General features: G+C 43.6%; 2 protein-coding genes and 1 pseudogene across 6 annotated transcripts in view; 1 reads left to right on the forward strand and 2 right to left on the reverse strand.

Annotated features, from left to right (window-relative positions):
* Nucleotides 1-16,352: 16,352 nt before the first annotated feature.
* On the forward strand, nt 16,353-218,226 carry SLC7A14 (solute carrier family 7 member 14). 4 transcript variants are annotated; one of them, XM_073578872.1, is made up of 8 exons: nt 16,353-16,454; nt 96,212-96,685; nt 165,884-166,120; nt 170,219-170,436; nt 195,493-195,639; nt 196,629-196,837; nt 196,919-197,796; nt 215,574-218,226. In XM_073578872.1, the coding sequence occupies exons 2-8, from the start codon at nt 96,382-96,384 to the stop codon at nt 215,888-215,890; spliced, it is 2,310 nt and encodes a 769-aa protein (XP_073434973.1). In that variant the 5' UTR covers nt 16,353-16,454; nt 96,212-96,381; the 3' UTR covers nt 215,891-218,226. The 4 variants fall into 4 exon arrangements, with proteins under 4 accessions (XP_073434973.1, XP_073434977.1, XP_073434975.1 ...); XM_073578876.1 differs by lacking the exon at nt 215,574-218,226 and adding an exon at nt 208,564-209,170; XM_073578874.1 differs by lacking the exon at nt 215,574-218,226 and adding an exon at nt 208,602-209,170.
* On the reverse strand, nt 68,227-70,103 carry LOC141092724 (SURP and G-patch domain-containing protein 2-like; annotated as a pseudogene).
* A 35,407-nt stretch (nt 218,227-253,633) lies between the features above and the next one.
* The window catches only part of CLDN11 (claudin 11), a 92,376-nt gene continuing 57,651 nt past the window's right edge, over nt 253,634-288,358 (reverse strand). The window contains exon 3 of one of the 2 annotated variants that reach the window (XM_073578877.1): nt 253,634-257,514. In XM_073578877.1, the coding sequence (XP_073434978.1) occupies nt 257,279-257,514 (236 nt within the window). In that variant the 3' untranslated portion in view covers nt 253,634-257,278. Of the gene's footprint in view, nt 257,515-287,246 lie in introns of those variants that run through there. The other variant, XM_073578878.1, reaches the window with a different exon arrangement.

A 288,358-nucleotide genomic window follows, 5' to 3' on the forward strand; every position in this document is an offset into this window, starting at 1 on the left:
ATGCTCTATCCACCACCTGTGTGTGTGGCACTGCTACATGCTCTATCCACCACCTGTGTGTGTGGCACTGCTGCATGCTCTATCCACCACCTGTGTGTGTGGCACTGCTACATGCTCTATCCACCACCTGTGTGTGTGGCACTGCTACATGCTCTATCCACCACCTGTGTGTGTGGCACTGCTGCATGCTCTATCCACCACCTGTGTGTGTGGCACTGCTGCATGCTCTATCCAATGCCTGTGTGTGTGGCACTGCTGCATGCTCTATCCAATGCCTGTGTGTGTGGCACTGCTGCATGCTCTATCCACCACCTGTGTGTGTGGCACTGCTACATGTTTTATCCACTACCTGTGTGTGTGGCACTGCTGCATGCTTTATCCACCAGCTCTGTGTGTGGCACTGCTGCATGCTCTATCCACCGCCTGTGTGTGTGGCACTGCTGCATGCTCTATCCACTGCCTGTGTGTGCGGCACTGCTGCATGCTCTATCCACCGCCTGTGTGTGTGGCACTGCTGCATGTTCTATCCACCACCTGTGTGTGGCACTGCTGCATGCTCTATCCACCACCTGTGTGTGTGGTACTGCTGCATGCTCTATCCACTACCTGTGTGTGCGGCACTGCTGCATGCTCTGTCCACCACCTGTGTGTGTGGCACTGCTGCATGCTCTATTCACCACCTGCATGTGGGGCACTGCTGCATGCTCTATCCATCACCTGTGTGTGTGGCACTGCTGCATGCTCTGTCCACCACCTGTGTGTGTAGCACTGCTGCATGCTCTATCCACCACCTGTGTGTGTGGCACTGCTACATGTTCTGTCCACGACCTGTGTGCGGCACTGCTGCATGCTCTATCCACCGCCTGTGTGTGTGGCACTGCTGCATGCTCTATCCACTACCTGTGTGTGTGGCACTGCTGCATGTTCTATCCACCACCTGTGTGTGGCACTGCTGCATGCTCTATCCACCACCTGTGTGTGTGGCACTGCTGCATGCTCTATCCACTGCCTGTGTGTGCGGCACTGCTGCATGCTCTATCCACCACCTGCATGTGGGGCACTCCTGCATGCTCTATCCATCACCTGTGTGTGTGGCACTGCTGCATGCTCTGTCCACCACCTGTGTGTGTAGCACTGCTGCATGCTCTATCCACCACCTGTGTGTGGCACTGCTGCATGCTCTATCCAATGCCTGTGTGTGTGGCACTGCTGCATGCTCTATCCACTACCTGTGTGTGTGGCACTGCTGCATGCTCTATCCACCACCTGAGTGTGTGGCACTGCTACATGCTCTATCCGCCACCAATGTGTGTGGCACTGCTGTATGCACTGTCCACCACCTGTGTGTGTAGCACTGCTGCATGCTTTATCCACTACCTGTTTGTGTGGCACTGCTGCATGCTCTATCCACCACCTGTGTGTGAGGCACTGCTGCATGCTCTGTCCACCACCTATGTGTGCAGCACTGCTGCATGCTCTATCCACTACCTGTGTGTGTGGCACTGCTACATGTTCTGTCCACGACCTATGTGTGTGGCATTGCTACATGTTCTATCCACCACCTGTATGTGTGGCACTGCTGCATGCTCTATCCACCACCTGTGTGTGTGGCACTGCTGCATGCTCTATCCACCACCTGTGTGTGTGGCACTGCTGCATGCTCTATCCACCACCTGTGTGTGTGGCACTGCTGCATGCTCTATCCACCACCTGTGTGTGTGGCACTGCTGCATGCTCTATCCACCACCTGTGTGTGTGGCATTGCTACATGTTCTATCCACCACCTGTATGTGTGGCACTGCTGCATGCTCTATCCACCACCTGTGTGTGTGGCACTGCTGCATGCTCTATCCACCACCTGTGTGTGTGGCACTGCTGCATGCTCTATCCACCACCTGTGTGTGTGGCACTGCTGCATGCTCTATCCACCACCTGTGTGTGTGGCACTGCTGCATGCTCTATCCACCACCTGTGTATGTGGCACTGCTGCATGCTCTATCCACCACCTGTGTGTGTGGCACTGCTGCATACTCTATCCACCACCTGTTTGTGGCACTGCTGCATGCTCTATCCACTGCCTGTGTGTGTGGCACTGCTGCATGCTCTGTCCACCACCTGTGTGTGTGGCATTGCTACATGTTCTATCCACCACCTGTATGTGTGGCACTGCTGCATGCTCTATCCACCACCTGTGTGTGTGGCACTGCTGCATGCTCTATTCACCACCTGTGTGTGTGGCACTGGCTACATGCTCTATTCACCACCTGTGTGTGGCACTCCTGCATGCTATATCCACCACTTGTGTGTGGCACTGCTGCATGCTCTATCCACTACCTGTGTGTGTGGCACAGCTGCATGCTCTATCCACCACCTGTGTGTGTGGCACTGCTGCATGCTCTATACACCACCTGTGTGTGTAGCACTGCTGCATGCTCTATCCACCATCTGTGTGTGTGGCACTGCTGCATGCTCTATCCACCACCTGTGTGTGTGGCACTGCTGCATGCTCTATACACCACCTGTGTGTGTGGCACTGCTGCATGCTCTATCCACCACCTGTGTGTGTGGCACTGCTGCATGCTCTATCCACCACCTGTGTGTGTGGCACTGCTGCATGCTCTCTCCACTACCTGTGTGTGTGGCACTGCTGCATGCTCTCTCCACTACCTGTGTGTGTGGCACTGCTGCATGCTTTATCCACTACCTGTGTGTGTGGCACTGCTGCATGCTTTATCCACTACCTGGGTGTGTGGCACTGCTGCATGCTCTATCCACCACCTGTGTGTGTGGCACTGCTGCATGCTCTATCCACCACCTGTGTGTGTGGCACTTCTGCATGCTCTATTCACCAGCTGTGTGTGTGGCACTGCTACATGCTATATCCACCACCTGTGTGTGTGGCACTTCTGCATGCTCTATCCACCACCTGTGTGTGTGGCACTTCTGCATGCTCTATTCACCACCTGTGTGTGTGGCACTGCTGCATGCTCTATCCACCACCAGTGTGTGTGGCACTTCTGCATGCTCTATTCACCACCTGTGTGTGTGGCACTGCTACATGCTATATCCACCACCTGTGTGTGTGGCACTGCTGCATGCTCTATCCACCACCTGTGTGTGGCACTGCTACATGCTCTATCCACCACCTGTGTGTGTGTGGAACTGCTGCATACTCTATTCACCACCTGTGTGTGTGCCACTGCTACATGCTCTATCCACCACCTGTGTGTGGCAATGCTACATGCTATATCCACCACCTGTGTGTGTGGCACTGCTACATGCTCTATCCACCACCTGTGTGTGGCACTGCTACATGCTCTATCCACCACCTGTGTGTGTGGCACTGGCTACATGCTCTATTCACCACCTGTGTGTGGCACTGCTGCATGCTCTATCCACCACCTGTGTGTGTGGCACTGCTGCATGCTCTATCCACCACCTGTGTGTGTGGCACTGCTACATGCTCTATCCACCACCTGTGTGTGTGGCACTGCTGCATGCTCTATCCACCACCTGTGTGTGGCACTGCTACATGCTATATACACCATCTGTGTGTGTGGCACTGCTACATGCTCTATCCACCACCTGTGTGTGTGGCACTGCTGCATGCTCTATCCACCACCTGTGTGTGTGGCACTGGCTACATGCTCTATCCACCACCTGTGTGTGTGGCACTGCTGCATGCTCTATCCACCACCTGTGTGTGTGGCACTGCTGCATGCTCTATCCACCACCTGTGTGTGTGGCACTGCTACATGCTCTATCCACCACTTGTGTATGTGGCACTGCTGCATGCTCTATCCACCACCTGTGTGTGGCACTGCTGCATGCTCTATCCACCACCTGTGTGTGTGGCACTGCTGCATGCTCTATCCACCACCTGTGTGTGGCACTGCTGCATGCTCTATCCACCACCTGTGTGTGTGGCACTGCTGCATGCTCTATCCACTACCTGTGTGTGTGGCACTGCTGCATGCTCTATCCACCACCTGTGTGTGTGGCACTGCTGCATGCTCTATCCACCACCTGTGTGTGTGTGGCACTTCTGCATGCTCTATCCACCACCTGTGTGTGTGGCACTGCTACATGCTCTATCCACCACCTGTGTGTGTGGCACTGCTGCATGCTCTATCCACCACCTGTGTGTGTAGCACTGCTGCATGCTCTATCCACTACCTGTTTGTGGCACTGCTGCATGCTCTATCCACCACCTGTTTGTGTGGCACTGCTGCATGCTCTATCCACCACCTGTGTGTGTGGCACTGCTGCATGCTCTATCCATCACCTGTGTGTGTGGCACTGCTGCATGCTCTATCCACCACCTGTGTGTGTGGCACTGCTACATGCTCTATCCACCACCTGTGTGTGTGGCACTGCTGCATGCTCTATCCACCACCTGTGTGTGTGGCACTGCTGCATGCTCTATCCACTACCTGTTTGTGGCACTGCTGCATGCTCTATCCACCACCTGTTTGTGGCACTGCTGCATGCTCTATCCACTGCCTGTGTGTGTGGCACTGCTGCATGCTCTATCCACCACCTGTGTGTGTGGCACTGCTGCATGCTCTATTCACCACCTGTGTGTGTGGCACTGCTGCATGCTCTATCCACTACCTGTGTGTGGCACTGCTACATGGTCTATCCACCACCTGTGTGTGTGGCACTGCTGCATGCTCTATCCACCACCTGTGTGTGTGGTACTGCTGCATGCTCTATCCACCACCTGTGTGTGGCACTGCTGCATGCTCTATCCACCACCTGTGTGTGTGGCACTGCTGCATGCTCTATCCATCACCTGTGTGTGTGGCACTGCTGCATGCTCTATCCACCACCTGTGTGTGTGGCACTGCTGCATGCTCTATCCACCACCTGTGTGTGTGGCACTGCTGCATGCTCTATCCACCACCTGTGTGTGTGGCACTGCTGCATGCTCTATCCACCACCTGTGTGTGTGGCACTGCTGCATGCTCTATCCACCACCTGTGTGTGTGGCACTGCTGCATACTCTATCCACCACCTCTGTGTGTGGCACTGCTGCATGCTCTATTCACCACCTGTGTGTGTGGCACTGCTGCATGCCCTGTCCACCACCTGTGTGTGTGGAACTGCTGCATGCTCTATCCACTACCTGTGTGTGTGGCACTGCTGCATGCTCTATCCATCACCTGTGTGTGTGGCACTGCTGCATGCTCTATCCATCACCTGTGTGTGTGGCACTGCTGCATGCTCTATCCACCACCTGTGTGTGTGGCACTGCTACATGCTCTATCCACCACCTGTGTGTGTGGCACTGCTGCATGCTCTATCCACCACCTGTGTGTGTGGCACTGCTGCATGCTCTATCCACTACCTGTTTGTGGCACTGCTGCATGCTCTATCCACCACCTGTTTGTGGCACTGCTGCATGGTCTATCCACTGCCTGTGTGTGTGGCACTGCTGCATGCTCTATCCACCACCTGTGTGTGTGGCACTGCTGCATGCTCTATTCACCACCTGTGTGTGTGACACTGCTGCATGCTCTATCCACTACCTGTGTGTGGCACTGCTACATGGTCTATCCACCACCTGTGTGTGTGGCACTGCTGCATGCTCTATCCACCACCTGTGTGTGTGGTACTGCTGCATGCTCTATCCACCACCTGTGTGTGGCACTGCTGCATGCTCTATCCACCACCTGTGTGTGTGGCACTGCTGCATGCTCTATCCATCACATGTGTGTGTGGCACTGCTGCATGCTCTATCCACCACCTGTGTGTGTGGCACTGCTGCATGCTCTATCCACCACCTGTGTGTGTGGCACTGCTGCATGCTCTATCCACCACCTGTGTGTGTGGCACTGCTGCATGCTCTATCCACCACCTGTGTGTGTGGCACTGCTGCATGCTCTATCCACCACCTGTGTGTGTGGCACTGCTGCATACTCTATCCACCACCTGTGTGTGTGGCACTGCTGCATGCTCTATTCACCACCTGTGTGTGTGGCACTGCTGCATGCCCTGTCCACCACCTGTGTGTGTGGCACTGCTGCATACTCTATCCACCACCTGTGTGTGTGGCACTGCTGCATGCTCTATTCACCACCTGTGTGTGTGGCACTGCTGCATGCCCTGTCCACCACCTGTGTGTGTGGAACTGCTGCATGCTCTATCCACCACCTGTGTGTGGCACTGCTGCATGCTCTATCCACCACCTGTGTGTGTGGCACTGCTGCATGCTCCATCCACCACCTGTGTGTGGCACTGCTGCATGCTCTATCCACCACCTGTGTGTGTGGCACTGCTGCATGCTCTATTCACCACCTGTGTGTGTGGCACTGCTACATGCTCTATCCACTACCTGTGTGTGTAGCACTGCTGCATGCTCTATCCACTACCTGTGTGTGTGGCACTGCTGCATGCTCTATCCACCACCTGTGTGTGGCACTGCTGCATGCTCTATTCACCACCTGTGTGTGTGGCACTGCTGCATGCTCTATCGACCACCTGTGTGTGTGGCACTGCTGCATGCTCTATCCACCACTTGTGTATGTGGCACTGCTGCATGCTCTATCCACTACCTGTGTGTGTGGCACTGCTGCATGCTCTATTCACCACCTGTGTGTGTGGCACTGCTGCATGCTCTATCCATCACCTGTGTGTGTGGCACTGCTGCATGCTCTATCCACCACCTGTGTGTGGCACTGCTGCATGCTCTATCCACCACCTGTGTGTGTGGCACTGGCTACATGCTCTATCCACCACCTGTGTGTGTGGCACTGCTGCATGCTCTATTCACCACCTGTGTGTGGCACTGCTGCATGCTCTATCCACCACCTGTGTGTGTGGCACTGCTGCATGCTCTATCCACCACCTGTGTGTGTGGCACTGCTACATGCTCTATCCACCACCTGTGTGTGTGGCACTGCTACATGCTATATCCACCACCTGTGTGTGTGGCACTGCTACATGCTCTATCCACCACCTGTGTGTGTGGCACTGCTGCATGCTCTATCCACCACCTGTGTGTGTGGCACTGCTGCATGCTCTATCCACCACCTGTGCGTGGCACTGCTGCATGCTCTATCCACCACCTGTGTGTGTGGCACTGCTGCATGCTCTATCCACCACCTGTGTGTGTGGCACTGCTGCATGCTCTATCCACCACCTGTGTGTGGCACTGCCACATGCTCTATCCACTACCTGTGTGTGTGGCACTGCTGCATGCTATATCCACCACCTGTGTGTGTGGCACTGCTGCATGCTCTATCCACCACCTGTGTGTGTGGCACTGCTGCATGCTCTATCCACTGCCTGTGTGTGTGGCACTGCTGCATGCTCTATTCACCAACTGTGTGTGTGGCACTGCTGCATGCTCTATCCACCACCTGTGTGTGTGGCACTGCTGCATGCTATATCCACCACCTGTGTGTGTGGCACTGCTGCATGCTCTATCCACCACCTGTGTGTGTGGCACTGCTGCATGCTCTATCCACTGCCTGTGTGTGTGGCACTGCTGCATGCTCTATCCACCACCTGTGTGTGTGGCACTGCTGCATGCTCTATCCACCACCTGTGTGTGTGGCACTGCTGCATGCTCTATTCACCAACTGTGTGTGTGGCACTGCTGCATGCTCTATCCACCACCTGTGTGTGTGGCACTGCTACATGCTCTATCCACCACCTGTGTGTGTGGCACTGCTGCATGCTCTATCCACCACCTGTGTGTGTGGCACTGCTGCATGCTCTATCCACCACCTGTGTGTGTGGCACTGCTGCATGCTCTGTCCACCACCAGTGTGTGTGGCACTGCTACATGCTATATCCACCACCTGTGTGTGTGGCACTGCTGCATGTTCTGTCCACCACCTGTGTGTGTGGCACTGCTGCATGCTCTATCCACTACCTGTGTGTGTTGCACTGCTGCATGCTCTATCCACCACCTGTGTGTGTGGCACTGCAACATGCTCTATCCACCACCTGTGTGTGTGGCACTGCTGCATTCTCTATCCACCACCTGTGTGTGTGGCACTGCTACATGCTCTATCCACCACCTGTGTGTGTGGCATTGCTACATGCTCTATCCACCACATGTGTGTGTGGCACTGCTGCATGCTCTATCCACTACCTGTGTGTGTGGCACTGCTGCATGCTCTATCCACCACCTGTGTGTGTGGCACTGCTGCATGCTCTATCCACCACCTGTGTGTGTGGCACTGCTGCATGCTCTGTCCACCACCTGTGTGTGTGGCACTGCTACATGTTCTGCCCACCACCTGTGTGTGTGGCACTGCTGCATGCTCTATCCACCGCCTGTGTGTGTGGCACTGCTGCATGCTCTATCCACCACCTGTGTGTGTGGCACTGCTGCATGCTCTATCCATACCTGTGTGTGTGGCACTGCTGCATGCTCTATCCACCACCTGTGTGTGTGGCACTGCTGCATGCTCTATCCACCACCTGTGTGTGTGGCACTGCTGCATGCTCTATCCACCACCTGTGTGTGTGGCACTGCTGCATGCTCTGTCCACCACTTGTGTGTGTGACACTGCTACATGCTATATCCACCACCTGTGTGTGTGGCACTGCTGCATGTTCTGTCCACTACCTGTGTGTGTGGCACTGCTGCATGCTCTATCCACTACCTGTGTGTGTGGCATTGCTACATGCTCTATCCACCACCTGTGTGTGTGGCACTGCTGCATGCTCTATCTACCACCTGTGTGTGTGGCACTGCTACATGCTCTATCCACAACCTGTGTGTGTGGCACTGCTACATGCTCTATCCACCACCTGTGTGTGTGGCACTGCTGCATGCTCTATCCACTACCTGTGTGTGTGGCACTGCTGCATGCTCTATCCACCACTTGTGTCTGTGGCACTGCTGCATGCTCTATCCACCACCTGTGTGTGTGGCACTGCTGCATGCTCCATCCACCACCTGTGTGTGTGGCACTGCTGCATGCTCTATCCACCACCTGTGTGTTTGGCACTGCTGCATGCTCTATCCACCACCTGTGTGTGTGGCATTGCTACATGCTCTATCCACCACCTGTGTGTGTGGCACTGCTGCATGCTCCATCCCCCACCTGTGTGTGTGGCACTGCTGCATGCTCTATCCACTACCTGTGTGTGTGGCACTGCTGCATGCTCTATCCACCACCTGTGTGTGTGGCACTGCTGCATGCTCTATCCACCACCTGTGTGTGTGGCACTGCTACATGCTATATCCACCACCTGTGTGTGTGGCATTGCTACATGCTCTATCCACCACCTGTGTGTGTGGCATTGCTACATGCTCTATCCACCACCTGTGTGTGTGGCACTGCTGCATGCTCCATCCACCACCTGTGTGTGTGGCACTGCTGCATGCTCTATCCACTACCTGTGTATGTGGCACTGCTACATGCTCTATCCAACACCTGTGTGTGTGGCACTGCTACATGCTATATCCACCACCTGTGTGTGTGGCACTGCTGCATGCTCTATCCACCACCTGTGTATGTGGCACTGCTACATGCTATATCCACCACCTGTGTGTGTGGCATTGCTACATGCTCTATCCCCCACCTGTGTGTGTGGCACTGCTGCATGCTCTATCCACCACCTGTGTGTGTGGCATTGCTACATGCTCTATCCACCACCTGTGTGTGTGGCATTGCTACATGCTCTATCCACCACTTGTGTGTGGCACTGCTACATGCTATATCCACCACCTGTGTGTGTAGCATTGCTACATGCTCTATCCACCACCTGTGTGTGTGGCACTGCTGCATGCTCTTCCCACCACAGTGCCACACACACACGTATTGGATAGAGCATGCAGCAGTGCCACACACACATAGGTATTGGATAGAGCATGCAGCAGTGCCACACACACATAGGTATTGGATAGAGCATACAGCAGTGCCACACACACAGATGGTGGATAGAGCATGCAGCAGTGCCACACACACACAGGTAGTGGATAGAGCATGTAGCAGTGCCACACACAGGTAGAGGATAGAGCATGCAGCAGTGCCACACACACAGGTGGTGGATAGAGCATGTAGCAGTGCCACACACACATAGGTATTGGATAGAGCATGCAGCAGTGCCACACACACATAGGTATTGGATAGAGCATGCAGCAGTGCCACACACATAGGTATTGGATAGAGCATGTAGCATTGCCACACACACAGGTGGTGGATAGAGCATGCAGCAGTGCCACACACACATAGGTATTGGATAGAGCATGCAGCAGTGCCACACACACAGGTGGTGGATAGAGCATGTAGCAGTGCCACACACACATAGGTATTGGATAGAGCATGCAGCAGTGCCACACACACATAGGTATTGGATAGAGCATACAGCAGTGCCACACACACAGATGGTGGATAGAGCATGCAGCAGTGCCACACACAGGTAGTGGATAGAGCATGCAGCAGTGCCACACACATAGGTGGTGGATAGAGCATGTAGCAGTGCCACACACAGGTAGTGGATAGAGCATGCAGCAGTGCCACACACACAGGTGGTGGATAGAGCATGTAGCAGTGCCACACACACAGGTGGTGGATACAGCATGCAGCAGTGCCACACACAGGTGGTGGATAGAGCATGTAGCAGTGCCACACACATAGGTATTGGATAGAGCATGCAGCAGTGCCACACACATAGGTATTGGATAGAGCATGTAGCAGTGCCACACACACAGGTGGTGGATAGAGCATGCAGCAGTGCCACACACACATAGGTATTGGATAGAGCATGCAGCAGTGCCACACACATAGGTATTGGATAGAGCATGCAGCAGTGCCACACACACAGGTGGTGGACAGAACATGCAGCAGTGCCACACACACAGGTGGTGGATATAGCATGTAGCAGTGTCACACACACAGGTGGTGGATATAGCATGTAGCAGTGCCACACACACAGGTGGTGGAAAGAGCATGCAGCAGTGCCACACACACATAGGTATTGGATAGAGCATGCAGCAGTGCCACACACATAGGTATTGGATAGAGCATGCAGCGGTGCCACACACACAGGTGGTGGATAGAGCATGCAGCAGTGCCACACACACAGGTAGTGGATAGAGCATGCAGCAGTGCCACACACACAGGTGGTGGATAGAGCATGCAGCAGTGCCACACACACAGGTGGTGGACAGAACATGCAGCAGTGCCACACACACAGGTGGTGGATATAGCATGTAGCAGTGCCACACACACAGGTGGTGGATGGAGCATGCAGCAGTGCCACACACAGAGGTGGTGAATAGAGCATGCAGCAGTGCCACACACATAGGTAGTGGATAGAGCATGCAGCAGTGCCACACACACAGGTGGTGGATAGAGCATGCAGCAGTGCCACACACACAGGTAGTGGATACAGCATGCAGCAGTGCCACACACATAGGTATTGGATAGAGCATGCAGCAGTGCCACATACACAGGTAGTGGATAGAGCATGCAGCAGTGCCACACACACAGGTAGTGGATAGAGCATGTAGCAGTGCCACACACACAGGTGGTGGATAGAGCATGCAGCAGTGCCACACACACAGGTATTGGATAGAGCATGCAGCAGTGCCACACACACAGGTGGTGGATACAGCATGCAGCAGTGCCACACACACAGGTGGTGGATATAGCATGTAGCAGTGCCACACACACAGGTGGTGGATAGAGCATGCAGCAGTGCCACATACACAGGTGGTGGATAGAGCATGCAGCAGTGCCACACACACAGGTGGTGGATAGAGCATGCAGCAGTACCACACACACAGGTGGTGGATAGAGCATGCAGCAGTGCCACACACACAGGTGGTGGATAGAGCATGCAGCAGTGCCACACACACAGGTGGTGGATAGAGCATGCAGCAGTGCCACACACACAGGTGGTGGATAGAGCATGCAGCAGTGCCACACACACAGGTAGTGGATAGAGCATACAGCAGTGCCACACACACAGGTAGTGGATAGAGCATACAGCAGTGCCACACACACACAGGTGGTGAATAGAGCATGCAGCAGTGCCACACACACAGGTGGTGGATAGAGCATGCAGCAGTGCCACACACACAGGTGGTGGATAGAGCATGCAGCAGTGCCACACACAGGTGGTGGATAAAGCATGCAGCAGTGCCACACACACAGGTGGTGGATAGAGCATGCAGCAGTGCCACACACACAGGTAGTGGATAGAGCATGCAGCAGTGCCACACACACAGGTGGTGGATAGAGCATGCAGCAGTGCCACACACACAGGTGGTGGATAGAGCATGCAGCAGTGCCACACACACATAGGTATTGGATACAGCATGCAGCAGTGCCACACACACATAGGTAGTGGATAGAGCATGCAGCAGTGCCACACACACAGGTGGTGGATAGAGCATGCAGCAGTGCCACACACACATAGGTATTGGATAGAGCATGCAGCAGTGCCACACACACAGGTAGTGGATAGAGCATACAGCAGTGCCACACACACACAGGTGGTGAATAGAGCATGCAGCAGTGCCACACACACAGGTGGTGGATAGAGCATGCAGCAGTGCCACACACACAGGTAGTGGATAGAGCATACAGCAGTGCCACACACACACAGGTGGTGAATAGAGCATGCAGCAGTGCCACACACACAGGTGGTGGATAGAGCATGCAGCAGTGCCACACACACAGGTGGTGGATAGAGCATGCAGCAGTGCCACACACAGGTGGTGGATAGAGCATGCAGCAGTGCCACACACAGGTGGTGGATAGAGCATGCAGCAGTGCCACACACACAGGTGGTGGATAGAGCATGCAGCAGTGCCACACACACAGGTAGTGGATAGAGCATGCAGCAGTGCCACACACACAGGTGGTGGATAGAGCATGCAGCAGTGCCACACACACAGGTGGTGGATAGAGCATGCAGCAGTGCCACACACACATAGGTATTGGATACAGCATGCAGCAGTGCCACACACACATAGGTAGTGGATAGAGCATGCAGCAGTGCCACACACACAGGTGGTGGATAGAGCATGCAGCAGTGCCACACACACATAGGTATTGGATAGAGCATGCAGCAGTGCCACACACACAGGTAGTGGATAGAGCATACAGCAGTGCCACACACACACAGGTGGTGAATAGAGCATGCAGCAGTGCCACACACACAGGTGGTGGATAGAGCATGCAGCAGTGCCACACACACAGGTAGTGGATAGAGCATACAGCAGTGCCACACACACACAGGTGGTGAATAGAGCATGCAGCAGTGCCACACACACAGGTGGTGGATAGAGCATGCAGCAGTGCCACACACACAGGTGGTGGATAGAGCATGCAGCAGTGCCACACACAGGTGGTGGATAGAGCATGCAGCAGTGCCACACACAGGTGGTGGATAGAGCATGCAGCAGTGCCACACACACAGGTGGTGGATAGAGCATGCAGCAGTGCCACACACAGGTGGTGGATAGAGCATGCAGCAGTGCCACACACACAGGTGGTGGATAGAGCATGCAGCAGAGCAACACACACAGGTGGTGGATACAGCATGCAGCAGTGCCACACACACACAGGTGGTGGATAGAGCATGCAGCAGTGCCACACACACATAGGTATTGGATACAGCATGCAGCAGTGCCACACACACATAGGTAGTGGATAGAGCATGCAGCAGTGCCACACACACAGGTGGTGGATAGAGCATGCAGCAGTGCCACACACACATAGGTAGTGGATAGAGCATGCAGCAGTGCCACACACACAGGTGGTGGATAGAGCATGCAGCAGTACCACACACACAGGTGGTGGATAGAGCATGCAGCAGTGCCACACACACAGGTGGTGGATAGAGCATGCAGCAGTGCCACACACACAGGTGGTGGATAGAGCATGCAGCAGTGCCACACACACAGGTGGTGGATAGAGCATGCAGCAGTGCCACACACACATAGGTAGTGGATAGAGCATGCAGCAGTGCCACACACACAGGTGGTGGATAGAGCATGCAGCAGTGCCACACACACAGGTAGTGGATAGAGCATACAGCAGTGCCACACACACACAGGTGGTGAATAGAGCATGCAGCAGTGCCACACACACAGGTGGTGGATAGAGCATGCAGCAGTGCCACACACACACAGGTGGTGAATAGAGCATGCAGCAGTGCCACACACACAGGTGGTGGATACAGCATGCAGCAGTGCCACACACACAGGTGGTGGATAGAGCATGCAGCAGTGCCACACACACATAGGTAGTGGATAGAGCATGCAGCAGTGCCACACACACAGGTGGTGGATAGAGCATGCAGCAGTGCCACACACACATAGGTATTGGATAGAGCATGCAGCAGTGCCACACACACAGGTAGTGGATAGAGCATACAGCAGTGCCACACACACACAGGTGGTGAATAGAGCATGCAGCAGTGCCACACACACAGGTGGTGGATAGAGCATGCAGCAGTGCCACACACACAGGTAGTGGATAGAGCATACAGCAGTGCCACACACACACAGGTGGTGAATAGAGCATGCAGCAGTGCCACACACACAGGTGGTGGATAGAGCATGCAGCAGTGCCACACACACAGGTGGTGGATAGAGCATGCAGCAGTGCCACACACAGGTGGTGGATAGAGCATGCAGCAGTGCCACACACAGGTGGTGGATAGAGCATGCAGCAGTGCCACACACACAGGTGGTGGATAGAGCATGCAGCAGTGCCACACACACAGGTAGTGGATAGAGCATGCAGCAGTGCCACACACACAGGTGGTGGATAGAGCATGCAGCAGTGCCACACACACAGGTGGTGGATAGAGCATGCAGCAGTGCCACACACACATAGGTATTGGATACAGCATGCAGCAGTGCCACACACACATAGGTAGTGGATAGAGCATGCAGCAGTGCCACACACACAGGTGGTGGATAGAGCATGCAGCAGTGCCACACACACATAGGTATTGGATAGAGCATGCAGCAGTGCCACACACACAGGTAGTGGATAGAGCATACAGCAGTGCCACACACACACAGGTGGTGAATAGAGCATGCAGCAGTGCCACACACACAGGTGGTGGATAGAGCATGCAGCAGTGCCACACACACAGGTAGTGGATAGAGCATACAGCAGTGCCACACACACACAGGTGGTGAATAGAGCATGCAGCAGTGCCACACACACAGGTGGTGGATAGAGCATGCAGCAGTGCCACACACACAGGTGGTGGATAGAGCATGCAGCAGTGCCACACACAGGTGGTGGATAGAGCATGCAGCAGTGCCACACACAGGTGGTGGATAGAGCATGCAGCAGTGCCACACACACAGGTGGTGGATAGAGCATGCAGCAGTGCCACACACAGGTGGTGGATAGAGCATGCAGCAGTGCCACACACACAGGTGGTGGATAGAGCATGCAGCAGAGCAACACACACAGGTGGTGGATACAGCATGCAGCAGTGCCACACACACACAGGTGGTGGATAGAGCATGCAGCAGTGCCACACACACATAGGTATTGGATACAGCATGCAGCAGTGCCACACACACATAGGTAGTGGATAGAGCATGCAGCAGTGCCACACACACAGGTGGTGGATAGAGCATGCAGCAGTGCCACACACACATAGGTAGTGGATAGAGCATGCAGCAGTGCCACACACACAGGTGGTGGATAGAGCATGCAGCAGTACCACACACACAGGTGGTGGATAGAGCATGCAGCAGTGCCACACACACAGGTGGTGGATAGAGCATGCAGCAGTGCCACACACACAGGTGGTGGATAGAGCATGCAGCAGTGCCACACACACAGGTGGTGGATAGAGCATGCAGCAGTGCCACACACACATAGGTAGTGGATAGAGCATGCAGCAGTGCCACACACACAGGTGGTGGATAGAGCATGCAGCAGTGCCACACACACAGGTAGTGGATAGAGCATACAGCAGTGCCACACACACACAGGTGGTGAATAGAGCATGCAGCAGTGCCACACACACAGGTGGTGGATAGAGCATGCAGCAGTGCCACACACACACAGGTGGTGAATAGAGCATGCAGCAGTGCCACACACACAGGTGGTGGATACAGCATGCAGCAGTGCCACACACACAGGTGGTGGATAGAGCATGCAGCAGTGCCACACACACATAGGTAGTGGATAGAGCATGCAGCAGTGCCACACACACAGGTGGTGGATAGAGCATGCAGCAGTGCCACACACACATAGGTATTGGATAGAGCATGCAGCAGTGCCACACACACAGGCACATGGAGCAGCAGACATGCCTGCCCTCAGTCTCTGGCCCTGTGCTGATGCATTATGCATGTGGGGTTGGTCACGTGGTGCAGGGTGAGTGTGAATGATTCAGGAGCCTTCTGTACGTGCTGCAGGCTCCGCCCGCTCCTCTGCTGCCTCATCCCCAGACTGGAGGAGAGGATGGAGCCCGGCGGTGCCTGCTGATGCCCTGCTCCGGTGAGTGGATGGGGGATGCACAGTTCTCCCCTCAGCCCGTCATTTAACCCCTGCTTTTCCTGGCAGTGCTGCCTGCAGTGTGACAGCTGCTGCTGCCCCTGTATGATGCTGTCCCCTGGCTGTGACATGTCTGTGCACCCAGGATCCATGCCATAATAAGGACTGTAGGGCGTGTGCTTACAGTATGTGCTGTCTACTTCTGCAAGTCCCAAGCTACTTCTCCCCTCCCCCACATATGGCATGTCAAAGGAAAGTGTAACCTACCTGGGGTCAAATGGCCACCAGCAGAAACCCACACTGGGAGGATCAGTGTCTCAGTGGCAGCAGGAGTCCATGGAGCTGCAGTGGTGATACATGTGATGTCATACTGGGACATGGTAATCTTAGTGGTCTGCATGGGAAGACTTTAATACCAGTGACCTATATTCTAGACATGGAGACTAGTCTTCTGTCATTAAGAGATGAGATATTCCTGCTATATAGAGATACTGCAGCGCTCCAGCGAGCCCAGAACTACAACTCCCAACATGCCATTGCCAGGCCGCATGCTGGGAGTTGTAGCTCCACAACAGCTGGCGTGCCACAGGTTGCTCGCCCCGAGACAGATAAATGCATGATGTGAGGCTTAAATGGGATTGTTGTCGAGCTCAATCATACAGTTCATTTATAATTCATTACGGTCATATAAATGATTATATTGGTACAAAGGAAATATTGAAGTAAAAGTTGGTGGAAGCCATTCGCTTTGCCACTCGGATAGTGTTCAGATTTCTTCTATGCCAATCTCATCTTCTCCAAGTAACAGGTGCCAGGAGACGCTCCGCACCATGCACCTTTATATACCACGTAATCACTGCATTTACGCACTTTGGTAATTGCCTTCTAGACCACTAGATCCAAACCAGTATTAAGGGATTATTTCCTGACTCCGGGTTTCATTTTTTTTCCTTTTTATTGAATAGACCTTTCCCCATGTGGCGTAGAAGCGGTTATTAAGCTCTAGAGGTAAATGACAAGGCAAAGTGCTTTCTGCCGGAGGGGGTTCATTTCGTCTGACATGACAACGACTTGTAGGATGCTATGGTTGCCGAACGCTCTTCTATCTGGGGAGGTTTGGTATTTTATCAGCCAGGCTGGACTTCTAGGATTTCAGGGCGTTTTCTGGAGCTCTCCGAGGTCCTGAATTCCCAGAACTTCCTGACCAAGGAGCCAAATGTTTTGTTCAGTATGTCTGTATCTGCAGCTGGACGAATGCCCATTGTAACAGAAAAGAAAGCTTCAGTGGCTTTTGCTCCTTTTTTTTCTGTATCAGAAATCTTGTAATAAAGTGCGTCCTGTTTGTTGTTTGACAGAAATGATCTCAGTTTGATGTGATGAGTTTAGCTGTCTTCGAGAGCTCGGGCCTTATCTGTTGGCTTGACTCGTGTATAATGCTCACTAATCAGCCCTTCTGTGGTTAAATGTTCATCAATTTCATGTGACATAAAGTAATTTTGGATATTTTTTTCAATGACATATTTTTTTTACTATTGCTTTTATGGATGCATTCATCAGTCTAGCAGGTTACCCAGACATGTGCTATTCTAGCGGAAAAGCCAAAATGTGTCTGCAACTAGGGGGCCTTGACATTCAGTTACTCATCCAGAAAGCTTTGGTATATGTTTTCCATGCTTAGGCCACGTTCACACGTTCAGTATTTGGTCAGTATTTTACCTCAGTATCTGTAAGCCAAAACCAGGAGTGGGTGATAAATCCAGACATGGTGATGTGTTTCTATTATACTTTTCCTCTGATTGTTCCTCTCCTGGTTTTGGCTTACACATACTGATGTAAAATACTGACCAAATGCTGACCGTGTGAACATGGCCTAACTTTCGCACTTCTTATTAACCTCCAAAAAACTGCTAGCAGATGTAGTGAAAAAATCAACGGTAAGTGAACTTAAACCAGCCTTGGAAAAACTTACCTATGAAGCTGAGCAAAGTGGTACTCAGGACCCTAGTCCAGCTGTTGCATCAATCCTCCATGGCTGCCAGGTGAGAGCCCTGCAAACCTCCTCCTATCTATCAGCATTCCAGACACCTCTTCCAATTTGTAGGCCTAGCACAGTGTAGTTGTGGCTTGATGCAAACATGACATCGTTCCAGGCAAACTAATCAGAAGAGGGTCCGGTGCTACTGACAGTGTCACGAGGGTGTCACGTCTTCCTGGAAGACCTGGAGTCAGACGGTCACATCGGGTAATGAATAACAGGTCTTCTTTAGAGATGGTGTGATTTATGTCCCATATTAAATGGATTTAGTTTCCTCTGGTGCTGAAGACATTAACAACCATTTCTATGCTGGTCAGAAATATGCAGTTCCGTTTCAGCTGCTTCTGATGTGATCATTACCTCTTCCTATAAAAGCTGGTCAGACATTCTGGTCCCTGCCAGGGAAAGATTTGTCTTACTGTGCTGTGTGCTAAAGCTAAGTGGTTGGAGTGAAGTTGTTGTAGCAGTGTTCTGTGGTTTGCTGTAGTACGTGTGTGTTTATCTCCTGGTCAATGTTCCCATTTAGTTTATTCCTCCCTGTCCCTATCCTCCTCTCTATTGTTGGTTCATGTTCCCAGTTCTAGAGACAATTTGAGACCCTCCTTCCTTACAGAAGACCGTCATAGCGTGACAGGCAGGTAGGAGGAGGTGTCCAGGACTCCCATGTGGGGCCATGTGCTACTGACTTAACGGTTGGACCAGGGTCCTACAAATTGATTTGTTCATTTCGAATATCTTTTCTAAGTTGAAAATAAAAAAAGGAAAAAATAGAAGACTAAGTGAACATTGTGGGTTTTTTTGCCACTAGGCTTTATGAAATATTTACGTCTTCTTTTCTGAGCTCGGCAGCCATATTTTTTCCACTGACTTTTCTGTCCAGAAGTTTCTAATTTCATTGCTTAATGGATTTGTGAATGACTGAGAAAGACCGCAGCGTGACTCACCACTTGGAGAGGGACGGGAGTATAGTATAGAGGAAAATGTTGCCAAACTTTTTATTTCAGGTTCTGTTTGCACTGGTGTCATGACCAATCACTTGTATTACTGCATATTCAGTCTTGTCAGGGTTCCATCATTTTGACAGCAAGAATATTGTTGTATTATGTGCGAATCCTGCTGATAAACGTGGCAGAAACCATAGGAACGAAGAGACATTGCATGAGCCTCATTGAACACTTTCTCCGGTCCCTGATTCCATAGAAACTGGAAAAATCTTATTAAGGGTTCCTTCACTCACTTTGATAATGCAGACGATTCAATTATAAGAATTTGCTGCAGATTTTGAACAGATTGCATACCTGTGTACTTTGGAGTACAAAAGTCTTTATTGTAGGTTAGCTTTCCACATCATTGAGTGACTGAATATGTAAAACAGTGATTTTCACATCCTTCAGAGAAAATAATTAGCATACATGAAGATCTGAGAACATCATTTCTGCTGCTGAAGTGTAGTCATTTGCAAGTTTAGTGAATCATTAATCATCAAGCATTATCAAGATTAATTGAATCCTAAATTAACAGTACACTTAATAATAAGCAACTTTGTAATATATCTTATCAGAGAAATCTGCTTCTTTCTCCCCCAGGACTGATCATTCATTCTCAAACTTTCCAATGTATAGGTCAAATTTGTATTCCGTGTCGTCAGATTGTTCCGTTTCTGAGATCAGAGATGGCAGTGGCTAATGTAGAGAATGCTGGGGAGGAGCTAGAGGCAGAAAGTCTGGAATAATCACAGAATACAGATTTTACCTGGAAATTGAGAATTTTGAGAATAAATGATCTTCAGTCCTGGAGGAGAAAGACGCAGATTTCTCTGATTAAATAGACTGTTCAAAAAAAAAATAAAGGGAACACTTAACACAATGTACTAGGATGTGTTCCCTTTATTTTTTTGAGCAGTATATATTGCAAAGTTGCTCCCTCTACATATTTTAGAGGTAACTATTTTTTTTAATTTTCATGTAAAATGCGACTCAAAAAAGGAAAAAATGACTTGAAGGGGTTATCATACAAACTGAAAAAATAAGAGTAGTGCACATTATTACTTTAACCATTTTAATTTGAAAAAAAAAAATGTCACTCTCCAGTTTAACTTTCACTCCTCTCAGACTCTTTCTCACACCTTTGCAGTTTTGGCCTCTTCCGTATCTGTGAGCAGCAGCTCATCCCAAGTGCCCAGGAAACAGGAACAGATCCCAGGAGAGCACTGTAGTCTGCTGCTAACTCCTCATCTCACATCTCTTTCTCCCCTGCCCTGCAGAGAAAACAGTCCTTCACTTACAGTCTTGGAGATTTCATTAACAAATAGCTATTGTCCCATCCATCTATCTACCATATCTATCTCCATTATCTGTCTATTTAGGTAAGGTAATGTCCAAACCTCCAAAATAGAAAATAAGAAAAATCAGGCATCACTTTAATTTTTAGAGTGATGCCTGTTTTTTTCTGATCACAATACATTCTATGGCGGCTCTCATGTCCATCTCCGCAGGTGTGCCACAAGCTGTAACGATTGGACGCATTTTCAAAACTATGAGTGTATATATGATCTCCATCATCTGTCTGAGCTTGGACTGTAGTGTGAGATACTTCTTTAGTAACTGTGCTGTTTCCGCTGCTAGTGAAGTCCACACGGCCTCAAGCTGTGACCTTTCCTTTGCCTTTCATATCATATAATGAAATATGTGATATTGATCAGGAGAGGTTTTAAATAAACAGTGAGGAACTAATGCTCACACAGCAATACATAAATGGAAGGGCCTAGCCCGAAAGTCTAGGCCAAAGAGCAAGCTTCTGCATCCCTCTCCCAACAGCGTTGAAGTGGGGTAGCCAGGGCCCACCAGTAACACTGATTCTGGGGGCCCACTGTTTAGCTACATGCAAATATTACATTTACCTATGCTTCTATATAATAATAAGTTAGGTAGTTTGTTAAATGATCAGATTCTGCTTTTTTCTATACATGGTATATCAAATGTATTGGGCCAACTTCTGCTCATATTGGGGGGTGAGTGACTTACTTCTGCCCAAGGGCCCACCAGAGAATTCACCTGTTCCCCTATTGATCAGGAAAAAAAATAAAATAACGGTTACTCTTGGGTTTAATGATAAAGTAATGATGGTGGTAAGTAGGAGATGGGGTCATCAGTAGATATGGAGGAGAAGCAGGTGACCCGGGTATAGGGGATAGGGAGTGTGTTGAATAAGGAGTAGACAATGACGTTTGATGGTGTAGGGTAGGGAAACAGCCATCCTGGACTGGCCTGGCGATCCTTTTATCTCTGGCTCTAATATCTGCAAGGGCGCTGGCCACGGTACTGCCACATTATTTGTATGGGGAGTTACCAAATTAATGCTCTCAGCTGCTCCTCTGAGCCTTGTTTGCCACAAGCACAGGACTCCTGGATGGTTCCTAATGATGTCACTCAGGAGCACACAGTGTTGACCCCCGGCTAATGTCATTAATAGCCATCCTGCCTGTCCTGTGTTAATGGATCAGCATGAGAACTAAATAAGAAAAGGGTTTTCTGTGCCAGGCCGGACAGCTAAGCCCCTGTGAGCCCACGTGTCCTGTAGAGGCTGCCACCGCTTCTACATGGTAGTTGCGTATACCACAGGGAGGTCAAACTCAAATACACAGGGGGCCAAAATTAAAAGCTTAGACAAAGTTGCCAGCCAACATTCATATTTATTAAAAACATGTCTATAATTGAGGACGTTTTTCCTTATCAAATATAACAATGAATTTTTTCATATGGAAGCGAACTTAAAGTGGTTGTTTCATGAACAAAGTACATTTTAATTAATAGATCTTAGAATAAAATATTGGAATAATATGTTATGTAAGAGTAATAAAATGCATAAGGCCTAATTTAAATATGTAATAACAAAGGATAAAAAGCCTTCAATAATACAAATAATAAAGTATGATGTAAATAACAGAGCCCCCAAATACAGTATGATACCCCCACTCTGAATTCCTCCACACGCACGTTATGATTACCCTACTGTTCCCCTCCTCCCTTAATCCGCCTGACAAAGTATGATGACCCCATCACAGTATGATTTTCCAACTGTAATCCCCATACAGCTCTCCATACATTATAATGGGCACCAAATAGTGCTCCATGCAGTATAATGTGCCCCTCATAGTGCTCCATACTGTATAATGCGCTCCTTATAGTGCTCCATACAGTATAATGTACCCCTCATAGTGCTCCATACTGTATAATGCGCCCTTCATAGTGCTCCATACAGTGCAATAGGCATCACAATATAATGGTCACCACATAGTGCTCCATACAGTATAATGGCCCCATATCGTGCATCATTCAGTATAATGGGCCCACATTATAAAAAAAAAAACCCTCAGCTATGCCCATTTCCCTGCTGCTCCGGTCTCTTCATGGTGTCTTGAGAGCATCTGCACATCTCGGTACAGTGGTCGTATTCTATTGACGTCATCGTGTCCGCTGCGCTGAGACATCAGATGCAGAGGGGGAATGATGGGACAGGCGATTGCTCCCTGCTCCTTCATTGCTTTTAACTGTATATATAGTTGAAAGTGCAATGCCAGTCGGGAGACCCACCTGACGTCTTGGGCCAAATATACTTAGCCATAGTTTGACATATCTGGTATAGCATAATAGCATTTGTTAAACATATCTAAGTTGAGCCTCTTTCAGACAATAGTATGATATCCATGTTTAACCCCTTTCCGACATCGGGTGTACCAGCAGCCCATGTCTGACTGCCCCTGTAAGGTGCGGGCCCAGCATCGGAGTATGCACCGTTCTGGGCACATGTCAACTGATGACATGAGCCCACAACAGCCGTCGGTGGAATCGGGTGTATGTAGCAGAGCCGATCGGACAAGTGTAGCTTCTAGTCTCCTCATGAAGACTACTGAAGCATGCAAAAAGTTAAAAAAAAATGTTTTTAAAAATATAAAAGTTCAAATCTCTCCCCTTTCGCCCCATTCAAATTAGAACAATAAAAAAAATCAAACATACACATACAGTATTTGGTATCGCTGCATTCAGAATCGCCTGATCTATCAATATAAGGAAATAATTAATCCGATCGCTACACGGCATAGCAAAATTAAAATTAGAAACGCCTGAATTACGTTTTTTTGTTTGCCACTACATTGAAATAAAATGCAATAACGGGGGATCAAAAGATCGCATCTACATCAGAAAGGGTATCAATTAAAACTGCAGCTCGATGCGCAAAAAATAAGCCCTCACCAGCCTCCGATCATGAAAAATGGAGATGCTACAGGTCTTGGAAAATGGCGCCATTTTTTTTTACCAAACTTTGGATTTTTTTTCGCCACTTAAACAAAAAGAACCTAGACATGTTTGGTGTCTATAAACTTGTAATGAATGACCTGGAGAATTATAATGGCAGGTCAGTTTTAGCATTTGGTGAACCTGGTAAAAAAAAACAACTGTAGAATTGCAGTTTTTTTGCAATTTCACCACACTTGGAATTTTCTTCCCGTTTTCCAGTACATGATATGTTAAAACCAATGGTGTTGTTCAAAAGTACAACTTGTACCGCAAAAAACAGCCCTCACATGGCCATATTAACCCAAAAATAACAAAGTTATGGTTCTGAGAAAAAGGGGAGCAAAAAATAAATCGGGAAAGGTGTCGGGAGTGCCATCCTAACAACTCCCGCCCCGGTCTTAGACCCCAGATCCTTCCTGGGGATGGTCCTGCTGAGCTGATGCCTGTCTGCACTATTCTCCAGCCTGGGACCCCTTACTGCCATACACAGACTTATCCCCACAGCCTGCAACTGTCTCCTACACTGCATGTGTCCTACCCTTGGGCAGGTTGCCCATACTTCTGCTCTAATCAGGAAGTATCCTGACTTAACTTCCAAACTCTGTGCTGTTCCTCCCATTTAGTTAACACCTGTGCTGTGTGTACTCTATTATCACTCTATGCTATTTAAGATTCTATCTTAACCCTAATTCTATGCAGTTCACATTGCATACACAATACAGCAACACATAGTACATTTGCATTACAGTACAAGACATCACAGTATATAAACATTAATAAACTAGGAGGTGCTGCATGCGATCCTGCGAACAGCGTCCAAGAGAGATGGCACGTGAGGTTCCCCACCACCTCCTTACAGCTATAACAGGTGTTGCACCCCCAAAGATCAGGCACTGATTACCTATCCTATGGACAGGCCATCAATGTTAAAGTTCTGGCCAACCCCTTTAACTGTGGGTATTGTGGACGTAACACCTTGAACTCTCAGGCATAGGCATAAATAGAACCAAACTTATATTACCATACATCCTAGTAGGGTCTATGTTTTGTATCCAAACAATCAGACATGAGTTCAAAAATAAGAAACTACTGCTTTTAAAAGGTAATAGTCTATTCTAAGCTAACATTTCAGGCCAAAAATGTTCTTCTTCCAGCGGGGGGAATGGTGGAAACAGAATAATAGAGGCTATGATCCCATTAACAATAGGATTCATTTCTTTTTAATAGGCAGATTCACAGAAGGCTGCTATAATCTACTAGTGGTGGAACATAGCCTAAGGAAACTAAATTATTGGATAACAGGTTTCATATCTTATTGGCTTATATGTTTTACTTTCATAAGTAGCTGACTCAACGCTTAGTTGTCTTCATTCTATGTTATATATTAGTGAGTATAATCGACAGATTAACTTACTATTTGATTTTTACATGTCGGCAATTTCTACCCTCCATAATACAAAATATACCAGTGTAGAAAACTGCAAATTGGCTTGTGAGCTGCACATCAGGTAGATCAACAGGCTTGGACTGGCCCACAGGAGAACAGGAGAATCCTCTGGTGGGTCCCTTTCGAAGAGTGGGGCACCACCCTCTTATATGAGCAGTACTTGGCACTATGTACAGACATAGGCAGCATCTTATTCATTTATCAATCTACCCAGTTTATGGTTATATAAATTTATGATTGAGGATAATGTCACATTTGCATGTAGCTGAAAAGTGGGGCCCTGGAGTTGGTTACTGGTCCCTGGCACCCCACTCCGACACTGGGAAGATGAATACACTCTCCTCCAGCAGTAGGGTTGTGTGACACAGATTTCGGTTTTCCTCTTCGTTAGCCATGCTATGATGAGTGCAGGTAACAGATGCTTGCAGAATAAACAGGGACACTTCCATGACCCAGAAGCCAGGGTGACCTTATTTCATTAGAACGCAATTACACGTAGGCCTAATTGCATTACTCCCCCTTTCACCCCATTGTGTCCACTTGTTAAGCATGACCGAAGTAATGGAACAGATATTGTCTACCTAGGTAAACACTGGATGTGTTTTTTGTGACTTGATGTAGAAAGGTAAATACATTGCACCTGCGATTTTATCATCTCCGTGATAGGAATATAGATGTGGAGTCATCGCATTTGGTCAACCCTAATGTAGGAGTGAGTGATGCTGTTGTCAATGAACATTTTACCTCGGAGAACAATGATGCATTCACACAGTGACTGATGGCAGATGGTTGCAATAAAGAATAGGAAACTGAGCACCTTAATTTGTTTGAAATTGTGAATGTGGCAAAATGCATTTCTTATGTCACCGTTTATTTAATGATACCATTGTGTGTCTGATACAAGACTAAGCGTTTGTTCACACGTTGCGTTTTTGCTTCTTTTTTTCTGCACGCAAAACCTGTTCTCTTGCCAGTAAAGCTGCTTAAAAAACAGGTTTTGCTGTGTTTTTTGCTCCAGTTTTTGCTTCCTTTTTGATACGTTTTTCACTCTGATACAGTTCTGCACCAAAAATGCAGCAAAGCTGGATACCTGCGTTTTTGCTGCTTTTTTTAAAAAAAAAAACCTTCCTGCTTTATATGGTTGAAAAAACAGTGCAAAAACACTGAAAGAAAGGCCATGCTGCAGTTTTCCAATTCAGTCAGGAAAAGAAATCTATGTGTGCATGAGATTTCTGAAATCTCATAGCTTTTGCTGTTAGGCTGCGTTCACATGTTCAGGTTTTTTCGCGTTTTCGCGGTGGATTTTACAGCGTGATTTTGCCGCAAAAAACAGCATCCCATGCAATCCTATGGGATTCCGCAATGCTGTGCTAATGCTGCGGATTTTCCCGCGGCGGAATCGCATCAAGGAAAAATCCGCAGCATGCTCATTAATTTGCAAAATCGCGGCAATTCCGCCCACATAGGAATGCATTGTTCTGCTTACTTTACGCATGTGGCTGTGCCCACCATGCAAAAAGTAAGCAGAACATTTGAGGATGGTACCCACGGTCCGAAGGAGAGGAGACTGTCCTGCGGGCTATGGTTACCATAGCCCTGTAAAAAATAGAATTAAAATAAAAAAATCGTGTTATATTCACCTTCCGACATCCCGCGCAGCGTCCCCAGGCTTCAGTGATACACGCGGCAGCTCCCATTCCCAGTAATGCATTGCGATGACCTTTGCTGACGTCGCGTCTCACGATGCTGTAACGGTCTCGCGAGACCGCAATGTCATCAAAGGTCATTGCCGCAATGCATCACTGGGAATGGGACCTGCCGGCAGCATCGCGGAGGCCTGGGGATGCTGCGCGAGACATCGGAAGGTGACTATAACACGATTTTTTATATTTTTTTATTATTTTTAACATTAGATCTTTTTACTACTGATGCCGCATAGGCAGCCTCAATAGTAAAAGGTTTGACGAGTGTGACCAACCTGTCGCTTAGAAAACGCTAGCATTCTGCAAGCTAATTACGCTTGCAAAACGCTAGTTTTTCCATGGGAAAATCGCGGGAATTTAAAATGCGATTTTCCCGCGGAATGGATTTTCGGAATTCTCGCGGTAACTTCCGCGGGAATTCCGCTACGTGTGAACCCAGCCTTACACAGCTTTTATTTTGCATAAAAAAGCAGCAAAAAAAACATCACTACGTGTGAACATAACCTAACACACTGGATAAAAAAACAACACATAGTCCTGTCCCAAAATACGTATTAGTTCATCACCAGAACATATTTCTACAAGTGAGTTGTAAATCCTAAAAATAATATCACTCACCACAATACATTAAAAAATACTTGAAAAAACAGACATAAGGGCCAAAGGACATGCTCATATTTGAAATCTTTATAGCATAGGCTCCAAATGTCCCCTCCAGACATTTCAGTGGGTGTATTCATATTGTTATACACATGTGGTCAAAATTGTTGGTACCCCTCGTTTAATGACAGAAAAACCCACAATGGTGACAGAAATAACTTGAATCTGACAAAAGTAATAATAAATCAAAAATCTATGAAAATGAACAAATGAAAGTCAGACATTGCTTTTCAACCATGCTTCCACAGAATTTAAAAAAAATAAAACTCATGAAATAGGCCTGGACAGAAATGGTTTTTTACATAAAAAACTGCATCATGGTTGACAAAGTGTCATATTTTGGACCATGTGCTCCTGTAGAGGCCCCGTTTGTAATCACCCAGTATGAAACAATAATTAATACAATACAGTATGCAACATGATTCCATATTGTACTCCATATTACACATCAAATTTTACATGTCGTTTGAATTTAGCCTTAAGAAAAAATATTTTGCTCTGGTCCATTAACTCTTTTTCAGGATAGCCTATGCATATATATTGGCCCCAATTCATCAAGACTTTTGAATTATGGCGTAAAGTGCTTTGGAAAGTAGAATAATGTTTGTGCATCCTGGCGTTGTGCATATATTTTGTAACTTTTGAAGTTTTCATGCCAGTGAAAGAAACGATGGAAGAAAAGCAATGAATGGTATCAGGGTGCCTTACAGTTGTCATGACACAGGAGTCGTGGTAGCACTGATGATTTTTTCTGCACAAAGTTTTTTTCCAGATATCCCAAACAGTCTGAAGGGGGACTCATCAGAGAAAATAACTTTACTCCAGTTCTCTGACATCTAATATCTGTACTACTGAAAATGTATCTTCTCTGAAAGCCCCCTTCAGAATATTTGGAAAATCTGGGAAAAGAACTCTTTGTAGAAGAATAGGTGATCATTCCTTTGTCATGGCAGCTAACATAGAAAAATTTCAAAAAAACTCACACAACAAGATATGGCCTTACCAAAACCCTGTCTGATGACAAATGCACATATAGCAGGATGCAATAGGCCTCCACTAACAAAGGCAAGGGACAGCTCAGGTGCAAACTACTGATAAAAACAACCACCCCACACCAAACAAACCATGGTGGGGTTGGCTGCCTAGTAGGAAAAATGCACATAACTAAGGCTTGCATAGGACGTCAGTCACACATATAAGTGTGATGCAAAGTGTCTGACTTGCAACCTATTAATGACGCCCATAGTATTATCAGGCGGGCTGCTACAGCATTATAATATGCAACACACAGTGACAGATGCCCCAATAGACCAAGCCAACAGAAAGAGGTCCGGCTGCATCCTGCAAAAAATGATATGGTAAGTGCAAAAAATTAATGCATACAATGAGTACATTAAATGAGGTATTGGTTAATATTTTGGCCAAAATAGATAGAGCCTGCAAGCCAACGTCAAGGCTCCTCATAATATTATTATTGCCTTTATTAGTGGAGGCCCGCTGCATCCTGCTATATGTGCATTTGTCATCAGACAGGGATTTGGTAAGGCCATATCTTGTTGTGTGAGTTTTTTTCATTCCTTTGTCATGGCCAACAGTAAAGCATTCTGCGACCAGTCAAGTTTGGGGTCGCTTTTCATCCAAGGAAGTCTTGAAAAATAAAAGTGAAAACTGTACGTTTTGAGTCTTTTCATACATTTGATGTATTTGAAAATAAAACTTTAAATACTTCTGAAATGCTTATAATTATATTTCAGCAATCATAGAAACATCTGACCGGAAGATCTGATAACAATGAAACAACAAACTTTACAAAAAACAGTCAGTCTCAAAACCTTTGACCATGACTCTTTGGATATATATAACTAAATCTAAAACTACACCTAGCACTTTAACCCCCTAAATACTGCAATAGCGATCGCAGCATTTAGCAGGCATGCTCCCTCCGATCATTGCCATGGTGACCCAGTCATTGCCATGGTGACTCGATGTCATCCTAATGACATCCGGGTCATGAGGCTATGGCAAGCCCCTCAAATTATTATGCACAAAGCATGGTGTAAGGCTATGTGCACACGCTGCGGTTTTTGCTGCGGATCCGCTGCGGTTTTGGCCACAGCGGATCTGCAGCAGTTCTGCAGACAGTGTACAGTAGCATGTTAGTCTATGAGATTTACATTGTGCTGTGCACATGCTTGCGGATTTTTAACTGCGGAAAAGCTGCGGTTTTGAATCCGCAGAAAGAAATGACATGTGACTTCTTTTCTGCGGATTCTGCTGCGGTTTACCATCGCCTCCATTGTAGAGGTGATAAACCGCAGGGCAAAACCGCAGGCCAATCCGCAGGTAAAACCGCAGGTCATTTTACCTGCGGTTCCGCAGATAAAAATCTGTAGACCAGTCCGCAGCGTGTGCACATAGCCTACGGGGTTTGTGTCAGTGCAGCACTGTCAGTTATAAGCTATTGGAATGCTCGATCATTGCAATGGATTATAACAACGATCAGGCTGCTAAAAGTGAAAGTTCCGTAGTGGGACAAAATAAAAAAGTTAAAAAAAAAAAATTGTAAAAATATTTTTTTTGAAAAATCAGTTGCGGTTGGAGCAAACAAAGGCGTCGGCCTATGAGCAAAAACAAATCCATGCCTCCCAGCCTGTGGTGACTTTCAAGCCTGGCAATCATCGCCGGAGGATGTTAGGTGTGAGGATTTTCCTGCTGCATGGGATGGATCCCAAGCCTTGTCTGGCCCTGCGGTCTCCCATTCAGGTCCGGCTGCTGAGACTGCTGCTCAGCGCAGGCGTCAGTCCTGGTGTCTAGCTCAGGTTCAAGCCATGCGTTTGGCTACTGTTGACTCTCCAGCTAAGCCTTTAGTAACCAGTGATATACAGGTACAGCCTTACGCTCTGCAGGCTAAGTCCATTGATCACCTTAATAAGCTTGTCCATAATGTGGCGTCTTCCTATTGGAGGTTGGACGTCAGCTGCTCTGGTGATTGGTCCACGAGCAAGGTTCCGTCCGTCTGGACATTATTATTATTATTATTATTTATTGTTATAGCGCCATTTATTCCATGGTGCTTTACATGTGAGGAGGGGTATACATAAAAACAAGTACAATAATCTTAAACAATACAAGTCATAACTGGTACAGGAGGAGAGAGGACCCTGCCCGCGACGGCTCACAATCTTCAAGGGATGGGTGATAATACAGTAGGCGAGGGTAGAGCTGGTCGTGCAGCGGTTTGGTCGATCGGTGGTTACTGCAGGTTATAGGCTTGTCGGAAGACATGAGCCTAATGTATAAAAGACTCTCAGAGGCGCACGTTAGTGCGCTAGTATCATTTATGGTTGGTGTGTGAGTGGATAGGCTATCACTCTGTATGCACGTGTGTATGTTTAGTTACCTCCTGAGTTTTAGCCAGTTAGGGCTTTTTGTACCCGCTTGGATTAGCATCTGTTTCCCACGTGTGTGCGGTTAGCACAGTGGATGTACAGGGCAAGATCCAACCAAAGAGCTGTGCTCCCCTGTGAAGTCTACAGGTTTTGTAGTTTGCGTCTGTTTTTGTATTTTTCTTGTGACTCAGCATCTGTTTCAGCCACGTGTGCGATTGGCATGGGTCAGGTACAAAGCGAGCACAACCTTTTAGTTCTACCTCTCTGTGAAGCTAGCAGACCTAAGTATTGTGCGTTCTGTTCATACTACGTGGAGTTAACGCAATCCTATTAAGGCGTTCGCTCGCTGTCTTTAGTTCGTCATTGTTCACATTAGCAGCAGTTTTACATCTCTGCACGGTGGACCCCGGGTTGCAATCGCACTGTATTATTTATTTTATTTAGTGCGATCCGCTAAACCAAAGATATAAATGCTACAAATCGTACTGACCCAAAGAATAAAGCTGCCTTGACAATTTTACCACACGCGGAATGGCATTAAAAAAAAATCCTGAATAGCTGTTTTTTGTTCATTCTGAACAATTCAATTTGAACAGAAAGCGATCAAAATACGCTGTGACCAAAAACGTTACCAATAAAAACGTCATCTCGTCCTGCAAAAAACAAGCGATCACATGACTCGGCAGAAATATAGAAAAATTATAGCTCTCAAAATATGGCCATGCAAAAACTAGTTTTTGCAATAAAAAAACATCCTTTAGTGGGTGACAGCAGCCAAACACAAAAACCGATATAAATCTGGTATGGATGTAATAGCACCGACCCGAAGAATAAATTTGTCTAATCACTTATACCACACGAGGAGCAGTGTAAAAAATAAATAAAACCAATTCTTCACCTGCTGTTGATTTTTTTCATTTTGCCTGCCAAAGATCGCAGTAAAGCTCGGCTCACATTTATCCTGTGCTCTACTCTGAGCGCTTACACCGGTGTTTCCATGTAAATCTCTGAAATACGTGATTCAGATGGAACCCCCGATGGAAGATTATAAATTGCCTGGAAATAGTAATTGTTTTTTTTCAATTTCTTCTGTTACCCTTTTTAAAATAAAAATTGGGCCTAAAATAACTATTTTATGGGAAAAATTAGTTTTTTTTTATTTTCACAGCTCAACGTTACAAACTTCTAAAAAGAACCTGGAGGTTCAAGATGCTCACCACACATCTCGATATATTCCTTGAGGGGTATAGTTACCAAAGTGGCACCACTTTTGGGGGGTTTCACTGTTTAGGCACATCAAGGACTCTCCAAGAGCGACATGGCGTTCGCTAATGATTCCAGAGCAATGATTAAGAGCTGCTAAGCTCGAAACGCATCTGTTCTGTCCCACCTTCGGTAGTGATAATATGCTGATGTGAAGTTGGATTTTATATATGTTGTCCAATAAAGGAAATTTCTCCAGGAACGGAAAGCTGGATTTCTTCTATTCATTTGAACAATTTTTAGAGTCCATTTTAACCTGTTTTCCTTGTGAAAATAAAAAAATTTGGGGCTAAAACAAATTTTTGTGGAAAATATGTAATTTTTTTGTTTTCACAGCTCAGCGTTATACATTTCTGTGAAGCACCTGGGGGTTCAAGGTGCTCAGCTCACATCTAGATAAGTTCCCTGAGGGGTCTAGTTTACAAAATGGGGTCACTTGTGTAGGGTTTCTACTGTTTATGCACAACAGAGACGCTCCAAACGGGACATGGCGTCGCTTTCGATTCCAGCCAAATTTGCGTTCAAAAAGTCAAATGGTGATCCTTCCCTTCCGAGCCCTGCCGTGCATTCGAACAGTAGTTTTACCAAAAATATGGGATATCAGCGTGCTGAGGAGAAATTGCACAACAAATTTTGGGGTCTATTATCTCTTGTTTCATTTGTGAAAATAAAGAAATTTGGGTCTAAATTAAAATTTTTGTGAAAAAAAGTTAAATGTTCATTTTTTCCTTCCACATTCTATTAATTCCTGTGAAGCACCTGAATAGTTAAAAACTTCCTTTGGTTTTGAGAACCTTGCGGGGTGCAGTTTTTAGAATGGTGTCACTTTTGGGTATTTTCTGTCATATAGGCCCCTCAACGGCTCTTCAAATATGAGGTGGTCCCTTAAAAAATAGTTTGTAAATTTTGTTGGAAAAACAAGAAATCGATGATCAACTTTTAACCCTTCTAACTTTCTAACAGAAATAAACTATGTTTCAAAAATTATGCTTACATAAAGTGGACATGTTGAAAATGTTACTTATTAACTGTTTTGTGTGACATAATTCTGATTTAAGATCATAAAAATTAAAAGTTTGAAAATTGCAAAATGTTCAACATTTTCTCTAAATTTCCAATTTTTTCACAAATAAATGCAAATTATATCGAAAAAATGTTACCACTATCATGAAGTACAGTAAGCTGTGGAAACACAATCTCAGAGTCACTGTGATTAGGGTTGATCGAATAGCTTCGGATAAGTGCTTATCCAAATAGCTATAGCAGTTACCAAATAGCTGCATCGAGAATCTGGATACCTGGATCGCTCCCGATAATCAGCTGTTCGGCTCCACAGCTGCAAATCTCAAGGCTGTGTGACAGTCAAACCACATGCATGGAGAGCATGTTTATTGTGACTGTCACAGCACTGTGACATATGGAGCTGCGGCACCGAACAGCTGATTATCGGGAGCGCTCCAATCATCCAGGTTCCCGATGCAGCTCTTCGGTAAGTGCTATAGCTATTCAGATAACCTCTTATCCAGGCTTGAGGGTTGAAGGGGTTAAAGGAGGTGTAAGAATTTCTGGCAAGTGCTGATTGTGTACTACATGTGATAACAATCTCACATGTTCTTCATATGTCTTGCCTGTGTGATAGGGTGGCGAAACAGAAGCCTTTTCTTACAAAGAAAAACATCCACACCCCTCTATGTTTTGCCAAATCCTACATTAAGTTTGCCAAAAGCATGAGGGAAAACATGCTATGATCTAAACTTTTTGTCAATAATTGCAAAAAAGGTATGATTGACTAAAAGTCAAAACTGCGCGTCGCCAATACAGCACCATACCTACAGTGCAGCATGGTATGGCAGCATTATGCATTGGGGCTGTTTCCCAACAGCTGGCATTGGGTATTTAGTCAAGGTGAAGGGCATTATGAACAATTCCAAATATCAGTCAATTTTGCCACAAAACATTTAGGCTTCGGAGAAAAATCTGAAGATGAAGAGAAATTTCAAATTTCACCACATCTACTACTCTAACCTTACCTCAAAATCAACAAAAGAATGGTTTCACTGGAAGATCAAAGATTTGGAATGGCCCAGCCATGGCTCAGACCTGAATCCAACTGAAAATCTGTGTGCTGATCTGAAGAGAGCTGTACATAGGAGATACTCTCGCAATCTGACAGATTTGGAGCATTGCCTATTCTAGATGTCGTTGCTAATAGACTTCTATCCAAATAGACTGAATGGTCTCATAAATCAAAAGGGTACTTAAAGTATTAGTTTAAGGGTGTACATATTTATGCTGCCACGTAATTTCAGTTCTGCATTTTTTTCCACCTGAAAAGATTTCCGTTTGTTTTTCAGTTGAATTATACAGATAATAGGTCAGATGAAAGGTGGAAAAAGATCTGAAATGATTCTTCTTCATATGATTTTTTTACCTAACAAAAACTGGCTTTTTAACCAGTGTGTAGATTTTTTACACCCACTGTACCTGCACACAAATATATACAGTCATGACCGAAAGTGTTGGCACCATTGGCTGGGCAAAATTGTTAGCACCCTCAACTTAATATTTGGTTGCACATGCTTTGTAATATATAACTGCAATCAATCAGTTCCTATAATCAAAAACAAGCTTCTTACACCTCTTCACTATAATTTTGTACCACTCTTATTTTGCAACCTGCTCCAGCTCTCTCATATTTGAAGGGTGCCTCTTCCAACAGCTATTTTAAGATCATTTCTCAAGTGTTTAATCCGGACTCATTGCTTTCCACTTCAGAAACCTTTAGTTCTTTGTTTCTATCTATTTATGTGTGCTTCTTGAAGTTTGTTTGGGTTCATTGTCCTGTTGGAAGACCCATGTCTTAGGACACAAACCCAGCTTTCTGACACTGGGCACTACATTGCAACCCAAAATCCTTTGGTAATGTCAGGACACAGCTGTTGGGGCTCCTTCCCTTTCCCTAACATTAAAGGGTACCCTAGCTCGCCCTGCTCCACGGAACACTTCCAAAGGTGAAGATGCTGGGGCCTCCTCCCTTGCTTTATCTCCTGAGTTAGCCCTCTATCTGTTCTCTTCCACCCTGGGAAGAGGGGCGCTACTGTGCACCCTAGTACACAACCCAAAAAACAAGGCAACACAAACAAGGGTTAACAGAAACCTTCAGGCATACAAAATATTCACTAACATTTAACAGAAGAATGCATCGGAGTGTGAAGGTAGGGGAATAAACCAAAATAGAGAAAGATAAGGAATTACCACGCATACCAACCAAGCAACAGTCACTAATAACTCATCTAACTCTCCTTCTCTTAAGAACCCCTCTCTCTCCATTAGCCATGCAGCAATAAAGCTAGCTCTGACAAGTATTTGTATCAGAGCCCAGATTAGAAAGGGAAAACAAGTGGCTGACCGAGCTCAGCTGTGAACACAGGGATTTCCAACATGGCCGATTAATCCCTGTTCTTCCAGAAGGAATAAACACATTTAAAATGAAGGAGAAGACTGATGTGACCCACTCTTTTCTCCAGGGCGTTTCTTCTCTGTCCGGATTGTGCTCCGCATTGGTTCACGGCTGGCTGCACTATGTATGGTTACCATTGGATTTTAGTAACTTCATAATTGTAATACTGATGGCCTAAAATGTTCCCTTCCCTCCTTCCTATAACTTGATGTTTTATTGGACGTTATACATTTATTCTATGATATATTGATGCTGATATTGTCCTAGATATTCTTTTATATATTGTTTTGTTATATTTTTGTGATTGAAAATTATTTAACCTTTCAATAAAAATTGAATTTTGAAACAAAAAATGAAGAAGTGCTTATTCTCAGCGCCTGAGTTGGAGCAATCAGACACTGCAGTCTTCTGGCTCCACACTGTCGCGGTAACCCGGTGACAGGTAATCTTCAGATTTCATGATGCTTTGCACACAATCAAGGCACCCAGTACAAGAGGCAGCAGAACCACCCCAATCATGTTTGAACATCCACCATATTTGACTGTATGCACTGTGTTCTTTTCTTTGAAGGCCTCATAATATTTTCAGTGAACAGTAGAATGATGTTCTTTAACAAAAAGCTCTGTCTTGTTCTAATATGTCCACAAGACAATTTCCCAGAAGGATTTTTGCTTACTCCCCTACATTATGGCAGACTGCAGTCTAGCTTTTTTATGTTTCTGCAGTGGGGTCCTCCTGGATCTCCCACCATAGTGATTAATTTCATTCAAATCTCAACAATACTTAACGCTGACACTGATGCACACTGGGCCTGCAGGACAGCTTGAATTTCTTTGGAACTTGATTGGGGGTGCTTATGCACCACTTGGACTATCCTGCATTGAAACCTTTCATTAATTTTTCTCTGCCGTACACATCCAGGGAGATTAGCTACAGTGCCATGGATTATAAACTTCTTGATTATGTTGTGGACCGTGGACGAAGGAACATCAAAACCTCTGGAGATGGACTTGTAACCCTGAGATTGTTGATATTATTCAAAAATTATGGGTCTCAAGTCCTCAGTTCTCTTCTCTTTCTGTTCTCCATGATTAGTGTAGCACAACAGACACACAATGCAAGGACTAAGTTAACTTCTCTTTTTGCCTGTTTTCAGATGTGAATTTCTTATTGCCCACACCTATTTCTTGACACATCACTTGCTTGAAACAAGGTTGCTTACCCACAATTTTGGAAAGATGCCAAAAATTTCATCTGGCCCATTTTGGGGGTTTTATATGAATTGATGTCCACTTTGCCTTTGTTTCAATTTTTTTTGTATTGTTTCAATACGCACACAGGAACATGTGTTTAGCAAAATATGTGTAAGTGCAATAATTTTCTGGGAGAAAGACTTCATTTTCTGGAACAATTTCAAGGGTGCTAACAGTAGCGGCCACTGTATATACAGTCATATGTTAAAGTTTGGGCACCCCTATTAATGTTAACCTTTTTTCTTTATAACAATTTTGGTTTTTGCAACAGCTATTTCAGTTTCATATATCTAATAACTGATGGACTCAGTTATATTTCTGGATTCAAATGAGGTTTATTGTACTAACAGAAAATGTGCAATCTGCATTTAAACAAGATTTGACCGGTGCAAAAGTATGGGCACCCTTATCATTTTCTTGATTTGAACACTCCTAACTACTTTTTACTGACTTCCTGAAGCACTAAATTGGTTTTGTAACCTCAATGAGCTTTATCTCTTTTCCTTAGAAAAATCAGAGTAAAATAGCATTAACCTAATAATTTGGAGGCAAGTGTATATTCCACCCAATGAGGATTATGTCTTCTTAAAACTGAAGCATTGATCCTACTGATTTTCATCTATGTTTCTTAATCAAAATAGCTGGTTACCAATATTATTGATATACATTCCATGATTTGGAAACTTCCTGTACAAGCTGAAAGCTGATTTGTCCGTCACATCTCCTCACATTCACTTATGGGCCACACTGACTGTGAGTGGTCCTAACGCTAATTCAGACACCAGCATTTAGACTCATTCAGAGACAGGATAACATCTTAATGCTCATTTATACTCCATGTGCGCATTGTTAAATGGCTGACGACCAGCAAGCTTGCCATTCAGTGGTGCTTTTTAGCCTGTTTTTACAGGCTGACTCACTTCACATGTGCGCTGAACAATTTTTAATAGATCATTGAGTGGGCATAGAACGATTTTGTTCTCAACAGTGCAGGTGTTGTTTACACTATGCGATGCGCTATCTGAGAATGATGATCCTTTGTGCAGTCCAAAAGATCATTTCACCCAACCAACGTCGGACTGGAACACCTTGGGCCCACCAGAGAAAATCATTCTTGGGGCCCACTATGTAGCCACATAGAAGACCACCAGTTGTGTGGTAAAACACGCTAATATCAGGGTAAAATATAAGGTAGTACACGTCTTAATTATGTAGCAGGGGATGGGGTAGAATCATAGAGGGGTAGCCCCCTCACAGAATATAATGTAGCCCCCCATAAAATAATGTAGCCCCCCTCATAAAATATAATGCAACCCCACTCATAGAATATAATGTAGCACCCCACAAAATATAATGCAACCCCCTCATAAGGTATAACGCAGTCCCCACCATAGATTATGATGTAGCACCCTCATAGGGTATAATGCAGTCCCCATAATATTGTATAATGCAGCCCCACCACAGAATATAATGCAGCCCCCCATTGAGTATACTGTAGCCCCCTCATAGAGCATAATGCTGCCCCCCTCATATAGTATGATGTAACCCCCCAGAATATAATGTAGTCCCCTGAGAGAATAATGCAGCCCCACCACAGAATATAATGCAGCCCCCCATAGAGTATACTGTAGCCCCCTCATATAGTATGATGTATCCCCCAAAATATAATGCAGTCTCCTGAGCATAATAAAGTCCCCCCACAGAATATAATGTTGCCCCCTACTAAAGTATAATGCAGCCCCTCTCCACCCCCATCATTGTCCTCATCACCACCTCCATCATTGCCTTCTCCCCCGCAACCTCTATCATTTTCCTCCATCACTGCCCATTCCACCAACTCAATCATTGCCTCCTCCACCACCACCATCATTGTCCATTTCATAAACTCCATCATTGCCTCCCCCACCACCAGCATTGCCCATCACCTCCATCATTGCCTCCCCCACCACCAATGCCCATCACCTCCATCATTGCCTCCCCCCACCACCATCATTGTCTATCACCTCCATCATTGCTTCCCCCCACAGTCATTGCCTATAAGTAAATCTATATGTAATGCGGCTATATGATTACTCAATTTGCCGTGCACTACTCTACATTAAGCTTCATCTGCCATGTATTTGCTGTTGCACGAATCTTTTCCAGATCCTTCTGTAATATTATAATTTCAGAGGTTATTAATCAACATATACAGTTGGGAGGGTGCCTTGATCTATTGGAAAAGGTAGGAATAAAAAATTAATAAAAACAGAACATTTTGGAAAAGGTCTCACATTTTTTTCTATAGTACTGGAAATGTTCTGTTTTTATAGAATACTACTAATAAAATTGTTTTGAAAATTTTTATCCCAAAAACAGATGAATATCCCTATCTTTTCCTATTGCTACCACTGAGCAGGAGTGGTTTTTCATCCGAGCTGAGGATTCGCTGGCTAGTTCAATATGGATGAGCTGGATCACTCTCTCTTATTTATGGCCTTGATCCATTACTTCTAGAATAAGAACAGCTATGGAATTAAAACCATTTTTACTTAAAGAGAATCTGTCAGTAACTTTTTGCTATGTCATCTGAGAGCGACATAATTGAGGAAAAGAGACCCTGAAGGCAGTGATGTATTATTTAGTTTACTGAGTGCAGCTGATCTTATACAATCAGAGTTTTTAGATTTAGCAGTTCAGCGGAGCCCAGAAAGCTAACCCCACCCACACCACAGCTAACCCCGCCCACACCAGGCTCCCTGTGTACAGTGAGGTGCTTATCACAGGAAGGGTAGAGTCAGACAAGCTAATCACAACAATGTTAAGCTTGACCAGCTAATCACAACAATGTTAAGTTTGACCAGCTAATCACAGCAATGTTAAGCTTCAGTCTAAGGAAACATCCGCACACAGATGGAATATGTCACACATAGTTGATTTCAGTGTTTTAACCCCTACCTCATGGTGTCCTCAGGTTACATAGCAAAAACCTGCTGACAAATTCCCTGTAATGCTTACATCTCTGCCGCTTACTGCATCCCACACTGCCCAGACATACTATTAAGTATTTTGTGTGGCAGTGGGGGGCACAGGGAAGCAAATGTTAAAGGGGATATCTTATGGGGGTATTTTATGATAATTCATTTATTGCTTTCATAGGTTTGATCTCCAGGATTAGGAGGGATTTGAGGTGTAAACATGTTAAACATTGAGTAAAACATCAAAACAAACAGAAAAAGGGTTTGTGACCCAAACTGGCAGCTGAGACTAGTTAGCCTCATATTATCCAAGTTCACTACCAGGTACACCTGAGGAAGGCGGCACTAATTAGTCCTCCGAAGCCCATAGCCCTGAAATACACAGCATTTATACACTACTCATTATAAAAGAGTCTAATGTGATACTTACTACCATGTTTTCGCTAAGATACAAGACATACTTGTAAGGAGCAATGAAAAAGGTAATGGGGATGGCATATAAATATACTGAGGAACTCTATATATAACATAAAATATAAGCACAAAAGAAAGGGAAGAATGGCAGGCACATCTATTAGGCATTTTGTAACTATTATTTTTTAAAAGATGGGAGTGTAATGACCTCTAGAATGAGCTCAGTGAGTCCAAATAGTGAGGAGATAAGACCAGAATGGCCCAAAGGGAGAAAAAGCGAGACTCCCTAAAGTAAGGCTCTGTTCACATGTCCAGCAATCATCAGTTAGAGCACATCCAGCAGCAATCCGTTAACAAAAAAGTTGTGCAGATACAACTGTTTTGTTTAGCTATAAATAATCTGGTTTCATCCGTTTTTATAACAATGAAGTCTATGGGAAACTGACCAGATACACAGTCCGGCCCCTGTGCACCGAAATCTCATTAGCAGAAAACTTCACGTGGTGATTAGAGAAACAACAAAGCGGATCTCTTCACCAAAGATATCACTGTAATGAGTGTTACAGCACCATTACAGCCATGTTTTACTTGCTGACAGGTTCTCTTTAAGGTGCATTTATCCTGGCTGACCACAGATAATAAAGGTGTTTTTCACCCCCCCCCAAAAAAAAAAACTTTACACAATCAGGGCAGCTTACAATATAACTGACAGTGTGCATTATATACAATGTCAGGATTCGGCTCTACTTGTCGGTTGGAGTGATTATCACGTCACTGCAGGAATGTGATTTGCACTAAATTGTGGTCATGTTATGACTTGATTTTCATCAGCTTTAGTCAGCAGAACATCAAGAGAAGATGATGAGAATCTATTCAGCACGTAACTGCAACTGTGCAAATCTCATGGCACAGTATGGAGAACATGGGGGGATGGTATGGAGAACATGGGGGGAAGTATGGTATTGAGAAAATGGAGGGACTCTGTATGAAGAACATGAGGAGAAAAACACGGTATGGAGAACATGGGGGACTCTGTATGGAGAACATGAGGGGGGAAGTATAGTATGAAGAACATTAGGGGGTAAGCATGGTACAGAGAATTTGAGGGAGGGGGGAAGCTTTGTATGCAGAATGTGAGAGGGGGAAGCACAGTATGGAGATATGGTTATCCACCCCTGTCAGAGGTCAATCATCCGCACTGCTTCTCCATTCATTCTTAATGAGAGTGCCAGAGATTACCGCATGCAGCGGTCTTCTGATCTTTGGCGTTCCCTTTAAGGGTATGTGCACACGTTGCAGAAAATTTCTGCACAAAAACCTGAATCCCTTCCCAGAAACCGCACCTATTTTTCCGCGGCGGTTTTGATGCGTTTTTGATGCGTTTTTTACCGCAGCGGTTTCTAAAAGCATGGGAGAAGCCTAAACCGCGGAAAAAAACGCAAAATTAATGTGCATGCTGCGGTTTTTACCGCGATGCGTTTTTTTCACGGTAAAAAACACATCAATGTGCACACAAAGTGCAAAATGCATAGAAATGACTGTGCAGCTTATTTTTAGCGGTTTTATAGCGGTTTTATAGTGAAAACCGTGGAAAAACCGCTAAAAAAACGCTGTGTGTGAACACAGCCTTAGAATGAATGGAGCAGTCGTGCCTCTGCGCCATTCAAGCGGGACTCTTCAGATCCCCAATCTTCAGAATCAGTGGTAACCAAGACGTTTGGACACTTAGTAATCGGAAAGTTATTCCCTATCCCATGGATAGGGAATAACTTTCAAACTTGAGATATCCGCTTTAACACCTTAGTAACTGAACCAATTTGATACTTAATGACCAAGCCAATTTTTACAATTCTGACCACTGTCACTTTATGAAGTTATAGCTCTAGAATACTTAAATATATCCCGCTGATTTTGAGACAGTTTTTTCCTGACATATTGTACTTCATGTTAGTGGTAAAATTTCTTCAATATAACTTGCGTTTATTTATGAAAAAAACAAAAATTTGGCAAAAAATTTGAAAATTTTGCAATTTTTCAAACTTTTAATTTTTATGCCCTTAAATCAGAGAGTGGTGTCACACAAAATAGTTAATTAATAACATTTCCCATATGTCAACTTCACAACAGCACAATTTTGGAAACATATTTTTTTTTTAGGGCGTTATAAGGGTTAAAAGTTGAACAGCGATTTCTCATTTTTCCAACAAAATTTGCAAAACCATTATTTTAGGGACCACCTCACATTTGAAGTGAGTTTGGGGGGTCAATATAACAGAAAATACCCAAAAGTGACACCATTCTATAAACTTAATCCCTCAAGGTGCGCAAAACCACATTCAAGAAGTTTATTAACCCTTCAGGTGCTTCAAGAGAACTAAAGCAATGTGGAAGGAAAAAATGAACATTTTACTTTTTTCACAAAAAATTTACTATGGAACCAACTTTTTTATTTTCACAAGGATATCAGGAGAAAATGGACCACAACATTTGCTGTGCAATTTCTCCTGAGTACGCCAATACCCTGTATGTGGGGGAAAGCCACTGTTTGGGCGCATGGCAGGGCTCAGAAAGGAGGGAGCAGCGTTTGACTTTTTGAACGCAAAATTGGCTGGAATCAATGGTGGCGCAATGTCGCGTTTGGAGACTCCCTGATGTACCTAAACAGTGAAACCCCCTATTCTTACTCCAACCCAATAACCCCAACACACCCTTAACCCTAATCCCAACCCTAACCATAACCCTAACCACAATCCTAACCCCAACACACCCCTAACCCTAATCCCAACCATAACCCTAACCACACACTGAACCCTAACACACTCCTAACCCTAATCCCAACAGTAACCGTAATCCCAACCATAACCACAACCTTAACCCTAGCCCAACCCTAACTTTAGCCCAACCCTAACCCTAGCCCAAACCCTAACTTTAGCCCAACCCTAAGTTTAGCCCTAGCCCAACCCTAACCGTAACTTTAGTCCAATCCTAACTTTAGCCCAACCCCAGCTTTAGCACAACTCTAACTTTAACCCAACTCTAATTTTAGCCCAACTCTAACCCTAATGGAAAAATGAAAATAAATACTTTTTTTATTTTATTATTTTTACCTAACTAATGGGGTGATAAGGGGGGTTTGATTTACTATATTTTTTATTTTGATCACCGTGATAGGGTCTACCACAGTGCTCAAAATGAACCAATTGGAAAAATGTCCTATTGTTGCTGGGTGGGGGATTTCATGGGGGGATGCAGGGATACCGGAGGTACCGGGGGAGGATCGGGGGACCTGATCTCTCTCGTCTGATGTGCGATAAATTAAATGGGAAATCGGAAATACTGGTTCTGTGTGGTTCTGGTTCTGTGTGATGCCCCCACAAGGTCTCAGACCTTGTGGGGGTAGCACAACTTAGAACCAGACCCCAATCAGAGGACAATAAAACTTTCACACTCCTTATCTATGAACTGTTCCAATATTCATGGCCACAACTGTTTATTACTCTCCTATCATGATAGTTCTGCTTCACGTCACTTGCATTATTTCTTTCTGTGCTGTGTTGTGTATAAATATGTGATTCTTAAGATTTTGTATTAGTTTATGCCTGATGAAGAGACCCTAGTAGTCTCAAAAGCTTGCAATATGTTACCATCTTTTCAGTTAGCCATTAAAAGATATCAACCACTGAGGACTCTCAAATTCTAAATATTTTTCTGGGAGAAATACTTCATTTTCTGGGTGCCAACACTTTCGGCCATGACTGTGCACTGTCTTTCAGCTTTATTTTACTAGTATATGATGCTATGATGTCTTTGCTATACAATTAGACCTATTTCACGCCATGCCTGCTTAAAGGAAACAAAACTGCTTATGCCATTGATGTCTCACGATGTGGACAAGTAAATATTAAGAAAATGTAAAATAACTTCTATAAAACAAAACTTGCATTTTAGTGGGGTTTTTAGAATTATATTTTCATTTATGGCTCCTTATTAGCATATACCATAAGTTTTACTTCTGTGGGAATACAGCCACTAAAACAAAAAAAGACTATATTGCTACACTTGGAAGACACCAGAAGAAAGTATAAAGCTAAAGCTTATGAATGTAAGTGGAGACTGGGCAACATCTGCAATGTACAGAAAACGTAATATTTATAGCCGGATCATAAACCATTTCCTCATTGGTTTGAATAATGTTATCTCTGCTTTCTCTTCCATCCTTATTTATCATAACAGTCTAATGTATGATGCTTTTTTATTTTCACAAACAGGAAGTAAATGTTTCAAGGATTGCATAAATTACATTACAACTGTATAATGAAGGATATATACTGTAACTATAATACCGCTATAATAAGGACTTACAAATTAGCACATTATGTCATTTTTATGCATCTCCATTCGTCTGGCTATTATACATATGGACAAAGCATCTACTAATGAGACCTGGAACATTTTTATTGCTTACAATAGATAATTAAATATCACAATGTTTTGTGCCTACTGCCCTTCAGGAGGTTTATATGTCACTGTGGTTACCTGCTACTAATTTCTTTATTACTAATGTTTACAAGCTCCAAACTATTGGAGACATGGAAAAATATCACTTTTGTAATATTTTAAAGGAAGTTGGTGCATTCAAATAGTTACCTAGTAGCTAAATGATAAAATCTAATATACTCCAGATTTATTACTTGTACATTTGGCCCTGACTTTATAGAGTAATGATTCATTCTGAGGATGCCCTGTAAAAAGTCAGGCACATAAAGCTAATAAAATAATTAGCAACTGAAAAAGTATAATTTCTGCTTTTAATCTCCATCAGGTTCTCATCAATGTGCCCTTTCTAGAGATTTCAACTGCAGCCTGCATTAAAATTAAAGCAATGTAGGAGTCTGCAAAATCTTGGAAATAATGGATAAAATCATTGACTTCAAACAGTTCACCAGACCATCTTGAATAAAGGAATGGAGGATAGGTGTTTCAATGACTTTGCTGCTGCAGGAGATGAGGGGTTCCACACTCCAAAGTTGATCCAAGTAGTTTTATTACACATCAGGTTTGGACGAAGCCGTTTTTCAAATATAAACTACTTATAATTAAAAAAGGACTCAGTTCATACACATATCCTCCATCCCATTTTTCACTGTGTGCTGAAAAACCTGCTGGAAAACTGCTGCGGCTGATTCAAACAAAGGCCTTTATTGGAGTGGTGACAATCACAACCCCATCAGGTGAGAAGCATATTACCCCCTAATCCACACTTAACAAGCCATATCACCATATGAGCGCTTGTCTCATTTTTACCTTTGGATAAGAGAATAGACATTTTTACGCAATTAGCACCCTTTTATAGAATGTACAGTTACAGAGTCAGGCTTCCTTATATGAATCATAGGAATATTTATTCTTTAAGCATTTATCAATAGATTTGACCTGATCCTTTATAAAAAAACAAGTAAACTAACGCGTTTCGACCAGAAAGTCTTACTCATGGTTCGAACCATGATTTAGATCTTCCAGTCGAAACGCGTTGATTTTGCTGACTGAGCTGTCCTGTCTATATTTACTCTCCTAAAAGAAATTTGAAGATTTTAGTCCACTCATGGAGTGCTGAATATCTTTTCACTGTTAACGTCTGACAAGTTTCTGTGCCCGTGCACCTGTAGGAGGATTATTCTGCAAGACTGATGAGCTGGAACCCCCATTCACTGCACTTAGAATAGAATACAACGGACTGCATTCAGAAAGGGGGCGCTGTCCTCGTTCTCCCCACCATTGCTGTACATGAGTACTGTGGCCATCTGTCAGGGGTCCAAACATATTAAGAAATGTTTTTATGAGCAAAGCGCTAATTTGTTCTGACAAATTATGATTGGTGCCAGAATAGAGGAAGAAAATGTTGTATTTATTGCATTCATTAGTGTAAAATATTATATTGTAAATTAGATGTCTTTTCAGTTGAAAAAGTCAAAGGTCAATTAAGTTCAACCTGTTGATTAGTTTTAATATATTTTATATTCTGTCTAGATGAGAATTATATTCTTTTATCAAAAATAAAAGATGAAGAAAAGTACTTACCAGTTATTATAATGTAGCGCATGTACTTTATGTTTGCAGACCAGTTCAATCACCTGTTTATTGATATACTCATAATTCTATAATTATCTGTAATTTCCTATCTCGAGGTTTAGTGTCTGCTGCGCATAGATCACACTATTTTACACTCTACAGCTCTCCATGGCTCCATATAAATGTGCCTGAAAGAAATAGTGATATGCTCCAATATAGTTCTTGTGTGCCTCCATTCATGGCTTCATCATGTACATGAAACCTAAATATGGCCGTATACATTAGAGAAAATTCAACCAAACCTGCTGATTTTGGTACTACTGGCTATTCTCTCTGTATAATGGTATGCTGACTCAGGGCCGGCTCCAGGTTTTCATGGGCCACGGGTGAAAGAGTCTCAGTGGGCCCCATTAGCCTATACCACGATTCATGATGCACAGATACGGCAGAGAAATACAGGTATAGTGCAATGCCAAAGATTTCACTTCTTACATTACATGAGTGATATCTATAGTAAATTATACAATAGCTCAGAAACTGGTGAATCCTCGCAGCGGAGATTGCGTGATTTGGGGGGATTCAAAAGTCTACAGTCACACAGAGTGGCCCCACATAGTGCTCCATACAGTATAATAGACCGCATATAGTGCCCCATACAGTATAATGGGCCCCACATAGTGCTCCATACAGTATAATGGTCTCACATAGTGCTCCATACAGTATAATTGGCCCCACATAGTGCTCCATAAAATATAATAGACCCCATATAGTGTCCCATATAATATAATGGGCCCCACATAGTGTTCCACACAGTATTATGGGCCCCACATAGTGCTCCATACAGTATAATAGGCCCCATATAGTGCTCCATACACTATAATGGTCCCACATAGTGCTTTATACAGTATAATGGCCAGTACATAGTGCTACATACAGTATAATGGACCCCCTATATTGCTCCATTCAAAATAATGGATCCCATATATTGCTATGTACAGCTTAATGGGCCCAATATAATGCTCCATTCATAAAAAAACCCACCAGCGCTGGCACCGGTTCCCCCGATTCACGGGCCCCATAGCGTGCTGGTGTCCCTGACGGCGAATGGGCCTCCTTGTCTCTCCAGGGCCTCGACACTTGAACAGGTGCAGCGAGTGGTGACGCGGCCCTGTGCTGACAGCAGAATTTAACATGCTACATTCTTTGTTCTTATGGGAGGCAAGAAGAGTCTGGCATCAACTTCTTTCTACCCATTAAGAACATATGCATTCTCAGAATAATCCAGCACGCATGAGAGTTTAGCAGAAAAGCTCTTGGCCAACCAAATGTTCGGCGGACAGCTAATGAAGGTGTTTTAAAGATCCGATCTTGTTTCTAAACAATTTTTTTTTCTACAAAAACAGTCCAACAGTATTATCAGTTGTCATATGTCATTGTTTAAACCATAGACCATAAATCATAAATGTCTGCATAATGCTTATGAATCAAAATTTGTCCTTCAATCTGCTGCCAGGCACAGTAACGTCATAGGCAAACAGTATCACAAATGTGTTATTAGGCCGTACGCAGCTGCTAGAAAACTTGATGAATTGATTTAGATGAACTATCAATAAATTGATATAATTTTATAAAGGAAGTATTTTCCTTGATAGAACAAAGATAATGCCGACTCGATAAAATGTTTTGCTGTTCCTACATGCGCTGCTAGCAAAAATGAATCGTAAAGAAGCAAGTGGATCCAACATTGGAGGGAAAAGCAAGAAAGATTTATTCATACTTGTTAAAATAAAGAATGGAATCTCCAGCGCTGGACTTCAGTTAAAAATACATCATTTATTGTAAATTCTTAAAATAGAACAGAAAAAAGTATGGATAAGGACATACAGGCAGATGGGGTCTCTGGTGGTCTCCAACCAACGCGTTTCGACCTAGTAAGTAAGTAAGACCCTCTAGGTCGAAACGCGTTGGTTGGAGACCACCAGAGACCCCATCTGCCTGTATGTCCTTATCCATACTTTTTTCTGTTCTATTTTAAGAATTTACAATAAATGATGTATTTTTAACTGAAGTCCAGCGCTGGAGATTCCATTCTTTATTTTGCTTCAGTCAACACCCCTGATCAAGGTGACTCCGTGCGCAGGAGGATTATGGATCGCAACCGAGACTGGTGAGCTGACCTCCCTTCATTTTCCCTATCCTTCTATAATTATACTTGTTAAAATGCAATTTTTATAATTGGCACAAAGGCGGCAGGACACGTCTGAAACATGGCAGCCTGTGCCGGCTGTTAAACACATTGGATTCTAATAATTCCAAATAAAACACTGCTGTTTTTATATCTAACGCTGGACCTGTTTGCTTTATGTGGATCTTCCTTGATACCTGGTGGATTTGTTTAATCACAGTTGATTCCCTGGATCCATTGTTTAATATTGTTTTCATTTAATATAAAAAGTTAAGATCAACATTTCCTTCTTGTAGACACTAAGAATATTTGTTGCATTTATTAGGCTGGCCTCTATCTGTATCTATGTAACTCATTAGCTCTGGTGACTTATAGTCCTGGGATCTAGCTACCGTAAATAAGAAATACATGTGGTTTGGGGGCGGGTCTGCGCAGTGCTTAGTCTTTCAAAATCTCTAGGTCTGATGAAAAAAGTAAGGAACATCGCCACGACCACCTGTCATTAGCACCCCTATTCTAGTGATCATAAGGGTTTCAGCAGTGACGCTACAGTAATAAAACATACTGTATGTAGCAAATACTTATGGTTGTAAATTTGAAATTGTCTATTGTAAGGAGGCTAATAGCCGCATAATCAATGGGAGTATGTGTCACAGAGATGGCTGCTCCCTGTGATGTAACCCAGAGTATTTTTCTTTAGTGCACGTAAGCACTAGGTTGTTGTTTAGTGCACCTGGGTCCGGGATGCGGGTAGCTGTGAGGGTGGGGCGAGTCTGGCTACCTACATACCTTACCTGTGGGGGTGGTTACAGCCTACATAATGGAGGCTGTTGTTTGCCACATGGTCTGTGTGCAGAGAGGGAGAAGTCTTCCTGTGTGTGGGGCTCCAGACTGATCCTGCATGCTGGACATTACCCAGCCTGTGTGCCCACAGGCCTGAGGGAGCAGAATCCGGCTAAGGACATTTGTGTTGTTTTGCCTGCTCTTATGGCCGTGAACCTTTTTTTGTTGCTGCCGGGTTTATGAAACAAATAAACCCACATGGACTTTTAAGAGAACGTGTCTCCTGTTTTCCTCCTGTCGCACCTGAGTGAGTACAGATCCCTACAGTATGTTGTTGCAGCAAATTTTGCATAAAAGATACAAGTACATATAAGAGACATTGTAATATAATTTAGCAGAGAAATATGTTTCTTCTTATGAGACCCTTCATCTCCTGCCTCCTGAACTCATAATGTCTCAGAAATACAGTTAAGTCCTCATTCCCATGTCCATGTTTAAACATATATATGTAAAAATGGTACTGTTGTCATCAGTGTTTTGGGTCAGTGTGTCATCAGTCTCTGGTCCGTATATTCGTTTTTACTATCACTGTTATCGGTGTCTGGTCTGTATATTCATTTTTACCATGAGTGTCATCAGTGTCTGGAGCGTATAATCATTTTTACCATCGGTGCCATCAGTGTCTGGTCCATATATTAATTTTTGCCATCAGTGTTATCGGTGTCTGGTCCGTATATTCATTTTTACCATGAGTGTCATCAGTGTCTGGTACGTATAATCATTTTTACCATCGGTGCCATCAGTGTCTGGTCCATATATTAATTTTTGCCATCAGTGTCATCAGTGTCTGGTCCGTATATTCATTTTTACCATCAGTGTTATCAGTGTCTGGTCCGTATATTCGTTTTTACCATCAGAGTGCCATTAGTGTCTGGTCCGTATATTTTTTTTACCATCAGTGTTATCAGTGCCTGGTCTGTATATTCATTTTTACCATCAGTGTGTCATCAGTATATAAACCAAAAAGGAGGTATGACCTCAATTTGAGAAATCCACGTGAAATCACTACTAAATAAATTAAATTACCAAAATAGAGCTGATCTACACATTACCTTAAGACATTGTAGCCAGAGCAGAGGAGTTGAGGGAAAGCACAGGAGCCCCGACGCGCGTTTCACCGCACCTGGCTTCGTCAGGGTGCGGTGAAACGCGTGTCGGGGCTCCTTTGCATTCCCCCAACTCCTTTGCTCTGGCTACAATGTCTTAAGGTAATGTGTAGATCAGGTCTATTTTAGTTTCCCACGTCTGACACACTGTATTTGCACTTATTATTTGATCAGTGTAATTTCTGATCTGCCAGCCACAGCACTTATATGAGACTATAGCCGTTTCATTTAACATCTATGCAGCATTATTGGGGAATGCGTGTTTCTTAAGTACTACTCACTCCATCATATGCAGTACTTGTATGTTTGGCTGTATTATATTCTGAATACCGTCTTTTATGATTATTGTTGCAATAAAGTTTATTATCTTTTCTAAAGAGACCCTTATCTTTTCTATGGTAATTTAATTTATTTAGCAGTGATTTCACTTGGATTTCTCATAGTGAGGTCATACCTCCTTTTTTCTTTTTGGCTTATATATATTGGCCTAGGGGTTTTGTCACATCTGGCCATGGTGACAGCTTTGTAGGTTTAGTGTGTCATCAGTGTCTGGTCCTTATATTCATTTTTACCATCAGTGTGTTATCAGTGTCTGATCCGTAATCAGCAGAAAAAAAGAAGAGATGTGCTCCAGCGATGAAACAATCCACTGATGTATTAAAAACAGTTTTTTATTTGCTTCTTAAAAACATGAAAAACAATGTGGATAACACAAGAGGCAGAAATATGACCAACTCGTTTCAGCAGCTAAGCCTTAATCATGGTATGTTATCAGTGTCTGGTCCGTATATTTGTTTTTACCATCAGTGTCATCAGTGTTTGGTACGTATATTTGTTTTTACCATCAGTGTCATCAGTGTCTGGTCCGTATATTCGATTTTACCATCAGTGTGTAATCACTGCCTGGACCGTATATTCATTTTTTCCATCAGTGTGTTATCAGTATCTAGTCCGTATGTTCATTTTTTCCATCAGTGTTTTTCATGGATGGATAAGTAAATATATTACAAATCTTCTCTTATCTTTTTCAATGTTAAATACGGACAGTACATGGATGTCATCCGTGTGCTGTACGTATTTTTCACAGACCAAAAGACTTGTATTGGCCCTTGTCATCTGTGTTGCTGGAAAAAAAATGTGTCTGTACGTTTTGCATTTACAGATCATCAGCAAAAAAACACGCACATGTGAATAGCACCATAGATTATAATTAGTATGTCTTGTATCCGTGAAAAAAACAAATACAAAACCTATGTGTAACACGGATTTGTTAATGAGGCCTTAAGGACATCTTGGTCAAAACAAATTTGAGCAGCCAGCTCACTGAGTGATCACATTACAGCTGCCTATTGAAGTCTGTGGAGAGGGAGAAACGAAGGAGGAAGGAGGAGCAGAGTGGTGACAGTGCTGCTTTTTTGGTGTTTTACCTCACTCCAGTGCTGGATTTAGAGGAGATACAACTGAAAATTGGAGCTAGAGCCTGCAGAGGTGAAAACTAGTTATTAATAATGCAAAATATGAGGATATAATAGCAAAAAAAATGTATTCGTTATGTACCCTCACTTGACAGTTTATTCTGAAAATGTACCTGTAATGACAGCTACGTTTTAACGATTGCTTTATTAAATAATTGTGTGTTATAAGGAATATAGATGCACTTTGTCGTGTTTGTATGCTGGATTTTGAATATTTCACTATGAGTTAGATATTATCTACTTAGTTCTTATGTAATACTGTGTGGTCTGCAGACATCATGTGAGTAGCTAGATAATGCTGCGAGAACATTGCTATCTGAACATCAGCTCGTGCACAGTCACGCAGAGCAGCTGGTGTGTAGGAGTGCCGTCTCTACATAGACTTGTTTAGTGTGAAACAGTCTGATCGTTGGCCATTGAGCACCTTTGCTCATCATTGCTGCTCATTGCTGGTGTTGTCCTGTTAACTCGTTATGTTTTTTTTTTTTTTTAAATAGTTCTTTATTGAAAACTTTTACTTTCAGTAAGATATACAAAACAAACCCTTTGTCCATCTCTCCCTCCCAAGGATCCAACCAAAGTAAGGAGAAAACTATAAAGTTAGTTGCCATAAAAAGATCATTGTTTAATAAAGCTTTACATAGAGCATATTCAGAACCATGTATGAAGATTACTTATCTCCACATACTTATTGGCACAACCTTATAGACATAAAGAGGTATTCCCATCTACAATATTCTGTCCCAATATGTAGTAGGTATTATAATAATAATAATAATAATAATAATATTAGCAAACATCTCCAATTATAAATGTAGTATAGTTTTTATGATTCGCTATGTCTCTTTCCCCATATGCAGGCTGTCACAGGTTTACCAAGACAGAGAGAAGCCATTTCTTTAGGCAGTAAAGGGGTTAATGCGCTCTGTTGAGAGCTCCTGGAGATAAGGCTCTCAGCTGTGCACAGTTAACCACTCCCATCTTCTATATAATCTGGGCTGAGGCTAGCACTCATTGTCAGAGTGGCTTTTGCTGCATGGCTGGAGGCTGTTTCTGGTGGTTATCAGAGAAAGGAGTTTGGTGGATTTATCTGTGACTGTTGCTACGTTTTGAGTGTGTGATAATTGCCTTTCTTCTCCTACTTTGCTTTTACCCCATCCTCCACTCCCTGGTGCATACCTATGTTGTTTGTTTGAGTATATTTGTATGTATTTTCCGTTCCCCCTGTTCGTATTACCTTGTCAGTCTGGTTGCTGTACTATGGTGCACTACGACTCCCTTCTTCCCTGGGTGAGGGCAGGTTAAGGAGCTAAGGCAAGGTACGTAGCCCTGGTATCTTCACCAACAGAAGTAACCTGGGTAACAAGGCGAGCTAGGGCGCCCCTAGCGTTAAGAACAGGGAAGGAACCCCTGGTCTCAAGACATCTTACAACAGAGTCGTGACACAGGCATTGCAGGACCTTAGCCATCCATGGTTACGACCACTGGTATAGTGCCAGTTAGCTAGTTGCTAGTGGTCATAACCATGGATACCTATGATTCTGCAATGCCTGCACATGAGAAAAGAGACAAAGCGAATCAGAAAAACTATATACTACATTTCTAATTGGAGGTATTTGCTAATATTATTATTCTTCTTAATATTATTACATCTAGTACATATTGGGATTGGATCTTGGAGATGGGAACATCCCTTTAACAGCGCAGCACATATCTGTGAGTAAAATTACAGCACTTATTAGTATAGAACAAATTTTATAACAGTTTAACAAAGGTGTACTTTATTCAGACTTTTTTCATGATAAAGACATCTATACCGATTAAGATAGGCCAGGGTAATCTGCAAAAATGTAACCATCAGTCTCAAAGTTTCTTTTATGTAGGTAACTGGTCCATCTTAGAATATATCCCTTTCTCTAGAAAAATCAATTAATTGACTTTATTAATAAATATACTGTAAGTTTCTTATATGTAGGTAACTGGTCCATCTTAGAATATATCCCTTTCTCTAGAAAAATCAATTAATTGACTTTATTAATAAATATACTGTTGTGTACGGGGAGATTTATCCACCCAACACTCAGCATTAATTTCTGGCCATAACTAATAGCTTTTCTGTAGTTTCTTTCATAGCTTTTAGAGCAGGAATGGACAATTAATATACCCGAGGGGCCACATGAGAAACCATGACTGTTGCTGAGGGCCGAAGCTATAGGCTGAAATTAATTTTGCTCAATATTAATATTAAAGGGAATCTGTCACCCATATTTCGTGATATCATCCAAAGATATCACCCAATTGCGCATCCCATAAGGATTCTATTAGGGCTTTTGACTCCCCCGACCCGCACCTTTGAGGCATAAATACCTTTTTTATGTTGTTGGGGATGTATACAAAATGCCGCGGTCCGGTCCGATGGGCGTGGCTTAGTCGTGCCCCCCCCCTCGGCTTGCTGCACGTAATCTTCATCTGTGAATAGCACAGATAACGTTGGGTTCCGTGCTTGTGCATTGTAAAGGCCACCGGCGCCTGCGCAGTATGCTTTGCCCAACTGTGGGCGAAGCATATAATCGCTACTGCGCATGCGCCGGTATTTTCCAGCGCGGTCTATGCCCGGAAGTCTTCCCATGCAGGACACACTTCCGGGTGTCCTGCATGGGCCATTGTTTTCAACCTTTCAGCTGTCTTGGTCTGCGGGCCGGACTGGAGCAATAAAACAATAAAACATCTTTAGTTGAAAGATAAATACATTAAGGCCACAGGTCTCCAAAATCGAGAGACTGTTGAGTTTAGGTCAAGAAACTTGCTGCTGGGTCTATCAGGAGTCGGTCTATGAATGTTCGATGTGTAAAATAGTCTTGATAGCTGCCATCTTTTTTTAACGAACAGAAATCAATTGATTCAGTCAGTTAATGTTAATTGAATATCCCAAGTTTGTGTATAAGAAGTTTAATATTGATTCGCTGTTAATTAAAATTTCTGAAAAAAATCTGTAATAATTTCAGAAACGAGTACACATGTGAGATATCATTGGTTCAACCTCTGCAGCCGCACAGGGACCCAAGAAGTAAGGGGGCCCATTCCCATTTGCAAAACGTGGAATTGTGCATTATGATGAGGTATTGGACTGCATAGGGCCCATACATTGTTCCTGCACTGGGGCCCTTTTCTGCCTGTGTCCACCGGTGCAAAAACCACAGTGTAACCTGAAATGTGCATGTCTTTTTCTGCTGCTTATGAAAAATGCATTCACATGTATTATACTGGAAGTAAGTGGTTATCATTAAACTCCTGTTCCTGGCTGTATGTATACTGGCTGTGCAGGGTTAGGGACTCGCATGTGAAAACAACATGCAGACACATGCATTGTACGCAGTGGTGGTGTTTGTAGCTTTTTTAAGGGGAAAAGTTCCAGGGAAATTTTTGTATATCTGCTTCTATGGAAAACCCCAAATCTGCTAAAACTGTGATAATTTTTTTAAGTTGCAATTTGGAAAAACATAAAAATATAATTGATTGGAGGAGGAAGGGAGAGGAACTTAGCACAGAAGGTGGTGTTTAGGCCCCATAATGAACAAAGCTCCTTGGAAACTCACATTTTTGGTTACCAGAAGGAAGTAAATAAAACTTGATATGTTACATCTCCAAGGTATCACCAGTTGACTAATTTTATCAATTTGCCAAGAGTTTCACTTACAATAATGTAAATTAGGATGACTTTGAAATTGACCTCTTCCACCCCATGTCTGTTCAGAAATGATCCATTAGATATGTTCCTGAAGGCTATGTAATAACCACGCAGAGCCAAAATGCTTTTGTCAGTGTGCTACATTCTGGCGGATATACAAATCCTTGCTTTACGGTTTCATTTAGTAAATGCATTAGTTTGGTAGCTTGCATACACTTTCATCCAGACAAGCTACCTGTGGGCATTATGCCAACGATCACAGAGTAGCGAGACAGTCCAGACAGAATATTTTTTCTTAAAATAAATCAATAACCCATTTTCTTCCGCCAGAAAAAATGTGTTCGTTCGTTAAAGCAAGCCAGGATATAAATCTGTTTTGCCATTACAGTTTCATTTAGCTGCTTGTTGTAATTCCGTTTTCATTTTTCACACAGGTCCGCAGTTCACATTAAACATTTGAATTGCTATAAACCTGAAATATACGACTGTTCCCTGCAAAAGTGAATCTTTTTTCATTCAAAGCTCGGAGGGAATGAAATAACTCTCTTGAGATACATTATATAGCAGGTCAATTAACTATGGTGATTTTCAAGATGACTGGGAATCCAGCTGGAAAGAAATGTGGACATAATTCAGTATTGTAATTGTAGTGGCTTGATGGCACTAGATGCCTTTGCCTAGCTAGAATCGGAAATATACTTTCACCTGAGCTAGTTGGTATCTCATGAGTACATGTTCCACAAATCACAGCTTCAGTATCCAGGGCCATTTCTAGGGGGGGACGGGGGTGCGATCGCCCGGGGCACCATCCAAGCCAGGGGGCGCCTGCAGGGCCGCACCTATCATGAGCCAAGTTGAGCTATTTGCCTCAGGCGGCAGTGCTTCCTGAAGACAGAGAGCGGCCCCCTTGTCAGATAACGTTGTGCCGACTCTCCCTGTAACCTCTGCTGTGTCACATGTCTGACTCCGGCAAGGAAGTTTTTCTGTGGGCGGAGTTTGTGCTCTGTCCCGTTGTCTCTATGGAGTCTGCTCTGTGCCTGTATTGTCTATGGAATCTGCTCTGCGTTCCCGCCTTTCATCTTCCCCTCATCAGGATCTGGGTGAGTCCAGACATGGAGCATCTGTTACTGTATGCACATTCCCTGCCCCAGTGATGTGTATATACCCCAGTATCTGTATATACCCCAGTGTCTGCCCCAGTGATGTGTATATACCTCACTATATACCTCAGTGTCTGCCTCAGTGTCTGTATATACCCCAGTGTCTGTATATACCCCAGTGTCTGCCCTAGTGATGTATATACCCCAGTGTCTGCCCCAGTGATGTGTATATACCACAGTGTCTGTATATACCCCAGTGTCTGCCCCATTGATGTGTATATACCCCAGTGTCTGCCCCAGTGATGTATATACCCCAGTGTCTGCCCCAGTGATGTGTATATACCCCAGTGTCTGCCCCAGTGATCTGTATATACCCCAGTGTCTGCCCCAGTGATGTGTATATACCCCAGTGTCTGCCCCAGGGATCTGTATATACACCAGTGTCTGCCCCAGTGATATGTGTGTATACCCCAGTGTCTGCCCCAGTGATGTGTATATACCACAGTGTCTGCCCCAGTGATGTGTATATACCCCAGTGTCTGCCCCAGTGATCTGTATATACCCCAGTGTCTGCCCCAGTGATGTGTATATACCCATGTCTGCCTCAGTGATGTAAATACCCCAATGTCTGCCTCAGTGATGTGTATATACCACAGTGTCTGCCCCAGTGATGTGTATATACCCCACTGTCTGCCCCAGTGATCTGTATATACCCCAGTGTCTGCCTCAGTGATGTAAACACCCCAATGTCTGCCTCAGTGATGTGTATATACCCCAGTGTCTGCCCCAGTGATGTGTATATACCCCAGTGTCTTCCCCAGTGATCTGTATATACCCCAGTGTCTGCCCCAGTGATATGTGAGTATACCCCAGTGTCTGCCTCAGTGATGTAAATACCCCAATGTCTGCCTCAGTGATGTGTATATACCGCGGTGTCTGCCCCAGTGATGTGTATTTACCCCAGTGTCAGCCCCAGTGATGTGTATATACCCCAGTGTCTGCCTCAGTGATGTAAACACCCCAATGTCTGCCTCAGTGATGTGTATATACCCCGGTGTCTGCCTCAGTGATGTGTATATACCCCGGTGTCTTCCCCAGTGATGTGTATATACCCCAGTGTCTGCCCCAGTGATGTGTATACCCCAGTGTCTGCCCCAGTGATATGTATATACCCCAGTGTCTGCCCCAGTGATATGTGTGTATATACCCCAGTGTCTTCCCCAGTGATCTGTATATACCCCAGTGTCTGCCCCAGTGATGTGTATATACCCCAGTGTCTGCCCCAGTGATATGTGAGTATACCCCAGTGTCTGCCTCAGTGATGTAAATACCCCAATGTCTGCCTCAGTGATGTGTATATACCGCGGTGTCTGCCCCAGTGATGTGTATTTACCCCAGTGTCAGCCCCAGTGATGTGTATATACCCCAGTGTCTGCCTCAGTGATGTAAACACCCCAATGTCTGCCTCAGTGATGTGTATATACCCCGGTGTCTGCCTCAGTGATGTAAACACCCCAATGTCTGCCTCAGTGATGTGTATATACCCCGGTGTCTGCCTCAGTGATGTGTATATACCCCAGTGTCAGCCCCAGTGATGTGTATATACCCCAGTGTCTGCCTCAGTGATGTAAACACCCCAATGTCTGCCTCAGTGATGTGTATATACCCCGGTGTCTGCCTCAGTGATGTGTATATACCCCGATGTCTGCCCCAGTGATGTGTATATACCCCAGTGTCTGCCCCAGTGATGTGTATACCCCAGTGTCTGCCCCAGTGATATGTGTGTATACCCAAGTGTCTGCCTCAGTGATGTAAATACCCCAGTGTCTGCCCCAGTGATGTGTATATACCCCAGTGTCTGCCCCAGTGGTGTGTATTTACCCCAGTGTCAGCCCCAGTGATGTGTATATACCCCAGTGTCTGCCCCAGCGATTTTGGGAGGCTTCGCTGATGTCACTTGTCATGTCCTGGTTGGTGGGGGGGTGAGTGATGTAATGGCACAGGAGAGGGTCGGAGGCTGCATACAGAAGTCTGCGCCGGCTCCTATAGATGATGATGGACCATTACCGACTCACAGATGTTCGGTGAGGACGGGAGCCACTCTCGTTATTCTCATACGTTATCATCCCAAATGAAAACCATTGTTTCCTAGAATAAAGATGGATGTCTTACATACATTGTTCACACACTGCAATCTTTGCAATTTGCAGATTGATAGCGCAGGGTCTGTGAGTCACTGTGTGTGAGGCCGGTTTCACACGTCCTGATATTTCTAGTACCGGAAAAAACGGTACCGGAGATATCCGTGACTGAGTGTGTAATACTTGCGGCACACGTGTGGCAACCGTGTGCCGCCCGTGTGCCACATCAGTACAACACAGGAGGCCGCCGGGGAAGAAGCGCTACAGTTAGCACTGTTCCCCGGCAGCGGGTGCTGAAGACGGCTCTCATCATTCTCCCCTGCTCTGCCGGCGATCGGCGCGAGCAGGGGAGAATGATGAACATTATATTAAGGTGAGAACAATGACAGCAAGTGGAGGCTTTTGAGACTATTACTCCTATCAACCTACACCTGCTGCCGCTAATAACAGTGACATGAGGACACGTTTATCTAAAGTATTCAGCATGTTAATGTTCGGGGGGGGCGCTTTTTCGATGTTGGCCCTGTTGGCAAAATTCCCTAGAAACTGCCCTGTCAGTATATGTACATAAAGTATAGAAAACCATCAATCACACATAATCTACTACTAATACAACTTTACTAAAACCAAACCCATTTGAGCCGAGAAAAAAAAAATCATTCTATTCTTCGTAGCAAGAGATGCAATTCAGGGGTTCACTAATACAAAGAAAATGAACATACATTTTTTTTTTAAATAAAACCCTTTGTGATTATTGTTTTGAGAGACATAATAGCCAAGCAATAAGTGGGTGACAAAACAGATTTATCCAAAGTGAATATACAAAATCTACACACCACTGTTAAAAAGACACACCATGGTTAACCCCTTTCTGACATCAGACGTACTATCCCGTCCATGGGACCGGGCCCCTATGCCCATGGATGGGATAGTATGTCTAGTTCGATCAGCAGCGCCCACGTGGTGAGCGCCGCTGATCGCGGCCGGGTGTCAGCTTATTATCACAGCTGACACCCGGCACTATGTGTCAGGGGCAGTCATGGACCGCCCCCGACACGTTAACCCCTTGCACACCGCGATCAAACACGATCGCAGTGTACCGGGGGTTAAAGGGAAGCATCGGCAATGTTCAGCGCTGCTGCGGGGGGCTCTTTCCCTGCAGGTCCCCGGATCCAAGATGGCGACGGGGACCTTCGGGGGCCTGCAGGGAGCTGGCTTCCTCAGTGCCTGCAAAGCGCAGGCATAAGGAAGCCTTCTGCACTGCCTGTGACAGATTGCTGATCTGTCACAGTGACCTAATAAAGTTAAAAAAAAAAAAAGGTGTAAAAATAATTTTAAAAAAATCGCTAAATAAATTAAAAAATATATATATATTCCCTAATAAATTCATTTTTTGGAAATAAAAAAAACAAAACAATAAAAGTACACATATTTGGTATCGCCGCATCCGTAACGACCTGCCCTATAAAACTGTCCCATTAGTTAACCCCTTTAGCGAACCCCTTAAAAAATAAAAATAAAAAACGAAGCAAAAAATAATGATTTATGATCATACCGCCGAACAAAAAGTGCAATAACGCGCGATCAAAAAGACGCATATAAATATCCATGGTACCGATGAAAACGTCATCTTGTCCCGCAAAAAAGGAGCCACCACACAGCATCATCAGAGAAAAAATAAAAAAGTTATAGCTCGCAGAATAAAGCGATGCAAAAATAATTATTTTTTATATAAAATTGTTTTTATTGCATAAAAGCACCAAAACATAAAAAAATTACATAAATGAGGTATCGCTGTAACCGTACTGACCCGAAGAATAAAACCACTTTAGCAATTTTACCGCACGCGGAACGGTATAAACGTACCCCCCCAAAAGAAATTCATGAAACGCTGGTTTTTGTTCATTCTGCATCCCAAAAATCGGAATAAAAAGCGATCAAAAAATGTCACGTGCCCGAACATGATACCAATAAAAACGTCAACTCGTCCCGCAAAAAATAAGACCTCACATGACTCGGGTGGGTCAAAATACGGAAAAATTATAGCTCTCAATTTGTGGTGATGCAAAAACTATTTTTACAATAAAAAGCGTTTTTTAGCATGAGACAGCTGCCAAAAATAAAAACCGCCATAAATAGTAAATCAAACCCCCCGTTATCACCCCCTTAGTTAGGGAAAAATAATAAAATTAAAAAAATGTATTTATTTCCATTTTCCCATTAGGGTTAGGGCTAAGTCTAGGGTTAGGGTTAGGGCTAGGGTTAGGGCTAGGGCTAGGGTTGGGGCTAGGGTTAGGGCTAGGGTTAGGGCTGAGATTAGGGTTAGGGGTGTGTTGGGGTTAGGGTTTGAGTTAGAATTGGGGAATTTCCACTGTTTGGGCACATCAGGTGCTCTCCAAACGCAACATGGCGTCTGATCTCAATTCCAGCCAATTCTGCGTTGAAAAAGTCAAATGGTGCTCCTTCCCTTCCAAGGTCTGCCATGCGCCCAAACAGTATTTTACCCCCACATATGGGGTATCAGCCTACTCAGGACAAATTGCAAAACAACTTTTGGGGTCCAATTTCTCCTGTTACCCTTAGGAAAATAAAAAATTGGGGGCAAAAATATCATTTTTGTGGGAAAAAATGATTTTTTTATTTTCACGCCCGGGCGTTATAAACTTCTGTGAAGCACTGGGGGAGTTCAAAGTGCTCACCGCACATCTAGATAAGTTCCTTAGGGGGTCTAGTTTCCAAAATGATGTCATTTGTGGGGGGTTTCCACTGTTTAGGTACATCAGGGGCTCTCCAAAGGCAACATGACACCCGCAGACCATTCCATCAAAGTCTGCATTCCAAAACGTCACTACTTCCCTTCCAAGCCCCGAAGTGTGCCCGTACCAGGGGATTAACTATGGATATTTTGAATAAATGTTTACAGTGACTGATCAGGTGGATCACAATCTTGGAAGAGCCTTTAGTCCAAGATAGGCAGAAATAAGCGCCTCTGATTTGTTTGTGGGGTTTTCTTCTATCTATGGGGGCAGGCGACTTTTAGTTTTTTTGGAGATGCAGTCTTGAATCCTGTGTGTTGGGAGGAAGGCTGTCAGCCCTGCAGAGTCCCCTGCAGGCTCCTGTGTGAGGCAGTTCTGCTGTAATGGCTGCCGGAGGGAAATCAGATGGCTGTACAGGGTCTCCGGAGCAGAAACCGAGGGGAGAGCTGTGATCCAGATCCTTAGGAGTTATGCCTCAGGTCACACGTTGGGACTCCCTGCTGATGTGGCTTCTGTGCTGACTTAGTACAGATCACAGTATATACCACAGTGAGCTCTATAGTTTATGTAATATGAGATTGGCTGTAAATAAAGCAGATCAATAATGTCTAGTGCTCCTTATGTCCCTTATGCAAACTAGGCAGATGGAGGCACATTCACCACAGGCAGGAATCCACAAGATAAGTCTATGAACCAGGGATTCCCTTTATATATGCAAATCTTCTTTCTTCAGATAGGTAATGCAAAGTACTTTGATGTATATAGGCAAGTTCAGCTACTCACCCACATAAGGGGAGGGGGGAACGTTCTTCCTGGCTTTAGCTGTACAAGGACAGCATGGCAGACATCTTGGATAGGGAAGCAATGTAATCCTGTTGCTTTCTATGATGGAAAACTTCAGTTTGCTTGGTCCTAATGGTCTGATTTAGGTCCCCAGATGATCCTGGGGCAAGTAGCAAAAGTCCCACAGTAAAAGAGGATAGTTTGGAACCTCAAAGTCGGCTTTATAGTCACTTTTCTGGGACGTCTTGTGGGAGCTCCAGTCTCCTGCTTCCTCACATGGCAAGAACTAGACCACACCCATTTTGTATGTATTTTTAATGTTACATATCACTAAATTAAAAGAAAAAAAATCATAAATCTTTTTAGATTCACACTGGCCACTGTGCCAAATAGCAGACACGTACTTTTGGGTAGGTATAGATATCTCTTTGTTATCATATACTGGATTAGCATGACAAAAAGCACCTCTACATACTATAGATAACACTAATCCGGTATTCACAATAGGTGTGGTTGCCACAGACTTCCTGTCTCTTCCCTCTTAATTACCTTTGCCTGTATCCAATCATGCCCTGAAAATACTTTTATACAGGTAAAGTGGCATGTAAAAGTTTGGGCACCCCTGGTCAAAATTACTGTTATTGTGAACAGTTAAGCAAGTTGAAGATTAAATCATCTCCAAAAAGCCTAAAGTTGAAGATGACACATTTTCTTTGTATTTAGGATATAGAGGTTATATTTTCATATATATAAAGTCATTTTTTAAATTTTAAAAATTACAAAAAGGAAAATAAGCCAATGCAAAAGTTCAGGCACACTTGGAGATTTGTGTAATCAGAAAACTTTGAGTAAGGGTACCGTTACACTTAGCGATGCACCAGCGATCCCGACAACGATATGGATCGCTGGTGCATCGCTAAGTGGTCGCTAGTGAGCTGCCACACAGGCAGATCTCACCAGCCACATCACTGGGGTTGGGGGTCGCTACTTACCTGTCAGACGCGGCGATCCTGACGTCCTCCCGCCCGCGTCTACGCGTCGCTCGTCGGCACCACAGGAAGCCCAGCAGGAAGCGCCCGACGAGAAATGATCCAGGACCTTCTCGCGTGACCAGCGATAATCAGCGGGGTAACCAGACGGAGGTAAGTATCACCTGTAGCGATATCGCTAGCAATATCGCTGCTACGTCACAAAATCGGTGACTTTACAGCGATATTGCTAGCGATATCGCTATGTGTAACGGGGGCTTTAGGTTTCAGATCTTTATTAGCCTGTTAGGGTTATGGCTTGTTTACTATCATCGTTAGGAAAGGTCAGGTGACACAAATGTCTCTGCTTTATAAAAACCCAGCCTCCTCTAACCTTGTGCTAAAAACAGTAGTCATGGGTACTTCTAAGCTGCTGCCAAGCACTCTGAAAATGAAAATTGTGGAGGTCCACAAAGTAGGAGAAGGCTATAAGAAGATAGCAAAGTGTTTTCATGTTGCCCTTTCCTCAGTTCAAAATGTAAGAAATATCAGTTAACAGGAACAGTGGAGATCAAGATAAGGTCTGGAAGATCAAGCAAAACTTCAGTGAGAGCTGCTCATAGAGAGAGAGAGACAAATCAGAACCTTCGCTTGACTGCAAAAGACCTTCAGAAAGATTTAGCAGACTCTGGAATTGTGGTACATTGTTCTACTGTTCAGAGACACCTACACAAATATGGCCTTCATGGAAGAGTCGTCAGAAGAAAACCTCTCCAGCATCCTCACCATAAAATTCAGCTACAGAAGTAGGTAAAAGAACATCTAAACAAGCCTGATGCATTTTGTAAACAATTCCTGTGGACCGATGAAGTTAAAATAGAACGCTTTGGTCACAATGATCAATGGTATGTGTGGAAAAAAAGGGCATAGAATTTTAGGAAAAGAACATCAGCATGGGATGGATCAATCATGCTTTGGGGTTATGTTGTAGCCAATGGCATGGAGAACATTTCACGGGTAGAGGGAAGAATGGATTAATTGAAATTTCAACAAATTCTTGATGCAAACATAATATCATCTGTAAACGTGAATTTTAAAAGAAGATGGCTTCTACAAATGGATAATGATTCTAAACACACATCAAACTCCACAATACACTACCTAAAACGTGCTGAAGGTTTTCCAATGGTCCTCAGAGTACCCTGATCTGAACATCATTAAAACTAGACCTCAAAATAGCAGTGCATGCAAGACGACCCAGGAATTTCACAGAACTGGGAGAATTTTCCAAGGAAAAATGGATGAAAATCTCTCAAACAAGAATTGAAAGACTCTTGGTTGGCTACAAAAAGCATTTACAAGCTGTGATACTTTCAAAAGCTTGCTTAAGTGTTCGCAATAACAGTAATTTTGACCAAGAGTGTCCAAACTTTTATATGCCACTGTAAATAGATGAAAGCTAATCAGTTGCTGCCTATGTCAAAGTGACTGCTGAAAAGAACAGGAAGTATGGGCCTAATATTAGCCAAGGGTCCAGTGTGAAAATTGCAAGGTTCTATTTTTTTCTTAATATAGATAATGATATATAAAATTAAGAAACATTATCAACATTTAAAATACATTTAACATTAACACCTGATTTAAATAGGTCATTTTCTAATGATACATACCCTTTAACCCCTTAGTGACCGAGCCAATTTTGAGCTTAATGACCATGCCATATTTTTTAAATCTGTCCATTGTCAATTTATGTAGTTGTAAGAGGGGGCCAGGACTATAGTCACAGCCTCCTCCCACAGAAAAACCATCAGCTTCTACTGGCGTACCTGTTCGGGGTGCTAGTCCACGGTCAAGGATTCCACTGCGGTGCGACCCAGCTCCTGCACACTTGGTTCCAGTGCTCAGGGTTGAAATAACTGACACAGATACCAGTTCTGATGCTAAATCAACAATTTTACTTCTTCAACAGTTCCAGACACATCAGTTACATTACAGTTCACACAGCCTTCCTCCTGTACTTTCCCTTGCTTATTTTCTGTATCCTCACACGCATTCCAGGGTGGTAGCGCCCTTGGTGGTACCGCAGCATCACTCCTGTGGGACCTCAAGATATAGGGGATCCCGTTCATCCACTTTGCCTCAGACTTGCAGGGTTCAGCCCTATTTAAGATCTGCCACATGGTGAATACTCTGCGCCCTGCACGACTCTTGTACCACTTCTTACTTTCCGCTCCTGCTGCTGTTATAAACTGTAATTTCCACAGGTGCTCCGATCTTATCCAGCACCCGTCTGACTGTGCCCGTGCTTTTCTACTTTTCCACAACGTTGCGTAGCTGCTATGGCGTCCTGGGCTTAGAGCCCTTGTGGACTTGTCGGGTGTGCTCGTCCTTCTGCCTTATCCCTATAACCTACATTTGCTTAACCCATAGCAGCTCCTCCTACAGTTAACCCTTATGTGAACTACCTATCAACTATACCTAACAAGGCACACTAGTATACCCCCATCTAGTGGCCCACAACAGAACTACGCTTACCCAGTCTATGGAACTATATACTAACAGTGCCCTCCACTATTGAACCCAAAGAATACACTGGCTTACCATAATCCAAGCATTAATATATGGCTTACAGTATAATACAATATATTACATCATGGTAACACATAACGTGACAGTACCAGTGAACAGAAGGTAATACACCGTTGTGTAGCAGTACTGAAACATCATAAGATCTGTACATTATTTACAATATATATTAATATTAGAACTCCTTAAAGGGGAGGTGGCACTAAAGGGATATTCTACTCAATCCTTTACATTTCCCCTTTCCTAAAATTTGGTTGTCCCGACCAAACCGATTTCAATATTTACACTATACATATAAAACATTCTAAAGTCTGAAGATGCAAATCCGGCTCACTGTCCTCCAGGTTAAATCCACTAATATATACATTAGATATAACATATTCACAAAATACAGCCCGTTTTTCAAAGCCGTCAGTCTTTCTGAGGTAGAGCTCCCCATTTCCTTAAGGAGAGCAGGCTTTCCAGGATCCGTCAGTCTCTTGAAGGCAGAGCTCCCCCTTAAGGGGAACAGGCTTTCCCATCAACAAGGAAAACACACATTTTTTTAGATATGGCTCATGGTCCAGGCCGTCCAGTCAGTCTATGCTTTTTCCAGCAAAAAGGGCACAACAGGTGCAAACAAAAACACAAACAAAAAAGCAATATATCCAACATTCACTTTGGACGTCCGGCCATGTCCTTCCCACAGAGTGGGGCATGATCATTATGACGCGGAACAGACCCTCCGTAATATATATTTTAAAGTTCAACGAGCACAACTTTTTTTTTCTCTTTGTAAAGTGACAGTACTCAGCGGCGGACATCCCTGTCCGTCGCATCCGGAGCCGGATTCCGTTGCCAATGGCTACCGTTGTACGACTCTGGAGCCGCAGAATCATAAGACATCCAAGGGCGAGGTGCGGTGCGGGGTGTAGGTGGTGTGGGGCAGCCTGCTCCAGCTGTGGAAATATCCCTATGTTATCCTCACTTAGGAGGTTCACCACGACCGTATAATACCCCCGCGGACAATCTTCCTTAAAAAAAGAACTTCATCGCCCTCCTTCAGGGCTCTGCTGAATTTGATGGAGGTCGCGTTCATGTAGACCTTCGTGTTGGTCGCATCTTCCCTGATGAAGCCGTACCCCCGCTCAATGTCCATATATGCTAGCCGATCTCGGGTGCGCCAGCCTGCCAGGGCGCCTCCACCCTGCCGCAGCTCGGCCCACACGTCCTTTTCTCGCTGCTTATTTTTTTGGATTACATCTTCCACCCAGGCCACCTGCCTGGGGGTGGGGAAGGGCCCCCCAGTGTTAGGGAGAAGTGGGGAACACCCAGGCCTGCAGCAGTGGAGAGTACAGCGGAGGCCGTCGGGTAGGAATAGGTGTCTGCACCCCCCTCAGGGACGTGGGGTTCGGCAACAGCGGCTGAGTGAGGGGGCGGTGAGCGGGACCATCCCTCAGGAGTAAGGGGTTGAGGCTCACTCACCCTCTCCGCTCCTACAGTTAACCCTTATGTGAACTACCTATCAACTATACCTAACAAGGCCCACTAGTATACCCCCATCTAGTGGCCCACAACAGAACTACGCTTACCCAGTCTATGGAACTATATACTAACAGTGCCCTCCACTATTGAACCCAAAGTATGCACTAGCTTACCCTAATCCAAGCATTAATATACGGCATACAATATAATACAATATACAGTGTTACATCATGGTAACACACAATGTGGCAGTACCAATGAACAGGAGGTAATACACCATAGTGTAGCAGTACCAAAACATCATAAGATCTGTACATTATTTCCAGTATAATAATATTAGAATTCCTTAAAGGGGAGGTGGCATTAAAGAGATATTCTGCTCAATCCCTTACATAGTAATAACTCTGAAACGCTTCAACGGATCCCAATGATTCTGAGATTGTTTTTTTGTGACATATTGTACTTCATAATAGTTGTGGTTGCCCACACTTGTGCATGAAAAAGACGCCTAAAATAATAGGACAACGCTGGAACACAGATCAATCAAAAGTGACTCCATCTGCTTCATAAGTAAGTGGTTCCGTCAGAGGTTTTGTCGGAATTGCGGTTTGGGGGAATTTACATGTAAACCCCAACGTAGGAGAGTTCAGGATACATGTGAACCGAATTTTATTCCGATTTTTGGGAGGTAGAATGAACAAATAGGAAAAAGTAACTTCCTAGATTTCCTACTCATTTGGTAAATTTTTGGTTGTACGTTTGCATCATTGTGTGACAAAAAGCATCAAAATTTGTGGAAGTGTCAGCTATCTTTCCTTCAGCACCAAAACATTTCACAGCAGAGATTGTGAACATGTTAATGGAATTTTTGATGACATATCCATGAAAACCAAGTCCGTCAACTTCTAGCCAGCCGATTACTCACATTTTGTTGGGTAAGCTTCTTATCAGCATACTGTAAATCCACTGGTTTCTTTTTTCTTCTGCGTCCACGTCCCCGTCCCCATGGGCGTTTATATTCAATAAGGACTGGTTCATGAATTTTTGGCTCTTCCACAAGACACACTCTTTTGGGTGGTAGCATGCCAACCTTGAGATTAGCTACTCACTTTCAAGTTACAAGAGGTCGGGCTATAGTGGGCATTTGGATAAATGGTAGCTACTGGAATAACCTCTGCATTTGGAACTTCAGCGGCATCACATTCTGCATCCATTTCCAAAGCCATTTCCTCATCAGAATCATTTTGTAATTCATTTCCAGTCCTTGTTCTCTAAATCAGTGTCTTCTAGCCCATTATCCTCATCAGAGGTCCTTCTTCAGACTGCTTGAGGTTACCACTTCAGATCACTTGAACTCCTTTACTTTACTTTGATAAAACTTGTATGTAGGACTGTCTTTCTCTCGTTTTTTTGTCTTTTCATCAACTTCTTCTGGTAATGGTTCTTTATTCTCTTGTAATTCTTTATCTTTTTGAACTTCTGTAATCTGTGAGCATGGATATGGAGTTTCCTGTGATCTTACATCTAATTCACAAGAAGATTTTTGGTCTTTGTTTCAGTTATTGGTATGATTTCAAGCTCTTGTTCCTCAGCTTTGATAATCTCTTCCACTTTAACAGTAGGAGATGCCTTTGCCTTATGGCTCTTAAGTTTGTCCTGTTTTCACTTTCTTGAGAAGGCCAAAGTCTTGTAGAGCCTTTTCTTCACAATTTGTGCCTTCCTTGCAAACAGCATTACCCTAACTGACTCACAAGCCAGCTCTTTGGTAGATGGCTTACATTTTTTTGTCTGTCTCCTCTGTGTGTGTCTTTGGATTTCTGAAACAGTATGAATTTTTGATGATAATATTTGTTCTCATGACTTCTCTCAACAAACAAGAACCAAAATGGAGACTTTTCTTTATCAGCCAAGTTTACTTTCTTTGCATTTTCTAGAAGATTATCGCTAGAAGCAATAACCTTCGGATCAGCAGCTTTCCCTTTACTTGATGTACCACTTGATGTCTTTACTTCTTCTGTCTTTACAACCTTACAGTGTTAACTGCTGGCTTAGTTGTGGATTTGAAGATTTAACGGTTAATGTATTGGCTTTTTTTTAGCTAGTTTTTCAATTGGAAAATGAAATCACTTCCGAAAAGAAAAAAGTTCCTGAACTTTGGAAATTCTGACGGATACAGACATGAATCATGGACACCCAGTACTTCAAAGATATTTTTCTGTCTGGTATCAGAAATCAGCGCAAATGTCTGACCTAGGAGAACGATAGACATCAGGGCACTATGTAACTCTCTTTGGTCCGTAAGGAAAGAATACTTCAGTTCAAACATATTAGAGGCAAGCAGAAAAAGTGTTGCACTTTTTAGCAAACACTGTTAGATTATCATCATCTCCTTGTCTAATGGTTTGATCATTTAATAAAAAAATCATTCTTGGTTGTCACAGTTCTTGTTGCCATCAATAAATCCAACCATTCATTGTCGTCAATTTTGGGACACTTCAAAGCAGTATGATCTATACAGTAGAACCTAAATTAGAAAAGCACATCTCTCTGTAATATGATGTCATTTGGAATTTAAAACAATGTTGAGTAAGATAGGCTGGCAAGAACATGACGGATTTGGTTTTCATCGATCTGGCATAAAAAATCCCATAAACATGGGCACAGTCTCTGCTGGAGAGGGCTTTGGTGCTGAAGTAAAGAAGGCTGGCACTTCTACAAACTTCGATACTTTTCGTCACAGAATGAGGCAAATGTTCAAGGAAAAATTAACCAAATGAGTAGGAAGCAGAATAAACAAATAGCAGTACAAAAATAGTTCTTTTTTTTTTTGCGCTGTTTATCATGCAGTATAAGTGATAAGGATATATAATTCGGGTCGGGTCATGCAGTAAAAATGCTTTTTTATAAAAAGTATTTTTTCGTTGCCATATTCTGAGAGCTGTAACCTTTTTATTTTTTTGCAAACAGAGCTGTATGAGGGCTTATTTTTGGCGGAATGAGCTGCAGATTTTTTTGGTACCGTTTTGATTTTCAAAATATTTTTAAGTGCCTTTTGTTCAGATTTTTCAAACACAGAGTGAGAAAAAACCAGCAATTCAGTTAATGTTTTTATTTTTAATTTTTTGCACCGTTCATTGTGCGGTAAAAGTGATAAGACAGATTTGTTCGTTGGGTTGGTATGATTACAGCGATGCCAGATTTATACAGTTTTTTTTATACTTTGCAATTTGTACACACTAAAAACAATATTTTACAAATACTGATTTGTTTTTGCATTGTCATATTTTGAGAGCTGTAACTTTTTTATTTTTTTGCTGACTGAGCCATGTTAGTGATTGTTTTTTGCGGGACGGTTTGGTGTTTTCATTTATATATTCTTTTTTCGTCATACGACTTTTTGATCATTACTTTTTTGTAAGTCAATATGGTGAAAAAGTGATATTTTTGGCATTTTGTTTTTTTACGACGTTCGCCATACGGAATAAATAACGTGCCAGTTTTATAGAGCGACAATATCAATTATGTGTACTATTTTATTTTTGTTTTATCACAAAGGCTGAGTTTTGAGTGGAGTAACGGCTTTTCTTGTTTTGTGTGTGCTTTTTAGTGTTTTTTGTCTGTTTTTTTTACATATTTTATTTTACTTTTTTACATATTTTATTTTACGTTTTTCTTATACGTAAATGAGCTGTTTCAGGCCACAGGCCAGACACAGATCTCCTTGAGAATCTGCCCGCAGGGCATATTTTTAGTAAAAGGGCCTGTTACCAGTGTGAGACATGGAACTAAAGGCTCATTCATACGTCAGTATTTGGTCAGTATTTTGCATCAGTGTTTGTATGCCAAAGCCAGGAATGGAACTTACCGAGAAAAAAATATAATTGAAAGACTGACTCCTGTTCCTTATTTTGGAGACATTCCTGGTTTTGGCATACAAATACTGATGAAATACTGATCAAAAATACTGATGTGTGAAAGAGGCCTAACACAGAACTGTAGAACTGTACCTTTTCTTTTTAAAAACACATTTGCTGCTGCTCTCACAGCTCTGCTGTATTACAACCCTGTCTGCCTGTGAGATGGAAGCTGAAGCTGAGAGGATCCTGCAGATCAGTGTCCGGCCCATAATCCTGAACAACTCATTTATATATAAGAAAAGCATTGATTTCTCTGGAATAAGACATTGTATTGCAGATGTAATGAACATAGGTCCTAATAAGATCCAGTGGGTCACAAACTGAGGCAGAGATGGAAATACCAAAACTCCCTTAACTGGAATATGAATTGAAATGAAATTCAAGATTATCTGAAACAGTCTGAAATTTCCCAATTATTTACACTCAATCAGCCTAGGCTGAATTCAACATGCCAATTCCAAAATCTCCAAATTATGTGCATTACACTGAAGTGACAAAAGAATTTTACCTAACCACTAGGTTAAACAAAGTCTTCTAGTGAACTATCTGAAAAGCAGGTGCAAATCTGATGGAGAGGTGTTATGGGATGGCACACTGACTATAACTTGTCAAATATCAACAATATGAATATATATGTAAATATAACAACCGTTCTTATACAGTTAATCTCGGGATACCCGGGTATCTATTACTACAGTACCATTAACCTGAGATGAGGCTCTACTCAGGTATATATCATCGGCTGCAGCCAGTCCCAGGATCTTCAGAGCCAAGCAATTACAGCAAAACAAAGCTCTGTGTCTTGTCTGGCGTTGCCGAGCCCACACCCCGAGGACATACAGTTCTAAACCCTCCAGATACGATTCGGGATAGCACTTCAACGGGGCTTGTGGGGATCCCTCTCAATATGGATGATACAGGATACCCTCTCTCCTCTAACAGTCACTAGCAGCTTCCTCTTGGAGCAGACCTCCTGCATCTACACAGAAAGGATGTCTTCAGTCCTTTTTCAGCTCAGCAGAGCAGAGATTCCACGGAGCTCCACAGTCACGAAGCTCTCAGAAATGCTCTGTTCTTGTTTCACAGCAGTATAGCAAATGAAAACCTGGCACTCATTTTAGTGCTGTGAAGTGCATTTATTGTAGTACCAAATCAAAACGTTTTGGTCAACTTAACCTTCTTCTCCACAGCAGCATGTGTGGCGACTGTGTCAGTCACAGCACATGCATGGAAAGCTCAACCCACAAGCTCTCCACGCATGTACTGTGACTGTGAAACAGCCGTGACATATGCAGCTGCGTCTGCGATCAGCTGTTCAGCCGATGCGATCCAGGAATCCGGGTTCCCGCTGTAGCAACTCTAATCTTAACCACCCTGGCAGTTTCTTGACCATTCAGCAGGTCGGATGACTGTGACAATAACCCTTGCCAGGAATTGTAGCTTAAAAGACTTCAGATTGACGACATATTGTATCAATAAACCTTTGTATGAAGTCATAAAGAAAGACACATTTAGGAATTACAGATAATAACTAGAAACTGGCAGTTAATTAAAACAACCTTGTGTGCATGCTCCACATGGTCTCTTGTAAATACAATTATTGTGCAGTATTATATATTTTTTGTTACTCTCATTTACACTGCTCTGATGTGCCAAAACCTAATTTGTTTTACTTTCTTCTAATTATCCCTTTTGGTTTCTGCATTATTTTAGTCCTTTAATTACGTGCATCTGCAGAATTTTGCAGCTGCAATTAACAGCTTCGTCACTGTTATTAAGTTCAGCACTAGATAGCATGCAGTGGAGAAGTGGCTGGCAGATAATTGCGTCAATAACTAGCACACAATGAACATATTGATATTATGTGAATGTCTAATTGATTTCTGCTAATTGTAAGTAATTATGGTTGTAACTAAATTATTTACATTGAAAAAATCAGTGAGGTCTTCTTTCAGATGAAGCATTGAGATTTCTTTCATATGTTTGTTTATCTCATATATGTGAAAAATATGGACCAATTTTGATGAGTGTGCTGAATCAGATTTTGATCGGTGTTGGTTATTGTGTCTGTTTTTACCATCAGTAATATTTCCTTCCATCAATTGTTCTCAAGAAAAGTAAAAAACTGCGACACTGAGCCACTTCTCATGGCCAAGCCTTTATATGGGATAGTCAGGAGTCCAAGGTCAAAAGCCAGAACGGTACATCATAAACAGAAGGAAGATACAAGGGTGTAGTCAGGTAAAGTTCAGAATACCAGGAGGATAGCTGATCAGAGCAGGGGTTAAATAAATGGATGGTCAGAACACGGTCCAAGGTCTGGCAATGAAAGATCTACAAACAGAATGCAAGGCACAGTGAGACAAACCACACAGTAGCTGAATGTACATTTGGCAGATGCCTGGGAATAAAACCCAGTTAAGTAGCCTGGCAATCACCTGGGACAATGTACACTTGTTGACAGCCAACACCTCCAAGTCTCAGATTTACAATGTTAAATACATGTATTTCGTCCATAGCATCTCCATGAGTTTTACATGAACACACGGTCCGTAGAAAAACAGACATGTGGATAGCTGCCACGCTCAGTGTAGGACTGGCTGAGTGCAACACAAAGGGATAAGGGAAGAGAACCAAACACTAGGGAAGGGGAAGTGGAGATCCCTAGACAGATCTAATGTCACCCTGTCTGTCCTACCATCCCTATATAGATTCCGCACCTATCACCAAGCAGGATACCTAATCCCTTTGTGATCCTGATGATAAACCCTGCATTGGGAAGGACAGATTGAGCGCTAGTCAATCCCATCAACACTAAAGACAGCAAGGATACAAGAAACAATGGGACACTTAGCTTGTGTAGACTCAGAGAGAAACGCCAACACCCTCCAAACTCCAAGAGGACACTAGCAGTATGCTACAGCTCCAAGCCTCAACAGAGAAGTGCAAATAGGAAATATTAATATTATTTATTTATTTATATAGCGCCATTAATTCCATGGTGCTATACATGAGAAGGGGTTGCATACAAAGTAATAGATATCATTTACAGTAAACAAACTTACAATGACAAACTGGTACAGAGGGGAAAGGACCCTGTCCTTGCGGACTTACATTCTATGGGATAATGGGGACCGGACAGAAGGTTGGGGGTGCGGCAGCTCACTTGGTGGTGAAGCAGCAGCTCGCGGGTGGTGAGGCGGCAGCTCGGGCGGTGGTGAGGTGGCAGCTTGGGCGGTCGTGAGGCGGCAGCTCGGACGGTGGTGAGGCGGAAGCTTGGGCAGTGGTAAGGCGGCAGAATGGTTATTGCAGGCTGTAAGCTTTCCTGAAGAGATGGGTTTTCAGGTTTCGTCTGAAGGATCCGAGGGTGGTGAATAATTGGACGTGTTGAGGCATGAAATTCCAGAGGATGGGGGATATTCGGGAGAAATCTTGGAGGCGGTTGTGTGAGGAACAAATAAGTGTGGAGGAGAGTAGTAGGTCTTGGGAGGTTCGAAGATTACGCGAGGGAATATAGTGGGAGATTAGTTCAGAGATATAAGAAGGGGACAGGTTGTGGATGGCTTTGTAGGTCAGTGTTAGTAGTTTGAACTAGATTCGTTGGGGAATTGGGAGCCAGTGGAGGGATTTGCAGAGGGGAGAAACGGGAGTAGCAAGGAGAGAGGTGGATTAGTCGGGCAGCAGAGTTGAGGACAGACTGGAGCGGTGCAAGAGAGTTGGCGGGGAGGCCACAGAGGAGGGTGTTGCAGTAATCAAGGCGGGAGATGATGAGGGTATGCACAAGAGTTTTAGTAGATTGAGGGCTGAGGAAGGGACGGTGTTGTGAGTTCATTTTCCCCTTCACTACTGAGGCCCGAGGAACTCCCTCTTCTGGTGAAGAAAGGTAGTGAGCCTGATTGTCAAACACCTGGGGCTGATGATGATGACTGGCTGAGTGGAGTTAATGACTGGATATAAGGCTGCCGACAACCTTCTGGCCTGCGGGTGATTTCTCTGTGGTCTTCTAGGAAACCAGTCTGATTCCTGCTCATCTAAAGCTAAGATTTCTGCTTTGCCTTTTTGCATTAGTGTTTTGTTTTCCTTGCTTTTCTGGATTCTGCCATTCCCTGCTGGGGTTAGCTGAATCTCCTTTTGCCTGTTGCTCTGTCTTCAGAATATTCCTGAGTACTGAAATAGCCTTTTTGAAGCCTAGCGTCTTCAGGGCCTTTTTTACTGTCAGTTTGTTGGCTCTTATTTTCATAGGGTTTTTCACGGATTGCAGACAGCAGCCTTCCTGTCCTTTCTTATCTAAGCTAGCGTGGGCCCCATCTTTGCTCAGTCTATCTTTCTGTCTGTGTTTTGTTCTTTCTTCTTGCTTCACCGTCATTATATGTGGGGGGCTGCCTTTTACTTTGGGGTCTGCTCTGGGGCAGTTTAGATTTCCCTTTCTGTCTTTAGGCTATGTAGTCCTCCGGCTGTGATCGAGGGGCCTAGGGCATCGTAGGAGCCCCCCACGGCTACTGCTAGTTGTGTTGATAGGTTCAGGGGTCTGCAATCCGATAGCTGCCAACTTCTCTGGTTTTCTGGACTTAGCTAGCATTACTATTTTTGCCTCCTTCGGTGACTCAATCATAACAGGACGGACTCTGGAAATATTTTTGAGTTGGAGGCGACAGGAGATGGCAAGAGTTTGGACGTGCGGTTTGAAGGACAGGACAGAGTCGAGAGTTACTCCGAGGCAGCGGATTTCAGGTCAGGGAGAGAGTGTGATGCCGTTTACCATAATAGATAAATTGGGTAGGGGAGATACGCGAGATGGAGGAAAGATGATGAGTTCGGTTTTGTCTGGATTGAGTTTTAGGAAGCGAGAGGTGAAGAAGGAGGATATGGCTGATAGACACTCCGGGATTCTGGACAGCAGAGAGGTGACATCTGGGCCAGAGAGGTAGATCACCCGCACCCCCCAGCAGGAATTAGGGAGTTAAAAACACCCAGGTCCAGGTGTGGCCATTAGCACAAGGGGAGGTGGCCACTAGTCTGCAGAGCAAAACACTGAGACCTTCTGCAGACAGATGCAGTGCAACGGTCTGCACCCTCTGACATATCCGTGACAATAGCACCATGGACTGTAATAGGTTTGTGTGTATCCATGAAAAAACTGGATACAACACGTACGCACAACGTGGACATCTGAATGAGGCCTTTGTTTATGTTTAATCAATGGTCTCAGCCAACTCTGAGGCTTCTGATCAGGAAGATAACATGTAGAATGAATGCATTATGATAGTGTCCCAACCACCCAGTACTCTTCAATCCCAGACATAAAATCTAATGAAATAAATGAAATCACTGACATAGCATCACTGACCACGACACCACTTAATTGTTATCACTGAGTAAAGAATAAAGCCCCCGTTACACACTGCGATATCGCTAGCAATATCGCTGTAAAGTCACCGATTTTGTGACGTTACAGCGATATTGCTAGCAATATCGCTGCATGTGATACTTTACTTACCTCCGACCGGCTCCCCCGCTGATTATCACTGGTCGCGCGAGAAGCTCCTGGACCATTCCTCATCGGCCACTTCCTGCTGGGCTTCCTGTGGCGCCGACGAGCAACGCGTGGAGCCGGGCGGGAGGATGCAGGATCGCCGCGTCTGACAGGTAAGTAGCGATCCCCGTCCCCAGCGATGTCGCTGGTGAGATCTGCCTGAGTGGCAGCTCACTAGCGACCACCTAGCGATGCACCAGCGGTCCTGACCGCGTCATATCGCTGGTCGGGATTGCTGGTCCATCGCTAGGTGTAACGGTACCCTAACTGCTCTCTGTAACCTAAAAGATGGATAACTACAGTATCAACTATCCGACTGCAGTTAAAGTGGAAAGACTTATATTGACACTGCAAGATTATCCAATCCTAGGATCTCTTGTTCACGATAATCATGCAGTCTAAACAGATGACTAATCGCCCAATGAATGAGCATTTTGCTTGTTCGTTGGGTGAAATTAACATTTGGTGTGCACTAAAGATCATCACTCTCAGCAGCACATTGTTCTGTGTGAACAGGAGCTGCGCTACCGAGAACAATGGCAGCCTATGCACTGAACAATCTGTTACTGATCATTCAGTGCACATCTGAAGGGGTTCTGCCTGTCTAAACAGGCTATTAAACGACCAACCGCCAATCAGTAAAACAAGTCTGATTGGCAGTCTTTTAATTCCGCAGGTCATCAGGTGTAATGCATCTTAGCTTTAACTGCTGCTCTAATATGTGAAGTCCTGAGCAACAAAGAATGCCCGATTTATTATCTGGACACAATAATGGACACTGGAATGGTTGCAGAGGACAAAACATTTCTGTAATTTACATCCTAACTCCACAACTGTTCCAGTCTCAATCAGATCTCAGTCTGTGATTTCAGGAAATAAATTGAGAACATGAAATCAATAATTGCAAATCTGTAAGCATTACCAGTCCCAAGAATCAATGAACATGTAATGCCTCTATGAGGCTAAAACAAGCATTGCATGGAAAGAACCTCAAAGGGATCAAAATCTATGCAAGCAATTCTCAAATTCCCGATCCTAGAAACACCAGCTGTGCTACCTAAATCAAAGTTAAATGACAATGTATGTATTATTAGTGTGACCAACAAAAGGCAAAAATAATCTGTGTGTCCTTTTGCCCTGCTCTCCTAAAATCATCATCTTCGCAAGTGCAAGTTATAACATTGCTAGATCTGTTAATAAAAAAGAAATCACATCACAGAAACACACTGGAGTTCTATGTAAGGGCTGCCACGTAACATAAAACATTATGCATGTCTGAATGTGCATCTCTGTATATTTAAATGGTCACTGTAAATTCAGACATGGCAGTTTAATCTCATTTAATCAATAATATGATAAATAGGCAATCTGCAAATCATTTTTTTTAATAAAAATTGTATTACACCCAACAGATCACTCCAAACTTTCAACCACAAGGTGTCTCCCTTCTGCCCAACTTTCTTTCCACTGCTTGTTGTGAAGTGTAATCCGTCCTTAGCAGCAGAGACACTGAGACATCGCTTGGTAAATGGCATCCATGTGCTTTCTTCTTTAAAAACTTGTCGTCGGCCAATTGAAACTATGATGTATGCAATAGGGAACTTTGGCCTTTAAGTTGGCATTTAAGAAATGGCATTTTTTGGAAGGGGCAGTTCACCCGGTCACAGTTATAACTGATCACCAAAACGTAATGTACCTTAAATCTGCTAAACATCTTAATTCCAGGCAAGCTATATGGTCCTTGTTTTTCACCAGTTTTAATTTTGTGGTCACTTGCCATCCAATTCCTGGGACTAAGAACGTCAAAGCGGATGCTTTATCTCAGAGTTTTACCTGGGGGTGGAGTACTGATAATGCTGTCTCTATTTTAGAAGAAGGGTTGGTCGTCTCTGCAATGTGTTCTGAACTTGAGGGTGAGGTATTGAAATGTATTGAAGGCTTAGGGGGACACACCTGCTGTTCCTTCAGGAAAATTGTTTGTACCTGTACAACTGCATCTTAAAATTTTGAGGGGACATCATAACTCTGCTCTGGATGGTCACCCAGGCACCCAGGTAGTAGAGCGCCCTTGGACCTCTTTTCTTGTCTTTTTTTGGTGGCCAAGGTTGCATTTATTTACCATACAACTATAGGTTTAGTAATGGATTGGTGTCTTACAGACGCCTCTCCATTACTAAGCCGTTGGCTTGATGTCACCTGACAATACAAAGGTGACATCAACCCCAGAAATATGAACCCCACTTGCCACCACTATAGGGCAAGTGGGAAGAGTCGGGCAAAGCGCCAGAATTGGCGTATCTAATAGATGTGCCTTTTCTGGGCAGCTGCGGGCTGCTATTTTTAGGCTGGGTGGGCCTCTGTCATTGCCAACAAAGGATATATAACAAAATATTGAGATGAACTTTTGTTAATGACCAAATATTTATTTTCCACCATAATGTGCAAAATAAACCTTGCCAAATCAGACAAGGTGATTTTCTGGATTTGTTTTCTCATTTTGACTCTCATAGTTGTGGTCTACCTATGATGTCAATTACAGGCCTCTCATCTTTTTAAGTGGGAGAACTTGCACAATTGGTGGCTGACTAAATACTTTTTTCCCCCTTGTATATGCTTATTACAGTTATTTGATAGCTGGGTTTTCACGTTTTGGCATTTTTTAAGCCAAAACTTGTAAACAGATGATCAACACATCATAAACATTATAAATGGAAGTCATCTGTAAAGAAAAGACTGAGGCAGCCTGTACATGGCTGAAAACTTTGCACGCTCAAATTCTGTAAATGGCCACATGACTTTGCGACCATTAGACCACTATGGGTGAATAGTTTTGGCCGCACGGCATGCAATTAACCACAAGTTGTTGTGTCTTAGTGGCATATTCACCAGCAAGCTAGACATATACTAGAAATCTAAAACTAATTTACTTTATTTAGAATTAGATTAAAAAGGACTTAGTCCATTCATAAAATATGCACATGTACAAAAACACAAACACTTACAAAAAAAACGCTAATTCAGATGCGGTAAGACCAAACTTCAAAGACTTTCCGGTTTACTCTCAGTGTCGTAGTCCAAATTATGCACAGGCACTCCTTCAGAGTATCCACTTAGTATTAATTTGTTTGGGAAAAGCACTCTCTTATAGTGCTGAAAATTGTCTATAACAGATCCATTGCTTTTGAATCGATGTGCTACTACTGTGTCACATCCATCATTATCACTCACAATGATCTTAGGCTAGTTTCACACTTGCTTTTTTTTGCAGCGCGTTTTTCCCGCAAAAAAACGCATTGAAAAAACGCATACATAAGCATACAACTGCTGCGTTTTTTTCAAGCATTTTTATGAGCATGCATGAAAAAAACGCAGCGTTTTTATGCGTTTGTATGCGTTTTTAGCGCGTTTTTACCGCGTTTGCGTTTTTTTCCAACATTTTTAGGTGGCCCCTCACACTACCCAAACCATGACTTTACTAACCCTAACCCTGACCCTAACCCTAACCCTAACCCTGACCCTAACCCTAACCCTGACCCTAACCCTTAACCAAATCATACTTAACCCTAACCCAAACCCTAAACCCTAACCCTAACCCTGACCCTAACCCTGACCCTAACCCTAACCCTGACCCTAACCCTAACCCTGACCCTAACCCTTAACAAAACCATACTTAACCCTAACCCTGACCCTAACCCTTAACAAAACCATACTTAACCCTAATCCTGACCCTAACCCTGACCCTAATCCTTAACAAAACCATACTTAACCCTAATCCTGACCCTAACCCTGACCCTAACCCTAACCCTGACCCTAACCCTAACCCTGACCCTAACCCTTAACAAAACCATACTTAACCCTAATCCTGACCCTAACCCTGACCCTAATCCTTAACAAAACCATACTTAACCCTAATCCTGACCCTAACCCTGACCCTAACCCTAACCCTGACCCTAACCCTAACCCTGACCCTAACCCTTAACAAAACCATACTTAACCCTAATCCTGACCCTAACCATGACCCTAATCCTTAACAAAACCATACTTAACCCTAACCCTGACCCAAACCCCAACCCTAACCCTGACCCTGACCATAACCCTAACCCTAAACCCCCTTAACTAACCCTAACTCTAACCCAAACCCCTAAATTCCATGGTTTTAAAAAAAAAACGCATATGCAAAAAAACGCATACATGAGCATGCCAGTGCGCACATATGCGCATCCATAGGCTATAATGGCCATTTTTAGCGCAAAACGTGCGCATATGTGCGCATGCGCTTTTTTGCAGGGCCAAAAAATGCAACATGCTGCGTCTGGAAAATCCCAACGCACACCCCAAAAAAACGCAGCGCATGAAAATCGCATACATGCGCTGACCAGTGCGCAGGTATGCGCACCCATGTTAAATATAGGGGAAAAAACGCATGCGCAGGTGTGCGTTTTTTTCCAGCGCTAAAAAACGCAAATGTGAAACCAGCCTTAGACAAATTTTTGCAATAACAGCCTATACAATACAAAATGGCATGGCATGCAGTCTGAAATTCTTAAACTTAGGTGTGAACCTATACATTGCTCTTATATCATGCAGTTCACCACTTCCGCAGACTTTTTAAATATATCATATGTCATGGAGAGATCTCACCCAAATATTTTTCAGTAATGGGTTCCTCCATGTGACGCTCCATTCTCCCTACGCGTTTCACCGTCCAGATCATCAGGGGAGTCTCTGGGTAAAGCTCAATGCCTACATGAAAAAAATGCCATCACTGGGCTGTTCATTTGCTTGCTTTTTATAACATGCGCTCCTTTGTATGTTCCCGCCTCATACAAATGGGCGGATGTATGCCCATGACCACTTCCTGTTCTTGTGTTACTATGGTGACAGGCACATCGCTCATACATTTCTAATACCACTTACTGACTCATTTACAATTAACCCTTACCACAGGTGTACTCAGTCCTATTAATAATATATGATTGCAAAAAAATCAACCTTCTCACAAGGCATATAATCGTGCGCGCTCTTTATCCTTCATTTAGTTTATCGGGTTGCCTAGTAACGCGCTGACGTCACCCTTTTTTTTCCTTTTTCCGAGTGGACATACCGCGCCTGCGCGTTCTTCCATATCAAGTCCAACCCTCTTTACTATATCAAAGCACATATTCCCTCCCATCACTGAGTTACCACACAGGGACACACCGCGTTTGCGCACTCCATACACAGCCGCTTCTTTACAGGCTCCAGCCTCCAAGTGCACACAGTCCCTTCCATCGCTGGGTTATCACACGGGAGCACTTGTATATCTATATACCCTGTGAGAATCATGTGGGAATAGTGGATGAGGGCAGGTATATCTCGCCCAGATTCCTTTCCTATGTGGCCTAGTCTGGTCAGTATCGCACCTGCTTGCTAATGAATAATGGGAGGTGGATATAAAAGGATGCCAGGTGGTTGTGTGAGTGTCTCAGCCTGGGAACACAGAGAGCCTGTCTGAGTGAGAGACACACGTGAGTGGAAGCAGTGCCCACTGCAACTGTGGTTTGGCTGGATGGGAGAAGCCCGCCAGTTGGTAGTTAGGTTGTCCATTGTTTAGTTAGTGCCGGACAGGCAAGGATTTGTTTTATGTTTTATTTCCTTTTGCATTGCTTTCACCGTTAATAAACCTGACCCAGGGTCAGTTATACACGAATCCCAGCTCTGCGCCTGAGTTTCACGCTGAATGCACGTGACCTTTGACCCCAGCAAAGGCGATCCCGTAGTGTTTTATCACAACCCTTAAACACGCGCTTCTTCTGATACTTTCTTCGCGTCCGTCAATTGATGTCAATTTTCATATAAATATAGTTAGCGTTATTTAACGACAATACATGATAGAAAGTGTCATTTAAAAAAACATATTTCGCCTTTGCCCATCGATATTGCATCATATGAAAGCTTTAATATTTTCTAAACGGTCAGTATCGATCTATGTACACATATAGTTGTATGATTTACATATTTTAACATTGTATGGCAGATGTCCCCCGCCATTTAATGATAAATGGCATATATATACTTTAACTTATAGGTACTAGTTGTAACAGAAGTGCTCACTCTACACTCCCCGAAAATACATGTGGGCATAAATCTTACCCTTGTGTAAAATATTAGTGTTAACAGATAACAGTCATTTTGGGCATACTTCACATGTTCACCATCCAATTTTGAGATCTTTATATGATAAATCCAAGGTACTCTACTCTGTTATATACTCCTTGAATTTCTCTTTTCAACTATCCCAATCGATCACCTAGGACAATGTACAGTACTTGACTTGGACTTGATACATCTACCTTCAGGAAGAAGCTTCTTGTCTTCTCTTTATCTCACTATACTTTATTTTGAAAGCTTTACTCCGCACTTTAAGGAACGAGAGATAACATACATCCTATAGAGAGAGTATAACTCCTTTGGTCTCCCTCCTGAGTCTTAGTGGCAAGCAGCAATTTGTAGAAAACCGTTTGCAGCTTTTGCTGCATGACACTTACGTGGCAAGTTGTGTCCTCCTTTGCCGAGACTTTTTTGTGGCTTTTATTTGGATAGTAAAATTGCCATGTTTTTGATGCTCTTTTTATACAAACAGTCATAGAGAGGCAAATCTAAGCCTGTCTATGGTTGGCCACTCTCTCTTATTTCATGTAGATCTAAAAGCGATGAAAGTTCTCCCTGAACAGGCTGGGATGTCATTCACACTACTGTGGGCGTGATGCCAGCACACATTAGCAGTGATTTACAGTGGTCCCTGAGTAGTCTGCTGCCCATGGGAAGGGAGAGCAGGGAGGATTTAACATAGTCTTTAAACACCCAGATTTAGCATTTAGGCTTAACACATAGATTGTTAAAAAAAACATTATTAGGAGGCTGGTAAATTGCTCCAAATACCACCTAAGGGTTAATCATGCTGACGGGTTTTCTTTTACAAAAAGTACAATGAAATTTTGTAGGACATTTCATATTCCTAAGATCTCGCCATGGTGTTTTGTTTGCTGCAATTAAACTCGTAAAAATGTCACAAATTATGCTGTTTTTCGATGCAGATTTTGTACCCATTGTCAGGACTGGATTTACAGGCTAGTAAAGTATACATATATATACGAGTAAATATATACAGGATAGATAGATAGATAGATAGATAGATAGACATCTCTGGCAAAAATTAAGAGACCTCTGCACAGTTTTATAACAATCAGCTTCTCTACATGTCTGACAGCCATTCCATTCCCAGCGTCAGTTGAGTTCCAACCAGAGTACACCTCATTCTACTTAATGTGCTTCTGATTAGGCCTGTTTCACACATCAGTTTTTTCAAATCAGTCAAAATCCGCCAAAAAGTGAAAATGGTGGATCCGCTAAAAATGTGTAAAATCGGATGCCAGCTGATGGTACGGATTCGTTTTTTGACGGATCCGCTATATGGATTTTTGTACGGATTCATCAAAAAGTTTATCCGTTCCATCCGCTGGCATCCGTTTTTTCCATCCGTTGGATCCGTTTTCTTGCGGATCCGTTTTTCCACACTTCCAAAATGGGATGCTCCCAAATATGATTGGCTCTTGGAAAATGCTCCCAAATGTGATTGGATCCTGGAAACTAGGGAAAACTATTTCTAGGGTGTTGTAATTCAATATCTTTGAAAGGTTTTAGAGCTAGTGGCAGCGATGGAAGGAGTTATTGTGAGTATTAACAGCTTCTGTGTGGACTTTGATCTTCACTGCATTCGGTTGGCAATTATTGCTCTCCAGAGGGAGAAAAGAAGATTGTGAATCCTGCGTCAGAGGAGGCGACGGCAGTGGATTCATCCGATAAATGCGCAGAGGTTTACCCGTGGCGTGTTTTCTACACTATACCTAGAATTGAGGGATAACCCTGACAAGTTCTTCAACTATGTGCGCATGAGGCAGGACTTGTTTGAGATATTGGTGGAGCGTGTTGGAGCACAAATCCAGAGAAGGGACACCTACATGCGGTTTTCTATTTCACCGGCGGAGCGTTTGATGGTGACCCTTCGGTAAGTTATCTATTTTTTAAAAGGTTTCAGATTCTGCAGACTTTTATTGTTAAGTTATGGCTTGTATTTTGTATTAATTTTACTTTTTTCCCTTTTTTTTACAAGTTTCCTGGCAACTGGAGAATCCTTCACCTCCCTCCATTACCAGTTCTGCCTTGGGATTTCAACGATATCTGGAATTGTATAACAGACCTGCCGGGCATTGTGGGATTGTCTACATGAGGAGTACATCCCACAGCCAACACAGGAGAGGTGGCTGGAGATTGCCGACAAATGGAACAAATCTGCCAGTTTCCAAATTGCGTTGGTGCTGTAGATATCAGGATTGTGAAACCCATTGGATCTGGATCAGAATTTTACAACTGCAAGAAATTTTTTTCAATTGTACTTATGGCCATTGCAGACGCAAAATGCAAATTTATTGCCGTGGACATTGGTGCATATGGTCGTTCAAATGATTCTCAGGTCTTCAAGATGTCCGCAATGGGCCGTCGTTTGTATGGAGACAATTTTGACTTCCCACCACCAAGACCACTCCCTGGAGCAACAGGCCCACCAATGCCATTTGTGTGCGTTGGTGACGACGCATTTCAGCTGTCCAAACACCTTCTCAAGCCATATGGTAGTCGTGCATTGACACACCGCAAAAAAAAAATTTAACTATCGATTGACCAGAGCGCGAAGAGTGGTGGAGTGCGCTTTTGGAATTTTAACCGCAAAATGGTGAGTGCTATTAACGGCCATAAAAATGAAAACAGAGACTGTGGATGAGGTGGTGAAGGCGTGTGTCATCCTGCACAACTTTGTACTTTCAAAGGAACCTGTTTCCATGGAAGAAAATGTTTGTGAAACCACCTTCTGGGATTATCAGCAGCCAACTGTTCGGAGTACTGGGTCAGTGGCAAGAATGAGGGACACATTTGCAGATTATTTTCTGACACCAGAGGGAAAACTTGACTGGCAAGATGACATGGTATAATTTTTTTTTTTAATTTTTTTATACCAATTGTGGGTAATAACAGTGTTGTGTTTTGACCTTTACACCACCGGTGTACTTTTGAAATGTTACCAAGTGTTGTGTTTTTTTACCTTTTACACCACCGATGTACTTTTGAAATGTTACCAAGTGTTGTTTTTTTTTACCTTTTACACCACCGGTGTACTTTTGAAATGTTACCAAGTGTTGTGTTTTTTTACCTTTTACACCACTGGTGTACTTTTGAAATGTTACCAAGTGTTATGTTTTTTTACCTTTTACACCACCGGTGTACTTTTGAAATGTTACCAAGTGTTGTGTTTTTTTTACCTTTTACACCATCGATGTACTTTTGAAATGTTACCAAGTGTTATGTTTTTTTACCTTTTTACCAAGTGTTGTTTTTTTTTACACCTTTTACACCATCGATGTACTTTTGAAATGTTACCAAGTGTTGTGTTTTTTTACCTTTTACACCACCGGTGTACTTTTGAAATGTTACCAAGTGTTGTGTTTTTTTTACCTTTTACACCACCGGTGTACTTTTGAAATGTTACCAAGTGTTGTGTTTTTTTACCTTTTACACCACCGGTGTACTTTAAACCTTTACCAAGAAATAAGGAAAAAAAGAAACTGCACAATAAAGTTCTTTTGAAAAAAAAAATTTTATTTGTGAATTTTTTGTCAAAATTTTATATTTGAAAACTTATTTTTATTTTTTTGGTAGAAAAAATTTTTATTTTTAGAATTTTTTTAAATTTTTTTAGAAAATGTTTTAAATTTTTTTAGAAAATGCATAAATATTTTTTAAATATTTATAACATTATAAATGCTGGTATTGCTGGGTGGACATACTATCAGAGGGGTTAACAGGGTTGACCACATCGAGGGGGGGGATGGAGGACTGGGAACAGAGTTGGTGAGGATCAGAGGTGGAAGGGGGGTTGAAAACATGAGGTTGGGATGGAAGTTGATGTACAGACGAGGTTTGTGGGAACATTGAAGGTGTGTGTGGGGGTGGGTATGGTGAGGGCATTGGGGTATAATGCAATGGGGAAGGAAGGTACTGGGAAGAATGGAATGGGGAACTAGAGAAAGGAGAAAAAGTGGTAGAAGGATGGATGGTGGTGGAAGGATGGACTGTGGAAGGATGGACGGGGGAAGGATGGACAGAGGGAGGATGGACAGAGGGAGGATGGACAGGGGGAGGATGGGATGCTTCGGAGAGTACTGCCACTAGAGCATTGTGACAGGCTTGCATCACACGCATCTGCTGGTGAGTACTTAAACCTTCCATTTGCCGGACAACTGATTGAAAAATAATATGTCTCGGTGTCTGGTTTGACTCTGAATTCATCTGTTCCATGTATCTTCTGAGTTCCATAATACTTTGATTGATCATGTTCAACCCAGAAGATAACTGTTGTCCATAAGTGTGGAAACCATTCTGGATGGATGAGTTCAGACTCAAACAGAGTCAGACAAGGTCATCCTTTCCAGACCTCTCAGGCGCTGCCGGCCAGAACCAAAAGTTGGTCGATATGTTGCGGCAGTGTCAGAGGGGTGGGGTAAAGGGCACTGTAAGTCATTACCAGCAGCTTCATGTGATGAAGTCTGCCCTGCTGCTCCAGTGCTGGTGGAAGGGATAGAAGGACGAGACAAGAGGGAAGGTAGAGAGGGGTCGGATACCTCGATGTGGTCACCAGTGGCGGTCTCCGAAGGGATCTCTCCAGAGGGAGGCAACTCAGAAGCAGGCTCCCGAGTGCTGCAGATGGTGCTAAAAAAAGAGAAAAAAAATATATTAAGATATTGATATTTCACTTTACATTGCTGAAAAAAAAAATTTGGTTAAACATGTTAACATTTGTACTACAGAAATGGTGTGTGGAATATTTACCTTCTTCTCACCATCGTCGACCGGAGGAATGACAGGGCTCTGTAATTTTTATACTGGGTGCTCCTGTGTCCTCCCGATCCACTCAGGGCCTGCATCTCCTTGTTGAAGTCCCTCTTGAAGCGATCCCTGAGCGACCGCCACCGTGTGATAACCCTGTCACCTGTGAAGGAAAAAAACAAAGTGGTTAGTATTCAACACTTCACATGCTGTAATATAAGTTACTGAAATTGGAATACTTACGCACAAAATCCCTGGCCCTCGCATCATGCTCCTCCCAATTGTCTACAACCTCCGAACACACCTCATCCCAGAGCCGTTGGGTGGTTGGTTGGTCGGCATGTAAACAGTTTGCCATGTTCCACAGCGGCTCCCGTGGTTGCACTGCCTGGATGAGGTCGTCAGTATCAATGATAAGACCATCTTCACATAGTCTCTGGGGAGCACGCTGTAACCCTCTGAAGAAAAAAAATAAAAAAAACAAAAAATATTACATTCAAACACATGAGGTTCATTAATCAATCACCCAAATAAAGGGTTACTTACCGTTCGCCGACCACCAGAGGAAACACCTCGACGACGCTGGGCTGTCCTGGGATTCGCTCTAGTGCGGGCACCAGATTGTGAAGACTGTAAAAAAAAACTGGGTTGGATGGATGCGTAGTTATTGTGTGTGCTGTGAATAGTGTTTGTGTTGGGTGTATTATTTATGTATGTATGTATGTGAGTTTTTGTATGTGCTAAACTTACACTCTGCGTGCCCCCTCCTTGTATTTCTCCACCCTGCATGTCTCCTCCTGGAAGCTCCTCAGCTTCAGCTTCCTGTGAAAACATAATACATGCATATAGGTTAAAAAAAAAAGTTAAAATACGAGTAAAAAAATTAAGATTTAAAAAAAACCAAAACATTATTTACCTCAGTTCGCTGATGATGTGAGGGGGAGCTTTCAGAAGAAGACATTCCTGCGGCCTGGCTTGCGGGTCTCCTCTGCTGCGGCCTGGCGGGTCCTTCCTGAAAGGATCTGCAAGTATAAAGACACTTCTTAAGCTACTATACAAAGGATATTAAAAGCTTTCAGGCCTTTATACTTACTGGGAACAAGGTTGTATGCAGGTCTGCTGCAGCCTGGCGGTTCTGCTGAGGCCTGGCGGTTCTGCTGTGGCCTGGGGGGTCCTTCCTGAACAGATCTGCAAGTATAAAGACACTTGTTCAGCTACTATACAAAGGATATTAAAAGCTTTCAGGCCTTTATACTTACTGAGAACAAGGTTGTATGCAGGTCTGCTGCGGTATGGCAGCTATGCTGCGGCCTGGCGGTTCTGCTGCGGCCTGGCAGTCCTGCTGTGGCCTGGCGGGTCCTTCCTCAACGGATCTGCAAGTATAAAGACACTTGTTCAGCTACTATACAAAGGATATTAAAAGCTTTCAGGCCTTTATACTTACTGAGAACAAGGTTGTATGCAGGTCTGCTGCGGTATGGCAGCTATGCTGCGGCCTGGCGCGTTCTTCCTCAAAGGATCTGCAAGTAAAGAGAATTTTAATAACATAAAAAAAAACCTTCATTGGTATTAATGTGTTTAAATTCCCTGAAAATCTCTCACTGAGAGTGTAACCACACTGTGATTGCAGGTGTGTAATTCCTGAGTATACCCACACTTTGTGTTTGCATGTGTGTTAATTCCCTGAAAAACTCTCACTGAGAGTGTAACCACACTGTGATTGCAGGTGTGTAATTCCTGAGTATACCCACACTTTGTGTTTGCATGTGTGTTAATTCCCTGAAAAACTCACTGATAGTGTAACCACACTGATTGGGTGTGTAATTCCTGAGTATACCCACACTTTGTGTTTGCATGTGTTAATTCCCTGAAAAACTCTTACTGAGAGTGTAACCACACTGTGCTTGCATGTGTGTAGTTCCTGAGTATACCCACACTTTTAGTGTTTGCATGTGTGTGAATTCCATGAAAATCTCTCACCGAGAGTATACCCAAGTGTCTGAATGTGTAAATTCCAATCTCTCACTTGAGAGTATAACCACACTTGTATACCAAAAACCAAAAATTAATGTACCTTTTTTGTACATATTAACCGTACTTAATTTTACTTGGTTTTAAAATGATACTACAGAGAGTTTTTAAAAACAGTTTTTATTAATTTTTTTTTAGTTTATTATTTTTTTACACAAGTAGGAGCTACTCTGCTCTTTATTTTAAATACCACAATAAATGAAAAATAAAAAAACAGTGATATACAAGAGAAACATCACATACAATACACAACACAATCACAGCACAATTGCAAATATTAAAATAAAATTCAGTACACATGCAACAGAAAATCAATTAAAATATGAAAAATAAATCCTACGAAAAATACACACACACTCAGACATGCAACACTAGGAGGCCACGAACATACATGCAGGAAGGCAGACCACACACACACACACTCAGACACACACAGACAAGCCACACAAACACAGGCAGACAAGCCACAAACACACACAGACATGCCCCACACAAATAGTTTAGCACAATTGCAAATATTGAAATAAAATTACAGTACTATGAAAATAAAATTCAGTACACATGCAACAGAAAAACAATTAAAGTATGGAAAAAAAAGCATAGTAAAAATACACACACACACACAGACATGCAACACTGGGAAGCCACGAAAATACATGCAGGAAGGCAGACCACACACACACACACACACACACACACACACACACTCAGACACACACAGAGAAGCCACACAAACACAGACAGGCCACACAGACATGCCCCACACAAATAGTTTAATACTCACACAATTGCATGCTTTGGTGGCTTTGCTAGCAGGCCTCTCCGTCCTGTCTTGGTGCTGGGCAGGTGCTGGCAGGGGTCTTGCTCCAGGGGTCTTGCAGGTGGAGGTCTCGCAGCTGGGCAGGCAGGTTTTATAGCTCTGGCTCTGTCTCCTTCTATCAGTCTGGCTGGTGCCAGATGTCTGGGCCCAATGATTAATTAGCTCACCTTATATAGTTTTTGGACTATCTCGAAAAGTATCTTTTTTTCTGAGCATGCTCAGTGCGATTTAGCGGATTCCGCCGGCGGATTCCGCAAAATCGCGGATACCGGCGGATCCGCCGACCATAGGCGCCCATTCTACCGCATGGCGGACGACGATCCGCCGTCATCCGCCATTTTGACGGCGCCAAAAAACGTTGCAAGGTCCATTCACCTCAGACAGAATCCGCAAGGAATCTGGCGGATCCGCCGAATAGAGGACGTAATGGACGACCATCCGCCAAAATGTATCTCAATGGGAAAAAATGGCGGATCCGGCACAAGAAAAGCGGATCCGCCATTTTCAAATTTTGGCAGATTTTGACTCATTTGAAAAAACTGATGTGTGAAACAGGCCATAGGTGATCACCTAAACCAAATCTTATTTAACGAAGGAAAGTATAAAAAACCCTGCTGTGGTGTTCACAATCCTCTTGCAATAGGACAAGCTGGATGGCAAAACAAGTGCTAGTAATATCCCAAAAGTAATAGGAATGGAAAAATAACTTTTAACTATGCCAAAGGAGTTGAAAAGAAAAGTCTTGATTGAGGAAAAGAAGGGCTCAATTCTGGCTTTACTAGCAGAGGGATACAGTGAGCGTCATGTTGTTTCCATCCTTAAAATTTCTAAGATGGCAGACCATTACAATAAGGTCAAGCAGCAGACATTGGGAACAGCAAAGCTACAGACCGGTAGTGGGTGAAAACGACTCTCCACTGACCAGGATGACCGTCATCTTATTCGAATGTCACTCAGCAACCGCAGGATGACTTCAAGTGACCTACAAAAGGAATGGCAAATGGCAGCTGGGGTGAAGTGCATGGCAAGAACAGTTTGTAACAGGCTTCTAGAGGCAGGGCTCAAGTCATGTAAAGCTAGAAAAAAGCCTTTCATCAATGAGAAGCAAAGGAGAGCCAGGCTGAAGTTTGACAAAGACCATAAGGATTGGACCATAGGGGACTTGAGTAAGGTAATCTTCTCTGATGAGTCTAATTTTCAGCTTTGCCCAACACCTGGTCGTCTAATGGTTAGACGGAGACCTGGAGAGGCGTACAAGCCACAATGTCTTGCACCCACTGTGAAATTTTGGTGGAGGATCGGTGATCTGGGGATGCTTCAGCAAGGCTGGAATTGGGCAGATTAATATTTGCGAAGGATGTATGAATCAAGCCACATACAAGGTTATCCTGGAAAAAAAAAAAGTTGATTCCTTCTTCTCAGGCAATGTTCCCCAACTCTGAGCACTGTGTTTTTCCAGCAGAACAATGCGCCATGCCACACAGCTAGGTCAATCAATGTGTGGATGAAGGACCACCACATCAAATCCCTGTCATGGTCAGCCCAATCTCCAGACCTGAACCCCATTGAAAACCTCTGGAATGTAATTAAGAGGAAGATGGATAGTCAAAAGCCATCAAACAAAGAACTGCTTAAATTTTTGTACCAAAAGTGGCATAAGGTCACCCAAAAGCAGTGTGAAAGACTGGTGGAAAGCATGCCAAGACACATGAAAGCTGTAATTAAAAAGCTTGGTTATTCCACAAAATATTGATTTCTGAACTCTTCCTGAGGTAAAACATTAGTATTGTTGTTTCTAAATGATAATGAACTTGTTTCTTAGCATTATTTGAGGTCTGCAAGCACTGCATTTTTTTTGTTCTTTTGACCATTTCTCATATTCTGAAAATAAATACAAAATTTAGTGCTTGGAAATTTGAAGACATGTTGTCACTAGTTTATAGAACAAAAGAGCAATTTACATTTTACTCAAAAATATACCTATAAAGAGAAAAATCAGACAAACTGAAAATTTTGCAGTGGTCTCTTAATTTTTGCCAGAGCTGTATAATATATATATATATATATATATATATATATATATATATACAGTGCTTTTTTTTGATCCGGTACGAGACGGTACGGCGTACCGGAAATCTGAAGGTGCTTCAGCGAGGGAGGGGGAGCGGCGGCAGGAGCCGGTGGCTGGGAAGTCATACTCACCCCTCCCTTGCCTCCCTGAACGTCCCCTGCATCCTCCTTGTCCCAGCGCTGACAGCTTCTTCCTGCCTTCAGCAGTCACATGGTACCGCTCATTAAGCTCATGAATATGGACGCCCATGGGCATGGAAGCATGTTCATGAGCTTAATGAGCGGTACCATGTGACCGCTGAAGGCAGGAAGAAGCTGTCAGCGCTGGACAATGGAGGATTCAGGGACGTTCAACGACGGCACAGCAGAGTGAGTATGAAGGAGGAGGTCGGGGGCTGCACAGAGGAGGACGGGGGCTGAACAGAGGAGGTCGGGGGCTGAACAGAGGAGGTCGGGGGCTGCACAGAGGAGGACGTTGGCTGCACAGAGGAGGTCGGGGGCTGCACAGAGGAGGTCAGGGGCAAATACTGCGTACCGGCAAATTTTTTTTTACAAAAAAAGCCCTATATATATATATATATATATATATATATATATACACACACACACACACACACACACACACACACACACACAGTATATATGACAAGTCCACTTTTTTCTCTAAATCCACTTCTAGATTTGGCTTAAAAATCTGCTTAAAATTGTCATGTGTAAAGCGCTCTTAGAGTTACATCAATCTGTAGTAATTAGTGTTGATCGAGCAGTGAAATGCTCGGTACTCGAATGGAGCACGTCAGACATACTTGACTTGAGTAGCAAGCATGAAGGAAATGAATGGCAAACCCGAGAAATTTTTTCTCTGTCTCTACCCAGCTCAAATAATTCACTTACGAGGATTCGAACACCACGCGATACTCGGCACTGCTTGCTACTCGATCGAGCATCCTGATGCTTGACTCGATCAAGTATCGAGCAGCACCGCCGAGCATGCTCACCCATTATTAGTAGTACTAGTAATCTTTTGACATTTTTTTCTTGAGGTTCAGTTTATTTTTCATTAAAATCTGACTCATTGCAATTCGGAAGTAGTCTAATTAATCTGAAAGGTGTATATAACATTGTGCGGTCCCTCAGGACTGTATCAAATAAGTTTTATTCATTTTTAAGAAAGAGAAAGCTAGACCAGCATATCGTTTGACACTGATTTTAAGATTTTACATTCCAATCTATTACTGTATACTGCTTTTTGCTGCAAGAAGAATGAAAAATGTGTGTACTTTGAATACAAATATAACAGAATAGATACCACATATAACATATCAATAATCTTTTACACTGGCACTGCTGCTGCCACCTGCCCTACATCTCTGTCTCCATATTGATGGCAACTTTGCTTCTCACTAGCATAAAATCTCCCTAAATTGGCTACTGCAGTCCCTGCTTAGGATTTTATACAGACTATAATAGTTCCTCCTGATTAGCTGCACTACATCATGTGATGTGATAGCGGCAAGGCATTAGGGTGAAGCTTGTGTAGTCACATCTGGACTGATAGATTTATCTGCAAAAGTCCCATTCATCTTCAGAATTCCATACTTGTGCTGCAGAAAAAATTATGAAAATATATGAAACAGATTTATCAGGCAGAAATCTCTACAACAAAACTATGGAAATTTACCACAGCAACTATGTACGAAATTTTGATTGTTATTGCAGTTGATCCAAACGCTCTATGATATGCAAATTTGTTTGCCAGAGCTGGTAATGCCACAGTCGACATCTTTGTTATCATTTGGCAGTAGATATTAGGTAATATTACTATTAGTAATAGAGGTAATTAATGTATAACTGTTACTTATACCTCTTGTATTTTAGGAGTGTTGTCAGAGGCCTAAAAAGCCTATTGTTTCTGATAAGTATATTGAGAGAGCATGGGATAGAGTAGATGAGAGCTGTCAGGAGCACAAGGTAAGCAGGGATAATACCAATAACAACATACAATGTACCAGACACTAAGCTCCTGATAGTGAGCTTTAGCCAAAGAAGAGGGGAGGCTCAATAATCCGTATCGGGAAAGCTGCTTTTAGGTTGGCGGATCCTAAAAAAAAACAAAAATGATTTTATATCTATAGAGCAAATTTAGTAATTCACTAAATCTGTATAATTTATGTATACTGTTCATTGCTTTCTTCCACCCAGGAAATATAACTTACTTGAAAGGAACCTGTCATCTCCTGAAACGCTATTAACTTGCTGATATGGGGTTAATCTGTAGGCTAATAGTGTTAGGCTGTGTGCACACTCTGCGGAATCTGCTGCGGATTGATCTGCGCGGATTTTCAAAATCTGCAGATAAATCCGCAGGTCAAAAGACCTGCGGTTTACCTGCGGATTATCCTGCGGTTTTGCCCTGCGGTTTTACCATCTTCACAATGGAGGAGATGGTAAACCGCTGCGGAATCCGCAGAAAGAATTGACATGTCAATTCTTTCTGCGGTTTAGGAACCGCAGAAAATCCACACGGAAAATTCCGCAGCATCTGCACTGCGGTTTCCATTTCCCATAGGGAATAATGGTACTGTACACCGCAGCAGAAACTGCTGCGGATCCGCAGTGTGTGCACACACCCTTAAAAAGCCATGGGGCTGCCACCCTGAAAGACTGGCTACTGGGAAGAAATTAACTGAATTCCTCCCTGGCAGCCTCGGGCTTTCAGTCACAGAGGCGTGGCCTTAGTCACCACTCAGTACATAGTAAGCGGTGGCTGAAACCACACCCGAGCAGTGACTGAGAGCCAGCTGAGTACTGAGCCAGCTGAGTACTGATACACTGCTGAGCTGGCTATCAGTCATTGCTAGGGTGTGGTTTTATCCACCACTTACTATGTACTGAGCAGTGACTGAGGCCACACAGCTTTAGAGGTTAATAGTGATTTTTGACTTGACAGATTTCCTTATATTTCCTTATATATTAGAGGTATTCTAAAGTTTGGAAGTTATACGCTATCCATGGGATAGGGATTAAGTTCAGGATGGCAGGGATTTCGACCTCTGTAATGGAGAACTGAAGAGCCCCATGTGAATGCAGTAATGGTCGATCACTGTTGCTCCATTCATTCTTATGGGCTTGCTGAAGACAAACTGAGTTCAGCTCTTGGCTGTCTCCGTAAGTCTCATTAATATTATTGGAGCAGCTATGTGTATTATCGACCACCGCTCCCTTCACAAGCGGCTTTTCTGAGCCCTTATTCTCGGGATCAGTTAGCATCTCAGTGGTCGGACCTTCAGTGATCGGGAAGTTACCCTCCACTCTATGGGTATGAGATAAAGAGGGACTCTCAAATTTGGAAGATAAGATACTTTTTGTCGTGAATGAAATATTAAAGTGACTATTTCTAACCATAGTAATTTTTTTTTTTTTTTACAGATTTCTTAATACGCTGATCATTAGAAAAACAACATATGTCGTATCATGAGCTACTGTCTTGATACAAGCCACATACAACTCATCTAAAATCCCATAACTGAATGGTGGGAGAAACTACAGTGATCTGTGTTTTTGCATTCTACACACTTTTTGCAAGAGGACATTAAATCATGAGTGGTTTCCTTTCTTATCTGGATCCGAGAAGGATTCCTTGGGGGGCCACATGGCATGCAATCAATGCAAGAATTTTACGCACCAAACCAGTAGAGTCCATGCTGGAAGGAACAGCGGGAACTTCATCTCATGGAACTAAACTGGCGCGAGTACTGACTACAGTGGACCTTGTTTCGCTCGGTGTGGGCAGCTGTGTTGGCACTGGGATGTATGTTGTCTCTGGACTGGTCGCTAAGGAAATGGCAGGACCAGGAGTCATTGTGTCCTTCATAATTGCAGCAGTGGCATCCATATTATCTGGTGAGTGTGTCCTCTTATTTCACGTTTTGGCAGATCAAATTTTTTTATGCTAAAAATATTGTTTTCGATGTAGCAAAAGTTAGAAACATTGCTGTATAAAGTACAATAATGCTACATACTGCACGAATAATTGCACATTATACCATATGCGTCTATCATGTATATATTAAAGTGACTTGTAATCCCTGAAGTTGCACTCATATTATGTTACTATTGAAGCAGCAGTTATGCACTTTTATAACCAAAGGGCACGTTTTATACTTAAAGGCATTCACCAAGGAATGGAGAACTCCAAAACAATACTGACGAGACCCTGTGGGCTAGACCCCAATTGTCAGCGTCTTCAATCAACTACCAGCCACTAAAGAGGATTTGTCATTAGATTTCCCAATACGAACTACATAGATTATTGGATCAATAGCTTAGTACTTACTTTATTAATCCACGCTGAACTCATGCTTTATGAACTGAACACAGTAAGACCCCAATTCATCAATTTTCTCTCTGGCCTTGATGAGGGGGCATGTAGGAGTCAGACACTTCTGATTCTTTAAGAGGAGCATGGGTCTTAATGAATCAGGAGCGCCTAATAAGTGGCGTGCTCCTCCGTGCACCACACAAGGAGTCTTACTCCAGTCCACTCCAGAAATTAAGATTTCCAGTCCCTGTTTGAAAATCTCTCACATATTCCTCAACTTTACATTGATTAACGCTAGAGATGAGCGAACCCAATCTTCAATGTTCGGCGTTCGTACCGGACCTAGTGCCCGTCGCTAAACGCTGAACACAGACTTTCCCCGAAAGTCGGTTTTAGTGTTGCAGTGTTCGGGGTTCAGAGGGAAGTGCTTTGAAGAGGCAGAGAGAGAGAGAAGCAGAGGAAGAGACAGAGGAAGAAAGAAAGAGAGAGTTTGGGACTTCGTTGTTTTCATTGGGGTTCAGGTTCTGGTTCAAGTTCGGATACAGTCCTGCTCCGCAAACTGAACTTTTGAATATAGTTCGGGTCAGGCATCAGAAGCCGAACTCCCATGGGTCCACTCATCCCTAATTAACCCCTTCACGACCAGAGGTATTTTCATTTTTGCGTTTTCGTTTTTTTGCTCCCCTTCTTCCCAGAAGCCATAACTTTTTTATTTTTTAGTTTAAATGGCCATGTGAGGGCTTGTTTTTTTGCGGGACAAGTTGTACTTTTGAACGACACCATTGGTTTTGACATATTTTGTACTGGAAAACAGGAAAAAATGTCCAAGTGCGGTGAAATTGTAAAAATAGTGCAATTCCACAATTGTTTTTCTTTTTTTTTTTTTTTTTTTTTTACCATATTCACTAAATGCTAAAACTGACCTGCCATTATGATTCTCCAGGTCATTACAAGTTCATAGACACCAAACATATCTACAGTTGTGGCCAAAAGTATTGACACCCCTGCAATTCTGTCAGATAATACTCAGTTTCTTCCTGAAAATGATTGCAAACACAAATTCTTTGGTATTATTATCTTCATTTAATTTGTCTTAAATGAAAAAAACACAAAAGAGAATGAAGCGAAAAGCAAAACATTGATCATTTCACACAAAACTCCAAAAATGGGCCAGACAAAAGTATTGGCACCCTCAGCCTAATACTTGTTTGCACAACCTTTAGCCAAAATAACTGCGACAAACCGCTTCCGGTAACCATCAATGAGTTTCTTACAATGCTCTGCTGGAATTTTAGACCATTGTTCTTTGGCAAACTGCTCCAGGTCCCTGATATTTGAAGGGTGCCTTCTCCAAACTGCCATTTTTAGATCTCTCCACAGGTGTTCTATGGGATTCAGGTCTGGACTCATTGCTGGCCACCTTAGAAGTCTCCAGTGCTTTCTCTCAAACCATTTTCTAGTGCTTTTTGAAGTGTGTTTTGGGTCATTGTCCTGCTGGAAGACCCATGGCCTCTGAGGGAGACCCAGCTTTCTCACACTGGGCCCTACATTATGCTGCAAAATTTGTTGGAAGTGTTCTGACTTCATAATGCCATGCACACGGTCAAGCAGTCCAGTGCCAGAGGCAGCAAAGCAACCCCAAAACATCAGGGAACCTCCTCCATGTTTGACTGTAGGGACCGTGTTTTTTTCTTTGAATGCCTCTTTTTTTCTCCTGTAAACTCTATGTTGATGCCTTTGCCCAAAAGCTCTACTTTTGTCTCATCTGACCAGAGAACATTCTTCCAAAACGTTTTGGGCTTCTTCAGGTAAGTTTTGGCAAACTCCAGCCTGGCTTTTTTATGTCTCGGGGTAAGAAGTGGGGTCTTCCTGGGTCTCCTACCATACAGTCCCTTTTCATTCAGACGCCGACGGATAGTACGGGTTGACACTGTTGTACCCTCGGACTGCAGGGCAGCTTGAACTTGTTTGGATGTTAGTCGAGGTTCTTTATCCAACATCTGCACAATCTTGCGTTGAAATTTCTTGTCAATTTTTCTTTTCCGTCCACATCTAGGGAGGTTAGCCACAGTGCCATGGGCTTTAAACTTCTTGATGACACTGCGCACGGTAGATACAGGGACATTCAGGTCTTTGGAGATGGACTTGTAGCCTTGAGATTGCTCATGCTTCCTCACAATTTGGTTTCTCAAATCCTCAGACAGTTCTTTGGTCTTCTTTCTTTTCTCCATGCTCAATGTGGTACACACAAGGACACAGGACAGAGGTTGAGTCAACTTTAATCCATGTCAACTGGCTGCAAGTGTGATTTAGTTATTGCCAACACCTGTTAGGTGCCACAGGTAAGTTACAGGTGCTGTTAATTACACAAATTAGAGAAGCATCACATGATTTTTCGAACAGTGCCAATACTTTTGTCCACCCTCTTTTTTATGTTTGGTGTGGAATTATATCCAATTTGGCTTTAGGACAATTCTTTTTGTGTTTTCTCATTTAAGACAAATTAAATGAAGATAATAATACCAAAGAATTTGTGTTTGCAATCATTTTGAGTATTATCTGACAGAATTGCAGGGGTATCAATACTTTTGGCCACAACTGTAGGTTCTTTTTTATTTAAGTGGTGAAAAAAATATCCAAAATTTAGTGAAAAAAAAGGTGTGATTTTTCCGAGACCTGTAGCGTCTCCATTTTTTGTGACCTAGGGCTGTATGAGGGCTTATTTTTTATTTTTTTACGCACCGAGCTGGCGCTTTTATTGGTTCCATTATGGTGTAGATCTTTTGACTGCCCGTTATTGCATTTTATTACATTGTAGCGGCGAACAAAAAAAAAAAATTTCTGACATTTTGAATTTTTTCCTCATTATGTCGTGTAGCGATCGGATTAATTCTTTTTTTATATTGATACATCAGGCGATTCTGAACGCGGCGATACCAAATATGTGTGTGTTTGATTTTTTTTTAGTGTTTTATTTTAAATGGGGCGAAAGTGGAGTGATTTGAACTTTTGTATTTTATAAATTTTTTTAATATTTTTAAAAACTTTTTTTACTTTTTGCATGCTTCAATAGTCTCCATGGGAAGCTAGAAGCTGCAATACTTCGTTCGCCTCTGCTACACACAGGTGATGATCAGATCGCCTGTGTGTAGCAGAAATGCTTACTTGCTATGAGCGCCGACCATGGAGTGGCACTCAGCAATCCAGCAATGAGAACCATAGAGGTCTGCTTCAGACCTCTGGTTGTCATGCCGACCCATCGGTGACCCGTGGTCATGTGACGGGGTCAACGATAGGCGAGATTTACGACGCGCTTCCGGTAAGCACGAGTTAAATGCCGATGTCAGAAATTGACAGCAGCATTTAACTAATTAACAGCCGCGGGTGGATCGCGATTCCACCCATGGTTGTTGCGGGCACATGTCAGCTGTATAGATGAGCTGTCATGTGCTCGGAAAGCTGCGGGATCAGCACCAGAGCCCGCACCAAACAGGGGGGGTCCGACATCGGCGTACTATTACACCCGATGTCGGAAAGGGTTAACAGCTTAATGAAAATCTGTCACCAGATTTTTGTTACCTCTTCTGAGAGCAGCATGATGAATGGGCACAGAACCTGATTCCAGCAATGTACCACATACTAGGCTGTTTGTTGTAGATTTGATAAATTCATTGTGCAGGGAAGAGCGACCAAGGGTGGAGTGCAATACCAAGACAGGTTATCAAACTTGAGATTGTTCCATTTGGAAAAATGAAGACTTAGGGTTCACAAATATTTGGGGGGGACAGTACAGAGATCTTTTTAGTGATTTTTATACACCTAGGCCTGCGACTGTGCAAGGGGGCATCCTCTATGTCTAAAGGAAAAAAAGGTTTAATCATAATCTCAGATTTAGATTCTTTACTGTAAGAGCAGTGAGACTAAGGAACTCTTTTACACATGATGTTATAATGGTTGGTTCACTTCAAAAAATCAAGGTGGACTGGATGCCTTTCTTGATAAATATAATTTTACGCGTTATGGGACCTAGATTCTGTGATGGGACATTGATCCAGGGACTTAGTTTGATTGCCATATGTGGAGTCGGTGTGGTGCTAGCAGGTAACGCAGGATGCAGTGACGAGTCGCGAGACAATTTGGTGCTTTCTATATTAACATTTATAAGGCTAGAGGGAACTTTCCTCAGTCACGGCCTGATCACCGAAAGGGGTAACACGGGTTGCCCTCGCAGGGGCTCTATGCAAGCAAATACAAACGGGTAGAACACGACTACTTCCAGCGATAGCCGGTCACTATAGGGCCGCGGTATGGCCGACTACGGGTCCTTAATTATATAGTGAACTTAGCTGTCCAGACGTCCCTTGCCATCCGGGATGGTGGTTTTTCGGCGTAGTAGTTGCTGGGCCCAGTTGCTGAGGCGTTGAAGAAGTCTTCGCGCGCGCGCTCCGGTGCGCTGATGACTCTGGAGCTCCACAGGCCCCGGCGGAGTCCCTGGATGGATGGGCCGCAGCCCCCGGACTGGGGCAAGCGGCAGCGATGTGTAGTGGAGAATGACAGGCCACCTGCACAGCTAATGGCTGCGACGGGGAGTCCACAGTCAGCAGAGGTCCGGCCCCTGTCGCGGACCAGAGCGGGACAGTGGTAGCCGCCGACGGCGCTGTACTTGCCGCGGCCACTGGTGAGAGCAGGGTGGCTGCGGGTGGTGGGGAACAGGCCGCAGTCGCGAGCTGGAGCGAGACGGCAGCAGCCGTGGGCGACCGCGGGTAGGCCGCAGCCATGGGCTGAGGGGAGGCGGCAGCGGCCGTGGGTTGAACTGAGGCCGCAGTGGCCGCGGGCTGGAGCGGGGCAGCAAGTCTCGGATGTTCACCTTGGCACCGTCCCTCTGGATTCCTCTGTGCACGTCTTCCCTGGCACTGGTCAGGCGCTCTCTCTTTCAGGTCGCTCCCACGGTCTCCTGCTGCCTCTGTCCCAGTCTGCTGACTCATCGTCCCGGGAATTCCCCGCCTCCTTTATACTAGTCCCTCCCCCAGTCCATCTGTCTGTCACAACGGTCCGTTCCCGAATTCTGTCCCCCGGGGACAGTTTCCCCCGGAACCCAGATGACGGCTGCCTTGGTTCCGGCCTGGACACTCGACAAGGGCCGTTCCTCCCACACTCCCCCGCCCTGTATCCTCGCCAGTCCTCGGGCGAGGGTTTTTGTAGACGCGGGTTAGTTTTTTGGGACGACAGTCCTTGTCGCCATACGAACTGGTCCTGTTCGTAACGTTCACGGGGTTTGCCAGCTGTTGACCGCTCGGAGCGTCGAAGCTCGGATGTAGTGGAGTCTTCTGGGGTGGTGGAGGTTGGTCGAATAGTTGGTTCAGGTGGGATGCCCGGGTCTACTGTAGTGCCACTACTGGGGCGACCCGCAGATGCGACGGGGAAGTCCTCTTCGTCATCCAGGTCCCAGACCGTGGGCAGGGGGTCGGGGACCTGGAGGGTCGGTTCGAGCTGCAGGGGATTGGTAGACGTACAATTTCGCAACATGTTGGGGTGCACAACCCGAGTAAGAGGCGCATTGTCTCCTTCAGATTGTATTTCGTACACAGGCCTGTCGGGGCTTATTCGGCGCAACACTCGGTACGGGTTCACTTCCCACTGTGGTTCTAACTTGTTTTGGGGACGTTGATCAAGTACGAGCACCCGATCTCCAGTCTGAAAGTCAATTGGTGGGGGCAGTGCTCCCCCTGGTGTTCTAGATTCTGAAGCTTCGTATGGACGATACGGTGGAGGGTCTGCAGCCGGTGCCGGTGGTTTCAGACCCACGAGGATACCCCGGTCCAGGTTTGGGGTTCCTCCGGATTCAATTCCACCTCCGTAATTCCTTTGCCTTTCCGTCCGAACAGCATTGAGTAGGGGGTGTAACCAATCACTCGATGCACCCGATTGTTATATACCCACACCAGCTCGGGGACATATTCAGGCCAGCGGGTCTTGCGGTCGCTCTCCAGGGTGCGCAGCATTTGGATTAGCGTGCGATTGAATCGTTCGCAGGCTCCGTTTCCCTGCGGGTGGTACGGCGTAGTCCACGATTTATCGATACCGTAAAGATGGTGTAGCTGCTCCATGACTTTTCCTAGGAAGCACGCTCCTTGGTCCGAATGTATTCGTTGTGGACAGCCGTACACTTGAATAAAGTTCTCACAAATCGCATACGCGGCCGACTCCGCTATTTGGTCTCGGGTGGGGGTGACCACGGCGAACTTGGTGAAATGCTACACCATAACGAGACAATGTTCATACCCCTGATAGGCAGGACCTATGGTCAGATAGTCCACCGTAAGAAGCTCCAGAGGGGCTGATGTTACAATAGTTTGCACCGGGGCTCGTTGTGCGGGGGGTTTAGCGAGCTCGCACGGGCGGCAGGTTCGACAGACTTCTTCTACAGCGGCGTGCAAGCGTGGGTGGTACACTATCTGCTGCAACCATTGTAAAGTCTTTTGAGCACCAAAATGAGCCCCCTTCTCATTCTCATGGGCTTCCTGGGCCAGTTGGTTGAGATGGGCTCCGGGCACGATCACCTGCCATATCGTAGCTGACGTGACTCGTGACATGGCTTTTCGATATAATAGTCCCTTTTTGATGACTAGTTTTTCCCACTGGCGCAACATCAGTAACATATCTTGGGTCAAGGTCTGTCTCTGTGAGCCCATGGGCAATTTACCGGTGGCCACCCATCGGCGCAGGAGTCCAATTTCTGTATCTTCTTGTTGCTGTTGAATCCAGTTGTCGCGGGATTGTTCCATCATCCCTCCTAGGAGTCACTGATGAGGCGCTTCTTGTGTGTTGACTGTAAGCGCGGCGGTGGTGAGGGAGAACGGTGTCTCGTCTGCTTCTAATTCGTCGCCTCGACTTCTCCCTGGGGTGGTGTGTCGGATTCTGGAGAGCGCGTTGGTGTGCATGTTTTCAGCTCCCCATTTGTAGATGATCTTATAATTGAACTTGGCTATCCGAGCCACCCACCCCTGCTCGAGGGTCCCCAGTTTGGTATTCTCCAAATGGGCTAACGGGTTGTTATCCATCCGCACTACTAGTTTGGAGCCCGCCAGGTACTCTGCAAATCGCTCCGTCATTGCCCACACTACCGCGAGGAGCTTGAGCTTAAAGGAGCTGTAATTGTCCGGGTTGCGTTCTGAGTCATGCAGCGACCGGCTACCATGGGCGATCACTTTCTCCCGGCCGTCCTGCACCTGTGACAACACAGCTCCTAGTCCCTGGAGGTTCCCGTCGGTATGCAGGATGAACGGTTGCAAGAAATCCGCATATGCCAATACCGGGGCGTCCGAGAGAGCAGCTTTGAGATCTTGAAACGCATCTTCTTGCGGTTGCTGCCACTGAATCTTCCGTCCATTCGCCCAGGCAGGAGCCCCCTTCAGCAGGTCTTGCAGGGCTCGAGCTCGGTGTGCAAAATTCTTCACGAACTGACGGTAGTAGCCAGCCAACCCCAAGAAGGCCCGCACGTCCGTCACCATCACGGGGGTAGGCCACCCCTGAATGGCAGCGACCTTTTCCAGGGATGGACGAACGCCCTCTGCCAAGATGGTTTGCCCCAGGTACTCGATTTGGGTGCGGAACAGGTGGCATTTCTGGGGCTTTACCTTTAACCCGTACTTCTGCAGCCGGCCGAGCACCTGTCCCAAACGCCTCAGGTGGTCCTCGAATGTGGCGGAATAGATGATAATAATGTCCAGGTATAACAACGTGGCTTCAAAGTTGAGGTCTCCTAGACACCGCTCCATCAACAGCTGGAATGTTCCTGGGGCGTTGGCCAGCCCAAACGGCATCCGATTGAACTTGAACAGTCCCATGGGAAGGATGAATGCCGTCCTGGCTCTGTCTTCCTCCGACATCGGCACCTGCCAGTACCCACTGGCCAGGACAGGGGTTGAAAAGTATGTCGCGTTCCCTAGGGCGGACAGGGACTCATCTATGCGGGGCAGTGGATACGAATCCTTGATGGTGCAGGCGTTCAACTTCTGATAACCCACGCAAAAACGCAGAGTGCCATATTTTTTCCGAACCAGAACAATAGGGGCGGCCCAAGGGCTTTGGCTTTCTCGTAGGACCCCCTTCCGGAGCATTTGGGCTAACAGAGTCTTCACTTCCTGGTATAGCTGCAGTGGTATCTGCCGATATCGCTCCCGGATGGGGGCCGCTCCTGCCGTGAGGATCCCAAGCGTGATGGCCGTGGTACATCCGAAGTCGTCCTCGTGGCTGGCGAAGACACTGTAAAATTGTCCAAGAAGTGTCTCTACTTGAAGAAGCTGGGCTGGCGCTAGGCCAGAAAGTTCAGCCCGCATTCTCTCCAGGATGACTCGACCTTTTTCTTGGGCCGAGGATGCGGCAGCCTGTTGGGTTCATACCGTTACTGCCCAGGGATCTTCGGGTTGCACCCTCAACTGCATTGCGGGGTTCGGCAGCATCTCCTCCAATGGCCTTACTAGTTTGGCCATTTCGGCCCGGGGCTTCAGGGCGATATCCTGATCTTCCAGGTTGACACAATGTACCAAGACGGTCCCTTCCCGCACCGTGGCCAGGGAGCGGGCCACCAGGATGCCAGGGTGCAGGCGCTCCGAGTAACATGGTTCCACCTGCACCTCCACGCCCTCCAGTGGTATCAGGTCGAGCATCGGCAGAGCCACCACCGTCTGCCCCGGAGGAAGCACGAGCGGGGGGGCCGCCGATGCGATGACCTTGCCCAGCGCCTCACCCTCCTGACACTCCTGGAGCACTCGCGCCTCCCGCACCAACCGCTGGAAGACCTGCCTCTGGGCCGTGCGAGAACCCCACTGACTTAGGGTCTCCTGCGTGGAATCATTGAGGAGTAGATTGCCAAACTCCCGCAGTATGTTTATGCCCAAGATGATCGGATGACGGTCGTTAGTCTCTCCTTGGGTTAGGACCACTCCCCGGCGGCTGAGGGATTTACCACACAATGTCATCTGAAGCCACACCACTCCGGCGACAGGTATCGGCAGTTGGTTTGCTGCCACTAGTCGTATCATGGGCCCCCACTGGGGCCTTGCCGCTTCGGGAAATGCTGCCGGAAGTACGTTGCCGGCATGGTCGTTACCTGCAACCCTGTATCCACTAAGCACCACACAGCACGACCCTCGACTTCGGACCATACTATTGGGCACTTAGCGACCAGTTCTTCGGGACTTCCACCACCCCTCGTGGTGGTTTCCGGCACCGAGCGGCATCCCCCATGCCCGGAGCCCTCTAGTTTAATGTCCGCCAGAGTGGGTATTTCCCACGCCGCGGACACTCCCGTGCGAAGTGGCCCAGTTCTCCACACTCATAACAAAGGGGCGGTGAGGCTCGGCCACCCCGGGTATTGCGAGGCCCCCATGGCCCGGAATTGTAAACAGGTCGGCCGGGCGTAGGCTCCGTTCTTTTCTTCACTTCAGCCAGCTCACCCCGGATACTCTTCAGTTCTTGTCTCATTTCCTCAATCCATTGAGGTTCTTCGACAACGCTTACGGAAGACTCCATGCTCCCGGCCTTCCCCACAGGAGCCGTCATCCCCGGCTCTTGCTCTCGCACCCGGGCCTGACTCCCCACTTTGGAGAAGGCTAACCGTGGGTTCACTCGGACCTGTTCCCTGCTTGATTAGCGGGTCTCGGAGTCCAGTCACTAGCAGGTCACTCAGGGTAATGTCGATGGGCCCTACCCCTATTCCGTCCTTCCTTTCTATGGCGGTGTGTAGCTCCCGGAGGGCGTTCATATACTGGGTGATGGTCTCCCCCTCCCCATGCATCCGACTGAACAACCGGGTTATCAACTCCCCCACGTCTGTTGGATCCCCGTGGGTCTCTTCCAGGATCTGCAAGACCCTGGCGAAGGTGATGCAATGCCCCGGGGTCTCAACTTTACCGACTTCTGGGCTTCCCCATCTAGCGCCATAAGGGCCACCTCAGCCTCTAAATCGGGGGTCATGGTGTGCATGCGGAAAAGGCCCTGCATACGTTCTGTTCAGCTCCACAACAGCATATCGGAGCCAGAAAACCGGAGCAAGTTACTTAGCATAGCCCCCAGGGAGATGCTGGAGCGGGGACCCCCATCATCAGCAGCGCCCGCAGCCCCACTCTGATCAGGCGCACCGCCGTCTGCACTCGGAGACTGCATTCTGCCGACTACGCCAAATGTGGTGCTAGCAGGTAACGCAGGATGCAGTGACGAGTCGCAAGACAATTTGGTGCTTTCTATATTAACGTTTATAAGGCTAGAGGGAACTTTCCTCAGTAACGGCCTGATCACCGAAAGGGGTAACACGGGTTGCCCTCGCAGGGGCTCTATAAAAGCAAACACAAACGGGAAGAACACGACTACTTCCAGCAATAGCCGGTCACTATAGGGCCGCGGTATGGCCGACTACGGGTCCTTAATTATATAGTCAACTTAGCTGTCCAGACATCCCTTGCCATTCGGGATGGTGGTCTTTCGGCGTAGTAGTTGCTGGGCCCAGTTGCTGAGGCGTTGACGAAGTCTTCGCGCGCTCCGGTGCGCTGATGACACTGGAGCCCCACAGGCGCCGGCGGAGCCCCTGGATGGATGAGCCGCAGCCCCTGGACTGGGGCAAGCGGCATCGATGTGTGGTGGCGAATAACAGGCCACCTGCGCAGCTAACGGCTGCGACGGGGAGTCCGCGGTCAGCAGAGGCCTGGCCCCTGCTGCGGACCCGAGCGGGACAGTGGTGGCCGCCGACGGCGCTGTACTTGCCGCGGCCACTGATGAGAGCAGGGCGGCTGCGGGTGGCGGGGAACAGGCCACAGCCGCGAGCTGGAGCGAGACGGCAGCGGCCGTGGGCGACCGCGGGTAGGCCGCAGCCGCGGGCTGAGGGGAGGCGGCAGCGGCCGCGGGTTGAACTGAGGCCGCAGTGGCCACGGGCTGGAGCGGGGCAGTCTCAGATGTTCGCCTTGGCACCGTCCCTCTGGAGTCCTCTGTGCGCGTCTTCCCTGGCACTGGTCAGGCGCTCTCGCTTTCAGTCACTCCCACGGTCTCCTGCTGCCTCTGTCCTGGTCTGCTGACTCATCGTCCTGGGAATTCCCCTCCTCCTTTATACTAGTCCCTCCCCCAGTCTATCTGTCTGTCACAACGGTCCATCCCCGAATTCTGTCCCCCGGGGACAGTTTCCAGCGGAACCAAGATGACGGCTCCCTTGGTTCCAGCCCGGACACTCGACGGGGGCCGTTCCTCCCACACTGGGAGGGATTTTTTCCCCTAATATGGAGCTATTAGTGTCTGCGCCATGGATATTTTGTCTTCCTCTGGATCAACATGTTAGGCTATATGTTGAACTTGATGGACTTACCTTTAGCCTTAAGGACTACAACTATAGCTGTTTTTTGCTGGAGAATATTGAGCTCTGTATAACTTCACCACACCACTGATTGACTGTTTTCTATACACTGTGTATAGGCAGAAAGCTGCCAATTAGTAGTGTTGAGGCCAGTGTTATACATAGCTCATGAATATTGAGAACTAAAAGTCATCAGGTTTATTAGTCCTCTAGTGATATTCTCCTCCTGATAAAACCATGATTTTATCAGAACTACAGCAAGCAGCTCAGTAAGTAACAAATAACTGAAATCAGGGTTTCTGTCTCTATTTAATGCTGATCTAAGATTAGGTGGCTAAAGCCTGGTGACAGATACCCTTTAAAGACAATTCATTGTCATTTTTGCACCTTTATTGTCTGTTTTTTCATTGCGCCTTATTCAAATTTTCATTTGCGCCTTTATTAAAGTTTATTTAATTTGTGCCTTTATTAAATACTTAAAGTAGTTTTTTTTTGTTCTATTGTGAGTGGGGAATAGACGTTTCATATGTTTTCACCAAATTCGGTAAATTTTTGTGGAAATATACTTCAGTTCCATACTGGTGAGAAGTTATTTATGCTAGGATTTTTTTGCACAGTTTTTTGTGACATTTTGTGAAACTAAAAAATCAACAAAAATTAAAGAGACAAAAATAAATACCATTCTTTACTGTGCAAAAAAGTCATCAATCGTATGCTCCGTTTTAAAGAATTTGGTGCAGAACAGCAATAAACTCCACAAAGGCAAAATAAAAAAATGACATAAAAATGCAAATGACTCATCATTGACCCACTATAGTGTTTTTGTTTTTTTTTATTTTGTTTATATATTGTTTCAATCCAAAAGTCATAACTTTTTTGTTTTCCCTTCCTTTTAGCAATATGGGGGATTGTTTTTTGAGTGTCAATTTGGAAATAAAACAACAAACCCTTGCTTTTTTATACCTTCAAATTTTGCATACTTTGTACTATTCAAGCAATAAGTTCTGTGTTTCAGCTTCTTAATGTTAGGGCTGTTCCAAACATATTCTTTTCTTATGGTTTGTTACTTTCTTTTAAAGCAATACACTTTTTAACTTCTTGCCTCCGAATGCAAGTTGATTCTATCATGATCCAGACCGGGTTTTGAGTCTTGTCCTCCCATTTTTCCAGTCTGGTCATGCCAGGGGTTAACTTTCTCAGCTTCAGTCTGGTCCCAGGTTTGCTATTTATCTCCACTGCATCCTGCAGACCATGTCAGTTATAGTTTCTGCCTACGGCGTGTGTAGCTGACCCCATTTGCCCTGATTTGTCCTGCTGCTTGCTTACTGAACCTATGTCTGTTTATCCCCTCTTCCTTTCCCTACTCAGTGTTTCCCTTTTGTGTATTAACTCCCTGGTTTTGACTTGGCTTGGACCCTAACTTGTTGTTTTGTCTCTTGTCTTTGGCATATCTGCTCCTGACCGGTACTGACCCATTTGGCTAGTTTGTGACTTTGTGTTTGCTTATTCCTTTTGTACTGCGCTACAGTCTTATATCGAGCCGACTTGTTTGACTATTCTGCTGCCACCTGGTGGTGGCCTTGCCACTGTATTGCATGTATGGCTTTGCTGTGCGCAGTCTTCCCTCCACTCTATTGCCACCTAGTGGAGCTTGCATTTACCTGCATTCCAGTGGCGTCACAGATTTTTTCCTCCCCTTCTTCCAAGAGCCAAAATTTTTTGTTTCCATCAACATAGCTGTCAAAGGGCTTGTTGTAGTTTTGAATTGCACCATTAATCATGCCATATTCTGTGTGAAAAATGCGAATAAATAGTAGGAGGAAATGGTGAAACATATAGTTTTTTTGTTTTACAGCATTCGTTGTGGTGTTTTTCGATTTGTATTTTCGTTGCAGCGGCTACCATTTAGGTTAATTATTTTATATCTTGACTCTTATGGATGTAAAGATACTAAATATGTGTATTTTATATATATATATATATATATATATATATTATTGGTGGAAAAAGTGGGTGATTTGATATATTTTTAAATCTTATTTCATTTTTAAAACTTTTTTCAACCTCATTTCTTAGTCCCGTTAAGGGACTTGAGCCTGCTGTCATTTTATCCCGTACGTTAGCTATAGCAGTATCACCATATAGTGAAAACAAAGCTTTACAGGAGTAACAGGATGGCAGTGATAGCATTCAGCAGGCCGCAGCTGCCAAGATAAGCCATCACCGCCTCTTTGTTAGAAGACCTATGGGAGCACATGAGCAGCGGCATTTCACTGTTTAACAGCTACTCTTGGAGCTCAACGTTATGGTGTTTAAATATTTAACCATAATCTGAGAGGCATTATTTTTATTTTTATTTTTTTGACGGCTTGTTTTTTTTGTTATTTTCATTAGTAATATTTTAGAGTAAATAAATCTATTGGTTCCAGTGATTCGGATGATCACATGAGGAACAAAAACGTTCATTCTAACATTTAATTTTATTTCGGATGTTCACCATATGAGATAAATAGCATGATCTTTTTATAGTACAGCTTGAACGCATTCTTAATCTTTATTATAATGTTAAAGCCTCTTTTGAAAAATGATTGAAAAATTGTAATTTGTGTGTTTACTTTTTAGACTTTTCATGATTTTTTACGGTAATATTTTTTTTTAGTCCTCAAGATAACTTATATTGGAATCTGTTGATTGCCTACATGAGACTCTATTTTGCTAGTATTTTGCTGTTAGACCTTATAAAAATATAGAAAAACAAAGAAATGAGCTGGAACACATGCTTGTAAAGGTGTATTGAATTTATTGTCTGTACATGTCCCCGCTTAATTGTAAAGTGCTGCGGAATATGTTGTAGCTATATAAATAAAAATTATTATTATTATTATTAATGTGTAGGTGCACATTCACACTGTGGCCATTAGGAAACATAACCTAGGATTAAAAACAATGAGACAATACCTGGCAGTACGTGAAAAGGTAAATAGTAATAGTGCATGTATATAACATAAGGTACTTAGTTTACACTATTTTAATCAAAAAAGTGTAAAAGCCATCCCACCACAAAAAGGTCTACCCCGATCAGGATAGTCCTACCTTGTAAAATAATGCTTATCCTTGTAAATACTCAGGACTAGTTACCAGATAAAAATATAGTGGTTTATTTGGATTCTTCCATTAAAGGAAAGATTATTACAGAAAAATATAAAAACAGGTGAAAGAGAGATTGTCCATTAGTTCATTAGTGCGAAGATTGGTCACCTTCTTACTCTGAGATCCCACATGGCAAATGGCCTCTGTCTCTCTTAGGCTTCTTCGTAGTAAAGTAACATACCAGCTGTTCAGTTATGTCCGAGCAGAGATGTCTGTGTCTCATGATGATGAGGGAAGGAACCAGCGACCTCTACAGTTAGCCATGAATTATATACGTCTCTTGAAGCACGTGATCCTGATATATATGGAGTTTGACATTTACCATGAGCCAAGCTTAAAATATGTAGTGGAGCTGACATTTACCACTTGCTAAAATAGCACATGCAGTGTTAGTAGAAGGCAATGTCCCATACAGAACTGAGTGTGATAAGAATACAACTCCATAACTAATATAAATCCATAACTAATATAAATCCATAACTAATAATATTTAACAATTCCCCCTTTTGAGGGAGACAGACATTAATTGGAACCCTCAAAATATAATGAGATCTTTTTTCTTCTTTTCTTCTTCTTTGACAAAATAATTTAATATCAATAATAATAATAATAATAATAATAATATCAGATTACCGTTATAAGTACTCAATGACATAATTGATGTGAATTCATGTTATGGTAAGCCGTGAACAATATTCATATAAAATATGTATAATTATACTTCCCTAAGTCTAAATTGAAGCATCTCAGGTCCAGTCATCATCATCTGATGTCATCTGGTCTTCATTTTGATGTCTTCTTGGTTCTTTTTTTTAAAAAGTTTTTCTCTAGCATATAAATGTTGTAGAAATCGTGTTGTGTATCAAATCAAAGTCCATAAATTCAAATGTTGATAAGAAACAAAGTCTATAGATGAAATGTAGCTTTAATATCTGTGTAGTGTCACCTTTAAAAACCTGGGCTTACATTGGCTCGCCTTGGATATTCTGGAATCCTTCATCGGCACTGGTCTTTGAACAGGTGTGACGTCTTTGGTCAGCAAAGCAAGGGTTAAAAAGACTCTTCCTTGCTAAACATAGCACCATAACCAGTCCTTGTCCTAATGCACAGGACATATGTCAGGGTTGTAGCTTCCTGACAATTACCTTATTGTTCACCAGCCTTCATCGTAGCTTTTCAGGTGATTGAAACCTCTGGAACTTGGTAAGAACGTGATAACACCGTTCATCTCAGCATCATAGGATCATCGACCTCTGGTTGTCAGGTTAGACACTTTAATTGTGACTGTCAGTGGTGGATACTGCACTTGTGACTGTCAGTGGTGGATACTGCACTTGTGACTGTCAGTGGTGGATTCTGAACTTGTGACTGTCAGTGGTGGATACTGCACTTGTGACTGTCAGTGGTGGATTCTGCACTTGTGACTGTCAGTGGTGGATTCTGCACTTGTGACTGTCAGTGGTAGATTCTGCACTTGTGACTGTCAGTGGTGGATTCTGCACTTGTGACTGTCAGTGGTGGATTCTGCACTTGTGACTGTCAGTGGTAGATTCTGCACTTGTGACTGTCAGTGGTGGATACTGCACTTGTGACTGTCAGTGGTGGATTCTGCACTTGTGACTGTCAGTGGTGGATTCTGCACTTGTGACTGTCAGTGGTGGATTCTGCACTTGTGACTGTCAGTGGTGGATTCTGCACTTGTGACTGTCAGTGGTGGATTCTGCACTTGTGACTGTCAGTGGTGGATTCTGCACTTGTGACTGTCAGTGGTGGATTCTGCACTTGTGATTTTACTCAGTCTATTACTCAGACATCATAGCTTTGTTACCTTCTGGGACTTCTGGATAGCGGCATTCTTCTTCTTGCAACTGGTAAGAATCAATAAAGTTTAGAAATATGAAAAGTCTTTATTAACGTAATTTCAATATCTTGCTTGAAGTCTTCATTCCCTATCCTATACCAAATCTGGTAATTTTTCTATCCTATAATATCACAGCGTACCATAGCAACCAGTAATATCCATATAATTATTATCAGAATTTGTACCGTATATGGATTTCAATGTTTGAAATAATAAACCAATAATAAATGATAATACATTATTATCCAGATTTTTTCATGTGATAGAACGTTTTTTTTTTATGTCATAGGTGTATTTACCTTTTTCAACCCATAGGTGCCACTGTGTTTTATGTAACCAGTGTTTTAATCTTTATTAATAAGGAATATATTTATTATATCAATAATATGTAGTAATGTATAGCCATGAACCAAAATAAGAATATATGAGTGAGCGAATGAATGAATAAAAGAATTGTTGCATATAACTCAGAAGTGAAACATTTTCCTTTGTAATAGAACCATATCAATGCTATATTTAATGAAGCAATATTCTCAGTAGATATTACTTTACTAAATATTGATGAAGGAAAAAATAAAAATGTAATTGTCTGAAGAGGTGTAACCATCTATGTAACCATTAAAACTAATTTGAATATCATAAAATTATCCTTTGGAAAATTAATTTAAATGTAGATTTTCTTAAACCATTTTGATGTGCGATTGCACTTATCCACAATTAACTAAATCAAGAAATAATAATTACTATTGAAATATAGACATATATGTTGTATAGATAATATTTCATTATATATCCTAATATTCTAATAATTTAACTGATCTGCATATTTCTCCTAAAAATAAAGGCTTTTGGGGTTTTTTTTTTTTCTCTCTAGCATTCAGAATCCTGAGGCCTCATACAAACGTATCACATTACTCGCTCAGCAGCTGCTCATACACTCAGTCACTGTCACTCAGACTGTGTCACATATTTAAGTTTAAACCAAATACCTCACATACGAAGGTGTGATGAATACACATATTTTAACCCAAATTATCCTAATTATCAATGCATTGTAAACTATTTAAATTTAGTCTTAATATTTCTTTGAATATTCCCCACATGACATAAATATATGTTGTATAGCTATACTTGACATTTAGGCCTGGAAAAAAAATTCCATTGGTTTGCAAAAGTTGAGACCCCCTTAAAAATTCTTTTACTTATTATTAGAACAAGGTTCAAATTCCACATGCTATGGTTGTCATTCAAGCCATGCAGTAAAAGCATACACACAGAACATATTTAAAATGCAGTTAGTTATTTCCTTTTAAGGGTTAGATATAAAATCATGCAATTATTGCAACTTCCTGTGTAAATAAAGGCATAAATCCTTGTAAGAGAATTTTTCCCGATTAAGTCCTGCTTTGAAATGAAAATTCTAAGGAAAAATAAAAGATAAGGTTAATATCATATTCATAATTCTAAATATTATTACTGATGTAGATTTTAATTTTCATTAAATACGGTTCTACTATTTCTACAAACACTCTATATATACTGTATGAATATGTATATACCCACAAACCATAAAACTACAGGATTATACTCTATATAATAATTACATATAACTAATTGATACATTGCATAACACTTTTACACAATATATATAATTACTTTTTCTAGCCAATTCCTACACCCATACTTATTTCTCTGCAAAAAATATCCTGAAAAGTTCTTGCCATTTTGAAGCTGATAGATTCTTGGAACAGAGTATTCAGTTTACAGGCCATGATGTCACTCACCACCTGCTTCTGTCTGTCAAATTCGGCCATCTTTGTTACAGAAAGAAGATCAAAACTCATCACTTTTCTTAACTCAATTTGTGTTTTTTCGGTGATCCTTTGCATCATTCCATAGGGCTTATAACAAATATGTGATTTTCTTCGTTCTTCATAGATTTGATTTTGGGGAAAACTCATTTTAGAAGGCTTTGCTAATACCGGCTTCTGATAAGATTTTACTCCGCCTGTCTTTACAAAATTAGCACAATTTACTTTCCTTTCACGATTCTCGTGTTTTCTGGCAAAATCAAGGGATTGCGCACATTCAAACAAAGAATCTTTTTGTGACGCAATAACCCGAGATGCAGGATTTAAAAACCAAAATTTGCTTACAAAACTCCTTATGAGAGACGGTGTTTTGACATTCTCAATCAGCATTTTGTACAAACGTTCATATATTGACATAAACGTGAAAGTACATTCCTTCCGACCAATCCTTAATTCTTGAAGAATATCAATATCTGGATGATTTTCATTTGATGAACAAAAAATGAGAATTTGTAATCTGTCCTTATCAGTTAAATTCTCATGTGTTTCACCAGATAACTTTAAAGTCAATCTCCTAGCAAAGTTTACAGGGATCCACATTTTGAACAACTGATTCTTCTCCTCGTTAGATAAATCAAATTTGTCAACACAACCTTCAAAAACCTCAGAGTTTCTACAAACATGGATTTTGTTATCATATGCAGGAATGATTTTGCATATTTTTAGCAAAGTTTTTCTTATTTTCCTTGGGCCTGGCAGTCGAAGTTGGGCCTGGCAGTCGTCTATTTTTAGTCGTACGTCTTTCCCTTGTACGTCCTCTACGTCAGTTCTGAAGTCTCCTCCTACTTCTCCATCTTGTTCCACGTCTGCAAGGTCACCATCAAAGGCTGCTACAGACACTTGATTACAGTCAATCTCGAGAACATCACAACAATCATTTTTGGATTTCTCTGACACAGATCTATGAAATATATCTACCATCTGTAGAATATTTTTTAATCTCTCTCTTTCTCTATTGAAAAATTTACAATCTAACTTCTGATTCGCCAGTTCGCACTCGGCATATAATCTAAGCCATAATACTTCTGGATTAGACTTGTCTACAGACTTAAATTTCAATTTACTCTGCTTAGCAAGAGAATTAATGACATCCATTTCTCTTACCTTGAAATGTCTCAGCTTGTTCCTTTGATGGACAACGCTGGGCTCCGGTCTTCACACGTCTGGCTTCAGCACGTCTGGCACTTTGGCACTTGTAGTACTTCTCAATCCATCTGGCAATTCTTAGTCGTCACTTCTAGATTCTGTCGGATTCTTGTGAATAGTGGAGTTCCTGATAACTTGCACATATGACTGACGTTAGCAAAGTCCAATCCCCCTTTTGGGCAAGTTGAGGAAAATCCGCAAAAAAGTACAAAAATTCAGATCTGGCTGGCTCTCCAATGTAAAATAATGCTTATCCTTGTAAATACTCAGGACTAGTTACCAGATACAAATATAGTGGTTTATTTGGATTCTTCCATCAAAGGAAAGATTATTACAGAAAAATATAAAAACAGGTGAAAGAGAGATTGTCCATTAGTTCATTAGTGCGAAGATTGGTCACCTTCTTACTCTGAGATCCCACATGGCAAATGGCCTCTGTCTCTCTTAGGCTTCTTCGTAGTAAAGTAACATACCAGCTGTTCAGTTATGTCCGAGCAGAGATGTCTGTGTCTCATGATGATGAGGGAAGGAACCAGCGACCTCTACAGTTAGCCATGAATTATATATGTCTCTTGAAGCACGTGATCCTGATATATATGGAGTTTGACATTTACCATGAGCCAAGCTTAAAATATGTAGTGGAGCTGACATTTACCACTTGCTAAAATAGCACATGCAGTGTTAGTAGAAGGCAATGTCCCGTACAGAACTGAGTGTGATAAGAATACAACTCCATAACTAATATAAATCCATAACTAATAATATTTAACATACCTCTAGCCTCTCTATGTGCTTGCAGACCTGAACTCATTAAGAGGCATGTGCCTCTTAAGGAATCAGGAGAGTCTGACTTCTCCATACCCTTTCATCAAGACTGGTGAAAAAAATCACTGCTCTTGATGACTGAGTGCCCATACAGTCAGGGCCAGCGTCAGCACCTTTCGCACCCGGGCATGTGTTGGGGGCCTGAGCATGCTGGGTAGCTCACTCGCCGTTGAGGACACTGGCACACTCTGGGGGCCCGTTGTCTATGCCAGTGCCGGCGACCGCGAGTGCGCCTCCTGCTTGATCAGGGTTCCGGCACTTGCAATATTACCTCTCCCCGCTCCACCGCTGCTGCGGCGTCTTCCAAGTCTTCTGACTGTGACGTCCAGGTCAGAGGGCGCGATGACGTCACTTCTGTGCCCTCTCTGCCTGAACAGTGCAGAGAGCCAGAAGTGTTGTGAACTCTCTTGATCTGACTTCTGAGTCGGGGCTCCCTCTGGTGGTTACAGCGGGTAGTGGAGCTGGTCGTATTGAGAGAAGCCTATCACCTGAAGATGAAGATTGGAAGTCAGCGGTTACAGACTTGGAGGATTTAAGTGAGCAAGCTTCCTTCAGTTGCTGCTGGTGATTTGTTTGTCTTCCTGTGCATTGTGGAGTCTGCTTTTTCCCCTCCTTGGTCTTGCATCATTCAGATAAGTTATTTGTTTGCTGAATCTTTTGCATTTGATATAGTTTTTGCCTTTCTCTGCTTTCTGCTTTGCTGTGTGGGTTCAGCATTATTCCCTGCTGGGATTTGTGCTGGACCCCGCTCATATATCACAGCTTTTGTCATTCTGTTCAGTATTGCTAAGTCCCTGTTATATTAGTGTCTTTTGCTTTGCTTCCAGTTCACACCAGAATGCTGATCTAGCGGGGGCCTCAGTGTTTTTGTATATCAGACGTGTTGGATTTTTTAGGGTTTTTGCGTGATTGCAGACAGTATCTTTTCTGTCCTGTCCTATTTAGACAGTTTGGGCCCCATCATTTGCTCACTCTATTTTCTGCCTGCGTTTGTGCCTCATCTAGTCTCGCTGACAATATATGTTTGGGGGCTATCTATTCCTTTGTGGTTCTACTCCGGGGCAGTTTAGCTTTCCCCTTTCTTTCTTTAGGCTTAGTTAACTCTTTGGCTGTGCCGAGGCGTCTAGGGCATCGTAGGCACGTCCCATGTCTAATGCTAGTTGTGTTGTTAGGTTTAGGTGTCTGCAGTCCGCTAAGTTGCTAACCTTTCTGGTTTCCTGGTTGCTTAGCTAATTCCCCAGTAATCCTCCTCAGTGACCGAATCATAACACAGAAGACAAAGACACAGTGGAGCAGGGAGAGTCCGGAGCAGAGCAGCGGCCACGAGCATAGGCAAGTATTTCTTTTTTTTGATATTTGGAGCAATCTATGGGACCCATCATGCAATGCAGCATCATATATGGGCCCATTATACACTGGAGCATCAAATATGGGACCATTAGATACTGGAGCATCATATATGGGGCTCATTATATATGGAGCATTTTATGGGCCCATCATACACTGGAGCATCATAAATGAGGCCAATCATATATTGGAGCATCATATGGGGCCCATAATATATGAAACATCATATGGGGCTCATTATATACAATGGAGGAAATAAGTATTTCATACCTTGTTGATTTTGTAAGTTTTCCCACTGACAAAGATATGAACAGTCTATAATTTTAAGGGTAGATTAATTTTAACATTGAGAGATAGAATATCAAAAATAAAATCCAGAAATCACATTGTATAAATTATATAAGTTTATTTGCGTTTTGCAGTGAGAATTAAGTATTTGATCCCCTACCAACCATTAAGAGTTCTGGCTCCTATAGACCATATAGACGCTCCTAATCAACTCATTACCTGCATTAAAGACAGCTGTCTTACATAGTCACCTTTATAACAGACTCCTGTCCGCAGACTCAATTAATCAGTCAGACTTTGACATTTATAACATGGGCAAGACCAAAGAGCTTTATAAGGATGTCAGGAACAAGATCATAGACCTGCACAAAGCAGGAATGGGCTACAAAGCCATAAATAAGATGCTGGGTGAGAAGGAGACAACTGTTGGTGCAATAGTAAGAAAATGGAAGAAATACAAAATGACTGTCAATCGACATCGATCTGGGGCACCATGCAAAATCTCACCTCATGGGGTATCCTTGATCATGAGGAAGGGGAAAGATCAGCCTAAAACTACATGGGGGGTACTTGTTAATGATCTCAGGGCAGCTGTGACCACAGTCATCAAGAAACCATTGGTAACACATGCCATAAGGTTTAAAATCCTGCAGTGCCCGCAAGGTCCCCCTGCTCAAGAAGGCACATGTGCAGGCCCATCTGAAGTTTGCCAATGAACACCTGGATGATTCTGTGAGTTTTTGGGAGAAGGTGCTGTGGTCATATGAAGCAAAAATGGAGCTCTTTGGCATTAACTCAACTCGCCATGTTTGGAGGAAGAGAAATTCTGCCTATGACCCAAAGAACATCATCCTCACTGTCAAGCATGGAGGTGGAAACATGTTTTGGGGGTATTTCTCTGCTAAGGGCTCATTACTACTTCACTTCATCAGTGAGAGAATGGATGGAGCCATGTACCATAAAATCCTGAGTGACAACCTCCTTCCATCCGCCAGGACATTAAAAATGGGTCGTGGCTTGGTCTTCCAGCAAGACAATGACCCAAAACATACAGCAAAGGCAACAAAGGAGTGTCTCAAAAAGAAGCACATAAAGGTCATGGAGTGACCTAGCCAGTCTCCAGACCTTAATCCCATAGAAAACTTCTGGACAGAGTTGAAGCTCTGAGTTGCCAAGCGACAGCCTCAACATTTTAATGATTTAGAGATTATCTGCAAAGAGGAGTGGACCAAAATTCCTTCTGACATGTGCGCAGACCAAATACTTATTTCTCACTGCAAAATGCAAATAAATTTATATAATTTATACAATGTGACTTTCTGGATTTTATTTTTGATTAAAATTAACCTACCCTTAAAATTATAGACTGTTTATGTCTTTGTCATTGGGGAAACTTACAAAATCAGCAAGGGATCAAATACTTATTTCCCCCACTGTATGGAGTATCGTTTGGGGCCCATAATATGTGGAGCATTATATGGGGCCTATTCTGTATGGAGCATTATATGGGGCCATTCTGTATGGAGCCATATATATGGCCCATCATATACTGTATGGAGCATTGTATGGGACTCATTATACTATATGGAGCAATATATGGGGCTCATTATACCGTATGGAGCAACATATGGGGCTCATTATACTGTATGGAGCAATATATGGGGCCTATTATATACTGTATGGCGCAATATATGGGGCTCCTTATTCTGTATGGAGCAATATATGGGGCTCATTATACTGTATGGAGCATTATATGAATCCCATTATTCTGCAGGGGGCCCTTTATACAGTATGGAGCATTATATGGGGCTCATTATTCTGTATGGAGCAATATATGGGGCACATTATTCTGTATGGAGCAATATATGTGGCTCATTATACTGTATGGAGCCTTATATGGGGTCCATTATTCTGTATGGAGCAATATTTTGGCCTCATTATTCTGTAGGGAGCAATATATGGGGCTCATTATTCTGTATGGAACACTATGTGGTGCCCATAATACTGTATGGAGGACTATACTGTCTGGTTTCTGAGCTATTGTAGAATTTACTAAAGATATCACTCATGTAATGTAAGTAGTAAGTGAATCTTTGCCATTGTACTATACCTATATTTCTCTGCCGTATCTGTGCATCATGAATTGTGGTATGTATTAAAGGTGCCCACTGAGACACTTTAGCTAGGGGCCCATGAAAACCTGGAGCCGGCCCTACATACAGTCATGACCGAAAGTGTTGACACTCTTGAAATTGCTTCACAAAAAAAAGTATTTCTCCCAGAAATGTATTTCAATTACACACATTTTCTTATACACTTGTTTATTTCCTTTGTGTGTATTATAACAACACAAAAACATAGGGAAAAATCATTGCATTGTGTGTCTGTATTTGACTCAGTAAGCATGGAGACCAGAAAGAGAAGAAGAGAACTGTCTGAGGACTCGAGAACCAAAATTATTGAAAAATATCAACGATCGAAGGGTTACCAGTCCATCTCCAGAGATGTTGATATTCCTTTGGCCACAGTGCACAACATAATCAAGAAGTTTTGCACATACAGACACATAATACATATATTTTTCAATGTGTTTCTGTGTTGTTCCAATACACGCAAAGGAAATAAACATGTGTATAACAACGTGTAATTGCAGTAATTTTCTGGGAGAAATACTTCATTTTCTGGAACAATTTCAAAGGAGACATGTACATTTTTGTCATAAATCAAAATTACCCAAACAAATTTGTGGGTCTGTGAAAATCACCAGCACATGGATGGCATCAGTGCGCAGTCCATGCACTATCCTTCTATCACATTGTGATGTTAAGCAGAAACTTTGTAATCTATTCTTATTTTGTCATATGATGATGCGATACTGAAGAAACCTGACCACGCAGCTAGTCCCAGGTCCCAGTGGTCCTGCTGCTGAATGAACGATGACGACTTTGCTTCCTGCTGTAAACGCAGACCCTGCGGGTTTGTATAGCTTTGTTTGTTGTTTTTTAATTTACCTAGCCAAAGGTAACATTTTAATTTTGCCCAGACAACACCTTTTACTGGTATTTGTCCATATTAAAATCTATACAGAGCACTACATGGAATCTTCTTTCCTTAATAATAGACAATATACTGTATATGATTAAAGATGATCTGTCACCGAGTCAAAAGTGGTCAGTTGTTGTTATTTTATTCCTGCTGCTCCCCTGAACATTATGTTTTTTGTTTTGTTTTAATCCTCCATACAATTACTGATAGGAACTTTTTATTTAGTGCTATTTTTATGGCCTTTAATAATCATCCTCCTCCTCACTATGCTACACTCCATCCGTCTCAAGGACACCGCTCTCTCCTGGTTCTCCGCCTATCTCTCTGACCGTTCCTTCACTGTATCTTTTGCTGGTTCCTCCTCCTCTCATTTTCCCCTTACTGTTGGGGTTCCTCAAGGTTCGGTTCTAGGTCCCCTCCTCTTCTCTTTGTATACAGCCCCTATTGGACAAACAATCAGTAGATTTCGTTTCCAGTACCATCTCTAAGCTGATGACACCCAATTATACACTTCTCCTGATATCACGCCTGCCTTTTTGGAAAACACCAGTGATTGTCTTACCGCTGTCTCTAACATCATTTCCTCCCTCTATCTGAAACTGGACTTGTCAAAAACTGAACTCCTCGTGTTTCTTCCTTCTACTAACCTACCTATGCCCGACATTGCCATTTCCGTGTGTGGTTCCACCATTACTCCCCAGCAACTTGCCCACTGTTTTGGTGTCATACTTGATTCCAAGCTTTCATTCACTCCCCACATCCGATCACTGGCTCGCTCTTGTTATCTGCACCTCAAAAACATTTATAGAATTCAACCTTTTGGTACTTTCGACTCTGCAAAAACTCTTACTGTTTCTCTTGTTCATTCTCGTCTGAACTATTGTAACTCTCTTCTAATCGGCCTCCCTCTTCCCAAAAGCTCCCCTCTCCAATATGTCTTGAATGCTGCAGCCAGGATCATATTCCTCGCCAATCGTTACACCGATGCCTCTACCTTGTGCCAGTCATTACACTGGATACCCATCCACTCCAGAATTCAGTATAAACTTATTATCCTCACCCACAAAGCTCTCCATGGCTAAGCACCACCCTACATCTCATTCCTTCTCTCAGCCTACCGCCCTACCCGTGTCACATTTAGCTCCTTTGCTTCATATTTTATTTCACATTACGTAATATATTACATCTTGAATGTATGCACCTATTTCAGGTGCCTTTATTGTTCGGGCGCCTTTTATTTGATAGCGCCATTATACCGTATTTGCTACTTAAATATTTGATCAAGTTAGCAATGACTACATCATGCCTGACATACTCTGGCTATACATGCAGTGTTTGTTTATTTGCTTTCATTGAGCAGGCATTGATCATGCTCGGTGATACCATTCACCATACTATGTCTGGCATACTTTGGACGTATGCGTTCTATCTGTTTGTGTCCCCTGTTTCGATTGCGCAGGCGTTTATCTTGCCCAGTGATATCATTGATTTTCAACAAGCTTTATTGTTCTGTAACACTGACAAGATGGCCGTGGCCATGCAGCGTCTCTTTGCCTCATGGGTTAGTATCAGTCTTTGATTTTGGTAATTATGTATCATGTGTGACTGCACTACATATACACTCACTGGCCACTTTATTAGGTACACCTGTCCAACTGTGTGTTAAGACTTAATTTCTAATCAGCCAATCACATGGCGGCAACTCAGTGCATTTAGGCATGTAGACATGGTCAAGACAATCTCCTGCAGTTCAAACCGAGCATCAGTATGGGGAAGAAAGGTGATTTGAGTGCCTTTGAACGTGGCATGATTGTTGGTGCCAGAAGGGCTGGTCTGAGAATTTCAGAAACTGCTGATCTACTGGGATTTTCACGCACAACCATCTCTAGGGTTTACAGAGAATGGTCCGAAAAAGAAAAAAAATCCAGTGAGCGGCAGTTCTGTGGCCGGAAATGCCATGTTGATGTCAGAGGAGAATGGGCAGACTGGTTCGAGCTGATAGAAAGGCAACAGTGACTCAAATTGCCACCCGTTACAACCAAGGTAGGCAGAAGAGCATCTCTGAACGCACAGTGCGTCGAACTTTGAGGCAGATGGGCTACAGCAGCAGAAGACCACACTGGGTACCACTCCTCTCAGCTAAGAACAGGATACTGAGGCTACAATTTGCACAAGCTCTATCGAAATTGGACAGTAGAAGATTGGAAAAACGTTGCCTGGTCTGATGAGTCTCGATTTCTGCTGCGACATTCGGATGGTAGGGTCAGAATTTGGCGTAAACAACATGAAAGCATGGATCCATCCTGCCTTGTATCAACGGTTCAGGCTGGTGGTGGTGGTGTCATGGTGTGGGGAATTTTTTCTTGGCACTCTTTGGGCCCCTTGGTACCAATTGAGCATCGTTGCAACGCCACAGCCTACCTGAGTATTGTTGCTGACCATGTCCATTCATTTATGACCACAATGTACCCAACATCTGATGGCTACTTTCAGCAGGATAATGCGCCATGTCATAAAGCTCGAATCATCTCAGATTGGTTTCTTGAACATGACAATGAGTTTACTGTACTCAAATGGCCTCCTCAGTCACCAGATCTCAATCCAATAGAGCATCTTTGGGATGTGGTGGAACGGGAGATTCGCATCAGGGATGTGCAGCCGACAAATCTGCGCCAACTGTGTGATGCCATCATGTCAATATGGTCCAAAATCTCTGAGGAATGCTTCCAGCACCTTGTTGAATCTCTGCCACGAAGAATTGAGGCAGTTCTGAAGGCAAAAGGGGGTCCAACCCCTTACTAGCATGGTGTACCTAATAAAGTGGCCAGTGAGTGTATATGTGGCACATACATTCCTACAGCGCTTTATCTTCCCCTGAAGAAGCCACACAGCGTGTGGCGATAGGCGTGGGGCCTTGCTCCCCCCACTCCCTTACCCCACCAGCTGCTTCCAGCATTTTCTGGCATTATATATCTTTATGCTGAATATCGTCTGGTCCCTATGCATTTACAGGGTCTATAAGCTTTCCTTTTTTGGGTCAGGTATTGAACAATTGTGTGGGCTTTTTTTTTTTTTTGCCCTGTTAATTCATCTTTTTTGGCTCATATGTTGCTGTGAATAGCAGCTTTTTACACCTCACATACACAGACCTTTTGGTCTATGTATGACTACACAATTTCACATACATTGTTTGTGATATTCAATATGTTGAGGTGGCTTGTTTGATATTTACCCAATGTCACTATTGCTATGTGGGGGTTTTCTGCTGTGGGAGTATCATCATATCATTATTTCATGATTTGAAATGATTGCAATTTTTTGCATCTTTTAATCTGTTTTTAATGTTTTTTGCTGTTTTGTGTATGTGTCAGGTATTGATGTATAAATAAAATTTACCTTTTGTACATTTTGTAGAGTTCCCATATGTAGATATATTGCTTTTCTCCTTTGTTCTTTGTATAATGTATTTTTGAATATATCTTTGGTGAACCCACTTTTGACTAAAGGGTCTGTCACACTAAGCGATATCGCTAGCAATATCGCTATAACGGCACTGCTTTTTGTGACGTTATAGCGATATTGCTAGCGATATCGCTATGTCTGATACTTACCTCCGACCGCTCCCCGCTGATTATCGCTGATCGCGCGAGAACGTCCTGGACCGTTTCTCATCGTCAGCTTCCTGCTGGGGCTTCCTGCTGTGGACGCGGGCGGAAGGACGTCAGGATCGCCTCGTCTGACAGGTAAGTAGTGACCCCCGACCCCTGCTATGTCGCTGGTGAGATCTGCCTGTGTGGCAGCTCACTAGCGACCACTTAGCGATGCACCAGCGATCCTGACCGCGTCATATCGCTGGTCGGGATCGCTGGTGCATCGCTAAGTGTGACAGTACCTTAATTTGACTGTGCCCTCCGTCCATATATTATTGCATTTGTAGGTTTCCAAGTTTTGCAAAGGCAATATTGAATGCAGCCTTAAAAAATGAAAAGGAGAGACGGAGCCCGAAGAATTGAACTTGGAGAGAAAGCAGTAGTTGTAAATTATATGTAGTTAAACAAAACATCAATTATACCAGTGACCTCTAATGAATGGCCGGTATAGTAAGTGACTATAAAGATTCAAAAGATTTGTGTAGTTAATTACCTGCTGTGAGGCTGATGCTTAGAGACAGGTGCTGTAAGGCTGTGCAATAGGGTAGCTGCTGCATACGGTCCCCTCGCCTGACCAGCACCATTTCACAAGGTTGGTTCTTCCGTCACTCCCCCGTAGGAGTATATGCCTGAAAATGATACATGGCAGAGTGAACATTCGCTCTGCCGGTACCATTATATTCTATGGCCCTGTAGGAATTTTGCGGGGGGTGTACGGGCACAATCCCTGACGGAACCCACAAACGTGCAGAAAAGTGCAATGTGAAAGCACCCTTAGGAGCACTGTATTACCCTCCTATTACCCTGTGCATTGGCTTCAATTACCCCTCACAACATGATCTCGGGGCGTCAATGGGTTACTGTGAGAGCCAAGAGTCAGCTGAAACATAACAGGTCATTGCCATCTTGATATTCCTGTGAAGCTCAACCACAGGCTGACCTTCATAGGAGACTGCAATTTGTACTATATAGTGCAATACTGTGGTAATAGAGTATATTGTATTAGCAATAAGATAATTGCAGGTTCAAGTTCCATAAGGAAACTAAAAACTAAAGTAAAACATTTAAAAAAGAAGTTAAAAAATTGCAAAGATTCAAATCACCCTCATTTTCCTCCATTAAAAATAAAGTAATAAAGAAAATAAACATTATTTGTATCTTTGCATCTGTAAGAGTCTGGTCCATCAAAATATAAAACTAATTAACCATACAGTAAACACCATTAAATCAAAGCGCAAAAATTATGTTTTTTCGGTCACCACACCTCCCTAAAAAATAGTAAAATCCAATCAAAAGGTCATATGTACACCAAATGTATATCAATAAAACTAACAGATCACCATGTATACTAACAAAGCCTCACACAGCTCCATCAACAAAAAAACAACAGCAAAATGTTACAGGTCTCTTAAAATGGCAATACATACCCATATTTTTTTTTACAGACTTAACTTTTTTTTACCAGTTAGATAATAAATAAAATGTATGCAAGTTTGGTATCATGTTAATCGACCAATCATTTTTTTAAAACAATGGATGCCATAAAAACAAAGGTCAAAATACGATGGTTGAATTGCATTTTTTTCCACCATTTTATCTTACATCGTATGTTTTTTCACATTTTTCAGTAAATTCTATGGTAAAGTAAATGGTTTCATTCAAAACTACAAATCATTCGTAAAAAAAATCTAACCCTCACAGGGCTATGTGGATGGAAAAGAAAATGTTACGGGTCTTGAACCAAGGGGAGGGAAAAATACAAACGTGAAAACAAAAATTGGCTGTGGAGGCAATGGGTTAATGAGTATTATTTATTTTTGCTGTGTTTCTGAAAAGGAGTAAACTCTGTTCACACCTAATACAATACACAATATTGCTATAGAAAACAGGTACAATTAATGTGGTCAATAAATAGTAGACTGATAAATATAGTACTGCTAGAATGCCTGGGCCTAAAATATCCAAAAATGCAAGAATCTAATTTACTGTATATGTATAAATATATGTGTGGTCAGCACAAAGGACTGGGACATGATTAAATTCTTCCAAAGACTATACAAAAGACCAGGGGGGCACTCATTACAGATGGAAGAATGGAGATTCCTGCAGCTACATAGGAAAGGGTTCTTTACAGTTAGAGCAGTCAGACTGTGCAGTAATGGCAGACACTATGACAGCTGGATGATTTTCTCAGTACAAATAACATTCTGGGTTAGGCTGGTTTCACATTAGCGCATTTTACATGCAGCGCACGGCGCCGCTAAGCCCCGCCCCCTGCCTGCTCCCTGCCCGCCCCATCCGGTCATTGCCTCCTACTATCGCACATGGCTGCATGCGATCTGTGCACCCTATCTTTAGCATAGGGTGCGCAGACCGTGCGCTGGCCGTGCGCTAGTAGGATTTTGGCGTGCGCTGCGCACTTTTGAATGTGCGCCGAGCGCGCCAAAATGCAACATGGTGCGTTCGGCACACACCGCCACACCTTCAAAAGTGTACAGCGCACGCCAAAATCCTACTAGAGCACGGCCAGCGCACGGTCTGCGCACCCTATGCTAAAGATAGGGTGCGCAGATCGCATGCAGCCGTGTGCGATAGTAGGAGGGGATGACCAGATGGGGTGGGCATGGAGCGGGCAGGGGGCGGGACTTAGCGGCACCGTGCGCTGCATGTAAAATGCGCTAATGTGAAACCAGCCTTACAGATTATATTTAGAGACAAAAAATGAACAATTGCTGGAGAAAGGTTGAACTTGATGAACCTGGGTCTTTTTTCACCCGGTGTAACTATGTAAGTGAGTAATGTTTTCTGTTTCAGTGGTTTCTCTTTTACAGTTCCTCTTATTAACTACCATGTTAGTTGGGAAGAGTTACAGTCCCAAGACTTGACTTGCTTTTCGTTATTAGCTTATTCTAATACTAATATTTTTGTACCAGTTCTTTCAGAACAGGACCCCAGTGTAAACCAAGGGCTGCCTGTATGTGTTGTCAGAATGTTCTCTTTCTACCTTGTTTGTCATTCATTCACATTGTCACCAAGGGGTATCAGTGACAGAGTAAAGCCAGAGTTGAAGTTGTAAGTTTTCTTATTACAATGTAAAGTGAGTATTCCTCAGTGGCAGAATGAAAGGTCAGTGATGGGCTTTTACTGTCACTTGTAAGGCTGCCATGGACACACAGTATAAACAGGTAGAGTAGATGAAGAGGACCAGTTACAAGATCAAAATGGCCCAGTTTTCACTCTAATTTTAGTCCCACAAACGGTTCCAGAGATGGGGCCTTTTTACTTGGTACTAATTTTTATGGTCTTTAGGGTATGTGCACACGGTGCGGATTCTGCTGCGGATCCGCAGCGTTTCTGCAGCTGCGGGTCCGCAGCAGATTTAGGTGCGTTGTACAGTACCATTGTTTTCAATGGTAAACTGGAAAATGCAGTGCACATGCTGCGGATTTATCTGCGCGGTTTTGCTGCGGTTTACAATCCGCAGCATGTCAATTCTTTTGTGCAGAAACGCTGCGGTTTCACACCTCATCCATTAGGAGATGTAAAACCGCAGAGCAAAACCGCAGGCAAATCCGCAGACTTTAGTCCTGCGGATTTATCTGCGGATTTCACTCCAAAATCTGCAGAGCCAAAAAACTCCGTGTGCACATAGCCTTACAAGGAGGAGTGGCTTACAGGATTTTCGGGGGGGAGGGGTGTGTCTTTAGGGTACTCTACTCTGAGCCACACCCCATTGGTAAAGACTATAAAATTTAAGCCAATATCTCTGGGTCCATAGCGTAGATTACAAAAAATGCAACAAATGGCTTACTTAGCAAAGCCACAGGAATAATAAAAGGGCACAAACTGGTCATGACCTACACCTATGGCTGCATAGTTTCTGTACCAAGGGAAAGACAGTAACCCCAACAAACTCAATTACAGTAACAGGTACAGTGTTTTGTGTGGCAAAAACTGGCATGTAGCTGTAGGAAATAAAGAATGGCGTACATCTTTAGGGCTCATACAGACGACCATATTTTTAGTCCTGGTGCCATCCAACAAAGCATCAGATCGCACTCGGACCAATGTTATTCTATGGGTCCGTGCACATATTCAATTTTTTCCTTGGATCGAGTCTGTCCAAGGAAAAAATCGCAGCATGCATGATTTGCATTCAATATCATATCACACTTGGTCATTCAAGTCAGTGGGTTTGTCCAAAAATTCGGACCCCAGCTGGATGACAGCCGAGTGCAGTTCGATTTTCACACACTGAAGGAATGGAAAAGATGGAGACATTTTTCCTCATCCGAGAAAATCGCATTAGTCTCTGATCAGAGTTTGATAAGAGTATGATTAGAATAATAAGCCCTATTCTCTCATATGAGATAACATGCAGTGGTGTGACCCTAGCCTTAAGGCCCCGTCTCACGTAGCGAGATCCCTACGCAACAGCGATCTTGCCTGCGATCTCGCTACATGTGACACGCAGCAGCGACTGGCCCCCCTGCTGGGTATCACTGATCATGCAGGAATGTCCTGGGCCATTTTTTCGTCGTCGACGTCCCGCTGGCCAGCATGCATCGCTGTTTCATCGTTGGATCATTGCTGCATCGCTGAAGAGATCTGCCTGTTTGGCAGCTTACTAGCGATCATTTAGCGACGCACCAGCGATCCCTACCAGGTCGTATCGTTGTTGGGATCGCTGGTGCGTCGCTAAATGAAATGGTAATATTCCCAGTATGTTGCACCTACAGATATCTATTCCTGATTAATATCAATGAATAGAGAGAAAGCTCCTACTGCAGGTTTATTGGGGTGATGCATGTATAGGTGAGTGCATAATAAACAAAAGAGAGCAATTGGAGTCTAAAGTGCTTTAGATATAGCAATAAATCCTTTATTAACCCCTTAGCGACCGCCGCTACACCTTTTAACAGACGCAGTTAAGTGTACTTATGTCTCAGCACCAGTTTTTAACAGCACTGGGAAATAAGTATAGCACCCCCAGCTTTGGAAATTCTCTGCGGTCTCAGCTACCAGGGGTAGCTGAGATCCCAGAGAACATGATTCGCGTTGGTTTTTACCCAACCCCAGTGTTGCGATTGCAATAACGGCGACCACAAAAAAAGTCTGATTTCCCATTTAATTTCTCTCTCCTCTGATGTGATTGCACATCAGAGGAGAGAGAAATGGGGTCCCCGATCCCCTCCCGGTACCTTTGGTGTCCCTAGACCCTCCTGCATCCCCCTCGTGATGTCCCCTGGCCGGCGGCGTCTTCTTCCATCAAGAAAATTGCATACGCAGGCACAGTGATCTGCCAGCAGGCACCCAGCAACAATAGGAAATTTTTCCGATTTGTTCATTTTGATCACTGTGATAGACCCTATCACAGTGATCAAAATAAAAAAATAATAATAAATCAAACCCCCTTTATCACCCCCTTAGTTAGGTAAAAGTAATAAAATAAAAAAATGTATTTATTTCCATTTTTCCATTAGGGTTAGGGTTGAGCTAGGGTTCGATTTGGGGCTAGGGTTAGGGTTTGGGGCTAGGGCTAGTGTTAGGGTTGGGCTAGAGTTAGGGTTGAGCTAGGGTTAGGGCTAGGATTAGGGTTGGGGTTAGGGTTGGGATTAGGGTTAGGTTTGGGGCTAGGGTTAGAGTTTGGCTAGGGTTAGGGTTGGGGCTAGAGCTAGCGTTAGGGTTGGGGCTAGGGTTAGGTTTGGGGCTAGGGTTAGGATTGTGGTTAGGATTAAGGGTGTGTTGGGGTTAGGATTGTGGTTATGGTTAGGATTGGGATTAGGGTTAGGGGTGTGTTAGGGTTGGAGTTAGAATTGGGGGTTTCCACTGTTTAGGCACATCAGGGGGTCTCCAAGCACGACATGGCGCCCACCATTGTTTCCAGCCAATTTTGCAATCAAAAAGTCAAACAGTGCTCCCTCCCAATTTTTGTGGTTCATTTTCTCCTGATACACTTGTGAAAATAAAAAAATTTGGTTCCAAAGTAAATTTTTTTGAAAAAAGTGAAATGTTAATTTTTTCCTTCCGCATTGCTTTAGTTATCATTAAGTACCTGAAGGGTTAAAAAACTTCTTGAATGTGGTATTGCGCACCTTGAGGGGTGCAGTTTTTAGAATGGTGTCACTTTTGGGTGTTTTCTGTTATATTGACCCCCCCAAACTCACTTAAAATGTGCGGTGGTCCCTAAAAAAATGGTTTTTTAAATTTGGTTGGAAAAATGAGAAATCGCTCGTCAACTTTTAATTCTTATAACATCCTAACAAAAAAAAAAATGTTTCCAAAATTGTGCTGATGTAAAGTTGACATGTGGGGAATGTTATTTATTAACTATTTTGTGTGACACCACTCTCTGATTAAAAGGCACAAAACTTAAAAGTGTGAAAATTGCAAAATTTTAAAAAATGTTGCTAAATTTCCATTTTTTTCATAAATAAACGCAAGTTATATCGAAGAAATTTTACCACTAACATGAAGTACAATATGTCGTGAGAAAACTTTCTCAGAATCAGTGGAATCCGTTGAAGTGTCCCAGAGCTATAACATCATAAAGTGACAGTGACACATTGGCTCTGTCACTATGAGGTTAAGCACATCTATAAAAATCACATAGATCAGACTTTTTGAAAAGTCTGATCTAGCCATGCATGGACGCATGTGGTGGCTATTGTGCCTGTATTGATATCTCTATAGGCTTCTGACTGATTATTGTGTATGTACTAATTGCATGTGTCAACTCTGTTTACTGTCTTTTATCAATTTTTATTAGTGTCTATTTGTTGAACCTTGTGGTTGTTGATATCGTATACAGTGGGTATGGAAAGTATTCAGACCCCTTTAAATTTTTCACTCTGTTTTATTGCAGCCATTTGGTAAATTCAAAAAGTTAATTTTTTTCTCATTAATGTACACTCTGCACACCATCTGACTCAATAAAACAAAACAGAAGTGTAGAAATTTTTGCAAATTTATTAAAAAGAAAAACTGAAATATCACATGGTCATAAGTATTCAGACCCTTTGCTCAGTATTGAGTAGAATAACCCTTTTGAGCTAGTACAGCCATGAGTCTTCTTGGGAATGATGCAACAAGTTTTTCACACCAGGATTTGGGTATCCTCTGCCATTCCTCCTTGCAGATCCTCTCCAGTTCCGTCAGGTTGGGTGGTGAACGTTGGTGTACAGCCATTTTCAGGTTTCTCCAGAGATGCTCAATTGGGTTTAGCTCAGGGCTCTGACTGGGCCGGTCAAGAATGGTCACAGAGTTGTTCTGAATCCACTCCTTTGTTATTTTAGCTGTGAGCTTAGGGTCATTGTTTTGTTGGAAGGTGAACCTTCAGCCAAGATTGAGGTCCAGAGCACTCTTGAAGAGGTTTTCATCCAGGATGTCTCTGTACGTGGCCGTATTCATGTTTCATTCAATTGCACCAGTTGTCCTGTTCCTGCAGCTGAAAAACACCCCCATAGCATGATGCTGCTACCACAATGTTTCACTTGTATTGGGTAGGTGATGAGCAGGAACCTTGAGTACTGCAGAAATTCTTTTGTAACCTTGGCCAGGTCTGTGCCTTGCCACAATTCTGCCTCTGAGCTCCTTGGCCAGTTCCTTCGACCTCATGATTCTTATTTGGTCTGACATGCACTGTGAGCTGTGAGGTCTTATATAGACAGGTGTGAGCCTTTACAAATCAAGTCCTATCAGTTTAAATAAACACAGTTGGACTTCAATGAAGGAGTAGAACCATCTCAAGGAGGATCACAAGTAAATGGCCAGCATGTGGCTTAAATATGAGTGTCTGAGCAAGGGGACTGAATACTTATGACCATGTGATATTTCTGTTTTTCTTTTTTAATAAATTTGCAAAAAATTTCTACATTTCTTTTTTTTCAGTCAAGATGGGGTGCAGAGTGTACATTAATGAGAAAAAAAAACTTATTTGAATTTACCAAATGACTGCAATGAAACAAAGAGTGAAAATTTGAAGGGTTCTGAATACTTTCCGTACCCACTGTATGTATAGGTGAGTACATCTGAAAGTGTTGTGCAGCATCAGGCATGACACCGATGATTGCAGGTTCTCCCACGTCCGCAGCTGCGCCCAGTAGATCTCGGAAAAGAGGTCCTGGGATGAACTAAAGAGTAAGGAAAAATTATTTGGGCTCCAAGTACTGCCAAAAAACGGAGATGCAGGAATAAAAAAAAACTGTTTTTATTAAAGCTACATGTTTCGAAGTTGGTCCAGCCCCTTCCCCAGTCACATCCGTGATATAATCAATCAATAGTGTTACAGAATGTCGCAGTGCAGCCCAGGCCTTATGCTTGCCATCAATACCATCAGCTTAAAAAAATTGTATTCAGAAAGGTTTTGTACTAGATATGAAGATCAGGTTGTCACTGACAATATGTTGTTGGAAATATGTGTAATTGTACAGTGACACACATTTCTATTCAAAGAATTATTTTATCACTTTTTGACTTGATCTTAAATAATCCAATACTTTCCGTTCAAAGCATTTGACCACTTTTTTTAGATGCATTTCTAATAGTGATGGGCAAAAGTGCTGCAATAACATGTTATCTGAGCCTGCTTGGGTGTTATTCGAGTATCCTGGGCGTCCGCGGATAATATATTCGCGTCCTGTGGCTTCATGTTTTGTGGCAGTAGACAGCGCAACACATGCAGGGATTGCCTGTTTACCTGTTCGTAACATCAGTTTTAGGCCAGGGTCACACTTGCAAGTGTGATGCGAGAAACTTACGCATCAATACCCGGCGGGACCGGAGCGTGCGGCTGCATAGAGATACCTGCAGCTGCACACTCCGGTCCCGAGTGCAAGCGGCAACGCCAGGTATTGATGAGAGAGACTCGCGAGTTTCTCACATCACACTCGCAAGTGTGACCCCTGCCTTATATAGTACTGTGAGGGACGGCGGAACGCACTAAATATTAAATAATAGAAAGTGCGTTCGCTGCCCGGGGTCCACCGTGCAGAGGTGTTAAACTGCTGCTATATAATGGCAGACACACAATATGGCGGTATATCGCACACGGGTTGAACGTCATCCAGTGTGCACTGAGCGTTCTCTGTTAGCTTCACAGAGACGCCTAAGGCATAAACATAAATGCTGAGCCTGTTGGACTCACAGGTCTCAGAGAAATGCATGCACGGTATATGATCACAGGAGCTGGGCCCAAGGCAGAGGGTCAGAGTCCGTCTAGACCTACCGTGCGTGCGGCGTCGCTACCGCGGATGCCCACAAGTGCTGCTGACTGTAGCGCGGCGACTGACACAGCCGCTATACGACAGTGCCCAGGAGGGTCGCACTGTCGGACGCTAGTTAGGTGATGATATGCACTGTGGCCTGTAGCACGCCACTGACTGGCGCTGACTCTAAGACTAAATCCCTATCCACACACGTAATATCAGAGGGAGGGGAATCTTAATGAGTCATTCGCAGGTTCATGCATCCGTCATCATTCACACAGGTAGCAACTAGAGTCTATACTAGCGCATGGCCGAGCGGTCATGCGAACCTTTTATAGCCGGGACCTTCCGGAAGCTTCCAGATCCCTGAGATGGACCAATCAGATCTGGAGAAGGACCTGGGCATGTGACTCCCGATCTCCAATGGGAGATCGTCTCGTGAGCATGCCCAGTAGAGCGACGGAGGGACTTAGCCTCTGGAGTGGCTTGCTGCAGAGCAGCCTGCATTGTTATCGCTGACCCAAAGGTGGCAGCAACAGCCAGACCCACAGAGCAGGTCTGGGCAGAGCGTCTGGACCGACGGGGCTGCTGAGCAATCTCTTCTGCGGTCGATAGATAATGGGAGACCGCAGAATGTGAGGCTCTGGATTCCTGCTGTGCCGCTGCAGGAACCCGACACCTAACAGTACTATTTGTGTTAACAAACTGCAGTTTCTCTTGCTATGTTCACATCAAGTCTTCTGAAGATGTATGGCATATCTAAACATGAGAAATCCAGCTGAGCAAACTAGTGAAAGAACTTCTTTATTCACCAAAAAGTGCTCAGCAGAAGGTAAAGCAACATCAGCGTTGACAGTTATATGATATGCGACATCGAAGCGTTTCAGGTGGCAACGCACCCTTAATCATGATTAAGTTCTTTTGCTAGTTTGTTGAGCTGGATTTCTCATGTTTTGATTGCTCCACTCTTGACTAGTGTTGAGCATTCCGATACCGCAAGTATCGGGTATCGGCCGATACTTGCTGTATCGGAATTCCGATACCGACTTCCGATATTTTTTCAATATCGGAATTCGGCATCGGAATCGGAAGTTCAGTTGATTGACGGCCTGACGTCATCATGATGCGCGGTGTGTGCGCATCATGATGCGCCGTCATTTCGGGCCTTCCGGGGGTCTCTGCTGGCCTGCCGGGGGGCTGTGCCGGCCTGCCGGGGGGCTGTGCCGGCCTGCCGGGGGGCTGTGTGGACTGCCCGGGGTCTGTACCGGCCTGCCGGGGGGCTGTGCCGGCCTGCCGGTGGTCTGTGCACCCTGTGGGGGTCTGTACCGGCCTGCCGGGGGGCTGTGCCGGCCTGCCGGGGGGCTGTGCTGATGTCCGGGGGTCTGTGCAAGCATCGTCCGATGGGACTACAAGTCCCATCGGGCGATGCCTGCTACCATGACAGTGATTGACACATTAGCCAATGATGGGACAGTAGTAGTCCCATCATCTGGCTAATGTGTTAAATGTTAAAAAAAAAAAAAAAAAAAATACTACATACATACTACATGCATGCTACATACATACTACATGCTACATACATACTACATACATACTACATACATACTACATACATACTACATACATACTACATGCTACATACATACTACATACATGCTGCATGCTACATACATACTACATACATACTACATACATACTACATGCATGCTACATACATACTACATATATACTACATGCATGCTACATACATACTACATGCTACATACATACTACATATATACTACATGCATGCTACATACATACTACATGCTACATACATACTACATATATACTACATGCATGCTACATACATACTACATGCTACATACATACTACATACATGCTACATACTACATGCTACATACATACTACATACATACTACATGCATGCTACATACATACTACATGCTACATACATACTACATACATGCTGCATGCTACATACATACTACATACTACATACATACTACATGCATGCTACATACATACTACATATATACTACATGCATGCTACATACATACTACATGCTACATACATACTACATATATACTACATGCATGCTACATACATACTACATGCTACATACATACTACATATATACTACATGCATGCTACATACATACTACATGCTACATACATACTACATATATACTACATGCATGCTACATACTACATGCTACATACATACTACATACATACTACATGCATGCTACATACATACTGCATGCTACATGCATGCTGCATACATACTACATACATACTACATGCTACATACATACCACATATATACTACATACATACAATACATTCATACAAAACATACATAGACATACAGTACATATAACATAGAGTAACATACTTACCAATACTTGTCACATTGTTCCCCGAAGCCATTGTCTTTTCCGGGATAAATATTAACATAACAAACCACAAAAATACTCACCCACGATCCGAAGCAGTCCACGAGTGTGTCCCACGACGATCTTGGGTAGAGAACTGCAGCATCAGCTGTTGCTGCCGTTCTCTACGGGCTGCAGGAATCCAATGACGGAAGGTAGGTATCCTTCCGCACTGTATTCCTCCGCCACTTAAAAAAAAAAAAAGTCCCTAGTCTCACTTTATGCCATTGCTGTGTGGGAAATTCCCACGCAGCAATGGCATAAAGTGAGACTAGGGACTTTTTTTTTTTTAAGTGGCGGAGGAATACAGTGCGGAAGGATACCTACCTTCCGTCATTGGATTCCTGCAGCCCGTAGAGAACGGCAGCAACAGCTGATGCTGCAGTTCTCTACCCAAGATCGTCGTGGGACACACTCGTGGACTGCTTCGGATCGTGGGTGAGTATTTTTGTGGTTTGTTATGTTAATATTTATCCCGGAAAAGACAATGGCTTCGGGGAACAATGTGACAAGTATTGGTAAGTATGTTACATGTACTGTATGTCTATGTATGTATTGTATGAATGTATTGTATGTATGTAGTATATATGTGGTATGTATGTAGCATGTAGTATGTATGTAGTATGTATGTAGCATGTAGTATGTAGCATGCATGTAGTATATATGTAGTATGTATGTAGCATGTAGTATGTATGTAGCATGCATGTAGTATATATGTAGTATGTATGTAGCATGTAGTATGTATGTAGCATGCATGTAGTATGTATGTAGCATGCATGTAGTATGTATATGGTATGTATGTAGCATGTAGTATGTATGTAGCATGCATGTAGTATATATGTGTTATGTATGTGGTATGTATGTAGCATGCATGTAGTATGTATGTAGTATGTATGTAGCATGTAGTATGTAGCATGCATGTAGTATATATGTAGTATGTATGTAGCATGTAGTATGTATGTAGCATGCATGTAGTATATATGTAGTATGTATGTAGCATGTAGTATGTATGTAGCATGCATGTAGTATGTATGTAGCATGCATGTAGTATGTATATGGTATGTATGTAGCATGTAGTATGTATGTAGCATGCATGTAGTATATATGTGTTATGTATGTGGTATGTATGTAGCATGCATGTAGTATGTATGTAGTATGTATGTAGTATATATGTAGTATGTATGTAGCATGTAGTATGTATGTAGTATGTATGTAGCATGCATGTAGCATGCAGTATGTATGTAGCATGCATGTAGTATATATGTAGTATGTATGTAGCATGTAGTATGTAGCATGCATGTAGTATATATGTAGTATGTAGCATGTAGTATGTATGTGTTATGTATGTAGCATGTAGCATGCATGTAGCATGCATGTAGTATATATGTAGTATATATGTGGTATGTATGTAGCATGCAGTATGTATGTAGCATGCATGTAGTATATATGTAGTATGTATGTTGCATGTAGTATTTATGTAGTATGAATGTAGCATGTATGTAGTATGTAGTATGAATGTAGCATGTATGTAGTATGCATGTTGTATGTATGTAGCATGTAATTTTTTTTTTTTTTTTTTTTTTTTACATTTAACACATTAGCCGGATGATGGGACTACTACTGTCCCATCATTGGCTAATGTGTCAATCACTGTCATGGTAGCAGGCATCGCCCGATGGGACTTGTAGTCCCATCGGACGATGCCTGCACAGACCCCCGGAGCCTGCACAGACCACCGGCAGGCCGGCACAGCCCCCCGGCAGGCCGGCACAGCCCCCCGGAGCCTGCACAGCCCCCCGGCAGGCCGGCACAGCCCCCCGGCAGGCCGGCACAGCCCCCCGGAGCCTGCACAGACCACCGGCAGGCCGGCACAGACCACCGGAGCCTGCACAGACCCCCTGGCAGGCCGGCACAGCCCCCCGAAAGGCCCGTACAGACCCCAGAGAGGCTGTACAAGGGCAGGAAAGCGTTTTTCTTATTCCGATACCGGAAGTCCCATAGACTTGAATGGGACTTCCGGTATCGGAATCGGCGATACCGATACTTTTTTTAAAGATCGGCCGATACCATCCGATACGATACTTTGAAGTATCGGACGGTATCGCTCAACTCTACTCTTGACACAGCATTTCCCATGCTCCGAACACCTAAGGATGTCTACTACGGTGATCTTGACTTTTTTCTACTTTATATGGCATATTTACCAAGAATCCTCCCACCCCATAAACTGAATATATCCATAGTCCACCATTCACCCAACAAATGACAAAAAGAGCCATTTTGACCATTCTATCCCTGTATTCACAGGTTGCGTCCGTAGTTCTTTTTTCCTTTTGCCGTAACAAAGTCATGAAATGCACCGTTTATCGTGATTTTGAAAATATGCTTTAAAAACTTTGCAGTTTTACTATTATTGCAGAAATAAAATACTCTGCAGCTGCAATGAGCAAATGCAGCCTTACAATGGTATGGTATGCATGTGATTGTGCTTTTGTTTACAGTGAACCACCTGAAAAAAAATTGTATTCCAGGTATACATTTTTGTACAATGTGGCCATTGTGGGACTATTCCTAACATATTCAAGGGCTTTTTACTAAATTAGAATATCAATGAAAATTTATTTCAGTTCTTCAGTAGAGAAAGTGAAACTCGTATATTATATAGAGTCATTACAAACAGAGTGATCTATTTCAATTGTTTATTTCTGTTAATGTTGAAGAGTATGGCTTACAGCCAATGAAAATCCAAAAGTCATTATTTCAGTAAATTAGAATACTTTATAACACCAACTTGAAAAAATGATTTTAAAATCTGAAATGTTGGCCTACTGAAATGTATGTTCAGTAAATGCACTCTATACTTGATCAGGGTTCCTTTCGCATCAATTATTGCATCAATGCAGTGTGGCATGGAGGCGATCAGCCTGTGGCACTGCTGAGGTGTTATGGAAACCCAGGTTGCTTTGATAGCAACCTTCAGCTCATCTGCATGTTGGGTCTGGTGTCTCTCATTTTCCTCTTGACAATACCCCATAGATTCTGTATGGGGTTAAGGCCAGGCGAGTTTGCTGGCCAATCAAGCACAATGATACTGTTGTTTTTAAACCAGGTATTGACACTTTTGGCAGTGTGAACAGGTGCCAAGTCCTGCTGGAGAATGAAATTTCCATCTTCAAAAAGCTTGTCGGCAGAGGAAAGCATGAAGTGCTCTAAAATTTCCTGGTAGACGGCTGCACTGACTTTGGTCTTGATAAAACACAGTGGACCTACACCAGCAGATGACATGGCTCCCCAAACCATCACTGATTGTGGAAACTTCACACTAGATCTCAAGCAGCTTGGACTTTGACCTCTCCACTCTTCCTCCAGACTCTGGGACCTTGATTTCCAAATTAAATGAAAAATTTACTTTCATCTGAAAACAACACCTTGGACCACTGAGCAAAAGTCCAGTTCTTTTTCTCTTGGGCAAGGTAAGACGCTTCTGGCGCTGTCTATTGGTCATGAGTGGCTTGACACAAGGAATGTGACACTTGTACCCATGTCCTGGATACGTCTGTGTGTGGTGGTTCTTGAAGCAATGACTCCAGCTGCAGTCCAATCCTTGTGAATTTTCCCCAAATTTTTGAATGGTCTTTTCTCTCAAAATAACTGTACAATTGGTTATTGAATCTTAATGTCAAAACTACACTTACAAATGCTCTAAAACCTATAAGATGTGGCCTTACCCTCAAGGTGATCAAATGATTTCTCCTGGATTGGTCGAACAGCTGATGTGAATGGAAATGTTCTGACTTTCCCTGATGGCAGAAATTTAGAAGAAGGAAGAACTGTGTTGTTGAATTTCAAAATGACTGATCCTTTTGTTCATAAGTGAGAAAACCACCATGAGAGACCGTCATACATGTGTATGGAGGATGCCGGGAGGAATAGTTGTCTACAGTATGTTAGCCTAAGAGCTAACTATTTGAGCACTACAAATGCTGGGTTTTAATTGTTTATGTGCTTGAAGACTTGTGATGATCTTGATAATCTTGGGAATAATATTGGTGGATATTCTACACTCGTAGACCGTGTTTGTGCAGATTGTGCAGTTGTAGCAGTCAAGCATTTCTTTTTCACGTTTTAATAAAAACTGACCCTCAAGGCACAATGTTAGGAGGCCACCAGAGCTGAGCAGAGCCTCTACATTCTAATTCTTCCAGACAAGTTGTCATGACTGTGCTGAGCTTACATGAAATTACATGTGGCAGCTGGATGCGTCAAAATTCTTTATTACATTACTTACATGGAATATAAATACTCAAGTGCCGGTGACTTCATCAGGCTGCAGGAGGGTTTGCATAATGTGAGGATCATCAGTATTGTAGTTATGTATCATACATGAGGCCGCTGATATGCCATGGCATCAAAATCTTGTAGATCACATGCGCACAGACGTCTGTTGGTGATTATAACACTGGCTGTGGGAAAAATGACGGACAGGGTTTTAGAAAAATAGAATTTTTGCAGGCAGCATAATTAATACATTTCTTTTGTTGTCTTCAGCTACAGATTATGAATCATGCAGACTATTTACTTCATCAAAAATGGTTTCTAGCTGCATTAATCAAAAATGTAGTCACTCCAATTTGTCTCATGCCTGTGTCGTGTTTAACCATTTATTTTCTTAATTGTTCACTGGCTTGAACAGAGGTGAGCGCTGACACTTTGCTCGTTCTTGCGACAGTCTAATTTTTTGCCATGTTGGCGGATGCTCTTCTCATTTACAGGAATAAGCCTATATGTACATCTTTGGTGGTCATCCTCACTCTTCTTCTGCAATGGCAGCTGTCTCATCCATGTAGGCTAACCTCTTCCTCCTAGGTAAAACAGTATCCAGCTTTTCCAGCCCTAATCAATCAGTCCTTTGAGGTTGGCACACCAATTAACATGGGTTACTCACCCCTTATTATATATCTTCTGCTGGGTTTCCTCATTCCAGACTGTCATCTCACCTGCAAACCTCTATCTGTGTTAAAATTACACCTCTATGCACATATAGGGCGTACGAAGCTAATGCTAACGCCATCCCCCCCATGTCAACTCAGAATATACAGTATATATAGAAAAATGTGTTATAAAAAGCCAGCATTGTTTTTTTTAAAAAGGAGCAAATGCGAGGTAATCAGCGATATAATATTATTTTATTGATAAACATAAAAACATGAAAGCCACATGGAGACAAACAAAACTTGCCCCTGCTCATTCTTAACATTATTTTATTGTGTTAATCCGTTCACCCCATGGGCAATTTCCCATTTTTCGTTTTTGTTCTTTCCTTCCCTTTTTCCAAGAGCCATAACTTTTTTATATTTCCGTCAATTTGGCCATATGTGGGCTGTTTTTTTTGCGGGACCAGTTGTATTTTTGAGTGAAATCATTGATTGTACCATATAGTGGTACTGGAAAAGGGCAATTCCACAATTGTTCTTGGTTTTGTTTTTTTCCTTTACCATGCTTACTATATGGTAAAACTGACCTGGTAACATGATTTCCCAGGCCCGTACGAGTGCACAGATACCAAAAATATATGGTTTATTTTTTATTAAGTAATGAAAAAAAATTCAGAAAATTGTATGAAAAAAAGTGTTTGCGTTTGTCGCCATTTTCCAAGATCTGTAACATTCTCATTGTTTGTGATCTGGGGCTGGGTGAGGGCTTATTTTTTGCACTCCAAGCTGTTTTTTTATTGATATCATTTTGGGGTAGATACAATGTTTTGATTGTCTATTATTGCATTTTATTGCAATTGCAGCAACAATTCTGGTGTTTTATTTCTTTTCTCATTACACTATTTACCGATCGGATTAATTTACTTTATATTTTGATAGATCAGACATTTATGAACACAGAGATACCAAATATGTGTATTTTTTATTTTTTTGTAATTGTTTATTTTTAATTGGGTGATTTGAACTTGTGTTTTTTTATTTTTTTATATTTTTTTAAAACTTTTTTTCTCATTTTACTTTATTTAATATTCCTCCTAGGAGACTTGAAGCAGAGATCGTCCGATTGCCTGTGCTATACATAGCAAGGCTTCAGCAAAAATCACCAATGATCGCTGGCCACGGGTTGACGTTCATAGGAGTGTTGTGATGACAGGCACAGGTGTTTTCTGCAGACCCTGGCTGTCATGACAACCTATCAGCACCCTGCGATTTCATGACGGGCACCGAGGGGCCGTACTTGTGATGCACTTTTGGATGTCACGTGTTAAATCCTGCTGTCAGTGATTGACAGTGACATTTAACTTAACAGCTGTGGGTGGATCTTGGATCCACCTGCAGTTGTTAAAGCACTTGATGGCTGATTAAGTGAGTCATTAAGTGCTGAGAAAGATGCAGGCTCAGCGCCGGAGCCAGCATCAAAGGCAGGGACACAGCCGATGACTTAAGGGCTCATTTAGTCATCTGTAGATCTTGGTCCAATCACAGACCACAACACACAGGCTGCGAATCTCCTGATTGGAGCATGACAAAATCATATATTTCTATGAGGCTGTCACTCTCAGGTTGAGAGACCCACGTCCTATCTGTACATTGCTGTCCGTGATAGGACTGAGCTCCACAGACGTCTGTATGAGCCCTTAGATTGTTCAGTATAATAGGAGAATAGTACAAAATAAGAATTAAATTAAATGGTGAAGGTGAAACTTCATCTGCCTGTATTAATTTCCTAGCGCAGAAACTGGATATGCGCTTTAAAATCTGTCGAAGAGACAATTAGGTGAACTTGAAAAAACAAAAATAAAATCATCTCTGTGGAGAACTCATGGAGAGGGGCCTGTGTGCCCATGAGATTGAAATTAATGGGGCTTATTCATTTTAAAGAAGGGGGGAGGCAAAATGCCGAAAGGACAATCAAAAAGTCCATATTTAGGAATATAATTACTTTATTAAGTGTCTCCTGGAGAATGTTTATCTATTTATCCATAGCCGACTATTTTTGTCTGTATTATTACTATTTTTACTACTACTGTCACTGTTGGGCTATAATTAATGGACACATAGCACAATTCTAAAATATTAATTTACTATCCTTGGTTTTGGACGGTGGAGGTGATGCATTGGCATAGAGCTGCTGCTAATTTATTGTAATCTACTGTGATAGTCCATAATGACAAAAATATATAAATAATATTTTGGCTGTATCTGTGCTTTTATATGGTGCTATCATCTACCCTACGGAGATGCACATATATGTATTTACATTTCTGTAATATTTACCTATGTACTGCCTTTGTATCCATATATTGCCAGCCTTCAAAATGGCGTTTCTATAATATTCTTTTATGCGCAAGCGTTGCCCCTCTCTTGCTGCCCTCTCCGGCTTCCGGGACCGTGGTGTGCCCGGCGTCGGATCACAGGGGGCCCCACGTGTTTTGGACGTCGGCGTTCCTATGGTGCGGTCACCGGAGTGTGCTGTGGTATTTGTCGCAACGCTGCTCTCTTTCGATTCAGGATCTTATAATACTGTCTTATTTTTATGCTATGCATTGCGCCTGGAACAAAGGTATTGCCAGCTTTAAGAATGGCGCTCCTGCAATATTCTTCAGTGTGCATGCGTTGCTCTTCCCTCGCTGCTCTCTCCGGCTTCCGTTTCCGCGGTGCACCCAGCGTCGGATCACATGGGGCCCCACGTGGATTTGACGTCGGCTGTTCTGTGGTGCGGCCGCGGGGGGGATGCTGTGGTGGCTATGGCAACGTAGCGTTTCCTTCTGGTTTACGGCCCCATAACATTTCCGGAATTTAACACCTATAAACTTGACGCAAATGGGGTATACTGTGCCCCCTGAAGAGGGAGTCAATCCAAAACGTGCGTTGAGGCTGGCGGGTGTACCACTGGGCCTATGTGGGTGAACTATTCCAGGTAGTGATCGGTTATATGATATTATATACTTTATTAACAATGACCGTTGTATGTGGTTGCTTCACATACTCACTGTGGACTTCTTACACTCTCTTTACCTTCTAAAGCATTGTAGTTATCATGATATGCTATGCCCATGTGGTCCCATGAGTCTCCTGCATGTAAGGCTGAACATGTGTGTCGTATTTTAACCCTTGTCTATCCATGCTGGTTTCTTTCACTTAATAAAGTAATCTCTATATATAAATCTGAATGTGTGAGTGTGTATCACCAACCAATCACGAAGCAGCAGAGTGGCACACCAACCAATCATGAAGCAGCAGAGTGGGACGCGGTTGGACAGCAGGGCTGAGGACGGATACAGCAGGATAGTGCATGGAGAGCGGGGCTGTGAGGAAGACAGTCTTCAGTGCTGGCACCCTCCCAGCCCTGTCCTGGCTCAGTCGGTGCTCCCCGTCGCCAACTGCGCTATCCCCCCTCTCCCCTGCAGCTTCCCGGCCAATCACACGCACTGCAGCTCCGCTCTAGCTCCGCCCACTCCTGCAAGCTCCGGCCGCCTGCGTTAGACCATGCCCCCCGCAGGCCGCCCAATCACATGCGCTGCAGCTCCGTTCTAGCTCCGCCCACTCCAGCCGAACGAACAATCTGCACACCTCTCTCTCCTGGTCCCGGTGTCACAGCGTGTGGTGCATGGCGAGCGGGGCTGTGGAGGAAGGAAGACAGCGGGGCTGTAGAGCAGGGGTCTCAAACACGTGGCCCGCGGGCCGCATGCGGCCCCTGAGGCAGACATCTGTGGCCCGCGGTGCACCACATGTCTCACTCCCTGATGCAGGGGAAAGGCATGCATTCAGAAGCGGTGATGGCATTGGCTGTTCTGTGTGCACACACTGCACAGGACCTGTGATGAGGTCACAGGAGGGGGAGGAGTCAGGGGTCACATGATCAGGGGCCTCAGTGTGTACAGGACGGACGCTGCTGTCTGTGTGCTTTTTGTCATGGTACTGGATGAAGGTAAGTTTATGCGTGGGGTCAGGAGGGGTTTACAGGGTGGATGGAGCAGAGCCCGGTGTGTACGAGGTGTACGGAGCAGAGCCCTGTGTGTACGAGGTGTACGGAGCAGAGCCCTGTGTGTACGAGGTGTACGGAGCAGAGCCCTGTGTGTACGAGGTGAACGGAGCAGAGACTTGTGTGTACGAGGTGTACGGAGCCCTGTGTGTATGAGGTGTACGGAGCGGAGCCCTGTGTGTACGAGGTGTATGGAGCAGAGCCCTGTGTGTATGAGGTGTACGGAGCAGAGCCCTGTGTGTACGAGGTGTACGGAGCAGAGCCCTGTGTGTACGAGGTGTACGGAGCGGAGCCCTGTGTGTACGAGGTGTACGGAGCGGAGCCCTGTGTGTACGAGGTGTACGGAGCGGAGCCCTGTGTGTACGAGGTGTACGGAGCGGAGCCCTGTGTGTACGAGGTGTACGGAGCGGAGCCCTGTGTGTACGAGGTGTACGGAGCGGAGCCCTGTGTGTACGAGGTGTACGGAGCGGAGCCCTGTGTGTACGAGGTGTACGGAGCGGAGCCCTGTGTGTACGAGGTGTACGGAGCGGAGCCCTGTGTGTACGAGGTGTACGGAGCGGAGCCCTGTGTGTACGAGGTGTACGGAGCGGAGCCCTGTGTGTACTAGGTGTACGGAGCGGAGCCCTGTGTGTACGAGGTGTACGGAGCGGAGTCCTGTGTGTACGAGGTGTACGGAGCGGAGCCCTGTGTGTACGAGGTGTACGGAGCGGAGCCCTGTGTGTACGAGGTGTACGGAGCGGAGTCGTGTGTGTACGAGGTGTGCAGAGCTGCGCGTGTACGGGGTGTATTAAGTCTGAAAGCAATGCGGCCCCCCAGCTCAAATTTTTTTTATGTGTGCCCCATTTACTTCTGCCGAGTTTGAGACCCCTGCTGTAGAGGGAGAGAGCGGGAGAGCAGGGCTGTGAAGGAAGAGAACGGGGCTGTGGACGGAGAGAGCAGGAGAGCCGGGCTGTGGACGGGGAGAGTAGGGCTGTGAAGGAAGAGAACGGGGCTGTGGACGGAGAGAGCGGGAGAGCAGGGCTGTGAAGGAAGAGAACGGGGCTGTGGACGGAGAGAGCAGGAGAGCCGGGCTGTGGACGGGGAGAGTAGGGCTGTGAAGGAAGAGAACGGGGCTGTGGACGGAGAGAGCGGGAGAGCAGGGCTGTGAAGGAAGAGAACGGGGCTGTGGATTGGGAGAGCAGTGCTATGAAGGAAGAGAACGGGGCTGTGGAGGGAGAGAGTGGGAGAGCAGGGCTGTGGACGAAGAGGCAGGGGCTGTGGAAGAAGAGAGCGAGGCTGTGGAGGGAGAGCGGGGCTGTGGAGGGACACCGGGACATTGATGTAGAGCGCGGCTGCGGAGGGATAGAACGGGACGGCAGGTAGAGAGCGGGGATGTTAAGGAAGACAGCGGGACCCACAGTTAGGTACTATGCCCGGGCAATGCCAGGCTCTTCAGCTATTTATATTCATAAATATGGACTCTTTGATTGTCCTTTCAGCATTTTGCCTTCCCCCTTCTTTGAATTGATATTGACAATCAGTCCTTACTTTGTCCATCTCATATGCTAGATGTGTATATATATATAGAGAGAGAGAGAGAGAGAGAGAGATAGATAGATAGATAGATAGATAGATAAATATATATATAGTTATTTTTACAGCACTTTGTTGCCTTTTCTACACGGTATCCATGGTGCGTTTCATTTCTAGCATATTATTTCCAGTTATTAACACCTTAAAGTATTTACTCATTTTAGTGGAGTCCTTGGTAGGCACACACATGAGCTACATTTGTAGTTGGCATTATCTCCATATATTTTAGTTAGATTTGAATTTCTGAAAAAAACATTTTTTGAAAAGAAATGAGAGTCGAGGAAGGAGCTGCAGCTGGCCACTGGCAACAATTGGCCAAGAAACAGCCCAGTGTGGAGAAAAAACTGAGAAGGGGACACAGCGCTCCAGCAGAACTGGAGCCCTTCATTCCCAGAATCGATGATGGTCCCAGAAGTCTAACCCCAGAGATAACTAAAGGGGGCTTTAGATGGCTTTAGATATCTAAACTGAGAGCAGCATGCTGTAGAGACAGAGATCCTGATTCCAGTGATGAGTTATTGTGGGCTTCTTGCTGTAGTTTTGATAAAAATCAGTGGTGTAGGTGGAGTTATACAGAGTTTACCATTCCGTAAACAGCTAGATCTGCAGTATATAAAACAGTGATTTTATCAAAACTACAGAAAGCAGCCCAGTAAGTGACACATCGCTGGAATCAGTGTCTCTGCTGCTCTTGAATGGGTAGAAAAATCCTGGAGACTGATTCCCTTTAAGTGACTGTGATGGGACATTTGGCATTCCTGAGCACTCAGACCTGTACAGTACCTTGAAGAAGGTATCTGGGTTCACCTTACCTTAGAGGACTGCCTCAGACATGCTCAGGCTCCCAGATCAGCATCTCTTTATTCTGTTAATTAGTCAATATCCATTGAGTGTTGGTGTGGTCTTTATTATTAAAGAACCTGGAGCATTCTCGCTTAAAATGAAAACTAGTAATGATCATCAAATCCCATTTGATCTCTGAAAGCTAAGCCTCCAAGGACGCACACGGGATTGATAATGCCTGGAATGGCGTAGAAGTAAAAGACGGGAAGACATTATGATCATATCGCAACCTGTGTCATCACATCTGTTTCTAGGCAACCTTATGCACCCTATAAATGTGGAAAATCCCAGTTTGTGTCTAGCACAGTCGATGTAATGACTACAAAAGACGACATTATTGTCTGCATTGACCTCACTGTGAATGAGAATAATTATATTAAGAAATTGGGTGATTTAGACCAGGCTTAGGCAGCTTCTGTTCTGACAAATCACTCTTGCAAAAGTCCCAGCATTTCCTGACAGCAATTATCTAGCAGAACATTATGAAGAATACAGTTATACAGTTGTGACCAAAAGTATTGACACCCTGCAATTCTGTCAGATAATACTCAGTTTCTTCCTGAAAATGATTGCAAACACAAATTCTTTGGTATTATTATCTTCATTTAATTTGTCTTAAATGAAAAAACACAAAAAGAATTGTCCTAAAGCCAAATTGGATATAATTCCACACCAAACATAAAAAAGAGGGTGGACAAAAGTATTGGCACTGTTCGAAAAATCATGTGATGCTTCTCTAATTTGTGTAATTAACAGCACCTGTAACTTACCTGTGGCACCTAACAGGTGTTGGCAATAACTAAATCACACTTGCAGCCAGTTGACATGGAGGATTAAAGTTGACTCAACCTCTGTCCTGTATCCTTGTGTGTACCACATTGAGCATGGAGAAAAGAAAGAAGACCAAAGAACTGTCTGAGGACTTGAGAAACCAAATTGTGAGGAAGCATGAGCAATCTCAAGGCTACAAGTCCATCTCCAAAGACCTGAATGTTCCTGTGTCTACTGTGCGCAGTGTCATCAAGTAGTTTAAAGCCCATGGCACTGTGGCTAACCTCCCTAGATGTGGACGGAAAAGAAAAATTGACTCGAGATTTCAACACAAGATTGTGCGGATGTTGGATAAAGAACCTCAACTAACATCCAAACAAGTTCAAGCTGCTCTGCAGTCCGAGGTACAACAGTGTCAACCCGTACTATCCGTCGGCATCTGAATGAAAAGGGACTGTATGGTAGGAGACCCAGGAAGACCACACTTCTTACCCCGAGACATAAAAAAGCCAGGCTGGAGTTGGCCAAAACTTACCTGAAAAAGCCTAAAGCGTTTTGGAAGAATGTTCTCTGGTCAGATGAGACAAAAGTAGAGCTTTTTGGGCAAAGGCATCAACATAGAGTTTACAGGAGAAAAAAGGGGCATTCAAAGAAAAAAACATGGTCCCTAAAGTCAAACATGGCGGAGGTTCCCTGATGTTTTGGGGTTGCTTTGCTTGCCTCTGGCACTGGACTGCTTGACCATGTGCATGGCATTATGAAGTCTGAAGACTACCAACAAATTTTGCAGCATAATGTAGGGCCCAGTGTGAGAATGCTGGGTCTCCCTCAGAGGTCATGGGTCTTGCAGCAGGACAATGACCCAAAACACACTTCAAAAAGCACTAGAAAATGGATTGAGAGAAAGCACTGGAGACTTCTAAGGTGGCCAGCAATGAGTCCAGACCTGTATCCCATAGAACACCTGTGGAGAGATCTAAAAATGGCAGTTTGGAGAAGGCACCCTTCTAATATTAGGGACCTGGAGCAGTTTGCCAAAGAAGGATGGTCTAAAATTCCAGCAGAGCATTGTAAGAGACTCATTGATGGTTACCGGAAGCGGTTGGTCGCAGTTATTTTGGCTAAAGGTTGTGCAACCAAGTATTAGGCTGAGGGTGGCAATACTTTTGTCTGGCCCATTTTTGGAGTTTTGTGTGAAATGATCAATGTTTTGCTTTTTGCTTCATTCTCTTTTGTGTTTTTTCATTTAAGACAAATTAAATGAAGATAATAATACCAAAGAATTTGTGATTGCAATAATTTTCAGGAAGAAACTGAGTATTATCTGACAAAATTGCAGGGGTGTCAATACTTTTGGCCACAACTGTATGAGTAAGGCCTGTTTCATACCTCCGTCGTCGGCGGTCAGCTGAAATCCGCCAAAGGATGAAAGAAACTGATCTGTCTCCGTTTAGTGATGTCGGATGACATCGGACCACGTAGGAGAACAGATCCGTGGAGCGGCGTGATTTAAAGGGACCGCGGTTGTCACGGCGGCTAGCGGGAGGTCGGTGGTGAGATCGGCGTCCGAGATCTCGCGGGAGGTCGGAGGCCGAGATCTCGCGGGAGGTCGGAGGTGAGATCGGCGGCCGTGATCTCGCGGGAGGTCGGAGATGAGATCGGCGGCCGTGATCTCGCGGGAGGTCGGAGATGAGATCGGCGGCCGTGATCTCGCGGGAGGTCGGAGGTGAGATCGGCGGCCGAGATCTCGCGGGAGGTCGGAGGTGAGATCGGCGGCCGAGATCTCGCGGGAGGTCGGAGGTGAGATCGGCGGCCGAGATCTCGCGGGAGGTCGGAGGTGAGATCGGCGGCCGAGATCTCGCGGGAGGTCGGTTTTGAGATCGGCGGCCGAGATCTCGCGGAAGGTCGGTGGTGAGATCGGCGGCCGACATCTCGCGGGAGGTCGGTGGTGAGATCGGCGGCCGAGATCTCGCGGAAGGTCGGTGGTGAGATCGACGGCCGAGATCTCGCGGGAGGTCGGAGGTGAGATCGGCGGCCGTGATCTCGCGGGAGGTCGGAGGTGAGATCGGCCTCGCGGTAGGTCGTGGGGAGATGTCGCGGGAGAGGTGACATCGCGAGAGGTCGGAGGGGGACATCGGCGGCCGCGAAATCGGAGAGAGAGAGAGAGAAAGGTATTATATGGTTAAAAGAACTCCCGGCCGGGGATGCGCAGCTACAAATAGCGGTCCGCCAAGCCAAAAAAACGTTGCAGGGTCCGTTTCATCCGCCCGGGAGCCGCTAAAATCTTAGCGGATCCGTCAAAAAGCAGGTGAGATGGACAACCATCAGTTACAATCCGCCACTAATGTTAGTCTAAGGAGGAAAAAAACGGATCCGCCCCTTTTTGGCGGATCTGTTTTTTTTTAAAAATTGGCGGATTTTGACTGATGACAAAAACGGAAGTGTGACACAGGCCTAAGACACTGGGACAGAACCATTCGTCCTAATTGTTGAAATCTGACTAGTTACACCTTTAGGCTATGTGCCCACGTTGCGTGTTAAAACGCACACAGAAAACCGGACTCCTTCCCAGAAATTGCGCATTTTTTTTCCGCGCGATTTCACCGCGATTTTATCGTGATTTTGCCGCGATTTTCGCGTGTGATATTCAAGCACTTTCCAAGCGATTTGAAGCATCGCTTGGAAAGTGATTGACAGGTTGGTCACACTCGTCAAACATAGTGTTTGACAAGTGTGACCAGGTTTTTACTATTGAGGCCGCCTATGCGGCCTCAATAGTAAAAGATAGAATGTTAAAATGCTAAAAAAAATAAAAATATCGGGGCATTTTTACCTTCCGGCATCCCGCGCTGCCATCCCGGGCCTCAGCGTTCCCAGCGATGCCTTGCGAGACCTGTGATGGCGTAGTCTCGCGTTGCTATAGCGATCTCGCGAGACCACGTCATCACAGGACCTTCCCACAAGGCATTACTGGGAACGCTGAGGCCGGGAATGCAGCGCATGACGCCGGAAAGTAAATATACCCCGATTTTTTATTTTTTATTCTTTTTTTTACAGGGATATGGTACCCAGGGCCTGAAGGACAGTCTCTTTTCCTCTACACCGTGGGTACCAACCGCACATGAGACGCTTAACTTCCCACATGGTGGGCATAGCCACATGCGGGAAGTAAGCGATTCTCATGCATTCCTATGGGTGCTGAATCTCGGCAATTCTTTGCAATTCCGCACAAAAGAATGAGCATGCTGCGATTTTTTCCGCGATGCGATTCCGCCGCGGAAAAAAGCACAGCATTAGCACAGCATGTGCGGAATGCCATAGGAATGCATGGGGGGCGTTCTGTACACGATTTTTAAACGTTTTCGCAGCGTTTTCGCGCCGAAAATCGCGGCAAAAACTCTTAAAGATCGCTACGTGGGCACACAGCCTAAACCACAAATAGAGAAAGTGTTCTGTGTTGAAATATTGGTCCTCCCTCAATATTTGATACATGGTGACGCTATGTGCAGAGATATTGGTCCATTAATTTGCCAAGTACAAGCTCTATACCCTTACATATGTCATGCTGACAGTACCTACAATCAGTAAAGGGGCTACAGTTGCTATTTAGATAGTCAGCAAGGACCAACTATTAGGAAAGTAGCATAGTCCCATGTCTTTATCAAATTTGGGTGCAAAGGAGAGTTTAAGGGGGTGGACTGAAACATAAATTAATTTTCATTCTAAATTCCTATCTATTTAATGCCATAATCTACGGTACTCTATTTTCTAAAATACGGAAATTAGAAAGTTATTTTTCCCTAACGACAATTTTTAACTGCTCTGATTTTGTTTTTACTGCTTCTTTTTTGATGAAGTTTCTTTTTAGAATTCCAGTGCACGCTAGGATACTCAAACTTAAAGCAAAGCCACAAAAAAATAAAAATCCTCCTAAAATTAAAGAATTAATACAAGGCCAAAAATGTTGGGCTTCACTGCTCCTTGAAAAATAAAGTTAGAAAAAATACACATATATATAGGCGGTGGCTAGCACTGCAGTCTTGCAGTGCTGGAGTCCTGGGTTCAAATCCCACAAAGGACAACTTCTGCAAGGAGTTTGTATGTTCTCCCCGTGTTTGCGTGGGTTTCCTCTCACACTCCAAAGACATACTGATAGGGAATTTAGATTGTGAGCCCCAATGGGGACTGCAGTGATAATATGTGCAAACTGTAAAGCGCTGCGGAATATGTTAGCGCTATATAAAAATAAAGATTATTATAATATATGAGGTATTGGCCAATATTTTATCCAAGACATGCAAGCTCGCAACCCACGACAAGGGTCCTCACACTTGCGAGTCCTAACACTAAACATAAAAGCAAACCCACAGAGAGTGGACTAAAAATCCTCCCAAAATTCAAGAATTAATACAGCAAACAAGGGGCAGCAGTGTTTACCTTCCCAGGTCTCAGAAATAATGCACTCTCAGGATGCAGCAACCCTATGTAATAAAGATGGCGGCAACACAGGTGCAAAATACTGATGAGAAAGCCACTCACAACCTACCAGCTCATGAAGGATGTGATTGCTTAGTATTAGGCTGGTTTCACATTTGCGTTTTTTAGCGCTGGAAAAAAACGCATATGTGCGCATGCGTTTTTTCCCCTATATTTAACATGGGTGCGCATACCTGCGCGCTTGTAAGCGCATGTATGCGATTTTCATGCGCTGCGTTTTTTTGGGGTGTGCGTTTGGATTTTCCAGACGCAGCATGTTGCATTTTTTGGCCCTGCAAAAAAGCGCATGCGCACATATGCGCACGTTTTGCGCTAAAAATGGCCATTATAGCCTATGGATGCGCATATGTGCGCACTGGCATGCTCATGTATGCGTTTTTTTGCATATGCGTTTTTTTTTTTAACCATGGAATTTAGGGGTTTGGGTTAGAGTTAGGGTTAGTTAAGGGGGTTTAGGGTTAGGGTCAGGGTCAGGGTTAGGGTTGGGGTTTGGGTCAGGGTTAGGGTTAAGTATGGTTTGGTTAAGGGTTAGGGTCAGGGTTAGGGTCAGGATTAGGGTTAAGTATGGTTTGGTTAAGGGTTAGGGTCAGGGTTAGGGTTAGGGTCAGGGTTAGGGTTAGGGTCAGGGTTAGGGTTAGGGTCAGGGTTAGGGTTAAGTATGGTTTTGTTAAGGGTTAGGGTCAGGGTTAGGGTCAGGATTAGGGTTAAGTATGGTTTGGTTAAGGGTTAGGGTCAGGGTTAGGGTTAGGGTCAGGGTTAGGGTCAGGGTTAGGGTCAGGGTTAGGGTTAAGTATGGTTTTGTTAAGGGTTAGGGTCAGGGTTAGGGTCAGGATTAGGGTTAAGTATGGTTTAGTTAAGGGTTAGGGTCAGGGTTAGGGTCAGGGTTAGGGTTAGGGTCAGGGTTAGGGTTAGGGTCAGGGTTAGGGTTAAGTATGGTTTTGTTAAGGGTTAGGGTCAGGGTTAGGGTTAGGGTCAGGGTTAGGGTTAGGGTCAGGGTTAGGGTTAGGGTTAGTTAGGGTTTAGGGTTTGGGTTAGGGTTAAGTATGATTTGGTTAAGGGTTAGGGTCAGGGTTAGGGTTAGGGTCAGGGTTAGGGTTAGGGTCAGGGTTAGGGTTAGTAAAGTCATGGTTTGGGTTAGTGTGAGGGGCCACCCTTATGTTGGAAAAAAATGCAAACGCGGTAAAAACGCACTAAAAATGCATACAAACGCATAAAAACGCTGCGTTTTTTTCATGCATGCTCATAAAAATGCTTGAAAAAAACGCAGCAGTTGTATGCTTTTGTATGCGTTTTTTCAATGCGTTTTTTTGCGGGAAAAACGCGCTGCAAAAAAAAGCAAGTGTGAAACTAGCCTTAGATTGCACAAAAGCGGCATGTATATGTTGCTAGTCACACACAGGTAATGCACAGTGTCTGGCTTAGTATGGGTGTCAATAATAGGCTGTAAGCCAGACATTGTGCATTACCTGTGTGTGACCAGCGCCCTATATAATCAGCCTTTGTGCAATCTAATACTAAGCAATCACCCCCTCCATGAATTGGTAGGTTGTGAGTCATTGTCTCACCAGTGTTTTTTGCACCTGTGTTGACGCCATCTTTTCTACATGGATTTGCTGCATCCTGAGAGTGCATTAGTTCTGATACCTGGGCAGGTAAGCACTGCTGCCCCTTGTTTACTATATTGATACGCAAAGCATTGTTAGGAGGCAGAGACTGCGATCACTGCCGCAATCTCTTCCCCCTCCCTGAAATGAAGCATCATCAGTGACCTTTGTTTCAAGGGCTAGGCTAGTCTCTACCCTACTGAGCATGCATCGGTTGTCAATTGTTGTTCAACAGACGCTCAGTAGATTCTTGTCAATGTGCAATGTACATAATGACAGTGCAGGCTCTGTCGGCTTTAGAAAATAGATTAAATTATGGCATTAAATAGATATGGATTTAGAATGAAAATTAATTAGGGTTTCCAACCTCCCCTTTAAGCAACAGTCCATGGCAACAAATTATGTTGCAGCTTTCAGTTAAAAGTGGACTTCTAAAAAATGAGAATGGAAAGCTGACGCCCCACTTTTCTTTTGAACCAGATTTTCTTTATAAATCTCCCTCTTTCATATCTTTTAATATCCTTAAAGGGGTTGTCTGGTCCAAATCGATAAGCCTGCAGTTGCTCTGTGTGAGTGCAGACTTATGAGGCTATGATGTGCACACGGTGCGGATTCTGCTGCGGATCCACAGCGTTTCAGGCTCTGCGGGTCCGCAGCAGATTTAGGTGCGTTGTACAGTACCATTGTTTTCAATGGTAAACTGGAAAACGCTGTGCACATGTTGCGTATTTTTCCGTGCGGTTTTGCTACAGTTTACAATCCGAAGCATGTAAATTCTTGTGTCCAGAAACGCTACAGTTTCACACCTCATCCATTATGAGTTATAAAACCTCAGGGCAAAACCGCAGATAGGATTTATCTGCGGTTTTCACTACAAAATCCGCAGAGGCAAAAAACTCCGTGTGCACATAGCCTCAGAATCCCCTCAGCTCACGCACTGGGGATAACGCATACAAGGCCTGCGGTCCCGGGCTGTGTCGGACTGGAGTGCCAAGGATCGACCAGTAACACTGACTTTGGGGGCCCACTTGCATACAAATATTACACTACCTTCGTAAATTTACCTGTATCTCTATATAATAATAAACTGGGTAGTTTGATTAATGAATGATTAGATGTTGCCTTTTTCTATACAGAATCAATTGAATTATGCCAAGTACTTCTCATACAGTGGGGTTGGGGGCCCAGATCTGCACAGGGGCCCACCGGGGGATTCCCCTGTTACCCTATGGGCCAGTCCAAGCCTGGTCCCGGGTATGAAAGTGGTGAATCCTCGCGGCACACAGTGTGTGCGCTGGGGAGAGTCAGAAGTCGGCAGTCACACTGAGTCACTGCAAATTTATCGATTTGGACGGGACAACCCCTTTAATAATATTATACTATTTATGAATGTGCAAATAGTTTTTACATAACAAACAAATAGATGTGGACTAATAAATGCACGATGTTTCTGGACTGTGTCTTCTTACGTCTATGATGCTAACCTTTATAAATTATTATCAATTATGATGGACAAATTGCAGTATGTAGATCTCCAAACTCAGCCAAATTACATTTAATGAGAAAATGTCTACTATGTGAAATCGTCATGAATGCCTGATACATGGTCAAGTGAGAGAATGTTCTCATTATGTTTAACCCTTGTCTATCCTAGTGGTATTAGGTATTACACACCGTAAGCAGCTTTCAGATTAAATTAAGCCACGGTTGGTCCGAATAAGACATGAATGATACTAAAGGAGACGATCAAGTAGTTGATTGCAATCACTGAATGACCCGCGGACTCTGTACAAGGAGAATGTAAGATACTGCATGTGCTTTGCACCAATTTGCAGCAGCAATTACTCTGTGCCAACTTCACTTTTCTTCTGCACAGAGATTAATCTTTTTGTGGACACTTCTGCCAAGATCCAAATTAGGTAATGAAGATGAGTAACTCCATATGGATGCTTTGTGGTTTGCATTTATCTCTAGAACACATTAAATTCTAATTGCCTACTATGTAGTTATTACATATTAAGTCCCAGTCACTTTTTTATTCTAAACCAAACTATTGGAAATAGCATGGATTATGTTTGCCCTTTGTATGCATTTTTTAGGGAGGAGTCGGGGTAGGGTGGTGTTTGAGGGTATTATCCCTAAAATATACTGTTATTATACTGTGTCTGTTCATATATAATTGACTTTTGCCAAGAGTTGTATGTTTATAATTCTCCCTTGATTGTACCTTTCTTTAAAGTTTAGGCTATGTGCACACGCTGCGGATTGGTCTGCGGATTTGTATCTGCAGAACCGCAGGTTCAATGTTAGTAGACAATGACCTGCGGTTTTACCTGCGGATTGGCCTGCGGTTTTCCCCTGCAGTTTATCACCTCTACCATGGAGGAGATGGTAAACCGCAGCAGAATCCGCAGAAAAGAAGTGACATGTCATTTCTTTCTGCGGATTCAAAACCGCAGCGTTTCCGCAGTTAAAAATCCACAGCATGTGCACAGCAGATTGTAAATCACATAGGATAACATGCTACTGTCTGCAGAACTGCTGCAGATCCGCAGCAGCCAAAACCGCAGCGGAACCGCAGCAAAAACCGCAGCGTGTGCACATAGCCTTAATGTCTATGATGTGGCACTGTTAATACAAGTATATATAATTATTTATCTGAAAATTAGTAAAAGTGATGCCTACAGCAAATGACAAAATTGCTCCAAGGCCTTCGGTTGAGAATGAGTTTCTGCATATTGCCTTAGGGCCCTCTGACTTTTGTCTATGCCTGAGCTCAGTTTGCTTCCGCTTTATACTAGAAGGGTATATTGCTACATATTGTGTACAATAGGCAGTGTTTTACAGTACCGACATAATCATTGAAATTTCTGCAATCTCATGCACACACTGTGTTCTTTTCCAGGGGTATTTTGAGCCCTGCTGCAGTTTTGCAAAAATTCAGCATATCAATTCTTTCAGTGTTTTTGCAGCACTTTTCTCCCACTAAAATGAGTGGGTAAAAACACTGCAAAAATGGAAGTATTGAATGCTGCGCTGCAAAACCATGTGAACATACCCAAATGGTTTTATTCTCATTGTATACTTTGAATTATAAATTACAGCTCATAAAGTCATGCTGTGGACATTTATTATTAAGGGGGTAGGACCTCACCAGACCGCCCATTTCGTGAAGTCACAGACCCTAGGCTATAGGTATTCCCTACCAAATTCCAGGCAGTTGGAGCTACAGAGTCCGTGCTGACAAGACGTGCAGATGAGTGGAGACGTGTGGCTCCGCCTTCTCCCCCCACATGGTCTGCCTGATACCGACTGAACGCATGTGAGTGTTACTTTCTGTCTTTTAATCCCTTTGTTTTATATTTATATTTGTACATATTTAATGTCTCAATTTTGTAACAATTCTTGATCTAAGTAATCACTGCCCTTTTGGGAATAAATGATAAAAATCTGTTAGTTTGCCTCCATGCTCTAAGAAACGAACTATGCGCCTTTTTTAGATAATCGCTACTAATTTCAGGGGTTTGCTGCGGACCCTCTTAATTAACTCTTTGATTAAGTAAAGCGTGGCTGGTGGCAGCGTGGTGTGCACGGCTGGCTAGGCTAGCTGGCAGTACAGACGGGTCTTACATGCTGAATGAGGGGCTGTGGCCACAGCATTGATAATTCCCTTACTGCAGTAGTCTAGCGGCCCATGCACAACAAGCAGCCCGTCTGGCGACTAATTATCCTAGGTGCAGTTCCCTGACTGACCTGAGGGTAAGGGGGGCGCCGGAGAGCTGCGAGTTCCAAAGTGGAACTGAGAAAGTGGGATATACATAATCCCCACAGTTCTTGGAAGGTTGTTAGCAGTGGTGGGGCATCCAAAATACCCCCCTGCGGTAAATTGTTAGAGCAAGATTAGCTTGCTGTATTTTGTCACGTGGTGCCGGTGGTGGCATAACTAAGATAAGCCCCCACTGTGCCTGTGATAGCCGTGTGCCGGCAGTGTGTCGCGTCCCTCCGTCCGCTGACAAACCCATGCCGGTGGTGGGATAGTGACATATTGGTGGCAGCGGTGGGCTGTTCCTCACATTTCAACCCAAGAGTGCAGGCCCCAACCACAGAGCTTCGAGCTGACGATCTGGCCAATTATTTCAAAGAAAAAATTGATCATATCCGACAGGAAATTATCTCCGAATCATCTCATACCATGCACTGTCCTCCCTCCCCCACTACATCTAGCTCACTCTCTGAGTTTGAACCAGTCACAGAAGAAGAAGTAAGCAGGCTCCTTGCATCTTCTCGCCCAACCACTTGCACCAGTGACCCATTTCCGTCACATCTGCTCCAGTCCCTTTCCCCTGCTGTCACCCCTCACCTAACTAAAATATTTAACCTCTCTCTATCTTCTGGTATCTTTCCCTCCTCATTTAAGCATGCCATCATACATCCACTACTTAAAAAACCATCCCTCGACCAAAACTGTGCCGCTAACTATAGACCTGTCTCTAATCTTCCCTTCATCTCTAAACTCCAGGGAACGCTTGGTCCACTCCCGTCTGATCCGCTATCTCTCTGATAACTCTTCTCGACCCTCTCCAATCCGGTTTCCGCTCTCTACACTCTACTGAAACTGCCCTCACTAAAGTCTCTAATGATCTACTAACAGCTAAATCTAATGGTCACTACTCCATGCTAATTCTCTTGGATCTCTCTGCAGCATTCGACACGGTGGAACATCAGCTCCTCCTCACTATGCTCCGCTCCATCGGCATCAAGGACACCGTTTTCTCCTGGTTTTCCTCCTATCTCTCTGACCGCTCCTTTACTGTATCTTTTGCCAGCTCCTCCTCCTCTCATCTTCCCCTTACTGTTTGGGTTCCTCAAGGATCGGTTCTAGGCCCCCTCCTCTTCTCCTTGTAGACTGCCCCTATTGGTAAAACAATCAGTAGATTTGGTTTCCAGTACCATCTCTATGCTGATGACAGCCAATTATACGCTTCTTCTCCTGACATCACGCCAGCCTTTCTAGAAAACACCGGCGATTGTCTAAACGCTGTGTCTAACATCATGTCCTCACTATATCTGAAACTGAACCTGTCAAAGACTGAACTCCTTGTGTTTCCTCCCTCTACTAATGCACCTATACCCGACACTGCCATTTCCGTGTGTGGTTCCACTATTACTCCCCAGCAACATGCCTGCTGTCTTGGGGTCATGCTTGACTCCGAGCTCTCATTCACCCCCCACATCCAATCACTGGCTCGCTCTTGTTATCTGCATCTCAAAAACATTTCTAGATTTCGACCTTTTCTTACCTTTGACTCTGCAAAAACTCTTACTGTTTCTCTTATTCATTCTCGTCTGGACTATTGTAACTCTCTTCTAATCGGTCTCCCTCTTACCAAACTTTCCCCCCTCCAATCTGTCTTGAATGCTGCAGCCAGGATCATATTCCTCGCCAATCGTTACACCGATGCCTCTACCTTGTGCCAGTCCTTACACTGGCTACCCATCCACTCCAGAATCCAGTACAAACTTATTGCCCTCACCCACAAAGCATTCCATGGCTCAGCACCACCCTACATCTCTTCCCTTGTTTCAGTCTACCACCCTACCCGTGCCCTCCATTCTGCTGATGACATGAGGTTAGCATCCTCGATAGTCAGAACCTCCCACTCTCTTCTCCAAGACTATACACGTGCTGCACCAATTCTTTGGAATGCACTTCCCAGGTCAATACGAGTAGTCCCCAATCCCTACAATTTTAAGCATGCCCTGAAAACTCATTTATTCAGACTGGCCTACCGCCTCAACACATTAACCTAACTATCCCTGTGTGGCACAGTCAAAAGTTTTACCATAACCAGGTTCCCCGTATCATGTGCCCACATGCTTTATGCATCTATTAGCTCTCTGTGTCCGTACTGTTACACACTTAACATTATGGCTGGTCCAAACAATCAGGGCAATTGTTACCACCCACCTTTCGTGTCTCCCCTTTTTCCCTCATAGATTGTAAGCTTGCGAGCAGGGCCCTCATTCCTCTTGGTATCTGTTATGATCTATGTGATTATTGTTATGCTGTAATGTCTATCGTCTGTACAAGTCCCCTCTGAAATGTAAAGTGCTGCGGAATATGTTGGCGCTATAGAAATAAAATTTATTATTTATTATTATTATTAAAGAGGTTGTCCACTACTTTAACATTGCTGACCTATTCTTAGGATACATCATCAATGTCTGATTGGTGGGAGTGTGACACTCGGCACCCCCGCCAATCAGCTGTGCTCGGTGTCGGCGGCACACAACCTGTGAGCATCTTGCACCTTTAGCACGACTGTATTAGGCTACTTTCACACATCAGGTTTTCGGCGTCAGGCGCGATCCGGCGTCGTGCCGGAATGCCGGATCCGGCAAATGTTTTGTAAAACCTGATGTGCCGGATCCGGTTTTCTGCCGGATCCGTCTTGTTCTTGACAGACAAAACCGGATCCGTCTCATCCGGTTCATCCGTTTTTCTATCCGTTTTTCGACGGATTACGCCGGATCCGGTTTTTAAAATTGACCCTTGTGGCCTTCCGAACGGGATTGGCTACTGGAAAACTATATATAGCATGTTCCTACAGCCCTTCTTTGACAGGTTGTAGAGGAGAAAGTGCAGGTTGGAGAGAAGAGCAAGTTACTGGCGAAGATGGATGTTGTCATTGGAAATATTACCACTAGAAGTTCTGTGACAGTTTCAGTAATGAGGGACAATTTTGCACTATACTTTATGTCACCTCAAGGCAGAGTACACTGGCAGGATGACAGAGTGTGAAAGATTTGTGCCCTAACCAAACTTGTGTACCTTCTGGACCAACAGTATATACCTTTGCCAACCAAAGTTGGCTATCTTGTCATGGTCTTACTATTTTTAGCTTTAGGCCACAGGTGTGTACCTGGTTGTGTTTTATGCAAAGTATTTCACCTTTTAACAAAAGTTGTGTACATTGTTAGGAAATCACCAACAATAAACACAACTTTTCAGGTGAAATACTTTGCTTCAAACACAACCAGGAACACAACTGTGGCAAAAAGCTAAAATTTACCCACAGTTATATACCTGGTTTTGAATACCTTTTTACCTTTTAAATACCCTGTATTTAACCTTTTTTTTAAACATATTTCGCCGCAGAAAGAGATGACAGACCACCAGTGTAAACAATAATTTAACTTTTATTTAAAATATTTTTTTGTGTGTAAACTGTTTTTAAAGTTAAAAAAACTTTTTTAATAAAGGTTTGAAACCAACCAAATGGGCATTTTTATTACAAAAAAAACATTATAACTCGGTGTAGTGTGGGGTGGAAATACTGCTGGAGGGGCTGCGGGACACTTCGACAATGGGAGTGTGGAGAGAGGACTGGGCTCGTGGTGGGGAAGGAACAGTTAGAGGTGATGGTGTGGAAAAAGCTACAGAATGGGTGGACATGTGGGAGGCAGAAGAGGTGGTGGGCGGTGGAGTGGAGGGTTGGGCAGGGACTGTAGGAGCAGATGATGTTGATGGAAAGTTGTATGGGGAAGGAGTTTGGTACGGGGAAGTAGTTTGGTACGGGGAAGGAGTTTGGTACGGGGCAGGTTGCTGGAAGTGGGGAGATGTCTGGTACTGGGGAGGTTGCTGGTACTGGGAAGGTTGCTGGTACTGGTGAGGTTGCTGGTATGTAATAGGAGGGGGGGGAGGATGGAAAGTGGCTGGAGGGGGTGCAGATGTAATAGGAGGGGGAGGATGGAAAGTGGCTGGAGGGGGTGCAGATGTAATAGGAGGGGGAGGATGGAAAGTGGCTGGAGGGGGTGCAGGTGGAGGAACTACAGTGGTGGGAGGTGGAGGTTGGGAGGTAACCTGCTGTAGAGCACCGTGGCACGAATGCATTACATGCATCTGCTGGGTAGGAGATAGTGTTGCCATGCGCTCCACAACAGACCTGAAAAAGGTGTGGTCTGGCGAAGATCTTGCTTCTGAATGCATGGTTTGCAGAAGTGTCTTCACCTCCAGAATGCTGGAGTTGATCTGCTGAAAGCCTGCGGAGATTTGCTCTGACAAGACTTTTAGACAGTTCTGGAAAGATGCATTCAGATGCAAGAACTCTGGCGCATAAGTCTTTTCCTGACCCCTCTGCCGCTGCCGCCCAGTACCCGCAGGTGTACTAGAGGTGGCAGGGGCAGAAGGGTGGGGTAAAGGGAAAGCGATCTCCTCACCAGCAGCTTCATGTAATGTAGGCGGCCACGATGCTCCTGTGCTGGTGGATGGGACAGATGGGTCGAATGTGTGGGAAGGCTGGGAAGGTGCAGATGTACCGGGGCGGTCGAAGTGTCCCTCGGTGCCGGTCTCCTCAGGGATCGCCTCAGAAGGGTCCAATCGTGCAGGCTCCCAAGTGCTGCTCACCGTGCTGTGGAATAAAGAGAAAAAAAAACAATTAAAATACTGACATGGTATGGCCCTGGCTGAAAAAAAAAAGTTACATCTAACATTTTTTTTCACATGTGGTGTGTAATATTTACCTTCTAGTGACCATTGTTTCCCGGAGGAACGACAGGGCTTGTGCGTACTTGTACTTGCTCCTGCGTCCTCCAGATCCACTCAGGGCCTGCATCTCTTTATTGAACTCCTTCTTGAAACGATCCCTCACAGACCGCCACCGATTCACAATTGTGTTCCCTGAAACGAGAAAGGAGTGGTTAGTATACAACATCAGTGTTTCACAAACTCCAGTCCTCATGGTCCCCAGGGGTCATGTTTTCAGGATTTCCATAGTAAATAGAAATCCTGAACACATGATCCGTGGGGACCACGAGGACTGGAGTTCGGGAAACACTGGTTTACATCAAGCAACCGGTACTGTATATACTTACGCTCTTTAATCTGGGCCCGAGCATCGAGGTCCTCCCAGCGGCCCACAAGGAGCGAACAGATTTCCTCCCAGAGTCGTCGGGTAACGATAAGGTCAGTGTGGCGGCGGTCAGCCATATTCCAGAGCGGCTCCCTTTCTCTGACGAGATCGATGAGGTGGTCCACATCGAGTCCTCCATCCTCACCGTCAGAGTCGGGAGCACGCTGTGAAGGCTGCTAAAGAAAAAGACAAAAATAACATAATTAGCCTCCACAAAAGAAATGAAATAAAAAGTGCAAAAAAACAAAGCAAAAATATTTATACTTACACGCTGGTGACCGCCGCGTTGCTGTCGCCGACGACCCTGGGAGGCACTGCGAGGACCTCTTGGCCGAGCACCAGATTGGGAAGACTAGAGAAGAAAACAAAAAATGTTATGTCTTTGGATGTAGGCATTTGTTTGCTGTGTGTGGTCTGCAGAACATTGTTTTCTATGTGTTGTGTGTAGTGTGATGTTGTGTTTCTGCGTTTGATGCAAAAAACTTACCAATTGTGAGCCCACTCCAAGTGTCTGTCCACCCCTTCCTTCTTCTTCTGGGAGCTCCTCTTCATCTTATGAATCCTGTTTTGAAATAAAAGGCAATGAATAGACATATATTACAGAGATGATGGATTTTGGAAATAAAAACTTACCGTCAAACGCTGACGATGCGAGGGAGGGCTCCCAGAAGATGATGTGCTGTCTTCCTGGTGGCCACACTCCATGCCTGTGGGTGGTGTTCCAGCTGCTGCCATTGCTGCTGCTGCTGCATCTATTGGGCGGCTGTTGAATAAAGAGAAACAAAGGGCCAATGAATATCTTGATATTCAATAGCCCTAGTTTGGAGGAATGGGGGATTTGATAATTACCGTCTCTCATCTGCTGCTGGCCTCCCCTCCTCAGCATGTTCCATTTGCTGCTCCATTTGGGGTGGTGGTGGTGCTGATGGTGCTGCAGATGTCTGCTGCCTTCTCCTGGTTCTTGGCTTGGGTGGCATGTTGGGTGTGGCTGTGGGTCCCACTGTCTTGCTTTTATATATGTCTTGTGGGCAGAGCTACTGAGCATGCTCAGACCAAAAAAACCGGATCCGGCCACCGGATCCGGCTTTCGCCGGATCAGGCGCATTGCGGCGCTCATAGGCTTTCATTGTGTGAAAAAGCCGGACGCGCCAGATCCGGCGTGTCCGGCTTTTTCGCCGGAGACAAAAAACGTTACAGTAGCCGTTTTTTCCAGACGCCGGATCGCGACACATTGCCGGATCCGGCGAAAACCGGATGAAACGCATGGCCATCCGGCGCAAATGCAAGTCAATGGGGGGGAAACCGGATCCGGCATTGCATTTCGCCGGATCCGGTTTCTGTCAAAAGCGCCGGATCGCGCCTGACGGCGAAAACCTGATGTGTGAAAGAGGCCTTAGACAATTCTGTAATTCTCTCTTTTTTTACGTCCACAGGGGTGTGTTATGCTGAATTTGGAGTACGTGTTCCCAAAACCACAGGATCTGCTTACACATACAGTTATGTCACTGTTGGTGAATTTGTGGCATTCTTCATTGGATGGAACTTAATCCTAGAATATCTCATTGGCACTGCAGCCGGAGCCAGTGCCCTAAGTAGCATGTTTGACTCCCTTGCCAATCACACTATCAGCCACTGGATGATTCAGAGTGTGGGGACATTGAATGGATTAGGTAAGGAGTTTGCGTTAATTGTAGTTGCACGGATGATAATACTTGACTGTTAGCTAGTAACTATTTTTACAGCATTATTGGGCGTTTTCCATCATCGCCTACTATCAAAACTTGTGTGGCATATTTGCCTGAGGTTTCCAGGTCATATTTAATAGGCTAATTATTCATCATTTACATTGGTTTTGTTACCCTTTATATTTAAGTTACTGGTTAAAAAAGTAAAATATATAACTTTATTACAGTAATTAGTAGATGGTGCCTACGACAAAAGAAATATATTGTGTATACTACGAATTGAGAATACTTTTTAAACTCTCATCATGGTCGTTATGGAATATCAATTTTATTAAAGAAGCACTCCCTCTTAATATATTGGAGTCATCATATTATATAGCACTGTGTACTAACAACTGCTCTTATTGACTTTCTACCAGTTAATTCTGCTGTTTTCCGTTAGGTATATGACATCACGTGATTAAAAACTGGCTAGCTGAATCCTTCTAAGCTCAATGTAGAAACAGGAGGTCAATTTTCCCTGCACCAGTCATCTCTGCAAAAGTCAATGACTGGGAGAGGAGCAGAGCAGCTGGGTCAGGAGTTGGAGGAAGAGAAAAATGATTTCTGCAGGAACAAGACACTTCCAGTTTTTACATAGAGCAGAGAAAAGAGAAGAATTAGATGGGTAGAAAGGCAGAATGAGTAATTGTAAGACCCCAGTGCTATAAAATATGATGATTGTAATTTATTAAGAGGATAAAAACTTTGAAGGGAGGCGTGCTTCTTTAGTCAAATACTAGCACATGGGGATGCTCTGCTGTAATTGATACAAAATTAAGAAAAGCCTTCTGTAAATGTACAGATAAACCAATCATTGCAATGTATTCAAATTCATAAAGGGAATCTGTCAGCAGGCTTTTGTTATGTAATCTGAGAGCAGCTTGATGTAGGTGCTGAGACCTTGATTCCAGCAATGTGTCACTTGCTTGTCTGAATACTGTCATTTTGTTACAATCACAGTTTTCTCTGCTGTAGATCTATCAGTTCTCTAAATGATGAACTCTGAATAATCCAGCACACCCCAGTGATTGTCAGCTTCCTGTGTACACTGTGCATTAATAGAAAGCTGGTAATCAGTGTTGAGGGCAAGATTACACACAGGTGTTGACTAGGAGACATGAGACACCTAGTCCTGCAGTGATAATCTCCTGCTGGAACACTGATTTTATTAGAACAGCAATAAACCGCTTAGTAAATGACACATTGCTGGAATCAGCGTCTTTTCGCCTACATCATGCTGCTCTCAGATTACATAACAAAGACCTGGTGACAGGTTCCCTTTAATGTGTGTACATTTATGACGTGACCTATTTCCAAATTAACATTGTTTTCTGATCATAGCTAAAAAATCTGTCTTTAGACTAATCAAATGTCTTAGAACACCTTTTCCTAAACAAATGGCATATACAGTCATTATTTGGAGTAAGGTTAGTTTCCCACTTGCGTTAGGAGGCGCAGCGCACGTCCACCGTGCAGCTCTGCCCCCTGCCGCACCCCCTCCGGTCAGCTCCTCCTATGGGCGCATGACGCTGCATGCGACCTGCGTACCTTATCGTTAGCATTGGGTACGCAGGCCGTGCGCTGGTATGATTTTGACGGCGCATGCGCCCTTTTGATGGTGCGCGGAGCCTCCTAACGCAAGTGTGAAACTAGCCTAAGGAAACTATATTTTTTATGGCTTGCATACATTCATTATATATATGTACAGTGGGGCAAAAAAGTATTTAGTCAGTCAGCAATAGTGCAAGTTCCACCACTTAAAAAGATGAGAGGCGTCTGTAATTTACATAATAGGTAGACCTCAACTATGGGAGACAAACTGAGAAAAAAAAATCCAGAAAATCACATTGTCTGTTTTTTTTTCATTTTATTTGCATATTATGGTGGAAAATAAGTATTTGGTCAGAAACAAAATTTCATCTCAATACTTTGTGATATATCCTTTGTTGGCAATGACAGAGGTCAAACGTTTTCTGTAAGTCTTCACAAGGTTGCCACACACTGTTGTTGGTATGTTGGCCCATTCCTCCATGCAGATCTCCTCTAGAGCAGTGATGTTTTTGGCTTTTCGCTTGGCAACACGGACTTTCAACTCCCTCCAAAGGTTTTCTATAGGGCTGAGATCTGGAGACTGGCTAGGCCACTCCAGGACCTTGAAATGCTTCTTACGAAGCCACTCCTTCGTTGCCCTGGCGGTGTGCTTTGGATCATTGTCATGTTGAAAGACCCAGCCACGTTTCATCTGCAATGCCCTTGCTGATGGAAGGAGGTTTGCACTCAAAATCTCATGATACATGGCCCCATTCATTCTTTCATGTACCCGGATCAGTCGTCCTGGCCCCTTTGCAGAGAAACAGCCCCAAAGCATGATGTTTCCACCACCATGCTTTACAGTAGGTATGGTGTTTGATGGATGCAACTCAGTATTCTTTTTCCTCCAAACACGACAAGTTGTGTTTCTACCAAACAGTTCCAGTTTGGTTTCATCAGACCATAGGACATTCTCCCAAAACTCCTCTGGATCATCCAAATGCTCTCTAGCAAACTTCAGACGGGCCCGGACATGTACAGGCTTAAGCAGTGGGACATGTCTGGCACTGCAGGATCTGAGTCCATGGTGGCGTAGTGTGTTACTTATGGTAGGCCTTGTTACATTGGTCCCAGCTCTCTGCAGTTCATTCACTAGGTCCCCCTGCGTGGTTCTGGGATTTTTGCTCACCGTTCTTGTGATCATTCTGACCCCACGGGGTGGGATTTTGTGTGGAGCACCAGATCGAGGGAGATTATCAGTGGTCTTGTATGTCTTCCATTTTCTAATTATTGCTCCCACAGTTGATTTCTTCACTCCAAGCTGGTTGGCTATTGCAGATTCAGTCTTCCCAGCCTGGTGCAGGGCTACAATTTGGTTTCTGGTGTCCTTTGACAGCTCTTTGGTCTTCACCATAGTGGAGTTTGGAGTCAGACTGTTTGAGGGTGTGCACAGGTGTCTTTTTATACTGATAACAAGTTTAAACAGGTGCCATTTCTACAGGTAATGAGTGGAGGAAAGAGGAGACTCTTAAAGAAGAAGTTACAGGTCTGTGAGAGCCAGAAATCTTGATTGCTTGTTTCTGACCAAATACTTATTTTCCACCATAATATGCAAATAAAATGAAAAAAAAACAGACAATGTGATTTTCTGGATTTTTTTTCTCAGTTTGTCTCCCATAGTTGAGGTCTACCTATGATGTAAATTACAGACGCCTCTCATCTTTTTAAGTGGTGGAACTTGCACTATTGCTGACTGACTAAATACTTTTTTGCCCCACTGTATATTTTATTTATTACATCTATATAACAATAAGCAAATCCAAATTGAAAAGGAGCAAACAGAACCAGACAGTTTGTAATGCACTTTATATAGTCTATCCCAAGGTTCCGAACATTCCTGCGCCTAGTACCCTGCTAAAATAAATGATGTCTACGTGCCCCTAGGAACATGACGTAGCACTGGAGTCCACTTCAGCTGAAGGATGTGCTTCAGCCAATGACTGTTCTCTACATCTACTTCTCAGCTGCAGTTTACAGCAGATTCATCACTCACCGTCTTCTCGATGAGCCTATATATTGTTTCTAAAATAAGTCATGTTTCATTGTAAAGTTTCCATATAAGTCACTGGCTGTCAGATTAATATTCACAGCATATCGGAGCATCTCACCCTTGTGTTATGTCACCTGTGACATAATAGTGGATGAATGCAATAACCACATATCATAACGGCTGACAAAATGCATACATTACTTATCCTCAGCTGGGTCTGCGTGCACATTATATAGTACAGAAGATCATGCATTCACCTCCGGAAAAAAGACGGCTATCTGCTGAAGGCATTACTCATTCCTGTGACTCATACTCAGACGTTCTCCTCTGGCATCACCATTCTTCACCATCTGATCGAATGGGAACACAGCATTTCGCATGACATTTTTCAACTTTTTCTTATTATAATTGTATACTGTTATTATTGTGATATGTAACTTTTCATTTTTATTTTATCTCAGGCAAAGGTGAAGAATCCTATCCAGACCTTCTTGCTCTGGTCATTGCAGTCATCGTAACAATAATTGTGGCCTTAGGAGTGAAGAATTCAGTTGGATTTAATAACGTACTGAATGTAATTAACCTGGCCGTGTGGGTATTTATCATGATTGCTGGTCTGTTCTTCGTCAATGGAAAAAACTGGTCAGAAGGGAATTTTCTACCCTACGGATGGTCAGGGGTAGGTGATTATTTTCTTATCTTATTAATTCATTAGTGCCCCCTAAAGAACAAAATGGGAATGAGTGCAAGGTTGATGTGATATGACCACTTCTGGCTCCATTTTAGCCTGATAATGTATTTCCTGTACTGATATCAGATCTATGTGTGTACGTTCACACATTGCGTTTATTGTACTAGTGTTCTGTCCCCACATGAGGCGAATGGAGGTATAGTTGATTGGGGCTTAGAGAGATTCCTACCTTCCGTTTCCTCAATGCAGAGCAGACAGGACCATTGTTGCTGTTTTGCTGTTCATGCGTCCGTAGAGATGATACACACCAGATATTGTGAAGTCCAGACTTGTTTATTGTCAATCTGTACATACAGCATATGATTGGTAATGCAGTACTTCTCCAGAAATGCAGGTGTAACAACCCAGGTGGTACAGGAAGATGTGTGCAGCAAGGTATGCAGCAACGTGATTCAGCAAATTTTACAAATTGTGGTAAAAAACTGATGCCTTCCACAGCCTGGTAAGCGTGTCTCTCCTGGGTGAAAAAGAAACTAGTAATGGCCACCGGCAGGAAGAGAAGGAGTCACCTGACCTGGAAGTGGGAGGCATGTACTAGAATTAATTAGCTGCCGTCTGCTATACAGAAAAGGACAGCAGGTGGCAGCAGACCAAATGAAAAACTGAATTCAAAGAAAGGTAACATTACACAATTATCTAAGCATACAATCATAACCTTAGATGGAACAACACACTCCCCGTCTGAAATTCCGTAAGGGATTTCACTATATTAATGTTTTTTTGTTTAAGTAAAGTTCAATAACCTAGAAAGGAAACACAAATATGCATGCAATAATAACAACTTCAAAACGAGGTAGATGACAGTCAGTTCCTGAGACAATCCAATGGTACCCATCTTCGGATCGGAGAAGCCGCACTAGGCCAAACTGTCTCCCACCCAACGTTAATCCAATGGACGAAGTAGTAGGGCAGTGTTCTGTTCATGGTTCATCCTACCGGAACTTTCTCAATTGGTAGTGATTTATGGCAAACGTGCCAACCGTGACAGTCTTTGTCTCCACGTGAGCTGAGATAAGATCTCGCAATGTGGACTAACCTCGCTACAGTCTTAAGAAGTTTCATCCCATTGGAAAAGTATTTGAAGCGCTGGCAACCGAGGCTGGAGGTTGGTTTAGTGTTTGTTGCCAAGGCACTGACCTCGGAGCGGACTTCTGCATCGCCATCCGGATCCTGGATGCTGAAGACTTCCTGGACACATTCACTTCCCTTCTGTTCCAACAGAAACTTAGGATCTGAAAGCCAAGAAGAGTTAGCAAAGGACCTTATAGACATAGGTCTAGTGGCATGGTCAGCTGGATTAAGTTCAGATGAGATATAGTGCCATTGTTCAGGCTTGGAAGACCTCCTTATTCTCTCAACGCGGTTACTGACATACACGTAGAAGCGCCTTGTTTGGTTGTAGATGTAACCTAAGACAACCTTACTGTCACTGTAGTATTGCACGTCATCTATGTTGGTGTCCATCTCGTGCTGTATAAAGTCTCCGAGTTCTACTGCAAGCACGGTTGCACAGAGTTCAAGCCTGGGAATAGTGTGATCGGGCTTGGGAGCCAACTTAGCCTTGCCGAAAACGAACCCAACGTGATCTTGATTGTCGGGACCGTCACCTTCAAGTAGACAGCTGCAATGGCTTCTGTGGATGCGTCCGAGAACACATGGAGTTCCTTCCTAGTGCTAGCAACAAGTGAGGTTCTGGCGTAGCATCTCGGTATGTGGATCTCGTCCAAGGCACACAAAGACTGCTTCCAGGTTTTCCATTTTGGTTCCTTCTCAGGAGGGAGTGGGGCATCCCAGTCCTTGATGGTTTCAGAAAGCTGTCTCAGAAGGGATTTACCTTGTATGGTAATTGGTGCTACGAACCTCAGTGGGTCGTATAAGCTATTCACCACTGACAGGACACCACGTTTAGTGAATGGTTTGTCTGCACAGTTTATTTGGAAACTGAAGTTGTCGACTGACAGGTTCTACCTCAAGCCTAAACTTCTCTGCACAGGCGGACAGTCTGGTCCCAGGTCTTTGTCCTTGAATCCTGGTTCGTGGTCACTTGAATCAAAGGCTCTCATGACAGCCGTGCTGTTTGAAGCAATTTTGTGCAATCTAAGCTTAGCTTGGTACAGCATACCTTGGGTCCTCTTGAGTAGATCGATAGCCGCTTCTTCTGTTGGTAGAGATTTTAGTGCATCATCTACATAGAAGTCTTTCTCTACAAAGTCTTTGGCATCTGTTCCATATTCAGTCTCTCCTTCTGGAGCGGTTCTCCGCAGGCCATAGGTTGCCACTGCTGGGGAAGGGCTGTTCCCGAATACGTGCACCCTCATGCGATACTCCACCAATTTCTTTGCTGGGGTCATTGTTTTTGTACCACAGGAACCTGAAGAAATTCCTATGGTCCTCTATGAAACAGTGGAACATCTGTTCAATGTCGGCGGTGATGGCAATAGGCTCTTTCCGGAACCTCATCAACACTCCTACTAGGTTGTTTGTAAGGTTAGGACCCGTGAGGAGGACATCGTTGAGAGATACACCTTGATGTTTGGCGCTTGAATCAAAGACAACTCTAATTTGCTTAGGTTTCCGTGGGTGATATACTCCGAATGAGGGTAGGAACCAGCACTCCTCGTTTTCCTTTAAGGGAGGAGCTGGCTCCGCTTGGTTATTCCGGAATATCTTGCTCATAAAGGTGACAATGTGTTCTTTCATCTCCGGTTTGTTGCTAAGTGTGCGCTGGAGAGAGTTGAATCTGGACAAGGCTTGTTCACGATTGTTCGGGAGTCTTACCCTGGTAGCTCGGAAGGGTAGGGGAAAAACCCAGTGATTGGTCTCGTCCTTTAGGAACTCATTGTCCATTATCCTGACAAATTCCTTGTCTTGCATTGACGGGGCTACTTTGTTGTCATCCTTAGTTGAAGGAAACACCGATCTTCCCAAGTCGTCTGCATAGGGAGAAGGAATGACATCAGGTAGCTGTACTGGATCTGGAGGCTTCTCTTTCACCTCGTAGTGATGAGGGCATGGTTTGCAGACAGTAGCTCGTCCGTCTCTGCGTACATAGGTCTTAAAGGAATCGACTCTTGTTCGGTCCAAGCACACATTTCCTATGATTACCCACCCCAAGTCGAGTCTCTGTGCGTAGTGGGCGTAGTCAGGACCATTGCACTGTTGGCGGACCTTATGTATCCTTAAATTGTCTCTGCCGAGCAGAAGTAGGATTTCAGCATCTGAGTCCATAGGTGGGATAACGCTGACTAGGTGCCTTAGGTGTGGTTGGTGGAATGCAGCTTCTGGGGTAGGGATCTCATCCCTTTGGTCAGGTATTTGATCGCATTCGATTAGCGTAGGTAAGTATTTCTACGCCTCCGTTGACAGGAGAAGCAATGAAACCATGTGCCCTCCTGCCGCTGGTCTCTATGCGGCCTGAGCAAGTACTCAGAGTATACGGCGTTGCTGGTCCCTTGATTCCAAAGGCTTCAAAGAACTTAGGTCCAGCTAGGGATTGATTGCTCTGATCGTCAATGATGGCATACATTTTTACTGCCTTCTCTGGTTGGCCTTCTGGATAAACTCTGATTAGGCATATCCTGACACAGCATTTATCACTTTGGCTCTCCCCACATACTTCTGAGCATGAGCAGGAGACAGCCGTGGTAGAATTGGCATTATTCTGTGGCTCCCCGCCATGGCTTGTAGCTGGACTAGAAGTAACTGCGACTGCTGGATCTCTGGTGGCTGAGGTTGGATGCAAAGCTGAAGGGTGTTTTTCACTATGACACTCTTCACACTTAATGGCAGATTTACAATCCTTGGCCATGTGTTCTAATGAGGCGCAGCACTTGAAACATACCCCAAGTTCGCTGAGGATTTTCATGCGCACCTGCATGGTTTTGGACCTGAAGCCTCTACATTTATTCAGTGAGTGTGTTTTTTTGTGAATGGGACACTCACGATTGAAAGACTTATCTCTCGATGGAATAGTGTACTGTTTATCGGCAGTTACTGCAGATGGTGGCAGATTAGTCTTTCTGACACTTACACTGCTCCTCAAGTCCTTGTGTCTATGTGAGACGCTTTCATACCTTGATGACGGAGTTGCTGGAGCTGTAGTGTTAGACTCCAGGAAGTCTAGGCTAGGGTCGTTCCTCATTTGGGCCTGTTCGTCGACAAACTTGCAGAATTGATCAAACGGAGGATAGGTGACATCATGTGATCTTTTGTACCTGGAAACGCATACTGCCCACTTCTCTTGCAGACTATGCGGCAGCTTTGAGACGATTGGGTTCACCTCATGGGCAGTGTCCAGGTAGCATAATCCAGACAGAAGAGGGTCTCTTTTTGCAAGTTCCAGCTCCATAAGCAGGTCGCTTAAGTCCAGAAGCTTGTGGGCTTCCTTAAGGTTGATCCTTGGAACGTTCTGCAGTCTCTTGAATAGGGACTTTTCTATGGCTTCAGCGCTGCCATAGGTTCATTCGAGTCTCAGCCATGCAGCTGCGAGACCTGCTTCAGCTTGCCCCACGTAGACGGTCTGAAGACTCTTGATACGGTTTGTGGAGTCAGGACCCAACCATTTTACCATGAGGTCGAGCTCCCGTTCTGCAGATAGGTTGAGGTCAGCAATGGTGGCCTTGAAGGTTGCTTTCCAGGCTCTGTAGTTCTCTGCACAGTCGTCAAACTTTGAGAGGCTGGTGCTGATTAGATCTTTGCTCACCATAAACCTGGCTAACTCGGGCATATCCGATCCTTCACTCCTTGTTACCATGTTAGCTTGTGTTGCCTCTCGGGCGTATAAGCCAAACCTGCGACTTCGACTGCTCAATTTCCCTTACACCGACTCCGACTCCACGACTCCGACTCCCACATATATTGCTTATATTTAAGTGAAAAATTTATTGTAGTACAATGTGAACATCAGACATTTAATCATTTCTATGATCCAATAATCAAGATATTTAGATAGAACATAATATCGATTTATTGGAATACAACTTTAGAACACAAAAAACTGTAATAAATTGTAAATATGTAATACACTGTATACATGTACATGTATACGATACAGACCAAAGTTTGGACACACCTTCTCATTCAAAGAGTTTTCTTTATTTTCAGGACTATGAAAATTGTAGATTCATTCTGAAGACATCAAAACAATGAATTAACACATGTGGAATTATATAATTAAAGTGTGAAACAACTGAAAATATATCTTCTATTCTAGATTCTTCAAAGTAGGCACCTTTTGCTTTGATTACTGCTTTGCACACTCTTGGCATTCTCTTGATGAGCTTCAAGTGGTAGTCACCAGAAATGGTCTTCCAACAGTCTTGAAGGAGTTCCCAGAGATGCTTAGCACTTGTTGGCCCTTTTGCCTTCACTCTGCGGTCCAGCTCACCCCAAACCATTTCGATTGGGTTCAGGTCTGGTGACTGTGGAGGCCAGGTCATCTGGCGTAGCACCCCATCACTCTCCTTCCTGGTCAAATAGCCCTTACACAGCCTGGAGGTGTGTTTGAGGCCATTTTCCTGTTGAAAAATAAATGATGGTCCAACTAAACACAAACCGGATGGAATAGCATGCCGCTGCAAGATGCTGTGGTAGCCATGCTGATCAGTATGCCTTCAATTTTGAATAAATCCCCAACAGTGTCACCAGCAAAGCACCCCCACACCATCACACCTCCTCCTCCATGCTTCACGGTGGGAACCAGGCATGTAGAGTCCATCCGTTCACCTTTTCTGCGTCGCACAAAGACATGGTGGTTGGAACCAAAGATCTCAAATTTGGACTCATCAGACCAAAGCACAGATTTCCACTGGTCTAATGTCCATTCCTTGTGTTCTCTAGCCCAAACAAGTCTCTTCTGCTTGTGGCCTGTCCTTAGCAGTGGTTTCCTAGCAGCTATTTTACCATGAAGGCCGGCTGCACAAAGTCTCCTCTTAACAGTTGTTGTAGAGATGTGTCTGCTGCTAGAACTCTGTGTGGCATTGACCTGGTCTCTATTCTGAGCTGCTGTTAACCTGCGATTTCTGAGGCTGGTGACTAGGATGAACTTATCCTCCGCAGCAGAGGTGACTCTTGGTCTTCCTTTCCTGGGGCGGTCCTCATGTGAGCCAGTTTCTTTGTAGCGCTTGATGGTTTTTGCCAATGCACTTGGGGACACTTTCAAAGTTTTCCCAATTTTTTGGACTGACTAACCTTCATTTCTTAAAGTAATGATGGCCACTCGTTTTTCTTTACTCAGAATTTGTATTATGGCAAGAAAAAAGCAGCTAACAGTCTATTCAGTAGGACTATCACCTGTGTATCCACCAGACTTCTGCACAACACAACTGATGGTCCCAACCTCATTTATAAGGCAAGAAATCCCACTTATTAAACCTGACAGGGCACACCTGTGAAGTGAAAACCATTTCCGGTGACTACCTCTTGAAGCTCGTCAAGAGAATGCCAAGAGTGTGCAAAGCAGAAATCAAAGCAAAAGGTGGCTACTTTGAAGAACCTAGAATATAAGACATATTTTCAGTTGTTTCACACTTTTTTGTTAATTATATAATTCCACATGTGTTAATTCACAGTTTTGATGCCTTCAGAGTGAATCTACAATTTTCATAGTCATGAAAATAAAGAAAACGCTTTGATTGAGGTGTGTCCAAACTTTTGGTCTGCACTGTGCGTTTGTGTATATATATATATATATATATATACATATATATATATATATATATATATATATATACACACATACCCACACACACACAATGACTTATCTCGGCTAAGATAAAGCCTAGATGCTCAGGCTACATTCACACTATGGGCGTAGCCAGGATCAAACCTGGGGGGGGCAGAGTCTCATACTGTTCCGCAGAATTTCATACTGCACACCTCAGCTGCTGCAGAACCTCATACTTCACACCCCTACACTTGAAAATAAAGCCTGCACCTTAAGAAGATGTGGTGATGAATGCAGTCTATTTATTCCAACTATCAGTTGATGTTGATGTTACTGAAGACGAGCAATGCCTGTCCTGGGTGTCCTTTTGGGCAGCTATGAGGTGTCCCTGACTGGTGCTAAAAAAAGGAGTGTTAGGCTACTTTCACACATCAGGTTTTCGGCGTCAGGCGCGATCCGGCGTCGTGCCGGAATGCCGGATCCGGCAAATGTTTTGTAAAACCTGATGTGCCGGATCCGGTTTTCTGCCGGATCCGTCTTGTTCTTGACAGACAAAACCGGATCCGTCTCATCCGGTTCATCCGTTTTTCTATCCGTTTTTCGACGGATTACGCCGGATCTGGTTTTTAAAATTGACCCTTGTGGCCTTCCGAACGGGATTGGCTACTGGAAAACTATATATAGCATGTTCCTACAGCCCTTCTTTGACAGGTTGTAGAGGAGAAAGTGCAGGTTGGAGAGAAGAGCAAGTTACTGGCGAAGATGGATGTTGTCATTGGAAATATTACCACTAGAAGTTCTGTGACGGTTTCAGTAATGAGGGACAATTTTGCACTATACTTTATGTCACCTCAAGGCAGAGTACACTGGCAGGATGACAGAGTGTGAAAGATTTGTGCCCTAACCAAACTTGTGTACCTTCTGGACCAACAGTATATACCTTTGCCAACCAAAGTTGGCTATCTTGTCATGGTCTTACTATTTTTAGCTTTAGGCCACAGGTGTGTACCTGGTTGTGTTTTATGCAAAGTATTTCACCTTTTAACAAAAGTTGTGTACATTGTTAGGAAATCACCAACAATAAACACAACTTTTCAGGTGAAATACTTTGCTTCAAACACAACCAGGAACACAACTGTGGCAAAAAGCTAAAATTTACCCACAGTTATATACCTGGTTTTGAATACCTTTTTACCTTTTAAATACCCTGTATTTAACCTTTTTTTTAAACATATTTCGCCGCAGAAAGAAATGACAGACAACCAGTGTAAACAATAATTTAACTTTTATTTAAAATATTTTTTTTTGTGTAAACTGTTTTTAAAGTTAAAAAAACTTTTTTAATAAAGGTTTGAAACCAACCAAATGGGCATTTTTATTACAAAAAAAACATTATAACTCGGTGTAGTGTGGGGTGGAAATACTGCTGGAGGGGCTGCGGGACACTTCGACAATGGGAGTGTGGAGAGAGGACTGGGATCGTGGTGGGGAAGGAACAGTTAGAGGTGATGGTGTGGAAAAAGCTACAGAATGGGTGGACATGTGGGAGGCAGAAGAGGTGGTGGGCGGTGGAGTGGAGGGGCAGATGATGTTGATGGAAAGTTGTATGGGGAAGGAGTTTGGTACGGGGAAGGAGTTTGGTACGGGGCAGGTTGCTGGAAGTGGGGAGATGTCTGGTACTGGGGAGGTTGCTGGTACTGGGAAGGTTGCTGGTACTGGTGAGGTTGCTGGTATGTAATAGGAGGGGGAGGATGGAAAGTGGCTGGAGGGGGTGCAGATGTAATAGGAGGGGGAGGATGGAAAGTGGCTGGAGGGGGTGCAGATGTAATAGGAGGGGGAGGATGGAAAGTGGCTGGAGGGGGTGCAGGTGGAGGAACTACAGTGGTGGGAGGTGAAGGTTGGGAGGTAACCTGCTGTAGAGCACCGTGGCACGAATGCATTACATGCATCTGCTGGGTAGGAGATAGTGTTGCCATGCGCTCCACAACAGACCTGAAAAAGGTGTGGTTTGGCGAAGATCTTGCTTCTGAATGCATGGTTTGCAGAAGTGTCTTCACCTCCAGAATGCTGGAGTTGATCTGCTGAAAGCCTGCGGAGATTTGCTCTGACAAGACTTTTAGACAGTTCTGGAAAGATGCATTCAGATGCAAGAACTCTGGCGCATAAGTCTTTTCCTGACCCCTCTGCCGCTGCCGCCCAGTACCCGCAGGTGTACTAGAGGTGGCAGGGGCAGAAGGGTGGGGTAAAGGGAAAGCGATCTCCTCACCAGCAGCTTCATGTAATGTAGGCGGCCACGATGCTCCTGTGCTGGTGGATGGGACAGATGGGTCGAATGTGTGGGAAGGCTGGGAAGGTGCAGATGTACCGGGGCGGTCGAAGTGTCCCTCGGTGCCGGTCTCCTCAGGGATCGCCTCAGAAGGGTCCAATCGTGTAGGCTCCCGAGTGCTGCTCACCGTGCTGTGGAATAAAGAGAAAAAAAAACAATTAAAATACTGACATGGTATGGCCCTGGCTGAAAAAAAAAAGTTACATCTAACATTTTTTTTCACATGCGGTGTGTAATATTTACCTTCTAGTGACCATTGTTTCCCGGAGGAACGACAGGGCTTGTGCGTACTTGTACTTGCTCCTGCGTCCTCCAGATCCACTCGGGGCCCGCATCTCTTTATTGAACTCCTTCTTGAAACGATCCCTCACAGACCGCCACCGATTCACAATTGTGTTCCCTGAAACGAGAAAGGAGTGGTTAGTATACAACATCAGTGTTTCACAAACTCCAGTCCTCATGGTCCCCAGGGGTCATGTTTTCAGGATTTCCATAGTAAATAGAAATCCTGAACACATGATCCGTGGGGACCACGAGGACTGGAGTTCGGGAAACACTGGTTTACATCAAGCAACCGGTACTGTATATACTTACGCTCTTTAATCTGGGCCCGAACATCGAGGTCCTCCCAGCGGCCCACAAGGAGCGAACAGATTTCCTCCCAGAGTCGTCGGGTAACGATAAGGTCAGCGTGGCGGCGGTCAGCCATATTCCAGAGCGGCTCCCTTTCTCTGACGAGATCGATGAGGTGGTCCACATCGAGTCCTCCATCCTCACCGTCAGAGTCGGGAGCACGCTGTGAAGGCTGTTAAAGAAAAAGACAAAAATAACATAATTAGCCTCCACAAAAGAAATGAAATAAAAAGTGCAAAAAAAACAAAGCAAAAATATTTATACTTACACGCTGGTGACCGCCGCGTTGCTGTCGCCGACGACCCTGGGAGGCACTGCGAGGACCTCTTGGCCGAGCACCAGATTGGGAAGACTAGAGAAGAAAACAAAAAATGTTATGTCTTTGGATGTAGGCATTTGTTTGCTGTGTGTGGTCTGCAGAACATTGTTTTCTATGTGTTGTGTGTAGTGTGATGTTGTGTTTCTGCGTTTGATGCAAAAAACTTACCAATTGTGAGCCCACTCCAGGTGTCTGTCCACCCCTTCCTTCTTCTTCTGGGAGCTCCTCTTCATCTTGTGAATCCTGTTTTGAAATAAAAGGCAATGAATAGACATATATTACAGAGATGATGGATTTTGGAAATAAAAACTTACCGTCAAACGCTGACGATGCGAGGGAGGGCTCCCAGAAGATGATGTGCTGTCTTCCTGGTGGCCACACTCCATGCCTGTGGGTGGTGTTCCAGCTGCTGCTGCTGCTGCTGCATCTATTGGGCGGCTGTTGAATAAAGAGAAACAAAGGGCCAATGAATATCTTGATATTCAATAGCCCTAGTTTGGAGGAATGGGGGATTTGATAATTACCGTCTCTCATCTGCTGCTGGCCTCCCCTCCTCAGCATGTTCCATTTGCTGCTCCATTTGGGGTGGTGGTGGTGCTGATGGTGCTGCAGTGGTCTCCTGCCTTCTCCTGCTGCGCTTGGTTGCTTTCTTGGGTGGCATGTTGGGTGTGGCTGTGGGTCCCACTGTCTTGCTTTTATATATGTCTTGTGGGCAGAGCTACTGAGCATGCTCAGACCAAAAAAAACGGATCCGGCCACCGGATCCGGCTTTCGCCGGATCAGGCGCATTGCGGCGCTCATAGGCTTTCATTGTGTGAAAAAGCCGGACGCGCCAGATCCGGCGTGTCCGGCTTTTTCGCCGGAGACAAAAAACGTTACAGTAGCCGTTTTTTCCAGACGCCGGATCGCGACACATTGCCGGATCCGGCGAAAACCGGATGAAACGCATGGCCATCCGGCGCAAATGCAAGTCAATGGGGGGGAAACCGGATCCGGCATTGCATTTCGCCGGATCCGGTTTCTGTCAAAAGCGCCGGATCGCGCCTGACGGCGAAAACCTGATGTGTGAAAGAGGCCTTAGACAATTCTGTAATTCTCTCTTTTTTTACGTCCACAGGGGTGTGTTATGCTGAATTTGGAGTACGTGTTCCCAAAACCACAGGATCTGCTTACACATACAGTTATGTCACTGTTGGTGAATTTGTGGCATTCTTCATTGGATGGAACTTAATCCTAGAATATCTCATTGGCACTGCAGCCGGAGCCAGTTGAAACGCATGGCCATCCGGCGCGATCCGGCGCAAATGCAAGTCAATGGGGGGGAAACCGGATCCGGCATTGCATTTCGCCGGATCCGGTTTCTGTCAAAAGCGCCGGATCGCGCCTGACGGCGAAAACCTGATGTGTGAAAGAGGCCTTAGTCTGTGTGCTATCCGGCTTTCATTATTTTTGGTACAGATATGATATGTTTAGACAGATATGGATAAATGGATATATAGATAGAGCAGATTTCTAATCTGCTTTTGCTATTGAAAACATTATCTATGAGCTCAAAAACCTTCCAGGTGATGCGGTTTTTTAAAAAGCTGATCTGCTTTTGCAACTGAAAAACGTATCCTCAAAAAACGCAGGAAAAACGCTGTGTGTGAATGTAGCCTTAGATCAGGAATAGAACAGTCATTTATAGGACATTTCATAACTTTCCCAAATTCCTACGAAAAAATATTCACCATATTCTGCATTGAACTACTGTACCCAATTTATTATATATTTTAGGAGTCGGAGTTGGTCCATTTTATACCGACACCAACTACACCAAAATGACCACCGGCTCCACGACTCCGACTCTACAGCCCTGGGCGTGGAAGGGTGAATTGTTCCCGGGTAGAATGATGTTGCTGCAGGGTTGAGCTGTGGTTTAACCTCTGGAGATTTCAATGACTGCGGCTTGAACTGTGGAGATGGACTGGAGTGCATCTTATGGTCGTCTTGTGGTGATTGCTGCACCTGAGGGGACACATTACGGCGTTGGTCTTGGGTCTCTGCAGATGCTGTGGGTAACACTGGCACTGTAAGATGGGCTGACTTCGACGTTTCCATATTGGTGGGTTGAACGTCACTGGAGAAGGTGTGTGCTGCAGAGATCTGTTTCTGCACGAAATCACTGGTACGGACGGCTGGGTCCTCTTCTTCCAGTGGTGATAGGCAAATCGGGTCGAGGTTTTGATTCATTGCTTGCTCAAGTATTTTCACTTCAGCTAATGCGATTTTTTCCTCCATTTCTGTTTGAGGAATCTTTGCCCGAGCCTCTGCTTCTGTTTGAAGGATCTTTGCTTGGGCCTCTGCTTCTGTTTGAAGGATCTTTGCTTGGGCCTCTGCTTTGCTTTCTTGGCTTCTGCCTTTGCTTCTGTTTTCTTTTCTGTGTAGGAGCGTCTTAGTTTGGATCGTTCTGCGTTTAAACGGGCCTCTAGGATTCTGTTGCTGAGGGCTGAAGTTCTTGAGCAGGATGATTTGTATGGCCAAGCAGAGCGTCTGGATGAGCCTGACCTGTGAGATCCAGCTTCTTGCAGATAAGCGATACGGAGCTCCACTTTATCTTTGGCGTCTTGAACAGCGGGGTCCCTTTCTCTTTCTGTGGAATCCACTTTGCTTAATTCTGTTGAGGCTTCATCAATATTACAGTCTTTTAGGAAGGCAACGTACCTTGCGGACAGTCTCTTGTATCTTCCGTGGGCCGTGTCTAGACGTTTTATAGTGTCCTGTAGACTCGCTGCCTCATTTTTGTGGCGTTGGATGCTTGACATGAGGGAGGTGACTCGTTCCCATAGGTCGTCCAGGTTGTCATTAAACTCATCCTTTGTACTGTGATAGTTTTCGACGACCTTTATGGTTGGTTTGACAGAGCGTCTTGGTCGTGAGTCTTGGTATGTTTCTGAAGCTGGCTCTGTTTCCCCCTCTTCATAATGGACAGTATCGGGTAGTATTTGCTCTGTTTCAGCAGTGGAAGACTGTGCAGGGTCTTTTTCGGCCATTTTGATTTAAGGTGCACTGGCTCTTTAAGAAACTGAACTTTTGAATTGGGGGCTGGAAATCGCTATGCAGCTTAGTTAAGACGTCCTGACGAGATCCCCAATGTGTTTCTAGAGAATTGTGGGGTTTTGCAGTCCAACAATCTGCAGCAATGTTGTATAATATACAGACAGTCTCTATGCACAATGCGGTCTGGGATGACGCTGCAAAGTTTCTTAGCAGAGCAGGGCTGCAGTATGTGAGCGGGCAGGCGGGTTAGGATCTAATGGTGATTTTTGCTGGGCTTCAAGGCAGTTTTTTGACTGTTCTGTCCCCACATGAGGCGAATGGAGGTATAGAAGATTGGGGCTGGGAGAGATTCCTACCTTCCGTTTCCTCAATGCAGAGCAGACAGGACCATTGTTGCTGTTTTACTGTTCATGCGTCCAGAGAGATGATACACACCAGATATTGTGAAGTCCAGACTTGTTTATTGGAAATCTGGACATGCAGCGTATGATTGGAAATGCAGTACTTCTCCAGAAATGCAGGTGTAACAACCCAGGTGGTACAGCAAGATATGTGCAGCAAGATGATTCAGCAAATTTAGCAAATTGTGGTGAAAAAACTGATGCCTTCCACAGCCTGGTAAGCATGTCTCTCCCGGGTGAAAAAGAAACTAGTAATGGCCACCAGCAGGAAGAGAAGGAGTCTCCTGACCTGGAAGTGGGAGGCATGTACTAGAATTAGTTAGCTGCCGTCTGCTATACAGAAAAGGACAGCAGGTGGCAGCAGACCAAATGTAAAACTGAATACAAAGAAAGATAACATAACACAATTATATAAGCATACAATCATAACCTTAGATGGAACAGCACAACTAGCAACATGAATGAGATTTTGGAAATCTTGTTTGTGAACGTTTTTTTACCTTGCTGAATTGGAGCTGTTTCAGATCTGTAGTATATAAATTCTTTCAGGGTTTTTTGGAACATTTTTCACGCATTCAAATGAATGGGGAAAAAAAAATAATCAAAAATGCATGCAAAATCAAGTGTATTTTACACAGCATTTTTCCTGCCAACAAAGTATTATATGCAGCAGATTTTTCTGCTGCAAATACTGAATGTGTGCACAAACCCTTATAGTTCTTTTTCTCAGATCAGATTGAAAATGTTCCTCAATGACATGGTCCAAAATGTCACATAATAATGGTGCATTAGAATTACATACTACTGGCCGCAGTGGACTCACTTGTAGTTGTCCCTCATATATACCGTATTTTTCAAACTATAAGACGCACTTTTTTCCTCCAAAAATGTGGATGAAAATGGGGGTGCGTCTTAAAGTCAGGATGTACTTGCTCTGGCTGTGGTGGGGAGATGGGAAAGTGGCAGCGGCAGAGCAACGAGTCACAGGAGGCAGGAGCAGGCGGCTATCTCCTGTGCCCGCTGCTAAAGAGAAATGAATACTCACTGCATTGAACATTGATTGCTCTTTAATAGCTGACACGCTGTTAGCCTCAGCAGCTGATTTCCTGTAGCTGCCAGGCATTCGCGTGTGCTCGCTACTTAAGGCAATGAATATTCACTTCTCTCCACTTCCATAGGCATGGAATTCAGTGAATATTCATTCCCTTTAGTAGCGGCACACGTGAACGCCCGGCAGCTGCAGCTAACACTGTGCTCGCTATTAAAGAGCAATGAATATTCACTGTTCTCCACACACATAGTCCCGCCGCGGGGAGCAGTGAGTATTCCAGCAGCTATCCTCTGCTTGTAAGCAGCACATGACGTCACTGCCATGCGCTGCTTACAAGCCTAAATCAGCTCCTGGCATCAGAACAAGACGCTGCGAGGGAGCACAGGGAAGGTAAGCATAATGCATACCATGATGGTGATGGATGGCCAATCATACAGGATAAGAATGGGCCCATGTGGATGGTGATGGGGGCCCTGCATACCAAAATAGGGATGAGGGGGACCATGCATACAAGGATAGGGATGAGGGGGCAATGCCTACCAGGCTAGGGATAAGGGGTCCTTGCACACCAGAATGGGTATGAGGAGGCCGTGCATAGCAGGATGGGGATGTTGGGGCTGTGCATACCAGGATGGGGATGAAGGGGCCATGCATACCAGTATAGGGATGAAGGGGCCATGCATACTAGGATGGGGATGAGGGGGCCATGTATACCAGGATGGGGATGAAGGGGCCATGCATACCAGTATAGGGATGAAGGGGCCATGCAAACTAGGATGGGGATGAGGGGGCCATGTATACCAGGATGGGGATGAAGGGGCCATGCATACCAGTATAGGGAGGAAGGGGCCATGCATACTAGGATGGGGATGAGGGGGCCATGTATACCAGGATGGGGATGAAGGGGCCATGCATACCGGTATAGGGATGAAGGGGCCATGCATACTAGGATGGGGATGAGGGGGCCATGTATACCAGGATGGGGATGAAGGGGCCATGCATACCAGTATAGGGATGAAGGGGCCATGCATACTAGGATGGGGATGAGGGGGCCATGCATACCAGGATAGGGATGAAGGGGCCATGCATACTAGGATGGGGATGAGGGGACCATATATACCAGGATAGGAGATATAAAGTGCAGCATTAACCACATTTTTGCTTCAATTTTTTTTCTAATTTACTCCTCTAGAACCTAGGTGCATCTTATGATCCAGTGCATCTTATAGCCTGAAAAATGCGGTAGTATCCAACTGGATCTGAAATAATTTAGAATTTCAGTTTCATAAATTAACCAATGAATAAAGCTAAACAGATACAACTTTAAATATTTGGAGCTTTATGAGTAACCTATAAGTAATTCAGCATGTAAATTAATGTAGTCAAATAGATTAAAAAATGAATACATGAAAATCTTAGCCCATTTGGGTGACTTAATGAAGGAAATACTGGAGTCAAGTTTGGTGGAATTCATGAAAATACTCGTATGTATATGGTTAGCCCTGGGCATTATATCATCAGATGCACATTTGGCTGAATCCAATCCGAAGGCTATAGCTATTTTTAAAGTAAAAAATCATGTTTGGTGCCATGAGAAAGCTTTACTTCTACTCCATTCTTCACGCTTTATTTAAAAGGACTGGAAAGTTATTTGTATTGGTCCTCTTCTCCAAGTATTTGATCCCCCATCTGAGAGCAGCATACTATAGGTGCAGAGACCCTATTTCCAGTGGTGTATCAGTTACTGGGTGTTAGGCATCGAGCAGGGACGATATTTGCCACTAGGCACTTGAGGGCACGTGCCTAGGGTGGGACGATGCGGGGGGGGGGCGGCACCTGGGCAAGGTTTTGTTTTGTTTTTTTAAGTCCGGGCCGGCCCGCCCACTCACCCCAGTCTTCCGGCTGCTGCAGGGCTCCCACGTGACGATCGGCCCCGCCTCCTTCCCTGGCAGGTGAATCCAGAAGCAAAGACCGTGAGCGCTGGACACTGTGGCGTTCTGCGGTTGCTTAGTAACGGCCTTCACGCTGCCTGAAGTGAAGCCACAGAGTGCCATTGCTGTGACCTCTCCCCATGGCTCCCCTCCTCCACACAACATGGAAGTGTCTGCTTGTTTTCAGTGCAGGCTGAGGTCCTTTCCGGATACCTGCAGACTGGGCCTGGCAGACCTGACTGCCAACAAGTGCAAGGCCCCGGCAGCTCCTTCCATTGCTAAGAAGAGGTAGATGGTGTGGCGGGCAGATGGGTGTGCGGGAGGTGGTGTCATGTCAGACACTGTTCACACCAGGGTGTCTGGCAGACAGCGGTAATACCCTGTTGGGTATTCTGTTCCAGTCGGGATAGGGTTAACCAGGTTGTCATGCTGGCTGAGGGATGGGCCACGCCCTTGGTCTTTAAATAGTTCGTCCTGACTATGGGCGTCGCCGACTATAGCTTTAGCCTAGTGCTAGCAATACCGGTCAGCAGTGGTGGTGTTGGAGCGTCTGATAACTGGTGCAGTATATCCCTCAGTGGTTCTTTCTCCAATCTATTATATATATATATATATTTGGTTGCCCTTGCACATTATTGTATTCCCTTGTGTATTAACTGTGTGGTGTTTCTTTTACCCCTGTCCATACGTATTTGTGGGGTCTGGTGTCTGGTCCCCTCACTGGGTGGAGGGTGGTGGGTTCAGCTTAGGGCTGGACAGGAGACAGGGACAGGGTGGAGGCTCAGGCAGGCACACCTTCAGTGTAAACCCTGGGTAGAGGGACAGACAGGGTTCCCCTAGTCTGAGGGACATCGCAGGGGTCCCGGGGTTTCTGCCTAAAGTAACCTAGGCATACCATGACATTATAGTCGGCCCAAATAATAAAGTGAGAGGAAAAAAAAAAAAAAAAAAAAGGTATAGATAGAGAATATAGGGGTTACTTACTATGGATCCTATACTTTCCCTAACCAAGCAGCTGGAGGCTTTATCCATACAGGTCACTGAACTCAGGGGGGCGGTCCAGCAACAAGGCCTGTCAGCTCCTGCAGTACCTGCTGATGCTGCAGCCAGGGCAGCTGAGCCCAAGTTTCCCCTTCCTGAACGATTTGCTGGTGATCGTGGTAAGTTCACGGTGTTTCGTGAATCATGCAAATTGTATTTCCGTATGCGTCCACATTCCTCAGGTAATGAGGCTCAACGCGTGGGCTTGGTGATTTCTTTGCTGAGTGGTGACCCACAGGCCTGGGCCTTTTCACTCCCTTCAGACTCACCGGCATTTGAATCTGTAGATTTTTTTTTCTCTGCTCTGGGTTTGATCTATGACGATCCGGATAGATTAAACTTAGCAGAGTCTAAGATACGCTCACTGCTACAGGGTGATCGACCAGCTGAGGATTACTGCACGGAATTCTGGCGCTGGGCAGTGGACACGCAGTGGAATGACCCTGCGCTTAGAAGTCAATTTTTGCATGGGGTTTCTGGAAGGGTTAAACAGACTCTCCTAATGTATGAGACTCCCGCCTCTCTGGAGGCTGCGATGGCACTTGTAGTACGCATAGACCGACGTCTCCGTCAGGGGGCGCTGGTTTCGTTGCCTCCGGGAGGTGGGGGAGTGGTCGGCGAGGTTGCCTCGGGTGAATCCGTGGAACCCATGCAGATCGCTGGTATAGCACAGTCACCGAGTAACAAGCCTAAACGTCCTTGGCACAGAAGGCAGGGGCTCTGTTTTTTTTGTGGCAAAGGAGGACATTTTATTAACGCTTGCCCCCTGGTACCTAAGAAGGGCGCGCCGGCGGAAAACTGATAGGCTCAGAGGGTTTGGAGGAGTCTAGTCTGAGCCTTTGTGTATCCTCCGTCATGGTTTCCCAGTGTATGCTCCCTGCTAGGGTGGTACTTGGGGGGCAAATGCTCTCTATTACAGTATTTATTGATAGTGGCTCAGCTGCCAATCTCATTGATGAGAGGTTCGCGCAAACAGCGGGATTTCCGGTGGAGAAATTGCCGAACCCCATCCGGGTGGTTACCATCAATGCTTCCCCGTTGTCTCAAGGGGAGATCACAGAGTGTGTGTTGGATATACAACTCCACATCGGAGTATTACACTCAGAGCGGGTAACTTGTAAGGTGCTTAGTAACTTACCGGCTCAGATGGTTCTGGGCTTTCCATGGTTGTCAATGCATAACCCTGTTATTGATTGGAAGACCCAGGACATAATTCAGTGGAGCAGGGAGTGTCAGGAGAGGTGCCTGGCTACATGTATTTCCGCTTTGACCCCCAGTATCCCGGAGCCGTTGCTGGATTATGCGGATGTATTTTCTGAGAAGGGTTGTTCGGAACTACCACCGCATCGCCCCTATGACTGTGCTATTAGGTTGAAACCAGGGGCCAAGTTACCTAAAGCTAGAATGTTTAATATCTCAGGTCCCGAGAGGCTAGCTCTCAAGGAATACATTGCGGATAGCCTGAGCAAGGGTCATATTAGACCTTCCTCTTCTCCTCTGGCTGCTGGCTCCTTCTTTGTTAAAAAGAAGGATGGCGGTTTACGCCCGTGTCTGGATTTCAGAGAACTCAACCAGATTACGGTCCGTGATCCTTACCCTATGCCACTTATACCCGATTTATTCAACCAAGTGGTTGGTGCCAGGTGGTTCTCCAAACTGGACCTCAGGGGGGCGTACAATCTTATAAGAGTCCGTCAGGGGGATGAGTGGAAGACAGCGTTCAATTCCCCCGAGGGTCACTTTGAGAGTTTGGTAATGCCGTTTGGGTTGACTATGGCACCGGCGGTCTTTCAACACTTCATTAATGATGTCTTCTCTCAGTTGTTGGGGAGGTTCGTTATAATTTATCTTGACGACATCCTCATTTTCTCTCGCGACCATGATACACATATAGAGCATGTTAGACAGGTTCTGCAGTTGCTCAGAGAGAACAGGCTCTATGTCAAGCTTGAAAAATGTGTGTTTTTCGTACAGGAGCTACCGTTCTTGGGTTATATAATCTCCGCCTCAGGTTTTAAGATGGACACCGCTAAGGTGCAGGCGGTACTACATTGGGATCGGCCTGATAATCTTAAGGCGCTTCAGCGATTTCTTGGCTTCTCCAATTACTATAGGAAATTTATTAAGAACTTCTCTATGATTGCCAAACCACTGACTGACATGACTAAGAAGGGTACCGACTTTTCTGACTGGTCTGAGCCTGCGGTACAGGCGTTTGAATTCCTCAAGAATAGTTTTGCCTCAGCGCCCATTCTGGTGCAGCCCGATGTCTCCTTACCGTTTGTCGTGGAGGTGGATGCGTCGGAGGTTGGAGCGGGGGCTGTACTGTCTCAGGGCCCTTCTTGGGCCAAGTTGCATCCGTGTGCCTTCTTCTCCAAGAAGCTGTCGCCTGCGGAGCGTAATTATGATATTGGCAACAGGGAACTATTGGCCATCAAATTGGCATTTGAGGAGTGGCGACACTTTTTGGAGGGGGCTGTTCATCAGATTACTGTGATAACCGACCATAAGAATTTGCTTTATTTAGAATCTGCTAAGCGCCTGTCCTCCAGACAGGCTCGCTGGGCATTATTCTTCACCCGGTTCAACTTCATTGTTACCTATCGACCTGGGTCGAAGAATGTTAAGGCAGACGCTTTATCCAGGTGTTTTCCTGGTGGAGAGTTATGTGAAGAGCCGGTGCCTATTCTCCAAAAGGGTGTGGTGGTATCTGCCATCACGACAGAGATTGAGGCAGAGATTGCGGAGGCTCAGGAGGTGGTACCGCCGGGGTTGCCTGCTAATAAATCTTTTGTGCCGCTACATCTACGCTCTAGAGTGTTGGGCGAACATCACGACACGGTACTGGCAGGTCATCCAGGGGTTAAGAGCACTCTGGAACTGGTATTGCGTCGTTTTTGGTGGCCTAAAATCCGGCAGGATGTGGCCTCATATGTGGCTGCCTGTACCACGTGCGCACGGGCCAAGACTCCTCGTTCCCGTCCCGCTGGTAGCTTGCAGCCTCTCGGGGTGCCCAGTAAGCCATGGACTGAGATTTCCATGGATTTTATTACTGACTTGCCCGCCTCGGCAGGGAACTCGGTCATTTTGGTAATTGTTGATAGGTTCTCCAAAATGTCGCATTTCGTTGCTTTACCGTCTTTGCCCAATGCTAAGACTCTTGCTCAGATATTTATTCGCGAGGTGGTCAGACTTCATGGTGTCCCGTCTGACATTGTGTCTGATCGAGGTACGCAGTTTGTGGCAAAGTTTTGGAGAGCTTTTTGTTCTCGCCTTGGAATCAAATTATCTCATTCATCGGCTTTCCACCCTCAGTCGAATGGACAGACTGAGCGGATGAACCAAAACCTGGAGCAATACTTGCGCTGCTTTATTTCCGACAATCAGGAAGAGTGGTCAGCGTTTCTTCCTCTGGCAGAATTCGCAATAAACAACCATTGCCAGGAATCGTCTGGGGAATCTCCTTTTTTTTGTGTGTATGGTCAACATCCTCAATTTTGCACCTTGCGTCAGGGGTGCTCAGTTGGCGTCCCTGAGGAGGACCAGTTGGGAGCTCAATTGTCGTCTGTTTGGAGGAAAGTCAAGCAGCGCTTGTTGAAGGTGGGTTCCAGGTACAAACGGGTGGCTGACTGCAGACGTGTGCCAGGTCCGGACCTGTGTGTGGGTGATTGGGTGTGGTTATCTACTAGGAACATTAAGCTCAAGATACCGTCACTTAAGTTGGGTCCCAGGTTCATTGGCCCATTTAGAATCTCCGCAGTGATCAACCCCGTGGCATTTCGTTTGGAGTTGCCGGCTGTGTATAAGATTCATAATGTATTTCACAAAGCATTGCTAAAGAAGGTCGTGGGTTTGGTGGATGGTTCCCCCGGGCCACCACCTCCCGTCTTGGTGGATGGCGCGTTGGAATTTGAGGTGTCCAAAGTGGTGGACTCTAGGGTTGTGCGTCGCACTCTACAGTACCTGGTCCACTGGCGTGGTTATGGTCCTGAGGAGAGGACATGGGTGCCGGCCTCTGACATTCATGCTGATCGACTGGTTACTATGTTCCATCGTCGCCATCCGGACAAGCCAGGTCCTCGACATGGTGAGGTTCCGGAGGTCCCTCGTAGAAGGCGGGGTACTGTCATGTCAGACACTGTTCACACCAGGGTGTCTGGCAGACAGCGGTAATACCCTGTTGGGTATTCTGTTCCAGTCGGGATAGGGTTAACCAGGTTGTCATGCTGGCTGAGGGATGGGCCACGCCCTTGGTCTTTAAATAGTTTGTCCTGACTATGGGCGTTGCCGACTATAGCTTTAGCCTAGTGCTAGCAATACCGGTCAGCAGTGGTGGTGTTGGAGCGTCTGATAACTGGTGCAGTATATCCCTCAGTGGTTCTTTCTCCAATCTATTATATATATATATATTTGGTTGCCCTTGCACATTATTGTATTCCCTTGTGTATTAACTGTGTGGTGTTTCTTTTACCCCTGTCCATACGTATTTGTGGGGTCTGGTGTCTGGTCCCCTCACTGGGTGGAGGGTGGTGGGTTCAGCTTAGGGCTGGACAGGAGACAGGGACAGGGTGGAGGCTCAGGCAGGCACACCTTCAGTGTAAACCCTGGGTAGAGGGACAGACAGGGTTCCCCTAGTCTGAGGGACATCGCAGGGGTCCCGGGGTTTCTGCCTAAAGTAACCTAGGCATACCATGACAGGTGGGCTGGGTATGAGGGATAGTGGTGTAGAATGGGTGATAGGAGCGGAGTAGCAGAGCTGGGTATGAGGGATAGCGGTGTAGTGAGGGTGATAGGAGCGGAGTAGCAGAGCTGGGTATGATGGATAGCGGTGTAGTGTGGGTGATAGGAGTGGAGTAGCAGAGCTGGGTATGAGGGATAGTGGTGTAGTGTGGGTGATAGGAGCTGAGTAGCAGAGCTGGGTATGATGGATAGCGGAGTAGCAGAGCTGGGTATGATGGATAGTGGTGTAGTGTGGGTGATAGGAGTGGAGCAGAGCCAGTGTGTGTAGTGTCACCATGTGCTCAGGTGTATACATCATGCACAGACCCACAGCTCGCCTCCCCACACCCCAGCCTCCATTATTTATGTAGTGCCGCCACACCCCTCTGGTTAACCTTTTACTGCCTGAGCCTTGCCTTGACATGCAAAAATAAAACTCCACACACTCTCATTGAGGGGATCATTCAGACTGTACCCGTTATTCTGTATCTGGAAATATGGATCTGGTCCGCTCACGTGTATATACTGTATGCTGGCTCCGAAAATTTTGCCAGTATGGAGCCTCAAAATTTCTAGTGGCAGCCCTGTCCTTTCTCTTCACTGACAACCTCTATACTGTGTCTCCTTTTGGCCTCATTCATTCCCTATGGGACCTGCGGACATGTTGCACACTTGCGGTGAGACAAAAAAACACTGCTAGCAGCATTTTTTTCCGTTGCTACAAGTACCGCATTTGCCAGATCGCTGCAAAACCGCAAGTGTCGCACATGTCCACAAGTCCAATAGGGAATAAATGAGGCCGAATGCAGAGTTGCCGTAAGTGATCCGTTACGTGGCAGATGCGGAAAAACTGCCGGATCTGCCACGAATGAAAAAATCACTCATGTGAAAGTAGCCGAAGTAATTGCCGACAGTGTCTGCATGAGGCCAGGGTCAGACATGCGAGAAATGCATGCAGCCGCACGCTCCTGTCCGAGTGCCGGGTGTTGACATGCGAGACTCGTGCGACTTTCTCCCATGTCTGACCCCGGCCTCAGTCATACTCACCAATGGGAGAGGCAGCACTGCATTTATCCTGCGGATTTCTTCCATTTTTAATGCGGTTTTCCCCCTGCGGATTTGGAGACTGGGGAGGTGGAAAACCGCACAAAAGAAGTGACATGCTGCGGATTTTGTACCGCAGGAAAACCGCACGGAAAAATCCACAGCGTCTGCACAGCGTTTTTTTTTTTTTTCATTGATTTACATGCTACTGTAAATCACACTGCAGATCCGCAGCGTTTCTGCACGGTAAAATCCACTGCAGATCCGCAGGAATTCTGCGTCATGTGCACACAGCCTAAATACGACCCTGGCATCGAGTTTTCCCCCGCTGCACAGGGGGAATCTCGAGCCATGCTCTCTCCCATTCCTCTGCAGCCACAGAGATTCCTGCTCAGCAGGGTCATCGCTCCAGGCGTCTTGCCCAGGCTGATGCTAGGCGTCTGGTTGCTCCTTCTGGCTCTGCTATAACTCCATGCCTGAGTCAGCAGCAAGTAGACGCTTCTGGGACTAATTCCTATCTTTTGGTTACTGAGCATGCCCGTGGGACGACCTCTCATTGGAGGTCGGAGGTCACATGCGCAGGTCCCACTCCTGCTCGGATTGGTCCACCACTGGGAAGGTCCAGGAAGGACGCCACTATAAAAGAGTCGCATGGCCGCTCAGGCCATGCGCTATTGTAGACTCTTATGCTTATTTGTGTGTATGATGATGGATGCATGTATCTGGTGACTGACTCATTAAGACTCCCCTCCCTTTGATACGCATGTTGGTTAGGGATTCAGAGTGAGAGTCAGCGCCAATTGGTGGCTATGCTCACGCCACCATGCTCCCAGTACTCTGCACACAGTAGCGTCCAACTGTGCCTCCCTGCTACGGGCACTGTCATACCGCACCAGGTAGCTGTGACCGCCCTGCTCACCTCTAGCGCTTTCCTCCCCGTCCTGGGTGATTAGTGGCGTCCGCCGAAGCGGTACTGTGTGCACTTGGTGCGATTCTATATACTGTTACCTTTTGCTGGCACCGCAGCCGCGGCGCTGAGCACTGATGGTCTAGAGGAGCTCTAGTCCGGTGTCTCTAGGACAGGGCTCTGTGACCCCTAATTAGTTCTCACTCAGCCGAGGTCTGTGAGTTCAACAGGCTCCGGCGTTTGTTTCAGCGGCTCTGTGGAGCAACAGAGTTCGCCTGTATTCACACTGGGTGAAGTTAACCCACGTGTGAGCAAGTGTTTACCCACCATCTAGTTCTGCTATTACTCAGCAGCAGGTTCCATCTCTGCACGGTGGACCCCGGGCTGCGAACGCACCTCATGTCTCCTTTCATATTATTTGGTGCGTTCTGTAGGCCCTATCACTGGGCTGCTTGCTTCAGTTTTGATTAAAATCTTGTATCTCCTGCAGATCTATTAATTCGCTGAATGCTGAGCTCTGTATAACCTCACCCACACCACTGATTGGCAGCTTTCTGTGTACACTGTGCATAGGCAGAAAGCTGCCAATTAGTGGTGGGGGTGTGGCTGAATTAATCTCCTTCTGATAAAACAGTGATTTTTTAACAACTACAGGCAAGCAGCTTAGAAAGTAACACATTGCTGGAATTATACTGTTCTTTGATTAGGTGGCAAAAACCTAGCAACAGATTCAATTCTGGAGTATTTGGTTGCTTTTTCAGTCATTCAAGCCACTACAGATACCTCCATTTCCCATATGCTTTTTTTTTTTTACAAAACTCAAGTTATTATATAATTTTTCTTTAAACAAGGGTTCTTTTTAATGAAAATGTGGATGATGAGCTTATATTGTCTCTTTATATCCTACAGGTGCTGAAAGGTGCTGCCACCTGCTTTTATGCTTTCATTGGTTTTGACATAATAGCTACAACAGGGGAAGAGGCAAAGAGTCCTAATACTTCCATTCCATATGCCATAACTGCTTCCTTGGTCACCTGCCTAACAGCATATGTATCTGTAAGTGGTCCTGATTTATAATCCACAGTATAAACTGCTGTTATTGCTTCATCAAGTGCAGAACGTATTTAGTTCTACTCAAATAACTGTATCTGAATAGAAAACTACCAGATGTAATATATGGAAAGTATATTAGAGTGGAAACAGCAAAAATGTCATGGATTCTGTGCTAGAAGAACCCGGTCCCAAACTTGCATGAACTATAATGTGCAACTGTAGTAAACGGAAGCATGTACAACCCAATGCAGAATCCAAGTATAATTGTTCTTTACAAGTATTGGTTTTCTCATACTGGTCAAAGGGACCTATTGACTCCTGTAGGCTCCAGAGCCAGAAGGCAACTGCAACTCCTGCACCCATTGTGGTTTTGCCCCTGGTGCAATGGCTATGAATGACAATACATACTGCTACTTTGTCAGTTCAGTACTGTTCTAGCATATAACATGTGGAGATCCAAGTCACCATTCCCAAAAATGCACCTATATAGCTACTGAAATTCAAGCAATTTAAGCTGTACATAGTATAGTATTTATGATTAACAAGAGACTAGTGATTTTACAGTCTTTTTACACAAACCTTTCACATATAAATCATTACACACCTGTCTTTTAACACTAAATCTGAAAAAACATTGTGCAACTGCTCACATCCCCAGCAACAAGTTTAAACTGCAGTCTAATATGTCCAAAAATTATCCTGATTCTCATGACTTGCAATTTTCCATCCACCATTTTTGAGGGACAGTCTCACTTCACAGGCATTCTGCTAGCACTATACATGCTGGGACTTCCTTTCCCTTATTCATTGTCCGATGGCTTGTCTGCCTTGAAAAGAAAGTTCACCTCCAGTATGTCAGTATGCAGTTTGTTTTATATGATTTTGTTGTGGAAGACTAAGGTACGTATCAAGGTAATGTTAAGAACTGTGGCACATTAATACATGATAAGTTATACATTTCTTTACCTAACTATTTGCTGTTTGTCTTTTAGGTAAGTGTAATATTAACATTAATGGTCCCATACAATATGATTGATTCAGAATCACCTCTGATGGAGATGTTTGTAGCACATGGATTTTACGCTGCTAAGTTTATTGTGGCCATAGGATCTGTAGCCGGGCTCACCGTCAGCTTGTTTGGTTCTCTATTCCCTATGCCCAGAGTGATCTATGCAATGTCTGGTGATGGGTTGTTGTTCAGGTTAGTGTTGCTTGTCGGAATTACAAAGACCATGTGCTCGCAATGAAGCTATTTTTGATTTTTCCTTGCTTGTTTTTGCAGGTTTCTATCCCATGTCAGCTCATACACAGAGACACCGGTTGTGGCTTGTATTGTCTCTGGATTTTTGGCCGCCCTGCTGTCTCTACTGGTCAGTCTTCGTGATCTAATAGAGATGATGTCTATTGGAACTCTTTTAGCCTACACCCTGGTATCTGTGTGCGTCTTGCTATTGCGTTACCAGCCTGAGAGCGACATTGATGGTTTTGTTAAATTTCTTTCTCAAGAGCATACTAAGAAAAAAGAAGGAATCATCGCAGATTGTGAGAAAGAAATTTGTTCTCCTATGAGTGATGGAGAAGAATTCAGTGGTCCAGCCACAAACACGTGTGGGGCGAAGAATCTACCATCACTTGGAGACAATGAAATGCTCATTGGCAAATCTGATAAATCCAACTACAATGTTAACCATCCAAACTATGGAACAGTTGACATGACATCAGGCATAGAGGCAGATGGATCTGAAAACATTTACCTTTTCAAGTTAAAGAAATTTATAGGTCCACGATACTATACCATGAGAATACGTCTTGGCTTACCTGGAAAAATGGATCGCCCAACGCTTGCCACAGGTCGCACCGTAACCATCTGTGTCATGCTCCTTTTCATCTTGATATTCATCTTCTGCTCCTTTATAATATTTGCTGCAGACTATGTTTATGACCAGGAGTGGTGGGCAGTCCTGTTGGTTGTTTTGATGGTACTGTTGATCTGTGCTTTGATTTTTGTTATCCTGCAACAACCGGAGAACCCTAAAAAATTGCCTTACATGGCACCCTGTGTTCCTTTTGTTCCTGCATTTGCCATGCTAGTCAACATTTATCTTATGCTGAAATTGTCATCAATTACGTGGATCCGATTTGCTGTCTGGTGCTTTGTAGGTAAGTTGTGAACATCACTAAAAGGTAGAATCTTTATACATGTAGCAAATACAAACTAGTAAACAATTTAGACACCACTATAGGGAAACTGTAATAGGTATAAGTCTGCAAGTCTGTTTATAAGCAGCAATAATTTAAAATTCACTTACATACATGGTGCTACAAATTCTTAAAATAAAGAGGATCCATAATGCCCCCCTAAAGGACCCAACTTTTTAGAAAAAGTTTGGTCTGAATACACAGGTTGTGGCATCTCAGACCACCTCACTGTGAAAGAGTGAGATCTTGCATGCTATCTCGAAATATCTCTATTTCCACGAATTCAGCACTGCTACATTCTTTATGAAGCGCTTAATGAACCGTGTAACTGCTCTAATGATGTTACCATATGGTAACTACTGTCTAAAGTATACAGCAATGGGTTAGTGAAAAGTGGGAGATCTGTGTGGGGCTGTGGGTGCCATCATACTGTGTGGAAGAGATGTGGGGGATATCATACTAAGTGGGTGCTGTGACAGAATCATACTGTGAAAGGTGTGTCTCTTTCGGGACATCATATTGTGTGGGGGCTGTGGTGCTGTCATACTGTGTGACTGTCTGTTATACTGTGTTTGGCTGTGGGGCTATCATACTGTGTAGGAGCTTTGTGGCATCATCCTTAACTTGCTGGGAAAACTATGTGTTTGGGGTACCATGGGAATATCATAGTGTGTGTGTGTGTGTGTGGGAGGTGCATTTTTCTTGATATCATACTCTGTGAGAGTTATGAAAATGATATCATAGTGGGTGAGGGCATTCTATAGAGGCAAAATTACTGTGTAAGTGCCGCAATGCATGTCCCTCTCCCTAACTCTAAAAGTTGGGAAGTATGCTCCTTCATAACTGAGCCTATGCATCATGACTCTGCCGAAACTTTTTTTTGGGGGGAAGGAACAAACCCAAAGTAGGACTTTTTCCATAATTTCTTTGTAAGCCTCTGCAATATAGCAAATATATACTGTATAATACAGGGGGGGGAGTAAGTATTTGATCCCTTGCTGATTTTGTAAGTTTGCCCACTGACAAAGACATGAACAGTCTATAATTTTAAGGGTAGGTTAATTTTAACATTGAGAGATAGAATATCAAAAATAAAATCCAGAAAATCACATTATATAAATTTACTAGCCGAAGAGCCCGGCGCTGCCCGGGCATAGTAACTAACTGTGGTTAGTTATAGCAAATTATAATTGTCCTCCATCCCATAGTCCCGTGCCCATATACCCATCATACATATCCACGATCCCATAGGCCCGTGCCCATATACCCATCATACATATCCTCCATCCCATAGTCGAGTGCCCATATACCCATCACACATCCTCCATCCCATAGTCCCATGCCCATATACCCATCATACATATTCGCCATCCCATAGTCGAGAGCCCATATACCCATCATACATCCTCCATCCCATAGTCCCATGCCAATATACCCATCATACATATTTGCCATCCCATAGTCGAGTGCCCATATACCCGTCACACATCCTTCATCTCATAGTCTCATGCCCATATACCCATCATACATATCCTCCATCCCATAGTCCCGTGCCCATATACCCATCATACATATCCTTCATCCCATAGTCCAGTGCCCATATACCCATCATACATCCTCCATCCCATAGTCCCATGCCCATATACCCATCATACATATCCTCCATCCGATAGTCCAGTGCCCATATACCCATCACACATCCTCCATCCCATAGTCAACCATTATAACATCATAATGAGCGGCGGGGCTTGCAACCTATGATGACATCAGCGCCGCCATGGCAGCCATTATGACATCATAATGAGGGGCGGGGCTTGTTACACACACACTTTTTCCCCATTATGTAGATAGGGGCAAAATTGTTTGGTGAATTGGAACGCGCGGGGTTAAAATTTCGCCTCACAACATAGCCTAGGACACTCTCGGGGTCCAGACGTGTGACCAGGGCTGTGGAGTCGGTAAGCCACAGTTGCAACTCCGACTCCGATTCCTGGATTTTATCAGGCTCCGACTCCGACTCCGGCTCCGACTCCGGCTCCGACTCCGACTCCTTCATAAATGGCCAATTCATAACAACAAATTTACTGTTGTAAAATATTAAACATCGTGTTTATTCAGTTTCTCACCATCATATAAGTAATCAGACCACTTAGAGCAAAAACTACATTTATTAGAATACAATTAGAATATAGCAAATAACTTTTATAAACTTTTCTAAACTGTAAGTAAATATGCAATAAACACTTTTATGCAGTTAATAAGAAGAAATCTATAAATTTGTCCTCAGAAAAAGTATTGCCTCTGTCAGATCCTCCTTCATGGATGCCCTCAAATCTGATCTAATTATTTTGAGAGCAGAGAACAACCTCTCTACACTAACTTGTGTTGGTGGCAAAGCAGTAACCACTCGGGCAACATCTCTGACAATGTCAGGATACAGAGGAATCGCTTGTTGCACTGTTATTTTTGATGAATGGTCAAATTTCTCAATTTCTTTTAGTGCACATGAAAATATTCTGCTGAAATGTTCTGGCTGTGTTCCTTGATAGGGATGACTCTTCTTCTATGCGGGAACGCTTTGCACGGTCCTTATGATCCAAATATTTTTCGAAATTAAATTCTTCATCAGTTGATGATGAGGGTGAAGATGTGTCAGGACGACCAAATTCTTCTTGTTCCTCCTGACTGTTCCGCAACCCTTTCATCCTTACTGCTATTTCAAACAGAGCTTCTTTTCCTTTACTTAGCTGTTGATCATCTAGAAGAATCCGATGCATTGGGTCTACATAAACAGCTGCCAAAAGAATGTTATTTTGTAATAGTAGCTCCTCTCTCCGTTTCATTGATGTAGCAATGTCACTTGCAATTAACCCTCCTCTTTGGGACAGGCGAAACATCAGGTTCTTCCACTCCTTTAAGAAAATACCTGGAGTTAAGTCCTCTGCTTGTAATTTTTTAGTCACTGTAAATGGGTGCTCTAGCAATTTTTCCAGCTCAGTCACCTGATTCCACTGACTTTCATTTAGCGTCAGTTGAGGGTTAGCCATGTCTACAAGAAAGGTTTTCAGTTCAACCAAGCGCTGAATCATTAAGTAAGTACTGCCCCATCGTGTGGCTTGATCAATAATTGCCCCTTTTCCAGCACGTCTCTTCAAAATTGAGTCAACTTTAGGGGTTCTGGCAACAGTAGCCAATTTTCTCACCTTGCCAATCAGTGCAGCAGCATGTCCTTCTTGCAGACTGTCTCTTATAGCCAGCTGTAGCGTATGCACAACACAGCGCATGTGATGAATGAAAGAACATATTGACACAGTTTCAACAAGATCATCTAAACTATCATGTTGCTGTTCATCTGAAGCAACTTCAGTTTGCTCCTCAGTTACAATACTGTGTTCCTCTATTTCAAACATTTCTGTGTCTGTGGACCCAGAATGTTCTTCTAGCTGCTGGTCACCATCATTACTCTCATTCATTAGTTTAATAGTACTTATCATATTTGAAGCATTGTCAGTTACGACAGAAAGAACTTGCTCTTTTTTAAGTTCATAGTCTTGCAGAACCTTTTCCACCAAGACCTGGAGAAACTCACTGGTGTGATGAGCTTTGGTGTCTTTTACTGCCAATGTCTTGGTAACTATTTCATTTTTGTCACAAACAAATCGGACATTGATGGCAAAATAGTTCACTCTGTTATGTGTGCAGGCATCCATTTTAAGAAACAGAAAGCGTCCCTTGAGAGTTTTTTTAAGTTCTTCCTTTTGTTTAAAAGCTTCTTCGATTACTAATTTTCTAATAGTCTCTCTCTCCAGAGAAACACCAAGCTTGCGGGCCATTTCCCCATTCAGACACATAAAAGCTGGTCGTGAAAATAATGAAATAGGCACACTATCCTTTACAACAAGCTCTATGATCTGTTTTTTAAATGTATCTACTGTCATTGTCACAGTAACTTTGTCACTGACAAAATATCTTGCAACTGATGGCTGCAAAGTTCTCTGCTCCTTTGTTTGGCTGGAAGAGCTGGGCACTGGTTCATTGGTTTGGATGCAGTCTTTCTCATCCACTGCTTTCAGTACTTCAGGATGAAAGCGCTGTAAATGTCTCTTTAGATTAGAAGCTCTGGTAGGAGCATTTTTATCTTTGCCTGAATATGCACTCATCTTGGCTTCACAGCATTTGTTTTCGTCTGGATCATTTGTCATACACTGACAGACATAATGTTTTCTATCTTGAGTGATGGTGAAATGTTCAAATACAGCTGATTTAATGTGATGCTTCTTTGACATTCTCAGGTTTTTAATTCTGCATTCACAATCCAAATGACAATTGTTTTTCCTAAAAACAATTGTACAAAATTATTGCCAGGTTGTACAACTGATATAGTGGTCAGTAATACTGTTATTATTCCTCATGTACTCACAGTTAACTGATGCAAAGTTTGTTGAAAGGATAATACTTCTTACAGTCTTCCTCTTCTGAGTAAGCAGGCAGCTGTGAGATGCTTGGAAGACGCACACCTAGTATGATCTAGTCTAGAGGAGGAGCTTTACTACTAAGAATTTGCAACACATTTTCACTTTCAGTTTCATACATTGTAAGTAGGGGGGTTGGGGCAGCATGAGGTTAACCAAGTATAAGATTAGATAAGGGCAGTGGAGAACAGTGACACACAAGAAGTAAGAAATGTCTCTATCTCCAGCAGAACTGCTTATCACTGTTTTTCATAGTTTGATAGAACATATATATTTGAGTAACATTTATAAAATTCATATGAAAGTTCAATTATGAAATATTAATACATTTTTTTTAAAGCTGGAGTCGGAGTCGGTACATTTCTACCGACTCCGACTCTGACTCCAACCAAAACTAACTCCGACTCCACGACTCCTACTCCGACTCCACAGCCCTGCGTGTGACTGTGACAAATTTTGTGTCTGTAGCTGCGTCGGTGCGGATGCCAATCCCGGACATACATACATACATACACACTTGAGCTTTATATATTAGATTTGCATTTTGCAGTAGGAAATAAGTATTTGATCCCCTACCAACCATTAAGAGTTCTGGTTCCTACAGACCAGTAAGACGCTCCTAACTGCATTAAAGACAGGTGTCTTACATAGTCACCTTTATTAAAGACTCCTGTCAACAGACTCAATTAATCAGTCAGACTCTAAGCTCTACAACATAGGCAAGAGCAAAGAGCTTTCTAAGGATGTCAGGGACAAGATCATAGACCTGCACAAAGCTGGAATAGGCTGCAAAACCATAAGTAAGATGCTGAGTTAGAAGGTGCAATAGTAAGAAAATAGAAGAAAAACAAAATGACTGTCAATCAACATCGATCTGGAGCACCATGCAAAATCTCACCTCATGGGGTATCCTTGTTCATGAGGAAGGTGAGAGATCAGCTTAAAACTACACAGGGGTAACCTGTTCATGATCTCAAGGCAGCTGGGGCCACAGTCAACAAGAAAACCATTGGTAACACACTACGCCATAAAAGTTTAAAATCCTGCAGTGCCCGCAAGGTCTCTCTGTCTGCTCAAGAAGGTACATGTGCAGGCCTGTCTGAAGTTTGCCAATGAACACCTGAATGATTCTGTGAGTGACTAGGAGAAGGCGCTGTGGTCAGATGTGACAAAAATTGAGTTCTTTGGCATTAACTCAACTCGCTGTGTTTGGAGGAAGAGAAATGCTGCCTATGACCCACAGAACACCATCCCCACTGTCAAGCATGGAGGTGAAAGCATTATATTTTGGGGGTGTTTCTCTGCTAAGGGCACAGGACTACTTCACCGCATCAAGGAGAATGGATGGAGCCATGTACCATAAAATCCTGAGTGACAACCTCCTTCCCTCCGCCAGGACATTAAAAATGGGTAGTGGCTGGGTCTTCCAGCAAGACAATGGCCCAAAACATACAGCCAAGGCAACAAAGGAGTGGCTCAAAATGAAGCACATTAAAGTCATGGAATGGTCTAGCCAGTCTCCAGACTTTAATGCCATAGAAAACTTATGGAGGGAGTTGAAGCTACGAGTTGCCATGTGACAGCCTCAAAATCTTAATGATTTAGAGATGATCTGCAAAGAGGAGTGGACCAAAATTCCTCCTGACCTGTGCAAACCATCATCAACTGCAAAAAACGTCTGACTGCTGTGCTTGCCAACAAGGGTTTTGCCACCAAGTATTAATTCTTGTTTGCCAGGGATCAAATACCTATTTCTCACTGCAAAATGCTAATAAATTTATATAATTTATACAATGTGATTTTCTGGATTTTATTTTTATATTCTTTCTCTCAATGTTAAAATTAATCTACCCTTATAATTATAGACTGTTCATGTCTTTGTTAGTGGGCAAACTTACAAAATCAGCGAGGGATTAAATACTAATTTCCCCCTCTGTATATAGTAATCATTGAATCACTAGTTTAGAGTTGTATAATTTCTTCCAATATGATACAGAGAGTATTTAATAAAATAGCTAAAAAAATGAGTAAAAAAGGGTAAAGTCAATATTTTCCTCCTAATGCTTCCTGATACACATTCACATGTGTAAGCAGATAAAGGTCGAATATGCTACTGTACTGTATGTCCCCCTTAAGGGTCATCGAGAGCTTGTATGGCTTGTTAAAGGGAACCTGTCAGCAGCATTGTGCACAGTAACCTACACACAGTGTCAGGTTGGCGGCGTTATACTGATTACACTGATACCTTGGTTGATGAAATCTGTCTTGTGGTTGTTGTGTAATCTTTATTTTCAGTTCAGAGTTAATGATATGTCCTTGCTCCAAGGCGGCCTGTGGGGGGAAGGGGGAGGTCTTAAGGTGGTGCTCTGATTAGGTATTCATATGTATTGCTTCTGACAGGTCACTGATCCTTCAGTGACCTGCCCCCTATTTTGCATATACATTATACATATACTTATTTTACATATACTTATATACTTATACATACATACATACATATACATTACATTATATATTTATCTTGGAAAAAAAATTCCCTTCTGCAGGCAGGCGGTGGCGTCTGCACTGCAGCATGATCGCATATGTACAGTTGTGGCCAAAAGTATTGACACCCCTGCAATTCTGTCAGATAATACTCAGTTTCTTCCTGAAAATGATTGCATTAACAAATTCTTTGGTATTATTATCTTCATTTAATTTGTCTTAAATGAAAAAACACAAAAGAGAATGAAGCAAAAAGCAAAACATTGATCATTTCACACAAAACTCCAAAAATGGGCCAGACAAAAGTATTAATACTTGGTTGCGCAACCTTTAGCCAAAATAACTGCGACCAACCGCTTCCGGTAACCATCAGTGAGTTTCTTACAATGCTCTGCTGGAATTTTAAACCATTCTTCTTTGGCAACTGCTCCAGGTCCCTGATATTTGAAGGGTGCCTTCTCCAAACTTCCATTTTTAGATCTCTCCACAGGTGTTCTATGGGATTCAGGTCTGGACTCATTGCTGGCCACCTTAGAAGTCTCCAGTGCTTTCTCTCAAACCATTTTCTAGTGCTTTTTGAAGTGTGTTTTGGGTCATTGTCCTGCTGGAAGACCCATGACCTCTGAGGGAGACCAATCTTTCTCACACTGGGCCCTACATTATGCTGCAAAATTTGTTGGTAGTCTTCAGACTTCATAATGCCATGCACACGGTCAAGCAGTCCAGTGCCAGAGGCAGCAAAGCAACCCCAAAACATCAGGGAACCTCCGCCATGTTTGACTTTAGGGACCGTGTTTTTTTCTTTGAATGCCTCTTTTTTTCTCCTGTAAACTCTATGTTGATGCCTTTGCCCAAAAAGCTCTACTTTTGTCTCATCTGACCAGAGAACATTCTTCCAAAACGTTTTATGCTTTTTCAGGTAAGTTTTGGCAAATTCCAGCCTGGCTTTTTTATGTCTCAGGGTAAGAAGTGGGGTCTTCCTAGGTCTCCTACCATACGGTCCCTTTTCATTCAGACGCCGACGGATAGTACGGGTTGACACTGTTGTACCCTCGGACTGCAGGGCAGCTTGAACTTGTTTGGATGTTAGTTGAGGTTCTTTATCCAACATCCGCACAATCTTGCGTTGAAATCTCTTGTCAATTTTTCTTTTCCGTCCACATCTAGGGAGGTTAGCCACAGTGCCATGAGCTTTAATCTTCTTGATGACACTGCGCACGGTAGACACAGGAACATTCAGGTCTTTGGAGATGGACTTGTAGCCTTGAGATTGCTCATGCTGCCTCACAATTTGGTTTCTCAAGTCCTCAGACAGTTCTTTGGTCTTCTTTCTTTTCTCCATGCTCAGTGTGGTACACACAAGGACACAGGGCAGAGGTTGAGTCAACTTTAATGCATGTCAACTGGCTGCAAGTGTGATTTAGTTATTGCCAACACCTGTTAGGTGCCACAGGTAAGTTACAGGTGCTGTTAATTACACAAATTAGAGAAGCATCACATGATTTTTCGAACAGTGGCAATACTTTTGTCCACCCTCTTTTTTATGTTTGGTGTGGAATTATATCCAATTTGGCTTTAGGACAATTCATTTTGTGTTTTTTCATTTAAGACAAATGAAATGAAGATAATAATAACAAAGAATTTGTGTTTGCAATCATTTTCAGGAAGAAACTGAGTATTATCTGACAGAATTGCAGGGGTGTCAATACTTTTGGCCACAACTGTAATGCGCATATAATTCATTTGTTTGAGGTTATCCTGAAATTCGTTTAAAAAATCAGTTTAAAAATTTGCATCGGCCCCAGTCCTGGGATCCTTGGACCTAATATTGCAACCTCCTAAAATTTTCTCAGGGAGACTTAATGATCACTTATTACGTGACCATCTTTGTTCCAAAACAATTGAAGAAACCATAACCACATTTGTAGAAACCTACAAAAATGATAGTACCTACCATAAACTGGGAAACCTTGAAATGCATGCTAAGAGGTATTTTCATAGCCCACGGTTCTAGAATCAAAAAAGAAAAAACAACTTTCAGCCTTAGCTTCATTGGAAAATCTAAATAAATACAAGCCTTCTGATAATACAAAGGCTGAGATATCTAATACCCAGAAAATAAATTCTCCAAATATTAGACCGTAAATCCTTAAGCATTTGGGACAAAATTCACAAAGGATATTTTGAATATGGTAATAAATGTGGAAAGTGGCTGTCTCGGGCACTTCACCCCAGAGTCTTCTCCTCATATATCAGATCCATTAATTCCTTGACGAAAGGGATGCTTCATGTCCATTTGGATATTGTGGAAGAATTTAGATCATATTATGCATATCTTTATCATATAAAGGGAGAAAATATATCTATAGAAAATAAAAATATTATGGAGTACTTGAACTGCTTTGCTCTCGCAGACCTAACTGACACCCAGTCACAAGATTTGGAAGATTAATTCAGAGAGGAGGAGATCCTGGAGGTGATGAAGGGGCCTTAAGATAGGCAAAAGCCCAGGTCCTGATGGTTTCACCCCAAGATTTTATAAACTATTGAAACAACAATTAGCTCCAATTTTTCTATGATCCTTAAATTCCATGGCATTGGGAGAAACATTCCCACCACAATCTCTTTTGGCACATATAACTGTTATTCCCAAGCCAGGTAAAGATCACACGCATGGTAATAATTTTAACCCCATATCTCTAATCAGCATTGGTCTCAAGATGTGCTCGAAGATGATTGCTATGAAGCTACAACCTCAAATATACATAAAGATCAGGTGGGATTTGTCCTGGGATGGGAAGCAAGAGACAGCACTATCAAAATGATTTCAAAAATCAGGTGCGGCCCCTTGGAGTCCCGTCCTGCCAAGTGTCTATAGCTGCGAAGAAAGTGTTTGATAGGGTGGGGTGGGACTTCCTTGGGGCGATACTCCAAAAAATCGTATTGGGTAGCAAGATGTTGTTACATATCATGGCCCTTTAAACTGCTCCCATGGCATAAGTGAGAGTTAATGGAAGCATTTCCAAACCTTTTACAATCTACAATGGCACCTGTCAGGGATGCCCACTTTCGCCCCTCCTTTATGTTTTATGTTTTAGTGATGGAGGCACTGGCGAACTCCATTAGGGCCAATGCATCCATATCAGGGGTTTCAATTGGTAATACAATGCACAAAATGTCCATCTTTGCTGACGATTTACTACTATACGTGATGCCGCTGAGAATCTCCCTACCAGTGATTCTGGCGGACTTTCAGCGATTTGCTCTAAGTCAGAGATCCTTAACTTGAACATTCCAGAAACCGAGGCCTCACACCTAGGCTCCACATTTCCCTTTAAATAGAGAAAGGACCATATCAAATCTTTAGGTATTACAATTCCAGTAAATACTTCACAGATCTACTCACGTAATCTGTGCTGCTATTGCGAAACCTGGAGGAAGATCTATAACAATGGTCCAGGCTCTCGGTCTCCTGGTTTGGTCGAATCAACATTCTGAAGATGGATATTTTACCTAGAATTCTTTATCTGTTCCAGACTATTCCTTATCATTTACCAAATGTCTTTTTACGGAAGATTAAAGCAATTTCTACTAAATTTATTTGGGGGTGTGATATGTTATGTGGGTATAATTTTGTGTCTATTTATATTTTACGGATTTCCATAGTGTTCTCTTGTTGCCCTGTATCATTCCGTGTATTCCCCATATTGTCTAGAGACTCAATTACCTTCCAAAAGTCTGATAATTTACTTAGCTCACTTACTGTCTGCAGCCTGACTGTATCTATGCCTCTTGATGATCCCCCTGTAGTGCCTTAATCCCCAAGGCACCTTTGTCAGGTCTGGGAGGCCTGAAAACCACCCCAACCTGTCTGACTACCCGTGAACATAAGAAGAGGGGCTAGGGAGGACAGAAGCTGTACAAGTCAGACCCTGTGTGGTGATGATCGTGTGAAGACAGCACATCAGAGAGAAGGAGAAACATATGGACCCATTGTATCCTTTGTCTGCTGGATTATTGGATTCTCATCCCCTTGGACATTCATCCTGTTGCTGAACTACATTCGTGTTCTGGACTATTGTATCCTCAGTGTGGTGGAATGTTTATGGGCCTTTTAATTATGCCTATAATAAAGGTCTTGGGATTGTTCACACTTCCCTCGCTCTGTTGATTGTGTGGTATCGGAGAAGGACTTCGTGACAGGGGGCATCTAAACCTAGATTATCATACACATTTTTGACGAGACCTAAATCCTCGGGGAGCATGGGTGTTCCAGATTTTATGGCATACCATAGAGCATTAATATTAAATAGCATTTTGCATATCATCGTATCATAAAGCCTTCCAAGGGACGTAGGACTGAATTGGATGAACACTTAAAGGGAACCTGTCACCCCCTCCAGGTGTTTTTAAGTAAAAGAGCCACCTTGTGCAGCACTAATGCTGCATTCTGTCAAGGTGGCTCTTTTATTTAGTGTCCCTTCCACCGCCAAAATAATCGTTTTTAAAATTGGCCAGACATACCTGATATTTGACAGGGGGGCAGGTCTTTCCCCCCTGGACACAGACGCCTCACATACGTCAGTCATGTACAGGTTTTGAATTTGGCGCCGCCTCCTCAGCGTTCATTTCTTTCTCTCGTGCCTGCGCTGTAAGATTCAGTGGTGCAGCAGGACCTGTGATGACGTCAGCACCATGTGACCAGTAGGGACGGAGCTCACCAGAGCAGTGGTGCAGCAGGACCTGTGATGACATCAGCACCATGTGACCAGTAGGGGCGGAGCTCAGCGGAGCAGTGGTGCAGCAGGACCTGTGATGACATCAGCACCATGTGACCTGTAGGGGCGGAGCTGAACAGGGCAGCGGTGCAACAAGACCTGTGTTGATGTCAGAATATGCTGAGGAGGCTGCGCCAAATTCAAAAGCAGGACATGACTGACGTATGTGAGGTGTCTGTGTCCAGAGGGAAAGACCTGCCCCCCTGTCAAATATCAGGTATGTATGACCAATTTTTAAAACGATTATTTTGGCGGTGGAAGGGACGCTAAATAAAAGAGCCACCTTGACAGAATGCAGCATTAGTGCTGCACAAGGTAGCTCTTTTACTTAAAAACGTCTAAGGGGGGTGACAGGTTCCCTTTAAATCCCGTCCCACTTGCTAAACTACTTTGGGGCACACATACCTTTAGATCCATAACATCTCCCCTAACACCTCTATATGGTGTTCTTTTAAATATCTGGGAAAAAATAATTAATACATTTAAAATATCATCTACTCCGGGTCCATTGTCGCCTATACTCTGTAATCCTCAGGATGACAGTGGTTTCCGTTTCTAAGGCCGGGGTCACACTGCGTTATATGCAGTCCGTTGACTGACTGCATTACACCGCGGTATAACGCAATGTAACGCAGTCCGTTAACGTTGCCATTGAGCCCCATTGTCAGGCACATCGCGACGCATGCCGTAAAGTGGCACGCGTTCGCGATGTGCCGTCATTTGCTGACGGAGCCTCGGACATGGCCTGCAGTGTCTGAGGCTCCGTCACCACTAGCGCAGATGAACGCTATGCATTGAACGGGCTGCTAAAACGTGATGTGAACCCAGCCTGAGGCACACTAGATAATCCATTATCCCAGATGAGACAGGTTGTCTCCCCGAGTGGCTTAAAACCCATAGAGAGTCTTATTACACCAGTGCATTCACCTGGTCAGGCTTGGATGGAGTACCGCCGTATCCATAGTCAATACTATTCAATTATCAGCCATGAGGCATAGAGCAGACCTTTAACTAATTTCCTTTACATTATATTTCTTTGTTATGCGGGCTGCTGAAGAGGGAAGAGGTGCTGGGGACACGTGTTCCCTATCAAAGCTATTGGGAGAAGGAGCTAGGTAAAAACATTTGTTCTTCTGATTGGCATAAATCGTTCATTCTTACTTACAAATTATCTATATCATGTCACTTCCAGGAAACTAATTACTAGATCGTCTCCAATGGTACAGGACACCAGGCCATATTCATCACATGTATCCTAATAGAACAACTAAGTGTTGGAGATGTGACTTCACTGTAGGTAACATGACCCTTATCTGGTGGTCTTGACCCTGAGTATCCAAATTGTGGACAGTATTGTTTGATCTCTTCAATAAATTATTCTGCACTAACTTCCTGAACTCTCCAGAAACAGCTTTACTATCAATATTCCTTATATCTATTTTTGCCAGTAAAAAGAGACTATTTAGAGTATTTTTAGCTGCAATGAGACAGATTATCCCCAGACATTAGAGATCAATCACAATTCCTTCTAAATTGGAATGGGTTGAGGTGGTAGATAACCTTATTCACATGGAAGAGCTCATAGTCTCTGACAGTTGGCTGAACTTGGTCTCATACGAATATATGAGAGCTTGGTTACCCTTGACATCATTCAGAAATTCATCTGAATTTAGAACTTGGCTAACATCGCCATTATAGTGATGTTGAACCATTGATATCACACTCAGAATATGCAAAATTCCCCTCTCTATACTTCCCTCCTGTGTTGGCCTTTGTGTTCCCCCCGATTCTTCCCTATCGTGTCTCGTCATTTGAATGCAACAATTTATTCACATAACATGATACAACGTTTCAATACTATTTGTTGCACCATACTCTCCCTTTCCAAATAAGTACGTATATGCTGGTTAATATACTTACATTTTGTTGATTGTACCTGTTGAGCAACCTGAATTTGATTTTGATGTATGTTGAAACATCAGTTGTTAATTATAACTTCAATAAAAATATATTGAACCATAAAATTGGCGCTGGCCGCTTCTACACTGTAGCAGCTATTGGCGATCCGATAGCTGGTACTGCGCAGGCGGTGCCATCTTTGTAGACAAAGAAAAAAATTTCCTCCTCCAAGATGGCGCCACCTGCACAGTAGCAGCTATCGGGGATTGTCGATAGCTGCTTCTGTGCAGGCGCCGGCGGCTTCATCTTGGAGGAATTTTTTTTTCTCTACAAAGATGGCGCCGCCTGCGCAGTAGCAGCTATTGGATCACCGATAACTGCTACTGCGTATGTGGGCCAACGCCATTTTCAAATGCTTTTTTTTATGAATTTCAGAATAACCTGAAACAAATGAATTATATGCACATTACATATGCGATCAGGCTGCAGTGCAGGTGCCACAGCCGCTGCCAGCCTGCAGAAGGGGATTTTTTTTCTTTCAATATATATATAATATTCATTATGTAAACTAGGGGACAGGTCAGTGAGGGATCATTGACCTGTCAGCAGTCTTCATTATGAATATGTAATCAGTGCACCACATGAACACCACCTACCAGCCGCCCCGGGGCATGAACATATCATTAACTCAAAACTGAAAATAAAGATTAAACAGCAACCACAAGACGGATTTCATCAACCAAGTATCATTGTAATCAGTATAACGGCGCCGACCTGACACTGTCTGTAGGTTACTCACAACAATCTTGCTGAAAGGTTCCCTTTAAATGGGACGTGTCCAGTCCAGAAAACCTATTTATATGCAAATATAGGATTAATTTACAGGTAAAAATCATTTAAATCCTATGTAGTTGCCTTTCTGGAGCAGCGACAAAAGGGATACCTTTTATTCTCCCTCCCTCCTGCTGCTTGTGTTCAGTCATTGGGGTGGTGCAGTGAGCGGTTACAGTCATTGCTCATCATATAGTGAGCACACCGATATCACTCCCCAGCATATTGATTGACAGCCTGTTCCATACACCACCCCAAACTTCATTTTCTTCTTGTATCCACTGCTCCAGTAACCAGCTATACAGAATTTAAACATGTAGAATATCCTTATATCTGCAGGTAAATAATGTTTCTGAACATGACAGCACTCAATCCATAGTGCATGTGTAAGCATAGTCTAAGAACAGAAAGTAAAGGTTTCTAAACTGGGAACACATCAGATAACACTTATAAAATAGGTGCAGGTGTATCCTCCTCTGTGTAGAGCAGATGGTATTTCTTCTCCAAGGTACATATAGAGAATATGTATCTGTCGTGTATCTTTCTCTACCAAACATACTGTAACTAGTTAATACTGCTTAACTATATAACCTCATGAAAATTCAAATGTCAAGCTCACTGTCAGAATTACCTTTCTTCTTTTTTTTTTCTTATTTGATACCCCAGGGTCCATTGTAAAGGGCATGACGATCTCCTTTAAATCTATGCCACTATGTTCACAGGTGTGCGAAGCAATAAAATATGCAGTTCTGCCAACACTTCGTCTCTTAAGTCTACGGCTTGCCGCTGTGCATAATGAATGCTGTATATATAACGTTACATAAAAGAGTAATGCACATAAAAGGCAATTAATACCTTATTTTTTTCAGTGACTAATATTTCCATCAGATCGTTTGGTTATAAAGACTCATCAAACAGAGACCATCAGAGCAGATAGTTGCAATTTTAATTGGACTTTCACAGGACAGCGCTCACTATGACTCAGACAAGATAGAGCCTCATTAAATTTACATGAACAGAACTTTGCTCACATACCATCTGGTACGGCTAGACCTGAGGCTTCTCTGCACATCAAGAGATTTCTTCAGCACTCATCATGCATATTTAATATGTGAGGCTGACAACGATAAAATAATTTAGCATCTCAATCAACATATTATTTTGATGACGTTGCCAATTTCATGATAGGCCTGTGTCATCAACAGTCTGAGATAGGTTCTCCTAAAGCAAAACGATCTTCATCACTATGTAGGGAAACATGAGAAAGGAAAAGGGATATGGAAGGTTCTTCAGGTTAATTTGCCCTTGTATTTTCACAGTTTAGAATTTGGATATTGTTCAAGAGCTCATTAATTTAAGATGTATGTAGCAACCAGACACCTAAGGAATTTATTCTCTTGTGATATCATCTAATGGCAGGCGGTGGAACATGGTGCTCAGAATGAAAGTGTCCTTACTAGGACATCAGTCATGACCTATTTCAGTTTTGAGACTTTAGATTACATGTATGTAAGATATGATGACATTAAACCGAATAATTAGAAAATGATTACCTAGTTCTCAAATGGTTGGACACCATGAGATAGAAAAAAATTTGGTTTCCACAAACAATGCCACTTACGTCTATGGATTGCGTGTAGTATTATAGCTTAGCTTCATTCATGTAAATGGGACTGTTCTGCAATACCAAACAGCCCACTGAAAAATGGAATGCAGTTTCTGGAAAAAAATTCAGACTTACCAATTTAAGTATTTTAACTAGTGATGAGCGAGTATACTCGTTGCTCGGGTGATCTCCGAGTATTTGGAAGTGCTCGCAGATTTAGTTTCTGTTGTCGTAGCTGCATGACTTGGGGCTGCTAGACAACCTGAATACATGTGGTGATTTCCTAACAAACAGGCAACCCCCACATATATTCAGGCTGGCTAGCAGCCACAAATCATGCAGCTACAGTGACAGAAACTAAATCTCCGAGCACATCCAAATACTCTGAGATCACCCGAGCATGCTCAGGAAAACCCGAGTAATGAGTATACTCACTCATCACTAATTTTAACCATTATCATTGTTAAAGTTTTAAGGAGCAGTTGTGATTTCAGATCACTCTTAGGTAAAACAGTATTGGTACAGGAATAGAATTACAGAATTATAAATACTACTATTTAAAGAATATTTGCATTTTGATTTCATTTTTCACTGCACAGTAATATTAATTTTTTATTTTACCTTTATCTGAAATTTGAGGATGTATCCAGAGAGTGAATTTCCCTGATTCTCGGTAAACTTATAGTACTAAAAATGAGCAGATCTGATGAGATTAGGATTCCTCAAATTTCACCAGGAAGTTCAATTCACAGTAAATTTATTCTCCGCAAGCTGAATGTCCCTTATTATGTTAAAAAGATCCTAGAGCCTAATAAATATAAGATGTAGAAAAAAATCAATCAATACTCACCTCACAACTCACCTCAGCTGTTCACTGCCCCCCGAACTTTCCTTGACGCCTCTTCTTACCATCCACTGAAACACCCAGGGAACTTCAAGGTAGGCCAGGACTTTCTTCTGAGACTAGGTCCATGATGTCCCTACCCAAGGATATCCCTGTGGCCTAGAGTTTATGTCGTAAGGTCGCGGTGCGCATCCTAACTTCACAACGTCGCCACAATCATACAAGATGCATGCGCAGAGATGTCCCGAGCCTGGATGTGTTTGAGGTGTCTTGACCCTGGGATTTAACTCACGGTGGTGGTAAGAAGAAGTGCCAAGGACCTATGGGGAAGAACATGCAAGAGAGGTGACCAGGTGGGGAGAGTGAGGTGAGTATTATTTTGTTTAACTTTTTTATGTTTTTATGGCCCTCTATGATCCAGCAAAATGGTAGTCAGCCAGCTGCTAACTTGCTGAATTTGCCATGAGCAAATTAAACAAAATCTGCATTCTGGAGAATATAGATTTTTGTAAATTTCAAGTAGAATTCAATCCTACTCAAATCATTTTGCCAAACTCTATATGGCACTCGGTGCATAGTGCCTTTTCACAGTAATGCTAGATAATGGAAAATGAAAGTGCAATTAGTCTTGTTCCTCATATACATCTTCAAAGGGGGTAAAAATTTGAGTTTAATGTCAATATTTATGATAATGAAATAATGTGGAAAATAACACAAATAAGAGTAACATGGTTTCTTGACAATTTTATCTGCTTGAAGGTAATAAAATTCTTACTCTTTAATTATCATTATTTTGATATCTTTATTTATCTGTGGTTTCATAGGCTTGTTGATATATTTTGGCTATGGCATGTGGAACAGCACCTTGGAAATCAGTGCAAGAGAGGAGGTTCTCCATCAGAGCACATACCAGAGATATGATGTTGATGACACCTTTTCAGTGGACGATGGCCTCTCCTATCCACCTGAAGAAGAAAAATCCCAGGACTGGGGAACAGCAGATACCAAAGGCTACTACTATCAGCAGTCAGGAGAGGCACAGGACAGCAACCGGACAAACAGCAGGTCCAAAACTAAAGGAAAACATAAACAGGACTTTGATGCTTTGATTGCCAATGAGGAGCTAGACTATCCAGAATAACAGTCACACATTATGTTTGTGAACAACCTCAACTGTGGCCTAAAACGCAACAGCTTCACAGGCCCTGTATGTGGATTCTCTTCTCTCTCATACAGTGTGCTGCTTACTAAGTTGTAAACGAGTGTGTCATGTTTTGCTGATTTTCCTTTTCATACATATTTGACTGAAATTATCTTGGTATGTTTTATTAAATTATAATGAGCATAGTCCAAAACAATACAGAGTAAAATGTTTCTTTCCTTTCTCTTGGTTTAAGATGGAGTTGAAATACCTGATTACAGCTTGGCAATTCTTGGACTTTCCCATTTATATAGAATTTATATATTTATAAATAAAATGTTTATTGCGATTTTGGGAGATGAGCAGAGAATGCTCAGAGGGCGATTAAGGTGAATTAGGAAGGATTAATAGAGCTGATATTCTGAAACCAAAGTAAAAGGATGTGCTGAGGTGGAACTTGACCCAGAATTTTTATCTAAGATAAGATAGTAATGTTTTAAGAGTTGAAATGGAAAAAAAAAGTTATATGTTTACGGTAGGAAAATTATGCAAGAAATCATGACCCGTATATGAAGACGTTTGGCAAAGGTAGAAATAGCTGGGAAATTCCACTTGTAAAATATGTAATGGGTTTGTAATTTGAGTGGAAAATATCCTTTCAGAGTTATTATAGAAGCAAAAAAATAAAAAAAATACAGCTATACTGTGTAAACTTATCACGGTACAGTTAACATTGATGTCTCACCATAAATATGAGGTTAAATTGTAAGGATAGTTGCATTATTCTTATGGAAGAGGGAAATTACAAGTGTCTGCAGTATAGGATGTAGTGGCCAAAGAACCTACAAGTAGACTAAAGATGCACTGATAACTTCAGCTACTTGATAAAGAGATTTAATAGTAAAATGAATCCATAAAGGATGGAAACAAATCACTAGTAGGTGAAAGAAGCCTTCCCAAGAAGATTTTTAATCTGTGTACATGTGCATGTGTTTGTGTGTTAATATACTCACCTAACAACGTTGTCTCCAGTATCCATTGCTGTTCTGCTCCTCTTTTCAGTTACGTCCCTGCTCTTCAGACTAGCCACCTCCCTCTATGACCCTATGCATGAGCCGGAAGTCTCTTTTACAATGTAAGTCTATGGAGCCTTGTTCTGACGCTCAATAGGCTTACATGATGAAAGGTTACGTAGAGTGCAATGTGATCCTGGGAGTCTGTAGGGCAGTGACATCACTGAGAAGAGGAGCAGAGGAACATTGGACGCTGGAGAAGACGGCAGTTGGGGAGTATGCCGTATATAGTAACACACGTGTCGCACACACTACACTTCATACACATATACACACATTTATTAAAGTAAATCTTCATGGGAATGCTTGACTAAGAGTAAGCTGACCCCAAAAGTCATAGGGCTCTTATGTACCATGATACAATTGTTTTTTTTAAGGCTTTGCAGTTAAATGTAGTGAATACTGTAACTTAGTAATAGGCCATGGGTATTGCTCTAATGGCAGACAAAATAGACATAATGGATCAGACAGAAATAAGCCATCAGTGCCAAACATTTTGGAGAAAAATGAATATATAATTATTACATTATAAACCAACAATTCTACTTAAATTATATTGTTAAAACTGCTTGTACATAGCTAAATATGTAGAGTAGCGGAAGCAGTGGCTACGCCTGCACGGCTCTATGATTAGACTCGGCTGCTTCTTAGGGATTCCTGTTCCTCTGTCAGAGCAGTTTTCATATGTAGATTTGATATAAAATTTAGTAGGAGATAAATAGTAATTATTGATGCAAAGAATTCTACCCTCAGGTTTGTAATATAAAATCTGTTGATGATATCATTGAATGCATTTCAGGGGAGGTGCACTTTTCGGTGGTTGCTGTTTCTGTATTGAAGCCTTTCTGAGATCAGTATATTTTTTGTCTACTTGGGAAAAGATGTTGAAGGGTGAAAAAAATGGTTCCACTTGTATATATCCTGTTATAGATGAAATCCCCGCAGTCAAGGACCACTACTGCTGCAGTTTACCACAGGTCCGATATATTTTTACACTGCTGCAAAATTTTCATATGTACTTGCATGTTTCACATCGCGTTTCTAATGTGTGATTTTCTACCTCTGCTTTTACTTTCATTATTCTTTCAATATGCATATTACAGCTTTGAACTTGCAACCGATCCGCACAGTCTTATTTATGGTTATTAATCTCTCTAGAATGTTTATAGATGTTGTGTTACTTCCATGTCATTGTTGTGCGGTGTGTCAACTGTTCTTTATATCTAAATTCACTATTAAAGACAGAGTGTGGAAGGCAAGAAAGTGTGGTGAGAATATTGTATTATTGCACTGTATATGCTAAGACCAGGGCCGGAGTGGCCATCTGGCAATTCTGGCAAATGCCAGAAGGGCCTGTCTGGTCATGGGCTGCCTTGTCTGCTACGTTGTTAACAGAATCGGTGTTCTCAAGACCCCATACTGTTAAGAGTTGTGACAGAGCACAAAGTCGCTGATTCTGTCACTTACCCCAGCATGCCACAGGTATCATTAGAAATATTGGTCTTGTAGTAAATCTTACTTTCCTCCATCCAGGGTAATATTAGTAATATATCCCGTCTGGTGCTTGGGGACGGGGACAGCATGGGCCTGTGTCATTTCAAATGCCAAGGCTGAATTTCAAGCCCAGTCCGCACCACAGTATGGATATGATGGACAGTGGGGTATACGCATATACTGTGCGTGATTTCATCAAAACAGATAAGGAAACAGTTAAATGCAGTAATGATGTTCAGTAAGTCTTCCACCATTTTACTTGTAGTCATGTCATGTACTCATTTTTCAGGTTTGTTTTATTTTTTTTAATTTTCTTTATTTCAGATTTTGATATGGTGAAGGCCCTCTGTTATAAATTTGTTTTGAGGATTGATGGAATCTAACTAAGAATTACTGCATACAATCAGAAAATCTATTTTAAAATTGCAATTTAGTAAGTGAATCTGTCCGCACAAAACAAGTGTCCAAACTAAGGACAGCACCTTGCCTTAATAAAAATCATACCCTTAGGAGCCGATATATCAAAGCTTTTATTCCAGGAAACTGGTGCAAAAACATTGAAAACTCGCAACAATTTTGCCCAATGGAAAGTTGCTAAAAAAAATTTTGGCATTGTCACGTCAGCTTGAACTAGCTCCGTTGAAATGGGTGGAGCTGGGACAGGACAGGGGCCTTACCGTTTCCGCCCATAAAATTAATCAAAAAGACTGGTGTGTTGTACACCAGAAATTATACTGCAGCCCCTTGAAAGGCATCAAATTCTTTAAATGAATTTGGTGCCTTCTACTTCCAGTAGGACTGGTATGGTGCGAATGTGCGCTATGCCGATCTTCATGACTCGGCTGCTCTGCATTTTAAATAGTTGCTGCATATTCCTATATTCGACTAAACTAACGAGGTGCATGTGAACGAGTAGCTTAGCGCACCTTTCCAGTGTCGGACTGGGGTGCCAAGGGCCCACCAGTAACACTGACTTTGGGGTCCCACTTGCATACAAATATTACACTACCCTTGTTCACAAATTTACTTATATCTCTATATAATAATAAACTGGGTAGTTTGATTAATGAATGATTAGATGTTGCCTTTTTCTATACAGAATCAATTGAATTATGCCAAGTACTTCTCATACAGTAGGGCTGGGGCCTGGGGCCCAACCTGCACTGTTCCCATTTACAAGTTGTGCATTTATCTCTGCCCCTCTCGTCTTTGATTGACAGTACTGGTTCCTGTAAAGTGTACACATATAACAAGTAAGTGGCAGCGTACACTGAACTGCATTGCCACACCCAAAGTGCACCAAGTGCCTAATTAGCATGATATTTCAATAAATGATAATTTCATGAAAATGCATAGATGGTTTAAAACACTAAATGCACATTTTTTAATTAGAATTATGTCCCCACAAGGTAGTGTGTTTAATTTGGACCCTCGTTTTGTGCTGACCTACTCTCTTTAAGGATATGGTAACCTTTACACTGATTTTTATTTGCATGCTATATGTAAAGTGAACTAAATTTCCTAATAGGCTTATGAAATTGTTTGACTGCAGCACAATGTGGGTTAATTCCTCACTCACCTAGTTGGTCTGTTAAATCAACACACATCTACCATAATTCTGCTCCTGTCTCCTTTCTTATATTCTCTGCGCAAATAAACCATGGCAGATTACAAGGAGATGAAGGGAGATATTACAAACTCTTCAGCACATTTGAGATGAGATACTTCCTAAGTAGTGATGAGCGAGTATACTCATTGCTCGGTTTTCCCGAGCATGCTCGGATGTCCTCCAAGTATTTCGGTGTGCTCGGAGATTTAATTTGTGTCGACGTTGCTGCACGATTTGCGACTGCTAGACAGGCTGAATACATGTGAGGAATGCCTGCTTGTTAGGGAGTTCCCACATGTATTCAGGCTGTCTAGCAGCCACAAGTCATGCAGCTGAGGCGACAAAAACTAAATCTCCGAGCATGCCAAAATACTCGGAGATCACCATAGCATGCTCTCGGAAACCCGAGAAACGAGTAGACTCGCACATTACTAAAAATAAATTGTAGAATAAAGACTCCCACCCACAGAGAGCTGTGATACATGAGAGCTAGTGAAGGCAACAGTCTCCTGGGTTTGGTTAAAAAGTATCATTTAAACTCAGTTTTGCTAGAGACAACATTGACATTATTCACATCAAATGTATCAAAATTTTGTTCAGAGATTATTACATTTGTGACATATTTAATAATATTCTGAAAGATGGATTGTGGAACTTTGAAAAAAGTAGCATTGATAAAGTAGCATAGACGATGGCGGCTGTTCTCCTTCAAAAGAATCTGGTCTTAGTCAATAGGATCATAAAGTAATTGATGAATATCAACATTTTTTCAGGATCATAACGAACCCCTTCCTCAGCAATTTTACACCTGATGAAGGGGTCATTATGACCCCAAAATATGTGGATAGCCACTTACAAAGAATAGCTTTATACTATCTACCTGTGTAAACGGGCTAATAAAGAACATGAAATTTACCGAATGGCAGCTGTTTAGTGCCGCTGATCGGCCCCTGTACTTGGACCCTTATGTACACAGGGTCTCCCTATGAAGCTCTGCCACATAGTTTTTTAGGTTTTTTTCAGATTGTAAACACAGCATTCACAATTGTGTCAAATCCAGGTCGAGCAAAAAGCCAAAGCAACTTTCATTACAGTTTTACAAACTATTGGGTATGGGGCAAATCTTAATTATAGTGCCTATGGTTCAAAAAGGATCCCATCACAAATTAGACATTATTTTGGATTAAAATTGAGAACATTTATTAATTTAACCCCAGACTTCTTATCCAGTAAGTATTAATAGGAGGGAAATCTGGGATGGAAACGGATTACTAGGGGGGAAAGAGACATCTGAAAACACAAGTTGAATATCAGAGATGTGAAAATAAATGAAGTAATTAAGACTGCAACCTGAAACTTAGTGTAACTTTTTTGATAAACATTTTATCCATGTGAAAGGTGTACAAAGCCTTTAAGTGCAAGTTAAGCAACAGAAGAGATATGCAAAAAGTATTTTAAATATGCCTTAATCGAATTAAAAAGAAAGATATCTGTTCTGAGAATGCAACACATTGTTGGCACATCCAGCTTGCCTAAATGCAGATGCAGGTACCTAATATTATAGGAGTGGTGGATGCTTCCTATCAGATCACAGTGGACCATAAATGTATTTAGAAGAGACATCATTAAAGTTGTTTCTCATGTAATACCTAACCAATACATCAAATGTGGTCCTATAATTCTGTTACATAATAGATTGCTATTAGCCAAAGTGCCCGTGCTGTGAGTGAACATAGAACAGTAAAGGCCCCATGTCACATAACGAGATGGTTAGCGAGATCGCTGTTGCATCACCGATTTTGTGACGCAACAGCGATCTCGCTACGTGTGACACATAGCGGCGACCGGCCTCCCCCACTGGATATCGCTGATCGTGCTTGAATGTCCCAGGCCATTTTCTGATCGTTGGCATCCCGCTGGCCAGCATGCATCGCTGTGTTTGGCGCCGACGAGCGACCTTGTTGGCGACGCAGAACTCATGGACGCAGGCATGAGTCGTCAGAATAGTTGCTGTGTGACAAGGTCCCAACGACCGCCGAGGTCGTTATACGGATCGCCGTATCGTTGTTGTGTTGTTGAGTAGATCTGTCTGTTTCACAGCTTACTAGCGACCATTTAGCGACGCACCAGCGATCCTTACTAGGTCGTATCATTGCCGGGATCGCTGGTGTGTCGCTTAGTGTAACGGTGTAAGAGTCAGACCGACCTTAAGGGCCTTAGCAGGCAAGCATATGAGAAATTGTCTAAGTTTCCTCCAGAAAACTTGCATGATGTTTTTGGTAATTTTCATCCAATTTTCATCTTTGTGTCATCCGTGCATTCATATTTTACATTCGTGGGACATCCGTGTCATATTCGTTTTCATACATCTACACGAACATGTACATTATCACATACAGTTTCATAGGAGTATAATAGAAATGTATCTATGAAAATCAGATGTTCCCTGTGGTAGTGGTATTTGATTACTTTTTCATGCCACAGGGGAAGCTAAAATTCCCAGCATTGAAATCAAAATGCTGCCAAATTAACATTATATTTACTTGTAGATTCAATGTCAGATTCAATATCAGATGTTTTCAGACCTCCTCTATTCGGTAGTTGTGGTATATGATGGTTGAAACCTCCGTTTTCATAAAGCATATTGTCAGTAGTAGTTGTTATGTGATATGCCATTTGTCCTATAGACAGTAAATTAAGACTCAGTATGACTCAAGTGTTCCTATTGATATAAATGGAGTATTGATTGTTTAATATTTTTCCAGGAAGTTGCAGAGTGAGCAGAAATTGCCATAAAAACTTACATCACCAAGCTAAAAATATGTGATGCTCTCTAGAATTTCAACCAATAATGGATGTTTTGTGTATTCTTGAACAGATTTTGGAAAGATGTCTAAATATGGCCACCAGTTTAAGTCGATAGTAGAATACTATGCTGATACATCAAGACTGCAGGAATTACTATTTTATTTCCCAATGTCTGCCTTTAAAGTATGGTAATCCATGTGTGCCTTTGTCATTCATACAGGGGTGTAGAAGACATATACAGGGACAAAAAAGTGGTGATCAAGTTGTATGCTGTTGGCGAAAGTTTACTTTAAAACTGTCTTCAGCAAGATGTTTATCTTTTGCCCAATTTTTCACATATAAAAATGGCAAATTTTTGTGCAAGAAATATACAGTATATTTGTAAAAATGTTGCAACTCCTGTGGTTTTTATGATGGCATCACCATTTTTCTAAAAAAAAGTAGTCTAGTCTTAGTAATAGGAAACCTTGGCCTTACAGAAACTTGGTCAGCTGGGGCCTAACAGTAGTCTACTTGCCGTGGATTTCAGATTTTATCGACAAAGAGCCTAAAGATGCACCAAACTCATTAGGAGGCTAAGGAATATGGTGCGTCTCACCCCAGAAAGTGAGCGGTATGAAACGCCAGTCTTGATTAATTCCCCCTTACGACTTTTTTATAAACCACATCCTTAGGCCTGTTTCACACATCAGTTTTTTTGTGTCAGTTAAAATCCGCCAAAATGGCGGAAAGCGGAATGAAGAATTTTAAAGGAACCGCTGCCCGGGAAGAGGAGAGAGAGAGAATTTTTTCTGTCGCCAGAAATGATTTCAGGGTTAAAATTCTGCCTGACTTCATTCCTCCGGGCATGCACACTATAAAAGTGCGGATCCTGCAGCACAAAAAGCGTTACATGGTCCGTCCAGGCATCTCGGCGGACGCAAAAAAATTGATGAATCCTCAAAAAAACGGATCCAACGGATGGCTATCCGTCAAGATCTGCCGGTAATGCAAATCAATGGGGAAAAAACCGGATCCACCAAAAAAATGGCGGATCCGGTTTTTTTGCAAAAACGGCGGATTTTGACTGATGGTCAAAAACGGAAGTGTGAAACAGGCATTACCTGTCTCCAAGCCAAAGCTTTTCATAACAAAAAGGTAGATAGTAAATAGTGGAAATAGAAAGTCAAACAAGCTGATTAGAATTGTATCTTTTCTGCCTCCTGTATAATGCTGCCTTTGCCAGGTGCAAGCTTGTAAATATATTTCTTGATGTTTTAAAATATAATACTATCTACAAATGCTGCTTTTGCTTATAACAAAAACACTAAAATAGTTTGTAATAATAGTAATTTTGTACCCAAGTTTTGTAAGTGTAGTTTTGGAATTGACTTCACTTAAAATGAAAAACTAGAACAGGTAATGGTAGACATGTTACCCATAGAATTTCAATAACAGCAGAACTAAAATGACAACTGGACTGTAAATGGCTGCGCTTTACAACAAGTTACTATTGCCTTGCTTCAGTTTTCATGCATACGCTAATAGAGGTATTAAGGGCAGGTATCTTGCCAGAAACTTCCATCACTGGAGTGCTTGCACTGCTAATTGCTTCTGTGTTCTCTATGATGGAGCTGTTTTTAGACATCTCTTGTGGTAGCTTATATCTAGAGAACAAAACAATCAGCAGTCAAAAATCGGACATGCAGCATCCTAATTTATCCCGACAATCATCTGTCAGGGGCCCCCATACACATTTGATTATTGGCAGAGCCTGTTAACATTGGTGGGTCCATATGATGTTAATCTGTATGGGGGTCCAAGAGTCATAGAATGTTAGAGTTGGAAGGGACCTCTGGGGTCATCATGTCCAACCCTCTGCTCAATGCAGGATTCACTAAACTATCTCAGACCAATGTCTGTCCAGCTTCGGTTTGAAGACTTCCATTGAAGGAGAACTCACCACCTCACATAGCAGCCTGTTCTATTCATTAATCACCTTCACTGTCAAAAAAGATTTTTCTAATATCTAATCTGTATCTTCTCCCTTTCAGTTTCATTCCACTGCTTCTCGTGTTTCCATGTTCAAATGAGAATAAGGATGATACCTCTACACTGTGTCATCCCTTCAGATATTTGTAGACAGTCTTTACGTCTCCTCTGAGCGTTCCTTTTTGCAAACATTCCCAGATCATTTAACTGTAGCTCGTAGGTCATACTTTGCAGTCCACTCACCATCCTGGTAGCTCTTCTCTAAACTTGCTCCAGTTTTTCAATGTCTTTTTTAAAGTGATGCCCAGACCTCGACACAGTATTCTGGATGAGGCCTGACCAAGGAGTAGAGGAGGATAATTACTTCACGTGATCTAGACTCTAAGCTTCTCTTAATACATCCTAGCACTGTTTGCCTTTTTTGTTTCTGCATCACACTGTTGACGCATGTGCAGCCTGTCATCTATTAGTATACCCAAGTCTGTTTCACATGTGCTGTTGCTTAGTTTTATTCCTCCCATTCTGTAGATGTAATTTTCGTTTTTCTTGCCCGGATGTAGAATCTCACATTTCTCCATGTTAAATACCATTCTATTAGTCACTGCCAATTGTTCAAGCTTATCTAGATCCTTCTGAATCCTTATTCTGTCTTCTCTAGTGTTATCTATCTCTCCTGGCTTTAAATTGTCTGCAGATTTGATCAGTTTACCTTCAGTTCCCTTATCTAGATCATTTATAAAATGTTGAACAACACTGTGGCCAGGACAGAGCCTTGTGGTACCTCAATTGATACACTCTTCCAATTGAATGTGCAACCATTTATTACCACTCTTTGAGTAAGATCACTGAGCCAGTTATGAATCCACCTAACCGTAGCCTTCTCAATACCCTACTTGGTCATTTTTTTAAATAAAGATAGTATGAGATACTTTATCAAATGTTTTGCTAAAGTCAAGATATACTATATATACTGCATTTCTCTGATCTACCCAGTCAGTGATTCCATCATAGAAGGAAACTAGATTAGCCTGGCATGAGTTGTTTGCTACAAACCCATGTTACCTCTGGTTAATTACTGTATTCTTATCCAAGTACTTACATACATGCTCTTTAATAATTTGTTCAAAGATCTTTCCTGGTATAGAAGTAAGGCTTACTGGCCTGTAATTTCCTGACTCCATCTTTGCCTTTCCCCAATCTTCTGGGACTTCTCCTGTTCTCCAGGATTTTTCAATGATTCTGGCTAGTAATTTCCTCTGCTAACTCTCTCAGAACCCTAGGATGTAATTTATCTGGACCAGGAGATTTAAATTAAGTTAGCTAAGTGTTCCCTCACCATCTCTCTGTTTGTAGATAGTGTGTATTATTTTATTCCTTCAATGGCACCATGAAGATCAGTTGATGTTGCAATTTCTATCTTAGAGAACACAGATGCAAAATAGGAATTCAAAAGTTCGGCCTTCTCAACATCATTTTTTGACCACTCCACCCTTTTCATCCTGTAAAAATCATACATCTTTGACTTTTCTTTTTCTTTCGACATACCCCCATAATCCTTTTTTACTGCTTTTGGTCTCCCTTGCAAGCCTTACATCATTACTGGCTTTAGTACTTCTAATTCTTGCCCTGCATTCTCTGCAAACAGCATTTTATCCTTCTTTAGATATGCTCTCCTCTTTTCATTTAATGCACTTTTCTTTTTTTCTTTTTTAACAAGTGATTAAGTTCTGTGTTCATCCATCCTGGTCTCTTTAAATGCGTCCAATTCTTCCTTCTTTTCGGTATTGTTACCGATTGTGCAGTGAGAATTTTAGTTAGCAAAATCTCCCTTCTTTCTTGGAAATTTCTGTCCTTTAGACCATCCAGCCATTGGACCTTTCTTAGCCTCTTTCTGAGTCCATTAATATGCCTTTCTAAAGTCCAACCTTAAATTCTGAGTCCTCTCTGGTATTCCTCCTCTTGTAATCCAAAATTTGAGGATAGCATGATTGCTGCCTCCTAAATTCCCAGCCACCTTTACTTCCTCAACCATTTCCTGCCTGTTGGTAAGAATTAGGTCCAACATTGCAGATCCACTTATTCTCTCTTCTACCTTTTGAAATATAGAAGAGATAATATAGTTTTGCATATGGTGCTAAGATAATTGGATATAACTTGGAGTATGTGTATGTAGTTTACGATCATCTAACAAAAATGCATATGTACCAATATAATCATACAATATTTTTGGCAAAGCAATTAGAAAATGATGGGATATATTTATTTAAAGACACCCCTTATCCTCAGGTAAAAATCATAAAGAGGAAACAGTTTTTTCTCTTTTCTCATTTGATCAAATTAAAAAACTCAATTTCCCCTTTGAGGGGGTCATCTGGTCACATCATATTGAAGATATGAGTATGAAAATAATATAGAAGTGAAGCACCATGTATCAGGAATGGGGCAGGGGGTAATTGACCTGATCGTGAACTGGTTCAGCAAGGATAAAAAGAATTTCTTATTGGCATCACATTGGCTTGTGTAAACAGGAGATGTGCTGCCGCAAACATGATATTCTATGTGCAAAAAAATATCGTATTAATAATCAGTCTGTGCTCATAGCAGTGCGGTCGTCCTATATATACAGGCCATTAAACAACCACTGATTGGCTTGCATGTAACCAATTTGCAGTTATTTAATGGCTGCAGTCAGTCAATGTTAATAGACCAATAAACCCCATTTCACTAAAGCTTGTAAGCCATTTATGAATGTATCCACAACTCACTGAACCTGGTTTCATAAACAGCCTTTTTGTACAGAAAACACCCAAGTTTTTTTTGTCAATATTCATAATGTTATTTTTTGAGTCAAAACTACTGTTTAGATCTAGAATATACTTGATACTTTTCCTAGGTGAACAAACCTTTTTTTTTTTTTTACAAAGAAAGCATTCAATTTGTATTTGAGCTTTTCATTTAATTTGGGCATTATTACTATCTCAAAATGATACTAAAAATGTATTAAAATAAGGGAGATCATTGATGATTGGAAGAATGAAGAAATGTTACAATATCCTTTTTTTCATACTTTTATAATGTAATACTGGTAAAATCAGAATTAAAAATTCATGGCATTGACTAAGCTTACAATTTTTAACCAAGTTATTAGACAGCTGCAAATACATTATATCTACATACCGTATCTCCTGCAGTCAAATTGAATTCATACCTCTAACATTTACATTTCAAACCGTGGAATATATAAGAGGCTTGTCCAGGATTACAAAAAAATATATTTATGTAAAGGAATGACACTAGATCTGTCCATTAGTTTGGTATACAACACTGGACAGTGGGTGTTTCTTAAAAGAAAAAGTCCTTTTATTTTAATCCTGGACAGCACCTTCAAGTCCCATCTATGGTTAATCCAGAAATGAACCACATTAAGAAAAATCTGCTATAAACAGAATTATTTGGAGGTATTTTATATATTACATGAAGATCATTTGGAAATCACAATGATAGAGTAGATGTCCATGATGCCTTCAGAGATTGAAAAATTCAGTATTTAAAGGGAATCTGTCTTCTAAATCATTCCGCCTAAACCACAGTTAGCATTAATCAGAGCATGAATGCAAGAAAATATAGTTAGATAATCCAGTCGGGGACCACAGCCTGAGACTAGACTAGTCCGATACCGCCTCGGTTGTCACTTCCCAGTCCCGTTCCAGATGATTGACAGATCTCTCCCTCATGTGCAAATAGGTTGGATACCTGTCAATCACCTGAAACATTGCCTGGAACTTTTAACTATATTTTCTCTTAAACAATTGTGAGTCATGGTTGATTACTTGCAGTTTGGCAGCATGAATCAGATGGCAGGTTTTCTTTACAGAGAAAGAGCCTTTTCACACAATGTTTTCCTCTAAGTTCATTGGCCCTGTTGGGGCTTACATCCGAACCCCCCTCAAAACTGGATACGGGCATATGGGCCAATGCAGAAATTGACCAAGTCACAGTGTGACTTTTTTGTGTACTATTTTTGGCCATATACACCTATTGAAGGCGGGTAGTAAGATGTAGTCTAGTGCATCTTGCTGTCCACCCCATAAGTTGTATACACACTGTGACTCCATCTGCATCACAAGAGTTTTCTCACAGGAGCGTAGAGTCTCTCATGCAAGAGAATCAGATGGATTATGTAAATGACACTTGGATCAAATTCTGATCAGAGTTTGATCCAAGTGTCCGCTTAGTATGATCCGTTTCTCTAGGATGAATTGTGGCACAGTTGAGGAGAGGATGTAAAATAAAATTTCTCCATCTTCTCCATTCTGTGAGTCTGCCGAAATCGGAGTGTAGTCTGATGTTTTCCTCGCTCCCATGGACTTGAATGGCCGAGTGCGATCCGATTTGAGCTACAAATTGCAGTATGCTGTGATTTTTTTTCTCATGCTGAATCAGTATGAGAAAAAAACTGATCAGCACTGCCGCATTTAATAACACTGGTCCGAGTGCTCTCCGATAAAACATCAAATAGCACTCGTCCGAGTTAACCAGTCATGTGACCAAGCCCTAATAGTAAATGGCCCTGTCGGCGTGTACACCAGAATCCCTTTTTGCGGGTGGCTTCATTTGTTAGCCCCGATGTGGCCACTGAACATAGAAAAAAACAATGTGTGAAAGGAACTTAACCATGGTTTTAATTCTATTTCTTATAAATCAATAATACCTGTGAAAATAAGAAGCTTTGTAACATATCTTGTCAGAAAAATTATCTTCTTCCTCTTCCTGAACTTATCACTCTTTCTCAATAGTCTCACCGGTAACATCAGTCTTCAGGGAATACAGACTTTCACCTACAGTTGTACGGAGGATGGAGGCACTAGAGGCAGATACATACATTCTGCTGCAAGCTCTCCAGAAAACATTTATACTTTAAACTTGGAAGCAAAACTAACTATAGAGGCCGTAGATACACCTAGTTATCTCATGAGGAGAGTCATACCTGGAATTGAGTCTTTGGTAACAAATCAGGACAAAACTCTGTAAAAGAAAAAAATATTATCTGTAGCTCATAGCAACCAATCCCTGTTCAGCTTTCATCTTACTAGAGCTATTAACAACACAAAAGCTGAACTCTGATTGGTTGGTTGTAATGCGCGTCAAAGGCAGTTTTGATAAATGAGGCCCCGATATCCTGATATCATATGTAATACTTAGCTGAGGATTTCCTATACTGGAAGGGTTTTTTTTTGCAAACAAATCATTTCTTGCAGGAAAGTCACTTTGATCACAGAATCTCATGTGCATGTATGCTGTAGAAAAATGGAGGTTCCAATAGTACATAATACTGGGACATTTATCATTTTGTGTTTATCTCTTCACACGTAGTTGTAAAACTGGTTATGCTCCATATTGAAAACGCTAAATTTCTTCCCATCAGATATGTGTGAGCGGCACAGAAGAAGGTACACGATGGACACAAAGTTTATATATATCGTCTCTGCTGTACTTATTCTGACCTAAAGAGAATGAATAGAAAAAAGAATAGCATTTTTTATTTATAAAATGTAATATCCCACATTTATCATATCTGTTCTTTGTGTTGAGCTCCACTTCTAGGACGGAGCCACGGGCTGTTCTCCAATCTGGCAATTTATTGTAAAAGTTGTGTTTTATATCGGAGTGTCGGCTTGCAAGCAATGTCAGCTATATTCCTTTCAGTCTGCTCTGTATCTGATGTTTCTGTTATTGTCTTTTTTGCACATGGTCTCTTTGTTGCGTAATTTTAACCTCTGACAATGCTGTATTTGTTAGATTTGTTATTTTTGTGGATTTCGAGTCTCATTGGTGCACTGGACAATGGGTCATTGTGTAATCTAAAAACAGAAACAAAATGTATGCATATATATTCTGGAGTAACTTATTTTCAATCTATTGTGTGTCTAATCTATTGATTTGAACTATTATCTAAAAATACACTTTACAAAAATGTGTGTATTTTAATAAATGCATCAAACTTTTATGTGTGTGTCTGATACTATACACAAGAAGATATTTATACACATATACATGAAAAAATATATATACGACTCGTATATATGACTTGAGAAAGGTTCCCACTAAGGAACCGAAACGTCGCCATGTTCGGCCATTCAATAAGAAACTTTTTTCATTTGAATAGGCCACACTGCCAGGAAGAAGCTATTACTCCGAAAGAAAAATAAAAAAGCCAGATTAATGTTTGCAAATGCACACAGGAGCAAATACCTTAATTTTTGGAGATGGTCTGATGAAATTAAAATTGAACTTTTTGGGCATAATAACCATCATTATGTTTGGAGGAAAAAGGGAGAAGCTTGGAAGCCTAAAAACACCATCCCAACTGTGAAACACAGGGTGGCAGCATCATGCTGTGGGGTTGTTTTGCTGCAGGAGGGACTGGTGCACTTCACAAAATAGACGGCATCATGAGAAAAGAAGATTACGTGGCAATACTGAAGCAACATTTCAAGACATCAGCGAGGAAGTTAAAGCTTGGGCGCAAATGGGTCTTCCAAATGGACAATGTCTCAAAGCATACTGCCAAAATAGTAACAAACTGGCTTAAGGATAACAAAGTCAATGTTTTGGAGTGGACATCACAAAGCCCTGATCTCAATCCTATTGAAAATTTATGGGCAAAGCTGAAAAGACCGGTGTGAGCAAGACGACCTACAAACCTAGATCAGTTACACCAGTTTTGTCAGGAGAAATGGGCCCAAATTCTGACCAACTATTGTGAGAAGCTTGTGGAAGGATTATTATTATTATTATTATTATTATTATTATTATTTACTATTATAGCGCCATTTATTCCATGGCGCTTTACATGTGAGGAGGGGTATACATAATACATACAAGTACAGTAATCTTAAACAATACAAGTCACGACTGGTACAGGATGAGAGAGGACACTGCTCGCGAGGGCTCACAATCTACAACGGGATGGGTGGGGATACAGTAGGCGAGGGTAGAGCTAGTCGTGCAGCGGTTTGATGGATCGGTGGTTACTGCAAGTTGTAAGCTTGTCAGAAGAGGTAGGTCTTCAAATTCTTTTTGAAGGTTTCCATGGTAGGCGAGAGTCTGATATGTTGTGGTAGAGAGTTCCAGAGTAGAGGGGATGTGCGGGAGAAATCTTGTATGCGATTGTGGGAAGTGGAGATAAGAGGGGAGTACAGAAGGAGATCTTGTGAGGATTGGAGGTTTCGTGCAGGTAAGTACCAGGAGACTAGGTCACAGATGTACGGAGGACTCAGGTTATGGATGGCTTTATATGTCAAGGTTGGGGTTTTGAACTGGAGTCTTTTGGTAATGGGGAGCCAGTGCAGGGATTGACAGAGGGGAGAGGCCGGGGAATAGCGGGGGGACAGGTGGATTAGTCGAGCAGCAGAGTTAATAGATTGGAGGGGAGGCCACAGAGCAGGAGGTTGCAGTAGTCAAGGCGGGAGATGATGAGGGCATGGACTAGGGTTTTTGCAGATTCTTGGTTGAGGAATGTACGGATCTGTGAAATATTTTTGAGTTGAAGTCGGCAGGAAGCGGAAAGGGCTTGGATATGTGGTTTGAAGGAGAGATCAGTGTCAAGGATAACCCCGAGGCAGCGAGCTTGTGGGACTGGAGAGAGTGGGCAGCCATTTACTTTAATGGATAGGTCTGTTGGGGGGGTCACGTAAGATGGGCGAAAGATGATTAATTCTCTTTTGTCCATATTACGTTTTAGAAATCTAGCGGAGAAGAAGGATGAAATAGCAGACAGACATTGAGGGATTCTGTTTAGTAGGGAGGTGATATCTGGTCCAGAGATGTAGACCTGTGTGTCATCAGCATAGAGATGATACTGAAAGCCATGAAATTCTATGAGCTGTCCGAGGCCGAAGGTGTAAACGGAGAAAAGCAGGGGCCCTAGGACTGAACCTTGCGGGACTCCGAAGGATAGGGGGTGCGGTGAGGAGGTGGTGTGCGAATGGGAGATGCTGAATGTCCGGTCTGCTAGGTATAACGCAATCCAAGATAGGGCCAAGTCTGTGATACCAAGAGATGAGAGGGTCTGTAGTAATAGGGAATGGTCCACTGTGTCAAAGGCAGAGGACAGGTCCAGGAGGAGGAGGACAGAGTAGTGTCGCTTGGCCTTGGTGGCTAGTAGGTCATTGATGACCTTAGTTAGGGCAGTTTCAGTGGAGTGGTGTGGCCGGAAGCCGGATTGCAAGTGGTCAAGGAGGGAGCAAGAAGAGAGGTGGGAGGATAGTTCAAGATGGACGTGTTGTTCCAGTAGTTTTGAGGCATAGGGGAGAAGTGATATAGGGCGATAGCTAGATACAGAGGATGGGTCAAGAGAGGGCTTTTTGAGGATAGGTGTGATTGAGGCATGTTTAAAGCTTGAGGGGAAAACACCAGTTGTTAGTGATAGGTTGAAGAGATGGGTTAGGGTTGGGATGAAGACTGTGGTGAGGTTTGGGATGAAGTGGGATGGGATCGGGTCAAGTGCACAGGTAGTGAGATGTGATCTTGAGAGTAGAGTGGAGAGTCGATCTTCTGTAATGGAGGATATCCCTAATGTTTGACCCAAGTCATTCAGTTTAAGGGCAATGGTACCAAATACTAATGAAATGTATGTAAACTTTTGACTTTGCAATAAGTAATAAAAATACCTTAAAACATTCTCCCTCTCTCATTAATCTGGTATTTGGCAAAAATTTATAATTATGGCAATCCTAATTGACCTAAAACGGAGAAGTTTTATTCTGATTTCATTTCAGATATTGAGAAAAACATGCATGTGTGTCTTTTTATATAGTGTATGTAAACTGCTAGTTTCAACTGTATTTATATATATGTATATATATATATATGTATATACTGGTCCGAAAAATAAAGGGAATACTAAACAATACAATATTTATTTTTTTGAACAGTATATATATATATTCATAAAGGAGGAAGGTAGCACTCACCATCCCTTGATAGATCCTTTATTCCGCAAAAGTTAAAACATAGATGCAGGAGAGTTATGAGAACATGATTGACTATCATGTGTTCATAATTTTCCTGCATCTATGTTTTAACTTTTGCTGAATAAAGGATCTATCAAGGGATGGTGAATGCCAATGCTCTTCTTCTGCATTGCACGTTTTTGGATAGACTCTATTGTGGTGTTGCAACCGAGATCCCTACTGTCTGGTGGAATAATATGTCCATAACAAACAGGACACTGAGGCGGATTTTTGGTACCTGGTGCCGGTACCTTTGCCACATACATATCTATATCTATATATATATATATATATATATATATATATATATTTATATATAGTATATATATAGAGAGAGAGAGAGACATAAGACAGCTAGTTTGTCAAAATGTATGGGAGTAAGCCAAAATCCTTCTGGGAAGGCCTTTTATGGACAGATTAGACCAAGATAGAGCTTTAGAGCTTTTCTAGTAAAGCACATCATTCTACTCTTTACTGAAAATGGAATGAGGCCTGCATAGAAAAGAATGCAGTGCCTACAGTCAAATATTATGGAAATTCAAAGTTGCTTTTGCTGCTTATGGCACCAGGTTCCTTGAATGTCATCATGAAATATAAAAATAACAAAGGATGTTGGGTCAAAATGTAGTGCCAAGTGTCAGAAACCTGGGTTTGCATCCTAGGTCATGGGTCTTCCAGCAGGACTATGACCCCAAACATACTTCAAGAAGTACCCAGAAATGGATGGAAACAAAGTACTGGAGAGTTCTGAACTGGCATCAATGGGTCCAGACCTAAATCTCATTGAACACCTGAGGAGAGATCTTAAAATTGCTGTTGGGAGAAAGGACCCTTCTAATATGAGAGAACTGGAGCAATTTGCAAAAGAAGGGTGTTCCAAAATTTCAGTTGAGTGGCGTAAGAAGTTTGTTGATGGTTATAAGAAGCAATTGATTGCAGTTAGGCTGAGTTCACACTTTGCATTTTTTTCGCGTTTCCGCGGCGGTTTTAACTGCGCGATTTTGCCGCGAAAATGCGAAAAATAAGCATCCCATGCATTCCTATGGGATTCCGCAATGCTGTGCTAATGCTGCGGTTTTTACCGCGGCGGAATCGCTTCGCGGTAAAAACCGCAGCATGCTCATTAATTTGCGGAATCGCGGCGATCCCGCACCCATAGGAATGCATTGTTCCGCTTATTTCCCGCATGTGGCTGTGCACACCATGCGGAAAGTAAGCAGAACAATTGCGGATGGTACCCACGGTCCGGAGGAGAGGAGACTGTCCTCCAGGCTTTGGGTACCATATCCCTGTAAAAAATAGAATTTAAAATAAAAAATATTGTTATTCTCACCCTCCGACGTCCCGTGCAGCCTTCCCGCTTCTCTTCACGCTCCGGTCCCAGTAGTCCTTTGCGAAAATGCTCGCGATGACGTCCGTTCTCGCGGGATCGCGAAGTCTCGCGGTCATTCGCGCGACGTCATCGCGAATGACCGCGAGACGTCGCGATCCCGCGAGAATGGACGTCATCGCTGGCATTTTCGCAAAGGATTACTGGGAACGGATGCGCGGGACGTCGGAGGGTGAGAATAACACCGTTTTTTATTTTTTTTTTTACATTCTATATTTTACTACTGATGCTGCATAGGCGGCCTCAGTAGTAAAAAGTTGGTCACACTCGTCAAACACTATGTTTGACGAGTGTGACCAACCTGTCAATCAGTTCTCCAAGCGATGCTACAGATCGCTTGGAAAACGCTAGCATTTTGCAAGCTAATTACGCTTGCAAAATGCTAGTTTTTCCGTGGGAAAATCGCGGGAATTTAAAATGCGATTTTCCCGCGGACTGGAATTCCGGAATTCTCGCGGTAATTTCCACGAGAGTTCCGGTACGTGTGCACTTAGCCTTAATTATTTCAAAGGATGTATAACCAAATATTAAGTTGAGGATGTCGACTAGAGATGGGCGAAGTTCAGCGTCCATACAGAGCACCTACTATTTGGGCACGAACACGGACGTCACCAAGAAGTCCATGTTACTGTTCGGGTTCAGCCCCCTGAACACCGGGTTTTTGTTGCATGTCTGCTTCTGATCGGTGGTAAAATGATCACCGCTGGACAGACAGAAGTGCTTCTTTTGATTGCGTGAGCACACAGCTGTGATTGGCAGTATAAATTTTACCTCCAGTCACTGGTGTCAGCTGATGGGACTACTGCTTCCGTTCCCATCAGTCGACACCTGCTGCTACTAATAACAGTGAGAGCAGGAGCCACTGATGTGAGTATTCATCAGCCGGCGCCTGCTCTGAAAATATATAAATAAAAAAAAATAAGAGTGGGTTCCCCTGTATTTTTGATAACCAGCCAGGCAAAACCACAACTGGGTGCTGCAACCCTCAGCTGTCAGCAAGGCTGGTTATCAAGAATAGAGGGGTTCCCACACCTTATTATTCAATTATTTAAGTATATAAGCTAAAAAATTTTCAGCACAGGCACCGACTGATGAATAATCCAATCAGCCGCCGCCTGCTCTCGCTGTTCTTAGCTGCAGCAGGCGTCGGCTGATGGGAGAAGTGTTCCCATCAACTGACACCAGTGACTTGAGGTAAACTTTATACCTCCGATCACAGCTGCTGTCTTTGGACAGCGTGAGAACCGCAGCTATCTGACTGGCGGTGATGATTTTACTGTAGATCACAAGCGGTGTTTTCCACGCTGTCATATGATAGCATGGCAAATACTGGATGTGCGGGCCCCCATTCAAGTGAATGGGGTCTGGGTTCAGGTTCGGGTCCGGGTACTATCCTGGTACACGAACGCAAACTTTTTGTAACGGTTTCACCGAACCCGCTGGACCTAAACGTCCAGGTGTCCACCCATCTCTAGTGTCAACAATTTTGTCCAACCCATTTCTTGGTGTTTTGGGTGAAATTATGTCCAATTTCATATCCGAAGATCTCAATTTATGCATGCGACGCCTCCAGCGTCTGTTTTCCTGAAACCCACCGCAGGGAAATCAATGGGAGAGGGGATGCCACTCACCGATGCCGACATCTTATGTCCAGGGCTGCAGCTTCACACTTCTTGGACGTCCCCATTCCCAGCCCAGAGCCCGCAAAAAAAAAAAAAAAAAAAAAAAAGGCTGGACAAAATTGTTAGCATCTTTAACTTAATATTTGGTTACACACCCTTTGGAATAAATAACTGTAATCATTCGCTTCTTATAACTATCAACAAACTTCTTACACCTCTCAACTTAAATTTTGGACCACTTTTGCAAACTGCTCCAGGTTTCTTATATTTGCAGGTTCCTTCTCCCAACAGCAACTTTAAGATCTGTCCACATAGGGATTAAATGAGATTTAGTTCCGGACTCATTGCTGGCCACTTCAGAACTTTCCAGCGCCATATTTCATGGTTCCTTATGCAGTTCAGTCTGTGGCTGTGCTTCCCAAGAGTACCAAGATGCAGCTGACACTGGCCCTCACTGTCAGAGACTGACAGCCACATTTAAATGGTTAACAGCTCCGGTGAGCTCCGGCAATTGCTGTTGAAGACAGATGCAAGCTATATAATATAGCCGGCATCTACCTTGTGTGAAACTCAGCTCCTGAGCCCTCTTCACACGCAGAAACCCCCACAATCATGTACATGTAATTGATTTGACATTAAGGTGTTAACCACTTCACAACCTTTGACGTATATTTACGCTAAAGGTCGTGTCCCCACACGTTGAGCCCACATCTTTCCCTGCACATGATGGCTGATTTATTCAGACATCATGTGCATTTATCAGCCTGTGGCTGTTTACCAGTTGAATCCCGCTGTCAGTTTCTGACAGTGGAATTTGACACTCGCCAGATGGAAGTGCTTAATTCTTACCGCCCATCGACACACCTGTCACATTATCACAGAGTGGCGATGGGTTGTCATTAGTGATGAGCCAGTATACTCGTTGCTCATTGCTCGGGTGTCTGAGTATTTTGGCGTGCTCGGAGATTTAGTTTTTGTCGTCTCAGCTGCATGATTTGCAACTGCTAGACAACCTGAATACATGTGGGGGTTGCCTGTTTGTTATGGAATTCCCACATGTATTCAGGTTGTCTAGCAGTTGCAAATCATGCAGCTGAGGCAATGAAAACTAAATCTCTGAGCACGCCAAAATACTCAAGACACCCGAGCAACGAGTATACTCGCTCATCACTAGTTGTCACGACAGCCAGGGCTCTGCTTATGATCCCTGTGCTGGTCATTGCGATACTCCTGTAAACGCCTGTTCATTGCTGGCATAAATAGGAGATTGTGATTACAGCTTAAAGTCTCCTAAGTGGACTACTAAATATAGCAAAAAGTAAATAAAAAAACATTTTAAAAATATGAAAAATATAAAAACATAAAAGTTCAAATCACCCCCTTTTTGTCCCATGAAAAAAAACAATTTAACGGGTTATGTACGACAATATTGCAAAGCAATTTTAAAAAATTACACATACCGTATTTGTTATCAGTGCATTCAGTAAGGTTCGATCTATAAAAATATAAATAAATTAATCTGATTGGTACGCGTGTAAACGGTGCAATGAGAAAAAAAGGATCAAAATGTCAGAATAACGTTTTTTTGACCACTGCAACATTGGAATAAAATGCATCGAGACAATCAAAATAGCGTATCTAAACCAAAATAGTATCAATATAAACGTAAGCTCAGGGCACAAAAATAAGCCATAACACAGCCCCAGATGACGAAAAATGAAAACTTTACGGGGTCTTGGAAAATGGTGACCCAAGCAAAATGTATTAATTTATTTTTTTTTACAGATTTCTGATTTTTTTTTCACCACTTAAAAAAAAACTCTATATATGTTTGGTATCTGCATGGTGAACATGGTAAATAAAAAAAAATAAAAAAACTATTGTGAAATTGCACTTTTTGTGCAATTTCAGCAAACTTGGAATTTTTTTCCTGCTTTTCAGTGCATTGCATGATAAAATGAATGGTGTCACAACTCAGCTTGCAAAAAAACAGCCCTCATACGGCAATGGGAATGGAAAAATAAAAAAGTTATGGCTCTTGGGATAAGGGTTGGAAAAAATTAAAGCGTTAAAACGGAAAGTTGCAAGGTCATTAAAGGGTTAATATGGTTGCACAAGAAATTAAAATTGTGAACTTTTAATATATTATATAGTGCAGAATTTCCTGTTTCATGGAGAGCACAATTTCCATGAAGGACTCATTCACACGGGATTTGAGTTGCATTTGTAATGGAAAATAGCACGTGCTCACTGTTGGGAATACATCATTACCTGAACACCACTGTTGTTCGGAAGAACAGTGTTGGCAACAATGTGTTAGAAACAATGGAATATCACAGTCACAACTGTCTAATATCCAACCATAAGGGTCAAGCAAGAGATAATATAAAATAATAATAAAAAACTATAACCTGAAACATATGTTACACTTGTACAAAAAAAATACAACAATAATAAAAATTTACTACGGACAGAAATCTGCCTTTTAGTGTAAATAGGATGGGTTGTGTGTAGTGTTGAGCGATACCATCCGATATCGTGAAATATCGGATCGGATTGGATCGGACCGATACCCAAAAAGTATCGGATATCGCCGATTCCGATACCGGAAACCAATGCAAGTCAATGGGACAGAAATATCAGTATTAAAAAAACCCTTTCTTTCCTTGTAGGTTAATTCTACATGAAGAAAAACAACTAATAATAATGTAGAATGTATTGGGGGAGGTGGAGGAGACATTAATGGCATAGAGGTTTAGCCCAATCAAATGGAATAGCAGGAATAAATTTTTCTTTTTAAAGACATTCAGAGTTACAAAGATATTGACTATGTTAACGTTTTTTACATTTTGACATATATGTATGTTTCACTACTTCCATGCTCTTCACCTTCTTTTTTACTTCTCCCACACTTTCTCCTTCATGATCCTTAGCAGTAGCAGCAGCATCTTTTTCATCAACTTCTTCTTCACCTTATTCATCTTCTTCACCTACTTCCTATTATTCTTTTTTTTTACATTCTTCTTAGTAAGCTATTCTTCTTCATATTCTATTTCTTAATCTTCTTCCTATTCTTCTTCTTCTTCATCATATTCTTATTTGTGACAGGCATTCCTGCAGTTGTTATCTATAAAAGTTTGAAGATTACACCTTCCGTTCTGCCTGTCACAAAAGATTTACAACATGATTTGTCCGCGTTCAGTTTGGCCTGCAGCAGCAGGCCTTTTTTAGGGGCACCACGAGGAGGAACGGATTCACCCCATACACTGCTTAGTCTTCTTCTGCTTATAATTTAGATAATATATTTTTCTCTGTTTTTTAGTCTTATGCTTAATGTTCTTCTGCTTTTTGTTCTTCTGCTTTTTGTTCTTCTGCTTCTTGGTCCTCTGTCTCTTGTTGTTCTGCATCTTGGTGGTTGTCTTCATGTTCTTTGTCCTCTTGGTCATCTTCTTCAGGTCATCTTTTTGGTCTTCTTTGGTGTGGTCTTAAGGGTTGTCGTCAGGGAGATCCAGAGTGATTACCAAAAAACCATTTAAAAAAGTTTGAACTTGGAAATGTAGCAGAAAGTACAAGAAGGCTGAGGAAGTGCTGAGAACCAGCTGACGGTACTGGAACCCGGATGGGTAGCAGAAGGAACAAGAGCCAATGGAACTACCGAGGACCAGCTGATGGTACTGGAACCCGGTTACTAAGCAGGAGGTACCTGTGCTAGAAAGCACTACCAAGGACCAGCAGACGTTGCTGGAACTCGGATACCGAGAAGGAGGCACCTAAGCCTCGGCTCTGCCGAGAACCAGCTGACGGTGCTGGAACCCGGATGGGTAGCAGAAGTTACCCATGAAAAACTACGTTGCAAGGCCGCGAGCCGGCCGCAGTTACCGAAACCCAGTCCTACAGGGGGTGCTTGTCCTATTAGCACTACGGAACCAGCCTTTATTGCCAGAACCCGCAGCCCACATAGGAAGCACCGAAACTGCAGGCACCATAGAGTCGGCTAACCCGACCGCAACATGACAGGACAACGTATTGGTGACAAAGTGACGTTGACACTTGCCGGAAACAGCTGGCGTGCTGGAACCAGGCTGGGCAGGAGGGAGTACACATGCCAAAGACACTGCCGAGAACCAGCTGACGGTGCTGGAACTCGGAGGAGCAGCAGAAGGAACAAGAGCCAATAGCACTACCGAGGACCAGCTGACGGTACTGGAACACGGTGACTAAGCAGGAGGTACCTGTACTAGAAAGCACTACCAAGGACCAGCAGACGTTGTTGGAACTCGGATACCGAGAAGGAGGCACCTAAGCCAAAGGCACTGACGAGAACCAGCTGATGGTGCTGGAACCCAGAGGGGCAGCAGAAGGAACAAGAGGCAATGGAACTACCGAGGACCAGCTGACGGTGCTGGAACCCGGATGGGTAGCAGAAGCTGCAAGAGCCAATGGAACTAGCGAGGACAAGCTGACGGTGCTGGAACCCGGATGGGTAGCAGAAGATACCCATGAAAAACAAAGTTGCAAGGTCGCGAGCCGGCCGCAGTTACCGAAACCCGCAGTCCTGCAGGGGGTGCTTGTCCTATTGGCACTACAGAACCAGCCTTTGTTGCCAGATCCCGCAGCCCACATAGGAAGCCCATAAACTGCAGGCACCATAGACTCGGCTAACCCGACCACAACACGACAGGACAACGTATTGGTGGCAAAGTAACATTGACACTATCCGGAAACAGCAGGCGTGCTGGAACCAGGCTGGGCAGGAGGGAGTACCTGTGCCAAAGACAATGCCTGGAAACAGCTGGCGGTGCTGGAACCCAGGGAAAATACTATAAACAGAGTGGAGACAGAGGCCTAATTGGAGCAAGTTTAAAATCTGTAGTCGTGTGAGTGTGGACAGAGCAGGAGAAATTGCCGGACACATAGCTGGGGATCAGATGACATTTCTGTACCCCAATAACACTGGAGCATATGTTGACTGTGCAGATGTGTAGATGGCACTTCTGAGCAGCAACTGGCGATGTTGGAGCCCAGGGTCAATCAGGGTGTAGGCTGAGGCCTAATTTAATCAAGTTTAGGAAAAGTGGGAATGTGGACAGAGCAGGAGACATTGCCGGACACACATCAGGGGATCAGCTGACGTTACTGAACCCCAGTAACACAGGAACAAGTGTTGACTGTGCAGACTGCACTTCTGTGCAGCAACTGGCGGTGTTGGAGGCCAGGGTAAATACTAGAGACAGAGTGGAGCCAGAGGCCTATTTGGAGCAAGTTTGAAATCAGTAGTAGAGTGAATGTGGAGGCAGCAGTAGACATTGCCGGACACACAGCTGTGGAGCAGCTGGCGTTACTGAACCCCACTAACACTGGAACATGTGTTTTTCTCTGTGCAGACGGCACTTCTGAGCAGCAACTGGCGGTGTTGGAGCCCAGGTTCAATCAGGGTTTATGCTGAGGTCTACTTGGAGCAAGTTTTATATCTGATGTAGTGTGAATGTGGAGGCAGCAGTAGACATTGCTGGACACACAGCAGGGGAGCAGCTGGCATTACTGAACCCCACTAACACTGGAGCATGTGTTTTTCTCTGTGCAGACAGCACTTCTGATCAGGAACTGGCGATGTTGGAGCCCAGGGTCAATCAGGGTTTAGGCTGAGGCCTACTTGGAGCAAGTGTAAAATTTGATGTAGTTCGAATATGGAGGGAGCAGGAGATATTGCAGGGGAGCAGCTGGTGTTACTGAACCCCACTAACACTGGAACATGTGTTTTTCTCTGTGCAGACGGCACTTCTGAGCAGCGACTGGCGATGTTGGAGCCCAGGGTCAATCAGGGTTTAGGCTGAGGCCTACTTGGAGCAAGTGTAAAATCTGATGTAGCTTGAATGTGGAGGGAGCAGGAGATATTGCCGGACACACAGCAGGAGAGCAGCTGGCGTTACTGAGCCCCACTAACACTGGAGCATGTGTTTTTCTCTGTGCAGATGGCACTTCTGTGCAGCAACTGGCGATGTTGGAGCCCAGGGTCAATCAGGGTTTAGGCTGAGACCTACTTGGAACAAGTGTAAAATCTGATGTAGTTGGAATATGGAGGGAGCAGGAGATATTGCCGGACACACAGCAGGGGAGCAGCTGGCGTTACTGAACCCCACTAACACTGGAGCATGTGTTTTTCTCTGTGCAGACGGCACTTCAGAGCAGCAACTGGCGACGTTGGAGCCCAGGGTCAATCAGGGTTTAGGCTGAGGCCTACTTGGAGCAAGTGTAAAATCTGATGTAGTTTGAATGTGGAGGGAGCAGGAGATATTGCCGGACACACAGCAGGGGAGCAGCTGGCGTTACTGAACCCCACTAACACAGGAGCTAGTGTTTTCTCTGTGCAGACGGCACTTCTGAGCAGCAACTGGCAGTGTTGGAGCCCAGGGTCAATCATGGAGTAGGCTGAGGCCTACTTGGTGCAAGTGTAAAATCTGATGTAGTTTGAATGTGGAGGGAGCAGGAGATATTGCCGGACACACAGCAGGGGAGCAGCTGGCATTACTGAACGCCACTAACACAGGAGCTAGTGTTTTTCTCTGTGCAGATGGCACTTCTGAGCAACAACTGGCGGTGTTGGAGCCCAGGGATTACAGTTCAGGTGGTAGAAACATGAACACAACAGAAGACCTGGATACTGTTGCCAACCAATTATTTATTCTGGAAGAGGACTGGCAAATTCCGGCGAGATGCAGGCCTTGTTCATTTTCAGGAAAGTAAGCCGGTCAACGTTATCGGAGGATAGTCGCGTGCGACAGTTTGTTAGTACACCACCTGCGGCACTAAAGACACGTTCCGATAATACACTAGCAGCAGGGCAAGCCAGCACCTCCAATGCATACTGGCTAAGCTCTGGCCATGTATCCAGCTTAGAGACCCAAAACTTGAAGGGGGAAGAGCCGTATGGGAGCACACTGACAGGGCAAGACATGTAGTCTGTCACCATCTGACGGAAACGTTGCCATCTGACGGGCACACAAAACTTTGCCACATTTGGGCAATACTGGTCTTGCCTTCTGCTGAGGCGCTGCCTCTGCTCTCTCTTTGTGCAGAGCTTCCTCCACTGCCTCGACGCACAGAGCAGCTTTGTAAAGCACTAGCAGCACTGCTCTCGGGTAGAATGGAGAACATGATGGAATGCACCAGTGTGTCTTGGTACTCCTGCATTTTACGCTCCCGGTTCAACGGTGTTATGAGGCTTTGTAAGTTGTCCTGGTAGCGAGGATCTAGGAGGGTGTACACCCAATAATCAGCCGTGTTGAGAATGTGGGCGATGCAGCGGTCGTTTCTCAGGCACTGCAGCATGAAATCAACCATGTGCTGCAGACTCCCAACTGCCCAAGAAACGCTGTCCCGTGCTTGAGGCGTCATCTCTGCCTGCTCTGCATCACCCCACCCTCGCTGTACATACTGACTACTAGAGCACTGTGTAACTCCCTCCTCTGGAGAGATGTCTTCCTCCTCCACTGACTCCTCCTCATCCTCCTTACAAAGTGTCCCCTGCCTAGGTCTTTGTGAGGAACCACATTGCGCAGACTGTCCAGAAGCAGATGGCATTTATGACTCCTCATCCTCCACCTCTTCCAAAACCTCCTCCCTTAGAGCTTGCAGTGTTTTTTGAAGCAGGCAGATACGGGGGACAGTCATGCTGACTAGTGCATCATCTGCACTCGCAATCCGTGTGGAATCATTGAAGGCACGCAAAACGTGGCAGATGTCCTTCATAGAGGCCCACTCAGTGGTGCTGAAGTGTGACCGGCGCACAGTGCGACTTGTTTGCGCCTGATGCAGCTGGTACTCCATTACTGCTGCCTGCTGCTCACACAACCGCTCCAACATATGTAACGTTGAATTCCACCTGGTGGGTAGGTCACATATGATGCGATGTTCCGGAAGGCGGAATCGGCGCTGCAGAGCTGGAGCGCCGCAAGTGAGCGCACTCTGTGCGGACCTTGTGCAGCAGTGCATCAAGATCCGGATAGTCCCTCAGAAAGCTCTGCACGACCAAGTTGAGCACATGTGCCAGACATGGGATGTGAGTGAGGTTGCCTACGCCCAGAGCTGCCACCAGATTTCGGCCATTGTCACACACTACCAAGCCTGGCTGGAGATTCGCTGGCACAAACCACACGTCGCTCTCCTGCTTGATGGCATTCCAGAGCTCCTGCGCTGTGTGGCATTGATTCCCCAAAGAAATTAATTTCAGTACGGCCTGTTGACGTTTGGCCACGGCTGTGCTCATATCGGTCGTAACAGGCTCCTGCAGCACTGATTCAGAGGAACTGGAGTATGAGGAGTCAATGTGTACAGACTGGATTCCTGCAATCCTTGGAGTTGGCAGAACACGTACAGCGCCACTCTCAAGATCTGTACCCGGCTCCACAACATTGACCCAATGGGCAGTGAGGGAAAGGTATCGTCCCTGTCCATGGTTACTGGTCCACGCATCGGTGGTCAGGTGGACCTTGCTACCGACGGCGTTTAGTAGCGCATGTTTAATTTTTCCCTCCACATGCTTTTGCAGGGCAGGGACTGCTTGCCTGCTGAAATAAAAGTGGCTGGGCACGGTGTATGGTGGGACTGCCAATGCCATGAAGTTACGGAAGGTGTCAGTCTCCACCAGCCTGAATGACAGCATTTCAAGGGCCAGTAGTTTTGCAATGCCAGCAAGGCCGCCTTTTCTCCCATGCCTGTGCTACCGATGGCTGTAGAGTGGCCTGGGAGTGTGAGGATGACAGGGAACGTGATGCTGTGGGTGGAATGTCACTGGGTCTCTAGACAACAGTGCCAGAGGTTCTTCCATGGCGATCCTGTGAGGAAGCCGAACCAGCTGTGTGTGAGCTGGAGGAAGAGGCTACAACACGAGCTGAAGAGGTGGTAGGTGGTGCTGTAGGTTGGCCTACGTCTTCAGTGTGTCTTTGTAATTCCACCACGTGCTTGGTCCGCACATGTTTCCAGATATTTGTGGTATTCAGGTTGCTGACACTTTTCCCTCTTTTGACTTTCTGATTACACAGCTTGCATTTGACAAAGCAAATGTCATCTGCAACTGTGTCAAAAAAGGCCACGCACTGCAAGTCCTGGGAGCGCCCGTTTTGGGTTTTGGAAGAGGAATGCTCCTAACGGGTGCCGAAGTGGAGGCTACAGGCAACCAAGTCTGCCCCCTCCCTCTCCCTCCTGTTTTGGCTGTTCGGGGAATCTCTTCCTCAGAGCTGCTCCCACCACCTTCCTGTTCCTCACGCCATGATGGGTCAAGGACCTCATCATCTACACTCCCCTCTTCAAACACCTGCTTCTCCTGGGTAGTCTCGCCAGCACAGTACGCACCAGAAAGTGGCACCTGAGTCTCATCATCTGATGCGTACTGAGGTGTGCTGACCATAGGCACTGGCCCACCCGCCTCTTCAGATTCAGAGGGACAAAGCAGTTGTGCATCACTGCATACTCCCTCTTCTTCATATTCTAGAATGCTGCTTGGCTGGCCCCCTGTTTCCAAGCCAAGAGATTCAGAGAACAGAAGAAGAGATGGGCTCCTGTCCAGGGCTCTCTGACTGCCTGGGCAATTTGGCAGGTGGTGAAGAGACAGATGGTTGCTTTTCAGTGCTCTGGCCCTGAGAGGATGTGGAAGTAATTGAAGTCGATGCGTTGGCTGCCATCCATCCGACAACGGCTTCAATTTGTTCGTCCCGCAGCAGTGGGGTATGGCGAGGTCCTACAAAGCTGCGCATAAAGGACTGTTGCCTGGTAAAACTGGGGGATGCTGAGTCACTGGTGCCCGCAGCAGGCACAGAATCCCCACGTCATCTCCCTGCTGAAACTCCACGCACATGACCACGTGCCTTACTCCCTGCCTTCTTCATCTTGGTAGACTGATAAAGATAGGCAGAAAAGTACAAAGGGGGGCTTAGTGTGCTTATTCCTGACCAGCTGCTAGCAGGTATAAGAAGCACTAATTTTATAAAGTGTGTGGACTACACTTTAATATGAGCTAATGTGGCCTACACAACTGTCAAGTGGAGTGTTTGGTGAACTTTATTTACGTGTTTTTTATCAAAAAAACAAAAAGGATGTGACCAAAGATGTGAAAGCGATAGTATCACAAACTTTTTGGAGCTATTACAATGCAGGAAGGTAACCTACAATGCAATAGATGAGGCTCCAAAAAATAGGCTAATACTATTCTGGCTGCGGCTGCAAGGCACAAGCCAGCAAAAAGGCTCCTCTATCTATTCCTATATAGTGTTTGCAACCAACCAATGTAGATGGATACGGATGGAAGCACACTAACAGGAGAAAAAAATCAGGAAAAATGAGCTGCAGTAAAACAAAAAAAAAGTACTATGTATGAGGCAGTGACGCACGCTGAGCGTACTACAACCAGAGGTCGCTGCAGAACACACTACAACGTAAGCTGCACTCACACACAGAGACCTCACAGACAGCCGTGAACAGTGCAGAGAACTGGGCACTAGCACTGAAAGGCTGCAGAAAGGCTCCGCTGTCTACTCCTATAGTGTTTGCAACCAATGTAGATGGATACGGATGGATGCACACTAATAGGAGAATTAATGAAAAATGAGCAACAATAAAACAAAAATAAATATGCATGAGGCAGTGACGCACGCTGAGCGGCCTACAACCAGAGGTGGCTGCAGGACACACTACAGCGTGAGCTGCACTCACACAGACCTTGCAGACAGCTGTGAACAGCACTGCAAGGCAAAAGAAAGCTACAGTAATTGATAATGTAGCCTGGGTAAAGTACAATATTATATTGCAAATCGCTATCTCTAACTGTCCCTCAGAGTCTTGAACAGCAGCCTGTCCCTAACTGAATTCACAGCAGAGTGAACCCTAAATGGCGGCAGCGGCTTTTATAGTGCACCATGACATCATTTCAGCAGCCAATCACAGCCATGCCATTAGCTAACATGCCTATATGCCTAACAGGATGTGCCCGCACTTCTGAGGATTCCTCATTGGCTGAATCAAATCAAACTGGCTCATAGCATTATGGGAACTTCCGATTCCGGTATTAGATATGCAAAAAGTATCGGAACTCAGTATCGGAATTCCGATACCGCGAATATCGGCTGATACCCGATATTTGCGGTATCGAAATGCTCAACACTAGTTGTGTGGCTTTTGAGAAGTGTGTGGGAGCAGCATACAGTATTACATGGTTCCTTTGAAGGGTGACTAGTTGTGAACCCATACAATGTGCTCAGTCAGTCTAGGGGGATTTTGGGGACACGAACAGCAATTGGACCATTAGGTTGATTACCCCCCTTAGGGTGTGTGCATACATAAGGGTTTTTTTCGCGTTTTTTAAGCATTTCTACCGGCAAAAACGCTTAAAAAACGCTTACAAGAAGCATCCCATTCATTTTAATGAATTCTGCACTTTTTGTGCATATTGATGCGCTTTTTTCAGCTAAAAAAACGCATCGCGGTAAAAAACGCAGCATGCTCATTAATTTCGTGGAAAAATCCGCATTTCTAACTATATTCTATGAGACTGGGGATGCTCTGGAAAAAAACACATAAAAAACTAGCACAAATCGCGCAGAAAACACACGGAAAAAACACGCGTTTCCTGGGAAGGAGACCGGTTTTTAGTCAGGAATTTTCTGCATACATGGGTACATAGCTTTAGACAAAAAAAATGTTGGTTACTAATCAAAGATGTTCATGACATTATTTTTAATGCTATTGTTTTCATTTTTTTATTTTTATTTTTTATTTATTTTCCCAGAGAACTTCTTTCAAGTAGTGCTTTTTTTCAACAAATTTTTCTTTAATCCCTAAATGACATTTGAAGTACCTACCTATACGTTATGGCCAGGCAGGGGGTTCCCTACCAATGTTGTATAGGTATGTCATGGCGATCGTGTGTAGCACAGGAGCTGTGCCTGATCAATCGCCGCCGGGAGCTTGCCTTAAGTAATAGCCGAGCCCTAGCTATCACAGCCCCGGCCCTGGCTGTTTAACTCCCTAAATGCCGTGATCGATATCAATCACAACTTTTAGGAGGCTAGTATAGGTAGGAGGCTCCCTCTCTTGCGATCGGCTCCACGTGATGTCATCGCGAGGACCCGATGAGTGTTATGGCAACCCAAGGTCATCATGACGAACTCTGGGTCTGTCAGCTTTGGTGGCCTGTTTAGCCCATGCCAGGAGCATGGTCTTAGAGGCTTCTGTCAGTGTAAGGGCTCGTTGACATTCGTGTATAGAAAATCGCTCTGATGTTCATCCTGAAAAGTTAGAAATGCAAGTGTCCTGCATATGCCACTCTAGTAATGTGGTCTGTCTCACCCTGATCCTGCCCCTGAAGACAACAGACGCCCGACGCGGAACGTGGCCACAGCACAGGCGGCAACTACAGTATCCATGGGTAATTAACCCCTTTATTTCTACCTATTTATATAGCGGACCTTGCATATACGTTTACCATTGATATCACGGTGGTGTCTGTTATTTGAAGACATCCATTCAGCTTATTATTATAGGACTAGTAACTTGAGCCATTTTACACTGAGAAGATCAGCTGTTTGGTGTTTTCCATTGGTTAACTCTTTCTGATACCATTGTCTTGTTATAGTTATTCCATGCTCTGTCCTGCTATTGTGCTTTGCTCGTAGTCTGCTGCCACTATTCTTGTGGATCATTTATATCCATACTTATTAACTGACATTACAAATATTTTATTGTATATTTTACTATCTATGTGCGCGCCGCAATATTGGAAGAGAGAGCATCACATGACGCTCCCTCTCCCATCATTACCCTCTTCCTCTGACACACAGCGGGTGCGCGATGATGTCACTTCATTGCGTCCCCTCTGTGTGCCGGTCAGACTGAAGCACAGCTCCTGACATCAGAGCAGAGCCGCCGCCGAAATCAGCGTGGGAGCGAGGAGAGGTGATTATAGGTTTTTTTTAAATTTATATAGTGAGTCCTAGTTGCATGATTATGATACCCCGTATGGGGGGGCAGCATAATACCCATATGAGGGGGCAGCATAATATACCCCGCATGATGGGGGAAGCATGATACCCCATATGAGTGGGGTAGTATGATACCCTGTATGATGGGGGCAGCATGATAACCCGTATGAGGGGGGTAGTATGATACCCCACATGAAGGGGGCAGCATGATACCCCTTATAAGGGGAGCAGCATGATACCCCATATAAGGGAGGGCAGCATGATACCCCATGAGGGGGGCAGCATGATACTCTATGAGGGAGGCTGCATTATATTCTTAAGGGGCTACATTATATTTTTGGGGGGCGCTGTATTATACCATATGAAGGGGGCTACATTATAGAGAACGAAATAACAGAAAGAGAGAGAAAGAGGAAAGAACAGAGAGAGAGAAAGAAAGAACAGAAAGATCAGAGAGAGAGAAAGGAAGAACAGAGAGAAAAAGAAATAACAGAGAGAGAAAGAAAGATTAGAGGGAGGAAGAAAGATTAGAGAGAAAGAAAGAGGGGAAAGAAAGAACAGAAAGAAAGAACAGAGAGAGAGAAAGAGAGGAAAGAAAGAACAGAGAGAGAGAAAGAAAGAACAGAGAGAAAGAAAGAACAGAGAGAGAAAGAAAGAACAGAGAGAGAAAGAAAGAACAGAGAGAGAAAAAGAAAGATTAGAAAGAGAAAGAAAGATTAGAGAGAAAGAAAGAGAGGAAAGAAAGAACAGAAAGAAAGAACAGAGAGAGAGAAAGAGAGGAAAGAAAGAACAGAGAGAGAGAAAGAACAGAGAGAGAAAAAGAAAGATTAGAGATAGAAAGAAAGATTAGAGAGAAAGAAAGATTAGAGAGAAAGAAAGAAGGGAAAGAAAGAATAGAGTGAAAGAAAGAACAGAGAGAGAGAAAGGAAGAGGGGAAAGAAAGAAAGAACAGAGAGAGAAAGAAAGAACATAGAGAGAGAGAGAAAGAAACAGAGAAAGAACAGAGGGAGAGAAAGATTCTATAAAGATACTATAGCAGCCCGGCTCCCATTGTAGTGCCCACCTGAGCCTCCCAGTGCAGAACATATCATGATCCACTCACATGGCTGACATCCCTGAGTCCAAGGCGATCCCGCTGTCGGAGGAGACGGTGATGAATCTGAATCATTCCCTGAGGTGCCTCCATGGTTCCATCACAATCTCCTCCCGAAATTACCTCATTTCCGGTCAGCTTCCAGCGCGTCACTTTCAGTGGAACGTCACGTTCAAATTTTAAAGTGCTCCTCTGGGCTCTGCCATGTACTCCTGTGTCCGCGGGAAAAGTAAGCTCCCGACAGAAAAATCGAGACGGTTGGGAGGTATGAATGCTCCCCACTATACACCTTGTACATGCATAGTTCCGCACACCTCATACACACACGGTTCCGCTTTCTATGCTTCGTACACACACGGCTCCACTCTGTACACCTTGCATACACATGGCTCCACTCAGTACACACATGGCTTCACTCCGTAAACCTTGTATACATGCGGCTCTGCTCCATACACCTCGCACACACGCGGCTCTGCTCCGTACACCTCGCACACATATGGCTCCGCTCCGTACACCTTGTACACATGCGGCTCCACTCTGTACACCTCATACACACGCGGCTCCGCTTCATACACATCGTACACACGCGGCTCCGCTCCGTACACCTCTTACACACATGGCTCTGCTCCGTACACCTCCTACATATGCGGCTCCGCTCCATGCACCTCGTACACACGCAGCTCTGCTCCGTACACCTCATACACACATGGCTCCGCTCCGTACACCTCATACACACACAGCTTTGCTACATGCACCCTGTAAACCCCTCCTGAACCCACGCAGAAACTTCTCTTCATCCAGCACCATGAGAACCAGCACAGCAGAGTCCTGCATACACTGAGAGGCCCCTGCTCATGTGACCCCTGACTCCTCCCCTACTGTGACCTCATCACAGGTCCTGTGCACTCAGAAGAGATTAGAGGTACGCTACTGCTCCAATCCCAGGGCGCCATGACAAACAGCACAGCAGATTCCTGTATAGTGCATACAGTCAGTGAGGCCCCTGATCATGTGACCTCGACTCCTCCCATCCTGTGACCTCATCACAGGTCCTGTGGCAGAGAAGAGAACATAGGGGCAGAGCAGGGAGATGATCGATTCTCCCTCTCTGCTGCAGATACAGTTAAGTGTAAATCTGGGTGGGCCCCCTCAGAGTGCGGGGCCCGGGGCAACCGCCCCCTCTGCCCCCCCCGGTAGCTATGCTACTGATGTGAGCGGATCATGATATGCCCTGCACCGGGAGGCTCAGGTGGGCATTACAATGGGAGCCAGGCTGCTATAGTATCTTTATAGAATCTTTCCTTCTCTCTCTGTTCTTTCTTTCTCTCTCTGTCTCTTTCTTTCTCTCTCTGTTCTTTCTTTCCCTCTCTAATCTTTCTTTCTCTCTCTCTGTTCTTTCCCCTCTTTCTTTCTTTATCTCTGTTCTTTCTTTCCCCTTTCTTTCTCTTTCTCTGTTCTTTCTTTCTCTCTCTGTTCTTTCTTTCCCCTCTTTCTTTCTCTCTGTTCTTTCTTTCCCTCTCTAATCTTTCTTTCTCTGTTTCTTTCTTTCCCTCTCTAATCTTTTTTTCTCTCTCTGTTTCTTTCTTTCTGTTCTTTCTTTGTTTCTTTCTCTCTGTTCTTTCTCCCTTTAATCTTTCTTTTTTCTTTCTCTCTCTCTGTTCTTTATCTGTTCTCCTTTTTCCCTCTCACTGTTCTTTCTTTCCCCTCTTTCTTTCTCTGTTCTTTGCGTTCTTTTTCTTTCTCTCTCTGTTCTTTCCCCTTTTTCTCTCTCTGTTCTTTCTTTTGCTCTGTTTTTCAATCTCTGTTCTTTCTTTCTCTCTGTTCTTCCTTTCTCTCTCTCTCTCTGTTCTTTCTTTTCCTCTGTTTTTTCTTTCTTTCTTTCTTTCTTTCTCTCTCTCTCCTTTCTTTTTCTTTCTTTTTTCTCTCTCTCTGTTTTCTTTCTTTTCCTCAGTACCAGTCAGTGTACCACAGTACTAGCCACTGTGCCTATAATGCCAGCCACTGTGCCCACAGTACCAGTCAGTGTGATCAGCGGTGCTAAATGTGTGCGGTTGGGGCTTGGACATGGGTGTGACTAGTTGTGAAATGGGTGTGGCCTAAAATTTGCCGCAGCGTGCCGCAACCTTTCTCCCTCTTTCCCTTCTTCAAAAGTTGGGAGGTTTGATGGCGGGCACCAAGAATGATTTTTCTCTGGTGGGCCCAAGGTACTACCACCCAACGCTGCTCCCATACTTAGAGTCCTGCTGCCAGGGTGAAATAAACTTTATCCCCTACGGCAGCATTCGGGTTTTAGTCTTGAGTGTGGTGCTGTCATGGGTTCAGTCACCACTCTTTATACAAAGAGCAGTGACTGAACCTGCGCTGGCCCCGCCCTCTTGACTGAAACCCGAGCTTTAACGGGAGAAATAAAGTTAATTTCCTTTTGGCAGCGGCGCTCTCAGTACAGACAGCAGGCAGGTTTCAGAACACTAATAACCCCACATCTGCAGGTTAATAGCGCTTTTTCACTTAACAGGCTCCCTTTAACTACAGGTAACAGAGGTACTAGTGTTGTGATGGGGCACATAAGACTGAATGTTTCATTTCGGCTTGGAGTAATCTTTAAAAACAGCACAACTAGGAAAAATGAATGCAACTCTGGTGTAATACGAATCATTTAAGAGCATCTCAGAAAAAAATCCATGTAGTAACAACAAAGGATATTTTATTAGATTTAATATAAGATGGATCATTACAATAAAGGTACTTTTTAAAAAGTAACAGTATATTAGTTATATAAAAAGAGCACAAAGTAATGTAAAAATATAGTTATTGTATTATTTACAATCATATTAAGTGTGAACTTTGCAACTGAATGGACATTTTTGTTTTACAAATTTTTGAACAGTTCATTTGGTGAGATACAGAGCTGAATATGTTGGTATAACATTGTAAATGTCAAGGAGCAAGAGATTGGCTTTCCATAACATTCAATGGCAAAATCAAGGACATAATTACAGTACATAATAAAGCACAGATTCTTAGTGGTTGACTTAAAACAAATGCATGTAAGAGTAAAATCATTTGCAAAAAAATGTTTTAATTAATGTGAATAATTACACCACAAAAACATTTTCACTGGTGAAGAGACAGATCAAATAGCGTGCTGTGATGTTTCCCGTCTGGGTCTTTTTCAAATAACGCTAGAGTTATCTCCTCTTGGCCTTATGCTCTATTGCACAGCGGTATTGAGCTGAGGTATAATGGGTTTTTTTGCTTATAGGTATGGTGACCAGGGAACCAAACGTACCTGCGCGGATGTGCGCTATCGCTGTGGCGGTGTGCGAACAGAACTTACTCTAGGATTACACCTAAGAATTTATGAAAACAGATCAGCAAAAAGAAATACAAAAAGTTTCCTAAAATATTTTTAGAAAAAAAGGGTTTTTGATAATCACCAAGTTAGCACATCTTCCGTGCACAATTTGCAATGTACACTGTTGAAATTCTGCTACTAAAAGCAAATATGGAGAAGAAGTATCATAAACCTAACAGCAGATAAATCCTTGATGCATCTAATAACTGTGAAGAAAGGTCCTTGTAAAGGGAGGGGAAGCGGGGGGATATGTGACATCGCCTATTGTGATTGGTGGATCCCATGTTATCAGCTGTGTATAGAGGTGTTGCCTGCCTCTGCTGATAAGGAAACTGCTGTAAACTCTTATTGAAAGGACAGGAAGTGTGAGTCCAAAACAATGTGTGAAAAATTGAAAGATTACTAATTGTAAAAAAAATACATGTAACACAAAAGCCTGATTTAAATAATAGGTCACTTTCTGATGCATTCCTTTTAAATTGTAATATACACTATGAAAAACAACATATTATACCTATAGAACGTGACTGTACAGTTCCATGAAGTCAGTGCAGTTGATGTCATTCCATCCATTACAGTGAATGTGTATAGTATAGTAGATGGTCTGTCAAATAATGCAATCCATTGTTATTTGTTCAGTCACAGGGCCTGGTACCATTTGTATCCCGGGTCTCATACACACATACTGTGTAGCTTTTATATCTCATTTCCATTGGAAATCACAAAGCATTGTATAAATGAGACAAAGGGCAACAAACATCCAAACCTTTCACTAAACCCATCTGTGCTTTACTGTTTATACGCACTGACGTAAACATTAGAACTATACAGAAATTGCTTTAAAAGCTTTGAAAGCGGTTATCACAGAGCGAGTATTCTATTTGCTTCAAGTCAAATTTGGTATGTTAGCCTATTCTGTAACTGTAAACTGTAATGGCTGGTTTATTTATCAGAAGGATACTTTTGGAAATGAAAGTCCATTTTACCAAACAATTATCGTGAATGAGTGTTCCTAAGAATGTTCACTTCACGATAATCTTGCTGCAAAAACAGGCTGACGATCACTCGTCAACTGAGCAAGACGCTCATGCGTTGGGTGAAAGGATATTTTGGGAAGCACAAAAGATCATCATTCTCAGCAGCACATCATCTTGTGTAAACAGGACTTGTGCTACCGAGAACAATGACAGTCTTTTTTGCAAGTAAGCTATGCACATAGACTTTTAGGAAATCTCTTCAACGGGTCAACTCTCGAGATATGAGTGGATTGCTTCATGCAACCCCGGCCCACGATCCAGGTCAGTGCAATCGGGCCATGGACATGAGCTGGGCAAATTTTCTTAACTTCCGAGATCTCAGGCTCAGGTTATGATGAGCCGGGCAGGCGAGACGTCAAACGCCGCACACTGGCAAACCCAAAATCTCAGGAAAATTGTGCAGCTCCTGTCCAGAGAGCACTAACCTGGATTGGTGACTTGGGTTGCGTGAAGCAATCTGCTCATCTCTGGTCTTCTCTAATGCTGCCTTCAGAGAAACCAATAATTAAGGAATGAGCATTCCTAAGAACACCCATTCCGGAATATCAGGCCATCTAAATAGGCCGGCAAATAACCGATAAATAAGAAAATCTGTCTGATGTGATGAGTGTTTAGCTTAAAATCATCGTTTTCAGCAGCACATTGTGTTGTGTAGACAGGATGTGCTGTCAAGAACAATGATATTTTATGTGCGCAGAACAATGGTATTAGCAATTATTCTATGTACAGCACATGGAATTGGGGTCCGCCGATCTAAACAGGCTATTAAACAACCGTCGATCAGCTTGCATGTAGCTGATTGAAATGGCCAAAGTCGACACATGTAGACCCAGCTTAACAGTGCAGTATCAATCATGTTCAATATAAGCGAGATTATAGAGTGTACCCCAAAATCTCTGCTGTTATAGCACCTTTCATTGTAGAGCATAATTATACAAGAGTGTCATCACAGGTAATCTGCAAAATTAGATCCAAAATGCAAATGTCCATTTCTCAGCCAACATTCTTAAAATAAAAACTTTTTATATTTGATGTGAGTTCTGTAAATATTTTCTGTTCTAAGAGGTGTTTTATGTAATGAAATAACAATAAATTTGACAAATATAATTTAAATTTTGTGTTAAATATTTCTCTACTAAAGGTAAAAATGCTACAAAATCATGATGTTCTCTGTTCTGGCATCCTTTTCTGAGCACCAATAAAATACAAATAAGGTATACAAGAATACATTGAGGACCTGTAAGAAAAGTACTCAAGATCCGTCCATATATACATGGCACTTAAAGTGGTTGTTCCAAGAACAAAGTTCATTTTAAACAATAGATTTTGGAATAATAATAACTTCCAAAATTGGGAGTGTTTAAAAAATATGTTCCTGTGCTGAGGTAATCTTATACATGTCCCCTTGGTGTGTATTGTGTAATGGCTGTGTATGACCATGTAAGAGCATAGTCTGATCACACCACATCTCCTGGTGAAGGGACGATTCAAAAGAGTATACTGACATTAAAGCACAGGATTACAAATAATTCTTTTTTGAGGTAAAATATTGTCTTAAAACAGGCAGAGAAACGTTTTACCTCACAGAAAGAATCATCTGTGATCCTATGCAGTAACATCTATATACTCTTTTTTGCGTTTTTTGCCCAGGAGATGTGGTATGACCATGTCCCTGCACGGTCAGACACAGCCATGACACAGTACACAGCAGGGGCACATTTATAAGATTATTTCGGCAAAGGAAACTTTTTTTTTTAATATAAGCTCAATTGAGGAAATTATTATTATTCCAAGTTGTATTGATTAAAATGAACATTAGAATTACCGTAACTTTGTTCTTGGAAAAAACCCTTTAAATTGTAAAACAGCATACGTAGACAAAACTAAAAGGCACATAAGTTATTAAAGTCCAAGAATGCTGTACAATCAGCCTTGTCTCATCTCTTGATCCTTAAACATTGGCACTTTTAGCATGGGTAGGTGAACCGGAACCCTGAGATGAATAATAAAATCGGTTTTCCATGAATGCTTGAGATTCTCCTGAACAGCAAACAATAACTATTCCACCAAACAAGCAGAACGCTGCCCCGATCCATCCTGCATACAAGGAGTAGCCAAAAGTCACAATAGTCGTCTCCTTGTGTGTAGACACTGGAAACCATATGGTGGCCATGATGGAACTCAATGCTATGAAAAACAAAAACAAAGAAATGTGTTAACAGAAGCAGAAAGAATTCAGTGTGTTTATATATAATATAACACTTTACAAATCATCATTTTTATCATTTATGTTTCAGTTAAAACTACTTTTAAAGGACCAGTACCAATTCATGATTTAAAAACAACAATATCACTGTGCTTGATTGGCAAGCAAACTCTCCTGACCTTAACCCCATAGAGAAACTATGGGGCATTGACAAGAGGAAGATGAGAGACACCAGAATCAACAATGCAGGAGAGCTGAAGGTTGTTATCAAAGCAACCTGGGCTTCCACAACACCTCAGCAGTGCCACAGGCTGATCACCTCCATGCCACGCCAGATTGATGCAGTAATTGATGCCAAAGGAACCCGGACCAAGTATTGAGTGCATTTAGTGAACATACATTTCCGTAGGACAACATTTCGGATTTTAAAATCTTTTTTTGAAGCTGGTGTTATAAAGTATTCTAATTTACTGAGATAATGACTTTTGGGTTTTAAAATCATAGAATGGTAGAGTTGGAAGGGACCTCCTGGGCCAACTGGTCCAACTCCCTGCTCAAAGCAGGATTCACTAAATCATCCCAGACAGATGTCTGTCCAGCCTCTGTTTGAAGACTTCTATTGAAGGAGAACTCACCACTTCTCGTGGCAGCCTGTTCCACTCATTGATCACCCTAACTGTCAAAATGTTTTTTCTAGTATCTAATCTGTGTCTCCTACCATTCAGTTTCATCCCATTGCTTCTAGTCTTTCCTTGTGCAAATGAGAAAAAAGATGATCCTTCTACAATGTGACAGCACTTGATATATTTGTAGACAGCTATTAAGTCTCCTCTCAGTCTTCTCTTTTGCAAGCTAAAGATTCCCAAATCCTGCAACCATTCCTCATAGGACATGGTTTGCAGACCGGTCACCATTCTGGTCACTCTTCTCTGAACTTGCTCCAGTTTGTTGATGTTGTTTTTAAAATGTGGAACTGGACACAGTATTCCAGATGAGGTCTGACCAAAGAAGAATAGAGGGCAATAATGACTTCAAGTGATCTAGACTGTATGCTTCTGTTAATACATCCTAGAACTGTATTTGCCTTTTTTGCTGCTGCATCACTGTCGACTCATATTCAGTCTGTGATCTATTAGTATACCCAAGTCTTTTTCACATGTGCTGTTGCTTAGCCCTATTCCTCCCATTCTGTATATGCTTTTTTCATTTTTGCTTTTTTCATTGGTTGTAAGCCATAATCATCAACATTAACAGAAACAAATACTTGAAATAGATCACTCTGCTTGTAATGACTCAATATAATATATGAGTTTCACTTTTGTACTGAAGAACTGAAATAAATTAACTTTTTGATGATATTCTAATTTTGTGAGATGCATCTGTAGCATAGGTTAATAAAAATACATCCACAGATTGTGAAAGCCACCTTGTTTCACTGAAAAGCTTTTCTAGTTATATTAAATACAATAAAGGTCACTTATCCATGTTTCTACAGATACTGACATCCACATCCCATAATTTGGAGAACCAGTGACTCATTTTGTATATTAACTTTCAATTGACAATTGTGCCAAACTGTGTTTAAACAGGGATTTCCTAGTGGTTATACATGAAGTTTTGAATAAGGTGACACTCTTTTTCAGATAAAAAATAAGTCTAATAAAACTTTCACAACACTGGTTTCTGAAGGGGTAAAAAATAGGTTGACCACCATCTTTGTTTCAAACAACAGACAGACTGGGATCAAACCGGACAACTGACTTTGATCTTTGGAAGGAAAACTATAATTCAGGCACTGAATACCTAATCTAAATGCTCTTCTATAAACCTTGGGGTATTGAAATCTTCACTGTCTTTAAAATTCATGCATTCAACAGAAAACTACGTAATTACTAATGCATCAGATGGAAATGTATTCTACTTACTAATACACGTCAAGAAAAATCAGCAAACAAATATTGAATGTATTTACTCTTGTCTAGCAAGGGAGCAGAAAATTACCTTTACAAAATTAATCGTTTTTGAAAAAAACACATTAGTTTTTATAGAAAACGATATTAGGCTAGTTTCACATTTGCGTTTGGAGGCGAAGGGTTGGGCTGCGGATGCTCACTGTCAAGCTCCGCCCCCTGCCGCGCCTCCTTCGGTCAGCTCCACCTATGTGCGCATGCCGCTGCATGCGGCCTGCGTACCCTAACTTTAGCTTTGGGTACGCAGGCCATGCGCAGGTATGCGTTTGCCGCTGCATGCGTCGTTTTGACGGTGTGGTGACCTGCGCCAAACGCAACGTGTTACATTTTGGTGCGGTCACCGCACCGTCAAAAAGACACATGCGGCGGCAAACACATACCTGCGTACCCAATGCTAAAGATAGGGTACGCAGGCCGCATGCAGCGGCATGCACCCAAAGGTGGAGCTGACCGGAGGAGGCGCAGCAGGGGGCGGAGCTTCACGGCGAGCATCCGCAGTCCAACGCTTCCCCTCCAAACACAAATATGAAACTAGCCTTAGACTGCGAAAACTTAGCACAACTTCTAATCGTTTATTTGAAGGATTCCAATGGTCCCAGCATGGGCCAACATTAAAAACACTATATTCACCTACCACTTCTTTGTAGCAGTGCCAAAATCGCCTGTTTTTTTATACTTAGACCATGCTTAGAAATTTCTGAAAAAAAACAAAAGGGGCAGAAAATACTTTTTATGACCTAATGGGTCTTTGGTAAAGTTTATAAAATGCTATGGCTTTTTAACAGGTTCCGTGATTTCCTGGAAGTTCTTTAAACCCTCCTATTTTTATTACAACTAAATAATAATGATATTTGCAATAAACAATATTTAACCCCCTAATGATACTTAGGTTAACTTGCAAAATTAGCACACTTTTTGCTGTTTACCAAAAAACAGTCAAGCAAGAATAATGTAACTACCGCAACACAACAAACATAACAAGTGGTTTCTCCAAATGCAACACAAAATGCCTCTTTTAACCTCTTCACAACCGATTTGATGTGTATTTACGTCATCTGCTGGGTCGCTGACTTCTATGCGGGCTCACACACTGAGCCCACATCTTTCCCTGCACTCGATGGCTGATTTAATCAGCCATCATGTGCCTCAAATCTCTGTTAAACAGTTAAATGCCACAGTCAATCACTGACAGCAGCATTTAACACATGATGACAGGAAGCGCATCATTTATCCCGCAGCTTCAAGTCTTCTAAAAGGAATATTGAATAAAGTAAAAAAAAGCTTTAAAAAATATTTTAAAATTTAAAAAACACAAGTCCAAATCATTCCTCTTTTGCCCTATTAAAAATAAAACAATAAAAAATACATATATTGTATTTGGTATTGCTGTGTTCAGAAATGTCCGATTTACCAAAATATAAAACAAATTTATCTGATTGACACATCGAGAAAAACAATCAAAACAACAGAATTACTTTTTTTTGTTGCTGCAATATTTCAATAAAATGCAATAAAAGGCGATCAAAACATTTTATCTATCCCAAAATGGTATTAGTAAAAATTCAGCTCAGGACAAAAAAAAAAAAAGCCCTTACACAGCCCCAGATCCCGAAAAATTAGAAAGTTACGGGACTTGGAAAATGGAGGCAAAAGTGGGAAAAATGTTGACTATTTTTTTTTTCACCACTTAAATAAAAAAAAAAAAGATACATGTTTGGCATCTGCACACTTGTACTGGCCTAAGGAATGGACGTAAATATTTATGTCCCCCCAAAAATTGAGAAAAGTATTCAAGGTGTGATACCGGAATCAAATTGGTATTTTTATCACATATTGAACATGGTAAATAAAAAGTCCCACAAACAATTGTGGAATTGCACTTTTTTTTGCAATTTCACAGCACTTTGAATTTATTTTTCCCAATGCATTATGCTGCAGAATGAATGGTGTCTTCAAAAGTACAACTCATCTGGCAAAAAGCAAGCCCTCATATGGCTACATGGCTGAAAAAAGTTATGGCTCTTTTTGGAGAAGGGAATGAAAAAAACAAAAAATGGAAAAATCGTCAGTGCCAGAATAATTTATCCCCTTCATAACAAATGTTGATTGTATTTAGTAGAGCACCCGATGGCTGATATGACCTGCTTCAAACGGGATATATACTCAGACACCAGTTTCTGGTAGTGTTCCTGAAGAATCTTGGCTTCCTGATCACTAATATTCCTGGTTTCCCAAGAAAGTGGTCCAAAAAGTTCAGAGAAGAGATCACTGCTTTGCACAAACAAGGTAAAACATACAAACAGGTAGCAAAGGCATTGAATGTTCATTGAGATACACTTAGAAGTATAATTCAAAAGTTCAAAGATAGAGGAATACTGGATACATTATCTAGATGTAGCAGAAAGTAGAAGCTATCACTGGCTGCCAAAAGATTCCTGACTAGGCACATGGTTGTGGCAGCGGGCACTGAGCTTTCAGTTTTCAGAGTAAAAAGAATAGTAAAAGCTGAAGGTCTCCATGCCCAAACTCCAAGATGTATACCTTTACTGCCCCAAAAGCACCAGAAAAGTAGGTTCCAATGTAATCAAAGTAAATAAATAAGCCACTGAAGTTCTGTTCTATAGAGAAGTGAAAATAAATTGGAACTTTTTAGACCTATGGATTAGTGGTATGTGAGGAAAAATGAAGCATATGAGCTAAAGAACACACTGCCTAAATCAAAGCATGGTGGTTGCTCATGATACTCTGGGGCTGCTCTATTTCCTCTGGCAGTGGAAACCTGCAAGGTGTGGAGGGCAAGGCAGATCAAGTAAAATAATGTTATTGTTTAATAGTACAGTTTGATACAATTACAATAATACCAGTTAATACCAATATTACATAATCCAAGCTAATCACAGTTTTTTATAAAATCTTTTTTTGTATCATGTTCTGAGAGCTACAAAGTTTCAATTTTTATTTGGGATGTATACCATTTTTTTAAAAATCTAAAGGGAACCTGTTCTCACGGGTGTGTAAGAAGCTGCAGACAGTCGTTCTGCATCTAGGCTGCAGAAGGTCTCTGTGTTTGGCCTTTGACATGCCTTCTTAACACTTGTGACTCTTTGACCCAGTGGCAACCTATCTCCGACTCTAAATGACACACCTGCATCTGGGTGTTTATAGACTCCCAGCCTCCAACTGGGAGTCGCCAGTGATATTTCCATTTCCCCCTGTTGAGGCTTGAAGCTATAGCAATCGAGTATCTTCCTCTTTGGTGTTGCTGGAGGATGTTTGTGTTACACCTCTGAGTCTTTTCAAGATAAGTGTTCCCCTTGTTTGTCTATCTCAGCTGTCTTTAGTGGTAGTGGGGATTGACTAATGCGTATCCCATCCATCCCTAAGCAGGGCTTATCGCCAGGGTAAGGCAGGGATTAGGTTGCTGCTCGGCGATAAATGCAGAACCTATATAGGGATGTTTAGGGCAGACAGGGAGACTTTAGATCTGCCTAGGGGTCTCCACTCCCCCCTTCCCTAAGATTGGGCTCCCTTCCCCTCATTCCTTCGTGTTGCACTTAGTCTTTCCTACACTGTGCGTGACACCTGTTATGTAAAATAATGCTATTAACCTGCAGATATGGGGTTAATCTGTAGTTAATGGAGTTCTGACACCGTTCAGCCGCAAGACTGAGAACCCCACTGCCAGGAGGAAATTAACTTTATTGCTCACAGCAGTCTTGCTTTTTCAGTCATATAGGCATGGTTTCAGTCAGCACTCAGTGCGTAGAGCACGGTGGCTGTAACCACATCCCCGGCACTTACAGCTGGCTCAGCATTTTAATTTTTGCTTACTGGCCAGGTCAAGTAATTATATATTTTTATTGTCCTGGTCACTGTGGATGCTTTGATACCTATTAACCAATTAATATCAGCCCACAGCTTTTGCTGGTTAGTAAATATAGGGGGGCACATCAATTTTTGGGGGTGTCTTCCCTATAATAACCAGAAAAGGCTAAGCAAAAGCTGTGAACTGATATTAATAGCCTGGAAACATTTATTATTATTATTTATTTATTTATTTATATAGCGCCATTAATTCCATGGTGCTGTACATGAGAAGGGGGGTTACATACAAAGTTAAATATATCGTTAACAGTAAACAAATTTACAATGACAGACTGGTACAGTGGGGAGGGGACTCTGTCCTTGCGGACTTACTTTCTACGGGATAGTGGGGAAGAGAGAGAAGGTCGGGGTGCAGCAGCTCTGGTGGTGATGAGGCGGCAGCTCAGGCGGTGGTGATGCGGCAGAATGGTCATTGCAGGCTGTAAGCTTTCCTGAAAAGATGGGTTTTCAGGTTCCGTTTGAAGGATCCGAAGGTGGTGGATAATTGGACGTGTTGAGGCATGGCATTCCAGAGGATAGGGGATATTCGGGAGAAATCTTGGAGGCGGATGTGTGAGGAACGAATAAGTGTGGAGGAGAGTAGGGGGTCTTGGGAGGATCGAAGATTACATGAGGAAAGATATTGGGAGATTAGTTCAGAGATATAGGGAAGGGAAAGGTTGTGGATGGCTTTGTAGGTCAGTGTTTGTAGTTTGAATTGGATTTGTTGGGGAATTGGGAGCCAATGGAGGGATTTGCAGAGGGGGGAGACAGGGGAGTAGCGATGGTTAGCAGGGAGGCCACAGGAGAGTGTTGCAGTAGTCAAGGCGGGAGATGATGAGAGCATGTACAAGAATTTCAGTAGATTGAGGACTGAGTAAGGGATGGATTCTGGAATTATTTTTGAGTTGGAGGCGACAGGAGGTGGCAAGAGATTGGACGTGTGGTTTGAAGGACAGGGCAGAGTCGAGAGATACTCCGAGGCAGCGGATTTCAGGTGCGGGAGAGAGCGTGATGCCGTTTACCATAATAGATAGATCGGGTAGGGAAGATACGTGAGATGGAGGAAAAATAATGAGTTCAGTTTTGTCTACCTTGAGTTTTAGGAAGCGTGAGGTGAAAAAGGAGGATATGGCTGATAGACACTCCGGGAGTCTGGACAGCAGAGAGGTGACATCTGGGCCAGAGAGGTAGATCTGAGTGTCATCTGCATACAGGTGGTACTAGAAGCCATGGGACTTTATGAGTTGTCCTAGGCCAAGAGTATAGTAGGGGCCCAGGACAGAGCCTTGGGGGACTCCAACAGAGAGGGGGTGGGATGAGGAGGTAGTGTGGGAGTGGGAAACGCTGAATGTGTGGTCAGAATGGTACGAGGAAATCCAGGACAGGGCAAGGTCTTTGATGCCAAGGGAAGAAAGAATCTGTAGCAGTAGGCAGTGGTCAACTGTGTCAAAGGCAGAGGACAGGTCAAGAAGGAGGAGGATGGAGAACTGTCTGTTAGCTTTTGCTGTAAGTCATTAGTAATTTTGATCAGGGCAGTTTCAGTGGAGTGGTGGGGGCGGAAGCCAGATTGCAGGATGTCAAGGAGGGAGTTAGATGAGAGGTGGGAGGAAAGTTGAGCATGGACATGCTGTTCAAGTTTATGGCTATTAGCCCCTTCCCATAATATTAACACCAGCCCCCAGCCATTGACTTTCCCTCAGCTGGTTATGAAAATTAAGAGGGACCATCAGTGTGTTATCAGTGTATGGTCCGTGTGTCTGTTTTTTCCCATCAGTGTGTCATCATTGTTTTTTTGTTTTTCATGGATGGATAAAGAAATTAATTACAAAGTTTCTCATATATTTTACAATGTTAAACATAGACAGCACATGGATGGCACACAGATGCCTTCCACGTGCTGTATGTATTTTTCACAGCCCTCTAGACTAATATTGGCCCTTGTAATCCGTGCTGCTGGAAAAAAGGACATGCCTCCTAGTGTTTTGCCTGGACACAAGGTCCGTAAAAAACACTGACATGTGAATAGCACTATAGATAATAATGGGTACATGTTGTGTACATTTTTGTCACGGATACAATACATACAGCTCTGGCAAAAAATAAGAGATCACTTCCAAATGTTCAGTTTGTTTGATTTTTCTGTTTATAGGTATATTTTTGAGTAAAATGTAAATTGTTATTTTAGTCTACAAACTTCTGACAACATGCCTTCAAATTTCCAAGCAATATTTTCTTTTTCTGAAAAGGAGAAATGGTCAAAATAAAAAAAAACAGTGCTTTCAGTCCTCAAATAATGCAAAGAAAACAAGTTCATAATCATTTAGAAACAACAATACTAATGTTTTAACTCAGGAAGAGTTCAGAAATCAATATTTTGTGGAATAACCATTATTTTTAAAACAGCTTTCATGCGTCTTGGCATGCTTTCCACCAGTCTTTCACACTCCTACTGGCACAAAAATGTAAGCAGTTCTTCTTTGTTTGATGGCTTATGACTATCCATCATCTTCTTGATTACATTCTAGAGGAGGAGCTAAGTAGTTCTATCTAACATGTACATATACTCCTGATGAATCTCATTCCAGAGTGGAAACGCGTCTACTGTAGTTGATTATGGATATACATGCTTTGAGTTGATTATGCTTTTATATGCCTTGATTGGTTTTTTGATACTTTTTCCATGAAGGGAGCTCTTTCAACATGACAAGATTGTTTACAGTCTGAAGAGTGGGACGGAGAAAAATAAGGGGGCTTTTTCTCCGTATTATGATTTGTGTATGTGTATGTATGTGTTTACATCTTCTGAATTGAATTTATAACATTAAGCACAATACTACCTCCCTTAATGAGCTCCACTTACATCTGACATTTTGTCACACAGTCGTTTTGTACCTACTAAGCATGCTAGCACCTTATGCAGACATCAGTTATATTATATTTCCCATGCCTACACTAGGGTGAATTTGGGAGAGCCGTCGAGGAGCGGGGGCGCCATTTTTTGTTATTATAATACAAAGGTGCCCATGATGTCCATGAGTTCAAGACTTCAGGCAGTCATTGCCAACAAAGGGTTTTCCACCAAGTACTAGAAATCAACATTTTATTTACAGTTATTTAATCTGTCCAATTACTTTTGGTCCCTTTAAAAACAGGGTGGCACATGTTAAGGAGCTGAAACTCCTAAACCCTTCATCCAATTTTACTGTGGATACCCTCAAATGAAAGCTGAAAGTCTGAACTTCAACTGCATCTGAATTGTTTTGTTTAAAATTCATTGTGGTAATGTCTAGAACCAAAATTAGAAAAATGTTGTCTCTGTCCAAATATATATGGACCTAACTGTATATAGCGAAGTGCTATAGTTTATAATAGACATATTTTGATTCACTAACTGACTTCGATTAGGTCCTTTTTACATTTTGTTGCTAGTCTTATACTGCCGGGATCTGTGGGTTCCTATATTATTATTATTATTATTTATTGTTATAGCGCCATTTATTCCATGGCGCTTTACATGTGAGGAGGGGTATACATAAAAACAAGTACAATAATCTTAAACAATACAAGTCATAACTGGTACAGGAGGAGAGAGGACCCTGCCCGCGAGGGCTCACAATCTTCAAGGGATGGGTGATAATACAGTAGGCGAGGGTAGAGCTGGTCGTGCAGCGGTTTGGTCGATCGGTGGTTACTGCAGGTTATAGGCTTGTCGGAAGAGGTGGGTCTTCAGGCTCTTTTTGAAGGTTTCGATGGTAGGTGAGAGTCTGATATGTTGTGGTAGAGAGTTCCAGAGTAGGGGTGATGCGCGAGAGAAATCTTGTATGCGATTGTGGGAAGAGGAGATAAGAGGGGAGTAAAGAAGGAGATCTTGTGAGGATCGGAGGTTGCGTGCAGGAAAGTACCGGGAGACGAGGTCACAGATGTATGGAGGAGACAGGTTGTGGATTGCTTTGTATGTCATGGTTAGGGTTTTGTAATGGAGTCTCTGGGCAATTGGGAGCCAGTGAAGGGATTGACAGAGGGGAGAAGCTGGGGAATAGCGGGGGGACAGGTGGATTAGTCGGGCAGCAGAGTTTAGAATAGATTGGAGGGGTGCGAGAGTGTTTGAGGGGAGGTCACAGAGCATGAGGTTGCAGTAGTCAAGGCGAGAGATGATGAGGGCATGGACTAGGGTTTTTGCAGATTCTTGGGTGAGGAATGAACGGATGCGTGAAATATTTTTGAGTTGAAGTCGGCAGGAAGTGGAAAGGGTTTGGATATGTGGTTTGAAGGAGAGATCAGCGTCAAGGATTACTCCGAGGCAGCGAGCTTGTGGGACTGGGGAGAGTGGGCAGTCATTTACTGTAATTTATAGGTTCGTAGGGGGGGTCACGTGAGATGGGGGAAAGATGATGAGTTCTGTTTTTTCCATGTTGAGTTTCAGATATCTAGTGGAGAAGAAGGATGAAATAGTGGACAGACATTGAGGGATTCTGGTTAGTAGGGAGGTGATATCTGGTCCAGAGATGTAGATCTGTGTGTCATCAGCATAAAGATGATACTGAAAGCCATGAGATTCTATGAGCTGTCCCAGGCCAAAGGTGTAAATAGAGAACAGCAGGGGCCCAAGGACTGAACCTTGTGGGACTCCGACAGATAGGGGGCGAGGTGAGGAGGTGGTGTGTGAGTGGGAGACGCTGAATGTCCGGTCTGTTAGGTATGATGAGATCCAGGAGAGGGCCAAGTCTGTGATGCCGAGGGATGAGAGGGTCTGTAATAATAGGGAATGGTCCACTGAGTCAAAGGCAGCCGACAGGTCCAGGAGGAGGAGGACAGAGTAGTGTCGCTTGCTCTTGGCAGTTAAGAGGTCATTGGTGACCTTAGTAAGGGCAGTTTCAGTGGAGTGGTGTGACCGGAAGCCAGATTGTAAGCGGTCGAAGAGGGAGCAAGAAGAGAGATGGGAGGACAGTTCAAGGTAGACGTGTTGTTCCAGTAGCTTGGAGGCGTATGGGAGAAGGGATATAGGGCGATAGCTAGATACAGAGGATGGGTCAAGAGAGGGCTTTTTGAGGATAGGTGTGATGGAGGCATGTTTAAAGCTTGAGGGGAAAACACCAGTTGTTAGTGACAGGTTGAAGAGATGGGTTAGGGTTGGGATGAAGACTGTGGTGAGGTTTGGGATGAAGTGGGATGGGATCGGGTCGAGTGCACAGGTGGTGAGATGTGATCTTGAGAGTAGAGTGGAGAGTCGATCTTCTGTAATGGTGGAGAAGTTGGTTTTGAAGGTGGAGGGCTGGGAAGTCGGGAGGAAGGGCTCTGGGGGTTGTTGACCAAAACTGTCCCTGATGTTATCAATTTTCTGCTTGAAAAATAAGGCAAAGTCTTCAGCTGAGATGAGTGGGGAGGGAGGAGGTGCTGGGGGGCGGAGGAGAGAATTGAAGGTGTTGAATAACTGTTTAGGGTTGTGAGACAGGGAGGATATGAGAGATGAGAAGTAGGTTTGTTTAGCTGTGGCGAGTGTGGTCTTGAAAGTAGTGAGGGACTGTTTGAATGCGATGAAGTGCTTGTTGGAGTGGGATCTTTTCCATCTGCGCTCAGCAGCCCTGGAAGCTCGCCTCAGCTCTTTGGTCAGGCTGGTGTGCCAGGGCTGTCTGTTGATTTTGCGAGTTTTGGTATGTGTAAGTGGGGCAGCGGATTCCAAAGCTACAGCTATTGTGGTGTTATATAGAGCGGCAGCGTCATCCGCATTGTGTAAGGAACTTATATCTGTAAGAGGGAGGAGGGATTCAGAGAATGAGTGTAGGTCAAGGTGTTTAAGATTCCTGCGAGGGTGTGAAAGTTTGTGGGGTGGGGATTGTAGACATGGAGTGAAGAGGGAAGAGAATGTGAGCAGGTTGTGGTCAGAGAGAGGAAGAGGTGAGTTAGAGAGGTTAGATAGGGAGCAGAGGCGGGTGAAGATGAGGTCCAGTGTGTGGCCATCTTTGTGGGTGGCTGTAGAAGACCATTGAGTGAGGCCGAAGGAGGAAGTGAGAGATAGAAGTTTAGTGGCAGCTGAGAGGGAAGTGTCGATGGGGATGTTGAAGTCGCCCATGATGATAGTAGGGATGTCCGCGGAAAGGAAATGAAGTAACCAGGTGGTGAAGTGGTCAAAGAAGGTGGTGGCTGGCCCTGGGGGGCGGTAGATGACAGCCAGTTGGAGGTTGGAGGGGGAGTAGATGCGCACAGAGTGCACCTCAAAGGAAGGGAGGGTAACAGAGGGTGGCAGTGGGATTGGGGTGAAGGAGCAGGTATCTGACAGGAGAAAACCAACTCCTCCACCATGTTTGCTGCTGGGGCGGGGGGTGTGAGAAAGGTGGAAGCCGCCATACGAAAGTGCAGCAGGAGAGGCTGTGTCAGAAGGGGTGAGCCAGGTTTCGGTGATGGCGAGGAAGGAGAGTTTGGTAGTAACAAAAAGATCATGGATGTAGGAAAGCTTGTTGCAGACAGAGCGAGCGTTCCACAGAGCTCCTGTTAGTGGGACTGGGGAAGCGGGGGCTGGGTGAATGGGTATAAGGTTGGAGAGGTTACGGAAGGTTGTGATAGAGTGTGGATGGGAGGTAGAAATGACTGTGGGAATGTGGTGAGGAGGACCAGGATTTGGGGAGATATCGCCAGCAGTGAGAAGGAGCAGAGAAAGTGTTAGCAGGTGGGAGCAGGAGAGGGCATGAGGGGGCTGTCTGTGTTTGGAGACAGAGGATTGTATGTTAAGGAACAGTTTTGAGGCGGAGGTGAGGTGGATGGGGAGGATTGAAGAAGAGATGAACAGTTCCTTACTAGGAGTAGGGATTAGGGGAATTAGCAGAAAGTGAAGGATTATTGGGGTGAAAGTGAAAACAAACAGAAACATTGTTTACAGTGACTGTGTCCAGTTACCTTCAGTTCCCTTCTGGTTCAATTCTGGTTTTAATTCTTAAAAGTGGGATATACATAAATCCCCGCAGTACTTGGAAGATTGATAGCAGTGGTGGGGCATCCAAATTAAACTCCCCCTGCGGCAAATTGTAGAGCGAGATTAGCTTGCTGGATATTTTTGTCACATGGTGCCGGTGGTGGGATAACTAAGATAAGCCCCAACGGTGCCTGTGATAGCCGTGTGCCGGCATTGTGTCACGTCCCTCCGTCCGCTGATACACCGGTGTCAGTGGTGGGATTGTGACATAGTGGTGACACAGGGTCCGCTGTCCGTCGCGTTTTGGTGGCAGCGGGACCCCCGTTAGTCGTCGCCCGTAAGTGGACGAACGGCCGTGGGCTTTCTATATGTTGGTCAGTACTGGTGACATGCTGTATGTACAGTATATGTTATAGTTCTAGTTGGGTGGTGTTGCACTTTTAGTCCAAGTGGAATTTTTGATTATAAAGATTTTATTAGTATTATTGAAAGCGAAGTTTTATTATACACATCTGCTAGTACACAGTTGAATATAACTCTCAACATTCTTCCGTGCAAGTTCCGGAAGAGCAGGGATGAATGATGAGAGCGGTCTTAAGCACCCAGAGCTGGGGAACAGCGCTAACTGTACTGATGCTTCCCAGTTGCTGGTACGTATGGTACTGATGAAGCACACTGGCGGTACACGGTTGCCACACGTATGTGTGGCACCCCAGGAGTCCGGTTGCCACAATAGCATTGCCTCCCTCACAGGGGGTGATGACATGCCTGGAAGCAAGGAAGGGTTCCCTGACCAGATACTACTTACATCCAACATTTTTCCTGACTACAGAGCTTCTCACAATTTTTAGCCCACAGATAGATGAGGTGTGGGACGGAGATACCACACTGTAAAATATGTGGCCTGTATTTTTATATTTTTACAGCAAAATAGTGTCAAGAACTAGGGTAACAAACAGCAAAAACAGTTAAATGGAGGCCTCAAATGCCACAATTAGTAGCCCACATTTAGATGAGGTATGTGACGAAGATACCACACTGTAAGCACTGTAAAATATATGGCCTGCATTTTTATTTTTTACAGCAAAATAGTGTCACTAACTAGGGTAGCACACAGAAAAAACAGTTCAATGTAGGCCTGAAATGCCACAGTTTTTAGCCCACAGATAGGTGAGTCATGTGATGGTGAGATACCACACTGTAAAATAAATGGCCTGTATGTATTTTTTTTCAGCAAAATAGTGTCAAGAATTAGAGTAACACACAGCAAAAACAGTTGAATGGAGGCCTCCAATGCCACAATTTGCAGCCCACAGATAGATGAGGCGTGTGACGGAGATACCACACTTTCTAATATCTGGCCTGTGGTTTTTTTGGGCCAGTAAAATTGTGTCAATAAGTAGGCTAAGACACAACAAAAACAATTCTATGGAGGCCTGAAATGGCACAATTTTGACTGCAATGATATGCGATCCGCGTGGCGGACAAAACCCAGAGGAAAATATCTGTAAATATTTTTTGGGCAGCTAAATATTTTATGGCATCAAAATGGTGTCAAGAAATTGTATAAGACACTCCAAAAATTTTTTACACTACTACAAAAATGGCAGAATTTTCTGCACTCTCAGATGTGATCGTTGGGATGGGCAAACCCGTTTAAAATAGCTGGATTTTCATACTGTACTATGAAAAGGATCTGGCTGAATTCTGCATTGTCAACAAGCAAATGGAGAAAAAAAAAAACATGTGCTCTGAATTGTTTTTGATAAAATAATAGGATTAAGATGCAAAAAAAATTATTCCTGACCATTGATACCTGGGGATATGTATATACTGTATGGTCAATATATGTAATAGGCAGCAGCAGACAGTAATGGAATGGACCCTCTTGATGTATGCAATGAAGTATGCCACATACAATGCCTGCCTGACTAGTAGTGATATCTATATACCCACATACTGTGCCAGCATGCCTTGCACTGGTATGTATATACCCACATACACTCCCTGCCTACCTAGCACTGCAATCTATATACCCCATAATCAGTCCTTAGGCCTGGGTCACACTAGCGTATGGCATCCGATGCAAGAGTATCGGATGCGATATGCTAATGTCCCTCGGCTCAGCTGCGAGCTGAGTGTCATGCTACTGTGCTCCGAACCGCTCGCACAGAGAGGATCGGAACACAGTTGTGGAGGAGGCAGAGAAACTAATTTCTCCATCTCCTCCATTGCTGGGGTCAGCGTATATGGCATAGCATTTGGATGATATCCGAGTGATGTGCGTTGTGTCACTCACACCCATAGACTTATATGTTTGCGAGTGAGCCGAGACTCGGCCGAGTCTCGGTGCCAATCGCAGCATGCTCCGATTTCTCTCGCTCGTAGAATGCGGGCGAGAAAAAAAACGGTGATGGGAGGTGCCCCATACATTAACAGTGGACTGAGTGTTATGCGATGTTTTATCGCATAGCACTTGTCCGTATTCAAAGCAAGTATGTCCCCGGCCTTAGAAGGACTGTTGATTTAGCTGGATTTGTGTATTCAACTATGGGACATCCACACTAATTTTGTAACCCCCAAATCTGACCAAATCTCGGCAGCAACTCTCCCTACACTATCTGATTCCAGAGCTGAATGTGACGAGCAGGGCGGCGCCAGGTCTGATATATATCACTGTAATGCCACAACCAATATGGCTGCGGCATTACAGTGTATGGCAGACAATCCCTGCATGTTGATTGGCGCTCTAAAGAGAGCCAAACATGCAGGGCGTGGACCCGAACTCCTGCCGAACAATCCCGGAAATGCTCGGTGCTCACCGAGCATCGCGAGTGCAGCGATGATCGTGCGAGTACCGAGCATTACCGAGTACGCTCACTCATCACTAGTAGGAGAAGATTTTTTGTGTTTTTCTCAATACATGAAAAATAACTGATGAAACACTGTAGGTAAAAATTGACACTGACCAAATACTGGTGAAACTTGGATGAAAAACTCAGAAGAACAATGGACGATAAGAATCACATATGTCTGAATGAGGCCTTAGGTTTCTTCATCGGGCATTGTTTAGTACGATATCGCAAGAGTCACACATTTAGGCCACATTCACACGTTCAGTATTTGGTCAGTATTTGACATCTATTATATATTCTTTATTATATATTATCATATTTTGTTAGATTATAACTTCATTTTCTCCCTGTAGCCATACTTCCAGACACCTGCACATGTCATAAAACAGTTTGTACTTGTTGCCAACAGTCTACCACCTTTTCTGTAGGGAAGTACATGTTTTCGCAGATAGGTTCCCTTTAACTATATGCAATGCCAAGCATCTTTTCCAGAAAACTATTCTTTTAACACAGAGAGAAAGCAATTTTCTTACAGATCAGCAGTTAAGAGGTGAATTTAGAGGCAACAGCCAGGGACATGTTCACCTACTGAGACTGTATCAGTTCTCCGTCAGCACTGGATGTGACTCACAGATGAATCATGCATTATATTACCTTGGACATTGCTCATCTGCTTTCCAAGCCTATCAGCAAGCAAAAGCACAGCACAGCCAGGTGAAAACATATAATAAACGGTCACATACAGTATGTGACAGCAATATCAACAGCCAAACAGAAGCTTTTAAAGTATTTGGAAAAGTCATTATTCCTCACTCAGTACGAAATGGAAAATAGTCAGCACTCTGTCTGACCGGCATTTCTGAATACTTTTTTGGATGGTTTTTCCATCATTCCTTGTGCTTGAGTGAGCTGTAGTCAGGAAAAATAAAAAATGGATGGATTTCAGTGATGATGATGTATAGATAGTACCATACGCAGAAAAGTCTGGTGACAACATTGGGAAGATGGATATATTGTTTAGTTGTAGACACAGGTGGCATAGGATCTTCTCATAGTATATGCCATCTGTTATCAATGTAACTTGCACAAAACTCGCTATTGCTACACAGCAACATGTGAATGGTATACAATGCCAACGTGATTATTGTCTTACCAGTGGCGCAACTAGAGTCTGATGGGTCCCAGTGCAAGATTTGGACAGGGCCACCACAATCCTGGCATATATATATTAAATAATTACCTGTCCACATCATCAAATAGTAACATGCCAAACTACACTATGATGAAGACCAAAGAGCTGTAAAAGGACACCAGGAACAAAACTGTAGCCCTGCACCAGGCTGGGAAGAATGAATATGCAATAGGCAAGCAGCTTGGTGCGATGAAATGAACTGTGGGAGCAATAATAAGAAAATGGAAGACATTCAAGACCACTGATAATCTCCCTCGATCTGGGGCTCCACAAAAGATCTCACCCCGCGGGGTCAAAATGATCACAAGAACGGTGAGCAAAAATCCCGGAACCACACAGGGGGACCTAGTGAATGACCTGCATAGAGCTGGGACCACCGTAACAAAGGCTACCATCTGTAACACACTATGTCGCCAGGGACTCAGATCCTGCAGTGCCAGACGTGTCCTCATGCTTAAGTCAGTACTTGTCCAGGCCTGTCTGAAGTTTGCTAGAGAGCATTTGGATTATCCAGAAGAGTATTGGGAGAATGTCATATGATCTGTTGAAACCAAAGTAGAAATATTTGGTAGAAATAAAACCCGTCATATTTGGAGGAGACAGAATGCTGAGTTGCATCCAAAGAACACCATACCTACTGTGAAGCATGGGGATGGCAACATCATGCTTTGGGGCTGTTTCTCTGCAAAGGGACCAAGATGACTGAACTGATCCATGTACATGAAACAATGAATGGGGCCATGAATTTTGATATTTTGAGTGCAAACCTCCTTCCATCAGCAAGGGCATTAAAGATGAAATATGGATAGGTCTTTCAGCATGATAATGATCCTAAGCACATCACCAGAGCAACAAAGGAGTGGCTTCGTAAGAAGCATATGGAGGCCCAAAACATCACTGCTCTAGAGGAGATCTGCATGGAGGAATGGGCCAACATGCCACCAACAGTGTGTGCCAACCTTGTGAAGATGAAGCAGAAGTCCAGCGTGGGTGATATCCATAAAAAATAACTTCTTACCAATGACAGTCACAGGCTTGAAGTGCATTTAAAATCAAACACGTTTCAACGGTATGAAGATGGATATGAAGATGGATTTTGGACTAATGTGCTTTTAATGATAAAGGGAATAAAAGTTATTTTTTATGGATATCACCCACGCTGGACTTCTGCTTCACCTTTAGACTACTTGCAGCACTGCATGATCCATACAGTGGGACTGGAGAGGAGGTGAGCTGATTTTTGTTGCTTCTTTTTTGAACATTATGAAGACTCACAGAAAACGTTTGACCTCTGTCATTGCCAAAAAAGGATATATGACAAAATATTGATATGGAGTTTTGTTAATGACCAAATACATATTTTCCACCATAATTTGCTAAATAAATCTTGCCAAATCAGACAAGGTGATTTTCTGGATTTGTTTTGTCATTTTGACTCTCATAGTTGTGGTCTTCCGATGATGTCAATTACAGGCCTCTCTCATCTTTTTACGTGGGAGAACTTGCACAATTGGTGGCTGACTCAATATCTTTTTCCCCCACTGTTTATATACATATACACATATATGTAAACTATATATACAGTATGTATGCCCTCCATCTGGCCCAATCCTGATATATATATATATAGACACGTGGTCAAAATTGTTGGTACCCCTTGTTTAATGACAGAAAAACCCACAATGATCACAGAAATTACTTGAATCTGACAAAAGCATTAATAAATAAAAAAAATCTATGAAAATGAACAAATGAAAGTCAGACATTGCTTTTCAACCATACTTCCATAGAATTTAAAAAAAAATAAATAAAACTCATGAAATAGGCCTGGACAGAAATGATGGTACCCTTAACGTAATATTTTGTTGCACAACCTTTTGAGTCAATCACTGCAATCAAACGATTTCTGTAACTGTCATGAATTCTGCGTCCTCGATAGGTATTTTGACCCACTCCTCAAGAGCAAACTGCTCCAGTTGTCTCATGTTTGAAGGTAGCCTTTTCCAGATGGCATGTTTCTTCTCTTTCCGAAGATGATCAATAGGACTTAGGTCAGGGCTCATAGAAGGCCACTTCAGAATAGTCCAATGTTTTCCTCTTAGCCATTCTTGATTGTTTTTAGCTGAGTATTTTGGGTCATTATACTGTTACAAGACCCATGAACTGTGACTGAGACCAAGCTTTCTGTGACACTGGGCAGCACACTTCTCTCTAGAATCCCTTGATAGTCTTGAGATTTCATTGTTTCATTGTACCCTGCACAGATCCTAAACACTCTTTGCCAGATGCAGCAAAGCAGCCCCAGAATATAACAGAGCCTTCTCCATGTTTCACAGTAGGGACAGTGTTCTTTTCTTGATATACTTCATTTTTCCATCTGTGAACATAGAGCTGATGTGCCTTGCCAAAAAGTTCAATTTTAGTCTCATCTGTCCATAGGACATTCTCCCAGAAGCTTTGTGGCTTGGAAACATGTAGTTTGGCAAATTCCAGTCTGGCTTTTTTATGATTTTTTTTCGACAATGATGTCCTCCTTGGTCGTCTCCAATGAAGTCCACTTTGGTTCATACAACGACCGATGATACGATCTTACACTGACGTTCCTTGAGCTTGAAGTTCACCTTTAATCTGTTTAGAAGTTTTTCTGGGCTCTTTCGCTAGCATTCGTATTATCCGTCTCTTTGATTTGTCATCAATTTTCCTCCACGTCCAGGGAGGTTGGCTACAGACCCATGGATCTTAAATTTCTGAATAATATGTGTAACTCTAGTCACAGGAACATCAAGCTGCTTGGAGATGGTCTTACAACTTTTACCTTTAACATGTTTGTCTATAATGTTCTTTCTAATCTCCTGAGACAACTCTTTCCTTCGCTTCCTCTGCTCCATGTTGAGTCTGATACACACCATGTCACCAACTAGCACAGTGAGTATCTGTAGCCCTCTATACAGACTCACTGATTCCACGATTGTAGACACACCTTGCTTTAACATGTCCCTTTTGTCACATTATTTTAAGGGGTACCATCATTTCTGTCCAGGTCTATTTCATGAGTTTTATTTATTTATTTATTTATTTAATATGTGGAAGCATGGTTGACAAGCAATGTCTGACTTTTATTTGTTCATTTTCAAATATTTTTTATTTATTATTACTTTTGTCAGATTCAAGTTATTTCTGTGACTATTGTGGTTTTTTCTGTCATTAAATGAGGGGTACCAACAATTTTGACCACGTATATACACTCACTGGCCACTTTATTAGGTACACCATGCTAGTAAGGGGTTGGACCCCCTTTTGCCTTCAGAACTGCCTCAATTCTTCGTGGCAGAGATTCAACAAGGTGCTGGAAGCATTCCTCAGAGATTTTGGACCATATTGACATGATGGCATCACACAGTTGGCGCAGATTTGTCGGCTGCACATCCCTGATGCGAATCTCCCGTTCCACCACATCCCAAAGATGCTCTATTGGATTGAGATCTGGTGACTGAGGAGGCCATTTGAGTACAGTAAACTCATTGTCATGTTCAAGAAACCAATCTGAGATGATTCGAGCTTTATGACATGGCGCATTATCCTGCTGAAAGTAGCCATCAGATGTTGGGTACATTGTGGTCATAAAGGGATGGACATGGTCAGCAACAATACTCAGGTAGGCTGTGGCGTTGCAACGATGATCAATTGGTACCAAGGGGCCCAAAGAGTGCCCAGAAAAAATTCCCCACACCATGACACCACCACCACCAGCCTGAACCGTTGATACAAGGCAGGATGGATCCATGCTTTCATGTTGTTTACGCCAAATTCTGACCCTACCATCCGAATGTCGCAGCAGAAATCGAGACTCATCAGACCAGGCAACGTTTTTCCAATCTTCTACTGTCGAATTTCGATGAGCTTGTGCAAATTGTAGCCTCAGTTTCCTGTTCTTAGCTGAGAGGAGTGGTACCCAGTGTGGTCTTCTGCTGCTGTAGCCCATCTGCCTCAAAGTTCGACGCACTGTGCGTTCAGAGATGCTCTTCTGCCTACCTTGGTTGTGACGGGTGGCAATTTGAGTCACTGTTGCCTTTCTATCAGCTCGAACCAGTCTGCCCATTCTCCTCTGACCTCTGGCATCAACATGGCATTTCCGGCCACAGAACTGCCGCTCACTGGATTTTTTTTCTTTTTCGGACCATTCTCTGTAAACCCTAGAGATGGTTGTGCGTGAAAATCCCAGTAGATCAGCAGTTTCTGAAATTCTCAGACCAGCCCTTCTGGCACCAACAATCATGCCACGTTCAAAGGCACTCAAATCACCTTTCTTCCCCATACTGATGCTCGGTTTGAACTGCAGGAGATTGTCTTGACCATGTCTACATGCCTAAATGCACTGAGTTGCCGCCATGTGATTGGCTGATTAGAAATTAAGTCTTAACACACAGTTGGACAGGTGTACCTAATAAAGTGGCCAGTGAGTGTATATATATCTATATATAGATATATATATATATATATATACACACCTCATCCTGGTATATATATATATATATATATATATATATATATACTGTATATATATATATATCTATTGTGACGTAGCAATCACTAGCGGGTTGGGGTGTACTCGCTTGGCAGCGATATAACATGCACACAGTCTATGTGGTTTATTTTCTCCATAAACCATGGAAGCATGAACAAAAGGAAAACAGTCTTACATCAGATGGATGAATCCGCAATGTCCATAGTAGAGCTCCGCTCTCTCAGACCTGTGGGCACACAGGCCGTGCCATGTCCAGCACGTAGGCTCTATAGCCCAAACACATTTTCTTTCTGACCCCGGTCAGCACAACACAGATTCCTGTCCGTTACCTGTTGGTGTCGGCCACACAAGTTCCCAGATACTGGTACCTCTTATCCTCAGAGGTATCCCACAAATATTTCTCACTGACCCCGGTCAGTTTCACTCACGGTTCTCAGTCCGTCCACTATCTCACATACCACTCTGTAGTGTCCAGCATGGACACAGGGAGGTCTGTCCACTCTCACAAACTCCCACACACTCACTGCCAAGTGCTAAAAACACCTCCATTACATAACTTGTAACTACACCCACAGGTGAGGTATGGATCACCTGGGCTGGACACATGGTCATGATCTCACTGCAGGTCCTGCATATATATATATACAGCTCTGGCAAAAATTAAGAGACCACTGCACAGTTTTATAAAAATCTGCTTCTCTACATGTCTGACAGCCATTCCATTCCAGTGTCAGTTGAATTCCAACCAGAGTACACCTCATTCTACTTAATGTGCTTCTGATTAGGTGATCACCTGAACCAAATATTATTTAACGAAGGAAAGTATAAAAAAATCCTGCTGTGGTGTTCACAATCCTCTTTCAATAGGACAAGCTGGATGACAAAACAAGGGCTAGTAATATCCCAAAAGTAATAGAGAAGAAAAAATAACTTTTAACCATGCCAAAGGAGTTGAAAAGTCTTGAGTGAGGAAAAGAAGGGCTCAATTCTGGCTTTACTAGCAGAGAAATACAGTGAGCGTCATGTTGCCTCCATCCTTAAAATTTCTAAAGGCCCCGTCACACTAAACGACGCACCAGTGATCCCGACAACGATACGACCTTGTCAGGATCGCTGGTCCCTAGCTACATGATTGCTGGTGAGCTGCCAAACAGGCAGCTTCACCAGCAATCAGGACCAGCGAGGACGCTGGTATCTAAGGTAAATATCGGGTAACTAAGCGCGCGCATCACTTAGTTAACCGATATTTACCTTGGATACCAGCTCCCAGCGCCAGCACGCAGGTATCCAAGGTACACAGCGGGTAACTAATCTCCAGACCTGAACTCCATTGAAAACCTCTGAAATTTAGTCAAGAGGAAGATGGATAGTCACAAGCCATCAAACAAAGAAGAACTGCTTAAATTTTTGTACCAGGAGTGGCATAAGGTCACCCAAAAGCAGTGTGAAAGACTGGTGGAAAGCATGCCATTCTCATTTTCTGAAAATAAATACAAAATACATACAAAATTTAGTGCTTGGAAATTTTACAGTGTATTCTTAATTTTTGCCAGAGCTCTATATATGTATATATATATACACATATACATATATGTTCTCCCTCTCGTATACAAGCCCCCTCATCCTGGCTCCATTTTGGTGTATATATATCCTCTCTCCTGGCCCCATCCTGGTATATATGTCCCCCATATTTTGAGCCCCATTCCAGTATATATCGCTCATCCTGATATATATCCCCCATCCTGGTGTATATGTGTTTTATTCTGCTTGGGCCTCATCCTGGCTTATATATCCCTTATCCTAGGCCTCATTCTGGTATAGATATCCCCCATCCTGGTATATGTCCTCCCTTCTGCTGCTGTTATTTAATGCATAGAAAAAAAATAAACAGTTCCACTCACCTTCCCTCCTCTCCTCTTCTAAAGCAGTCAGATGACTTCAGCGTGCAAGCGACCGGAATGCATGACGTCACTGCCTCTGATTGGCCGACAAAGTGTATTGCTGCTCATGAATCTAACTGGTCTCTGTGCCACAATATACACTGCTCAAAAAAATAAATGGAACACTTAAACAACAGAATATAACTCCAAGTAAATCAAACTTCTGTGAAATCAAACTGTCCACTTAGGAAACAACACTGATTGACAATCAATTTCACATGCTGTTGTGCAAATGGAATAGACAACAGAAGGAAATTATTGGCAATTATCAAGACACCCTCAATAAAGTAGTGGTTTTGCAGGTGGGGACCATAGACCACAGCTCAGTACCAATGCTTTCTGGCTGATATTTTGGTCACTTTTGAATGTTGGTTGTGCTTTCACACTCGTGGTAGCATGAGATGGACTCTAAAACCCACACAAGTGGCTCAGGTAGTGCAGCTCATCCAGGATGGCACATCAATGCGAGCTGAGGCAAGAAGGTTTGCTGTGTCTGTCAGTGTAGTGTCCAGAGGCTGGACGCGCTACCAGGAGACTGGCCACTGCACCAGGAGACGTGGAGGGGCCAAAGGAGGGCAACAACCCAGCAGCAGGACTGCTACCTCCGCCTTTGTGCAAGGAGGAACAGCAGGAGCACTGCCATAGCCCTGCAAAATGACCTTCGGCAGGCCACAAATGTGCATGTGTCTGCACAAATGGTTAGAAACCGACTCCATGAGGATGGTCTGAGGGCTCGACATCAACAGATGGGGTTGTACTCACAGCCCAACACTGTGCAGGACGCTTGGCATTTGACACAGAACACCAGGATTGGCAAATTCGCCACTGGCGCCTTGTGCTCTTCACAGATGAAAGGAGGTTCACACTGAGCACATGTGACAGACGTGACAGAGTCTGGAGATGCCGTGGAGAGCGATCTGCTGCCTGCAACATCCTTCAGCATGAAAGGTTTGGCAATGGGTCAGTAATGGTGTGGGGTGGCATTTCTTTGGAGGGCCACACAGCCCTCCATCTGCTCACCAGAGGTAGCCTGACTGCCATTAGGTACCGAGATGAGATCCTCAGACCCCTTGTGAGACCATATGCTGGTGCGGTTGGCTCTGGGTTTCTCCTAATGCAGGACAATGCCAGACCTCATGTGGCTGGAGTGTGTCAGCAGTTCCTGCAAGATGAAGGCACTGAAGCTATGGACTGGCCTGCCTGTTCCCCAGGCCTGAATCCAATTGAGCACATCTGGGACATCATTTCTCGCTCCATCCACCAACGTCATGTTGCCCCACAGACTGTCCAGGAGTTGGCGGATGCTTTAGTCCAGGTCTGGGAGGAGATCCCTCAAGAGACCATCTGCCGCCTCATCAGGAGCATGCCCAGGCGTTGTACAGTAGAGAGGTCATACAGACACGGGGAGGCCACACACTTCTCAGCATCTTTTCCTTGTCATGAGGCATTTCCACTGAAGTTGTATCAGCCTTTAATTTGATTTTCCACTTTGATTTTGAGTATCATTCCAAATCCAGACCTCCATGGGATATTCATTTTGATTTACATTGATAATTGTTGTGTTTTATTGTTCTGAACACATTCCACTATGCAATGAATAAAAATTTGCAACTGGAATATTTCATTCAGAGATATCTAGGATGTGGTATTTTAGTGTTCCCTTTATTTTTTTGAGCAGTGTACTTCAGCTGAATGTGCGTCCGAGGACACACATCCAGTTGAAGCTTGTGCTGACGTCGGCAGACCCCACCCACTCGGGTCCGGTTGCAACCGCAGTCATTACGCCTGTGTTTCCCTATAAACAATATATTAATGTTTACTGTAAATATTCTGGAGCATCAATTTTATGCAGTTCCTTAGTTATTACTCCTGGAAATATGTAGGACTCTGTTCCTATGTCCAGCTGTTATCCATTAACTGATCTAGTAACTTAAAAAGGCAGGATCCAATCACAAACAAAACATAAAAAATGAAAAGTGAAAACCAACGTTTTTGTTTTTTAGTTGATTCTCCAAAAGAAAAACGGATCCAATTAAAAATAGATACTTTACTTTTCTTTTTGCATCTGCTTCTATTGTTTTTAAAAGGAACCTGAAGACTTCCCAAGCACCCCAAACCACCACTATGTATTTATTTCTGCCATTATACCCTTTCTAACAAGCCGATTTTATTGTCATATTGATTATTTCATATGTCAGAAATTTACTTTATAACTATGGTGGGGGTGATATGCTAATTAATGGGTGACTGTGCTATATTTATGTACTGATGATGGTTCTGGTGCTGTATTCATGTACTGATGGTGGGTCTTGTGCTGCATTCATGTACTGATTGTGCTTCTGGTGATGTATTAATGTACTGTTGGTGGTGTATTTATGTATTGATGGTGCTTTTGGTTCTGTCTTTATGTACAAATGGTGTTTCTGGCGATGTGTCCATGTACTGATGGTTGTTCTGGTTCTGTAATAATGTACTGATGATGATTATGATGCCGTATTTCTGAACTGATGGTGGTTCTGGTGCTGTACTCATGTACTGTTATTGCTTCTGATTTTGAAAACATGTAGAAAACCATCATTTGTTATATAACGTGATACTTGGCTATGTTAATAAAGTATTGTGTTGTCTGACAAGTCAAGGATTTTAAGGATTACTACACTTGAATTCATGTTAGGAATATTAATTATGAAATCAAGCACTGTAGAATGCCAAATCGTCATTGTGTGTAATATACTCCATTCTCAGGGTCATCACACGACCATTCATATGCGATTTTTATTCAACTAGATTCTATTCCTACTTCTCTCAACAAAACATTGGATTTTTTTTTCAGTTTTTCACTGAACACTGAGAGAATTAAGAAGAGCAGCAACTTGGCATGTGACTGTAAGTATTCAAATTGCATATGAGCGGTCACATGACGAATTATCAAGATGTTTAAGCTGTGTATAGGAGGGTTACCAAATTGAATTTTAACCCCAGGTGCAGGAAAACCTAGATTTAGCTCTGGGTCTCTTCCAAGTGTGATCATAAGAAGAGACCTGTCAATCACTTGGAGCAGCGTGGGAAGTAGTTGGCTACACTAATCACATCTCTGTCTATGGTCCTAGGCAGGACTTTCAAACTAGAAGTCCTCTGAAATGGTGGAGAATATACCTCGGCGAAACTGTGCAGTCAGGCTCTTATTCATGCTGGTTTGGACAGCAAAGTTTTTAAAGACTAAATAGGAAAGTAAATGCTTACTCTATAGCACTATACAGATTTAGCAGGTAGTGTAAAGTTCATGAATGACTAGAGTTGTACTGCAATGTGAGCAATGATTCTTTTGTTATTTTAGTATTTTAAATTAAATTAATTATTGAATGCTTATGGATTTTTCAGGCCCTGCCTCTTATATCTTTAAAATATATTTTGTCATTAAACCTTTTTAGAAACTATATCACCTAAACTATCATCCAAATTGTCTGCATTGTTCAAGAGGCAGCAGGGAATCTCTTTCAGCTTGGCGTGAAAGAAACTTCCTGTATCCAAAGAAAATAATCTGAGAGTTCATTATAACTATAAGTGAATAGATGTCCTAGTGCAGGAAAAATAATGACACCACAGGTGGACCTCTTCTACAGAAGATCTACCTTCTGGAGATAAATACTGGAAAAAGCATACAGTAAATGATATTGAACCATATGGTGCCCACTAGGCATTCTGTGTTTAGATGAGTACTGCTGGGTTTGGAATGAGTTAAAGTGATGCCAGAAGTTTTTTCAGTCAAGATTTAGATTTTTACTATTGATTGTTTTATTTTTAGATGCTTCTTTCTAGTATCATGTTCTCAATGTTTAAAAAAGAACAACTCTGTCGTGTACACCTATACAGTGCAACAAATCCATGTTGATTAAAGTGATTCTAAATCTAGAGGAGTGGGTCAACTTTTTTATTTTTGCGTTAAAGCATCTGAACGATACCTTTATTTCTGGGCAGGATTTACTTTGAGGTATGTATTCAAGAGCTTTTTATTTTTCTTAGTGTAGTCTAGATAGCACAAACAAAAGAAAATAGAATTTCTCTGTGATTTCTTTCTCTTTTTTTTAAGCGACCTAAATGAAATGTATATGTAAAATAAAGGTTGGTATGGTCACGGGGATACCAAATATTGGGGGGATATTATCTTATTTGTATTAATAAATATTATTAAAATTTAATTTATCTATATTTTCCTTTATTTTTATAAAACTTTTTTTGTCATATATATATATATATATATATATATATATATTATTATTATTATTATTATTATTAACATGATGTGTGGTAGGTTGACTCACTCGGCTTCTTAAAGAGGTAGACACAGGAACTATCTCTATTTAAAAAGTCCGGCTGGTTTATTGCAGTCCTTATAAACCACATCACTAGAAAACATAAATACAGCCTTTGTCCTGCACAAGGTACAACAAACAATAACAAGTCCATACAACAGTGCTGGTTAGCCAGCGAGATCGCTAGTGAGATCAGCAATCTTGCCTGCGATCTCGCTACGTGTGACACATAGCGGCGATCGGGCCCCTGCCGCGATGTCGCTGATCGTGCTCGAATGTCCTGGGCCATTTTTTGATCCCTGGTGTCCCGCTGGCAAGCATGTATCGCTGTGTTTGACATGGACAACGAAGAACGACCTCAATACTACAGGTCTGAGAGACAGGGTCCCAACGACCGTCGTATCATTCCGTATCGTTGCTGCGTCGCTGTTGAGGCCTGACTGTTTGAAATCTCACCAGCGACCTCGCAGCGACGCACCAGCGATCCCTACCAGGTCGCATCATTGTCGAGATCGCTGGTGCGTCGCCAAGTGTGATGGTACCCTTAAAGCCCTGTTACACACAGTGATATCGCTGGCGAGATCGCTGATTTTGTGACACATCAGCAATCTCTCCAGCGATATCGCTGTGTGTGACATCCAGCAGCGACCGCCCCCCCCCCCCCCGCTGGGTATCGCTGATCGTTCTGGCTCGTCCTGGGCTGTTTTTTAATTGCTGGTCTCCCGCTGGCCATCGCTGTGTGTGGCAGCGGGAGTCAGTGATCAGCAACGCTGCACGCTGGTATCCAACGTAAACATCGGGTTTCTAAGAGCCGCGCAGTTCTTAGAAACCCGATGTGCACCTTGGAAACCAGCGTCACACTGGTATCCAACGTAAACAGCGGGTTTCTAAGAGTAGCGCGGCTCTTAGAAACCCGCTGTTTAAATTGGATACCAGCGTGACGCTGGTTTCCAAGGTAAACAGCGGGTTTCTAAGAGCTGCGTGGCTCTTAGAAATCAGATGTTTACGTTGGATACCAGCTTGCTCACTGGTCGTGATCGCTGGAGGGGCTGTCTATGTGACAGCTCACCAGCGATCAGCCTAACATGTCCCAGAGATCCCATCCATGTCGGACATCATTATGCGTAACGGGGTCTTTAGAGTCCAGCTACCTAGTCCTTTTAGCAAAGGCATTCAATCCATCAGATATGCAACCACATACAGCCCTATGCGAGAGAATCAGCTCTCAAATTACCAAAGTGAACCACACCCAAGGGTGGAGATATGGTGATTAGTAATCTCTTCCAACTCATCAGCTGCTCACAATCAAATTGTCATGACTGTTAAACCTCTCTCAGCACTTAAAGCCCCGTCTCACATAACGAAATCGTTAGCAAGATCGCTGAAACGTCACAGATTTTGTGACGCAACAGCGACCTCGCCAGCGATCTCGCTACGTGTGACATGTAGCGGCGACCGGCCCCCCGCTGGATATCGCTGATCGTGCTCGAATGTCCCAGGTCTTTTTTGATCGTTGGTGTCCCACTGGCAAGCATGCATCGCTGTGTTTGATGCCGACGAGCGACCTCGTTGGCGACGCAGAACTCATGGACGCAGGCGTGAGTCGTCAGAATAGCTGCTGTGTGACAAGGTCCCAACGACCGCCAAGGTCGTTATACGGATCACCGTATCATTGCTGCGTCGTTGAGTAGATCTGCCTGTTTGACAGCTTACTAGTGACCATGTAGCGACGCACCAGCGATCCTTACCAGGTCGTATCGTTGTTGGGATCGCTGGAACGTCGTTATGTGTAACGGTACCCTTAGTGTGCAGAAGCATTTTCATATGTACTAAAGCAATACTTCAAGTTTTATCTCCCAACCACTATGTGTCAGCCACCTTACAGATGGGACACCTTTGCATGCCAGCATACCACGCCCACTGACAGAAATTTTTACAAGTGCCTGTTAGGGCATACTACACATCTATTTTAGAGATAATACAACAATTCTCCAAATCATAATTAGTCAATGTATGGTGGCGTGAATACCACCTTTTTTACAATTTGCATTGAAGCAGCGACTCATTAGCATATGCATAAAAAACAGAGAAATGGAGTCTGAGCTAGTTTACAAAAATACAAAAAAAATTTTTATTTATCATTGAATATGACATAAAATATGAGTACATGTGTGGGGAGGTTGACCTGACAGAGGAATCTGCTTTTAGTAAAAGGCAGAGGGAATAATTCAGTGTAGAAATAGAGGCACTGAGAAGAGGGAAAAAGGGTGCCATACTGAGTGTGACCATTGGGGGGCACTGGGGAGCACAGAAGAGAGTGGTTACATAACTGCCTCAGGTCAAGTTCACACTCATTGGTCAAAGGTGACTGTCAGGTGCACCAGTGGGCGGAGCTACCTAGGCTGGGAGAAGCTTCCAGAAAGTCCAGTCAGCCAGGGGAGCTCACTAGAAAGGAGGGTTTGCTGTGCAGTAGAGAGCCCTCAGAGAGCACCAGACAGTAGAGACGGACACGGGGGGTGACCAAGGAACACAGAAGCATCAGACGCAGACAGTTTGAACGTAATAGGTACCGGTGTACCTTGAACGGGGAAGCGCTGTGGTGGAAGTGCCTAGGGTAGCCACAGTGTGGAGAACCGCAGAGGACACCACTACAGTGACACAGAGGCATCTAAGGTACCCGGGTCTGTGTGAGGAGGAAAAGTGAACAGTCCTGTATTAAAGTGTGGACATCGGCAAAGCAGACCTGTTGAACCACAGTACTGTCTCAGTCTCCAGTCTGTTTGCGCTAAGAAGTGGGTCACCCCCCAGTTCTGTTGGATCAGCACACCTTCCCCACCTATCAGCATCATCACCAGCATCACCTCCTAATTTGCCTTCCCTCGCCACCCCTACACATGCAAAAAACATCACATCGTAAATCAGTGAGCAGAAAAAGTGAAAGGAATGTAAACACATAACATTTAGTGACTTAAATACTCTAGATCATAGCATGGGTATTCTGCTACCACGATGAGGGCATGTCGGGCAAAAAAGGCTGCTGCTAGTCATGCCAGTTTTCTCTGCACAAATGTAGTCCCAGCAATAAAAAAAAAGACATAGTGCAACCTCCTGAAGTGTTACCATAAAGTTTCGGTGCTTCAAATAGATAGTAAAAAAAACAAAGATTTTAATAGAAGCTGAGGGAATGCTGGATTTTGGGGGCAGGGAAGTTTTTTGTGCAGAGGTACATGTAAATAAAAGGGTACATAGCAAGACA

This window comes from Dendrobates tinctorius, unplaced genomic scaffold (assembly GCF_039654945.1).
Source record: "Dendrobates tinctorius isolate UK_male_01 unplaced genomic scaffold, ASM3965494v1 ptg000060l, whole genome shotgun sequence".
In the NCBI taxonomy this organism is placed as follows: domain Eukaryota; kingdom Metazoa; phylum Chordata; class Amphibia; order Anura; family Dendrobatidae; genus Dendrobates; species Dendrobates tinctorius.

Coding starts and splice junctions, on each gene's coding strand:
- SLC7A14 (XM_073578872.1), top strand. CDS start 96,382: ATGAGTGGTTTCCTTTCTTATCTGGATCCGAGAAGGATTCCTTGGGGG. Junction 96,686..165,883: donor AGTGGCATCCATATTATCTG/GTGAGTGTGTCC, acceptor TTACGTCCACAG/GGGTGTGTTATGCTGAATTT. Junction 166,121..170,218: donor GGGGACATTGAATGGATTAG/GTAAGGAGTTTG, acceptor ATTTTATCTCAG/GCAAAGGTGAAGAATCCTAT.